This window comes from Buteo buteo, chromosome 7 (genome assembly GCF_964188355.1).
Source record: "Buteo buteo chromosome 7, bButBut1.hap1.1, whole genome shotgun sequence".
NCBI lineage: Eukaryota > Metazoa > Chordata > Aves > Accipitriformes > Accipitridae > Buteo > Buteo buteo.
In genome coordinates this window covers 1814431-2054549 of record NC_134177.1, presented here as the reverse complement: position 1 = coordinate 2054549, position 240119 = coordinate 1814431, and the positions used below count along the sequence as shown (strand labels likewise).

The 240119-nt window shown below is 44.9% G+C and overlaps 7 protein-coding genes across 27 annotated transcripts in view; 4 read left to right on the top strand and 3 right to left on the bottom strand.

Moving 5' to 3' along the window:
* Positions 1-667: 667 nt before the first annotated feature.
* On the bottom strand, positions 668-42842 carry TIPARP (TCDD inducible poly(ADP-ribose) polymerase). 15 transcript variants are annotated; one of them, XM_075031260.1, is made up of 12 exons: positions 42734-42842; positions 41760-41905; positions 39690-39768; positions 39137-39274; positions 36035-36148; positions 33934-34049; positions 32343-32422; positions 22347-23350; positions 8307-8475; positions 6617-6798; positions 2453-2728; positions 668-1406 (listed from the first exon to the last, which is right to left on the bottom strand). In XM_075031260.1, the coding sequence occupies exons 8-12, from the start codon at positions 23285-23287 to the stop codon at positions 959-961; spliced, it is 2016 nt and encodes a 671-aa protein (XP_074887361.1). In that variant the 5' UTR covers positions 23288-23350; positions 32343-32422; positions 33934-34049; positions 36035-36148; positions 39137-39274; positions 39690-39768; positions 41760-41905; positions 42734-42842; the 3' UTR covers positions 668-958. The 15 variants fall into 15 exon arrangements, with proteins under 15 accessions (XP_074887361.1, XP_074887363.1, XP_074887365.1 ...); XM_075031262.1 differs by having other exon boundaries at positions 36059-36148; XM_075031264.1 differs by having other exon boundaries at positions 36059-36144.
* Positions 42843-42853: 11 nt separating this feature from the next.
* On the top strand, positions 42854-46738 carry SSR3 (signal sequence receptor subunit 3). Its single transcript, XM_075031268.1, has 5 exons — positions 42854-43068; positions 43725-43851; positions 44295-44393; positions 45356-45487; positions 46189-46738. The coding sequence occupies exons 1-5, from the start codon at positions 42930-42932 to the stop codon at positions 46253-46255; spliced, it is 564 nt and encodes a 187-aa protein (XP_074887369.1). The 5' UTR covers positions 42854-42929; the 3' UTR covers positions 46256-46738.
* Positions 46739-49506: 2768 nt separating this feature from the next.
* On the bottom strand, positions 49507-120425 carry KCNAB1 (potassium voltage-gated channel subfamily A regulatory beta subunit 1). 2 transcript variants are annotated; one of them, XM_075031249.1, is made up of 14 exons: positions 120154-120425; positions 75660-75703; positions 69431-69468; positions 67916-67995; positions 67019-67063; positions 65726-65770; positions 65048-65091; positions 61335-61421; positions 56349-56434; positions 55081-55201; positions 54304-54398; positions 52664-52784; positions 51428-51516; positions 49507-50803 (listed from the first exon to the last, which is right to left on the bottom strand). In XM_075031249.1, exons 1-14 carry the CDS (start codon positions 120423-120425, stop codon positions 50714-50716), a joined length of 1257 nt encoding a protein of 418 aa, XP_074887350.1. In that variant the 3' UTR covers positions 49507-50713. The 2 variants fall into 2 exon arrangements, with proteins under 2 accessions (XP_074887350.1, XP_074887351.1); XM_075031250.1 differs by lacking the exon at positions 120154-120425 and adding an exon at positions 116791-117067.
* Positions 120426-131997: 11572 nt separating this feature from the next.
* GMPS (guanine monophosphate synthase) lies at positions 131998-164547 on the bottom strand. 4 transcript variants are annotated; one of them, XM_075031242.1, is made up of 16 exons: positions 164306-164547; positions 157120-157301; positions 153406-153520; positions 151751-151848; positions 150617-150720; positions 148724-148917; positions 148252-148417; positions 146518-146669; positions 145700-145873; positions 144049-144154; positions 142885-143000; positions 141756-141881; positions 140504-140619; positions 138670-138800; positions 136908-137080; positions 131998-135330 (listed from the first exon to the last, which is right to left on the bottom strand). In XM_075031242.1, exons 1-16 carry the CDS (start codon positions 164321-164323, stop codon positions 135229-135231), a joined length of 2073 nt encoding a protein of 690 aa, XP_074887343.1. In that variant the 5' UTR covers positions 164324-164547; the 3' UTR covers positions 131998-135228. The 4 variants fall into 4 exon arrangements, 3 of the variants coding, with proteins under 3 accessions (XP_074887343.1, XP_074887344.1, XP_074887342.1); XM_075031243.1 differs by having other exon boundaries at positions 164321-164347; XM_075031241.1 differs by lacking the exon at positions 164306-164547 and adding an exon at positions 163267-163470.
* A 98-nt stretch (positions 164548-164645) lies between these two features.
* Positions 164646-176008, top strand: SLC33A1 (solute carrier family 33 member 1). Of its 2 annotated transcripts, XM_075031244.1 has the most exons (6): positions 164646-165559; positions 169683-169873; positions 170528-170712; positions 171690-171807; positions 172675-172890; positions 174568-176008. In XM_075031244.1, exons 1-6 carry the CDS (start codon positions 164806-164808, stop codon positions 174733-174735), a joined length of 1632 nt encoding a protein of 543 aa, XP_074887345.1. In that variant the 5' UTR covers positions 164646-164805; the 3' UTR covers positions 174736-176008. The 2 variants fall into 2 exon arrangements, with proteins under 2 accessions (XP_074887345.1, XP_074887346.1); XM_075031245.1 differs by lacking the exons at positions 169683-169873; positions 171690-171807.
* A 3018-nt stretch (positions 176009-179026) lies between these two features.
* C7H3orf33 (chromosome 7 C3orf33 homolog) lies at positions 179027-183884 on the top strand. 2 transcript variants are annotated; one of them, XM_075031248.1, is made up of 6 exons: positions 179036-179276; positions 179368-179427; positions 181106-181259; positions 181591-181686; positions 182034-182194; positions 182686-183884. In XM_075031248.1, the coding sequence occupies exons 1-6, from the start codon at positions 179196-179198 to the stop codon at positions 182956-182958; spliced, it is 825 nt and encodes a 274-aa protein (XP_074887349.1). In that variant the 5' UTR covers positions 179036-179195; the 3' UTR covers positions 182959-183884. The 2 variants fall into 2 exon arrangements, with proteins under 2 accessions (XP_074887348.1, XP_074887349.1); XM_075031247.1 differs by lacking the exon at positions 181591-181686 and having other exon boundaries at positions 179027-179276.
* Positions 183885-187444: 3560 nt separating this feature from the next.
* The window catches only part of PLCH1 (phospholipase C eta 1), an 83641-nt gene continuing 30966 nt past the window's right edge, over positions 187445-240119 (top strand). Inside the window, exons 1-7 of the mRNA XM_075033177.1 lie at positions 187445-187507; positions 201912-202029; positions 225419-225565; positions 226628-226871; positions 229224-229353; positions 232158-232328; positions 239211-239304. Of these exons, the coding sequence (XP_074889278.1) occupies positions 201951-202029; positions 225419-225565; positions 226628-226871; positions 229224-229353; positions 232158-232328; positions 239211-239304 (865 nt within the window). The 5' untranslated portion in view covers positions 187445-187507; positions 201912-201950. The remainder of the gene's footprint in view (positions 187508-201911; positions 202030-225418; positions 225566-226627; positions 226872-229223; positions 229354-232157; positions 232329-239210; positions 239305-240119) is intronic.

Below are 240119 nucleotides of genomic sequence, written 5' to 3'. Positions count from 1 at the left end.
TCACGCTAGCCAGCCTGTTCCAGCCTTTGTAAGGTAGCAGCGACCTGAGCGTGCCTGTGACAAGCTCCTGATGACTTTGGTGGAAGGAGCCCAGGTGACAGTCAGTGGGCAAGCTGGCTCCCGGCTTGGCCCGGTGGCCGGTGAGCGTGTGGCACGGGCTCCGCCGCAACACGGTGCTTCGGGGATGACTTGGAGAAAACGGACTGCGCCAAGAACACTAATTATGCCAAGGTCCGGAGTGGAGGCAACCATTATTTACCTAACTTCCCACCGCAGCGGCAAAAAGTGATAAACTGGATGTCCCATCGGCTGCCGGGAAGCCATCCGGCTTTAAACCCTCATGGACTGCGTGCTATACTAACCTCTTCCTAATTTTACTTAGGGCTGATTTTAGAAAATGATGTATTTATTTGTGGTGTCCTGTTTAATAATCCAAAGTATGAGCAGGATGTTAGTTTTGTAACCTCTCCCAATCTTTCGGAAATACAGTAATAAAAAAATAGTGGTTGGGAGAATCTCTTATTTAATATACTTGGGATGAAAATTATCTGGTTCTGATTATCTAGCAATGGCCATCAATAAGACTTTGAGATCAGGGCCTAAGCGATTTTCTAGCAGCTCTAACATGCGCAGAACGCAAATGAAATTATAGACACACACACGCACACATTTTTAAACATGAATATTTACTAACATAAATAAACAGTGTTTTATAACAAAAGGCACAGATTTGCAACTATAAACAATGAAAAAATATTTACAGTTTGCACATACATAATCAAACAGCAAGTGCACAATTGGTCATTTCAGATCTTCTTTTCTATATTTTGAGATTTAGTTCCTTTCAAGCAAGTAATTTAATCAGTTCTGCAACGTCCAAATTTTTTTTTCCACAAAAACTGCTACCGATGCCAGATAAGAAAGTTTATTAAAATGAGTAATTTAGCAGCACAAGTTTTCAAATGGAGACAGTGTTGCTAACTTCTTCGTATTGGATAATAAAATAAGGGTAGCTCTGATCGTCATTAAAAATGACAAAAATCTGAGGCTCAAAGTAATTGTCCACACAGGAATCATAGAGGTCGCTGGTAATGCTGCCGGGGTTCACCGGCGGAGGTCTCCTCATGGTGTGGTTACCCACCGTGTACCTTCCTGTCAGTACTTTCGCCAGGAACATGTAATGAACTCCTTTGGGTGACCTTTTGGAAAAATTATGGGAATAGCTTGCCTTTCTGGCAAAGTAACTGCCCTGTCCAAACATGGTGGCATGCTTCCCGCAGACGCGCGGGTCGAAGTTGTGCTTGCAGATTCCATCCACCACATCCTGGGAGGTGCCGTGGAACAAATGCCTTTCGTTCATTATCCTGTCGAGCCCAGACATTTTTTTTGACATATATTCCTTTTTCCTGGAAAAGAAAACGGAAAGTGAAGATGAGTATTCATTGCAGACCTGCAAGGGAAAAGCAGTTTTCACTGCCGCTCTTAAAGTATCAGTATTATTGTCTAGAATAGTAGAGCTGTAAGAGAATATACGAAAACATTTCTATACAGATAGCAAAGCAGGTCCTCCACTTTCAAATAAAGCTTTCGTGTGAAATAAGTATTTTTGGAAGGTCCCGAGCCAATACTGCTGAAGGCAGAGCTCTTTCACTCGCACAGCGGCAAAGGCAAAGCAGCTTGAGAAGTGCCTGCTTATCTTTGCCTGTATTCCACCTTGGATGCGGAAGGAAATCTTCCTCAGAGTGAAAACAAGGGCTGTGCGGAAATTAAATCCCACTAGAGCTTCGGAAGAGGCCACAGAGAGGAACTACTGAGAGGCAGGGTGGGTGAAGATGCTCTAGACCAGCATGAATACTGTAAGAATGTCAGTCTGCTCATGCAGCCCATCCCTCGACTCCTCCTGAGATTCTGCCCTTCTTAAGAAAGGAGAGAGAATCCATAAATCTAATTTCCTATCAGTTACGAAGTGGTCAATGGATGGTAACTTTCAGACACAGCACCCTTGGTTTGCACGGGACTGACTGACACAGGGTTTTGTCTTTGCGAGACCACTGTAAGACCCTGGCTCGCATGTTCTGGGGAACCAGGGCACTAATGGCTGTCTTCAACAGAGAGATTATTTGATGAAAACAATGCCTCCTCATTCAGCTTGAAAGTGAACGGAAAGGTTTTTCAACTAGATATCTTAGATTTATTTTGAAGTTTCTGTGAAGATTATTCTACAGAAGTTATCAGTAGATAGTGTATTAAACCTCTTACACAGGAAATTTCAGGGTAAGATATTTTTCAGTACTCTTCTGATAAAGTAGTTTAACTGAAAATGCTCCTTTTCTTCAGAAAACCTGGAGTTCATGTATTCTACTTGATGATCAATGTCCATTTTGCAGCCCAAATCACATATTTTAAGGTATTTTTCCACAACTGTAAAAGAATGGTATTTGCATTCTCTTACCTTTTATATTTCTCCCAAAGAAACTGATTCTGCACTCTCAGAATTTTCAAAATTTTGTATTTGGTCTCTGGCACAGTCTTGTGAAACAGGTTATAAATGGTTCTATAGCTTTTATCTTCCTTCAGAACAGGCACTTGGATGAAGTCCTGAGATGGATCCATACTAATCCAGGTTTCAGGATAGAAGTTTGGAGAGGTAACAGCAGTCGGAGATAAGACATGTGAGGAAGCTGGTTCAGCTGACGGAGAGGGCACTGGAGAGTTGCCACCTAAGGTCCTAGTTAGGGAAGGAGAAAAAGATTGTGCTTAAACAGTCACAAATCACATTTATTTCACCACCAACGTATCTCAAGCAGTTGCTGCTCTTCAGTTCTGTAACAATTTACATCTCTCTAATGCTTGTTTAAAACAAACATGCCAGCTATTTCTGCTATTTTAATAACACCTCCATCCACACAAACTAACAACAAAATCTTGACTTTCAGGGATGCTGTTCCATGGAGAGAAAAACACCAGCAGGCAGTAAGATTAAAAGCCTACTATCGTCATTATTCACATTCTGGGGTGGGGTTATAAACTACAGACAGGCGGAACGCTACCAAATACAATTATTTTGTATGCTAGCTATAAAGCATTAGTGATTTTAACATAGCAAGTAGGACATAAGGAATAAGAAAAGATTAATAATGTGGCAACATTCGACCTAATTTCCTTAAAATACAATACAAGGGGTAGATACATACACTGTCTTGTACAGCATGAATAATGAATAACCCCAACTAATAACATTTTATAGGCAAAACTTGCTGATATTTCACTGCATTATGCAGAAGAGGAGACGCTGTGTTTTCAGTACTACCCAGTACCGTGCCGAGGAAGGCTCTCTCATTTTCCTTTGCATGGGCCAGATGTAGATTTGCATTTGCAGTTGCTTCTTTTCATGCACCAGACCAGCCCCTCCTCTGGGGAACGCTGCCAGGTAAAGGGTCGGGAAGGGGAGCAGGAGGGGAGCTGCTGCCTGTAACGGCCGTGGCAGGGAAACAGCACGGATGCAAGAAAAAGAACAGACACCAGTAAAATCCAGTTAAGGACATCAGCTGTGGTGTGGCCAGACTTCGTTCTTAATAAATACCTGCACCTCTGCGGAATTTTTCACACTCTTGAAGCTGCTAAATTTAGATAAAGAGCGTGGCATTTGTGGCTTATGTTCCCCTGATTATAATCTGAACAAGCAAGCCTTACTCAGCTGAATAATCCTCACCCGTTGGAGTTCTCCCACTTACGTCAATGAAAACACTCTGCACACATAAAGCTTGCAGGTTCAGGGTCTGGTTTTCACTTGAAGCACACAGCTCTTCAGCTCCTGCAAGCTGGTGAGGTTCCCTTTCAGTTGCAAGAATAGATAGGACTATCTCAAAATTTCATCAGATGAGTATTTTACCAAAGTATTTTTACAGGAAAAGCTGCTCTTGACTCCAGGACCAACCAGCAATGAATGCAAATAGGTAAGGTCCACTCAGAAGTAGGCAGCTTTTTTTAGGGAAGACTACGAAGTCCCAGGTACTCGCTGTCTGGCTGGAGGTGACCCAAGGGGAATCTTGTCTCTAAACTGCACAGACGACCTTAAATTAAACTTCATTAAATTAAATTTTAATGAACATTGAAGTTCATGTAATTTCTCAGGTCCCTTGTGCTCTGATAACATATCACTGCCAATGTGTAAGGAGAAAACCTGTTCTGACTAGGAGGAAATGGGGAAAGGGAATCCTTTGTGTATTCACCTTGGGCAAGCTGAGGTTTGACAACATCCAAGGTCAAATCCTGCCTCCCCGCCTATACGCAATGGGATTTCGCACACAGGAGCAGCAGACAAACTCTATTCCCTACACCATCTTTGTAAAAAGAAAGTTTACTGGCAAGTAAACAAACTCTCAAAGCTTTGCTAAAGGCAAAGCCATTTTCTCCAGAGTGACTCTCCAGGAATCAATCCGCTTTTGTTCAGGCACGATGCTGCCTGAAAAGCTGTGAAACTGTGACTTCTGCACCCAGCCAGTCTGTTCCCAAAGTACACAATCACAGAGCAACTGCTGATTCTCCCTGCTCGTTAGCCTGCTTGTTTCTGCAGAGCCAACATAATTACCTAGATAAATAAGAACTCTACTGCTATTCACATCTTACCTACAGAAACATCAGTTAAGGTTGGCTTTCAGAATATTTAATGCTGGCGATATATGAGCCTGTGTGTGATTTTTTTGTGTGACCCAGAAATAATTTCACATGATTTTCTGATTGCAGGTTGAGCTTTTCAGGTCTAGGAAAAAAGTTAGGGGGAAAATAGTCTATTTTTAAAATGATACATTTGATCTGGATCAGAGAGACAGTCAACTGTAACTGCACTCACACTTTTTAGAGCAGACATGCTCTTTAAAAAAGCGTTCATGTGGTTTTCACCTGCTGTTCAAAGCTAAAAAGAGACCTCACTTCATTTGCATGGATTTGACTCAACTCAAAATTCTTCTCACTGCTTATTAATAGTTCAACAGAAACCCAGAAGATGAATTTTTCTAAGAATGACTGTTAAAACAGCAGTCTGCAATATTACATTGTGTATTTAATTTTTTTTTTCCCCTCCTAAAGTCAATGGGTAAAAAACATTACTGTAGAACCTCATTCACTCACACTTGGACTGGAAGACCAGGCACAGATTAACAATAAGTTATGGATTAATGAATAAGACATCAAACACAATAAAAATACTGCAATCCTTTGGTGTACTTTGTTCATTTTTTCTGACTAGTGTAAATTATTTGTAAGCATTTATTATACAAGGGAAGCCATTAAAAAGTCAGCATTTGTCAACCACCATCACCCACTTCCCACTGTTTCTATTCAAGAATTCTTTCCCACTTTTATAACACATTTAAGCAGGTGGGAGGGGAGGGAAATGAAAAATCTCAGGTAGCATGGTGTGACAAGTGGAGGCAAATACTGACTTCTTAAGGATAGCTCCCATAAATATTTAAAATACTCTTTTGTTCCTTGCTAAGAATTGGTAGGTTTTTAAGTGAGCATCACAAGGTCTTTAGATAAAGAAAACAAGAATGAGGTTTACTGCAGAACAACTGAAATTTCAGAGCCGCATGAGTGTAGAACCCTCAAGGGTCCACTAAAATTAGTGGGAATTGCATAATTTTAGCCTATCTCAAAATTATAGACTTACACTGTAGTAAAAAGCAGTCGCTTTGGCAGCAAAACATCAGCAAAATCGTTATTGTTCGTTAAGATGATAATCAGAATTGCTATAACCACAAAGTCCACAGTTGGTCTTTTTACCTGCATCCTCCCAGTACTTCTTCAATAATTTTGGGTTTCCTTCCTGTAAAACCGTACCTAAAAATGTTTCCAACAACCATGTGTTTGGAAGCTCTGACCAAATTCACGTTCACCTCGCAATCAGATGCGGTAACGACTCTGCAGGCTAATGAGCATTCTAGCCCTACTGCAGCAGTTAAAGCTCCTTTGATTGGCCCACATGCCAAGCTGCCAGTCAGACTAATGACTTCCACCCCTTTGCTAACAGGACAATATGTTCCTAACTACTGAACTCTGACAATAATGTTTCCAGCTGTGCTGATGAGATCACAAAAATGGTATTTTTATGAGTTGTAATCAAAAATGACTACAGCACAACACTTTCCTCACTATGACTTTGATGGGTGAGCATGTTCACCCCCAGTTGAGATGACAATAAAAACAAGGCATTCTTTAATTGTGCTTGAAAATTACAAAATGTTTGTGAACGCTCGTTTTTATAGGACCTAGAACTGATAGCCTGGCAGTCACTATAGCTGGTGAGATGCTGAAAGCTGGACAATACTTTGGCAAACTTGAAGTACGTCTGAGCTTCTGATGTTCCGAGATCCACAAGGTACATTATAACCTTTAAATAATAAACAGAGCCTTGCAGTAAGGAGTTCCTCAGGTAATATTTATCTTGAAAAGTGGCAAGCGAGAGCTGCCAGTATGACAGAGATTTTTTATTATTGCTTCTGATTTTTCTACCCAGTGATGCCTATTTCTTTGTCACATCTTAAGGAATACAATTCTCACAGGCAGACCAACATGGAGAACAAATGCAAAGTTTCCATTTTGCTGGGATACGTACTGTAAAAACGGCATCAGCACAATGCATGAGCGAAGAAGGGGTCTCCTCTTGATTTCTCTTCTGAAACACGCATTTTGCTGGAATCCATCCTTGATGTTTAGGATATACTGATTATGCCAGGTAACAAACCGAACCTCTTTCAGACCCCGGCAGCTGGCTTCTTCTATCAATCTTACAACAGGCTGTTTCAAGAAAATTAAGAAAACAAAAAACATATACATGATAAATTACATGTTCAAAAATTAATATATTTGCCAGACACCTCAAAGAATCCCTTCTCTCTACTCCTTTCCCATCTCCTCTCTTTCCTCTGCTCTAGGGCACAAGAACATTTAGACTGCTGAAAAATGTTCCGTTACCTGTTTGTAAGATCTGCCAACAAGGCAGGTTTCACAATTTTCCTACGTAATTGGTGCTGGTGCTATCATATTTTTACATGTCAAATGTTATTACCAGTATCTAACCCAAAACTCCCTTGCCACAAATTACTTACTTTTTGTCTTTGCCCCCTGAATGTGAAAAGCAGAAGTCTGCTGTAGAACAATCTTTTATATATTAATATATTCTCTCTCCTTTTTTTTTTTTTCCCCTACACTAGGGAAACCCAGTTCTTTTAACCTCTCCTCACAGGTCAAACATCCTAAATTTCTTGTTATTTGTGGTGCTTTCTTCCAGACTCTCTCCAGTTCTTGCATTTTTTTTTTCATTTGCAAAGCCCCAAACTGTATACAGTGCTCTGCCTTAACCTTCCTACTATGCTTACAAAGTCAGTGTGGCCTGTGAAAAAGAGGAACGTGATCACTGGTGGAGATATTTTTGGTACTGCCAACATTGTAAGACACTGATGAGGTTTTATTCAAAATATTAGGTACTGCTCTGGCCAGCCAAAGATGAGCTCTTAACTACCACAGGTATTTAAAAGGCTTACTGGAGAGCTTACTCGAATGAAGTGAATAGAAGTATTCTGGTTTTGTTTGGTTTTGTCTAGCACAATACTGTTAGACAGTGTACGTGACTTCTGTGTCCATAATTGGGGTTAAAGAGTTGAAAGACAGAAGGTCTATTTAAAACCTGATATGGAAAACCGTGGCTGTTGCAGACCAAAGGGCAATGGTGACGCTGGATTGAGTGTGCATAAACCGTCGGTGAATAGATTTCAACTAGATATTTAGGAAAAGGTCCCTAAGGAGCCGGGGCTGGCAGCTGTGGGACCATCCAGCTGCAGCAGCGAGACAGCAAAGGGCTGGATCCAGCGACTCTGGAGGCTCATGTCCTGCACTGCGATGTCTTTGGGGACAGGTAAATAAATTAAAAACTGCAAAGCTTAGTGGTAGTGGTGTTAAAAAGGCTGCAGAAAGCTGTCCACCCCACCCCCTGTCTCTAAAACCAGATTTCTAGGGATTAGAAGGGACTTTCTTGGTACCGATGTGGGCCAGTTTGCTCTCAAATTTGACAATTCGGTCAGTCTCCGTGTCTCTGATTTCAGGGATAATTCAAGGTGCAGTCCAGCAGAGCACAGTTCTCCTTTTATTGCTTTTTCAGTTCAACACTGACCTTCTTGATTATCTTCCTCAATAATAACTCTAAGTAACTTTCCTGAATGTTCAAAGAAACAGACTAAAAATGTATATATAGTTTATAGTATATACTGTTACAACCCAAAAGCAGGATTCTGGAACATGTTAAGTACCTCAGAGTACTCTCTCCAGCCAAAGTGGTCCCTGCAGAAGTATTTCCAGACCGTGTAGTAGTTGGAGCTGGAGCTGGGGCAGGAAGGTGTGGACAGCCGCCGCATTTGGTCAAACTCAACAGTTTCATATAATTTCATAACATTCAAATCCACCCAAAACTCATGTCCCCTGGAAAGAACAAGAAAAACAAAGAACTCTCACCTTTTGTAATCCATTAAAAAGATCACTCCGAGATAACAAAACAGTCAGAACTACATGTCACACAACCCCCATTGACCATGAAGATGTCCCATGAGTTTGAATTGGGCACAACACGGGGACAAGCATGTAGAGTAGGACCCTGAAGAGCTGTGAGGGCAAAGCAACTCTTCAAAAGTCTCCGGGGACAATGGTGGAAAACCCATGGTCTTCAGCACAGAAAAACAAAAACCCAAACCCAGCAGCCTTCCTCATCCAGTGGTATATATTCAGTATGCATGAATGGTACAAAAATCAATATACATACCCTTGACATTTTGAGCATACTAAGTAAATACAACACACAACCATATTTGATGAAGCAGCCACACACTATTCAAAAGGTTACTCTTGTGAAAGTTAGTGTTTCAGGGAAGAAAAGAAAATGTAAATGGCTCCAGATGAGGAGCATCTGCTGCCAATCCACCAGAGAGTTCGAGTATCTTTCATCACGTGCAGCAGAAGAGAACTAGCATAATATGAAAAGGAAACGTGATTTCACAATTTTGGAGCCTGCACTGAGGAATACTGGCCTTTTTTTTTTTTTTTTGAGTAGCTATATTGCTGCTACAAAAATCAACGCCAGTATACAACTTCACGTAAAGCAAATGGCACTTTCAAAAGGACCCAACAACAGGGTGCTACAAATTAAGAACCAGAGTATACCCTTTATCTAAAGGAGAAAATAAAAGTGCATTTCCTCTACACTTTACAAAGTTGTGTTTAACAGTGACTGTGGAACGCCTCAGCAAATAGTTTCGAATGCTGTTTCATTAGAGTGAAGGGAGAGACATCAAATTAAAGAACATTCTCAAGTAAAGCATAGAGTTCTAAAGCTCTGCTGCTCATTAGACAATCACTGGTTTATTAGCAATCAAGAACTTAAGAAATTCATAGAAATTGGAAGAAATGACAGTAATATTCATTCCCTACAAAAGTCATTTTTTAGAACCGGGATTAACATATTTTCAAAATAATGCTGTTTACATAATTAGTTTTCTACTTTTATAATCTCTTTACAAGTTGTCAGCTTACTGGCATTCATTAACAGTTACTAATCTTTGGCAAGTGGAAATGCAGCTTTTGAGACTATATAAAATATTTTCTTTGAATTCTTAACAGTAAACATAAATCAAGCTGATACTTGAAATCTACAGTTTATTTTTAAATGAAATTTGCCACATCAAGTGACAGCTACTCTAAACATCGATATGATTTTATGCATACAGATTTGCTTGAGCATGGCTGCAATTTTGCTAACTATTTCACACTCTTACCAGTACAGTTCCTGAAGAGTTTTATTATACTACTTTCACAGAAAACTACTGAAGAGTTCCCACTTTAAAAAATGATGATCAGCTGGAATGGTCCTTCGTTTCTCAACAGGAGGTACAGGTGTGTAGCTGTTCTTAGTGTTTATCATCATCAATTAACTGCATTTGGGTCTGTGAAGTGCTAAGCGCAGTTTGAAGTATTAAGGCTTTCCTGAGACAGACAAAGACACAATGTGTCTGTTCCCATGGGCTCCCCATCAGGGGATCTGATCCACTGCTGTTTGGGTAAATTTAGTTTGCTCTCTTTGTTTTCAATAAACTTTCATATAGACTTACAGAAGAGTCCCAAAAGTCAAATCAAATGCCTGAAAAATGCAACTCCATGAGCTACGTCGAAAATTCTTTGGACACAAAACCCATTCTTTTTGCAACTCGGCCCCAGCCGGCACGAGCTCCGTCCGAGCCCTTGGAGGGACAAGTCGTCCCCCCTGGGGACGACTGTCCCTGCCACAGCATCAGCAACGGCTCCAGCCACCTTTCTTCCCCTTCACGCTGAGAACTTGCTACCGAAAAGGAACATCTTGCCCGTTGCCTGAACATGGCTCTCTAAAAACTGTCATAGAACCACGCTAATTAAGATGAAAATTTTGTCGGGATGACACTATCACGCCAAATCCATAGGTTTAACAGTCTGTTCCCTACTTGCAGCAACGGCACACAGAATCATTATGGTTAGAATATGAGTATGGGAGGACACCGGCTATTCTGTGTAGGAGGTGTATTCTAATAACCCGTGTCTTCCCCTCCAAGCTGCATCCCACCGCGAGAAGTTTGATACACTAATTAAAGCTGACATCCCACAGCCCACTGCATCAGTGGATGGTGCACGGGCACCCACGCAGCTCAAGAAAACGCGTACGACAATAGCACGACAAGACAAAACTCGGATACGAGATCTAGTCAGAAGGAAAACTAGCACTAACCAAAATAAATGACCAGTATGAAGGGACTGGAATTAAATGCAGGGCTTAAAAAAACCACACACCCTTTCTGGAGTGAAAAGACTAATAACAGATCACCCCATCTTCCTGGTGTGTAGTCATTTTGTTCCATGACAACAAGCTACAATCTAGTTTATTTGAAAACAATGTGTGAAATCATGAGGAAATCATCTCTCTGGAATACCAAGTTCTGTTATTATTTATAGTATTTGCAGGCAGCACTGTAAGTGTGATTTCACTGTAAGCTTTCTTCAGTCAATTTCTTCATTAATATATTTTTAATGCTACTTTCTCTTATCAAAACGTAGTCTTACAATTCTGAATTTCAGTGCCTAGCAAAGCTGTCATTTTTGAGCCAGGCGCATTTAGCGATTGATATTGTTTATATTATGATTTTGGAGTGAGGAGTTGGACTCACTGTTTTGGGGTCATGTTGCAGCTACAAATCCAAGCCCTGAATTGAGACCCCCAGATACTGTGCTGCGTATTGTATGAAACAAATACCCCAAAAGATATTTCTCAATACAAAACCTCAAAATTCAACCATTCATTCTCACGTCAATCTCTTTTCAAGTCAAATACTGTAACACGGTTCTCCCTACTCCAAAGATCTGTGACCTCCAAGAAAGTACAAAGAAATGGAAAACCTCTTTGAGTTAATTGTTTTCTTTTAAAGGTGGTAAAACCCAGAGGATTATTTCATTTTATTGTAACTTTTAATGTTGCATCCATTATAGTGAAAACTGATAATGAAAAAATGTTTGCAGTAGTTCTATGCCAACGCAGTGCAAAGCAAAGAGAATCTGAAAATCAACATACACTCTAAACATGATCAAGATTATTCACTAGCATGCTGAACTCTTTTCAAAGTAATCACATACTGGTTAATATCCTAAAAAGTTAAAGGTCTGTAAACTTTTGAAGACTGGAAAACAAATTCCACAGGCACTCAAAACATGGCTGGCTTCCAGTACGTGACTTGGGTATTTCTAATATGGGCTTAACTGAGTTAAAATACAGTCTCCAACAGACACACATAGCTCTGTAGCAAAGCGAGGAGAATCAAAGTAACGCAATGGGAGGGATCCTGTAGAAGGAAAACCACTTTCTGACACGAACACAGTACGAGACTGCTTTTTCTCCTGCTTTTAATGCAGAGCAAGCAGATCTTCAGGATGAACTCCTGAAACTCTGGGTTGACAGTGCATATGCAAAAAAGGGTATTTGTGTGCAGACAGGTTCCAGCTGCAAAACATGTGGGGAACTGTAGGGTTTCTACATGCCATTCTTCTAGTAGTGCTGTAACAAGACAAAAACTTCACATACGATTCCAGTAAAAGAAACTGTGATAAGTTTTTTTCCTACAACAAACAAAATCTGTGCACAGCTAAGTGTGCATCTACATATCTCTCTGTTTAAGATTCATAAGGCTGGCAGCTAACAACAGCTTACAGTGGAAATAGCTGCTCTGAAAGCTCAACATTTTTGTGCAAAACCTGCATAGAACGTGCCAAATTATTTCTCAGTACCGAGAAATGTAATGATTGTCTGCTGTTTGGAATTTTTTACATTTTTGGAGCTCACCATTTCTGCCTCTTCTTTACCAGATTCCCCTCCCTTATAAGCAAACTGAAAAGGGCAGGATGGTCATCACTCATTGACTTGTGCTGACGATTCGCTGTAACGAGAGCCCAGCCATCAAGCACCGAAACAGCCGATTACCACCCCTTCAAACATTCTTCTTGAAAGCCGACCTATGATGCAACACATTTAAGTGTTCTTGTTCTCCCATTCCTAAAGAGAACTGCTCTGACGGCAAAGGTCACACCATCTCTCAGCGACCCACCTTTCGGTTCGTGCCTTGCTCCCGCGCACCTCGCACTGCTTTTCGGCTTCATCCATCCAAACCTATCCCTCTTCAATTAAAGATGGGGACACCGGCACTGGGCAGTTGCCACCTGGGCTTCCTTAAAGTTTCTCTCAGAGTAAGAGCTGCCAGCTCAGAAGCCAAAAAAAGCTCTAATTATTTCTTGAAGAAAAAAATGCAGTCGAGATATTTCTTGGTATGGTATCCTCTATCCATTTCCCTTAGCTGTGAATAGGGAAAAGTTCAGCAGTTTCAGGATGTAACATAGCAGAATCTTCCTGAAACTCCAACTTCTGTTAAACTAGGGATGCTTTAAAAATGGTATTTTTATTTTTCAAGTTGGTAAAGTGTTTAGAATGCTACTTCCTATTAATTTTAACAGAAAATTAAGTGACCAAAATATCTAAACACCCCGAAATCTACACAGCAGTGTTTTATTTTTTCCCTGAATACTTTAACTAAAAACTTTTCAACTCTACACACATTTTCTACCTAACAATTAATTATTCAGCCTAACACTGCATTATTTTATACAGCTGAAAATTTTAGACAAATGCATTTATTTAAGTGACTGCACCTGAAAAACACACGATGTGCCCAAAAGCCTACCTGGTTTGTTTTTTTTCCCTAATTTTAATACTGGGAATAAGGAAAGATACTCTTTCACAAAAAACCCTGATGCACATAAAAGATATATTACTCCAATGCTCATTTACATTCTTTAACTGTGTTTCTCTGTTCGGAAGTATTAACTTTTTTAAATTATAACATTTACTGGCTTTTAAGCTCTGAAATCCTAAAATATATTCAGCAAAGTTGTTTAATAATAGCTCTTCAGTTAAAGCACTTCCTCTGTATATTAAAAAGCCTATTACCAGCTTACATAATGCAAAGCCATGAAAAAAAATGAATTGTGATTACAGCAAGTGATTGCGTGATTACATTCCTGGCTTCAGCTTTAAGACGCCAGTGATGAAAGCAAATGTGACAACTGCACCTCTGAACTGCCCAAGGCCTAAATATAGGCAAAAGACCCCAAATTTAGGGTTCAAGAACAGTAAAAATGTGAGATGCTCAAGGTTACATCTGATATGTTCTTTAGCATAACATAACTTTATCGTCAGCACTGTATAATGATTTACTACTTCTTAAGAACAGCATACACTATCTATAGTAAAGGGTATCCTACATAATGTATAGATTGTGGATAAGATATAGATTGGGGGAGGGAAGAACCAACAATAAACCAGCAAGGCACACATCACCTTGTTTTGTGCCCTGAAGGGAGCACGAGAAAACACGTAGCGCATCACGGGCACGTCATTGCACAACTAACGGCACCTCCAGGAGATGCTCGCATGCGATGGCAATGAAACACACGGGTACTACGATGGTGACAGCAGCAGAACAAACACACGCACAAACCCAGCAATTAAAATCCTTTCTGGTGCGCAGGCGCATCCCAACACCTCCTCTGCACCGCCTCCAAAAGACGAGCTCCACGAATGGGGTCTGTCACTCTTTATACTTTTCCTGGGCAGTTTGCGTTAAGGAAGAAGGAGAGTTTTGTAGCTAACGCGACAAAAAAAAAAAAAAAAAAAAAATTTAAAAAACCCTAGTGTTGTTACTCATGGACTTTGAAGTCTCTATCTGGAAATACCAGCCTGGAGAAAAGCAGGAAGGCAACGATGAAGGCTACAATTTGTCAGACGTTCAGGAAAGCAGGAGATGTATTCCAGTACCTCGGTGGGGCAATGTGTTAACTCCCAGTACCCCTCTGCATCATGCAGCAGGAACAGCCTTCAGTACAGCTAGAAACCAGTAATAAGAACAATGCTGTCTTTTTCTACAGAAAAATGTACTAAACCTCTCTGCAAACACCACAAAACTTTGCATCACCTTGCTTCTGAGGTAGAAAATTACTATCCTGGTTTTTCCCTGGGAAAGACAGATACACAGAGAGATAAACTAGCTCCTCCAAAGTCCCACAGAGGATCTGCGACAGAGGTGGGAACAGAGTTTTCTTAAGAACTTCTCTTCCCTGACTAAGCAAATAAAGGTCTCTATTTATAAAATAAAGCACTTCAATAGAATTATTTGCACTGAAAGAATAAACAGATTGAACTCTCAAGAACACAGCACACAAACCCAAATTTGGTGTTGTACAGCAGCGCAGTTCAAACTAAAATTCCACAAGCGCTCTCAATAGCAGAGCCTGGTTCCTTGAGGAAGTTACATTTTCTCTGTACCCTAACTATAAGAAATAACACAAAGACATAATCTCTTCAGGACACTGAACGGAGTAGGTACCTCGACCAGCAAGTTACAACACTGAAGTCCTTTTTCAGACAAGTGTAGCCTGCTAAAATAAGGATATGTCAGCTCAGTCTTCCTTGCATCCTTCTGAAGAACTTCAGCCTAACATGTGAATCATCTGTGCCCTTTCCGTTCAATAAGACAAATGTTCGCTAGATGTTATGTACAAATAGATGACAGGGAGAAATTTTTTTATAAGTGCTACGAAAATGCATGTGGTTTCCAACTCTTCTCCTAAGTTCAGTTATATGTCATGAGTCTTACCGCAAACAGGGTTCAGAAAAAAAAGAAACCTAGCAATCAACAAAGGTCTGTACAGGAAATGAAACTCGGTTCCCATCAGAACAGCTGTGATACGAAACAAGACTGAGAGTTAAACAGCACTTAGATGATGAAACTGTTGATTTTCTCTCTATGACTAAACCAGTTCCTCTCTGCAATAGCAACAACCTGAAAGCCACTCAGGGGAACAAATGAACTTAAAAGAGCCAAACAGGTACGCAACGCTTTTGTACTTAAGTCTGAAAGATTAGTCACCTTGAGCTGGGTTACTGTAGGAGATGCAAGTCAGGCATTTACATTCGCTGGTGACCCAAACTCGGCAGTATTTCACCTTACTTGTAACAAACAGCTGTTTGAAGCTGCAGGCTGTAGTCCAGCTTTGGGTGAAGGACCAAGTGTTTAAACTCCACTGTATGAAACCAAACTTCACTTGGAGTATATTGTCTTAATAAGACCTTTCTTTTTAAGCAAAGGTACTGAAACAGGATCATCAGATCTTAGACAACAGCATCCAAAATTTGCTCCCATCAAAACCAACACTGATTCCATAGGAAGCAACAGTAAGCAAGGGCCCAGGTAACACTCACAAAGGGACATGCATCAAACAGCCCTTCGCAACATAGCCATAAAAATGCAGCCAAAGCCTAGTTATTGCTACAAGGAGTGTGAAAAGAAAACAGGAACCTTCCCTCACAGAAGCAATGCTTTGCATCAGGGCAAGAACAAAAACAAGCTGGTAAACATGATCCCGCGGTCCTGACCGTGTCAGGTTCTCATCATTCTTAAACTGAAGAGAGGGGCAGCAGGTAACAGGGCAGGAAATTAGTTTCATGTTTTATTTAATTGGTTCCCTCATCATGTCACACTGCTTCTCTCTGCTGTGACTGTAAGCCATGCAGGAGGTCTACAGTGAGACTCAGAAAAGGGAAAGGTGCTACAGAAAGATTTACCTCTACACTTAAAAGACTCCATCATCATCAGAAAAAAAAAAAAGAAAATCTATCAGTATAGTAGTAGCTTTGCTGCTTTTCCTATATTTATTTTTTTTTAAAGTTGGAAAGGCAGGTTTTCCTGCCTTTACAGTTGGTGACTGGGGGTGCTTGAAAAAGCAAGCTTCTGTAATTTTCACAGTAAGAGGGTCTAGCCTGACTTGCATGCTTGTAAGTCTGAAACAAGTACTGGGATACTGGTCCAGATATATACACAGCTTAGATGAAAGCCTGGCCCCAGATCTTTTCTGGCAGGGAGAGGGGAAAAAAAAAACCAACAACAACAAAAAAATTCAATCTATCAAGCTCTCTCACACACAAAGATACCATCTCTGGATCAGGAAGTCATTGAGGCATGACTGCTGGTAGATAAGAGACTGTACTGAGAAGTATGTTTGTTCTGTTCTACTCTTCCCAAGAAACCCACTATTGGCCACTTTTGAATATGAGGTACTGGGTTAAAGTGGTTCTTTGGTGTGAAGTACTGTTAAGTTCTAAAAGTCTGTAGCAATGAGGATGTCAAACACATGCAAATCTTCCAAGGATTACTGCAGGTACCATATTTCATAATTCAAATCCAAGTTACATCTTCTGTTTGCAGTAGAGGATAAACATGGATGTCCTTGTCTGAGGTAGATTGCTAGTTTCAAAGGTCTCCTACCCACACCGGATCAGGATATGTTTTGCAGGGAGTTTTGTTTGTTAGCTGTAATTTTTATATCAGTGGATATTTCAGAGGTGGCATAAGCACAGCTCTGAGTGGCAGCAGAGCTGGTCTAGGACAGCGTTTTCACATCATGAGAGAGGCATTCCCTTTCACAAAGCTGCAATATGAACACTTCTAAAATGCCTAGCTGGAGCCCCACTTTCAAAGCCCCATTTTTCAAAAACATTCTGCACAGACAGGCCTGGGTTTTTTTAGAATTCTGTCCACTCTCAGGACTTAAAATACCTCTGAGATTTATGATATATAATGAAACTGCATCAATTTCATCAATGCTTTACATAAGATGATCATGTAGAAGTCGGACATTGACCAGTGACCGCCAACTCTGGATGTCTGAGTTTCTGAATGTTCCATCCAATGTTTCACATCACCCCCTCCGCATCCAGCTTCCCAAAGAAGGACTCCTTTATACACTGGACTACAAGTACCAAATTTTGCAATTATTACTCAGCTCAAATCCCTACCGATTTCAACAAACACGTGTACCAATTAGGAGGGAACTTCATGACCACGGCTCTTGCTAAGCAAATAATTGTAACAGACTCTTTCTGTTCCTCCTCCTCACCGAAACGGGCAGGCAGACAATGCTACGACCCTGTGCCTGCTGCGTTACCTGTAAGCAACTCTTCTGAGCAATCTGTTTCTCCCATTATAAATCTTTGTTTCAGAAAGGACTGTTTTATTACCATAAGTACACAGGGAACAGACTGACCTCAACCTGAAGCCAGGTGACAGCTGTTTCCAAAACTGTAATCTGTTTATCGACATGAAACAAGAAAAGGGATATACGAGTGATTGCTGATTCCTATGGCAGCTCGGCATAACACTTGTAACTTCCCTAGATTTGTATAGCTAGAAGCCAATTAGTTTTATTTCATATGTAAATGATACTATAAAGTGGAGCAAACAGGAATTCATTGGAGCATACTATTATAAAGCACAAGGCAAACACTTCTAAAATCACTTCACATGCTTTTTATTTAGAGTCTCTGTCTTGCATTCCTTCTAGCAAGGAATTAAAAGAAGTTCAAAACCATTCAGCTGTGTATATTCAAGAAACACCACACACAAAATCGCCAGGCACAATGAATTTCAGCTGTTTTCTCATCTCCGGTGTTATCAATAACACATGAGTTATCTCATACACTGTGGCAGCTGTGCAGACCAGAAAGATAACTTCCTAAATTTAACTATTCAATTGGGCAGATGACCTCCAGAAGTCCCTGAATGACTGAAATGCTTCCACTGTGCTCTATATGATTTTAAAATCATGTAAGCATATTCTAACAGCATCAGAGAAACAAGTTATCCCATGAACACAAGACAAAGGAAACCTAGTTTCCTGTACATTTATTTTTGTCCTTACCCTTCCTTCCCAGCTCCCTCCATATCCCCATTGATAATCCCATTGGGGAACACACAGTATTTACTCTGACTTCATCCAAGAACCATGCATGTATACTGAGTAATTAGTCAGCTGCTCTCAGGCAGAACACGTACCATTGGAGGTCCACCTGCTTTTCCCTGACTGGAGCCATTTCATTTGGCCTTTCTCTTCTAGCTCGAAGCAGCCATTTCATAAAACTTACAGAAATTACGGGGGGCAGGGGGTGGGGTGGGTGTAGAAATCAAAGCAAATACAAGAAGATGTTGTTTCATGTGAGTTGGGATATGCCGGGGTACACGTAGTTGAACTGCAGTTCCCATGGCACACAGGGATGTCTCTCTGCCAAGAGAAAGGGTGGAATTTTCAGGCAAGGAGACGGAACTGATGGGTCAGGAACTGCAGAGTTGTTTCAAACAAATCCTCGTGTAATCAGTAATGATGTTGCTTATTTTGAAAAGCAACATATGCATGATAGGACAGGTGTGTGGGGGGGAAACCTGCTCAGTTCTGCAGCCAAGTATTTCCCCTTACTAAAGAGCATCTTAAAATATCCCAGCTTGGGTACTCTCACACTGGAAAGCAGCACTTGGCATTGTTCTAATACTTCGCTGCAAGCTGGAACTTCTCCAGGGCCTCTCCTCAAATGTATGAAGGGAACCAAGTGCTTCTAAGTATTTTAACCTGCTTAAGTTCATATTCCCTCATTTGTTTAGACTGCTTGGTATTTGGCTTTAAGTACTTGATAGACCTAAGAAAGCAAAAATATAAACAATTTATGATAAAGTTTTATAATCAGTTTGAGGCCAAACTGCAGTAAGTATGAGGCAGTCATATTACAAAGAAGTAACTAAACAAGGTCTACCACTTGTCCTACTTTCAGATCGTGTTCCCTTAGGTGAGAGGCAACAACTTAATGTATATTTTACACTACTCATCTCAATGACATTAAGATAAAGAAAGATTTATATAAATAGCTACTTGAAGAGCATTGTATTTGAATTTAGAGCTTATTCTCTAATTGAGCCAACAGTCCAACACTTCCGTGAGTGGCCCCGCTTTCTTGGAGCGGCACACAATGGCAATATTATGCATGCAGACTGTAATCACTACCTACTATGCCATATAAAGTGTGTTTAAAACAAAGGAGAATAAACAACTACCACCCACGGGTTGTCAGGCTGGCTTCTGCACGGCCCTCCTTGGACACGCAAACTGCTGAACAGACATTTCCTCGTTGTACGCAATCTGTAGAGATAAGCCTGTAAAGCTAGTCTGACCACAAGAGATTAATAGCTTTAGCCAAATAATGCGGTAACCATGTGAACGATGAGCTGTTCTAGCACGTTTGCGAGCCTCTCGGCGAGGTTCAACGCGCTGCTATCTGCATCTTGTTGCCAGGAGACACAACATCACCCAGGACGGGAGGGGAGCCAGCCGCCGGCGAACTCCGGGAAGAGTCACTCCGACTCCAAGCAGTCCATGTTGAAAGGTTCAGCAGGTTCTTCCCGTGCGTAAGAAGAAACTGGCGACGGTACACAGTCAAACATTTACCCCCTCCGCTTCAAAATCTGGCTTAAAACCACGCTAAGTCTAAGTCTTCAGTTGTATCAGATTCAATGATTGACATCAGAAGCTCTAGTCTTAAAAAAAGTTTTACTCCTAGGTTCTCACTGATACTGATCCACAAACATGAAGCTCTTCCAAGGGATCAAATACATACAAGAGTTACAGAAACTGCTAATACGTCATTCCATGGTAAGCAGATACCATGAATTTACAAGGGTTATCCAACCTTGTGTTGGGGCATGATTTCGTAGCACTGGCTGAAGCAAAGATCTTCACAACGTCTTTTAAGAGAAAGAAGAAGAGTACAGGCCATAGAATTAGCAGCTCGAAACATAATTTAGTTAGAAAACACCGCTGTTTAAACTCATTTTAGTCTCAGCAGTCTACTGGTCCCTATAGAAAAGTCAGGCAGACACTCACTGGGCGGCCAGCTCAACTCAACAAGACAAAGTCTACTTTGAACTCAAAGAATCTGCCTTCACTCCAACAGCAGAGTTTCGCACCCACTACAGAGGCAGCAGCGGAGCTCCGACCCAGCACACCTGGCTTTTCTGAGATCATGCTGCTTCTCTGACTTCATTCCCCGTAACAGGATGTCATGTGTCTGGCAACACACCCAGTAAGTTTCTTCCCAACTGGTTCAGACAGACAGAAACTCTGTGTACCAAGAGACCAAAATACCCACCAGACTGGAAACCTGCAAAGTAAGTGTAAAGGCGGACAACGCTATTCAGCCAATTTTACAGGCTGGAGATGAATAAGCAATTACGAAGCATTGTTTCTTTTAAAATTAATCATTCTTAACTCCATCGTTTAGAACATGCAGATCATGTGTGTAGTGATGGATTCTGTGATACAGGCTTCATAACGAAAACTTTTTGCTTGTTTGCACAGAGCTCGCATTTAAATTACTTGCATGGGCTTGTCTTATGTCTACATTTGCTGGTTTGTTTTCAGAAATCATTTAAAATATTTGGAAAAATGGAAGTTTCTCTGTTGTAAAATACTGCAAATTTTATCTGCTATGCAGTCACAAGATTGTTTAAAAAAAAAAAAAAGACTGGCATATTTTTTCAAGACTATTATATAAAATACGATTATTCCCTATCACATATGATTCTTATTTCCTACTTCACTTTCATTTGCACTGTGGGGTATCTATAGTCTGGTATTGTCTTCAGTAAAAAGGATGAATCCATAGGCTGATGGAGCCTGAGTTTTAGTGCCTAATCCAACGTCCAGTTAGGTGAAAGTAAAGACTCACATTGACTTTAAGCATTAGATTAGGTCTCTGGTGCCTAATGACAAATCTCAGCACAGTAAATGAAAATCAAAACATTAAGGAAGAAGGGATATACTTCCTCCAGGAAGTGGAAGGAAGAAGAGGTAGGGAGAACAAATCCACAGGGAATCAGATGGCAAAGGCATTTTGAAGTTTTCACTACAGAACTACAAAGCGTCACTTTGAACTGACAATGACTAGAATGACTTGCACCGGGCTCACAGATTATAGCAGGGTAGAGAAGATATGAGAAGTTTGCATTGTATGCTTCCTCCAAGAAAAAAAAAAAAAGCGGTCTACGCCCTGCACTCACAAGAACACGGACCATATAGATCTGATGAACTTGTAAACATCAGCCCTCCCCCCTACAATTTGAAACTGAACCTGCATTATAAAAGTTGAAGAAGCTTTGGTTTAGATCTCAGGGTGCAGGATCAAGCCTAAATTGATACCATAACCAGGGAAATTTAAAAGCTATTTTCTAATTTCAGAAAATGAGTAGATAAATGCTACTATGTATAGAGGAAACAATAACTTCTAATAAATGGTTTAACATTTTTAGATGACAACTTAAACAGATGATCAGCATTTCTGAAGGTACTACTCTGGTTGTTCATAGCGAATTAGCTGCAACATCACCACGTATTATCAACTACATGAAATTTCCAGTTAAAGGACTTAAGAGAGCAGCTATCTGATCTTAGTTGCCTAGAATGTAATGACGAAAACTGTGGCTGGAGTGCATCCAGTCAATCTGTATTCACAGTGACAGAAAGCAACTGCTGTATCATTCCAGTTTCAATCACTGCAAAGGCTCATTCGTGCTGCCGCTTTTTCTAATTAGGAATGTCGAGAACAAGTACAATATCACATAACAGTACTTCAGCTTCAAAGAACACTTTCCAGATCCTAAATAGGAGTTGTAATTATGTGTGCAAGAATCTTCCGTTGTGGCAAACTTGTTAGATATTATTCAGGTAACATCATCACAGGGTTTATAAAACACTTGTATACAAAACACCAGGAAAAAAGAACACACATTCTGTTACATTTCTGCACCACTGCTCAGTTAAGCACCCTTGCTAGTAAGGGAGTAAATTCAGTTACCTACCGATACTTCACTTTGATCCTATCATTGTCAGGGTTGCAGTAGAGTCTTTCCAGATGCTCCTGGGAATCATTGGTCACACTTTGCCAACTCTGGGTTGCTGTCCTTCTCACTTGCCAATGGTAAGGCAAGACTGTGTGATGTTTGGGACAATCACTGCCATAAACACAAGTGCCCTGGAGAAAATCCACACAGATTTCTACTCCATCTTCCTGATGGGTGTGATACTGCAGCTGGTTCAAGAGCTCAAACACCAGATCAAGAGAAGCTTCTTCACTTTTATCCTGGAATATCCCAGCACTGAATTTATTGCTTGGGTTCAAATTGTATTGCATCGGACAGCTATTCTCTTGGAATAAGCCAGATGTGTAGCTTTCCAGAATCTTGTCTGGGAACAAAGGACAAGCTGCACCATCACTAGCAGTTGGGTGCAAAGGATGATGATCCTGGAATGATTCATTATTGTCATCAGCAGCAGTTCCAGGAGTAGTTTCTGGTGAGAAGCCCTGCTCTCCTGACTGGACATCCTGCTCAGGATGCCCAGAAGAAGCACGAGCTACTGGCAATTGACTCTGCGCATCTGGAGCTGTTGGCACCAGCACAGTCACATTATTTTCTGGTTGGGGGCAAGAAGTACCAAGGTCCAGAGGCTTTTTCACAGCAGGTTCACATAAATCACTATGACCGCCACTTTGGCCTCGGGGCACAAAGACCCTGTCCAAGCTCCCAGCTCCCAGCAAACTGGTGAAGATTGGCCGCAAAGCCCGGAGAGTTTCTGTGTCCAGTCTCTTCTGCACTTGCTGCTTCTTCTTGAAGCAAGGCTTCACTGGTGGTATCTTTTCAGACAGTCTTATCTGAGGAGGAAAGTCCTCTGAAGGAGGGCACTTCATTCCTGGGCAGTGAGCCTGCTGCACAACACACGCTGGCTTTGGTTTGGTGTCCATCAGACACAGATTTTGCTCTCTCCAAATCACTTTCAAATGTCCCAGAGCCTCACAAGAATCAATCTAGGGCAGAAAGGAAAACAAGACAGTTAATCTCTCTAATTGCTCATGGTTGACACGAACAAGATCACCCCTGGAGAGGATTTTGAGCCAGCAACAGCAAACTCCTCCCTTCTCTGTGACTGTGGGTAGCCCCTAGGCACGTAAAGCATGAAACCAGCTAAACTCAGGCTAATTAATCCCAAACACACACTCATCGTCTTCTCACACATGAAATCTCAGAGACACTCAGGCACGCACACACGGTCCCCAGAGGGGGGTCAGGAAAGGGGGATGGTCGGATGCCCTCCTCCTTGTGATGATGTTTAATAATAAACAGCGCTTGAGTTCATTATATTCCACAAAAGTGAACATTGCATTGCTCATTTTTTATGCCTCCCTCCTCACACACAGACCCGAGAACAGAAGCATTCGCGCACACACACAGCCCTGAATGTTCCCACCGCACTTTAAACATTCACGCACCATTTCTTCTCCCACCAGATAAACGGGCAGAGGTACACATTCCCACTCCATTCACATAGACCTTCCCTCGCACAATCTCACCCGGCAGCATCGTCAGAGAACCACCGGCTTCACTTAAACGAAGGGCAAACTTCGTACGGACTTCAGCAGGGGTCAGGATTTAATTCTTGGCTTTTTAGACACAGGAATTCGAGCGCTTACACCCTGTTCCTCCCGCGACGCATCTGACACTGACAGTCTCGTACATGTCCAGACACTCCCACCTCACACGCAGCCCTTCTCGCATGCCCACACACTCTGACTCAGATGCACAGCCTGCACTCCGTCACCCTGCGGGGACACAGCAAGCTCATTTGCCTCTTGCTAGGCTAGTCAACAAGAATTAAAACCAGGCAGGGAAGAAAACAAAAGGGTGCTAGTTACTCAGGAGCGCAGGACAGAAATGATTTGTGAGACAAAAAAAATTTTTTTTTCCCCTAAAGTACAAATAAATAGTATGTCTCATACGTCAGCAGAAAGCAAGCTCTATAGCTTTTAATCAGGAATCTTGTAATATTTGATTATGTTTAATTAAACCCTCTTCAGTCTCCTCGCACGTAGCCTCAAAGCTTAGAGTGGAGCACCTTAAGGATTGCTTCCTGGGTAAGTGCACTCCGAGCAAAGTAACTTCTCATTTCAAAACAAAATCCCAGAAAACAGATAAAATTTGGCAATAATTTCTTCCTACTGACGATTTGCTCTGGAAAATTTCTCACCAAGCCCTCCTTATTTTGGAATGTTCATTTATAAGGCTTTTGCATTACCCTGGGAAACAGCACATCAGGATTGCCAGGAAAAAGAAAAAAAAGCCGTGCCTCTCCAGTTTCCCATTTTTAGACTAAATTTAAAGCAACTGGTATATTTGTTTGCCAGTTAAAACAAACTCCAAAATTATTGGTATCTCTGTTACTCTTCCACAGACATCCGAGGCAATTCTCTTTCTAAAGCACCAAGGGTACCTTAAACCTTCAAGTAACTCCAAAGGTTTAAAAATCCTTAACTCCGAAAGGAACCAGATGCTTCACTTCACCGTGCCCAGGTTTAACAGCCCCTGCAATACGCAGGAGGATCTCCCGGGCTTCAAGGAGTCCTGCTGTGCCGAGGAGCTAAATAAGTGACTTCTGGCCATTTTCAGCCACATCTTTAATGCTATTTCAATACTGTTATTGCTCACTTGATTGTCATTTAAGTTTTGCTGCTATTTTTAAAGACCTGCCTTACTGTCTAGAGTCGAATCGCCCACCAACTCTAAAAATAGAAAGCAGGGGGAATGAAGAGTATCAGAATTTGTCGGCGTTTCCATTTCAGGATTTTAACATCCCGAATCAGTCGCTATTATTTAGAAACAACAGAGCACGGCTGGATTTGCACAATATATTTCAGCAGAGGCAAATCTCTCGGGGGGAGATTTCGGTCCCCAAGTACTCCCCACCCCACACCAACCGCACCTCCTCGTCCTTTGCTGAAGAAAGGAAGTCTAGCGCTCCGAAAACAAATTAAAAATAAAAGCAACAGCCCCAGCACAAGACCTGACGACCACCAAAGCAAGCGCGCCCGGACGGACAGACCGCCCCGCAACTTTCTGCGGGGCTGGAGGCTCTGCCAGCCGAAACCTACCGGCTCTTTGCTCCCCTCGAAGCGAGATTCCGCCGTTTTAACCCAATTTGAGGATACCTTCGAAACAAGATTAGTCTTCGGGAGGGGTGGGGGGAGAAATAAATTAACTGACAGCTGCAGCCGGGCGCTCGCAGGCCAGGATTTCCACCTTAAAACTGCAGAAACGCCTGCGTCTCGGGTGGCAGGTCCCGGGCTGTTTCTCGAGTTGCCTTCGGGGTTACCAAGAGACGGAGGACGGACGGACGGACAGACGGACGGACGGGCGGGCGGGCAGGGCGCAGCCGGAGCCGAGCCCCGGCGCTGCGGGGAGCGTCAGCCCGGCCTCACCGCCGCCCTGCCCGCCCCGCGGTAGGTGACACGCCGCCCATCCCGCCCCGCGGCTCCTTCTGCTCCTCACATGGTTCTTCCTCGCTGTTTTAAATATCGTTTCCTCACAGCGCTCGGCTGCGCGGCCCGGGGAGGAGCTCTGGAGGAGGAGGAGGAGGAGGAGCTGCTCCCGCCGGGGCCGGGAAGCCGTCCCGCCTCCTCCGCTCTCCTCACACACACGCAGCCCCTTCCCGCCTTCCACACATCCCCCCCCCCCCCCCCTTCCCCTTCCCGCCCTCCCCTCCGGCCCGGCCGCAGCACCGGGGGGGGGGACACGACTCCGGAACGAAGCGACAAAGCCTCCAGAGGACCGCCCTGTCCCTCGGTCCGTCCGGGGTTCCCCGAAACGAACCCGCACCTCAGCGGGGACCCCGGGGAGAAGCAAAAAGCGCGGTGACCGGGTGCCAAGAAACGCTTCGGCCTTCGGTTTATACCGGGCGCGAAGCGTTGCGTTTCGCTTCTTGGCGAGCCCCAGCCTCTCACCGAGGAGGATTTCCTCGGGCTAAAAAATAACCAGGAACAGGCCACCGGCAGCGCCCAGGCCTGCGTGCGAGGAGGCAGCCGCTTCCGAGAAAACGCAACTCGAACGCCGCGTCAGCCCTCGCCGCGGGTCAGGAGTCACGCAGCGCGTCGGAATAAGCCGAGGCCGAAGACGCGGCGCTCTCGGCTTCCAGACGTTACTGCGTTTCACAGCGCAAGTTATTCGAAGAATGCTAATTAATGACTTCGGCAGCAAACCAGGAGCCCGTCCTGGAACGAAGTCGGCATGACTCATTTTCCGTACCTGCGCGGCGTGAGCACGGTCGCCTTCTCGCGCGGGGCTGCCAGGATGCGGGCGTGCTAGTTACTGCCCGCGCCAAACGCTAAAAAAGAAAGCACGAAGTACAGCAAATACAATGAATTACAGTAAGTTACCACCTACTTACGTGGCACATTTTATAGGTGCAACTCGTTAAGAGCATAGTTAACTTTCTTTTGACAGAAAGCCATTAGCGTGCTGTCATCTTCTGGCTGCAAGCGGTGCGTGTGAGAGAGCACGGTGGGTTAGTTCGGCCGCTGGTGCGAGGGCCTGGGACGCTTCCCTGGTGAATCACACGCTTGTTTTGCTGTAGTGAATTTCAGCAGGACATGCCCATCAGCTCGCACGGACGTGACACCGCCAGAACTAAGTGCATCTGCATCACTAACATGGCCAGATAAAATAACTTACAAAGAGGTACATAACTTCAGAAGGCGAAATCTATGTTGATGGAACACCTATTATTTGTGTTATTTTCTTTTCAAATAAAGCCAGCCTTTCATTCCTTGTGCTCAGTGATTTGATGAAATTACCTATACAGAAAATACAGGCATCTGGAAAGAAACTGTCATTCTAAGATGGCACAAGCCTTACAGTGCGTTTTGAAAATGCTGCACAGCTGTGTTTATAATGCAGGGAGAATATGGCATTTCTACAAACAAATTACAAAAATTGCGCTTCATGCAGTTGGAGCTGACTTCTTATAGAACAACACAATAGAGGCTGAGTAAAGAAGGCATCCGTATCTACAGGAGCTGAAAACAAATTATCATTTGTAAATTAATTGAACTCTTGGAGTGTCTGAAACATCAGACAGGCACAGCCTTATACTCCATCTGGACTCGGCACAAGAGCTGTACCAAGCACGGTGACTAGCAATGTGTCATATCCTCATTTAGTGAGAAAGAACTGTATAGACACTTGCATTCATCTTCTATTACCAGAACAGAAATTATCTGTTTGGAATAGCTTATGTCATGCATGAGATATAAATAAGTAGCACATATGGCTGAACTATACACCAAGGTACACACAACTCCCACTGCAGTGGGCTTGTAAGGATGTAACTGAGGAAAGACGGAGGCCTGGAATAACCATCTTTCTCAAAACAAATGTATAATTAAAGGAAATACATCACAGCACACCAGCAGATCATACACCCATTTCTGAGGCTATCCCACACAAATACATAAAGAAACTGTGACCACCATGAAAGTATGATCTCATTTTTAAATACATGTTTAAATCTTAAGCAAGAGAAAGCAAGCTTTAATTATTTCTTTCAGATGGTAAACTGCATCAGAGTGAATGCAGCAATTTACAATTCTGACTTGCAAATAATGGAATAATCAGTATGCACACTTCACTTCTTTGCTGATGAAAGAAGGGAAATGTCTTTGACTTAAATGTTCACGCTAAAAAAAAAAGTTCTCAGGCTGCAACATGTTTTTTTCTAGTCACAGAAACAAGACCTCCTTTTCTACCTCAGTACTTGCACAATGAACATTCTTAACTTCTTAAAACACAGCCCATTACAGGAAGGTTAACTGTCCTTTGCTGATGTTTTATATGAAGTGAAGTCAACAAATGTTGGTGGGAACTGGAAGGATGGTGGGGAACAAGGCAGCACACAGAAAGTGTGCTGCATCTTCTCAGTTCCTCTGAAGCCATTACTTCCCAAGTCTATCTTGCACAGACTCTTGCTCTCTGCATTTTCAGCAAGAAGGAAAACGGAGAGGAGCAGTTGCTGCCACAAGCTCTTATTTTAGCTCAATGTATTTCTGCCAGCAGAAAAGCAAGCTGTTAGACTCCACATTCTCTGTCCTCTACAACTTCTCCCCTCCCAACAAGTTTAAGAGTGGTATATACCATCATTCTAAAATCAGGCAACGGTAAGAAGGTTCCAATATAACCCAATTAACAGAGAGACCCAGAAATTGAAGTCTAACCTTTTCCACAGCTGTATTTCACATGTTCTTTGGATGCCTTTACCTTGCAAACTGCTTCTTCATGACCTTTGTTAGGCTGCTGTAATGGAGCGCTCCCTTTAAGGTACAAGAAACAATGGAAACTACTACAATGGAAGAAACAATGAGAAACTACCGTCAACTTACCTGTCAAGGGAAAGTAAAGGTTCCTGAAGGAAAGCTAAAAAAGAGGGCCATGGTAATGCTAGATGTGCCCACTTGCAGTAACGCATGGGGAAAAAGCTATGGTTTTCGTCACGTAAAGGTAAAACTGAGCTATGTTAAAAGATCTTCTGCCATCGAATCAGAGGGAAAAACCGTTGGCGGTGGGTGGCTAGCAAGGGATGTGGGGAAGCCCTCTCACTAAAGATTAAGAATCTCTGCAGATGCAGTTTTGGGGATGTTGTGGGTTGACATTTTGGGGAGCAAAACCAATGCAGTACATAGACAAACAGGTTTTAAAACCTTTTCCTCCTGATTCTTTGTAACCAGGAAAAGAAGTTAATGAAGCTAAAAATACTTCCCTGCCTTCAGGATATCTTTCTGAACTGCACAATCTAGTTTAGCCAACTGTCCAAAACATTTAACATGTTTACATTTTCCTCTTCTCAATTATGGAGCAGGTGAACATTAAAACTACTGAAAAGAAAAGGCAGGATGTTATGTGGTGTTATGTGGCACACCCCTTTCTATAGTATCTAAGGCGGCCTTTCCAGAAAATACAGCAGCTTTTCCAGAAAAAGTGCTTCAAGGTCATCATGCAAAGCCATCAGTACTGCAAGACTACTTTTCATTGATAGTACGATTATTCATTTAATTGATAATACGATAATCACAAAACCACTGCTATCAACCCAAGATCTTGCTACTCAACACAGAAGCTGCGTGACTGAAACTCATGCTTACAGGAAGTTATATGGGTTGGAAGGTAACTTGTTTTAAGACTACATGTAACACTGTTCTTAGATGGTCTTCAATGATTTCAAGGCATCAAAAAAATTCCTCTTGTGAGGAATCTCAGTGCTACTGTTCCCAATGGGCTTATAATCTTTATGTCTAAAATAACCTACCTCACTTTACACAGCAAATCGAGAAGAGAATGAAGTTGACTTCAGTAGTATGAGAGTTTCCTCCAAGAAGTTCTTTATAATTTCTCTCATTTAATCAGTTACTACATAACATTTTACTTTTTTTTTTAAATTGCTTTTTAGCACTGGATTTTCCACTACATACAAGTAAAACAATCAGTACATATTATTACTACATAAAATACTGAAATCTACAGTTCCAGGCTTTTTTTTCTTAACACTATCATTATTATGTAATGTAATTATATTGATATTTTCTTAATCTTAATTGTCTGCTATAACAGTTAAGCAAAAATACAGGATGAGACATATCCAAGGTTAAGCAACAATTCGGTAGCAACTGGAAGAGGACACAGGTCCCTTGACTCACACAACAGCACTTGACACATTGGATCAAACATTTAGCACTTCAAAATCAAAAAGACCACATACAAATGTATATGCCTCTTTCTTTACTGTGTAGCAGCAGATATGAGTGCTGAAAATAAGAAAAAGGAATGAAAGTTGTTCTTAAGCTACTGAATCATTATCATTATTTGCAGTAGGAAACAGACTACAAATTCATACCACCTTTATTTTAGTAAAAATACTAAACTTCTGACTTTAATTTAGCAGTGGAAAAACAATCAATCTATTAACGTTTTACAGTACTGAATAAAAGATGTACATTTATCACAGAAATCAATATGAAACTCAGGAATTCATCTGTGTAGCTAATTTTTACTGTAATGCTTTAAAATTAACCAAGTAGATGGTTCTTTTCCATACCAATGCTTGATGAAAAGTGCTAATCACCTTCAAATAACATTTCAAGCCCTACCCTTGTTCTGACATGGACATGTGCCAGCAAGTCAGGTTAGGTAAGCACCAAGGGAAAGGAAATGTCAATGATGCAGACATTTTTTAAAAGTTAACAGATGGGAAAAGACAATCTCTGATCAGTTCACCCTGTTATCAAGATGTGCTAACACTTCCATACCTATTAGACTTTTGCAATAGTCCCTTTTTCATCATATGTCAACAGACTTAACCTATAGGTTTTGGTTTTTCTCCCTTACAATAAATAAAATATTGCATAAATACAATATTTATAATTTTTATTTTCTGTGCATATTTTTATCCTTCCTCTTAATACTAAGACTCATCATTTCAATCAGGTTTTTTTAGAAGTTAAAAAAGTGCTTGCTGTGTTTATTTGAAGGTGAAATAATGCGAGCCGGTTTTCACTAAGGGAGAGAGGAGGGCCGCAAAGGTTTGACACCTGTATTGGGATAGCCTTTGCTGGAGTGACACCTAGTGGGTTACATCTCACTTTGGTCTATCCTGAAGATTAGGAGGGCAGAAATGTCAAGGTCCAAACATGCCGAGATGAAATTTTCTATTAATTAAAGTCTCCCTCCACTGGAAACACTCAACATTGACCAAACTTTGGCCAGGCTGGTACATGTAACTTCAGGTCAGAAGGAGGACCTCTGGGGAGTGGTAAATGCTTCAGGCCACAGCCTTTTAGAAAAGAACCTGGGACCCTTCTTCGCTGGGGGGCATCTGTGTTGTGTATCTATGTTTTTAAAAATGGCTGACTTCCACACACTGTCAGAATGAAGAATTGCTTCTGAAAATGCCACTATATGCAGAGCAAGTTGATCAGTAAGTAAATAACTACAGTAATTACTATTCCTCCTTGTGCCCTATTGCTATCAGATATAGCCAGGAATCTTAGATAACTAAGCAGTATCGCATATCTGACTGGTAGATGTATTTGGCTCTCTGGAGGACAGCAATGACCTAAAACCACAGTGTTTTTAAGAAAAATATAAACACAGATTATTTGTCTGGACTATCCACAAGCAAGTAAAAAACCAAACCCTCATCTGCTTACACATGATAATCTAGAACTGGTGTAAATGGAAAAAGGTGGCTAGTTCATAGTCTTTAAAATAAAAATCTTCTTGCTAGTTAAATGACATATTCACTGTGTGGTGGTGATCTTTTAGTAGAACCTCATATTCTTTTCTTTTACACTGCTCAAAAGAAAAGTATCAAAACTAGAGTAGTTCCAATTCATCAATGTTAGTAAATGAAACCTTTTGAATCCAGACCCAACTTCTACATTTGCAGCTAGCAGTAACAAAAAATAGTAATTTCCTTGGTCTCAAATTCACCTTCTTTTAATATCTTGTACTAGTAATTAAAAGTTTTAAAAGCATACCATTCCATTTCTCTTATTTAATACAAGCCAAAAGTTTACTGAAAAGAGCATTTCACAGGTAAAAAAAAATCGTGTATTACAGATATGAATATCACCACACTTCTAGTTATTTTGCTGAGTGTCAGATACTTTTATCTCTGTAAGTGATTTATGATTCATGTATTTGGTCAGGGAATGCATGATTCAAAAGTGAGGCCCTTTTTCTGGAAAATTTGTTAAACATTTCTGCAGAGATATCTTACTATCCTAGGACTGCAGTCTTAGAGGAATGGACCTAGAACTTTGGCCTACACATGCAGCACAACACTTTAATGCTTTTAGCGTATCAGTACAGTAACATCATACAACTTAAGGTGAAGCGTTACTAAGAGTTCCCATCTATCTTATGAAACATGAAATAATTTTATCACAAACCAGAAACAGAAAAAAATTGTATCAGTCATACTCAAGTCAGCAGTCTCTCAGGAAGTCATCTTTCTAGGTGGAGTTCTCTTCTGCAGCTGTACTGTCCAGTGTTGTACCAGTCTGAGGGGAAAATTAATGATGCTTCAAAACTAAATACAAAAATAAAAAAAAAAATCCCCAAACTTTATTCTTAAAATGCAAGTAGTGAGCATTTGCAGGGCATCAGGCATAAATTAGGAACAGGTAACATTTCAGTACACTAAAAAACCCCAAACATCTAAATATCATTTTGTGACTGGAGTCTGAAAACAGCCTTTCATCAGCGTGAACGGGACTTCTAGAAATAGTGCCTTTTGTTCAAAATTAAACTTCCTGACTTGCTTACCAGCAAAACATCATGTATCCATTCATGTATCTGTTACAGACTGGAGAGACGTGCTGAGACATTAAACTGATTAAAGCATCCATCCAGTTTTAGAAGTTGATTTAGATACGTGAGTTAATACATAAAATGATAGAAAATATGCCCACAATGGGGACATGCTCATTTGGTTTATAGGGGATTTTGTTGAACTGGTGCACCCTCTTGTGGAAGTCTCTTAAATCAGTGTAAGCCATGTAGGTTTAAGGTCAAGGCAACACTTACCATGCATCCTTAACTAATATGAGCAATACAAACTGATTCATATGATACCATGTAACTTTTGAGATTTTTTTGAAGGTTAGTTCTAAAACGCTGATGATCCTGGAACACATGGATCCTGCCACAAACTAAGTAGTAATGTGTGGATGACAGTGCTTTGTTCCTTCTCCTTTAGGCTGACTCCTATTTAAACTAAACAGAATGGGAATGCTCCTTTATAACACAGTGTTGGCCAACTAAAATTTAAACAGTTCTAAAATTAACAGCTAGTTCTATCTAACAGACAGGTAGTTTGCTATCTACATGCAAATAACATCCATTCTTCAACCAAAAATTCCAACAAATTATAAAGGGATACCTGGAAGGTAACAGCACCCTAGTATTTTACATCTGAAAAAACAGCTAAGAGCTGCTCACTATAGCGAAACTTCATTAGAGCTTTAGTTACCAAGTAAAACACTGATTCGACAAAGACCTGCAACACCCTTGAAAAGTCGAAGGTGTGAATGAAGATGTCTGTAGACGTCCCTTGAAAAAGTCAATCCTTACAATATAAAAGTGAGAGTATTACAAATTTGACTGCCCTTTCTCCCAAGCTCTGCATGATTCAAATAGCAAGGAGGAAAATATCAGCATTCACATCTTAGATTAAAAACAAAATAAATGAATGGAAGAAATTAACACTAAATTCAACAAAACATTTTTCTTCTGAGATGGAGGAGATGAACAAAAATCTGAAGCTCAGGAAATATTGTTAACGTTCAAATCCTCAAACTTAATTGTGCCTACTGAAAACAGCAATAATAATAGAAATTATTCACAAACATATCATGCGCATTCAATGGGCTAGGCATAGTTCCAGATCAGCTGTAGCAACACAGTAAAGTTCTAACCCTGCATAATGATACAAAACCATCTGGAAGAAAATGGGACAAGTCCTTCATTTTGCCTGATACATATGGTAAGCAAACAACTAGGAGATACACACACTGCTTAGAAATCCTGCATGTCTTCCTTCAGTACTGCATGGCATACAGTTTGTCTCAGTGGCGACTCCCAAAGCCTCCCTGCTGTGGATACTGTGAGCAGCTGGATGGATACAGTCTGCAGAACACATAAATAAAACCACAGCATTAGATAGCATCATGCAGAAAACAGCAAAATGATTGCTATATTCAGCAGCTGTTCTTTGTCTGAAATAGCCTTAAGTGACTGTGAGTAGGAGAGATGCTCTGCTCTACATTTTAGAATGAGAATATGCATTTGACAGATTATTTCTGTATGGAAGAATTATTGTGTGGGAGTACACTATAAATGCTTTATTTCTAGAATTCAGCAATCTGTGTGTTGCTGAATCCAGCATTCCAGAAGGGTATAGGATAGTGCCCTGCTATATTAATTCTGTTCATGAAGAGTTTTTTCTCTTACATTTCCTAAGGTTTTTTAAATTAGGACAAAAACATAACTTGGAAGAATTTCCTCTAACATATAGGTCCAGGTTGAGTCTAGCCATGATTGGCTAGCTAGAAAACACAAAGGTAAATCCGTTTTCTGTGGATGGATTAATCTCCAGTCTATACCAACATGGCATGAAATAAATGAACCTGAATCAATTCTGTCCAGAGCTAGCTCAAATCTGCACCATGCTCAAGATCACCACAGGCATGTAGCTATACTGCTGCTAAGAGCAGTTCTGTACAGCTGTGCCACAAAAGCTTTAAACTGCTTTCCTGTAACATGGGTTTTACATTAAGCTCAGCAGATCCAACCTAGAGAACTAGACCACTGCAGACACCCGAGAGGCTGTCTGTGGTTGGCCTGGCTCCTGTCTTACTCATTAGGTCTAGCTCCACTCCAGACTCCCTGGATCCAACACCACTGCTGCAGAGCACACCTGCACATACCTGGACCTTGCTTCCTTGCAACGGATACCCTGTGAGAGCTTTCTGTGCAGCTAGGAAGCGATGCCCTTCTCAGTGCTAGCACAGCTACACCCAGCCTGACTCTTACAGAATCCTCAGCATTCATGTTAATCAGATTTATTCTTATCTCCAGACTTTTTATTAACTATGTCTGAGCTCAACCATTACCTAAAGTTCTAAAAGCTGGCTGGATATCATTCCTACGTACTTCATTCTGTACTGATTGTTATAGGGAAATGGGTATTACCATGATGAGTTCAAATGTTTGCGATGTGCAGGGCTAGTCTGTGTTACATATGATTACAAATAACCATTCAGAAGATGAGGTAGTCAGAAATACCCCCTTTTATTCACTCATCCAAACATTCTTCACATGATACTTCAGTTTCTAGTTCATCCTTCTTACTTTAGATATTAGCATTTTAGGAGCCATCAGCACATGGATGGCCAACTCTTCTGACTACAAATTATAGGCTAAAATTTTCCTACAGCTAAGATCCAGAAGGCTTTTGCCAAACTCAAGGCTGCAGGAATGGGAAACCCCAGGGATAACTCGCAGGTGGAAAGTGACACCAACTACCATGAGACCCTCCTACACTGCTAAAGGATGGAGCAGTAGTGGGTGGGTGGGTGGCAGGATGACACATTTCAGACTCAGAAATCCCATCTGGCTGACTTCCTCCCACTAACAGGGATTCAGACCGCTGAACTGGACCACTGAACATCACCTGATGTATCCCTAGTGTGGAGACGTACAAGTGAACTGCTTATAATCAGTTAAAGCCACCAAGCCGTCTATCCCACATTTAAATGACTGTTTCTGATTGCCTGGCATACTTTGTGCCTAAATATATAATCACAGGCAGCAACCAAATGGATAGACCCGAAAGGCAGCAAGAGACCTGGCCCCTACACCAGTGCTTCACTGCCCCAGTCACAGCCTTGGCTCATTTTGCCATCCTACTGCCTACCAATCGTCTTCAACACACAAAACACAATTTGGTAGGTCTGCTTACATTAAAGGCTCATTCATCCAACTTCCTCAGCATCCCTTAGTGCAGCCCTTGTGCTGAAGCATTCATGACACAGCCTCCAGGCTTACTTTCACCCTGTATTTCTCCACCACACCATAAATGCCAGTGTGACCTGTAAGAAAGCTTACAATACCTCCATGATAGGTGGCACACCCACCAAGAGTCCTCCTAAGCAGGTGAAAGTTATAGTTCCTCAGTGGCCTCCATAGAACAAATGACTTGACTGCCATCCTCGGATCACATCTGGCTGGAAAGCATACATGCACAGTGTCAGTCTGCATAAACCTCCACAGGACCCAAACCAGGTGATTTTGTGCTTGAACAGAATAAAAAAAGATATGCAAAAGGATGAAATAAAACACCATAATTTTGTATTTCCTGCTTTCAGAAGCTTTTATTTGGATTATCTGCAGGATACACTTGCAGATCTCAAAGCAACATGGGAACCAGACCTTGATGCTTAAGAAATAGATACCCCAAATCTTGAATATTAGGTTCACTCTTACCTGTATAGTTTAGTTATTTTCCAAATATTGCATTTGATATTGCTTTTCAAAAGTGTGCTCAGTTCCATGCTCTACCTGGGATAAATGCTGAGCAAGCCAGCCCCCCTGAGAATCTATTAATAGACATTATTTCATTCATTTGGTCTACACACAGAAGAACCTATCAACCAAAACTTGAAAAATGCTAAAGGAGGAAACTGGAGCAGATGAGAGCATTTCAAGAGACCAAAAATGGGTCACATATGCTACACTGAGCTCCTTTCAGATAGAGCAAGTGTCACAGAAATCCAGCAATTTCCAGCTTTTAGAAGTTAAAGGTCAGCATAGCAATCCATTATTTCAGTGCAGTGTTCTCAGAAGGTAAAAGAGAACATTTGTTCACCTCAATGATGACTGCAACTATCTTCCCTTTTCCTAACACAGAGAAGGAAAACTCGGACATTCTCCTCCCCTTACAGAGTCACAGATTCTTCCCAAATTACCACCCAGATAAGAAATCTATCCTCTCAAAACTGTGTCTGGTAACACCACTGGTTCAAGACAGTGCCATTCCTTACCAGCCCCCAGACTGCCCCTCCAGCTGTGACAGCTGTGCTCTTTTTGGGGCTACATTCTAAACCACATCGAGGAACGGATTTGGCTGAAAAATAATACATCGAGATTACGCCTCCAATTTTAAACCTCAGACTCCACAGAATGCTTCAAAAAAAGCACAGCACACAGAAGAATTGGAAAGCTTCTCATTCACCTAGTTCATACAAAGATAGCAGAAGCTGCTCAGTTTATGAGCGTCATGCATGTTTATTCAAAGGTTTTTTCTTTTGTATTTCAACAATCCCCAATCAGCTGATCCAAAACTCAGAACACTAATCCCTTACTGCATGATAAATTTCAGTACATCCAAGTAAACAGAGGGATTTCAGAATAGTAGAAGAGTTCAATTTTGAACAAAGAGGGGTTTTTCAATCTTAACTATAGTGAAGCTTTTGCTCTGCTCCAATTTAATTCTTGGACATAGTTTAGTCCACTGACTCTGGAATGAATGCCAATGAGAAAGTTTGTTTTAATTTAGATTTAGATGTGAATGTAAAAACCTACCAGTCTTCAAAACTATAGAATTTATTTCCCAACTAACAAGCGTTGGGGAAGAGGGGATGATGTAAGAGAAAACATGGGAAGAAATTTGTCCAGATTTCTTCTAGCCAGAATGAGGAAAATACACAATTTCCCCCGAGAACTGCAACAGACAGCTGCAAGACTGTCTCAGTCACGAACTTTTGGGGCTGTATCTACACTGCTAGGAAATGTTCTCAATTTCAGTGAGTTACTTAAGTTAAAACAACTGACTAGACAGAGGTCTTCCAGATACATTAAGTGAAATGGTCCAGCTAGAAGAATTAAACAAGTGCCAAAGGAAGCGATCACCCCCGGAGGACTTGGTAGTGAAATGGTTACTGAAAGCAAAGAATAGATTCTGTTTCTGTGCTTAACAAAACCCCTTTTAGAGAAGCAAACAAAAACTGAACAGCTGGTAAGTAGACAGCAAAATTAACAGCTGCAAGGTCAGCCAAGTTTATGCTTTAGCTTTGGACGTAGGTTCACAATGTAGTTGCACATGGAAAATAAAAAGGTATTTTCATATGAGTGAGATCATTCCTCTGGCTGTGGTATGATTTAAACTGAAATCCATATAGTACTAGCATATAGATAATGAACTGAAAAGGATGCAAGAGACTGCACAGATGCTTCAACTCCATGGTAAAACATCAAATCCAGAGTAAACACTGACACAAGACAGAAGGCATAATATCCTTCTTAGACTAACTTAAAAAGAGGAAAACATGCACACCCCCAAGTGTAACAGAATATAAGCCACTGGTACTACTCAAAAAAACAAGTGCAAGCATCTGGAGACAACATCAAAGAAATGAGACTCGCCTCTTCTGAAAGACAGCTGGACTCATTGCTGTGTTACATTCTATAACCGGCTGAAATAAACAATTTTAAAATATCAGGTATCTCTTAAATGTTTCTCTGAAGATTTACCCTGACAAACTAATGTTATAAAAGCAAAGAACAGAGAGGGTGTATCAAAGTCCATGTTGAGAACATTTGTTTTGTTATAGAGATATTAAGGGTGTGCACTGTAATTCTACACAGCACACAATGTTCTATGTTACTTTTACGAACATGAATTGTACAACAACAACAGAGATCAGCTATAACCACCACTGGGGTGACATGTATTTTAATCACAAATATTATTTTCTGTGGGACTCAAGAGAGGCTTCTTGCCAATCAGTATTTCTTTTTGATACAACTGTTACTGTTGGAATGTGATAGTGATCACTATCCTGAAGACAACACATTCCTGTCTGAAGGTTTTTAAGAATTCTGTTAAACAAGACGCCAGCTACCACAGTAACTAACAACAGAGAAATTCACTTAACCATAAGAAACACTGGGATGTCCTAATATTAACACTAGATGACAGCAAAAATGGTCCTATTTGGTCTGCTCATACACAATGTATTAATCTCAGTGGAGTTTTTTTCCACAGGTTTTGCAAGCTAAAAAACAGTTATCAAGAGCCTTTGAATTAGATTAGAAGGACTGTATAAACCATCAAGCTTTAAGAGCTTGTAATCTTTTCAGCAGAGCTATGCCAAGAAAGCACCATAGCTCAAAGCAATACGGAATTTTCAATACAGTTGAGAAGTCTTACTCACAAAAACAATCTCTGCGTGCTCCCAACAGTTTAGGCAGGCATAGCTGGGCAAGCGTAATCAGGGTCTGACAGAAAGGTCACTTCACACAACATGAAGAAACACAGCAAATGTAGTTTGAAAGAACTGCTACGCTAGATTCTGTAATATATAATTTGACAGAATGCATAAATAAAAAAAGGGAGAGAGAGAAATAAACAGAGGTTCAGAAAGTTGCTAATTAATGACCAATAACAATCGAGATGTTCAAGACTGTTGGCTATGTAAGCACAGCTACATAACCTCTGGCACCCACCTCAAGAAGGCCCAACTCCTCCCACCCCGCACGCAGTCCAGACGTCAGTATATCCTAGGTATTCCTGCACTTACCTGTCAGACACACGCAGGAGAAAAGGAACCATTACCTGGTCAGAACAACTCCATATCACAGCATTGCTGTTTGCTACTGGAGCTACAAAGACTCATAGCTCTTTAGTCCTACGGCACCTATTCCTGGCACTGTTACGGTGTCGGAAATAGTCACCACAACAGCTTTCTGGCTCTATTCTTGACCCACCTGAGGTTGCTCCCTGCCTCTGCTGTCTTACAGGAATTTCCCTTTCTGCACATTGGGGATTCTTTTAGGATTTCGACACCTAAAGGAAGAGATGGCACAAATTAACCGACTGGAAAAAAACTAGTAATAAGTTATGGACTCATTAGGGTTTGTTTTGGTTTGTTTTTTTTGTAAGATAGTCATATTAATGAAAACCATCCTTAGACCTTGGGACATTAAGATTCATATTAGCATAGAAGATGACAAATAAAACTTTGCTAAAGAGCAGACTTACCTGCCTTCAAAACTGAAACAAATGTGTTTTGGAGTCTATACTTCACACAGATTAAGTGGCAACAATAAAATAGACAAAACAAGTCCTGCTGGGAAATGTCACTGCCCTCATTTAAAATTTTCAGCTTGGTCCAGCTGCGAGATTTAGAGAAAAAGCGAGAGCAGTAAAGATAATCCATGTATTTCCAGAATATTTATCACTGCTTTCACGTTTTAGAAAGAAATTTGGTAAGAAACATACTTCATAAGTTACAAAGATAACAGCACTAATATTTCTATTATCAGGAGAACTTTTGCTTTTGAGGCATGGAGCCATTGTTCCTCTGATTTTGATGCCTTATGCTCCCAACGGCTTCTGAATGAGGATTCAGACAAGATGCAGTCAGCACAATGCAGATTTAGGCACTTAAAACATAAACTTGAATTGTTTTGACAGAAATCGGTGGCCCAATTTACTTTTGGGGAAGCAACTATGACATACTTAAAGTGAGTATGAAGCTTCAGTGACAGTTTGTTGTATGCAGTGTTCTGCTTAAAGCTACAGTTTGCCAGTGCCAGGATTTTTAAAAAAGCAAATTGCTCATTTGTTTTTTCAAAAAAATTCTTTCATCATTTCACTGCCTAAAACAATGTCATACTTCATCTTAATGGAGAGACAGATGGTCACCAGGCAGATTTTGTTCCAGAACGACAGCATCCTTCCCAAGTAAACCCAAACCAAGAACAAAAAGTTAGACTTAATTACATTCCACCACAACACAAAACAAATTTACCCAGATGAGTGGAAGGAAGAAATTTGTGCAAGAACAGAGTCAATGACTACATCTGAATCTTAAAACAATCTTAATCTTTCCCATGATTTCCAGCTACTTTATACAACTTAACAATGTTCTTTAGTAAGGCAATTCTTACGATTGGTAACATTGATCAAATAGTGATGTTAGCTACTACGCGTTTAGTTTTAGCGTGTTATACAAAGCAACCAAGACTGATCTCCGATCTTGTTGGAGTACCATCCTCAGTACAGATTTCAGAATGCCATCTAATGGGCAAACAGCATTTCCCACCAGTGGGAGCCAGAAACGGCTGAAGCCATTGCACAACAGGTTAATATAACCCAGAGAAGCAGGGCACGAGTGTTTCATGCAACACATACTCATCAAAAATAAATAAATTGGTGAAAGTCAGGCACATCTGCAAGTCCAGGGAAATACACGCACGCACCTTCAGGTGCTTAAACGTCTCGAAATAACAATCCACTAAACATCTCTGATGGTCTCAATAATTTCCATGGAGAAAATCATTCACTAAAAAAAAAATCAAGTTCCTTATTATTTCTAAATGAATTTTGATTTGGTTTTTGGTGTTTTGGGTTGTTTTTTTTTCCATTTTAAGACAGCCACAGAAGTATTTAGAAATGGAGAATACACAGCTCAATAACCCAATTAGGTGCAGAACTCATCACCAACCACTCAACAGCAGTAAAAGCATCTATGAAGAACAACACCCAAGTTAATATCTAGGCAGAGGAAAGCCACAGATGCTGGTTAACTGCAGCTACAGGGAGACACCTACCAGCTGCTGTTGATGAATCCCATAGGCCCCACTTCCCAGCAACAAAATACCCATCAGTGGTACGTGACCCGTGGCATTACTCCTGACCACGGGCAGCTACCACTGCCCGTGTGACAAGGAGCAGGGGGTGGGTGAGGGGGGAAGGCTGGGTCCCCGGCCATGGCAGGTGGGGAGCCGCAGGCCCACCTTCTGCGCACAGGCACGGCTGTGATCGGTACTCACAGGTGTTTCTGCAGGTACTCAGAGCTCCTGCACTTCATCCGATGGGCTGATGCATCGGCTAACCCAGCGTGGGAACCCCTGCTGTAGAGGGATTTCCAAGCCAAGAAGGAAGGTCTCGCTAGCAGAAGCGTAACTCCCATAGTTGCCTGTAGATAATATGACATTAGTGGTATCATTCTGCTAGCACGCTATATTAAATACACTTTGAATCACGAAAATCCACTCTCAGTTTGGTCTTGGAAATTTATTACAAGGGCAAGCAGCAGAGTCCTGCTGCACTTAAATGTTTTATAGATCTATATCATAATGAATTATGATTTCTGATCATATAAATTTGATTTTATCTCCAGCTAGCATTTCCTCATTGCGTGCACCTCCTAACTTTTCTTGCAAAGGGTAACTGGGGGGAAATAAGTGGGAAGAACGACTTTAATTGAATTTTAGAAAGACACACACTTTGTCAAATAAAGTTTCCTCAAAAAAACGTTAGAAATATCAAGGAAAAAGCACTGCCCCAGGAGAGGAGGAGTGCTACAGTCACCCCAGGCTGCCAGGGCAACAACCCTAATGCTGAATCACACCGGCAAAGCCCTCCGCACTTTCGAGCAACACACCGCTGTCAGACCCCAAACCTCCTGTGGGCTCCCACGGGCCACGATCACAAACTGCAGGCGGACCGTTAAAAAAAAAAAAATTGTGGGGCTAAGAGGGTAGGGAACACTTCTGAAACAACAAAGAAATGCTTTTTAGAAACATTAACTAGACCTGAACGCGTTTAAAAAAAAAAAACAAACCAAGAAGACAAGGAACTGCACCCCTGCTACTAGAGCTGGAGGTTGGGGGTTTTGCCGGGTGACAAAAACCCGCGGGGGAACGGGCCGGTTCCCCGCCGTGCTTCGCTCCTTCCCCAAGCCAAACCCTCACGGCTGCCGCCACTGGCGGCCCGTCCTCCGGCGTTCCCCACCAGTACTCACTTGCCTCAGCCACCGGCACCCGCGGGACCGGTCGGTAACGGTCAGTAACGGTCGGTAACGGTCGTCCCTCAGACGGCCGGCGCCTTCCCGCCGCCACCCGGAAGTACTGTGGGAAGAGCCCGCCCCCCCGCCCCGCTGGCGGCGTGACCCGGAAGCAGTCGGTGGAGCTGAGGGTGGCAGGGCCCGCGTCCCCGCCATGGCTCCCAAGGGCGGCCCCGGCGGGCGGCAGCAGTCGGAGGAGGATCTGCTCCTGCAGGACTTCAGCCGCAACCTCTCCGCCAAGTCCTCCGCGCTCTTCTTCGGCAACGCCTTCATCGTCTCCGCTATCCCCATTTGTGAGCGGGGGGGGCCCTGACAAGAGGGGGGGGCCCTGACAAGGCGGGAGGGGGGATGGCAGGCCCTGTGAAGGGAGGGCGGCAGGCCCTGAGGGGGAGCAGGGGCTCCCAGCAGCCCGCTTCGGGCTCCTGGCCCGCTGCCGGGTGCGGGTGGGGGGTCCCCGGGCTGCTGGGGTTCCCCCTGCCCCGGGCCGGGCCGGCCTTGAGCCGACCCCCCGGCGGGATTATTTCGGATGTCTCCGTGCTGCGTTAGATCCAGCTTCGAAGCCGGTCCGGCTCGGAAGAGCGGGCAGGGGAGGTTGTTCTGTGGTTTGCAAAGATGGACGAGCCGCTGATGGAACACTGACGTGTCAGTCTCAGCGCTGCCTACAGCTGGCGGGCTGGCTGCTGCTGAGCCGGGTTTGACGTGGTCTCATAAGGCCCCTTTCAGCCACAAGCAAAGCAGATTTCTCTGTTGGGAAGTGTTTTTTAATGCAGTTCGAGGATCAGCCCCCCCGCCCCCCCCCCCCCCCAGCAAAGTGATTTTTCAGGAACTGGCTTTGGTCTGGCAGAGCCAGTGCTGAATTGCAGAGCTGGTAAGCTGCATAGGACTCCTGTGGGGGCATTCTTCTTGGAGAGAGAAACCACTCAAAATGTCTTTTTTTCTGTCTTTTAAGGGCTTTATTGGAGGATATGGCATATGGATCTTGTTCAGTCTGCAGTCCTGTATAGCGTAATGACCCTCATCAGTACCTATCTAGTAGCTTTTGCATATAAGAACGTCAAGTTTGTTCTCAAACACAAGTAAGTTTGGTGGCTGTTTGAAGTAGAATTTATTATTAAACTATTTAACAAAACCAGCATTTAAAACTTTTTTTTTTTATATGAATAAGAATGTCTGAAAAGTTACTCCAAAAACTATTTTACACAGAAGTATCTTCTAACTGGTTTCTGTCATCTCTCTTGTAATTGGGGAATAGACTAGCCTTGTCAGTTAAGTGTACAATGAAATGGCAAAACTACCTTCGTTCTCTCTCTGGGTATTGCCACAAACTACATTTCACTAATACTTCTAGTAATTTGTTTATTACTTGTTTTCCCTTCAACTTGGGCAAATGGTTTAGTGTCTTCGCAAAGTTTTATACTTCACTGTCAATACAACTTCCTATAATCCCAAGGCTGTTTTTTGTTGGTTTTTTTGTTTTTTTTTCATTTTTCAACTTTATCATAAATGGTGTTTCCTACAGAGTAGCACAGAAAAGAGAGGACGCTGTTTCCAAAGAAGTTACTCGCAAGCTGTCTGAGGCAGACAATAGGAAGATGTCTCGTAAGGAGAAGGATGAAAGGTAATCCTCTTTGTTCTTTTCGTTCTCTCCCTTGTTGTAACACTGCCTGGTATCTTTAAGGCTGTAAGTAGGATATTAGCGACTGTTCCTCAGCCTTTGCTTTTTTCCGTGGTCGGGTAAGTAGAAGCTATCCTGTCAGCTCTTTGTTCACCTGTAAAGCCTTTTTGAGGCAAGTTATCAATGAAGGGTCTCAAACATTGACACCTTTATGAATAAGGTCCCACAAGGCAACCTCTCAGTCCTTGAGTTGCAAAGCAAAGCAACTTATTGTACAGGCCTTGTAATAACTCTCTGGAAAGCAAGCATCACAGCTGTCTTCGGAAATAAGATGAGCTCCTTTTCTTAAAGACGGGCTAGTCTGATATATTTTGTTTAGTGGCATGCAAGTTCCTTCAGAATAGCATTTCCATATACTGCTGGACTGCACTGCTAATCGCTGGTTGTACTTGTTACCCCTCGTGATTGTAACTAGCATGTCTTGGTACACAGATTTCCAATTGAATAGCTCATACTAATGCACAGGCTATGCCTGGGGAGTGTATCGGGAAGCACTTAGTATTAGAGTAGATGCCCATTAGGACTGTACAAGATGTGAGGTAATGAACTATCAGGTCTTTGGAGCAAAAAGCCTTATCTTCCCTTCTAATTGCCAGGCACGCTGGTAGCATCTAACAGATACAGGCTCACAAGAAGTGTTATTTATGAAGGGCTCGATTTAACGTGCCTGGTAGGAAAACAAGTGTCAGTCATTTAAGTGTACAAGTGCACAGTATGTGCAGGGTTTTGTCTTTAATGACTTGACTGGTAGTTCTTGCTGCACTCTGTCTTCTAGAAGCTGGCTATGATGAGTAGCAGTATGTGGTTTAAGACACCTCTGGATGTCAATCGCTTCATAATGGTGGGTGTGCCAGGATAGGCATTGATTTAAATGTGCCTGAAATAATGTCTCTACTTGTTTCTAGAATTCTGTGGAAGAAAAATGAAGTTGCAGATTATGAAGCAACAACTTTTTCCATCTTCTACAACAATACTCTCTTTCTGGTCTTGGTCATCATTGCTTCATTTTTTGTGCTGAAGAACTTCAACCCCACTGTGTATCCTTTATTACCACGTGTGAAACAACCAGGGTCCTACTCCTATTTGTTCTTGTTAGTAGCTATATTTGTCATGTGGGTTGTGAGATTACTCTGTTGATATGTGCAGTTCATTGTAGTACCTCAGCTTAGCAATACTGTAACATAAAAATAGATATTACCAAAAAAAAAGTCTCCCAAGCACGTAAAAGTTTAATGTCTGACATGAGATGTTTTAATGATATCCCTTGGACAATATACAGAAATTCTTAAGGCTTTGCCATTTCAATTGTAGTTGTGGAACAAGGAGGCAGCTCGTGTTCTTACAGAAACACTGCATCAGTGTTAGTTGCCAGGTGCTCTTACCTTACAGGATTGTTTAGTTTCAGTAACTTCACAAGTAAAGTTTTTTGTTACTTAAGTAAATAAGTGCTGCCAATCAGGGCCACATATGTTAGTTAGTTACAGAGCTTCTGTATTTATAAACTTTTAAGAGAACAGGCTAAACTTTATGGGTGTCTTAATTTTGCAGTTAAGTACATTTCACTGTCCTGCTAACAGCCTTGTCAGCTGTGTTTCAGGTTACAGTGTTGCAGTTTTAAAACTCCTACAGAGAAAGACTGTCTCAATTCCTCCTCCTTTTTCATAAAACTTCTACTAAATGTTCTGTACAAAAGAAGTGGTATCTTTACAAGTATATGTCCTTAACCTTTTGCTTACAGAAACTATATTCTTTCTATAAGTGCTTCATCTGGACTGATTGCTCTGCTATCTACAGGATCCAAGTAGACAACCCCCCCCCCCCAGCAATTCATTTCTGTGAGGGGGTTCAACTGCCATACAAAAGTTTAAGGGTGGAATAGGAATACATTTTTTTTATTGTGTGACTTCTTGAGGGTATGGGGGGGAGGGTTTGAATCCAAAATGATTGAATTATATTTACTTTACATGGTATTATTCAATAACTGAAATAATCAATTTTTTTACTTAGCAATGAAAGGAAATGGCTTGTGAGCAGTTATGAAACGTAACCTTTCTGAAGCACTGCATGGGTGTGATGGTACTACAGACTGACTATTAGACAGGTACACTGTAAGGGACTGCTACACAGCGGTACAAACGGTTGTACTTAAAACCTGTAACAGAATTCCCCTGTAAGTTTGGTGACTGGTATAACGGCCAAACTCACTGATCATAAAAAGTGACAATCCACCATTTATCATTGTAACTTGAAAAGTTTTAATAAAAAGAAGGCTTTTTTTTGTCGTTTAATTCCTTGAATTTCTATTCTTAATTTAAAAAAAAACCAAAAAAACGGGTATTTATTTTCATGGGCAAGCAGTTTGTGTAGGTTTGTCAACTCTTTCTGCTTCCAGAAGAGAGGAGTCTTCTAGAAGCTCGCATATGTACTGTATTCATTGGAAATACTCATTTTTAAGTAACTTGGAGTCAGGAGAAAACCTAAACAGTGTCTCCTAGAAAAATACTTTTAAGTGGTTTGAATGTACTTTTTTTTCATTCATCTCCAAAGTCATAAATACAAAGAAAAAAAAAAACAAACCCTGCCAGTTTTCCTGGCACAGCTTAACAAAAATGCTTTAGCTGGCTTTTTATAATGGGTTTATCAGACAATCCTTTTGCTTTTTTCATGCTATCAGTGAAGCAGCTGTTACGTTAAATGCTAAACTCTACTACTATTAATGGAATCGTACTGTAGAAGTTACGGATTTTGCCATTATAGACTAGTGGAATCCTAAGCAGGGAAGAAAGAGAAGACTTATAATCAGATTTAATGTAACAATTACTTTGCTAATCTTTACTTCAATAAGATTCATATTTATGTAAAATACAGCAAAATGAAGATTCTGAAGTGCAGGAGACAGTGTATCTGTGTTGCCTTAGAGTATGCTGAGATTGTAATAAATATCTCTATTTCTGACAAATGCAACCAGGAAAGTCTCACAAAACTATTCCCTAATTACCCAGTGCCTGCTGATTGTTGCAATACTTCTCTGTTCAGCATCCTTTGGGACTGGGCTTGGATGAGGGTCTTCAATCTCAACTTTCCACTGCATAATTTTTTACTTTTACTTTCCTTCCCAGTAAAGGTAATACTATTCATGTACTTACATCATGAAAATTCCAGTTGGTTTGGTGCACTTTAGAGCCACCATTGAAATTACTTTTCTGGTCAGTCATTTAAGACTCTTCAAATTAACTTGATTGTTTTCCTTCAAAATATGTGGATTTTTCTTTATCACTTCTGCCTGCTTATTTGCTACTGAAGGGAGCCTTTTCATATTGCTTGCATAATTTTACTTTCCTTGGCCTATCGCATTCATAAAGGATATCATCTGTATGTATCTTAGTCTAAGTGTTTAGCACATGTAAAACAAATTTCTAACAAACTTCTGTAAATGGTCAGAATCAAACATGAGGCCAAGCTGACCGCTCTGTAAGCAACAGGACTTGAACATCCCTGTTTTGCTGGTCACTGGTGATTTGCTCAGCTCCTGCCAAAAGTACACAGTACTTAAATTCAGACATGTGAACAGGCAATGCTAATATATTCATTTTACTTGTCAGCATTGGTAGGGATAAGACTGCCCCATCAGGCATTTTAGAAGGTGGCAGATGTATTTTGCAGGAAATCTGCCATCTAGAGAAAAGTGATTTGAAGCAGCGCTTTCTTCTGCTATTACTGTCAGTTCGCTGAGTCTTTTATTAACGGCTTTTCATCTTACCTTAGTTTTTTGATATTGACGGTTGCAGAGGCCTGGAGCGTAGTGTGTGTCAGAATTTTTCTGGAGGGAGAACTTTGCAGCACTGAAGCCTGAAACAAAAGTGGGTGGGTGGGTGGGTGGGCTGGGTTGTTTTCTACAGAAAGCCTAGTCTTTTCTGTGGACGTCTTCACAGAAAAGCGCTGGGGGGTTTTTTGTTGTTGTTATTTTGGGGTTTTGTTTGCTTTTGAGGTTGGTTGGTTGTTTTTTCCCCTTGCAATCCCCACTACAAGCCACACCCAGTTTCTTCAGTATAATGCTGAAGTTTAGCCTAAAGCTAGGCTACTGCTTGGCACCCCATTGCCCCCAGAGCACTAGGCAAGCTGACTTCTAAGCTTTTGCTCTAAGTAAGGGACAATACCATCTCCTTTTCAATTAAAAAAAGAAAAAAAAAAGTTGGGAATTAATATATTTTTAATATGTTGTTGGATTCCCATCTGTCTGAGAAGGGGAAGAAAAAACATTACGTTGTACCTCCAGAGGTAAGAAAAGGAACTAGTCTGCTACTGGGAAAATAATTCTACTATTAAAATAATGAAGCTGCTAACTGTACAATGGTCAAAGCCTTTGTGCTGCCCGTGAAGCAGATTTTAAAATACTGAAATAGTTAATTTTCACAGCTAATACTGCAACATTAAGGGATGTGGCCCAGGGCAGTGAAAGTAAGTAATAGCAGGGAGGCGAGCAGTGCCTTCGGGTGACTGACCAGCCCAGCGTCATTTTGGACAAGCTGGTGGCGGAACGGCAGTGGGATTTCAGTGAACTGTCAGGAGGACGTTCACATGGTGTTTATTTCAGGACAAAATGTTGTATACGGCTGATATCAGTCTGCCTTAGGAGACTAACTTCTAGAAGTACCTTCTCCAAGACGCACAGTCAGACCAGCACAGCCCATCACTCCCCCACGCGAGGTCATTGTCCCTTGCCCACCGTGGGTACAGCTGAAGATTAGTGTTTCCCTGTGGAACGATACATATCCAGTTTCAACGTAAACCATTGCTGTTTCAGAATGAGTCTCACTATTAGTAACAGGCCTCCAAGTATAAAATTAGATGCACAAAATGCTTTTATTGTGTCCAAGCAGAAGTCAAAGTCAGACTGCATTTCTGGATATACAGCAGCTAAGTTCATTTACACATACCATAGCTCATTGGATTAAATACAGGAGAAGACAACTCAAGTATTAATATCTGTTCACGTGGCCCCCCATGAACGCTGCACGCTCTCTGCAGGTATCCCGGCGTTAAGGGGACTAGGATACAAGGGTCCTACAAATACTGTACATAGCTGTACCCCCTAGGAAGTATGTGCTCAAAGTACGCGAGTCAATACGAGTGAGGAACATTTACCGAAATCATAGGCGCGTTTTACAAAGCAAACTCATGGTAAAATATGACGTGGTTCTTGACATGGGCAAATTAATATATAAATGCTTACTATCAACTCCTGTAGAGGGATGAAGTGCTCACAAAAAACCCTACCTGTTTAAACTGTGTCTTAAAAATACTATGCATTTACTTATGCCCGATTCCAGAACAAGTTAAAGCAAACGTGACCTTCCACCAAAGTACGTACCTGACTTTTTTCTGGTATTTTTCAGCAGCTATATATTATATATATTATAAGTATCTACATCCTTAAAAGCTCATGAATATTGAAATTTGCAATAGCTACATCTACAAGCAGGCAGAAGTAGAGGCAGGTTTCTGTAGATGCAAAACCCAATATTTTATCATGGCTTTCTTGGTTTAAGGTTTATGTGGAATTAGAATTTTGCAAACAGCCATTGTTTTTATTAACCTGGCATGCGTGTTTGGGTTTTCTAACTGTGCTCTTCTGGCTTGTACTCAGAAATACTTCCCAGGAGCACTCCACAGCTGAAATAATTGTATAGTTAGGAGTTGAGCTATCTAATTTCTAAGTAATTCTCTATCTTACATCCCTTATTCAACTACAAATGAAATCTAAAGCATATATTCAGCATAAAAAAGAAAATGGAAAATTTGAGCTTGCCCCTTCTATCTGTTAACCTGAAGAAACTTTATAGTTGAGATTTCCCAAATGTGGTTTTATTAAAACCTTAAGTTGTATCTGGCTTTTCTTCATTGAAAAAATAGATCTGTACATCCTTCTTTAATTACCAAGTACCTGAAGGTTATAAATTATTTTTTGCTTTACAAGTGTTTTTCACAGCACAAGCATGAGGTGCTAAGAGTAAAGTAAAAATTAATGAATTCAGTCGAAGGTAAGAAAATACAAGGTTATTCTTGGTTAGAAGAGAGATCAACTGTGCTTTTAAATTTCATTGCAGATTAGTAGCAACAGCACACATCTCGAAGGATCCAGTGACAGTAGACACCGAGCAGCAAGCTGCTGAATGATTCTCATGACCGGATATTAATTCGGGGCTGTACTTCTGTACAGAGCACTTTTAAAACCATGCAGTCCAGGGAATTCATGCATTGCATTATGATCTGTAGTCCTTCTTGCTGTAGGGCTTATTTCCCAGAATATTATCTATTTCGTTTACAATATGGGATGTCATCTTTGGAAGGACCTAGGGGTAGAAGAAAACAGATGTTTAATCAAGCTTCCGTTAAAGGTTTTTCCAAATTTAAATCCAGATTTTATCAAATAACGTTTCCTCTGGGTTTTTGAGCAGCAGATATTGAAACATTCATCTAATACCTTTCTCCCTTAAAGGAAAAACTGCTGTCGTATCTTTACCCAGTGAGAGAATCACAGAAGCGCTCCTAAACTTTATGTGCACGGTATTGCTCAGCTGCAGCAGAAAGCGAGCTGGTGGCAAGAACATCAGAGGAGGCTCTTGTGAAAAGCAACAGAGAATAATTAAGGTGGGTGCAAGTAACACGTGCCCTGTGGGAGACTTAGCACAGAATATATCACAACATGTCCTGGAATCAGGGCGCTTGCTTTTTCAGATACGTTAAACCTGCTGATGCCACCCTCCTGTGGCTGGATACGGCGATGACTACCACAAATGGTGGTAACTCACAGTGACGCACCGTAGGTTTGCCTAATTAACGTGCGTAACTAGAACTGGAAGATGCCTGGAACAAAATACAAAGTATTAAAACTACATTAAAAGAGAAAGAGGGTGCTACTCTCAAGGTGTGCTGCTAAGCACCTCTGTTTAGGTGCCACCACCACCTGCACTTGCCTGTATGGCTCCCAGGTTCTCTATCAGCTGCTCTGGGTTGGAAGATCCTAGAAGAACGGAGCTCACCCCCTCGTTTCTCAGGCACCATGCTGGGAATAAAGTCACAAGATGGTCAGGAACATAGGTGTCACGACATAGCGTTACTCCAGATCCTAATGTTTGTCAGAGCTTCTATCTCTATTTGAAAAAATAATGACAGCATTAGTTGTCTCAACCTTCACTTTACTCCTCCGGCACTACCAGGGAGAAGATGCGTGGGTCAGATAACAAACCACATTGCAGATCTTCCAGCATCCCATCTGACCCTGGTCCCTGGCCCAGCAGTTGTCTTAATAGCGGGGTTTGGGTTTTTCCCTATGACAAATCACAAGGATTCACCTCTTTGCTATTTGAACCAGGGTTCGTTTTTCTAACACACAGACATGTGTGGTATTTTTCAGCCTTGGCTCTCAGCACAAATTATTAAAAAAAAACCGAAACAAGAAAAAACAACTCTCTTTTCAAAAAGTAGCATTCTCTTGTGTCCATCAGCCCAGTGCGCTGAACAACTGAGGTCTTCCACCCAGGGAGGGACTGTTTGGAGAAACAGGCAGAACAGGGTTGGGCCCCTGAGGATGGCCCAAGATACACTAGCCCTCTTGTCAATCAAAGCCTGATGATGATGCTGGAAACAATCTTATTTTAACTAATTTTTAACTTTACTGCTCAAAAAAAAAAAAGTTATTTTGTGTGAGGCTAATGGTTACCTCAAAAGCAATACATGGCATATTTAATTAACGCCTACAGCGTGTTTTGTTTGTTTTGTTTTGTTCTTTTACTGTGTTCCTTGAGAGGCATTAGCCTTCTAATGAGGTGTTGCATCACCCATCTTCAGTCTTTCTATCTTTCTAGCATTTCATTCCATAATCCCTGATAGCAAATAATCATTTAAGTGTTTAAAATAGATACAGGCAAAGACAAAGCTATCCTCTGTCCTATTCGAAAGATGACCCGTCTTTTTCTGTGCTACCATTTGCCTGACCATCACTGACACTGAACCAGAAGACAGGAGCACTAACAGAGCTCCCGTAGCTTTAGGGCTTTGTACAAGGTTTCCCCTGCGCTCGTCTCTCACCGACCCATACGGCACAGACTCTCTCTCTGCGTTTCCCTTCGCACCACAAGGATGCGAGCTGGGTGACGCGCTGGTGACAACGGCGAAGGCGCGGTGACGTTCGTCCCCGTCCCGTCACCTACCGACGGCCAGCTGAGGCAGCGTGCACCCGAGGCGCTCGGCGATGGGCGACAGGTCCTTCAGCTTCACCTGCTGCTTTCTGCCCTCCTCGCTTATGATTTTCTCTTTCAGCCACTGGTAGCACTGGAGGTGAATTACATTGCAATCGACTGTTAGCTTTAATCTTCCGCAACGGAAAGTTGAAGGCAATTATAAACAGCTCTTAAAAAGCCATATCCAACCCAGGAGGTAATGGAGGCTGAATAACACAATGCTTTGCTACCCAAAGCAATTACGACAGGACATCTCCTGTGAGACGCTATATCTATTTCTTTCTGGCTTTATGCAACTAATGGACTCGGTCTGGAATCTGGAACCTCTGCAATTTTATTTTTGGACCGCTGGATCCCATCGCAGAGAGGAAAGAAGTGAAATATTAGTCAACTTGAGAAGATCTTGACACAGACCCCCCACAGCAATTGTGAGAGAACATCTGATCTTGTTCAAGATTGACTATTACCATTCAAGATTAGAAAATTAATTAAATGAAGCTGAGATTGCAGTTCTCCCAGCTCCAGATTCGAAACTTGATCCTGCTTCACTCTCATCAATTTAATTTGGATGCCTCTCTGCAATGCTACCTGCTTAGCCAGCTTTTAACAAATATTGATAATGTATTTTATTTTGGAAAAAAACCCCTCAAATGCAATGAAATACCACATTTGAAAATGTTGCCCTTTGTAAGCGACTCAGTGCAGACTGCATCTTTCCTTTAAAAAGCACCAAGCTGAGCAAAAAGCAGCACAGGGATGTACGTCAACCTGCTGGCACTTGTCAGGCAGTGTTGGCTTTTGCCCATCAGCTGTTACAGAGGCTCAAATACCATTTGGGTTGGGTTTTTTTCCCAAATCCATGACATTTCAGCGCTCTGCCGTTTTTCAAGCTGTTAAATAACATGCCTGCCACAGGCGTGATATGGGAGGAGACCCCACAACACCCAATAAGAATAAAATCCGGACGATTGTGGGAGAAACCAAGCGCTGCGGTGACACCGCAACGCTAAAACCTGTCAGAGAGGGCTGCTGCCCTGCCCGGCAAAGGGCAGGAGCGCCGGGGACCCACAGGTTTCCCGGGGTGCCGGGGGTCTGCCCTGCCGGCGGGGGGGATGCTGCGGGGCTGAGCTCCACCACCGCTCCCCCCATGCGCTCGCTGCCTCGTAGGCTGGTGCGCAGGGAAGGGTGGGCAGGAAAAATAATGTCCAAGTCTGTTCTACCCGCGCCGTGTGGTTAAGGGGGTTTGAAGTCACAGCAGCTGTATCGATTAACGTCAGCTGGGAGCATCAAACACGACCGAAACCCTGGGCTTGTGCCTTCTCGTTGACTGTGTCTGGTCCGTGTAAGGGTGGTGACGCATCCTTCTGCGGACCCCCCCGGAGCCTGGCTCCAGTGGCGTGCTGCCCCACAACCGGCGCGAACCCCAGCGTCTTTATAACCCGGATTCTCCCGCACTTCCAAGTGCGGTTGCCAGAGAAACCGAGCTGATCCATCAATACAGCAGCACACAGGCCAGCCTTCTCACGGGGGATCCGTTTTCCCTTTGTTATTTGCTTGCCCTCGCAAAAGCAGCACATCTACTTTTCTCAAACATGCAACAAAAAAAGTACCTTTAGTGCAGCCCTTGAGCTTTCAGGGACCCCGTTGCCGTATTTCCCTGAGATGATCCCACAGGCTAGCGGAGACCACGTCATTGCTCCGACCCCTGCAGAGAAAACAGAGGAGGAGATTTTTAGGGACTGGGGGAAATCAGAGTTGTATCAAAAATAGGACTTTTAGTTAAAAAAATAAAAGCAAAATAATTGCTGCTTGTTTCTATTGCCGCTGGCAGTGACATTCAGTTGGCGTCTTCCAGGAAGATGCTGCTGATGCTCTTAAGGGGCACTGACTAGCTTATTCACCCAAAACCTTATTGTGACACCCTCCAGCCCCATCCTGGCTCCTGCTGCAGCAAAGCACCTGAACTCCTGACCAGGTATCTCCTACACCCGTCCTGCCTTACACCATCACGTCCTTCCTGCGTTGGCCCCGCTTGGCAGGGGCACCAGCTCCCCCCGTCCCCGCTCAGCCTGGTCCTCAGCCCCGCTACTGGGGACACCCTGGCAGGAGATGCACAAGGAGGCATCCGTGTCTTCTGATGCCAGGCAGAGGTGGCACCCGCACGGTCCATGCGAGTCAAAGAGTAAGAAGCAGCCGTGGCAATTAACACCTATTTCTGTCAGAGGCACAATAAGCCAGTTTTTCTTTCGCGTCATTAGATAGATACTTGTCTGTCCCCTTCAGATCCAGGGAAGGCGAGTGTTGTTCCCATGTAGAGCCCCAGGTCAGCCTGCTCTGTATTTCTTTCTGCAAATGAAATAGCTGAAAGGCACGGCAGTCGGTCTCACCGATTTTGTGATATAATTCCGGCAGCTGAACCTCCACTTTCTCTCTTTGGAAGAGATGGTATTCAGCTTGCTCACACACGGGCGGTATCATGTTAAACTGCCTGGCTACGGAGTAGGCTTCCTGGAGAAAAGAAATCAGTAGATAAAATACTTCATTAAGCAAAAGCATCTTGCAGGACACAACCTACCAGCCAACCCTCCTTGAGCGTGCAGGTGCCAACGAACTCATTTCGCTACCCCTTAGCAAGGCCACGCACATCCCTCCGAAAGCTGCCGTGCCGAGGCAGAAACGCAGCCGCATCCCTGGCTGCCCTGCTTCCCCACTGCCCCTGTGCCCACCGCAGCAGGGTACGTGCCCACCTCCCACCTCCTCCAGCCCAAAGGTGCTTCAGCGCCAGCGCAGCGACAAGCCAAAGAACTTCCCAGCTGAGTTGGCTGGTGCTGAGCTTGTTTATTGTGTTCTGACCCCGCCACGAGAAGCAGGGACCAGCAAGACGCTCTTGGCATCTCTTAGAATGACAGAATGGTTTTGGGTTGGAAGGGATCCTTCAAGGTCATCTAGTCCGACCCCGCTGCCGTGAGCAGGGACATCTTCCACCGGCTCAGGTTGCTCAGAGCCCCGTCCAACCTGACCTGGAATGTTTCCAGGGATGGGGCATCGACCACCAATCTGGGCAACAGCAAATGCTTCTGACAAAGCATTAAGGATGAGCTGTCGGGACGCTGGTTCCCCCAGTCTAGGGTTTTTCAGGTAAAGCCAACGAGGAGGTCCCTACTGCCGAGCAGGGATATTTCCCGTCTGCACCTCTGGACGTGACATGTTCAGAGCGGTGCCACCCACGGGGAATTCTCCCCTGCACGGGGACCGTTCCCACCGCAGCAGTAGCTCCGCCGGTCCCGCCGGTCATGGACCTGCTGCCGAGAGCCACGTCTGAAACGGGGCATCAACGGGGCACGGCCATCAAACAGGCACTTTACCAAAATTCTTGAAGTCAGCCGAATAAAACCAAAATGAAACAAACCCCAATTAAGTGAGCCAAGACACACAAATCCCCAGATCAGCCCATCTTCTCCTGATTAACACTAGACTCATTCTGGAACAGGTTTTAAAATTATTTTAGGTGAAGAGATGCTGGATGGAGTAGAAGGCAAACATCCCCAGCCCAGACACCTGCTTGTGATTCAGGTCCCAGCATGGCTTTCAGCAGACTCTGCAGCCTGGATGGAGAATTACCAAGTGTCAACACTTTCCTAAAAATCAACTTTACCATGATCTCCATAGCGCTCCAGCGTGATGTTCCCCAGTACATCGCCATGCCTTGATTTATTACATGTGTCATCGCTCGGACAATTTCTAAAGGAGGGGAAAAAAGAAGTATGAGAACTGCACAGAGACCAATTTTTCAGCACCAAATCCTCCCAAAGCCACTTATAAATGCCAAGTCCGCTGACAAGCCTGAGCAGCTTTGCATTAAACAGTACTTCTGCTGTGTTCTCTTGCTCGAGCATGGATGAAAAAGCATTGACAGTGTGAATGTAAAGACATTTATCCTGCAGTTGTTTAAAAACTGCTTTTACCAACTGGCCATTGCCTACCACCGTCTTATGGTAATATCTCTTTTAAAATTTAACACAAGAGGGCAGCACAGTCGAAAAATAAAATGAAAGATAAATTAAATTTATTTTAAAATTTGTTTACTAAAAACGTATATCTGTCCTGCTTCTTTTTACTAGGAATATTAGGATGCTGGGGATAAAGTTGCAAAACTGGATGATGGAACCCCGCGCCGCCGAGGGCCCCGCCAGCCGTGGGAGGAGCAGGCGGCACCTCTGCAAAACCCAGCACAGCTCCTTAGCGCAGCAGTCCCACAGTCCTCGTTTTTCTTTGGGGAAGATGGAAGCCTACAAGGCTATAAGCACCAGGGCAGGATCTTTAATTTCCATCCATCAGACCCCTGCTGAGCATCCCTGTCTCCTTCGGGGGGGAAAAAAAGCCATCATAAACTTTAGTTTGCAAGAAAAGGAGAAAAAATTGTCTATCCCTCATGGTTGCCCAGGAGGTTACAGAGCCTGGTAGGATGCCTCGCTAGTGCTATAAAGAAAATAGCCACTGCTTACTGTTTGCAACTCATTTTTAAGGCTGATTTCTCCCTGGGAGCAGCCTGCTGGGTACGCAGCATCCCGGGGAGCCCAGGCAGCGCCGCTGCAGAGGAGCGGGGTCCCTGGGACCGAGCGGGGTCCCCAGGGCACAGCCACCGTGACAGTATAAATAACTGCCCCGGCTGCAGTAATAAATTCATATTTCTTACTCCTTGCCCTTTGGAGCCGAGCAGCGGCTGCCAGGGCACTGGCACTACACTGGCCGCTAACAGCACATCATTTGAACGGACAAAAATGGGCTAAACGCGCTCGGAGAGGCAAAAGAAACTAGTACTTAGTCACTACTCCCAGTGCCGCACAAGGCACCTCGCCATCAGCGGGAGGTCAGTGCGCTTTTCCCTCGGGAAAGCGGCAAGGAGCCAATACTCTACCCCTACACCATGAATTTCTGACCCATGGAACTACAGTGAGACGACTCTGCTCGGCCGCGGGGCTGCACGGAGAAGCCCTGTGTGCTTGCGACATCCCTGCCGTTACTTGGACGACGACTCTGGGCATCGCTGTCTCAAGATCGAGATGAGCTGCCTTTTATATCATGAGGATTCTCATCCTATTTATGGGAAAAAAAAAAAAAAAAAAGAGCTTGGCAGAGGGGTGATTACACTGCCAATCTTGACGTTATTGTGAGATTTCTTCTGCAGGAGGCGACAAGCAGCTAAAGATGATGAAGTCTCCATTTATAACCTCGGAGGGTTGTACAGGAGACACTGTGCCTCTTGCGCTGGGCTTCTGCCTTCCCACTGAAAAGGGACATTTCCTCTCGAGGGAAGCGTTGGCTTGAGAAGTTTTTTTCCCTGATGAAGAGCAGGATTCAAATGCCAGATATTATTTTCTTTTTTTTTTTTTTCTTCTTCATTTTGGCCAAAACCACACTTTTCTCTATTTCCAAGCATTTTATTCTTGGGCATGTATTAGTCCAACAAAATGCCCCATTATCAAGCAGCTACCTTGCTACCCGCAGGCATGCTGTGTGCGATGGGCAGGGGTATGGCAATCCCTCCCTCCTCAGCAGCACCGGCTTCTCACTGGGTTTAGTTTTCTATTTTTGCCGCACTACCATTTAGGAATTTTGATAAGCATTTCATCATATGCCTCTTACACATTTCAGTCCATGGTTGTTTTCATTTCTCCCACCTCTACTCCTTTCAAGAAAAACTGAAGTCAACTCAGAAAAAAAAAAAATATATATATATATAGATCTCTCTTCTTGTTTACCAGAGACTGCTCCCAGGGTATGGCGATGGGATGCTTTGTGAAGAGCACATGCCTGGACCGCTCGGTCTGCCAGCTGGATGGCACAAATGGCATCACTTAAGACGGGGAGATTTTTTCTTAAATATAAATGGGTGTTTCAAAACCCGGAAAACAGCCTCCAGCAGCATAATAATAATTGTGAAGTAACTTAAAGTTCCCTGATAGGAACCGTGTCACCTTCCCTCCCTGCTTGCCAGGGCTGGGGGCTGGCTGTGCAGCGGGCGCCCAGTCCCCCAGCGCCGTGACGATGTGGGGGGTCTCACCAGGGGACCCCGGGGTCCCTCCTTCCCTGCAGCCGGAGTTGCCCTCCTCGTCTGCTGGAAAAGCTGCCTGGGACAAAAAAAAAAAAAAAAAAAAAAGCACCTGCTAGTGCAGCTGGGGGATCAGCTCTCCAGCCTGACTAACGAGGCATGAGACTCGCAGAAATTCAGGGGAGAAGCACAGACCCTTCCCATCGCCCATCTCCCGAGGTCCCTGTTCGGGGGGACCACGCGATGGCAGAGCCCCCCGGGTGCCGGGAGCAGGATTTTCCCCCCGGATGGCCGATCCCAGCAAGGGCAGCCCCTCGTCCTGGCTGCCCCCGGGCCAGGAGGGACACGGCTGTCCTGGCCAGGGACCTGCCCGGCCCCAACTGCAGGGGTGTGCAAAGAGCTTTGCGCGGGGTACTCACCTCCAGATGTCCCCTGAAGCTAGTATTGCATTGCTTTTACAACGAAAAGCTTTTTTAGTTTGTTCTGAGACTTTTAAGAAAGGTAAATACATTTCTGATTTTTAGATTCAGCAAGCTTTGCCTGACGCTTCGGGGACCAGAGTCACCTACAATAAAGAAATCTGTACGAAATGCTCATTTTCTCTTATTAGCTCTCCGTTACCCACGCCTCCTAAGGCAGCCTGAGCCGGTCCGTGACCAGCCTGGGGGAGCGGGAACCGATTCTGCCCCGGCTGGGCTGGACCAGGTGAGTAGTTCTAAACGGCTGATCCATCGCCTGCTGATGCCCACAGACACACACATCACAGCAGATGGAGGACCCCGAGCAACAGCAGAGAAACCTCACCTGCCTGCGTGCGGCAAGCGAAGAAAACAAAATGAACATTCAAAGTTTATCCTTCGATTTATTTGGCTGTACCTTACCGCGTACAGCCACACTGATTGCTCGAGCAGGACCCTCACGCATTAGGGTGAGCAGAATGAGCAGGGAACGTTTTTAAGGTCCTGGGTTTTAAGGTTAAGGCTTCTGCTCCATCAGAAGCAGCTATTTGCTTGTGGGAAAAGCATAGGCACGTAAGGAGATGGAGCGGGAATTGCATGTCTTGTGAAGGTAGCTCAGCACTTACTGTGCGTGCCAGATAGTGCAGAACCGACAGATGGTTCAACAGATGCTCTGGGATAGAAGTGGCTTAGTAGGTGAACCATAAAAAAAAAGCATGAAGTACCTAGGAAGAATCAACACCACACCATTCATAATAAAAACGCCCCTTTTTTCACCCTGCTCAAAATCTCACCAAGCACCACAGTTTATACCTTATTGCCAAGCTCCAGCGCTGCTAGCAGTATCTGTAGCATCTTAAAAGCTGCAAACGCCTGAGATCAGCTGTCTGCGCGGGCACGGGAAATATACTCAGCACTGCCTCATTAGACGACAACTGACTGAGCAGAGAGGTCATTTCTCCCTCCGGGATACAACATGTCATCTTCCTTGACCTCGTCAGCTACTGCAAAAGCTGCGCTGCTCCTAAAATCCCAGGCCAGTTCCCTGAACCCATAGCTGCCGGCACCGGTCGGCCGGGGCAGCAGTAGTGCCACCCGTCCAAGGTTCGTGGCTGGTCGCACAGCCCCGCGTTCGTTAAGAAAATAGGTGTCACGGCCACCAAAACTCACGCCAGGAGGTTCGAAGGGGCCTGTCAAGCTCCAGGTCTGTTTGACTTACATGTACTCGTCTATGACAGCTTCTGCAGCCTGCGAGTCTTTCTTCTTGCTATTTTTTATTTAGCTGTGAAGCTAATCTTCTGCCACAGTGTGAATGGTTGTGTTAACTCCAGTGGGAAAAGAGAAGGAATGGGAACTGGTGCCCATTAAATAGGGCACTAACCCCAAAACATGTTGATGAAGGTTCCTGGAGAACTGGGCTATACCACCACGTACCGAACACGCATATATGCTTATCAGCAATCGTGAAACATGATTAAAGCGCGCAGTCACAGATCTACCCAGTTCCTAAATCCGTTCCCTGAATTTCCACCAGGACCGAGGGGCGGGCGGCTGCGGTGCCGAGGCTGCGCCCGACCCCGAGACTGGGCTGGAGCTGCTCAGGCGCTCGCGGCAGGGAACCCTAAAGCTTCCCGGTTGTTTCTTGTTTCTGACCACTCTTTGGATCGCACCCCTGGATTTAGTGCCGGGAGAAGTATGTGCTATGTGGGCAGCCCAGGGGACAGGGACGAGGATGGGGACGGCAGCACCGGCACGCTCCCCTCTCCAGAGCTGACCGCACCGGGGGCAGGGGTATACCGGTTTCATTTGACACAGAGAAGACCTGCCTTAAATGCAAACACAAATTCCCTTCCTATGAAGGAATCAGGAAAAGGAAATAAAAAACCAAACAATGTTAAAGCCACCGCTGGGACATAAAGGAAACCTCAATTTCCTTCCAAGAGATACAAATCCATTTCATTTAAGTGTAAATATATGGGGCTCCAGGATATTACGAATGAGGTATTTCATATTTAAGCTGCCACACCTGAATATTTAATAAAAAATTGTTTTTCATTTCCTACCATCATCGGTCTAAGCCTGTAAGCCAGGATCAGTCACATTAAAACCTTTAATTCAAGCTTCCACTAACCTTCCATGGGCGTATTATTGTCTGGCCGGTTGGCGAAGACGACGTCCACGTACTCCAGCTGCAGCCTCTGGAGAGAAGCCTTTAGCCCTGGAAACAGCAAAGCAGAGACAAGAACCTGCACGGTCAGAGTGAGGCAGGAGTGCGGCGGCACAGAGCTGACAGGTACAAAACAGTGCCGCATTAGGACTAAAATAGAGCTCGGTGTATCTATGTACATATGTATAATATATATATATACACACACACACAACCACATAGCATATGAGAAGGATGCTGCGTAATGTTGTCCCATATCTATGCGGCCATGTTAAGAAGAAAACACTGGTTTGGCCGCATGCAGAGTCCCCCTCTTCCGTGAGAATTTGCTTTTATTTTTTAACTACGCTGAGATTTGGATTGGAACGGACACCGGTTACCAAGCGTGTCCGTGGCCAGCCTGTCAGGAGGCAGCTACCAGGGACTGACTTCAGCGCTCCACTTCTGTTCAGAGTTTATTTAATCTAAATTATATCACATAGCCTTTCTGTGCAAGCCCAGGGGCACGTCGCCTGGGTGCTGTCCCACCTAAGGAAGCCCTGCCCCAGGGAACCCTTCCAGAAATGCAAGCCCAGGTGGGAGGATGGTGGCACTTGGTTAGATATGTTATCATGAGCAGATAAAGCACCACGAAGGGCTTTACCCTCTCTGCAGGGTAAGCAAGCTGTGCCCACCAACGCATTGCATAGGGCAGAGAGAGTTTTGCAGAGCAAGACTGGGCACAGTTCAGCAGCGACAGTCCAGGACTGCCCAGGCTTCAACGGCTTCTCTAAGAGGATCTGATGCGAGATGGCATCAAAAGCCTACATATATATAATATGTGTGTGTGTGTGAGAGAGAGAGAAGAGGATTTCTAACACTTATTTTCTATGAATCTTCCCAGGAACAAAATGTTTTTATGAATGTTCACGAAGAATGAGCCAAAATAGAGCAGTCTGAATATGTTCGCTGAATTTTGGGATGAAAAAAATGGCCATTTTTGCCAAATGTATTTATAGAAAATAGCTAACGTTGACCTTAACATTAGTTGCTATGTGTTCTGTGAAGTTATTTCAACCGCTGCCAGTATTTTTCTATCGTTTCATGAAGTAGCTCCACAAGAAATGGAAAATGGATGGGTTTGGACTGCCTGTGACATGGCTGCAACTTCCCCCAGCGCCTCTGGGTCTAGTGCCACCAGCGGCCAGGACACCTCCTCGTGGGGGGTATTCAAATGAAAGTTCAATAACATGTTGCTAAAAAAACTTTCTGCAGCATTACCTTAATATGAAAGTCATATCCTAATGTAGCTGAATTCTGTAAACACTAAATAATGAAAACTTCCCAGGACGATCCCAGATGTACAAGCTGGTTACTATGGGGCAAAACCAACCGTGCTCCAGTGACGCTCCTTGTCACCAAGAAACAACTCCTTTGCGATGGAGGATGACCGAATCTGCATCCCAGGGAGGAGACTGCCCTGCTCACCCAGTTTGCTGATGCCACGTTCATCCCACCTCACCCTCTCAGGACAACATTAGCCGGGGTGTGATGTGGGTGGCAGCGACATCCCAGGCAAGGGGTGGATAATACAAATACAGTATTAATATTTTCCATATAATTTATGTCCTAATGCATACGGAACAAATCCCGGTTGTTGAAAGCTGTGACAAATGGGCCATTGCAGATTCAGGTGACAAAACATGCAAATGGCCAAATGCAAGTTAAAGCTGCCATTTCTGGCAGGCAAACCTGATTTTCTGCAGATGGATGCTACCTTCTGATAAGCAAAGGCCAAAGCATACCTCCCGCCTATTCTGCAGCGTGTATCGTGAACGGGCTGGTCCCCCCCGCGCCATCAAACCACCGACACCGCGGCACATGTGTAATGTAGATGAGCCTGAATTTTTCTTTTCTAATTTATCTTGACAGCAAACATTAGCTTAACCAAACACCACTGTAAACAATTAGGACTTATCTCATAAATCAAAGAGGAGGCTAATTACCCCAGCATACCCGGCGCAATAAAGAAAATCACTTTTCATTGCTGCAGCCGTTGCGGCGTGTTGGTTGACGGAGGGTGCTGCTCCCCTGGGGTTTCAGCCCTGCATTACCCAGGCTGGCATCGCTCAGTGCTGGCCCGGGGCTCCCCCGAGGACCTCGGCGTAGAGCATATCATTTCCTACTAACCCAAAGAACGCGTTTTGCACATCCCTCCGTGGCAGCAGGCAGAAGCGGGTCAAACAGCAGCAAGAGGCGGGCGGTGCGACTCCCTCTGCAGGGAGGTGAAGCACAGGTACCAAGCCTGATGCTGCCCTTCTGTCCCGAAGGATCCCTGGCCCCCGAGGAGCCGGACACCCCCAGGAACTCCCTTCCGCGGCTTTACACAGCTTTTCTCCAAACCCTTGCTATTTTTACTCTGTATTTATGCAGAAGACAGATCCAGGCCCCCATGCTGCTGGCTGCTTGTCTGGGATCTGCTTGCAATCTGCACGGAGGGGGGGTTGTCAGACCCCATGAGGGTCCTCCTGGGGGGTTTTGGGCGTCTGCTCCAGCCCCCGTCAGGAGCCAGCCCAGGCTGGCACCTCTCACTGGGACAAGGTTGTAGCTGACACTGCTGATCCTTAATATGACAGAAACATGTCTTTTTATGGGCCCTGCTCTGTGTCCTGCATGTAAAATCCTGTTTTAAGTTATCGTTAAGTGGACAAGTTATAATTATGCCCGTGGCCACTGCGCCTGGGTGCCTGACCCAGCACCCAACAGCCCTCCGGAAAGAGCCAGATCGGGTGAAACATGCTTATCCATATAGAAAAATGTATGTGCTCTCACTCCCTCTCCAACAATAATGCATCCGAGAGGACAAAAAAAGCCATCGGAATGAAGATGAGGAGCATGCGTTAGACCCAGCAGAGACTTGGGTGAATAAATCCCGCTGGATGAGTAAGGTAGCGCACAGCATCGCTCAGTGGGATGCGGGACCGGGTGCAAGGAGCTGGGCGAGGGAACGTACAACCAAATCGAGAAGAAACACCTGAGAAGAAACAGCACCGAGAGCAACCCACAGCCCTCCCCAGCCGGCTGCTCGGCGGATGGGACCTGGCACCTCTCCAGAGGCTATTTCTGCAGGCTGACATCGTGCCCCGCGTCCTCATCCCTCCCTGCTCCACCAAGGGAGCCCACGCAGCCACGGCCACGTCTGCCGACCGCCCTGGTCCCTCCGGGAAAGAGCTGGGGGGGTCAGCAGAGCAGCTCCGGACCCACCGAGCCTTCCTGCCTCCCGTCGTCTCACGGCAAGCGATGAAACCCCGGCACGGCAAACCCTGCTCGCTGCAGGTAAGTGATAAATCTGCAAGCGACGCAGCCAGCCAAGGACAACGCGCTTGCTTATTACAGCAAAAACCCAAAAGGTTATTGCTGCATGGAGGTGTGGTAGAGAAGGCTTTTTGCGTGCAAAACGGGTTCGCTCGCACTTTTTGAGAGAAGCCAGAATAATCTTGCGGTGCGTTTTGGGCACTTCACAGCCAGGCTTGGGAGCTGCCCTGCGCTGGGCTGGCACGGAGGAGCAGTGAGCGCCGGAGTCAAGGAGACCTGGCTCGTGGGAGAGCGATCGCCCCGGGGTCCCGCTGGTTGCATCCCACCGTGCCCGTGCTGGGGCACTCGGGCACGGCCAGACCCCTGCCCCATGCAACACATACCTTCAATAATGTGTTTTCTCGAAAGCCCTCTTTCTGTTTCAGCTCTGCAAAGGAAAAACGGGTACGCGGCTGTTAGAGACCTGAGGTGCTGACAACCGGGTAGCGTTAATTTTGTATTCTGGTTTAAGCATCCCAAAAATGAAGTTACAACTCATACAACAGAGACCCTGAACTTCATTTGGGTTCCCGGTCTCAATGACAACAGCACCTGGGATGAGTAATGCCACTTAATTTAACATGGCAACAACCATGGATATTGCCTGACTGCAGAGCTACCGTCTGGCATTTCTAAGAGAAGGGGTGAGGATGCTGGCAGGGCAGCAGGGGCCAGGCAGCGCCGGGACGGAGCTGTACCCCGGCCGACCACCCGGTACTGAGGCTTCATTGACATTGTCGGTGATTTCGGAGCAAGGCAGCCTTCACCCTGCTAGTTCCAGCTCCTGGAGCCGCAGGGATGCTCCGGGCGGGAGCGTACCCAGCGCGGCATCCCGGCCTCTGCTGGGGGCTGCCGCCTCTGCCGAGCTCCGACTCCTTAAAAGACTCCGCAAAATGAGGAGAATGAAAATAAGAGCAACAAACCACCCCTCCAAGTTGCTATTAATCTCCACCGGGTTGTACAGCTGTGAAAGGGAAAAGCACGCAGCAGCAAATGCCAGTATGAGCAACTGTGAGACTTACTTTCCACCCCAGTACAGTTTTGTTGTTATGACCAGACTGGACCTCCTGCAAACAGAACAGAAAAATTATTATTGTTAAAAAACCCTATACGTAACCAAGCAGGATGGTGCTTATCGACACGCGGCAGTACTCTGGCTTCCCGCGGCGGCGGCTGTGCCCGGTTTCGCAGCCCTGGGCTCAGAGCGGGCGTTCACACATCACTATAATCCTTTTTACAACAGGCCACTTCTCCTCCCACACTCAGGTCTGCGGCAGGCAGGGAGTGACCAGAGGCTGGTGTCTGGAAACTGAAGCTAATTCAAGTGAATTGACCAAAAAGAAGATACATTTTTAATTACGGAGTAAGCAATCTCCAGAGTCCTTAACCAAGAGCTACAGCGCTATTCTCCCCTGGTATCCAAATCCAGTGCTTCTTGTTATCATGCAGCATTCCCAGAGCTACTAAAACTCCAAGAGTGGTACATTCACTGAATTAATCTATAAATTCCCACGTGATAGTAAATCAAAGATTTATCATTCGCAAACTACTCTGCTGCATAACTGTACATGCACAACACAAAATTTCTCCAGCTTTTGCTAGGCTTAACTTTTTTTCTTCCCCAGTATCCAGGATATTTCTTACTGAATAATCATTCCCCTAACACAGGGGATACTGATTTTGGAGTGAGCACCGCCAGAACCCATTCTTCAGTTGAAGGCTGAATATGACACACAGGGGAGGTCTTTAAAGATTATGTAAATGCTCTTAAAACTACACAACATATGCTAATGTGCATCATTTAAATTAGGTATCATCTCCTACCAGGCTACCCAAGATGAAGGCCCATCACAGCTTTGCATTCTTAATACACAGCCTCACGTACACAGATAAGGATGCCGATGCACAAACCGTCTGTCTCGACACACCGTGCACGGCAATGACGATGGACACGCTCACAAGCTGCGTTAACTCTGCCCGGCACGGAGACGATGGTCTCGTGCAACGGTCGAGGCAGCACCGCAGGCTGACGACCGCAGCCTCGTGAAGCCGGTGTGCGCTCCCCAAAAAAAACCCAGGAGAGCGTTTTTATTTGGCACTCGAGAGGTCTGGCTGCGGCAGGAGCCCTGGCTGCCTGCTCTGCGTACGACCATCACACGCGTGAGCCCCCGGCACCGCCTGGAAACAGCAGCACTGGCTCCCGGGCCAGCATCACCTAACACGCATCATTTTTTTAAAAACCAGAAGGATTCTCCTATTCCCAGGGGCCCTGCTCGTTTGCGGGTGGCGGGGAGCACCGTCCGGCGGTCCAGTACCTCCAGCCCTTCTTCTTCAGGATGTTGCCCAGGATGACTTCAGCCCTGCGCAAAAGAGAGACCCCCACGTGAGGGGATGCAGGAGGATGCTCGACGCCAGGTACCCGGTCGCAGCTGCCGTCCATCCCAATTCCCCCGGACAGGGACACCCAGACGCCAGCCTGCAGCAGCCCTCTCGGCTGGGCAGCTCTCCCCTCCACGGGTGACGGTGACCCAGCACCGGCTGCGATGGGGTGGGCAGAGATCCCCGTCACGGGGGACGGTTCCCCCCAAAGCATCTTGTCCACCCGCTCCCACCGGGACAGCCCTCCACCCCCGTGCCCTACGTCTGCTTGAACTTGCTCTGGGAAGGCAGAGCCGCCTGGTCCCCCCGCACCAGGGAAGTGATGTCCCCGTCCGCCTTTTAGACTAAATACAAAGCTGTATAAATCAGCCCGAGTCAAATATATTATGGATGGATATTTTTTTTTCCCCCCAATTCCGCAGTGACACAAAGAGCATTAGCTCTGCTGCAGCCAGAGCGGTTCCCGGTGCCGGGATCTGCGCCTGGGAGCTGTCACTGGCACAGGCCATTCATCACCATTATGATGACTTTTCATTTATTCAGGAATGACTTTTCATTTATTCAGGACATTTCTCTCCCTGTGCCAACAGCAAGCAGCACGAGTGATACATTTCAGTCTTCAGCTGGTTACAAGAGTTTTTGGTTTAATTTTTTTTTTTTTTTTTTTTTTAAAGAGTGCTCCAAATATAAAGCTTTTTCTGTACCCCGTCAGGGGGCAGGGGGCTTCCCAAGCACCACCAGAGCCCTATCCATCACAAGTGGCTGTGACACAGGGAGGAGCGGAGCCAGGCAGAGGGACCCCCGGGAAGCGGAGCGGGATGCTGGGCACTCACTTGCCGGCCGCGTACACCTCGGCCGTGTCGAACAGGTTGACGCCGCTCTCGTAGGCGATGGTCATCAGCTGCTCAGCCACCTCGGGGAAGCAGAGATGGAGAGGTGAGGGGCGGCAGATCGCATCCCGAGCGGCTGGTGGCTCGTCCCACACGGGGAAAAACCCTTGAAGGCTCAGCAAAGGGGCTTCGGCAGGGCCGGGAGGGGTGTTAGCATCCCCTGCCCGGGGGGTGAGACCCTTTGGCAGGGCACTCAGGGGTTCGTGTGCTGGCCCAAGAAGCACCAAAACACGGATTTTCATCAACTTCCCTTTGACTCATCCTGGGAGGAATTAATCTCTTCTCATAGGAACTTTCTAATAGGAAAGCGGCCAAGAATTTAATAGGGTTATAGAAGATAGTCTGCAAATCTGTGGGGTTTAATACAGAAAGGGTATTTCCACGGCAAGAGTTTAATTTTTTTTTTTTTTGGCTACCCAACAGGCCATCCTGCAGTTCTCCAGATGACTTCAGGAGGTATTTAAACAGCTGAAGGTAATTTCATGTGATCCCCATCAGAGTCCTGCTGCTCCCTAGGGGGATTCTGCACCCCGAGGGGGCTGGCAGCTACCCACGCATGGCCAACGTCCTTAGGGTGGGCATCCCTCAAGGACGGGGCTGCATTTCAGTCCTCTTTTTCCATGCGTGAACACTTTTGCATCGACTTATTCTAAGCAAGGAGGGCCAGAGAGCCAGGGAGTAAATTTATAATCGAACCAAGTCATCTCGCTTCAGCCTGCAACGCCAAGGAACAGGAAGGAACTCAGCGATCCATCGTCAGCAGAAGAAATACCACCAAAGATCAAGTGACTTAAAAAGCAAAAAACCTTTGAGTTCAGACTCCTGAGCTGTTTTCCTTCTGCCAAAGTTATTTTGGGCTTTGTCTCATGTACTAGAGGGAAGGCAGCCGGGAGGTTGCATCTCCTTTTGATGGATCTGCAGCGTACCTGAGACGGAGGGAAACCCACGTGCTACCCAGCACTCGGGAGGATTATTAACTGAGATTAAAAGCCATCTGGTACAGGCAAGAGTGCGTAGGAAAAACCCAAGTTCATTTTCATTTGTTTCATCTTATTATGTAAAAAATAAATCATCAGGCAGCTCCTTGTAAGCCGAGCCCCTGCCTGTATTTATGACTGTTGCTGGTTACATACATGATGCAAAAATAGTTTCCAATTTCTGCTCCAGGAACAGTGCCGCTACCAATGGTAAGGAGGAAATATCGCTCCAAACAGCATGGAAAAGAAGATCGATTTAAGGGATAGGTGGGGTTTTTATTAAAGTTGATATCTGGAAATGTTAGATTCATTAAGGGTTTTTTGTAGAAGCAGCGCAAGCTTTGTATTGCTTTGCATAGTAACTCTCTGCCATTGCCTCGAACAGACACGGGCTCTGATTTCGGTAGCCATGGTTTCATTTAAAAATATCTCATATTGGTTTTTACTTCATTGCATTACACTTACACCAAGCATTACTTACCTCATCTGAGATTTGACCTCCAAAAGTGACCCATGTCCCTAGAAAGAACAAAATAAGCTGTTACTACGAGAGCTTTTTGCCAACAAAAATTTCGCGCTACCAAAATTCAGGCTCCTTGGGATTAAACAGGTTTAAAATGGGGTTAACTGGCTCAGAGGCTGCTGTGTCCTCGAGCGAGAGCTCCTGCAGCTGGGCAGGCACCGGAGACCCCTCTCCCGGGGGGGGACGACAGCGGGGACGGGAGTGCGGACCCAGGGCTGGCCCATGAACCTGCTCAGGGAAGCGCCGGTAGGATGCTGTGCTGCCAAAATACACAGTTTTATCGAAATGTGAAGCTCTTTGCAAAACTGATTTCATTTTCCAAAGCTTCAATTTGACAAATTGGAAAAAATTTACGATGCTGCTGAAACATGTCATTTGGGGAATGAAACTCTTCCTAAATTTGTGCTTCAGCATTTAGCACCATACAAGTCAAAATTAGAAAAAAAGAAAAGAAAAAAAAAAGTATTTCTATTGACATGAAGTATTTAAAACCCAAAGTGACTTTTCTCCAGGACCTTTTCCGTAAAGCCAAGCTCTGACACCAGCGCAGCCGATGAGCAGCGCTTTCGCTAGCTGGCTCAAAAAGTAGCTGCAGTTTAGACTCGGTTGCAGACCCTGGTCTACTGTTAGGAAAAACTTAGGGCATTAGTTCTTTATGACCACTGCTTCGGGGAAAAAAAAAAAAAAAAAAAAAAAGAACATCCTGTGGTGGAAACAGCGTGTGGATTTAATATTCCTTAAGCTATAGGAATATAAATTCCTATGTATATTTTATATGTGTGTGTGTATATATATTAGGAATACATATTTCCTAAGCCCCTGGAGGCAAGAGAGGGCCGTGAGCCTGGGAAGCGCCAGGCCCCATATGGGACACTGCTCAGACGGCACGTACTCACCCTGGCAGACGTCGCTCCTGCCCTACTTCTCTGACCTTACAAACCCCCCATGGAAAGCGATGCTGAGACACCAGAGAGGCAGCTGTGACGTTACCTGTGCCTTCTGCCAGCTTGTCACGACGTCACTTTGATCTACGGCACAACTTTTCCCCGCGCTTTTCAAGACCTGCGCGCCAGCTACGTATAAAACTACGCGTTACTCATTGAATGGGTGGATCGAAGCTCACGTGGCTCACGCAAAAACTCTCCGGAATTTAAAATCCTGCCCTATATTGTCCCTCCATAAGGAGGGCAGAGGGTTTCAGGCCCCAAGCTGGAAAATTCAGTGCAATTTGGGCAAGACGGAGGAGAGACCGCACTGCCGGGGAGGGAGGGGTCGAGCTGCGATGCTGCTAAGGGCGAAAAAATTAAATGCTCCCTGCCTGCTGGCACTTGCAAAGGGCCTGGTGCAATAGATACGTAAGCGCTCCCACACCTTCATTAAAAATGTATTGGTTAGCTCATTGCTCACAGCGAGCGTGGAAGATGAACCTTGAGCAGGAGTCAGAAAGCAAGGAGCGTGCCTGCTGCGAACGCTCGAGCTGCTTTGATCAGTCCCTGGTTAGAAACAAAACAAGGAGAGTCGGCTCCGTTAGGAGGATCTTGCTCTCTTTCTCTCAGAAAAGGTCAATCTGAATTTATTTTATACATAGGTTTCTCTGAGCACAAAAAAAGTTATTTTTAAAGACGCGTATTTATGGTGTATTTAAACTGAAACTCTTGATCTCCCGCAGAACCAAGTTTTCACAGATCAGAAAGGCGTAACACAGCTAAGGCTACCAAAATAAAAAGAATGATCAAAGACCGCATGTATTTCTAACTAATTTTGCATTTACTTCCGCTCTCTCTGAGGGCAATAATCGGGCGAGCGACAGCAGCACCCACCGAGCCCAGAGCTGCCCCTGTTACGCCTGACTGGTGATAGACCTCAGGAAAGGTATTTGCTCTTATTGTTGGAGTAAAACGCTCAGGTCCTGCACAATTAAGATAAAAAGAGAAAATACGTTTCAGTTTATCATTAAGCTTCTTTATGCAGATGAAAAAAAAATCCAAATGAAGCCTGATTTCCATGTTAAAGCTTCAGAAGTGTTATTTTTATAGGAATACATTAAAATGCATTCCTACTGAAAAATGGGTTGAGACTGTTTATCCCAAAGTGATTTTTTTTTTTCCTTAAGTATGCATACAGGTCCCCAGCACAGGTGAGAAGAAAAGGAATTACTTATACACCCTGTGGATCGCCCATCCTCTCTCAAATTTACATGACTACGACCTGACGACACAAACCGTGCCGTAACGGAGGGGCAAAATGCTCCAGGGTTTGGGTACATGAAGAGCAGCCTGAGAGCTGGCAATGGCTCACGTAAGAATAACGAGCACTTTATCTCTTTAAATGTCAGTAGTAAATATATGCAATAGTGGGTACACCTGCCCTGGGTCACCCCGCCGTGCTCCCAGACCCCAGCGGGGGGGATGAGGGGCCTGGGACCCTGAAGAGCATCACCAGGACCACATGGGTGGGGAATCCTTGGGGGTTTTGGGTTTGTTTTTTTTTTCCTTGATAATTGCAAAAAGCAAGCAGGGAGGTGAGTTTTTGCTCGGCAAGGTGACCTCTAAAGCATCAGAGGTGCTCGGGAAAGCGAGATGCTCTGGTACGGTCCCAGCCAGATCCGGGAGCAGGGAAGGCAGCACAGGAATCCCCCCTCCATGACCCCCCCGGGCAGTCGGTGTGTGTGTGGGGGGGTGGCACCTGCACCCAAAGCAGCCGGGGCAGCTGCGGGGGCTGTGGCACAGCACAGCGCCCACTGCTCAACTCCAATAAAAATAAAAATTAAAAAAAAAAAAACAAACACTCCAGAAAGCACAAGGTGCACTTGGCATTTCAAACAACGACTGAGGATGATTCACAACCTCAGCCAACGAAAGTATTTTGGAAGAAAAATATACTAGAGAAAGTGATATTTTTTTAAATCATTACTTTTTCCCTTTACCAAGTCACTCTCTTTCTCTTGCCTATCCCAATTCACTGCTCAGAAACGCACCCCCCCCACGACTCAGCGTGGCAGTGGCAGGTAGACCTCCCTCTCCTGCCCCTTGCCCATCACATCGTTCCCTTGCATCGGAAAGCAATTTCCCAGCTGGATATCCTCACCTTCAACAGAGGAATTTCTGTACTAAAACTGGATTTGGCTCCATTTCCATCGCACACCAGAGCCTAGCAAGGTGTGATTATTAGTGGGTTATTCGCTGATGCAAAATTCACCACTTGATAATGTCATTGCCAGCAGATGTGTCACCTTTGCAGAGGGGAAAAAAAAAAAAAAAAAAAAAAAAGGCATTCCTGGCTGGAAGCCAAAGCTTCGCCTCCTGCCAGTACAATTTTATCCCTGGCTTGCTGCTGGCGAGCACGACGCCACATGGAGATCTGGCACGTGGGTCTGGTCTGGCACTCGAGCAACCAGCAAATGCTCAGCCCTGCACGCCGCGAGCGCAAACTGGGGCCCTTTGCTGCCGTCCCGGGCCAGCTGACATTTGGGGCCGGGTTTGCAAAAGCTTCGCCCCAGAGCGAAGCACCAAGGGGCGATGGCAGCAGCCGACCCCCTTCTGCTCACAAAACGGCTGGGTTTGTACCCGCTCGCGAGCGCAGGGTATCCCGCCGGTGGCTGCGGGAGCCGCTCGTTTGGGAAGGTTTCTTCTGCGCTTTTGTACATTGAATTGGATTTGGGGGTTTGGGATGGCTGGTTTCGTCCTGCCGCTCGTTTCCTTGGAGTCAGGGCTAATCACCTTGTTGGAGGCTGTCTCAACATTTTCGAAAAATCAACAGGCTGCCTCCACAGGCAGAGTTCGCTCTGAATTAACTACAAGAGAAACGTGACCTTATTTTTTTCCCCCTGCATCACAACCGCGTTTCCGAGCCAGCATCACAGAAAGGACCTCATGCCAGCCCGTGAGCCTGCCCAGGGTTAGACTATTAAGATTCCTCAACTAAAGCCTCGCCTGGCTTTAATTTGCTCAAAGGAGGAGGTGAAATCCCAGCCTGGCTGGGAGCCACCGGGATGCTGCGGGATCTGAGTCCCGCGGGAGCTCAGGGTGGCGGAGCGGTCCCAGCCCGCCGGGAGCGATGCTCAGCCACCATCGCACCAACCCTTCCCGAAGGTTTTTCCCTGTGAAACATGCCGCTAACACGCCTGACCTCGTATCCTCACTCAACACTTCTCGCACTGCAGGCAGCACCCAGCAAATGAATTAATTAGAGAGCGTGAGCTGGGAGAAGCGGGACGTAATTAAAGGGTGCGCGTTGCCTCAGCGCTGCCTGCCTTTGATTTCTGTCCCGCTTCACATTTTTCTCGACTTACTTTTTCATGCTACAGGATGAAGCACACTCCCACCTTGCTGAGATTTTGGAAGGCTTTTAAGGAAGATTGCTGAGCCTTCAAAAACTTTAGTAAACCTTAGATTAGATTTTCATGCTGCAGAGTTTAAGGAAACACATTTATCTCTTTGGGAACTGCGAAAGAGAAGCTATTTAAAAAAGTGATGTAAGCCAAAGCAGACACCTGACGGACCTGCGCTGGGAGGGGAGGACGAGCTGTGCTGCAGGAGAAATACCTGTATGTTCAAGAGAAGGTGGCAACTGAATTTCGGGCTTTCCAGTTCTCCTCTCCCCTGTGCCTCCAGACACGGCAAGGGTTGTAGGGCTCGCTGCTGCTGGAACAGGCTGGTGTCTGGCTCTAAACCGATGCCCGGCAGCTCTCCCCCAGCCCTGCCCTCGCCCCCTCCTCAGTCCCCACTTATCCCGTGCAGCTGCACTCACAAAGGCTCAATATATTTAGATGTTGCTGCAGCTCCACATGCCTGAAAGGAAAGAAAAGCTCTGCAAGACGTTTCTTCCTGCTGCTACTTCCTTCCCATCGCTTTTCTCCACCACAACATTAGCTCTTGGTGAAACTGTAAGGATGATAAATAAAACCTCTGCACGGATAAGACGACAACTCCTTTCAAAGCCTGGATCTATTTTAACCAGAAGAGCTCTTCTTGGCAGAATAGGCCTTATTTGTGTGACTTGTGATAGAGGGTGACTTTCACATTTCACTCTATTTTAAAATCAAATCTCAAAGCGTGCTGGAAAAAATGAGCTAACCCCTCGGGCACCTGCCCCGTGAACACAACCGGCACCAGCTGAGACGGAACGGGGAGCTGGAAGGGGATGCCCGTAGCCACGGCGGGCACCGAATGCAGGCAGAGCCCAGGTCCTCGCCCGCTCCTGCCTTCACCCGCTCGCCCCTGAGGCAGCGGCACGGGAGCCCAGCACACCCAAACGCTTTCCTAAAAACGTGCCAGCACCTCTGACCCCCGGGGCAAAAAGAAACCCCCTTTAATACAGGGCTGGAGGGGCCCCAGCAGAGCTGAACACCCATCCCTGGGGGGGCTCTGCGCATCCCCGGAGCCTTCACGCTCCTGATGCCCCAGCCTTGCCCCACGGGACGGTGCTCGCAGCGAGAAAAACAGCCTCCTCCTTTCTACAGCATTTGGGTGGGTTGGTTTTTTTTATATATATATATACACGTATACATGTACTTTTAAGCATTCTTCACATGAGTGGTTCAACGGCCATCAAAGGAATTACTCGCATGAGTAGAGCCATCAGGAGATGTCCAGTCCATCGCACACGCTCTTACCCGGCAGCTGAAGGCACCGCGCTACAGCCTGCAGGGCCGGCACCTATGTGCCGCAGTGCTTATAGAGGCTCTTTTTGATAAAATATTGATAAGGTAAAATATTGATAAACTATTCTTTAGTTTTCAAGTCAGTATGGAGCAGAAATAAGGTACACACACTGGATAAAATAAAAATCTGCCCACAGCCCAGGCAGATTGCCATCCCCCAAGTCAGGAGCTCCGACACTTAACGCTCTTGGGGGCACTCTCAGACATCCCAGATGTGGTCTCTGCGGGCTGTCCCTCCCGGGGACCGGGTCGTATTAGAAGGATTTTATGCCGTAAACCCTCGTACGGTTCTGCTCGAGCGCTAAGGGTGGAAAAGCATCTCCTCACGCCGTGGGCAAGCGCCTCGGCTGATGCACACAGCAGTTATTAACACACGTAAGGGCTTCTGCCACGAGCCATCTGCAAGACTGAGCGCGGGCTGGGGCTCTGAGAACACACTTTTTTAACCAAAATACCGGAGCAGCTACCGCTACCCCAGAGCTACGGGCAGCTGCAGGAACTGCAGCGGCCGCAGCATTTACTCACCCAGCCCGAGGCACGAGACTCTCAGTCCGGATTTTCCAAGGTTCCTAGAAGGAAAAGAAAATAATTAGAAAAATATCTTTAAGCCCTCAAGGGACACACAACTTAAGCCCATGGAAAACCAGCGGCTGGAGAAGACAAGTCCCTGCTTTTGTCCAAATCACCTGTTTTCCTCCAAAAAAGGGCAGACTCTCCCTCTGCTGGGATACCGGCTGCCCGGTTTGGAGAAGGGTGCATGTCCTGCCATCATCCTTTGCCTCACCAGGCTGTAGGAGAAGCTCTGAGCGCTTATGGGGCTGGGATAACGCCAGCTGCTTTTCAACATCAGCAAGATAAAGCTATTACCCTTCTCCCCACCTCCCAGAGCCAGGCTGGAGACAAGATAATTAGCCCTGAGGCCAGGAAACGTGCCATACATTAAACCCCTACCCTAACTTAAACCTATCGCTGCAGTACAAAATATCCTTTTAATTATACCCTCCTGCTTTAACCTTTACATTACAGCTGGATCTGTGCAATTTTTTTGCCAGGTTAAGGTATAATTTGGGGACCATCTATCTACCTTCCACTGCAGAGTGCCGCAAACAATCACTGCACTTTTTGCTGCTCCTGATGAATTATTTAAAGAAAAAAAAAAAAAAAAGCCCTGCTCACTCATGGTGAAAGGGGTTGAACAAAACACCTGACACTAGCGCAGGTCGTGCCCTGCTCTTTCAGATCTTTCAGCTCTTTCTCTTTTTACACGCTTGATTTTGTGGCCATTTCAGGTAATCACTCACATGGCATGATTTCCCATGTGGGAGAGCAGGAGGTCAGGAGAGCCAGCCCGACTCCAGTAGGCAGCCCTCCCATCCCTCCCCAGGGCCCCCTTACACCACTGCTGTACCCAAAATTTAGCGCTGCCGAAAGGAAATTAAAATTTTGGGAGAGACAGGAATTTGTCCTCAAGTAGCTATTTGAAAAGCTGGAACTGCATTTCCAGGACCACAGGCCCCCCGGGCTCACAGCACGGTCAGGGCAGGCACTGACCTGATTTTTTTTTTTTTTCCCTTTTCTATTTTTTTTTTTCTTTTTTATTATTTTTTTTGAGTGAAAGCACAGCTGGACCCCTGCATAACGAAACCCATCAATGCACAGAATAGCGCAAACGATGCCAGTCCTCCCCTGCTCACCAGCACAAAGCATAACCCTTAAAAAGTTCAAAGGCAAATCTCCAGCAGCTGCCTGAGTGCTCCAGAGCTAGCTGCAACACTTCTGGCACGAAAGAGGAGCGCAGGCTGATGGGATTGGGATTTCCATGTTACTTCTGGAGACAGCCCACCCGCTGCATACTGCTCTTTGGAGAAGTCAAGTGCTACCCTGCATTTCCAAACAGTTTACGCTTATTTTGTAGAAGAGCTTTTTTAAGTCCTATTTCTCACCGAGCTGTTCTTTGCCTTTCAAATCACGGCTCTGTCTTTGCACAGGCACATGGCTGCGAGGGCACAGCTTGGCCACGGAGCTGTACCCCTCTCTCTACATAGATATAAATATATATACACGCATATACCCTTTATATATATATATGCATATACATACCCTTTATATATATGCATATACAAACGCATACGTATATACACATCAACACAGAGCGTGAGTGAAACCCTGTGGTGTTTGCATGCATTTACAGGGTACACTGCTCCCCCAGCAGCGGGGTCTGCCGCAGGGGCTCAGCCCAGGTACGCCTGGCTGTCCTGTTCTCCTTCCCCGCGGGTCCCCTGTCCCCCCCGTGCCACAAAACCACATCAGGTCTCGTCCCTCTGCACACCGAGGACCTGGGGAGTAAAGTGCACACACACGGGAACCAGGCTTTGCTCTGGGAAGTGATAACCAGCTCTTTGCAGAGTCTGGTCCGCTAATGAATCCGGACAGAAATATTGTGTTTGAATTTCCAAAGCTGCCTTTGCCATTTACTTAGCTTACATGTGACCTAGGCACTTGGAAAATTTTATGTCTACAGTCAAGAGCCGACGGTAAAAAGAACAAGCCTTTGCAGCGCAAGATCCCTCTTGCAAAACGAGCCCAGAAGCTGCTCGGGAGGAGGTCACCTGGACCCGCGGTCCAGCCTGGAGAGCATCGCCAGGTCACAGCGCCCAGCTACTCCCGTGGCTCCCAGCCCTCCGTTTGCCTGCGAGCACTTCACTCAACTGCATGCTCTAATTAACGGGCGGGCAGCCTGAAAGCATAGCGGCCACACCGACGCACCGAGTCACAAAACCAGCTAAAAAACCTGGCCGGCTCAGGATGGCTCACCTCCCAGTGCGGACCTCGTGCTGCTTAAAAGCACACAGCCACTGGTTTGATTACTGGTCCTACAGCAGAGCAGTAATTTGTCTGAAAGAGCAACAGTTCTTGAGACCTAGTTCTCTTCTACCCCCCTAAAAAACAAAACTACAACAAAAAAACCACCAAAACCACCAAGCAAAAATATATATGTGTATACATTCACATCTGTTTTGCAGCTTCTAGGTGTATGTGTAGATATATTACACACACACATATATATGGACACACATGCCCAGAAGCTGCAAAATTGCCAAGTAAAATCAATGGCCGGTTTCTAAGTAACCAGACAGTAAAAGCCCTTTGTGCTTCCCTTGCTCCGATTCCCAAATCTGAGACGATTAACCAGCTCAGCCCCCAGAGCTGAACCGGCAGCATCCCATGCAAACCGCCGAGGACGGCTGCTGGGATGGCGATTGGGATGGCAAGGTGAGTAAATCCCAAATGCGATGAAGCCCAGAGACGCGCAGTCGGCATCAGCTGCTCTGGCCGTGCACAGGCTGAGCATCCTTCCCCGGGAAAACCTGCGGGAGCATCCGTGCCCACGGGTACCGGGGCAGAGCACTGCTGGACGGCTGCCGTTCACTTCCAGAGGGAAGCTTCCCACTTGCAGGGCTCCGGAGGGACGGCACGGGATGGGGGAGATCAGCTGGGAAAGCGGGGGGAGTTTCTGCCGTTGCCCTCCTGAGCAGCGATGGACAGCTTGGGGTTTTCTGGGCTGGTAGTGGAAGCTCTCAGCAATGTTTTCAAGGCCAGAAACGGTCTTTTTGTACAAAATAATTGCATGAATTGGCACTCGGCTACTGCCGACTCTCGCATGCTTTCCCTGGGGGATGCTGAAGCACCCGGCCAGTGCTGTAGGGAGGCCGTTGCCCCCACAACCCAAGGCCATCCCACCCGCCGCCCCGCTCAGGCTGGATCCAGCGAGGGTCTCTGCACGCACCCAGGGGTTCGCCGCACGGGACACGGTGGCTGGGAAAAACCCACGTCCCACCAGCAGCTCTTGGCTCCAGGAGGAAAGGGGAAGACGGTGCCTTCACGCGTGGTTTTGTTAGAATCGTCGGTCAGCGCATCGGCGTTACGGTCCCAGTTGTCTGTCTGTATTCGGCACTTGCTACTGCCAGGCGGGGAGGAGATGGGGGTCCCCCCCGGACAGCCACCGGCATCCGCAGCGGTGGTACCCGACATCCCACTCGCGTGGCAGCCAGCGCCAGCGGTGCTGTTCGCTGCCACTAAACGAAGTCCTGAGCGTGCCGTTCCATCTCCGAGCCCTGACCTTGCCTGCCCAGAGCAGGCAGCCCAGTCTGCCTCCCAGATACCTGGCACCACCACTGCTCCTGGGGGTTTATGCAGATGCTGTTTAATCACTCTTTCAGGAGGGGAAAGGAAAAAAAAAAAGCTCTTTTCAAATTGGAAGGCAGCGCTACTGAGCGATGAAGTAGCCATTTAAAAGGATGTTGCAGGAGCCTCAGGTCTCTCAGGATTGCTTTGCCTAACCTAGAAGCAGCTGATTAAAAATGAGCTCTTTTACACATACTTTTTTTTTTTTTTTTCATTAGCACAGCTATCTCGATTCTCCTCTCACTGACATTCAGCTTCCCTTGCACTTTGCAGAACCGGAGCAATTGCGCCGTTCCCCACAAATCACTGCCCAACCCCACCGCGCGCAGAGAAGCACCAAGAGTTTTACCCAAAAGCAGCTTTGTTTTCTTTATCCCAAACTTGCACCACGACCAAGACCTGAAGCTATTCAACACCTCACCTTGAATTCTTTTCAAATCAAAGCCTGAAGCCGAACACCCCTGTGCCGAAGCGCTGCCCAAGCCCTGGCTATGGCAGAGCAGAGCCAAAGGCAGGCGAGCCCGGGCGCTGGAGAAGGCTCCCAAGGGGATGGGATGGGGAAAGGTGCACGGGAGCGGGGACAGCCTCCACTGCACAAAGGATGCGGTTTTGTGGTGGGGACATCGGGCAGGAGCCACACAAACCTCACTGAAAGCACTCGGGTCACCGAATCCTTTAATAAAGGACATTTATAGCCACACTCAACACATCAAAAACCATAGGGTGCTAACTGACTTTGCGAAGGGACACACCACACTGTTTCTGCTGTTTGTAAGTCTAAGATGTATTTTAAGTTTAACTTTAAATCTTCCCCGTTTCCTTCTCCGGGGAGCAGGCGAGCATACCGTGGCATCATTGCCCCGTCCCGGTGACAGGGACCAAACAGGGGATGGCAAAAGACATGGGGATGCAAAGCCCCCGAGAGCCCATCTTGCACACTGGTTTAACATAGCAATTCTTTCCTAACGTAAACCAAAGGTGACATTTTCCCTGCGCAGCCGGGAGTTGGAGCCAACGCAACCATCCCCGCAGCACCGGCGGCTTCGCCAGATTGCGCTGGGTTAACGAGCGCAGGAGATGAACGCCTGATTCATTGAAAACACAGCTTGCGACTCAGGGATGTTGTTAAAAATACACCGAGGTACCAAAACAGCGCGCGGGGAGGGACGACATTTCCCTTGACTAGGCTTTTTCCAAGCAGAGGGCACATCCGTCTCCCAAGGATGCGCCGGTTCTTGGTGGCGTTCGGCCGCTCCGAGACGCCGGCATCCGCGGCGGCATCCGCGGCAGCATCCGCGTAGACCATCGGCTGCTGCTAAACGCCAGCCAACGCAACACAAACAACGGGACGGCATGTGCTAACGGTCCCGGCAGGAAAAAGGCTGGGAAGGAGGCGTTCGGCCAGCACCCGCCGGGCCGGGAGCCCGCAGCCGGCAGGGAATGGCACCTTCCCGCTGGAAAGGAGCGGCTCAAGCAGCGAGACCCAAACAGGCAGCAGAGCCACGGGGCCTGTTACCAATCCTTCTGCCATTTAGCAGGTCTTCACCAAGAAAATCAAGTTCTCGTTTTCTTTTGCTAGTGGAGAGAGCTGCGCATACGCCATACCTGTGCCTGCTCCTTCCTCATCCGCCTTCATCATCCTCCGGCTCAGAGCCACAGTCCCCAGGGTTGCAGGGATTTTGCCAGGGAAGAGCTTGGGTTTTTTGCCTGGTGGTGTGGCAGGCAGCACCGCAGCTGAGCGGGCATCAGGTCCCCAGGCGAAGGGTTATTTCAGCCACACGGAGACCTAGAAAAATCTTTGCTCAACTGCTTGTGCCTCTTCCCAGCCCACAGCAAAGAGCAGAGCCTCTGCCTGGGCAGTAGTTATGGGTCCCCACAACCAAAACCCCACCACAAAGCTTAGTTTTTAAACATGGAAGAAATTCTACTCAGAAAAGATACTTTGGTTCTGGACCTGCTGTGATGCTGAATAAGCCCAAGTTAATTACAAGCAGCTAAATGAGACGGGTGGTCACAGGCTGAGACCAGTCCATGCAGGGATGCGGAGACCAGCCACCGTGAGCACAGGCTGGATCCAGCCCTGCGTACATGCTCAGGGCTGAAAAAGCCTTCAGTTCCCCAAAGCCGGGGGGAAAAAAAAGCATTTTGCTTGTTACCCACTTTGCTGTGAGCAAAGTTACAGGCAAAACCAAGGAAAACGTTAGAGAGAGAGATGCATCAGATTTGAAAGACGGGTAAGAAGAGCTTGTTATGTGTCTGAGGAACCAGGACTTGACATGCACGAGAAAGGCCAAGGTGGCAACTTTTAACTTCAAGAGCTCTTCGGTTCAGCATCAGGAAGTCAAAAAGCGACACAAAGGGAAAAGAGGGGACTTGCGTGTTCTGCAGAAATACAGAGGGGTGATGAGAGCAGTGAGAGGCATCTGGGATAAAGCCTGACAGTAAAAAGGCAGGGGAAAAAATTTACAGTTTTTCAAGAGTCTCAGGAGCGGAGGAGGGTGAAATCCATTCCCAGAGGATTTTTCCTTGTAATGTGGCCATGTAGGAAGATTAGATTGTGTCTGAAACACTAATTTTGGTTAAAAAGACAAGAGCCAAAGGTTTAAAATCGAGATGAATATTTGGCAACGAAAAGTGAGAATAATTTGACTGTGCAGCATTTCTAAACTCATTTAACCCCTTCTCAGGAAGGATATTTGATGGAAATAACATCCTAGAGCATTGCTGGCTACCTGCAAGTCTGAAATAATTTCTGTAATGACAAAGAAAGAAGACTTACAAGTCAGCTGAAAAATTTTCCTCTACTTGCCAGTTTTGCTTTTAAGAGCCTTATTCAAGCTACCCTGCAATCTTCCTAACCACCCCATACAGCAGCAGTGCTCCAAGGCATGCATGGCTATCACTAGAAATTACTTTAAAATTCATTTTTCATCAAGGTAAATCTGCATATAGGGAGTTTCTGCAGTATTTAACCAAAGGTTTTTATTCCCTCAGTTCCACTCCATTGTGCCATCAGGAAAGTCTTTTCACTGGAAGAGCTATTTGCAAGCCTCTTCCAGACCTCCTCTGCTTAAGCCAGCTTTTCAAGTAATACTAAGCCATTTCTTGCTGAAAAAAACCGCGTCTTTCCCTATGACGCTGCTGTCCCAATTAACTCACAGGGTATGTGGGGGGTGGCCAATTATAATCCCATGGTCATTAAGGGCTCACCTCACCACGCTGAGGAAAACCTTTTCAAGTAAAATTGCATGTAGATGAGAAGCACACAGTCCTTGCCTTAAACCAGCGGAGCCCAGCCTAGCCCCCGCCTAAACCTCATTTAACATGGCACAGCAGCGAGGATTGCAAAAGACCTGGAAAACTCCTCGGTCCTCCATTTGCCTCTTGCGCTCACTCATCTCTAATGGCTTTTATGGTAACTTTTAGTTGAATTATTGCCTCGGAAGGGTAAGTGCTGACAGTGCAATCTGAGCTGAACAAGACCAAAAGGAATATATCGTTTATGTATATATATTTCGCAGGCAGCGAGACCCGTGCAGCCCTGCGCCGTGCCCTCCTGCCTGCTTTTCTGAGCCGGGTTACGGGCAGCGTCGCAAAGCTGAGCCGGCTGTCCTTGCAGCAAAGTCTCGCTGTCAGGCCCAGGGAAGAGGCGAGTTTTAGGAGGGACGTGGACAAGGAGAGAGTGGGATGAGTCTGGAGCAGAGAGAGAGCTCCCAGGAGGAGCAGGCACGGGCATTCTGGGGAGCCATGAGAAACGAGAGGGAAGCCGGAGAGTGGTGGGGCTGACGAGGTTTGGTTCTGGCAGAAGGTATCCAGAGAGAGGATCTGGTAAAAAAAAAAAACCAAACCCACCACAGTGACGTTTTTATGACTAGGCACTGCTAAGACAACGCATACCGGCACAGCCATGCACCCCTTGCGACACCCCCAGACCTCGCACCCTTCCAGCAAGGTGCCTGGGTGTCGGCAGAGGGGATGGTCCCCATTCCCCACGCACCTCGGTCTCCCCCAAACCGGGCTCCATGCACCCAGCCGGCTGCAGGAGGGGGCTTTAATTAAGTGCCTGACTCATCTCCTGCGTTTGAAGCCCCATATTTGCATGGGTGCCAGGTAGTTCCCCCAGGCATTGGGGTAGAAGGGGCACCCCAAACCCACGCACGGACACCCACATCCTCCCACACCGCCGGCAGGGCTCCTGTCCCCAGCAGCGAAGCATCTCCGAGAGCCGTGGCCGGGTCTGCCGGCACCCGGTTGGGTCTGGGGAATTTTCAGAGCTGACAGTCTCTATAATTAAAAGAAAAGGGGGAGAAGACAGGGGAGAAAACGTGTCTACAAAGCAGCCCGTGCCATATGGCAGGAGTGGTATTTGTCTCCTGTGGCACAGGGCAGAAAGTGATTGTAATTATTCACTTTTAATTAATTCTAGTGTAGGGGAGTCAGCAAGAGAACCCATCAAAGGCGGCAAATGCTGCAGCACCGAAGGCAGCACTGAGCACCCCATCACCCCTGGCAGTGATCCCTCTGAAGCCACATCCACCAAAGGCGGACCAAATCCACAGAGACCCAGCTCCCCAGGTACCCCGACAGGAGAGAACACCTACCCCAGCACCCGGCCCTGGTTTGCACGGAGCAAACCCATTTCCCCTTGCACTTCACCGAGCAGCAGGGAAGAGTAATTCCCTTTAAAACAACCTTCACCATTAATCTTCCAGCACGCACAGCATCACCCGGGGACCAGATGCTTCCCATCGCGCACACAGCTGGAAAAGGAGGAGCAGCAGCTTGAGCCCCACCACGAGCCCCCTGCATGGGGACACAGCCAGCTGAGCCAGCACCCACCAGCAGGGATTTATGGTCTGAGCCACCTGTGCTGCTTAATCAGCTCATTAACCTACAAGTGGTTCCTCCTATTCTTAAGGGACAAAGCAATCATAAGAAAATACATCCTGGTTGTCCAGGTGGGAGATTTGTTTTGCTGCTGCCCTTCGTTGCTTGGAGGGGGGAGAGTTTGGGTTTGGTCACTTCCATTAACACACACCCAAATCAGCCCAAATCTTCCCTTCCCTGTGCCGGACAGGGATGCTGTGCCACCAGGTATCTGAACCTGTATTGGCCTCTATAACCCCACCAGGTCCCCATCGGTTTGCAGAAGGGGATGTGCCTCCTGTTCAATCCAAATCCATCTGCCTCCACGTACGGGGTAAACTTCACCCGGTGTCCGACACCAGGCTGAGCTTACCAGCTGCATCGTGCTTTAGCGAAGCTAAATCTGATCCCAGCCAGAATTCCAGCCTGGACCAGCTCTGGGTCCCCCCAACCCTGTGTCCGGCCAGCCTGGAAATATCTCCAAAACAGTCTGGTGTTTGGTGAAGGCTAAAACCAAAGAGTTTAAGATTTTAAAGCAGTAAGTGATGGTCGGGCTGCTTGGAAGCCGAAGCTGGTGAGCAGCTTTGCTTCAGTCTGAGGTGTGCTGAGCAAAACCCGCTTTCTACTTATCTACTTCCAATAGTCTCATCTGTACAATGGGATCAGGCTAACCGTCCTATCTGCCTGTCTATCCGTCTGTCTATATATCCATCTATCTGTCTGTCTATCCATCCTTTACCTATCTATCAGAAATGAGAGAGTGAGAGGTTTTTCTAAGGAAAAACATAAGTTTGAAATAAAATCTCTGCAATAACACATACAATGACTAAAACATTTTCGACTCCACACCCACAGAAGAATCATCAGGCTTAGAAGAGCTCTACAAAAACCAGCTAATGCTGCTTTTCGCTTGTTCCAACCCCAGTTTAATTGCCCTGTGTTGGTGGTTTTGCCCACAGAAGCCAACCTCTGCGAAAAATGCAAAACCGAGGGGACGGATCCTGCGCAGGTCTATCCTCCCAAAGCTGCCCCGGTGGCCAGTGCCCCCCCAGGACCCCGTTTCACAAGCCCCTGGCGGTTGCCAGGGAGAGCGGGTTGGGGTCCCGCGTTGGCAGCGGGGGCATCGCTCGCCCCCCGGTGCGGGGCACCTCCGGCTCCCGGTGCCCACGCCGCGGTGCCCACGGCCACGCCGACAGCCTCGGCGCGAGGGAGGCGTGCGGGGGAGGCAAAATCCAGCGCTCCCCAGGCATTTCGAAGTATTCCGGTATGCAAAATAAAACCATGCAGAGAGCAATAGATGGGGTAGGGCGAAGGAGGAGGCGGGAGGGGAGAGAGGGGCTTTGAATGGAGCAGAGGGAATTGGGAAAGGCATCGGCATCTTCAGGTGCAGAGACCTGCGCACAGGTGTGTTGATGGATGTCCTCCACCTCCACTACAGAAAGGAGGGGTCGGGGTACCCCGAGCACGGCGCAGCCCCCTCGCACGACTGCACGCACCCTCGTGGGTGTGGGGAGAGCCCCAAGGCGGTGGTACAGCCCCCCACCCATCCGATTAAGCAAAACTGGGGAAACCGTGACACGGTTTTCCTGCATATAAACTGCAGATAGTTTGGCTTATTGCTACAAAAATGTAAAAAAAAAAAAAAAAAAGTCACTGCTCCTGAAGCTGGCGGTGGGAAAACAACGTTGCTTAGAAACATCCCCATTAGTGCTCCAGACCCGTTCTGTTCTGCACAGAAAATGAACAAAATATGTAATTTGTTCCCTGAAAAAAAAGAGGCTGTTTCAAGTAATAACAAAAACCTGATGAAAGTAGAGACCCTTTCCAATTGCCCTCTCCCGCTGCAGCGCATCCAACGTCCTTCGCCCGTGACCTGCAGAGCGGGGAATGACAAAGTGTAATCCCAGGCTTCGGAGCCGTGCTTGTCCTTAATGCTTCTGCTTGCTTCGTATTGTACAAAACCCTCCCCGGTTCGGCTGCTTCCCACGTTAACGAACCCTCCTTATTACACCCCGCTTCTCTCCCCCCTCAAATGCCAGAGAGAGCCGCCTTGCACCCCCTGAGCCGAGGGAGCTGGTGGCGATCGCAGACCCAGACCCCATCCCCTGCGTTAAAATGGGCAGCAAGGGGCGGTTGCGGCTCCCCGAATTTCCCCGCTTGTACCCAGTGAGGTGGGGTGGGACAACGGCTGTGGGGTCCCCAGGACACGGGGAGCCCTCTGCAAACCGACGGGACAGGGCAGGAGAGGAGTCACCCCCCTCCTGCCCGGTCGAGTTCTTCTCTCCACCACCACCGACCCTTTCCCGAGCCTTCCTGGTGCAAAACCGCCCAAGTTTGGGGTGGCATTTCTCCCGGGGCCGTGACGTTGGTAAGACCTACGCCTCCAGCACCGACCACACCTTCAGGGCTTTTGCTCCTCTGAGCTTCTCCCGAGACACGCGCGGGGACATCTCCTTAGCCTGGCGATGCCAAACCGGAGAGCAGCGTGGATACGTCGCAGCTCGGGCTGAGCAAAGACGCTCCGTATATTCTGCTCTGGGAAAAGACGCCGACGCCGCATCTCCTCACAAGTTTCCAGAGTGACCTGTCAGCATCTGCTCAGGCTCCCCAGCTCCCTGCCTCCCCAGGGGAAGATGCTCAGCTCTTCCTAACGTCTCAGAGCCATGTAAATGTTATTTGTCATGATTCACTGGGCTGCTACAGCCCCCAGTGCGGCTTAGTCTTGATGTGAACTGAGGGTGAGGCAATATGGAGGTGTTAATTCTCCTCTTTAATTAACTTGGGTCGTTTCCTGCTTTTAAAGTTGGATTTCCTTTCACTTCATCAGCTCAAAAAGACCTGCAGATTTTAGACAATCAGGAGCTGCCCCTCTAGCAAGCTCCGATGGCAGGAGGTTGTCTCTAAGTGATGTGGGTGGGAAGAGAGAAAAATAATGGTTTCTGTCTCCCATTTTGAGAACAAAACACTTCACAACACGCACAGCAGTTTCCACTAAATTACCGCCCGTATTAGCAGTAATTGCAGTGATGCAGAATCGCAGCTTTCCGCTGTTTTATGTATTTTAAACCCGTTTACGTGTGCAGAGATAACGAAGTGAGGGAGGTCTGTGTGCCACTGGAACACCTGCACGTCCTGGGCAAGCTTTGGTTACGGGCAGATACAAATCACTGCACCCTGCTTCATTTTGGATAATGCTACAAAAATCTGCACAATGCCTCACCAGCCACTTTTGCTGCTTTCTGTTGATGTTTTCAACCACCTGTCAGGTCAACATCACATGTCACCTAGAAAATGGTTTATTACAGGATGGCTTTAAAACCTTAGTCCTTGGAAAGCAAGAATGGTGATTTTTAACCAAAGTCCTTCCGAGTATCTTTCCTTATTCTAATATAAACTACCTTCCTGCATGTCCCTCGGAAGTATTCCCGATTTCTAAAGGGAACCTTTTTCACCTTAATACAAGTGGAAAGACCACCCTGCCCTGTGGTTCCCCCCGCAGTAAAACAGGTTTTGGGGCAGCTGGTGACTGTCCCCACCGCTGCAGCACTGATGTTAAGTATTAGGTTAATGATGCAAAATAGGAAAAAAAATGGCTATGAGTGGAATAGCTGTAGAGGCAAAACAGGACAGTATCGATCGGCTGAAAAACGACAGCAGCGAAGCCAGGAGGAGGGTCCTGGGCGATGGGAAGCCCGGCTCGGCGGCAGGAGGGGCAGCCAGCCCAGGCACGGACGGCGCGAGGGGACAAGCGGGTGCCTAAATGGCATCTGGCCCCCGTTTCTTGGCTGCCTTCACGCTTTCCAACTCATCTCCCGTACTCGTAGGGCCACCGGGTGCGTAGGTGGTCGCTTCAGCTGAAATTCCCCAGAATTTTTTTTTTTTTTTTGGCTGCATCCTCAGAAAAGTTGCAGATGACGCATTAAAATGTAGATAAGGCAAAATAGATGGGCCGCAGCCAAGCGCAGGGGCTGCCACGCGTGGCTCTGGCAGACGTGCCGGCGTGCTCAGCCTCCCCGCGTGGGATCCGTGCCATGAATGAGGCTCCCGCATGCGATGCTCTTGCCCACTCCCTCGCTCCCGGCGAGCCCGGCCAAAAGCCGGTCTGTCGGGCGGCTGGGTGCCGGCACCGGAGCGGATCCACCGGACACGAGCTGCCCGGGTGGTCTCTAGCCCGCAGCCGGGACAGAAACGGTTGGGGAGAGTTTGCTGCGATGGCATCTTTATTCCCAGCTCTGCCCCAGCGGGGAGCGCTGGGTGGGGATGCCGGAGCTGGGGCAGCGCTGGTACTGGTGTTCCCAGGGGAATAAATCCGCCGGGGGGGCCCTGATTCCAGCAACCGCATCCTGCCCCCACCGTGTTTCGGCAGCTGTTGGACTCAAGGTTGAAAGAGAGGGAAGGAAAAAGTATTTGTCATTCTGCGGGGATGCTTTTAAAGTGCATCCTTGTAAAAAAAAAAATTAAAAAACCTTGCAGTTCCTAAAGGATCTGAAGGAATCAAGTTATTTCCAGAAATAAGAGAGGACCGGGGAGCTCTCCATCCCACCTGTGCACGGGCTAATCCACAGCTTCCCCATCACCCTTCAGCGGTACCCAGCCCCGGGGGGCTACAGATCTCAGAGGGTTGGACAAAGACCCGGCAAACCTGGAACACGTGCCTAACCCCGTTACACTGACCACATCGATTCCACTTGATACGTGTAGGAAATTAGTAAGCAAACCATTCGCGGGTGTAGGGTGCTGACCCCACTGTCGCTAGTCAACACGTCCCATAGGGTTGTAAATAATAGATGCCATTTTCTCTCATTTCAATACTACTTCAGACTGAAAGAGGCAAAATAAGAAATTTAAAAGCCTGTCACTGGTTTTTCCTTCCCCATCCCTTGACCCACCTTGGAAAGTATTAGTCATTAAGCTGAAGTGATTGAATAACCTGAAACTGAAAAATACATGTTTTCTCCACAGGCAGGAGAGGCCAATTCTGACAAAATCACAAGACTAATGAAGGGGAAGGAAGGAATCTGAGCAGTCCTGGACAAACGCTGGGTGCTCAGCACAGCCGTAAGCAGGTCTGCCCCATCTGCAGCCGGGAGCATCTGCAGCGGGGTCGGCCTGGGAAGGGGAGCCTTTCATTTTGGAGGGGCAATTTATTCTTGCATAAATATTTAGGTAAAAGCTATTTGCATGAACTATTCTAAAAATAAGCAGGCTGAGGCAGGGAGACCACTGTGAAAAACAAGTGGATTTTTTGTTTTAATTACTGTGCAGGACTTTTACCCTTTCAGAGAGAAAGGACATTTTTGACAGATTTTAAGTACTTTGAAATCGCTTGCAGCCCAGTTTTGCAGCCAGTGCACCTGAAGCTGTGACCAGCCAGTTTTTCTGGCAAATGTAATGCCAACAGGAAAATACAGGTATGCCATAAAAGTTTTATAACTTCATACCCAAAATATTTCTCTAGGAGCTTGCTTACATACAGGGCACATCTTTTACGATGACTTACGCGCCCCCTTCCCGAGCAGCGTGCCGGCTGGCTGTGCGCGCAGGCAATCCTGACAGCCTCAGCCCAGCTCTCGTCTCTCCCGCGCCCTTTCTGTGCGAGGAGGCCGTCTCATTTATTGAATCTGAGGTTCTCCAGATGCGTTGCATCCAGCTGAACCGAAGCCGCTGGCAGGCCCTGCAACAGACTCTCACACCGCTCTTGCACGCTATAAGCAAAAAACCAGGCATCGAACACGCACCACCTTTCCTTTTTGGGGGCTGCTAGCGGCAAGGCGCCAGGACCTCGCTGGGCTGCCACGTACAAAGGGCCTCCAGGAGCTCCGGCACCTTATTTTTCAATAAGCTTACTGCTTCTCCTGCTCCTCAAGCCCTGTGTCCCATTGATTATTTCTGTTTGTTCTCCGAGCAGAGCTTTGACGGAAAACAGCTCCCAAACCCCTTCAGCGCGGTGCCTGCAGAGCCCTGACCGAGCACCCGGCCACGCCACCTCGGACACCAGGCGCTGCTCCCCACTCCCACCCACCTGCCAGGAGGTTTTATAGTGCTACAAAAATAGTTTGAGAAACATTTCTAATACCTTCGGATACCACGAGGAGCGAGCCTCCGTTTGCCAAAGGGATGATGCTGCGTCTCCCGCAGGGGATGCTGCTGTGGCAGCGACTGGCTGGGGGCAGTGGGAGGGCATCGCTGCGGGACAGGGGTGCTGGGCGCCCCACCAGCCACCTGGAGAGACCCCGGCACACGGCAGACAGGGCACAGCCTGCCCCAAAAAGCTGCGATCCCTCCCACACGCCCAGGGCTGCCACGCTCTCACGGGGACCGCCGTATTCCTTCATCCTCTCCGCCGCCTCCGGGGGGTGTCCAGCGAGCACAACAGCGGAGGACACGGGTGGAGAGCAGCTTCGGGTCGACTTCTAAAATGGGTTTATTCAGGAGCAAACACCTTCAAGCCCCTCCAGAGAGTCCCGCCAAACACTGCTCTCACTCTGCAGAGTGATGGGAAGCATCGCCTAGACCACCCCGAAAAACGGGGCTGGGATAAGGGGCACGGTAGCCAAATCCCTCCTTGCATTAGGAAGATCCATCCACCGACTTTACATCGGGTATCTACCCCCCACCACGTGCCACCAGACCTTGGTTTGCTGGCTGGTTTCCAGCCACTGAGGTGCACGGAGGTTTTGCTGGAGCAGGAGCTGTGGAAACAGCTCCGCGGAGCCGTCCCTCTCCTGTCACAGCGCTCAGCACACGCTCAACCCCAGGCGAAGGGGAGACGTCTGCTGACTTGTAGCAGGGAAATCGTCACCCCAGCTTTAACCTCTGGGCTCACGCCGTGTCTCACGCAGAGCATTTTCTTTTCCTTACTGAGAATTAATTTCTTAACAAACGCATTCTACAGATGGCAGTTTATAATGTTAGTCTAAAATAAAAATAAGCGTGCTCAAAATTCAAATTGGATTTTGCCAAAGCAGCCATGCTAAAATAATACATTTTAAATATCTTAAACTGTGCACTTCACAAGTAATTAAATTAGCAGTGTTTCTGCATTACATCCTTTCTTCCATCCATTTAAGCATTAGATTAACGTTGTCATGCAGATTTTAAATGGAAGATATCACGCTGCGGGGAATGGATGGGGACGAGCAGAGCAGAGCAGGGTGTTTTAGCAGCTGGTCGGTCGGTCCACCGCCGCGAGCCGGGGAGATGCCCCACGCTGCCTCGTGCCAGGGGGGTTGGCACAACAGCCACCAGCCACCACCGTCCCGGCAGAGTGGACCCCCGGCGCGGGTGGCACGGGGAGCAGCAGTGCCGTGACAGCCACCCACCGGTGACGGGGACAGGCTGCCCCCCTGCCCTGCACGGCTCGGCCGCGGCGAGGTCCGAGAGGCTGTGCAGCTCATCACCGGGATACGGTTGCATTATTTAAAAGCTTCCTTAAAATACCATCATTTTGCTTCTGCTTAACCAACCCGACATGAAAAGCGTGCTCTTTAAAACACCGTTTGTCCTTGAATTCAATCTTGTTCCCCTTAGCTCATCGCTTTCTCTTGGGATTAAAATGGGGGGTGGGAATTGACGGCAGACCAAGCCCTGGCTTGTTGCTGTGCCCCCCCAGTACCTCCCAGTGCCACCAGCACCAAAGGACAGTGGTCCTGTCCCCAGTGGGACACAGACAGGCGATCCAGCATCCCCAGACCTCGCTCCCGCGCTGGGGGATGAGGAACAGTTTGCATGCCAGGCTCGCTGGGGAAGTGGGAACTATCACGACATAGCTGGGCAGAGATGATGTCAAATGCTGACACCCGTCCTCCGCGTAACAGTCGCCCCTCTGCGCTAACGCACGAGCCAGCACCGCTCCAGCCGGTTGCGTGTTTCTCCCTGAGCTAGACCTCACTGGAGGATATATAATTCAGCTGATGAACAGATGTTTCCAAAGTCCCTGATAAACGAGGAACATTTTTACAAAGAATATTAGAACCCTTGGAAAAATCCATTTTTCGCTTAACTAAAGTTGATATAGGAGGTTCTTGGCCTGGTTGGGTCTCTGGGGGAAAGAGGGGAGAGAAGCAGAAACCCCGAGCAGAAGAAATCCCTTCGCTGCAGCAGGGGCAGCGGGGCAGAGCCTGCGGCCACCGCAGCGCTGGGCATCGCTCCTCCGGCCGCAAAGCCACGTGTGGAGAGACGGGCAGCAGCCATGCTGGCCTCTGCTCAGCCGGGCTGGCACCACCCTTGTAGTCTACTTCCAAAAAAAAAAATTAAAAAAAATTACTTTATCTGCAACCTGGAAGAGGAGATACATTTTCAGTGCTTACACTCAGCCCAGCCATCTGCAAAGTCTTCATTTACTGAAGACAGGAAAGCCGGGGAGTGAGCATACCTTTGACAAACTCTGTGCACTCCCATATTTTTAGAGTTTGCACAGCAAACTGTTGGGTTTAACATTGCAATGTTAAACACGGCTTTTGCATCAATGTAATGAGACGAGAAAAATCCAGACCTCGCTGAACCCACAGCCTTACTTAGCAGCTACAAACTGCTGGAGAGCCAGTAGGAATCTGAAAGCAGCACAAATCAGCACAGTTTTTGTTTACTCAACTGGTTCCTTTTTCTCCTTCCTTGACTTATTCCTGCCTTCTTTGTAGCCATTACAAGCTTCCGTCCTGGGGGAAAAAACATTGTGAATTCAGTGTAAATCCATTCTGTTCACTGGATTAGTCTTAATTTACACAACAAAATGAAGATCAGATGATGAGTCATAAAAATCAACCTGACGTGGAGAGCTACTGAAATAATATGTAATTTTATATCAAAATAATTGTGCCATTTGCACATGAGTGCTTAAAACTGCTCGTAATTGCAGCACGACTTAAATAAACCCTGGATTCCTAAACATATGACGTAGTTATTATGGTTAATGCTTGTAGTATGATGCACGGAAAAAGAAGACACAAGTCCTGAAATACTGCAAAGAAATACCTGCTTTCACTTACACATCTTAAAAAGCACAAGAGCTTTATCTTCTGTTTCCAAACCAATTTTGCAGCCCAAACTGACCCGTGTGCTTTTCCAAACCTGCCAGGTTGGAAGTTTGCTTTTGACTCCTGTAAGCCCACACTTACACCGCCTGTACAGCCAGGGACGGTGCACGGGATCTGCATACAAAACGTGCTTTACAATGCAATTCTAGCGTTACTAATACCACGCTTCTATGTAAGAAATTTGCACTTAAATTAAAGCACTGCAATTTTTGCTTCTAGCCCACGGGTCACCCGGGGTATATTCAAAGGAGTGGAAGAAACCGCCGGCGATCACGGAGGCAAAAGTCATTTTCCTGATGGTATTCACATGTCTCAGACACGGCTCTGGGGCTTTGCAGGGCTCCGTGCCCCCCAGGCAGCGGTTCCTCCTCCTCTGCAAGTGCTCAGCAGCTGCGCTGGGAACTTCTCCAGGGAGGAGGAACGGCTGCGGGACATTTTCCAGGAGCAGGTTTGCTCTTCTCCCCCGCCAGATGATCCAGGGAGGGAAGGAGCTCCAGAGCATCGCTCCACTCCGGGCTGGGACCTGCCAGCCCACAACACTGGAAAGGTTTGAGTTAACCATAGGATTGGGAGTTTTATACTTGTTATATACCTTAATTATGTTTGCCAGCGGATATTTATTTAGGCAGAAAAGTGGGATGAGGAATGTTTTGTGCCATAGCATATTTATTGTGCTTTTCCATGTCTGTAATTGGTGTGCAGAGCCAACGGAGCGCTGCTCTGACCCTGGCTAAGTCAAGCCCATGGCCGCCTTTCCCAGAGGGGGAAGAGAGACATCCCACCGGAGCCACTGGAGAAACACACCCACCGCTGCGATGCCACGCATTAGCAGCTCTTTATTAATGCACTTCGACAAAAAGCCACTATTTCAGGCACACAGTGAAGAAAAATGCCTTCAAACTGCTGATGAATTTTTAGCCGGCAGGATGTGATGACCTCCGCTGGAATGTGGCCAGGGCACAGTCTCGGTGTCACTGGGGACACTGGAAGGTCCCACAGCCTGCAGCCTGGCAAGCAGCAGCACCCAGGCAGTGAGCCAGAAAAAAAATTCCCAGTAAGAAAAGGATTGACGAGGCCACCCTGCACCGGGCTTGCTGTAAGCGCGGGCACCCATGATTTCGAGACGTACCCATTGCTGCGGGAGAAGGGAGCGGACAGGCAGCAGCACCACGTCTCCGGCCAGCTTGGTCTCCTCCAGACCCTTCGTCTTCATTCGGGTTCGTGCCAGTGCTTTGCCCTCCGGAGCAGCGGCCGGGTGCTGAGCGGGTAGCTGAGTACCGCGGCACCGGCATCGGCGAGAGCTCGGCAACTCCCGGGTGGCCGGGGAAGGTCTTTGTTTGCTAAAGCTGCTCTAGACCTTGCAAAATGCAACAGTGCAGTGGCATGGGCATGGTGGCCACGGGTGGCTCGTGAGATGGAGCTGGGCATCCCACATCGGGTTTCCCCTCCGGGGGACGATGCCCGGCCTCTCCATACTTTGCCCCAGGCTCTGCAGTGGCCGCAGGGTGAGCACAGACTATTCACTCCACCAGCTTGCCTTTGCAGTTAAATTTTTTTTTGTTTAGGCTCGCACCGGAGTTAATGGTCAAAGCTGCCGCCATCAATTATTTATGAACACAAATAGATAGATGAGCTTCGTAAATTGGGTCCCTCGTGCCCATGCGCGGGCAGAGCTCTCATAAAGAGCTATTTTTGAACTGCTGACGGCCCCGAATCGGCAGCACAGCGGCTGGAGCGGGAGCTGAGCCCCGAGCCCCACGCTGCCCAGCTCCCTGCCACGTCCTGGGCACGGACCAGGCTGGCGGGGAGCGGGGATGCTCTGGGGAGAGGCTTTGCCCTGCTGCGTACGTGGCGGTAGGGCTGCCAAGGGAAGGCTGGTACAAGTCTCAGTTTGAGAAGTTGTTCTCTGCGGTAGCTGTGGCACATCCCAACTAGCCCTGCGCACCAGGATCAGGGCTGGACCCACTTTATCGACAGCTTGAATTGGGCTGACGATGAATTTGAAAAATGTGCGGCAATTTAGGAGGGAGAAGAACCCAGGCTGTGACCTTCTGATGGTCCAAGGCAGGTGAAGACCCAGCCTGGCAGCCCTCCTCCCATGCTGCGCATCGGAGGGATGCGAAAATACCTCCTTTGTTTTCAGCAGCGGTGCGGCAGATTGCAATTTCCCGAGCCGAGCGCTGCAACTACATCATTTTCAAGGAGAGACTTGAAGTGATCCCAAATATTCTCCCCGAGCCTCTGGGCAGGCTCACCAGTGGGACTGAACTGGAGCATTAAAAAGGATAAAAGGGAACGGCCCCTCTCCCCGTTCGCCTTCTGCAGGCAGGAGGCAGCTGAGGCTGTCCCCGGCGGTGACAGCAGAGGTGATGTCTGGGGAGGTCCCGTCCGGCTGATGCCACAATCTGACAGGGAGGATGCAAAACAAGATTTAGGAAATGCAAAGCAGAGCTTTGCTCACGCGAACGCCGCGGGGACGCACCTGAGTCCTAATATTTGCAGATGTTCCCCCATGAACGTATTTATTCCCGTAAACTTTGCCTTTCATATTCCAGCACGGTCTCCCAGCTGGAACGGGTCCAGAAACCTGTCATTTGATGAAAAGCCCCCGAGCTGGCTCTTCTCCCGCCCCCACCCCTGTCACAGGCGTAGTCGCCGTCTCTCCCTTTTACATAATCCCACTGGCATCAGGAGTGCCTGGCAGCCGGGGGAGGCAGCGCCGGGGTCGGGAAGCATCTCGGGAGCGATGCGGAGCCGCGGGGCAGCCCTGCCAGCGGGGCGGCAGCATCCCTTGGGGTCTAAGGGGGGAGCGGGTATCGGTATTTTTAGCGTAAAACGAGGGGCAGCTTAGCTAGCACATAGTTTTAAGCGGCGCACGCTGTATAGCTTAGCATCAGGGACACAATTCAAGCAGAAAATGAATTGGGAAGGAGACTTCAGCTTCAAGTGTAGGGGAGCTGAGGGCTTTACAGGATTATTTTTGAGCCGTTGGGAAAAGCCTTTGGCTTCTCCGGGTGCCGGATTTCCCTCGGACTGAGGAACCAACCCCAGAGATGAACATGAAATATCAGCCCCATCGCTGTTGGTAGGCGTCTTCCTTAACTAAAGGTTATCTCAATTCAGCAGCATCACAGCTGAGCCTGGAGGTTTAGTCAGCTCTTCCTCCAAATTCCCCTTTGCTTCTCCTCTTGGGGAAGAAATCAGCTCTAGATACGGAGAGATTTGGGAGCAGAAACAGGGATTAGTCATAAAGATAAGACATCAGCCTTGTCACCAACGAGATGCTATTCTTGATGCAATTCCCCAGGTCTCGGGCAGCCAAAGCCGGGGGAGCCATCAGGGCTGTGCGGAACACCAGCGGGAGAATTCAGCCCTCGGTATTGAAACCTTATCTAGAAATGAGCCAGAGAGGATTTAAAGGCCCAACTTTGGAGGCTGCAGGAGCGTTGGTGTCATGTGGGCAGCAAAGAATTGCAATTATCCAGCGTGTCGGTACACTGATAGCGCCGGGAGCCCGCGGGAAATCAGCAGAGATAACTGCTGACAATTAGTACACGGTGTCCATAAACCTAATGAGCAGAAGCCATGACTTGGTAACAGATCATGTCTCGGAACGACATGATCAAAGCCACATCTCCCACAGATGTGCTTATGGGGGAAACCGAGGCAGGGAGGTGCAACGGCTGGGACAGGGCTGCAGGAGGGGAGAGGGCTCACAGCGGGGCACCGCTCCGCCAGCCCCTGTCTGTGGGCATCTGCCGAAAGGACGAGTTATACTGATTTTGAGAGCTGCCTCTCTTGGGGCAGGACCCGCTGCCATCCCCCAAATACCGCCCTGCCCGCAGGACCCGGGAGTCAGGACTGCCGCCCTCCCAAAACACCCCCCGGAGCACTGACCCTGCCCTGCCAGCCCCCAGCACCCTGTCCGGCTGGGACCTGCCTCCGAGAGATATTAATCGGCATTTCTCCCCTCGCGGCGGGAGCATCGGCCGGAGCTCTTCTGCTGCCGACACCGTGCCGGAGTGCGCAACGCTCCTGATAAAAGTTGGTCGCAGCTGAGCGGCAGAAGGAAGCAGCCAGCAAGGCCGGGCTTCCACTTGGGCAAAGCCTCCGTGTGATTTATCAACCGTTGGAGCAACTCACAGCAAATTACATCTGAGCATCCCGTTCACTCTGCTCCCATACGTCCCATCTATGCGGTTCCTGGAGAGTTAATATCGAAATTTTCAGAACTACAGGATCGCCTAAACCAAGCCCTGCGCTGAGCTGCACGCACGCTTGAATTTTGGGTAACGGTGCTAAAGCCAGCCTGGCTTTGCACCAGTCCCGAGGACCGTAAAACCACGCAAAACTGCATCCTCGCCCCACGCTGCTGAAAGGGACATCCTGAACAGGCAAAAGCTGACCACCAAAGTCATAGAAATCCTTCTCGTTTGGCATGACAGAGAGGCTTATCGGCTGCCCACACCAAGCACTTCAGGCTGAAGTCACAGCCGTTCATTATTTTTCCTGCCTGGGTTAGGAGGAATAAAAATCTGTCAGATGCATGAAGCAGTTTGTAAGCATGCCCATGATTTTTTTTTCTGCATTTCACCTGGAATTGGCCTTGATCTCATCTTCACTAAGTGCACCAGCTGAAAAGTCAGTTAGCGAATACCATGATGAAATGGTACCCAAGGCAGACGCTTCTTTTCGCTCCATACGACACACCGCAAATGAACTTTCCCTGTCCAGCCTCAAGCATGCTTTGCTAATTGATTTTTCTGCTCATTAGTACCAATATAAGTTATACTGAGCACTTAATAGAAACCATCTTAACACCACTGTCGTAAATTCACAACGTTGCATATAATCTACCCAGGCAAGTGGTTTTAGTATAAAATCACAAACACATATTCCTGCATGAACATTAACACCCAAATGCTATTCAGTTATGCACAAGTTTAAAAATCTATTAATAACCTTAGTCGAGAGCTCCTCTGCAAAATCAGATGCATCCAGGCAGGCAATTCTTTAGAGGCAAAGTAAAGAGCTATTACACTGCAACGGAACAAAGAACGATACCGTGACCATACCTATATTTCATGCCCGTTTGCTTTGCGGTGGATTCTTTTAACGAAATGTGGTGCTGAGGGGTAAATGTCCCCAGACTGCGAGCAATAATAGCCACTGTCCGAAATTTCGCCCGGGCTGCATTCACTACGTTGGGGGTAGTGGTGTTCTGCTTGCTGATGAGCCTGTCTTCACCATTTCGACTCTTCAAGTTGTGCTCCGTGCAGGCGATGGACACTTGCATCGCGCCCTCGGTACACCTCTAGTCGCCCTCCGGGTCGCGGCCAGAGCCCCCCGGCCGCCCCGACGCGGGCTGCGGGCTGCCCAGCGGCGCGGGGCTGGGTCCCAAAAGCCGACGAGGAAACCCGCCGACCTCGAACCCACGGGAGCAGCCGAGGCGGCGGGGGTCTCCGGGAGAGCCGGGCTGCGTCCCTGCGATGCCGGGAGGAGAGCAGCCCCGAACTCGACGAAGCAAATCGCAAGAGCAGGTTTCGGCCGGCTCTCAGCTCTCCCCTTGCGATATTTGCCGCTGCTTAGACAAAAGCATCCATCCAGTCAGGTGCTTTCAGAGGCATCGAGCCGTTCCTTCATGATGAACCGCCAGCAGCAGCCGCCGCTCTGTCTTGATGCAGGCTTGCTCCCGGTCGCCGGTTTTAAATCAATGCAGGCATGCTGCAAGCGCTGGCTCCGGCGCCCGCTGGACCACGAACTGCTGAACAGGCAGCCTCGCCGGCTGAAGAACCATCCGCTCGCCAGCCGGTCCCTAAGGACCACCGAGATCCATCGGTTCGCCTTTGCCCAGATGCAGCAGCCCGCTACATCCCACCCATCGCAGCCCACCCGAGGGCAGCGGGAGGAGGGGGGGAGGCGGCGCGGCCACGGCTCCGCAGCGGTTCCCGGGATCGGGATCGGGATCGCCCCGTCAGGAGCCTGCGGGAAGCAGGGGAACGGGCCTCCTTTGTGCTCAGAGGGAAGGCAGGCGCTTCAGGCGGATGCCTCCCATAAAAATAGCTGCCGGCATCGCCGAGCAAGGAGAGGATCTCTTATAGCGGGGAACAATTTGATGCTAAAATGGGCTAATTATGACCAAAAAAAAGGGGGGGGGGAGGGGGAGAAAAAATCGCTCTGCTACAATATGCCAGTGAGTTAACACGTTAATCCCATGTTTCTGGCACCCGGAGCCGCTGCCCGCAGACCCACGCTCGCAGCAGTGCCAGGGTTAATCCCTTCTCCCCCCCCCCAGCATCACCAGCCGAGTAAGCCGCAGCGTAAAGACTTTGAAGCAAACCATCCCCGTCCCTTGCTGCAGCCGGGGCTGCAGTTGAAGCAGGGAGCCCGGCTCCGAGCTGGCGGCTCGCCGGTGCCCACCGCCGTGTGCCCCCTCTCCCCGGGTGCTGGATTTGGGAGTCGAGGGCAGGGGCAGCCCGGGGACCCCATGGCTGGCGAGGTGGTTGCCGGAGCGGTGGGAGGGTGAAGCGGGGATGGGGGTGGTTTGGAGTCACCCCCAGGACCCCAGCCCGTCACTGCCACCCAGCTGGGGGAGGACGGGCGCAGACCCACGAGAGAGGGTGCCCACGGGGCACGCATGGGTGGCAGCGCAGAGCGGGTGGGTGGGCGAGGGCTGGGGCTGCGGTCACCCGCTGTCCTTTCCCCAGCCCTGCGCAAACTGGTGGGAAATGGTCCACAGGGGTTCCCCGCACCCCACTCCGAAATCTGCCCTCAGACTCCCAGGAGGGCTGGGGTGAAGGTGGGGGGCAACTCTGGAGGTCCTCTCGCCCACCTCCTGCTCATTGCCCAGGCTGCCCAGGACACCCAGGACCCTGTCCCATTGCCCAGGCTGCCCAGGACCGTGTCCCGTTGGGGTGTGAGCAGCCCCGAGGCTGGAGACCCCCCCCAGGCTCTCCATGGACCTGCCAGGCTCCCTCCTGCTCAAGGGACGCAAAGGTGGAGCAGGAGCGGTGGCAAGAAGAAAGAAGCTGGAGGTGCTGGTGTGGCGATGAGGACCCGTTTCAAACTCAGGATGACAAACCTTCGATTTCCTCCCCTGCAGCGGCGGCACGCCACCGTTTTCTCCCTGCCCCCATGCTGCTGGGGGGGGAATGCGAGAGCGGCTGGGTGGGCAGCTGGCAGCCAGCCAAGGCCACCCACCAGCCCAGGTGACACGGTGAACAGCTCCTGATGATGTCTTTGCAGTTCGTTTATCTAATGGCTCGTTAACGCTTACACGGCACGTTTCTTCAAGGATGGAAAGCAATATATCAAAGAAAGTTACTTTATGATATTCTCCAAAAGATGATTAACAGTTAATCCTACAGCAGACCCGCAAACTCCCAGCCCTGAGCACCCCCCTTGGACTCGCCCTCAGCAGGGGTTTGGGGCAGGCAGACCCCTTGGCGTGGGTTTGGAGGGAGGGAGGGCAAGGCTGGTCTCCGGGGTGGAAGTCAGAAAGCGAAGTAGCAACTAGCTGAAGTAACCACCGCTCAGACACAAGATTTAGCTTTGAGAGTTTCCAGGCATCTAATCAGTGAGTTAGCATTGCAGATCACAAATAAAGGCTGTTAAATACCCAGAAAAGAGTGTGTCACCTCAGGGCACAAGCCATGGGGTCGCTGACACCAAGGTGCCCCACGGTGCACCTCGTCCAGGACATCCTCCGTGTCTCCGTGGGTCCGGAGCGTTGGTGGTGGTACCCACAGGGTACCCCAGCCCAACGCAGACGAAGCACCCACTCGGCTTTTGGAGCCCAGCTTTGCATTTCAGAGCCCAAAGCCAGACTGACATACAGCATCCTCTTGCTGGGCACAGCTATTTCAAGAAGATGTATTTTTACGTCTTGTTCTAGACGCATCTGGAGGGTTCCCATTGCAGCCAGCAGCTGGCTCTGCTGGCGCTGCCGAATGGTGACACTTGGTCCTGGGGACGTGCCCAGGTCACTGCCACCCAGGTCCTGGTCACTGTCCCTGCTGCCACGGCTGCCCATGCCCTCGGGTGCCAGGGGAGGGCCAGGGAGAGGACAGAAAGGGACAGTCACGTTCTGCGCTGGCACATCCCGCAGAGCATATTAACTCAAGCTGCTTAGCTTCGGAGGTTACAGTCTCTGCCAAAGAAATATGTATTTAAATATGGGATTTATTTCATTTGCTGAACAAGATAATCACTTCTAGACTAAAACGTTAGAATAACGTAATTTTGTATCACGAAAATCCTGAGCTTATAAAACAAGAGGTATGTGACAGCCTCAGCGGAGGACGGTGCTGGGGTTCGGTGGCAGCTCAGGCTCAGCCACGAGCCTCTGGCCAGCTCTCCGTGTCGCTTCAGTGCCACCAAACTGCTACAGAGGCAGCTATTTGCCAAGACGTACGTATGCATTTCCCCCCTGAGGAAGATGACAATCGCTCATTAAACAACTTGCTCAAAATGCTCCATCAAGCAAATCTGTTTTAACACAGATGCTCGCGACCACGCCGGCTTTGCCTTGCCTGTGATCCCTGTTAGCCCGCGCCCCAGGAGCTGCTGCATCCATCCCGGGGTCAAACTAAAGACAAGAGCCAAACACAGACGAGCAGGATGCTCTAGGCAAGCGTAGAAGCCAGGAGATATTTTGCTCCTACACAAATACACATTTCAATGCCCTGGACAGTCTGTGCCTTTGCCCAGAACCTTCCCAGGGTGGGATGACGAGCATCGCTGCGGCGAGCAGAATGGAAACCTCCAAAAAGGAAAAAATATTACTATATTCGGAGCAGGTCTGGTCCCTGCAGAGGCACCGAGGGGAGCCAGGGCCATGCAGCAGAACGGGTGATGGCCAAGCCCTGCCGCTGGGAGAGGGGAACAGGGGCTCTCTGCCCCCCGGGGCCGGGCAGCAGCACGGCTCTTGCTGGAACGAGCAGGAAAAAGATGCTTCTGCGGCCCAAAATATAAAAATAAAAATGAGGTCCTTCCATCTGGGTTGGGCGAAACATTTCAAGCTGATGCAGACCTGGCCCCCTCGAGCTGAACATACCACTTGCTTCTTTCTTTTTTTTTTTTTTTTTTTTAAGTTTCACCTTTTAGTGAAGCAACGTTGAAATGTTATGCCAAGTCTGGCTTGAGACTTTACTTCTTGGTGGCTGCAGTCATAGGCTATTTACACTAATTACTCTGCTGTGCCGTTCTACCAAAGCAGAGCATTCCACTGGCCAAATATCAATTAGCATCTTACTCATTTCATTAAATTTAAGCTGATTGCCAGCTAAACCTGTATTTTCGGTAATACCAATATGCTGCATATAAATTCTGGCAGGCCCTGTCAATCTTTTAAGATGGCAGGTCTTAATTTCATGCCTTTCTTGTGCTCAGACCTCAGCAGCAGTCTGTATTGCAATAGCCACGTATGTTAATTAAACAATACGCACCGCACGGGCAATGAGGATACATCGGCTGGTGAGCATGGGGTAAAAGGTAGAGCAGATCGCCTCTGCCTCCATCCCTGTGCTGTTCGTGCTTTACCAAGTAAAACCTTTCAGTGTTTTTTAGAAAAGAAAATGCACAGGGATTGGCACATCTGCAGGGACGTGTGGGGGCCGCGAGCGGAGCAGCGACCCTGGGATATTCTCAATGAATCGCAACATAATTAGGGTACGTTTTCACCTTATTTCAGTCGGAGGTTTACGTACCGTGGAAGACACACCGTGGTGTTTGTCTGCAGGTTGCGGTACAGAGGAGAGCTGGACACCAACCCCATGCAGCCAGTTACATAAACCCACATCCCTGCATGCTAACCAGCAATCCAGGTCACCAATAACGATGCCACCTCAGCCGGTTTAAGCTCTTTAACCAAAATTCTTGAACAGCAAGAGAAGCCAGCACCTTAATACAGCAGCGAACGTCACACCCGTCAGCACCAATGTCACACGAGCCCCTCTGCAAAGTTTCTTTGCTAGAAGCCTTCCTTTTTAGCAATGCATAAAATTATTTTCAGTTTAGCTATTTTTTGTTTGAGTTGTGCCTGCATATATATCGTATAGTGGAGGGGGGAATGGCTAACGATACTTCCCAGCGCACTTGAGAGCACCGGCCGCTCGCACCAGGTTACACTTGTGCAGCCGCAAGCCTCTCGCAGGGCTGGTGGGGGGACCTTGCCAAGTCCCTGCCGGGCGTTGGGGACCTCCTGTGAGCTGGGGACAGCGGGTACTGCTGACCGAGGCGCCTGGGATGGGAATCTGGAGGAGCCCTGGGGTCCCGAGCAGCCCCACGCCTGCCTGCCGGGGGCTGCGTGCCCCTACCCCTCGGCTGAGGCTTGTGCTGACCCCAGGGCAGAGTTACAGACGGCAGCTCCTGGCAGGTAAAGGGCATTTAGCCCACAGCACAATAAAAGCCGTGTGCTCTTCCCACTGGGGTTTTCTTGTTCTCTGAGCCCCGTCTCTTCCAGGGCACCCTTCAGGCCAGTGCATTTCAATGTCCCCACCAGCCCTGCAGATGCTCCCCGAGGTGCTGCGGGACAATAAACCAGATTTTGTTCCTGATACTGCCACAACGCTATGCACAAATAGAAGTTTACAGCTATCATTGCTTGCTATGGCAGCGCAAATAGCGTTGCATCACCACTGCATAGTTACATGCACTATTAAATGCAAAGTCTGAACCCTTTTCCCTGGTGCCGCAGACACAACCTCTCCCCACCAGCAGCCATCTGGGCCAGGCTGACAGCAGCTCCCTGGGCTGCCTTACGGGACCTCAGCCGGGCATCTGCAGAGGAGACCCCACCAGTACTCTGCACACCAGCAAAACCAGCACCCAGCCTGGCTCTTGGGTGTAAAACGCAGCGCAGCCCCAAGTACCAGCCGCTGCATCGCCCTGCAGCTTTCCCTCTGCTCCCTACGGGGGGGGACCTGTCCTCCGCATCCACGGCCGGAGCAGCACTGGGGACCCGTGAGATGCAGCAGGGCAGAAAACGTCACTGCTTCCAGGCTAGAGGCACATTAAAAATGTGATTTCAGCGTTCATGATAGGGTTTTCACCACGTGGGACATTTTGACAGGTGCTCGGCGGGACTTTGCATGCAATGTAGCTGGATCAGCCAAACTTCAGAAAGCTGCGTGGAAGCACTAAAAATGCAGCCGGCAGCGCTGTGATGGCAGGATCCCACTCCCAAAGCAGGGCCTGGGGAATGCAGAATTCTGCCCTTGGAGTTTTCCACCTAAAAACCGCCCTTCTTTATTTTGTCGAACAGACCAGACCTCGCTACTGCAACCAGAGTCTGTCCACAGCTGCCTTTCCAAAATCCCATGCAGATGTTTGAGGCGGTACTCTCCAAGACTGGCCTTCATGAGAACTATCATAATACGCTGTCGCAAATCCTTGATTTTCAGACTTCCACACGACGATTCCTCTGCAGCACAGCAGGACGCGCTCAGGGAAATTCTGTGTTATGTCCCAATAAAAGTTTCACTGGGCCATAAAAGCTCTGTTTATAAATACAGCCCATGCGCATCGCTCAGCCATTTCACTCCATCTCAATAGCTGTTTGAAAACAGGTTTCCTGCTGGGCTAATTACTTATGATTGCCGCAGTTCCGTTACATCTCCGTAAATTGGGCTGATATGGACACTGGCGAGATAACGAGCGCTGCCACCCAGGAGAGCAGGGAGAAGAGCCTAGGAGCGAGCTGGCGTTAGGATGCATCTCCCAAAAGGGCTCCCGTGGTATTAATTTCAATTAACAGCCGAGGCCCTGCCGCAACGGGATGCTCACAAGCTCAGCTGAGGAGTGGTCCTGTCTGAAGCAGCAGCAACGAACCCCGCAGCTATTTGTAGCTCTTTTGGGTGTATCTAAACCCACGAGGAATGTTTCTTTTTGATAAAAACGCTGGAAGCTTGGCAAGGAAATGAGCTGCAGAACAAAAGCACCGCGCTTATCTAGCAAACAGTCATCCTATTTTCACTGGTTTCACATGAAAACCTTAATTTGCATTGGTAATTGCACTTGAGGAAGACTGATCAAAATTCCCATTAAATGTTTTTAGTTAAAACACATCTTTTTGGCAGGTTTTCAGCCAGGCTGGCTGCAGCACCCAGCCCAGTCTGCCTCTGATAGCACACGAGATCTGTTATCGGCTCCGGTCCCACAACCTCTGGCCAGGCTCCGAGGGCTCCGACCTCCCAAAGGGACCAAAACCAGGAGCGTAACAGCGTGGGCAAACGGAGCCAAGGCTGCTGGCTCTGCTAACACGTGCAATGTGTTAATGCCGGGGTATAAATAAGGCAGCATCGCCCCAGCCCCGGGGAGGCACACTGTACCAAACTGTAAACGCTGCCCTGTTCTTCTGCAGGGATAGTCCTCACGTTTGTGTTACAGGTCCTTCAGGATGTGATGAAACGATAAACGAATCAAAACTGGCATGAAAAATACACTAGCTTCGCTTAATTCTAATGAGAACTGAGCCAGATGCGAGCAGGGTAACAAACGTGTGGGATGGCTTCCCCGCGGGCAGCGCTGCCGAGGGTTTCGGCTCTGCCCCAGCAGGAGCTGAACCCCCAGAGCAGAAACCCTTGGCTACGGCCTCGCCACGGCTGCACCAGGTCACCCTGCAGAAAAGGAGGTTTGAAAATAAGCAGCACCAAAGGAGAAAATTCCCCTGTTCCAACTTCCTAAACCGACCCCGTTTCAGAGCCCTCCTTTTCTTTTTTTCTCTCCTTTGCATGCATTTCTACATGATGCATGCAATCTGTACATCATATAGAGATCCACCCACAAGGAACTCATGAACAAAGTCCCATCTAATTTTCGATCTCCCCGGGTGTCCCCATGGATGCTCATCGGCTGGACCAGGTGCCGGGACCCCCACCGAGAGCCGACAGCCCCCCCTGTACAGCCCCCGGGCACCGAGGGAGCCGCCCGCTACCAAAGAGCTTTGCAATAGTTAGCCAGCTCTATGTAATATTAAATAAATTGTTGCTTAATATAATGTGAAAGAATCAATACTGAAACTGAGACCCAGAGCTTTCCGTGTCTTACAAAGAGGATGTAACTCACTGGGCGCCCAATTCAATTAATCACTCACTTATCCTTGTGCATAGAAAACATCCACCAGCATATTGCCTATCACCCTATTAGCTGCTCTACCCCTGCTCCAAACCAGGTAATTTAATTTTTCCATGTCATCTATTTCATTTCTCAGCTGACTGAAAGCCAGTGGCTTGCAAGACAGGCTCCAGAAATGACCATTATTTTAACATATTGCAATACAATTGAACAGGACTGAACATGATTAAAACACTTAGAGGTGCATGAAGCTCTGTTGCACAGTACAAGAGGTTTTCTTGAGGTTTTTTCCCCCACCAGGCAAGGCTGGAGCCCCTGACATGGGTATCCCAGTTACAGAGCAATCCATCCCAGGCCCAGAGGAGAGGAGCATCCCTGGCAGCAGCAGGATCCTGGGGAACCCCACGATATCCCCGGTTATTCGGGGTTGCCATGCCAGGCTCAAGGACACCAGACAGCACACAGCCGCAGGTTGCTGAACGCTTTTCTCACTTCTGTTGTACTTTGGGGGTTTTTGAGGGAAGCGGTACCCAGCCCCGCACACCCGGGGCAGAGCCTGGTCCACGGGCACCGAGGGAAGCGATGTCAGCCCCAACGCCTGCCCCGAGCACCGGCCGCACATCAGCCTCCCTGCAGAAGGGGTTAAATAACAACTAAACATTTCCAACTACAACCGGTTTTTCCACCATAAAAATATAAAATAGTTAAAGGAAGGTGAAGAGTCAGAGACACGCACTGAGGTTGGCAGCTCGTGGCAAACAAGTGGGTGTCTGGTTTGCCATACTCATATTCTAGACTGTGCATCAGAAAATGCAGATTTTTGCCAGGTGTTTTGCATAACCTGATTGATAACTGTATTCCAAATAAAGCTCGGCCCAAGCGATGTTCTTCCAACTTGGCGGTGCTTGTTGAATAGTAGATTTTAGGCAATTATGTATATTACTCTGTTATCCATACACGTCAAATATCACCCAAGCATTACTTTTAACAGCTTAAAACTCTAAATTAACTTATGTGAAGAAATATGTTGCTAAGGTCTCGGTCTTGAGTGCTGAATAATACACAACTTCATTCTGCCCTTTTCCAGGACCTGCTATAGCAGATGGATGGCTAATTATCGTGCAATAACTTCTGATTCTTTGAGATGAGCTGGCAGAGGGTCAGAATAAAGTTGAGCTACAGCAGACTGCATTGTTTGCAAAACTTTCTTCCAATGGATACGCCTTCGGCAAACGTCCCACTCACCCAGGAACCCTCAGCTTTCACTTGAGCTGCATCTTTCTCCAGCCAGCAAGGGGACCGGCACTCTTTTGTGAGCAAACGAAATGAAAGCCAAGTATCTCCATCAGCAATTACCTTATTGTTCAGCACTGGTTTATGTAAGTACTATTAAAATATCACCTTCCCAAACAGTACTTTTTAAAAAAGATTTTTAAGTCTTCTCCTGAGATTCTCTCTTTCAACTGCAACAACATTTCTCATTATTAAAGTGCGTGGCACAGGGTGAGAATCCCATCAGCTACATCCAGCGAAACTGGCACAAGACCTCGCTCCCTGCATTGGAGAGAAAACTGTTCACGTTGACCAGCGCTCCCAAAATAATGAGAGGCATCTGCTGGAATTCGTCACCGAGGAGAATTATCACATCACCTAGAACAATACCATTTGCTGAAATGCAGCAGATTACTAAGAAACAATCTTCAGTCCAATTAATTTTATCATTGCCTTTTCACACTGCCAGGCTCCTCTTCAGGGAAAGTGATACAGCAAAAACCATCACATCAGCACTTCCTCCGCGACTTAGTTAGTAGCCTACACTGCTAGTTAAAAAAATCATCATTTCAGGACTTCTGGAATCTGCTTTTTATCTGAACAAGGTGACTTTTCCCACCAGGAGGTCTTGCCGGAGCAGGCTTTGGGACTGTTTTGTGTTCGCCCTGGGGTGCAGGTAGAGCACGCTGCTGCCAGGCAAAAGCCAGGGACTGCAGGAACTCTTTAGCGCCCTAATTTTCCCCCCACACTCTTTGGATTAAGGGGAAAAATATTGCTCTTTTCACTTCCAGAGCGCTCTGCAAAGATCTTTTAACTTTTTTAATTATTTTTTTTTGCACACAAGGCAGGAGCATGATGTACCTCAGAACGGCATAATGTCATTTTAGTAAATTAAATGCAAGGCACCATCAAGTCTTCAGGTGATCTCCAAGCACTGCCAAGAACTTCCAAGCCAAGGATCCACTGTACTGCCCAGGGCCAGTGCTGGCCAGGCAAGTAGTCCCTGGTCTCAGAGCACATCCCAAATGGTATTGAACAAGCACTTTCATACTGGAATGGTGCCCATTTAATTAACAAAAGGATTTGCAAGAGGATCGTTACTTATAGCCAAATGCATAACCACTCATTAGGTCCTCAGGGGAAAAGAATAATTACCCTTTCAATCTACGGGGTGTCTTTTTCTGCAGTGAAAAATGTGCATTTCCCCTACCCCAGCTGGGATGGGCAGCCGAGGGCTGGCAGGGGGATCTGCTTGCCTGGCCTGTGGCTGGACAGCGGGGGTAGGCAGCTCCCCCCGCCAGCCTCACTGTGCCTGTTTGGACACACTAAGGACCCCCGTGTACTTCACAGACATTCCAGGAAAAAATAGCAACCGTGCTACTGGAATTACGGAAACGCTGGGCTGTCTTCTAGTCTTTCTGGCACAGGGATGAAGCCAAGCAACTATGAGAATAAACACTGAAAACAAGGAAAAAAAAAGCTTATCAGGCAGTAGCAGGTCTGCGGCAGGCAGTTTAGCCGTGGAAAAAGCTGCCTTTCAAGCCAGCCTCCCCGGGGAAGTGGCACAGAGCAGAGCTGGAGGGAGCCCGGCATCCACGGGGGCCTCTGCTTGATGGCAAGACGCAGAAATAGAAGGGTGGTCACCTCAGCACAGGGGAAAACACAGAACAATAAGAAAAATACAGTTCGGTTGATCATTTTGGCTTGCTTAAACTGTAAATAAAGCAACTTCTGATTCAAAGACCTGTGCAAAGACTCGCCCTGCTGAGCTCCATCGCTCGCTGAGCGTGCGGAGCGTGCCTAACCCATTCGTACTTGCACCAGCGTGACAGACTGCCCTGAGGAGGGGACACGCGTTGATTGAAGCAGCATCCTCAAATACAGAGTATGTCACAGCAGACAGCACTAGAAAGTATATCTAGACGTACCGAGAGCAGAATCCCCAGGAGATCCCCCGTCCCACGCTCCAGCTCTGCCCCGTGTTAGATTTGTTACTCCCGCGTTATTTATTGTCATCGGTCCTGGGAAGCGGCCGCAGGCTGGGGCCGTGCCGTGGGGCAGCCCCGCAGCGGTGCTCCCTCCTCCAGGGCTGGCATCCATCGTAACCGAAATCTCCATCCGCTTCCCTGATCTGGCAACTGTTGCCTGACGTTGGAGTAATTCTGAGGAAGAGGAGGAAACCGCAATCCGATGATGAGGGGTCCCCTGCGCCCGACAGCTCTGTTAAAATCAAGCTTGATTGGAATCACGTTGCAGCTTCGCCTCCTCTCAGACACTTACTCTTTGATTCTGCCAAGTTCTTCCTGATATCCCCAGGTCTCAGAAGGGCACTTTTTATCCTAAATGTTTTGCCTTTGGAATCTGCTAGACTGGACAAAGTACCCCATTTCCAGGAAAGTTTCTTCTTTACATTACCCCAAGCTTGCAAGCCCTGCAAACTCTAAATGCAATGAAAACTCACTATTAATAATCAGTAGCGTACAAACTAGGATTAATAACCAAGAGAGAAAACCAAGAGAATTCTCTAAGCACAGATTGGGCCCTAGACCTGTGCTGCTGGGGCTGAAAAGGGGCATTTTCTGCTCATACTGGGAGACGCGCAGTGGGAGAGATGGCGTAGGGGCAGGAGGAGTAACTGCAGGGAGGGAGAAAGATGTTGGAAGAGCAGCTGCCATCACGTTTGGTTATTTATTCCAATTAAGCAAAGAAAAGAGTTGCTACTGCATCAATATTGGACTTGTATTGAAGATCAAAATCCATTTTTATTCCACCTGAACTGTGGCCATCTGCGATGCCAAGCGCCGAGTCAGCATTGCTGGAGCACACCCACAGTCGGTGATACCGAGACCCGCTCTCAGCCTGGCATTGAAGCCAACCCCTTCAAAGCCTTGCCAGAGCCTGGTTTTACGATCATTTCCTCAAGGATGGAGCTTTGAAACAAACCGGCAACCTGACAACTGCTAGAGGAGGTTTAGCTGGGATTTTCCTAAACTTAACCCCCCCCAAATCCACCGTTCAGCAGTTTGTGTCAGTGCGACGTATGGCGAGGTCCCAATCTCAGCAGATGCCAAAGTCAGCCCAAAGAGCCTCAGCTAAAATCTGTTTTAACCAAGACCACACAGACCGAGTTTCATCCCAGGGCAGGCACACAGAGTGCAGACTTCAAACCTGTATATAAATATACCCATAAATATCCCAAACTTTCCAGTCAGCTCCCTGGAGAGATGCTGGATACACTCTGCACCGCCGATACCGCGGCAGGGAGCGGAGAACAGGCACAGCAGGCAGCACCCTGCCCGCGGAGCTGGTGATTTATTCAGCATCTGGCAGGGCAGGCTTTCAAGCTGGAGTTTGACAGGAGCAGAAGGTGCGTGAAAAGCAGTAGCCAGCGTGCAAATTCCTGCTGGGCACCGGCGGGAGCTGCTGCTCTGCACGTGGCCAAGGGTTAGCTGGGATTTATTGCTGGGGGGGTGAACTGGGAGGACAAAATTTGCTTTGTCTTCCACCTACAGCATGGGGAGCTTCCTACCCAAAGGTGTGAGTAACCCTGGAAATACCGGCGGGGTGGATCTGAGCTTTTACACGGCTTTGTCCCTGTCGTTGAGGACCTTATGCTGCAAAAGGAGCGTGCGTGCACATGCGTGTGCGTACACGTGTGTGCAGGCACGCACACATATGTGTTTATCGCTGGCGATGACAGCAACCAGAAAGCAGCAGGATCGGGGAGCCAGCATCGTAGGAGCAGCTAAAGAGCTCCTCCTGCTGAAATCCAGCCGGGGAGATGGGGCTCACACTGCACGTACCGTTCTTCCGAAGGAGTAACATGGGATTTCTTACTTCAGGGAGGAAATATCACGCTACAAACACCGTACACACATGCAGGTGCCCTGTCCACATCCTCACCCGCACACGTCCCGTTTCCATCCTGTCCTCCCCCGTTCGTGTATGGTATGGGCAAGAACCCTACGAAAATAACACAAAAAACAAGGAGCAAGTGGAAACTAAAATCATTTGGGAAAAGGATAGACATGGGAGTATCTTCCATCATCCTTGCACTAGATAGCAGGCCATATAGTTTGAACAGACTAAAAAAGAAAAAACAACCTTACAAAAAATTACACTGGCTATTAAAAAACAGGCACAGCTGGATGCAGCTCTATAGATCAATCTGCACAGGAAATAGGGAAGACATTAAGGCTGTAAGCTATATCCCAATAAATATAATGCAACTGTGCTCTGAATTGAGCAGATTAGGACAGGATTACAGTGCAGGATTATAGGACCACATCAAGTGCTCTCATATATTTTGCCATCTAAAGCTTAGATATTTTAAAGCTTTGATGCATGAAATGAACCTGAACAAGGGAGCCTGGAAAAGTAGCTATGGCAAAGTGATCATTCCCAAATTCCCGTCTTCTGTGGTAGGTCTGTAGGGGTATAAAGATGACCCCAGAAGAAGGGATAAGGGCTGAGGACTGCGATCCGTCTGCTCACCCCCTGCACGTTGACCCGTCTCCTATCGCACGGTGTAGGCACAGCTGTACCTGCACAAGAGCAAAGCATCCCTGCGGACCAGCCACACAGCCCAGACCATGCCCAGGAGCAGGTCCTGAGAAGAGATTATAAAGGAACGGAACAAAAATGCAGTAATGCCTTTCCCGGTATATCATCTCGGCTTTCTGCCATTTAAAAATTTGCTGTGCTAGAGATTAACTCCACCCCTTGGTATTCAATAGCCTTTGATAGCCTTGCCTGATACCTAGTAACATTTTGACCATGCTCATACTTTCAGCATCCAAAACATCCCATGACAGTGAGTTCCCCAACTCCACTACAAGATGCAGGGAAAACGTTTCCTCTCTTTTAAACCTGTTGTCCAGAAATTCCATTTGCATTCCCCCCAGTTCCTGCGTTATGGGAGACAGTGAGTTACTTGCTACAGGCTGTTCCTGATTTTAAACACATCTGCTGTAATCCTTGTCAATCATCTTTTTCCTAAGCTAAAAGCCTGTTTAATCACCGGGTGCAGGGACAATCCCATCACTCAGAGCCCTCTACCTTCTATAGCCCAGCTTACTGTATCCGTTTGAAATGGGATGGCCAGCACTGACTGCAGGATTTGAAATGTCAGCTCCTAGAAATGTATTAAAAACCCAGTATTTTACTGTTAGGCATGTTACATTTTCTAAAATGATGTTTGCCTTTTTGTCTACATAACTCAGGGATGGGGAGGCGGACTTTTCAGCAATAGTTCTTCCGCAGGAGTATTTTATCTTTTTGCCCATGCTGGTCAGTGCCTTCAGTGGTCACCACAAAATCTTGGTACTCACCAAAAGCTTTTTGCTATTTCAGGATTTGATCCTGTTACCCAAGTGCCATAATTGTCCTGGCGAGGTTACCAAACTGGAAAGCCTTTCTAGTAAATTTAGCGTGTTTGATCTCTAGTAATACTTAGAAAGTAAGTAATGATGCAGTTGAAGAACGACATCCGTTCTGGCGCTGCAGACTGCATATTTCACTCCCTTATTGCTTTTCCTGACACTGACTTGTACCAACGCAAGACACATACCAAATTAGCCATACAAATCACAGCCCTTTTGCCATCAGTTTGTCCCTAGAGCTCTCTGGTATTTCCTCTCGCAGTATTTAGCCACAGTAAGTACTTTCATTTTTCACAATTAAGAGATACCGGCTACCTGGTCGCAGCACTATTTTTACCACCAGCACCTCTGCCTGCCATGCACCAGCACGAGCCACCTCCTCCTCCTCACGCACCAAACGAGACCACAAGTGATTCAGGGTAAAACAAAAAAAGAGTGAGAGCAAGTTTCACCATCAGTTTGTCCCTGACGATGTGCAGGTCCCCTCTCCTCCCCGCGGTCACCCTGCCCAGCTCCTTGCTGCACCGGCTGAGTGCTCACTCTGCGATAGTGACATTTCCCATTGCAATCAGAAAAGAAAAGAAAAAGCAGCCCATCCTGCAGAGGTCTACCTGCTGGCCAGTCTTTGTACCAGAGCTTCAGCATGACAGTCCTAAATTTCATGTTTTTAATTAGTTTAACCAACGAAAGCAACATAAACTGGGCAGAGCATCCCAGCGCTTTCTTGGGACGCGGGAACTCCTGAAGGTTTCCTGCAGGACAGCCTGGGGGGGCTCGCTCCAAACGAAGCGAGTTTGCCAGGGGCTTGTGTGCTGCGGGAAGAATTCACCCTCCCCGAACGACACCTCAACTAAATATAAAATAGATAAAATACGAATAGAAAACTGTAGCCCCAGCTCCAAAGGCTGCTGCATGGGTTAATCCAGCAGTGCCTCGGAAGACCACGACCTCCATAAATACTTTCCACATATAACGTTTGCCAACAGCATGTTTTGCAAAAGTTGCCTGGGTGCTTTTGCAGACATATACATATAACATTTCACCTCCAGGCTCTCAAAATGCAGCTGCCGGAGCACAGAGACGCTATTTTAACCATGCACGAGCAGAACATTGAGAAGTTTTATTGTCACAGCTTCCCAGCCGTGAGGACAGACCCAGCCCGCGTAGTTTGGTCTTTAAGAGCTCCAACCCCAGCCAAGTGTGTATGGTAGGAAGCCGTGCAATGGCTGTTGGATGCAAGGAATCTGTTGGATAATAAGACACCGAATTGGCTTTGCAAATGGTGTTTCATCTGAGAGAAATACTATTGTCATCAGAAACAAAGCTCATGCACTGCTGCACTTTCAGTTATTCAGTAATAGGCTGAACTAAGCTGTATTTGCTAAAGCAATGAAAGGAGAAAGAACTAATCATCCTATAAATAAACCAGCTTATGAGTATTTAGTAAGTGTTTCTTGTTAACAATTCATTACTTTCCACATGTAATTAAATAGCTCTTAATAAAAAAGGCTTCTTTATTGTGCTGTCTTTAGACTGGACCTATGGACATCTGTAGAAATGTCTGGAAGGCAAAACAAGCCATTCTGGAAAAGAAAACGTTCAAGCTCAGTAAGACTAGAAGAGTCTTCTGTCTTCTAGCTACTTCTAAAGCTAGAAGAGCAAAAAACCTATAGAAAGCAGCAAGTGATGACTGCTGGAAAATGCCTCCTGCCCCGCACAGAGCCCTCTGCACAGCCCCCTCTCCTGCAGAACTCTGCTTTCTCCTGGATACATGCAAAACGCAAGATGTTATAGCTGTTTCTGTCAACTATGAAAAATGTACGTACTTAAAATTAAGCATATGCTTGAATCCATCAGCTTCAATAGAAATTAAGCATACGCTTTATTTTACCGTGACTAAAGGCTCTAATGAATGAAGACCACTCCATTTTATAAGCCGAGAAACAGAGAGGTGTACGAAGCTATTTGCATGGAGTCTGCGCTAAAGCTGAGTGACAACCCCAGCCCTTGGCACTGGGTAAAGCCTCAGAGCCAACACCAGCTACCCCTGGCGCACAAGACAGTCCCAGACTATCTCATTAATTACATTTTTCTGTGGCTTAAAAAGTCACTCTCCAGCAGGTTTGGGGATTGCGTATCCATCCCCACAGAAGTTTTCTCCCCAGCCTCTTTGCAGGTTTTCTCCTCCAGGCTGGGCACATTTTCTGTGCAGCAGCATGTAGAGATGAACGTTGCTGTTGAGATTTGACCAACGCATTTTTGACTCGGCAGCATCCAGGTTCAGTGCCCTGCAGGTGTCTGTACATCAGGGTGGTTTGCAGGATAATCTCCTGTGGAGGGAACTTAAGACACCAGATCATAACCGTTTTATGGGAACACTGTGTGACTACAACATTACTTGTGCTTCTCAGCAAGGGCACAGTAAGTGTTAAACTATTTCTGGAGTGGGCCAACAACACAGAAAGCGCAGAATCAGCAGACAAATAAGATAAATTAGTATTTTCATGTGTGTACTAACACCGATCGTTTCTAACACAACTGCCACATGGGATTAGGATCATCAGAAGGGGAGCAAAAGAATTTCTCATTAGAAAGGAGGCAAGCTTCCAGATCCGAAAAAACCAGTTAATCAAAGTATCTCGCTTGGGGACAGCATCGCTCCTGCTAACCCAGAGTGACACCAGGGATTACTTCTATCATAACTCCGCTCGAAGCATGGCATCCCTGGGATGCCGTTCCATTGCCTTTGGACGTTTTCCCTTGTCATCACTCAAACACTGTGGGCTTGGTTCTCTACTTATTTACATCAGCTCCCCATTGATAACCCCAACTTGCTCCAAGGATTCCCAGCTGGCGCCGGCAGAGCAGAGGTAAAAAGCCCTTTGGCCTTTCTTCTGGTGCTGGCTCCAAAGCATTTCTTTCACACACTCGGTCCTCGCTGGACAGTGTCTCCAAACAACGACAAATTTCCCCAGCCAGCAGCTAAAGCCGTGACACAACTGTTCTGTTTCCATAAAAATAGTAAGTGTGATGTCTTATTTCAATTTTAAGCTCAGACAGGCCATGGGCAAAAGTCAGTCTCTTGGGAAAGCAAACATTTTGAAGAAATTTTTTTTTTCTAGTAGAATCACAGAGAATATATCTACTTTCCATACAGGATGTCAGCCTGTTAAAATGAACCTCTTTTGAAACCAAACAAAATGACAACCGATAGACTAAGTACAGTGATGTCTTTTTCACCTGCATCCCTCAGGCTACACCCTCTTTCCCCGGGCTGTCCCAGCTCCCAGGGTGGATGAGGTCCTCTCCCTTGGATGCTCTTTCTAACAGACAAGACATGTATTTTGCAGCCTGAACCTAGCCAGACTCTGGTTCTCAGGCTTTCAGTCCATTTGCTCCAGTTTTATAGCAGAGCGGGGACAGACATCGCATTACACCTCTATTCTCCATGTCTTCTCTTTCGCTGTTCAGCCGTTATCCTTTTAATGCACATCAATAAATGAGTTTTCATTAAAACATCGGAAAGAGTAAACACTTCTACCCAAATTTGAAAGAGGCAGCTCGGTAGATGGACACAGCCAACTAGTGTTAGAAGAGAAAAATCAAATTCAGAGTTTTCAGAGACTCGGCCACATGCATTTACCACTGCTCAAAGTCATGCTAATTCTTACAGTGCTCAGAACACTCAGAGAAGAAAAGCTACGAAACCAGACAATGTCTTCAGATTTTGTAAGCCTGCCTGAGGGTGCACACAGGTCGCTCAGTCAGGTTTCCTGTCATTTTAGCTGTTTGCCTCCGAATGGACAGCCACCAAGTACCCCAGCACGGGACATGCAGAAGTACCTGTACTTCATTCCCGTCTTGGCTTGGACGGTCTCTTGCAGCGACAGCCCGTGCAGGTGCAGGAATTTCTCCAGCTGCTTCAGCTCGGCGGCTCGGCTCAGCTTTCCCGGCCAGCCCGCGGCGGGAGGGCAGGCTCTGGGAACCGCGCTTTGCTTTTTACCTTTCAGGAGGGCTTTGCTCGGCTTCTGCAAGCTCGGCTTGTGGGGGGGGATATCCGCGCAGGAGGGCTTGTACAAATGCATGGTCCGCAGGCGGAGCTGCGAAGAGAGACCCTCAGTGCCCAGCCGCTGCCCGAGCGCGGGGTCCCCGGGAGCTCCCACCCCAGTCCGCCGAGAGGAGAGCCCAGTGCCACCACGCTCCCACCAGTACAAGACGGTGTGAGCTGGGTTGTGTTGCCCAGGAGGACCACAGGACTATGGAGCAGTATTTTTCTCCCAGCCATTCTTTATATTATTGCAATTGGCTCATTTTAATAGATGCCCAGGATGGATTCTGGCCAAGATCAGCAATCTTGTTCATCTGCTGAAACCTATAATGGTCAAGTACTGCAAGGGATAAGGACTGCCAGTGGGAATAGAGCACTGACCCTGTTTCCCAGGTCTTATATTTAGATAATGAGAAATATTTGTTTGGGATTCAGTCCAAGGCCAATAAACGTAAAACAAATATTCTCACAGGGTTTATTTCAGGCCTTGGGCTGGAGAGATGAATACTGCAAGCATCTCTTATGCAAGTGATTAAAATATTTTCTTTTCTCGTAGTCCGTTGTGAACTCTCACAGCTCGGGTTACCTGGTCTGTAAATTTCCCCGGTATCTGCAGCCTCCTGGGACTTTGACAATTAATGAGAAAACAAAGGCTACGGAGCAGTCAAACACCGAGAAGAAAAAAATAACCTAAAACCAAACAGAAAAGCGAAATGCTTGAGAAAGGAATGGGCTACAGGCATCAGAACCAGGGCAGGGAACAAGCACCAGCTTTCAGGAAGCTGCGTGCTCCCACAGGAGCCCGTGCACAGATGGAGAGGGACTGCAGGTGGGGAGCTGGCAAAGCCCCTGAGATGCCACCCGCCGCTACAAAACCTTCAGCTCCACAGAACCGGCTGCCTCTCGGCACAGGGCAGCAGGCGAGGACACAGGTACACGTCTGAACACTATGCCTAGAAATAAACGTACCAAGCCAACAACCAGTTATTTCACCACTACTAAATAGCAAACAAAAAGCTTCTGGTTCTCAGGGTCTTCATCCCTGAGGGGTGATGGGAGAAACAGCACAGGTTTTGCTGCATTACCAAAGCCAGTGACAAGGGCATCCAGTGCCCTCCGGTCAAGAGAACATCCAGGAGGACCACAGTAACCTTTTCTAGCCAACACCAGCCCACAGCAAACAAATCATGACAATGTATGATACACAGCATGGAGGCAGATTTCTGAGGCTCTTCTGTTGTAAAAACTCAGCCCATTTTCTGACTGTCATTTCAATCCCAAATACATCGGAAAAATAAGTTAAATAATCAAGTGATGGATGTATCATGAACTCAACTAATCCTTAAATCTTTCAAAACAGATAAACAAAGACTGATCCCAAACCCAGAACATATTTTAAAAGATTATAATTCAATGTCACAGGGGGGAGTTTGGCACGGACATTTGGATTACTCAGTTATTCTTTTTCTGTAGCTCTTGTATGGGGGCCCTGAAGGCACTAATGGACCTCAGCATCCCTGATCTCCCAGGCTGGGGCGGTGGGAGGGATCCTGCCCTGTCGCCCCAGGGCCCCCCCAGCCCCGTGGTACCCTGACACACGGCTGCCCGAAGACGGGGGATCCTGTTCTCGCGGTGCTGACGGAGCCCAACCACCAACGGTGGGGTCCAGGCGGTGCTTTCGGGCTCTACTCTTTGCAACGCGAGCACACTCAATGGAGGGACGCGTGCCCTGTGACTGCAGCCATACCGCCCTCGTAGGAACCGCATTTTTTCCTCCCAGGGGTGTAACACCGAAGGCTGTAGCTGTGATCTCTGGTGCAGCTGCCTTTTGTTTTACCTCCCATCAGATCCAGCTCTTTCCCCATCTATAAAGCAAGGTGAACCAATGGCAAAGAAGTATTTCCGCAAGCTCTCCTGAAGTTTTTAGACACAAGAGTTTCATGGGTTTGGAGCTTTAGGGGCTTGTATGGATCAGCATCGTTAGAAACGTGGTTCTCCCAAAAGTTATTCCCCAGTGCTTCGTTTTTATAGCACCGTTTAAGACCACAGGTACGTGACCGCGGGCTGGCGTGGCCGATGAGCACTGTGCCCGAGAAATTGCTCAGTCTTAGTCTGCAGCCCCACTCATTTCTGCACTTAATCCCTACTTGCTCCATCTCCCATAGTTTTATCTTGTTTTCCTTTCAGTTATCCTGTTTCTGATTTTTATTCTAATGACACATTTATTAATTTCTAATCTCAGCATGTCTGCGAGATCTTGGTTTGTGCCTGGCACTTCAGGCATCCCCCTCTGTCTGGGATTAGGGAAGATTTCACCCGACTTCTGGGCTGAAACCCCACCATTACTGATGCTTTTGTGTATTGCTGGGCAAAACGCTGAAAACCCCTGTGGCAGCAGCCCTGTCCCTCGAGGTGAATGAAACCCGCATCGTTCCTCTGCCAGTCCCCGAAACCACCGTGAGCGAGCACGGCCGCCCTGTCCCCGCGATGCTGCTGTTTGGGGACAGCGGGACTGCGACGGTAACACCAGGCAATTCATCTTCGGGTTCCTATTTCATTAAGGGTCTTACTCAGTGCAGGAGATTAGGGTGTCGCACATCTAATTTCCACTAATACCAAGATCCCCTTGTATTCTCTTTAAAGGAGTAAGATCAGATTCTGGAGGCTGCGACATTTAAGATCGATGGAATTAGAAGTTCAGCAGCTGCTGGTTTCCCCTCCCGAGTGGCTTGTTCGCTGCTGCCGCTGCCCCAGTCCAGAGAGAGAAGGGGGAGACAGGGACCTGGGCCAGCATCACCCAGCAAAGGCTGTCCTGCCATTCTCTCCTGTCACCCACGCAATCCCTGCTCAACAGCAGCAACTTTTCAACTAAATTACAGCCACTTGGACAAAACAGCTCATGAGAAATAAGGCTGAATAACCACAGAGCAGTTTGTGCCGAAGAAGTTAAGGAAACTAAGAAACAAGTCTGCAGAATTTCCAGCTCTGTCACACACATCCCTCATGGTGGAGGGAAAAAAAAAACCCTAAATAATGAGAAAAGTCAGACTCGTAAAGCCCCAAAGCTTTCTATTATTATTATTCCCATCATCATCACCACCACCATCGTTTCCTAGGCTGCAAACTGCTGCTGCCTGCCCAGCCAGCGGGGTACGTACCTGTGGGGCATCCCGGTGGTGTAGGCGATGGTGTACTCGTGGGAGAGCTCGCAGACCCGCAGGTACCAGTTCATCTCCAGCTCCCGCAGCAGAGCCAGCCGCCGGGCACGCTGCTGCGGCTGGCTGGCCCGGGCTCGGCTCTCCTTCCCGCTTTCCGAGGAGCTCTTCAGGGCTCTCTCCCTGCTCCCCAGGGAAAGCACCGACTGCTTCCTCAGCTTCAGGGTTTCCTCGGCATTCTTATTCCCCACGGTCCCTGTGCGTGCCGCCAGCATTTTGCGTCCTGTCTCGGTGCGAGAGCAGCACACCCGGGCACTAAGTCACTGCCCTCAAATCATTTAAACTGATTTTCAGCACACGCTTTCCTCCCTCTATAACCTCATGCCGGCCACAAAGCTGTAATTAGATACGTGTTTGCGGAGCTTAACCAGAAAGAAGAGCTGCAACCTTCTCATGGAAACATCTGTAGCAGCTTCCCGCTTGCCAGCGGGCTTCGTTTTGCAACGAATAAGGAGAACTTCTTAAAAAAAACCGTATAAACACATTCAAAGCAGCGCACCTCAACTGGACTTGTACAAAACAAAGTATTTAGATGGAGAGCAGCGGGGAAAAAAAGGTCCGGCTCACTAAAGCTGTAAGCGTTGGAGGGCTCCAGCCGGCGTAGGTGAAGTCACGCGTGTGCTCCCCTCGACGGCAAACCCACAGCCACGTGGGCTCGCACGAGCAAATTGCAGCACGGCTCCTGCTGGATGCGGCCTCGGAGCATCAGTGTCTTCACCAACACGGCCGAGTTAGAGCTGAGCCGGCTGGTCCATGCCTCCTCCTCCTCCTCCTCCTCCCAAATGCAGTGCTCCAGCTCCTCGGGTCGCCCCCTCTGGCAGGAGCTTCCATTCTCCATGGGATTTGTAGAAATTCAGGGATTTGATCACCCTTAAGATGAGAGCAAAGTTATGACTTTTCCCGATTCATTTGCTTGCTGAGCAAATGGTGTTTGGAGAAAATGTATGAAAGGAGCGGATAGTAGAATTGAATTAATTTCCCTCTCTGGTTTGAAATGTTAAAGCTGATACGGAGATTACAGCACTAATCACAGCAGCCACTTTAGGAGCACAAACATATCCTTGTTTGGAGAGAGAGGCAGGCAAAGAGGAAAAAAACCTCTAAAGACAAGCAGGATTTTAAAGCCATTGCATTGAAAACATTGAAAAGAAGAGTAATCGCCCACCCGTGCCCTGCGCAGAAGGACGTGTGTCTCTCACGGGGAAAGGCAACCTGCGAGCAGCTGCAGAGGGATCAGGGGCTGGATGAAGAGCTTCAGGGAATCAGGGAAAAGTTGCTCGGGGGGGTCTCTGGCTCAACCTCCCACTTGCAGCAGGTCTGGCACCAGCCCTACGTGAGTTTTCCCACCTGAGCCTTGCCGACCCCCAAGGCTGGAGTCTCCCCCAGCCCTTCAGGCAGCCTCTTCCCACGCTGCACCACCCTCTGCCGAAAAAACTTTTCCCAAGGTCCATCCTGAAGCTCCCAAGCTGTGGCCAGTGCCCCCCCGCCACTTCCCAGGCCAGTTTGGATGTCCCACCTTCCCACCTCCCCTCCAGGCATTTTCCAGGCTGCTGCTGGGTCCCCTCTGGGCCAGCCGGGACCAGCCCGGCTCTCGCCACCCCTCCTGGACCCAGGTCCCTCCAGCCTCCGGACACCCGGGTCCCCCCCCAGCTTTCGGGGGCTTCCCGAGCTGGACATGGTCCCAGGTAAGGTCCACTGGCCATGCTGGCCCCGGGGAGCCCGGCGTGGGATCGTCCTGCTCACAGCGACAGCGCTCTGAAGTCCTATAAAATTTACCTTCCACAGAAACTAGTGTTATCCAAGCTATTTAGCGGAGATGGCGCTAAAAGGTTCTCTGGAAATCTAGAAAAATGACTCAAAATTTGAGCTATTAACAAATCTTCATTCTGTGCCTGTTCTAAAATGTTACCTCATTTGTCATTAAGCTTTCTAGCACTTCCCAAAAAGGAAAAGCTTTCCAGCAACTCCAGAAGCCTTTAAATCAACTCTGAGCAGCTGAAGTAATACATACTTATTTCACAGATAGGTAGTCTCAAGCCTTATACAATTCTTCAAGTTCTTTCACTTGGAAGTTGGCTAACAAAAGCAAAATAAAGTTCTTAAACAGTTTGAATAAGCACAATATGCCTTTTATACATCTTCCATGTTTATAATTTCCTTAACCACAGAAACACCCTTCCCAAAGACCTTAAAAGGTATCAGTCACCTTAAAAGTAAACTAAATTAAAAGCAGATGCTGACAATTTGTTCCTCTCTAAATGGAGCATTGTTGGTCATACAGCAGGCTATTGTGAGGGGATATGTTCCCGTAATGTCCCATTTAGGCAGGTAACACTATCGGATATTGTCTCTTGGATGATTATATATTCTGGCAGGTAAGGAGACCCCAGCTCACCTTATAAAAAATGCAGAAAGATTGCTTTCCTGCAAGCAAAGCCAGCCAGCTGGCTTTAAATATTGATACTGCATTTCTGTGGCTGTTACTGAAATACTCGGCTTCCTCACCGGCTCGCCGAGGGAGGGTGACCACGCCGTGCCGCAGCAGCGCGGACGTCCAGCCTGGCTCTCCAGGCCGGGGGGCTGCGGGCAGCCCCCGCAGCCCTGGGGCATCTCCCAGAAGGGATGAGCCCTCTGCCCCACGAGCATCTCACCCAGCGCCAGAAATCCTCTCCCGTTGGGGTACTACCGGACCAACATCCCACTCCTGAGCACCGTCAGACCAAGACCAGTCTTATTCCCCAGATAAGGGCTGGTGATTAATCACTAACCAGTTTTCCACGAGCTGCCCTCCCTCCCGAGCAGGGAAAGAGGGGAGAAGGCAGCGCCCGGGGACCCCCACAGTGGGGCACGGGACCGGGATGTAGTGCCCCGGCGAGCGAAGCTTCAAAGTGGTCCTGGCTTAGGGCTATGGGCACTGCCTGCCTTTTACATTGCTTTTTCTAGGCACTCATTGGTTAAATAAGCTGCTCCGACTATAATTATGTATTTCTAACTCATTTATACAGTGTATAAAAAACACGTTTACGAGCTCTGTACTTGCAACTGACTGTAAGTTCCAGCTTATTATTAATACCCTTATTCCAGGCTTTGCAAATTTCTGTGTCTCTTCTTAGATCGCTTCATAAAATTCGATTTTTATTCCAGCTGCTGTCCCTAGAGTTGGACACACGATATGGAAGCCATCTCCGCGCCTCTCTCCGCACAAGGACCCCCACTTGCCGGTCGGGTTCCCCCCGTGCCCCCCCCCAGGCACGGCAGGTCACGGCGCAGCCCCCACCGAGTCCCTCCTTGCCCCAGCAGCCGCCCAGCTTAATCTCCCCGCTGCCGAGCGTAATGCCCTGCACTTATCTGTATTAAATGCACAATCCCGAGCTGTCTGGAACAAAGGGAGGTTACAGCAATAACAAGAGGTGCGGAGGTACAGGACAGCCGTTACAAGAACCGAACAATATCGTTCGTGTCGCCAGCTTTGAAGCAGAACGTTCCCCGTAATACCCAGCCTCGCCACCCCAGCATCAGAACACGGGTTTAATACATTTTCCACTGGCTCAGACACCAATTTAGCCAAACCTCCTATTTTTCAGATGTAAATAAGAGAACCGTTTCTAAAAAAGCTCCAGTAGATGTTTTCTGCTCGTTCGGTTCCCATGATGAATTAGTACACTTAACACAGTTTGCATTTTTAAAGTTTTTTTTTAAAAATCTTGTAAGCAGGTTTTTTTTTTAGGATGTGCATTTCAGTTAAATCTGCGTGCTGGTCAAGAAGTGCCTCATGACATGATGCAAGGAAACTCTGTCCTTATTTTCTTGACAATAAGTTTCTTTTGCCTCATTCCAAACTGAAGGAACACAGGATGCAAACTCTGATCCAGCAATTCTCCAGCAATTCCACTAAAACTCATTTAAAATTCATCTTCTTTTAAAATGATCTTAAAATCCACCTTAGCTTTTCAGATTCCACTCTAGCCTCTTAATAAGTGTTGCCCAAATTTTTCTCAGCTATGTATACACACATCTAAACTCAATTTGCATACACAGATATAGCTCATCTCAAGCAGGATAATTTAGCAGCAGTTAATAACCCAGAAGGTCCTATTTAGAGGCTTTTAAGCAGAAAAATGCAAGCCTTCTGCAGGTACAGATTGAGTTGGAAAATATCTGTAACTGATACCTAAGTAAACATATAGATTTCATCCCATAGGAGCACAGTAATTTTCAAATGCATGATCCAATTAGCAAGAGTCTAAACGATAGCCTTTAGGCTAACTGCACTCCTGCTCCGTACTGTCTTCTACTCAAGATAATTGAAACCCCATCAGGGAAAGATTCATTAAGGTACTTAATTGGTTTTAAGTGGTTCACCCTGCTCTGACAGTATTTCAATGTAGTGACTTATGGACAGCACGACCAGGCAGAGCCTCGACTCCCTCCCGCGCTGCCCGGCCAGCAGCTACCGGCTTTGTGCCCAGGACCATCAATTTCTGCCCCATTCCAGGCGCAGAAGCCTGCGGGCAGCACCCGCTGCCTGCTCCGGGCAGGAGACAGGGCAGCGTGGGCAGAACCGGGCAGGAGATGCACAGGCATCCTCAGCAAACGTACTTCCCCATGGCACCTGCGAAGAAAGCCCAAAGGATGCCTCCGAGCTCCGCTCCTGATCCACCTTCACGTTCCTTAACTTCGGGAAGCGTGCTGGAGCGACTGACCCCTGTGCCGCGGTCAATACTCGCATCTCTGAACGCTCAAGAAGGATCCCAAAATCAGCCACTTCAGTGTCCTTCCAAATATAGGCAAGTTCTCTGAAAAATTCAGTGTGGCATGTCGGTCATTCCCTGCTGTTTTCATTTTCTTGGAATAAGCTGGAAAGGGATCCGGCATCCCACCAGTCCTCACGGGATGGAAGAGCAGCCCTCCCTCCATTCATTCCTCTATTCACGGCAAGCAGGCATGACCTGGAAAACAAAGAACAGGTTCAAAATGATGTTTAAAAAAATGCTATCTATCTGCATCAGGTTTCATTCAGTTTTTAAAACTATTCCTTGGCTCCCCCTTCAGTGCTCTGCTTCCCCAGCCGTGCCAGCTCTGCACGTTATCCTCCTCTGCAGGTCAAGCCCCCCAAAAAACCCTAAATAAGCAGCACAGGGGGGTCAAGACCCTCCTGGCTGCCGGGGAGCAGAGCCCAGCAGTAATGTGACATACATTTATAAGCCAGCAGCGCTGCTTCCCCCGCAGCACACACTCCCCCTCCAGCCCTTCGCCCACGAGGAGCATTGGACGGGCACCGAGCTGCCCCAACACGGCCCCCGCAGGGTGAGGAGCCCCGGTGTGGTGATAGGAACAGCGTTTGGGGCAGAAATGGGTGAAAATACCTGCATCTCAGGCCTTGCTGGATAACCAAGAGTTAGATATATCTATATACTTTAGGTTTTAAAGAGAAATCTCAATATCCGATACACCAGAAATTGGTGTTAACGTATTTCCACGTATCCAGCCTTCTCCTGGCAGGGAGCACAAAAGCATTTCACCTGCTGGCCCGTGGGAAAGCCCTGAGTTTTGATACCCTGCTCCCATCCCAGGAGCAGGGAGCGGACCATCACAGATGCTTCTCCTGGCGAAGGAGCGTCTGGTTTCTCCGTGCTTCTCAGTCCTGCTGGCAAATCTTCTCTGGCACGCGGGGGAACCGGAGGTGAACTGCCTCCCCTTGGGTTTATCACGCTGGATAGAGACCCGGTGTCATTAGCAGAACAGGGGACGGGCACTCTCCCACGCGGTCTGAGCAAGCCCAGCTCGTGCAGTGCACTACGGGACTGTCGGGCACCGGCTGCCCACGGATTCCCTATGGATGTGCTGGGAGAACAACTCCAGCCCCTGCAGACAAGCAGATCTCAGATCAGCCATCATACCCAAAACCGGGTGTGTCACCTACTTTTGATCCATTTGCTGACCAGGACAGTAGGGAGAGCAGGACTGCCCGCTCCGGCTATCGCCGTGCCCACTCTCACCCGGGGAGGGTGTCTCAGCCAGCCCGCAGGCAATTACAGCCACTTGTAATTTGCTGCTGTATTGCTACATTGCTGTTCCATCCAGATTTATTACATCTGACTGAAAGAGCCCTTGCAATTAAAAGTGACAGAGGGTAAAAAGCACTGTATTTCTTCATGAAATGGAGGTGGAGCAGTTGCGTGCTGCTGCATACTCCATAAATCCCAAAGGCAGCCCCTTGGAAAGCTCCCAGCTGCCTCCTTGAAGGGTATAAGGGAGCTGGGCAGCTCGGAGAGCACAGGATCACGTTCAGCTTGGAGTGAGTCAATCTGCTGAAATTAAAACACTGAAGTGGCAGTAGGCTCTCTTCAGCCTTTTAACTTCTCAAATAATTTTTAGCTACAATCTTGGAGCCAAACACCAGTCATATCACACTCAAGCAAAAAGAAAAAATCCTGGGTATGTTAATTAACATATTTTTTTCTCCTTGCCGAGTCTTCAGTGAGATCACTGACGAGCGGCTTTTCTGGGTTTGCTCTGGATTGCACCAAGAGCACCTACTGATCAAACAATCCATGATTAGAAAGGGGAAGGTTTTCCAAGGTCAAGGGGAATTCAGATGTTCCGACCTTTCTGGGGGTGAGCGGCTGCCCAGGGCAGGCAGGTGATGGCGGTCACGCCTGGCGCTGCTCTTGGGCATGTGCACCAGCCTTTGAAGCCTGACGATCCCCCGACCGTTCAGCATCTGCTTTCAAACAGTACAAAAAGGTGCGGAACCACCCACGTTGTTCTTTTCCGCATAAATTTCAGACAAAAAGGCTGATCTGCTTTAGTCGACAGGATTTCGAGTGGTTAATTCCCTGCTGAGCAGCTTTAACGCTCCAAGGATGCATTTAAAATTCTTCCTGGACAGGTTTGTGTGCTTAGAGGATTGCGTTTGGTTTCCAGAGGTGGAGAGCCCCGGTCGGGGGTGGCAGCGAGCCCCAGCTCGGACTCTAAGCCGAATCCATGGGATGGACCAGACGTGGGACATTGAGCTGCCACCTGCACCCCCAAAATCATGTCCAGGAGCCGTGTCCCCACGCCTGCTCCTGCTCCGGTGCCGCCGGAGCAGCGCAACCAGCACACCCATCGGAGAACCCGCACGATGCCGTTGCGTTACCATGGCAATCGGCACTACAGAAGTGACTAAAAATAAATGCCGGCTCTGCAAAGCGCAAAAGACGGTCCTGAATCCAAACCCTGACTCAGCCACCTTCAAACCCAGGGGTTCGTGGTGCCGGGTCCCCGTTCAGCAGCCACCCCTCTTTGCGCAGCGGGGACGTTCCCCCCGGTCCCCTGCAAAACTCAGCGCGGGGCAGCAACCTCCCTATTGCACAATTTCAGCATTTGCTTCAGTGCCGGTCTGCCACGGAGCTCTACCACCAAGACACTCTGGAGCTCCATGGGAGCAGGTGGACATCTCTCCAGAGCCCTCAGAGGGCTGCAGTCATCAAGGAAACCTCTTTTTTTTTTTTTTTTTCCTCTAAAACCCCTAAAAACCTGCTGATTCCTGCTGCGTTCCCAATATCCTGAGCAGCATCCCACCTCCACGCCAAGAAACCTGGACATCTAGGCGAGCCCCAGGCAGATCAGACATGAAAAGATAAGCTGGACACTTCTAAGTGACTTGTTGCATGTCACCTTGCCCAAACAATAACAAAATTAACCCAAGGAGCAAACTGCAATAACAGCACCGAATCACCAGGGTACACCTTAAAGCAGACCCAAAGGATAAAAACTGCACAAGAACTTAATCCCGGGTATAAAACCCGACGTGTGAGCGCTGCATGAACAAGAGCCAAGCATCGCCTCAGGCAGAGCTGGAGGACCAGGAGGCCACGATGGAGAAAGGCGCTGAGCTTCCCTTTCCCCTGTGGCATCGCAGGTTTCCACTGGGGAAATAACAGCACAGGGACTCCGGTGTCCGTGGCCAGGTCACGGTCCCCACAAGCCCACGGTCAGATGGCAGCCCACGTCAAAGCGTGCTAAATTATGCATGGCAGCTTTGAATTATTTCTTCTTCATTAAGGAAAGTGTGCACACAAATACGTCAGCAAACACCCTTTTCTGCAGAAAGCGTGAATCTGGCCACCGTCCCCAGGAGCTCGGCCCGGGGCAGCCAGTGGGACACACACACACGAGGGACCGTCCCCAAGCCCACCCCAGGCACAGCCCCTCAGCTTTGTCCCTGTAAGGAGTAGAAAGTATTTCTCTTTAATTAACATTTCTCTTAATTAACACACAATTCAAACTCAGGCTGTCCATGAAGCTTACATTTACCCCAGAATATTTTTCCATGTTTTTTTCACCCTAAAAAAAACATTAAAAAAGGAAGAAATCCTGCAAGCAGCTTTATAATGGCCTTTGTATCCCAAACCGCTCTGGGGAATGATCGACAAGAAAAATATCCCAGCTCTAAGGGGGCTCTTGAACACACGCTTAAATCAATTACATCCATAAAAAAGGAACCTGTGGGAGTAACAGGGCACAACGTGCAGCTAACAAGCCCGAAGCGAGGGCTCTGGCAGAGCCCCACGTAGTCGCAGCTTGTGACGGTGATGGAGAAGCACTTAAAGCGTGCCCTGCCTCCCCACAGCTAAACCAACCGCTGGAAACGGAATTCTCTGTATCGTTCCCACTCCCTGGTGCTGAAAACCCACAACCCTTCCTCTGAAGGCACCAGCGGCGAGGCTGAAGACGTGGGAAGCGCAGCCCGGGGAAGGACCTCCCGTTCCAGCCCCCTGTCACCCCCACCACCGGGATTTGCTTCTCTAGAGACGGGCAGTGACAGGATTAGGGCGAGAGAAATATCCCACCCAGCTGCTTCGTGTCTGGGCTCCCCCACGTAGCCACGACGGCTCTGCCGGCACCGCAGCTCCCCAAAGGACAGGGCAGCGTGCCCCCGCGTTGGCAGCCCACTCCCCACACGCCCCAGAGTGGGGGGGACAGTCCCTGGGAGTATTTCCTAGCAAAATGCCCACTGGACTCCTTGTTCCTCTGTGACGCTTACGGAAACAAAATCGACATTTCTGCGTGCGGTTACGCACCCTGCTTTGGGGTGGGTTTGTCTGGGTTTTTTCATCTGCCTGACCTTTATGAGTTTAGGATGTCATCTCTAAGGGCTGCCTTTGCAAGCAAAACCATAAAGGAATCAACAGCCGACTCATTCAAACGTTAAAACTATACCATTTTAAAACGAAGTAATTAAGTGGCACCGTTTCAGTTTTCTGCAGTTCACGCTCAGGCAATTAAAGGAACAGAAATAATCTGCTCCCCTTGATGAGACGCAATTCACCTCCCGGCACTGCACTTCCACAGAAACGGTTATCCTTGGGACAGCAAGAGCACTTTGTCTCAAGTTCTTGTCTGTGAAGAAACACAAAAAATTCAACGGGAAATTAAATTTCAGAAGGAAGAGTCGCAAGGGACTCTTGATCTGATCTTTAGGTAGAGACATGGAAATGCTCTAGCTGTGACACGGTGCTTCACAATCCCACTTCACTCCTTTACATACGGCTCTCTTCACATTTACATGTTAGCCAAGTAGGTTGACGGCCTGAATCTCATTAAAGTCAGTTGCAAGCAGCTATTACATCATTGCACAACAGCCTCTTTGCAATCTGTTTCTAATTCAGCAAGCAAATAAGGCAGAAACGAGAGCGGCCCCGCAACAGGCGCTGGGGAACCGCAGCAGCACATCCGAGCAGCGGGAACCCCGACCCGGCGATGCCCGAGGGCCGAGCTGCAGACCGAGCCAACCTCAAATTCAGCATTATAAACCACGCTTTGGAGCTGCGTTCACTGTAAAATGCAGTAGAAACTTTTTCAGATTGAAGCTTTTTGTTCTATTAGAAAGATCATTACTGAACTAATAAGGTGAAGCAAAAGAGAGAGAATAAGGATTCTTTTAAATAAAGCCAGCACAGGGCAAGAACAGCAGCCTGTTAGAGGTGCCCTGCTATTTAACTAATACAACATCACTAGAAAACTAATTTAAGTATTTTTAATTGGGAAAGTGAAACCACGGGAAACTCCAACATGACAAAGAGGGTACCGTGCTGCAGCGTGCAGGAGCAGCCTGTGCTGAAAAGGTAAACAAACCTCTTCCAAACCTACGACAAGAAAAAAACAGTAATCCACATTATTTTTAATTTTGTGAAGTTTCTGAAAAAGCTTTTGTAGAAAATTACAATTTTGTGAAAAACCTTGTGGCTTCATTTCTGCAACCGTTCTTTCCCTGGCTGCTTTCATGCTGCGAGGGGCTGCTCCCACTAACTTGTTTGTTCCTGTAACACGGACCCCGAGCACCTCCACGCTCCCTGGGCTGCACCCAGAGCCGGTGGGACATGCTGGTGGCTCCGCTGGTTCTGCTGCTGGGAACTGGGAGGAGAGACCCAAGGAGCATCCCTGCTCCCTGCCACCCACAGCCCCGGGCTCCCCAATGAGCCCGATGGCACAGCCGTCGCCTTGCTCAAAACCACCCCTGCGGCACCCCCAGCTCCCAAAGCGCTTTGGGGTGATGCTCAGTCAAGACTTGCGTGCCCTCCGTACCTTGGATCCCGCTGCTCCGTGAAATCCCTTAACGCTCTCCTGAAAGGCTGGAAACGGCAACAGAGAGTTTTGCCCCGGAGTCTCCCGTCGCTACCGAGCTACAGAAGAAAAACACACAAAATGAGATACTTGTTCCGAAGAACTCCCTGCAGGAAGACAATCCCCCCCAAAAGCAAAGCCCTGCAGTCTCTGCGAGGCACCTGGGTCCCAAGCACAGGCGAGTGCTGCAGCTCCAGCTGCTGAGGCACAACAGGAGATGGAGCAGAGAGCTGCCAGCAGCGCGGCAGCCGCTCAGAAATACTGCCCAGAGAGCTGGACGAGAACAACTTGCTATCGCACTCTTTGGGGGATAAAGGGTGTATTTAGATCACAGATCAGGGAGCAGATCGTAAGCAGGGGCTCAACCAAACCCCACTCCCACAGCGCCCTCGAGCCCCTGGCACAGGCGCTGCCCACAGAACCAGAACCACCGCAGCACTCGAGGCCAAGTCATTTATACCAAAATCACGGCTGTCAGGTTTACTTGGATTACAGAGTGTAGCTTGTGCACTGCAAGAAAGGATCTTTAAGCAAGATAAATGACCGGTGCCCACACACGCTCTCTGCTGCAGATGACAGCAACTCCTGACTGCACATGAAGGTTTATTCTTAACTATAATCTCAGCTGCCTTTTTCTTTTTAGAGGGGAAATTTGCAGGTGGTCTTGAAACTGTGACCTACTGCTAAAAACAACTAAACACCAGCAGCAGAGGTCTGCCGCAAAACCAACTACAACCCCAATGCAACGAGGTGGTGGAGGTGCATCCCACTGGGACGCTGCAGACCCACCACCGCCACCCCGAGGGACAGAGCAGCCTGTCCCAGTCTGCGTGAGCATCACCAGGGTGTTCGGTTAATTAACAGGGCTGCTAGAACAGAGCCCTAGAAAAGGCTCTATACACGTTTGTCAGAAGAAGTTACATTTGCCATAGCGTATCACAGTACGAAAGCATGCACGGGGCAAGTACCACGAGTACCCCGTTATTCTGCAGCGGGGTGTCCTGTGCTGTGACACTGCAAGGGACAGCCGTGTCCCCACAGGCCATCTCCTCACCCCAGGACGGTCTGCAGCCAGAAAGCACAACTGCCACAGAACAGCTTTTTCAACCCAGAATGGACAGTCCATTTATAAGATAGTTTCTACACGTAAGCCCTAAAAAATAAGTCACACCAATCTTCAAACATAATATTTTTATTTGTGGATAAAAATTAAGGCTCACAGTACTTTATCATTTCACAAGCAGAAAAATGTTAAAAATTGAGAATGATGGGGAATGCCCCCCAATACAAATTCCTCTAACTGCTGACATGTTTTACTGAAGACCCGAGGTGAACAATTGTACAGGGCAGCTACAGTTATTAGTTTGTAAACTAGGTGCTAAATATATTTTTTTAAGAAATGTGAACAGAGCATTATGTTTCTCTCCACTTCTGGCTGTCCGATACACATGGATTCCATAAAAACACTCAAGAACTGCTGGGATGATAACACCAACCTTCCTAAGAACAACCCACCACATCTACAATGCATGGCACAGGTGTCAAACAGGGGGAAGAGCACTAAAGGTCACAAATTCAATTTCAATAAGACATTTTGATTATAGTGCAATAGTTTATGCCTAAAATTTTCAATATTCAACTTTCTGGCTTAAAAAAAAAACAACAAAAAAACCAAAGTATGTGCCTAAAGAGCACAGGAATTGCTGTCAAGCTCCATTTCATTACAGACATGAAAGCAACCCAGGTGATTAAAAGATGGTAAAAGTGTATGTCAAACTTCAGTATACACATAGTATACAGGTACACATCATGCCTATAGCTAAGACGCAACTCCAAGAAGGACTTCCAAGTGTGCAGCATGCAGTGAATAAAAGATTTTTGTCCAGGTATGCTGCAAGTTTGTGGTCCAGAAGTACAACAGTTACTGTAACCCCCAACCCAAGGTGCACCATCATTGCCACACAAGTTTCCTTGTGAGTTACATCATAACTATGGGACTATACACTGCAGATTTATTTACACGGAAACCATCTAAGTGTCTCGGTCAAAACTGAGAAAGGTTTGGGTTTAAGAGGTGCTCTATAATCTTTGCATTACTTTTTAGTAATTCCTCCTCTTTTGCCTATTTGCTGTCAAGGCAACACAAACCGGTGGCAGCAGCAGCAAGAGCAAGCCTACTTACAATAAGCAACAGCTGCTATAGCATGACAAGGCTGAAGGATTCTGCATCACACCAAAAAGGTTCATTTCTTGTCATTGCACCCTTTACATCTGAGACACCAACACAGTAACGAAAACAACTATCCTCAACTTTTTCTGACAAAAAGTTAAAATGTACTCTATGGCCAAAATTTCATTAGGGAGGTTTCTTTTGAGATAAGCTACAAAGAACATTTGTTGTCAGCAGAACCCATGCTGTAACAGATTCTGCCACAGCAAACACCAATTTACAGTATTTTTGACCAATAGCTCTTACAGATCGCAATCCAGTAATAAAAGAACATTTGTATTGGTAATACTTTACTTACATCACAAAAAGCTCATCCAAAGGGCTCAAAGAGGTTATGACAGATGTGGGTGAGAATTACTACCCCCATTTTATAAAGGAAGCAACTGAGATAGATTAAGATGAATTTGCCCAAGCTACAAAAGCCTGCCATGAGCAGGGCTGCGAGGGGGAGGCAGTGTTCCTCACTCCAAATTATACCGGTCACTGCTCTGCTGCTCTCCTGCATGCCCATGTCCCCCAAGGGTTTCAAAGAGCAGAGGGCTGTAACACACCATCTCCTTCCCCAAATGAAAACCCACCACTCGATGACAGAGGCAAAAGAATAAATTTACACAAGTTAGCCATTTCCTGTAAGCAGAAATTAAACTAAATTTCCATAATGGGTAGGCAGTAAGTGTAAGAACAACAGGGAAAAGTGTGCAATCAAAAGAATATAGAACAAACACTTTCAACCATGATTCCAGTTCACAAATCTATGTAAGTGGAAATATAAGTAGCTACAGCCATGAAATACTCCATGTTACTGAACAGTTTAAAACAAGTATTTTACTCCATAATACTACGGTAATCTTGCAGCTGAATGAAATGCAGCTGCTTAAATTAAAACAAAGGGATAAGAGGGATGAGCCTGGATACACGGTTAAGGTTCCGCCGATGGAGATACCCAGCAGGCACCCAGCAAGCTGGTCAGGTCAGAATTCAACTGTTATTTTCACAGACAACAATCGCAGGACATGCTCAAAATTCTCAGGTGGATGGAAATAGCTTTGCCTCAATACATCAGAAAAGCACAGGTGTCCAAAGTAACCATCTCTCAAATTATTGCTTACTTAACTACATGAACAGCAGAATATGAATGACGGAAGGGATCTATACAGATGGGGTAAGTCACCTCTGATACCATGACTCCACACTAACCACTATAATGATCTTAAAGATCAAGCTAAATACAATACATACAAAAAAAAAATTCCCGTAAAAGCAAATGCGTAGAAAGTAAACTGTCATCAAGTATAAGGAAAGCACATCGGCAGCAGGCTGCGAAGAGACTGTTGCACAAGCGTCGGAGGACAGAAACAGGATTCGCAGATCCAGTAGCTCTGGTGCAACAGCTTTCCAAACTGCACTCCCATTTTTACGCTTCTATCAGAGTCCTCAGAAGCACACAAAGATACTTCACCGTCTGGAATTTGACATATGCATACATGCAGTAAGTGTATACTAAAGATTAGCCGGTGTATACACATCTGTTACCAACACGCACACCTACCGAGCAATGCAAGAGGGAGCGAGTACAGAAAGACAGACAGAGGTAATTTCATATTTTAGCATTGCTCTTTTGGAGCTCAATGTTATTGCCATGGGCTAATATGTCAAACAATATAGAACAGGCTAAACAGTATACAACAGATACACAGTAATTCCACAACTCAACAGTACCCACTACTCCATTTGGCAAAATATTTATTTATAATAAATCCGTTCAAAAGCAGTTGGTCACAAAGAATTCATTTTACATTTTTAGGCTGTAACAATGCTTTTGGTAGAAGTAAATAAACTGTCTCTTTTTACACAGTGTACAAAAACAAAGAGACATTGAAATGACAGTTAACAGTAAAACACATGAAAACGGGAAGAATTGATAAGACAAAGGCAAAAGCAATAGGAATCTGTCTGCGCACCGGCAATGCTGCCATGATTATTTACCCGTACAAATCCTCAGCCCCACTTAGTTATTATCCCCAGCACAGCTCTTAACTGCAGGTCTATGCTCCAGGAGAGGAATCTGATGCGATGTAGCAGCTCCAGTCACTCTTTCACAGTACTGCATGTCAACACTGGGAATGGTTTCTGATATGATTTAGACTGCACACAGTACTTTAATAGAAAAAAGTTAATTACTCCCACTCCGTAGTTCCTGGTGGCTTTGATGTCAAGTCATACATCACCCGAGAAATGCCAGGAATCTTCTTAATCTCTGCCACCATTTTTAACACAACCTATTGTGGAGGAGGAAAAAAAAAAAAAAATCAGAAGAAAGCACGTAAAACAGATCTGATGAAAACTATCGGAGAAAAGCTTAGAAAAGGAAAACTTTGTTCACACTAATTCTGTTATACGAGAGAAAGAGCCTATAGCTATTAGCACATTACAACCAGTTAAGAAATAAATCAACTTAAATACAACCTCTAGCTTCATGGTATCTGCAGTTACATTTGGAACTTGCTGATTTTTTGGCACTGATAATAAACCAGGGTGTTAATCACAATACACTTCCCTCAAGGCAGCAGCTCTTCAAGCTTCAAAACTATTTCTTGAAAGTTCAGCACGAACATATGCTGTTACGTGTTACTATCAATCATTTTCAGACTTTTCTTAGACCATCTCCAGCTGAACCACCACCAAACACAAAGCAACAGCCTGAGTGAAACTCCTTTCAAAATAAAAAGGGAGGTCTAAAGGTAAAAAAAAAAAAAAAAACAACAAAAAAACCCCAAACAGAAAGAGGCATCCAAAGGAAAGAGCTTCCATTTAGAGTTATTCTCCAGAGTTCGCAATCAATTCATGTTAGCAAAAGTATTCTAGATAAGAATTTGCTGATCCTTAGAAGTGCAGCTTCCTTAAAAATCCCACAGTTCACAACAATGCCACTTATATGACATGCTGTTTTATAGCGCAAGCATAAATTAAACAATCCATTGCTTCCCATGGAAAAACACAGAAAATTTTTAATCAAATATGTTCCCCATAAATACAGGTATTTTCCACAACCTCTACTATTTTGTTACCCCATTATTACCCAGTCTTAAAGTGACCATTTTACATTTTGAAGAAGGGGGAGTGAGGGTGGTTTTTCTGGTTGTTTTATTTGTTTTTAAACACAAACTTCAAGGTCAAATGAATCCTAATTTTATATAATGGAATAGTTTACATGGTAACTTAAGCTTGAATTGTTTCTTTTTAAATGGATAAAAGGCTGCCTTAAAGTAGACAACTTCAGTTACATACAATTACTAAACAATGCCTATATGCTTTTAAAGTAAGTAGAACAAAAAAAGTCAATCCTGTTCTTCATCTACACTGCATTCCCAGAGACAAAGTACTTGAAACTGGACATGGATAGTTTCCCAGAAAAATATGCCTGAACTTGACTCCTAAATCCTTCTCATGACCTAAATAAAAAACAGCACACTTTGAGATGTTAAACAACAGGTTCCAGCAAAATCAGAAGTGGCAATCAAGGGCAATTCTGTTAAGTCAGGACATTTCTAATTCCTAATGCAAAAAATTAACTTCAAAATCCCAGGAATGGTTGGGGTATTCTTTCTTTTTTAAATTGATGGTATTTTGGCTCAACTCTGCTCAGAAGCCCTTGTCATATCCATCTGCCAGCTTCTCATTTTGTTAGTTTTCTCCCCAAACACCACCATATTCTTCCTAATGAATACTACGAAAGAGACAAAAAATTGCAACAAAAATCAAAGTCAAGGCAAGCAATCGAGAGAGGGAAGAAAGTCAAAATGAGTCATCTACAATACTAGCTCATGTTGAAAAGAAACTCAAAAACCCGTATTACCTCTTCTGGAACCTCATTACCAGGAGTCGCTGCAATACCAGTCATAAAATCACTTGTAATAAAAGTTCGAATAACCACAGATCTTTGACAGGAAGGTTGTTTCTGTAGGGGGTCCCGATCAAAATGCAATGGTGTCAGTATTATTGGCATCTGGCTAATTTTTCCAGCATAACCTTCAGAAAATAGTAGTATAAAGTGCATTAATTTGGTTTAAAGACACAAACAGGATAGAAGTTTCACAGAATTTCCCACATGTACTTCAAACTATATACTAGGAGCTACATTTACATCTTCTGGGATCTTTTCGCTACTGCTATCACACCCCAGAAGATCACACACAGTGGTGCATACACTAAAACCACTCAAATTGCCACTTGAAATGATCTTCAGTGTTTGCAGGCATGCAGAACAAAATCAGGTAGTCTCCGTTATCCCTGTAATTTGCTATGAATGCAATTTAAGATCTACCTTCCTTCTCACATAATATAACCATGGGGTTTTATCTATCCCTGAATCAAGCCCAATAAAGAGTCATTTACAAGTATCTCTGCATCTTTGACATATTTAAGAGAAAGCTCCTAAGTATCCCTGTTGCTGGTGGTTGATAGGTAACTCCAGACAATCATCTCTCACTTTTTTTTTTAAAAATACCTCCTTCTGAAAGCCAATACACAGACCCCCTAATTTCACTGTTTAAATGATCTAGAATTTTGAGATTCAGGTGTGTGGCAGCCTGCAGAGCCAGTCTAACACAGATGCAGGCTCTCACCCTCTGCTAGCACCAGCCTGAGCTGTTGGTACAAAGAGAGTTATCATTTAGTGAAAAAGACAAGTCTTATTTTTGGGAGCAATTCATTCACACAAAGGAAGTGTCACCAAAAGTTAACAAGACACATCTACAGTTTTACAAACACAATTGATAGTGTTATCCTCAGCCTTTTGAGGCTATTTTTGTACAAATTATGCGAAGACAGCTTTGCAAAAAGACTATGTATTTTCAAAAAGAGATATCCCTTGTAACTTGATTTATACAAAATATAGGCAAGTTTGATGAACTGCTTCTCACACACACTGCATCTTCAAACGTAATTAAGTAAAAAAACAAAACATTGAAATTCAGAACTACTAAACTACTATATTCCCAGACTCTGCTTGTGTACCATATCACAGGGTATTAAATGCTCCCTGCATGTTAAGGGTTTGAAGTATTACCAGCTGCTAGCCTGAAATGCAGCTTTTACTTCAAGAAATATGAAACCACCACAGGTAGGGAGCATCATCACCATTAGAAACTTAGTATTTAGACTCCCTTCTTTCCACAAAAAAGCCATTATTTAAAAACTACGTCATATTTCTTTACACAGTTTATTTACTTCAGGTAACTACTGATGACTGAGATCATCAAAGAGAAGTAATTTGGCCAACCTTCAGCTGGGCTAACAAGTACTTTTTGCAGAAGTTTGCACTGCAGTGAAGCACCACACCTCTGAGCTTCGAGACATGTCAGAGGCAAGGCTCAATCCCCCCAAATCCCTTAGAATTAATTCTGCTAGCAGAAAGGCTAGCAATACCAGTCCTTTAGCTATCAGCTTCTACAGCTTTCAGAAAAGGCTCTTGCCTGTCATCCCATTAATTTATCACTGTTTTGGAGATAATTCAAGAAGCTTGTAGATTTTGACAGTACCGCTATAACTATACCCAGTTAGGTTTGAAGGGATCTTGAAACAAGACCTTAATCCATGGGATAAGGCGAAGTACCTACCAGACTCCCTGAGAATATTGTGAGCCTCAAAATCAGCTTGACGTAAAGTGCTGAGGACTCCTGTTGTCAGGAAAGTGGGGGTGACATCTGTAGGAGGTTCTTTGACCGGTGGACCGAACACATACACAACTCTGGAAAACAAACAGGATGGTAGAAAAAACACATTTTGCATACATAGAATAAAACAAGATTGCCTAAAGACTGCATCTTCAGTATTGCAGTGACAAAATAAAACTAGGAAAAAAGCGTAATATTTCATTTTGCTCCTTAGCTACTAACCGGAGCTTAATATAACTTCATGCATATATATTCTATAAATGTGACATGCACACTACGTTTGGAAGTCAGATGTATTAATTTATTTTGGTTTGCTAGAGACTAGCAACAGCCCCAATATTACTTATTCAAGAGAATAACCCTTTGAAAAAAACAGAAATACTAACTCAGCGGTATCACAAAGGGTGTTTTTTCAATTTTACTTTGATGTTAGTAAAAGTTAAAATTATTCTAAGAAAGCTACTTAATAAGTGCTTACAATTTCTGTCTTCTCTCCTAATAGGAAACCACCAAAAAATACCATTAAAGAGCAAACCTTATTGTTAATGAATAGCTGTGTTTTCAGCACAGACAACTAACACTGCAATTTATAAATCTACAGAACTGCATCGGTAATAAAATATCTTCTGAACTCAAACCAGTCACATCAGCTTTATCTTTCTAATCCCATTCATTGTGTTTTATAGGTTGCAGAACAAAAAGCAAAGTATAATATTGTCTGACTGGCCTCATACAAGGATTTACTACGACGTATTCACACAAGTTATTTGAGTTTGTAGATACAAACCAAGAATACTTGTCTAAAATCCAAAGCAGAAAAATATGCAAGCTTTACATTCTGTATTTTTGTTTGTAGCATAAAGTCTGCAAGCATAGCTGGGCAGAAGACCAACTATTTCAGCGCACTCCTCAAACTGCCAGCTTCAGCGTCCCTATAAACAGCAATGAAAGATTCTGAAAACATACCCTGGTACAGCAGAATTCCCTGAGATGTGGTATATTCAGGAGGGTAGTATTAAATCCAAAAGAGCTTAAAGAAGACAGCAATGCTGTAAATCCAGCACATACTTTGAAATTGCACACACAATCCTGATTCTATGCCTTCTTTTGTTCCCTCTGCATTTAGTTTAAAGCAGTATCTTGCAATGCAAGATCTTGGCTTTAAAAATAATACCTCTTTCAGTAGGGGTCACTTATATGACAAAATTAAGTTTTGCTATAAGCAATAATAAGCAGTTTTGTCAGAAAGTCTACAGCCAGGCAAAGAGGATATGCATTCTCCAGAACTGACTTGGTATCTAAGCAACTTCATCTGCTAAAAAATTATGGAATCAAGTAGCTAGAAAGTGCGTATTTACAAGAGAGCTCAATTAAGATGAAACTGCCCAGCTTTGGAGCTCTCCTATGTGCCATTAGAACTGACAATCCCATGTAAATTCCCTTTTTGACACAAAGCAAAAAAAGTACTGCATAACAGCACAACTTATCAGCAGGTTCAGAATCTTTCAAAAAAGTTTTTGCATAAGTTACACTGGATGTTGTCTAAAATCAATTGCTTAAAAAAAATGAGGAGATAGACTATCAATTTCTTTTTCAAATTAGTAAATCCAAAAATAAACCTATGTTTTGATTTACTGTGTATTTCTAACCTCTGTATGTATACCTGTCCAACATATAAGAAAATTCTACCATAGCTTAAACAGGAGAATGCTTGTGCATGCTAAACTTCCACATATTAAGTAGATTATTAGAAATAAAGATAATTCAAAATACATACCTGTTTATGTTGTGGCACATGCGTGGTATGAGCCTGGCAAGAAACATAAGAGACTCCCAGTGCGGAGCATCTTTACTAGAGATGCCGCAAACATAGCTATATGAACGACAGTCACCCTACAAATTAAAAAAAAAAAAAAAAAAAAAAAAGAAAAATTGAACATGAACTTTGCAGCCAAAATAGTTTACAATACTTTCCCGTTCATCCTCTAGATTATTTTGTGCCAACATTTAGCAGACATTAAGCTTGTCAAATCAGTATGCCGAGAGATACCAAGTGAATGAAAAAACTAGAGTAAGATGACAGACTTCTCATGAGCTAACAAGAGAGTATAAAAGAAAAGATTCAGAACGGAAAGATTCTTATAAGGTGACCAGAACATAGGGATTGACTGTATTGGTATTTTTCATGACACCATCTGAGGAAGGCCTGTGACAAAGTATAGGAATCTGCTGATGACACTGCTGTTTAAAACAGTAACAAAAGCTGACTGCAGAGTTCCATAAGTGACACACAAGATTAAGTGGCTGATAATAAGAGATGTAATTCAATACTGATAGTGCAAAGAAAGGTACTTTAGAGCTATGACTACTCAGTAAAGAAATCTTCCAAGTTATTGCACACAATTCCATGAGAATGTCAGCTCAGCATTTGTATTTGGTTTGTATTTCTGTCACTAAAGGACAGCCCACAAAAATGCACATAGCATTAGCAAAGGAGTGAAAGGAAAGAAAACACTATGCCACGGCACAGATTCAAGTGTGTCCATATCCTGAACAGCCTGCACTGCTCTGGTTCCTTTCCTCTCAAGGATAAGGATATAGTACAATACGAAAAAGTACAAGAAAGGACAACAAGCATGTTCAAATGTAGGAAGCAGGGTTTTTTTGACCAACTTAGTGTAGGACTCCTGAGCCTTAAAGAGGCAACAGGATCACAGCAGAGGTCTACAAGATTATGAATGTTTCATGAAGAAACTGTCTGTAAGTGACCAGCATTATTCAACCTTAATGATATCCTCAAATACAATACCTGGCATTTACTCAAGTGTCTATTCAGCTATCTTGACACTTTTGCACTACACCAGTACTGACAAGTGACAATAACATAGGTATCGCTGTCACTTGAAGTTTATGTTCTTGAGTCAAGCCCTTTATTTTCAATCTTAAAGCAGCAATTATTATGCTTCACTGCAGCCTGCCACACTGCTAGGAAGCAGCTTTCACAACATCCCTGGAATTAATCCACTTACCTGCACTCCCACAGTTTTGATTGGTAACAAGAAGGCATTCAGTGAATGTAGGCTTGTAATCTGCATCAGCTTCTCCTGGTCTTCTTCAGTTGTACACGCTTTGACCCTTTGCAGCAAAGTATGTGGCTATGCAATGATGCAGAAAAATAAATGTTAATTAAATAAAGCCCCCAAGCGCTCAAACAGAACTTACACAGTGCAAATAAAATTATTATTTAAGTAGCTGTTTGCTTAAATTTAGTCTACATTTACCCCTTGGAACTATTTAAAAAATACCTTTCATTTAACAACTAAATTTTAGCAAAAGCAATTTTATTTGATTAGACTGTATGTATTTTAAGCTGAAGCTCTCCAAGGCCATAGGTGAAGCTCTTTTCCTATGCTCATTCTCTCTTTCACAAAGCTATACTTTTAATTTTTGTTGTTTATTTCAGATACAGAACAAAGCAATAGCCTGTTATGCTACACTACAATTCAATATGTTTTAAAGGAAAAACATATGTAAATACTCGCGCCCTTCAGTATTACCAAAAAAGTTTTGGAAGTTGTTTTGAACTTACACCTTAGAGCAGGCCTCTGCTAATGACTTTTCACCCCCCTGCAGTTTAGTTCAAGTGAGCTTACAATAATCACAAAAGCCATAACAGTTAAGAGATTGAGAACATAAACATCACTGATCAAAAATTTCAAGTTTTTGTTCATGACATCTGGCAAGCACTAGTTCCTCACTCCTGCTCTTTCATTAGACATTCAGTGATTGTTAAGGTATGCAAATCTAGAAAGTTACAATTATTTCAGGGAGGGAAAATCTCTTCCTGGTACTATGCGATCTGAAGTACCTCCAAAAGTCTCATCTGCACAAAGTTTAACTGAAACAGAATTTATTTACTTTTTGAAAGGTATATAAACTTCCATTTTCCAGAAATTGTTCAACGCTTGCACCAGTCATGGTGCTAAAAACTCTACTGTACTATACTGAACGGCTTCAATTGAGTTGTACTGGAATGCATTATTCCTTAAAGAGCACAAACAAGTAGTTTTAAACTTTTAGCAGCCTTAAGCCCATTGCAGGCCACTACAGAACAATCATACTACTTTTATGCATATCAGAATTTAGCAGTTTTCTTACCTTCTTAACACTTGCAGAAAAATCTGCAACTATTTTCAAAATGTTGTTTGTTTCAGGAAAGTCTTTGCACACATAAGGTTCTTCAGCACATATCACTCTGATTGCTAGACCAGGACCTGCAACGCAAAGTTGAAAAAATATTATACTAAATAACAGGAAAGCTGACATTCATCTAAGAGTGTGACAGCATCTGGAACAGCAGGTCAGTCATCGAGTACAGTATGCTTTGCCATTGTACCTATTCTTCAATTGTCTTAACATCCTACAAGACAAAAAAATACACAAGCAGTTTATTCCGGAACAATATTTCTGTTTGGTACATTTAAGCATTATTTACCTACACCTTAAATTGGCTGGTTGTGTACAGCAGCGGTTAGTGGTGATGAAGTGTGGCGGATGGCAAGCCAAAGTGAACAGGAACCTCCTCCTTCCCTTTGCTAGGCAACTGGGATGAAAGAGTTGGTTATAACATACAGTTGAGTCTCCATTGTTTTTAAAAGACCCTTGACAGCTATTTGACCTTTCAGCTACTTAATACAAAAGCACATGTAATTTGCTGGAAATGTCTGAAGACAGCTTCTTGCGTTTCATGTGATGCTGATGCATTAGCACGACAGCCTACGTGCTCTGCCAGCAACTACTACACACCCTGCAGGACAATTTTAAAACACCCGGACAGAAAAACATAACCCCCTTAAAAGGACGTGGGCTTTGCTATATTATATATCTTGACATTTTCTGGTGGAGAACTGTTGTTATTCTCAATACAATCATTTTCAAAACAGCAAATGCCCCTTGGAAAGGCAGACAGATATAGGCCATTATTTCAAGTAAGATACATTTGACAGCCCAGGCAGCATTCAGCTGCACTTCACTGATAATTCTTGCTTTGGCTTATACAACTAAAAAGAAACAAATACAGCTAAAAGCAACTCAATTATAAACTTTTCCTTTAATCACTATACATAATAAAGCTGCTCTCAAATGCTCCCTTCCTGAAAAAAGATCCTGCTTAAGTAAAAACTAATAAATCCATCAATATTTTCCTGTTTAGATGCAAGTTTTAGGCTACAACATTGATTTATTCTACAGGTTAAGTATATTCTAAACAATACTAATGTGATTCATAGCCCTTCACTAAGTAGCACAGACCAACTCTCATACCTGGGAAGGGATGCCTCGAAACCAGCTCTTCAGGAAGACCAAGTTCTCTCCCTAGCACTCTTACTTCATCTTTGTGAAAGTCTTTCAGTGGTTCTATTACTTTACCCTTAAAAAAAGAAAAAGCAATTTACACTCCAGCTTACATACTCAAACAAGAAGGCTCAAATGTTTAGGTTACGGCAGCCACACTGGCCTGCTGTTCACAGCATCAGCTGCCAACACTTGCGTAAACAGTGGAAGAGAAGTACATGTGAATGCAGGCTTTAGAAAAACAGTTGCCGGACAGAGGCTAAGACAAGGAAGTTCAAGTTCATGCCAGAAGCATCAATGGCCCAACCAGTGTAGATACAGCCATAGGTCAAGCCTGCTCTGATTGCCTTCAGAAATTCACACTGTTTTTCCCTTCCCTAGATGTTCAAACCAATCTAAAAGCCTTGAAAATACATTGTACAGTATTAGAAGCATGAGTCAGTAATGGTTACTTTCTCTCCTATGGCTGGGCACTTAACTAACAACTGAGCAGCTTCCAACAGCGTTATTAGGTGATGTCTTGTGTTGATTCTTTCTTATTTTACAACACAGTTAGAGAACTTAGCTCTGCACGAGAAAGGCATTCAGAAAGCTTTTCTGGACTTTGGACTAAACAGACTGATTGGGAGTGCAATCAAAGGGACAGGACTTGGGCTGCTTATCTTCAGAGAGTTCAGCCTCCTGTGTTCGTATCATCTTCAAGCTCCTGGTCATCAACCATAGATGTCCACGTTTGGCCATTTCAGAAAGATTTGTGAGTTCTTGAATTGACAACTGGCAAACAGATTGTGTGCCACCAGCACACTGCTGGCAGACAGCCCACCAGGTTACTAGTAACGTGATGGAGAAGCTATATAAGAACAGAAAGAACTCATCCCTGTAGGTACCTGAAGGAACTATCCCTAGATTTCAACCCATTTAAATGTATTATTCTCATGCTTTCTCTCGAGAGGAGAGTATCATGCTTGCAATGCTGAATGTTACTCAAGGGTCAAGAGAAGGAGAACTTTGGCCCTCTCTCTCAATTGCAGCTGATTATCTTTTCACTATAGTAATGTCAACGCTCTTGCCTGAATCAATAATGTGCCAGATCTGGACTACCACTACCTAAAGGTTACCCATTGACTAGTGTTCAGAACAAGCTACAACAGAAGGAGTAAGTGACCCATTACATCATGAATTCCAGCTGAACCATAATAAAGTTATCTGAGAAGTTTTAAACTACTCTCCTGCTAAAGGCATTTGGTATTGCCCTGCTTCTTTACTAGGATGTAGGTTTGAGGATTAAAAAGTGAAAGGGTGAGGAAACAGCTTTCAGCTTGTGGTTGAGAACACCATTGAGAACACACTGAATGAATCCACGTTCAATCTGCTGACATCTTCCTCAGTATCCAGTGCTGGACAATACTCAAGCAGTTTTGACTACTTCAAGAATGTAGCAACTAGAAAGAAGTGTAATAAATTGCAACACATTACAATAGAATCTAAAGGACCTCATCAGAATAGGGTCCCATCAACATGGGACAGCTATACCAGCAAAACATAGAAGTTGTTCATTTTTAATATTCAGCTTCACATCTGTGAGAACCAGAAGGATACAACTGTATCCTTTTTCACTTACCTCTTCTCTTAACTTTCGAATCAGCTCTGTGTCATTATGATGAGTTTTGATGACTTCAGCTTTACCACTTGCAACAAGGGAAGCGCTTTCAATGAGATCAGGTCTGAGGGTACCCTGAGCAAGAAAAACCTCTTCAGGTTTCAGATTCATTTCTCCGATAACTTCATTAGCAATCTGTAAGGTCGAGAGAAAAAAGAAAAGTGTTCCGACCTACTTTTTGGTTGTCAAAGGTCTAAAGGAAGGTAAAGGATTGCCCAACAAATGCTACTGAACTGCAAAAGCACAAACAAACAGGAAGACTAATTATGACACTAGCCCACTGATGAAATAGTCCTATAACCCTGTATTTTGTTGAACAGGAAACAGGAAGAATATCTTCATACTACAGGAATATCACCATTAAATGTTATACTCTCCCTGCATCACCAACACTGGTAGCTGACAGATGGAAAACAGATTATCTTCAGCAAAGTAACAGAACCATGCCCAAATTCACATTACCCATCAATTCGGTGAAAAAACATTACACAAAGTTTATACAACAGCAGTGAATGGCCAACCAATATAGTGTATCTAAATATGATGGTGGGTCTAGTACAATGCTTGTGAACCACGTTGTGACCATCGATTGACTGCCAAAAATGTTAGGCTTAGGGTAACATACCAATGGCTTCCTTAGGTCATCCACAACTTATAAGACCACTGATGCCACTGAGTGCACAGTGCTTTAGAATGAAACAGTCTGACATAGAAGATGTACCTAGAAATCATTTCATTTAAAAAAACCCAACCAACCAACAAATAATTATAAACATTACCTTAACAAAGGTGTCACCAATAATTTTTCTTTTTTCTTCAGGACTTGTAGTCATATTTAAGGTCTTGCTAATTCTTTTACGTGGAGTTCTGTCCTCATCCGAGATGGGCAGAGTTGTTGTACCATTATAGAATGAATGAGCTGCATTCACCACTGCATGAAATTACAGGAATTTTTTGGCAAAGCCAGTAAAGATTTTTATGCAAGGTTGCAAAAAAAAAAAGTTTCAGTCTATTGCTTTAAAAAAAGAAAATAAAAATCATTCCAGGCCTTTGACTATTAACTGCATTAAATAGGGCTGTTCAATACCTCAAGAATTAATTGTAACAAAAGCATTTTATTTCTCTTATTAACTTACGCTAGAGGGCAATTTTTTTCATATTATGAGACTAGGCAACCATGTGAAAGTTCAGTTCTTGCTCCTCCTCTTAGATTATAATTTACTTGCTTTATTTAAAAAGTTTACAGGATGGTATTCCCCCCAAGGCCTTTCTGCAACCAAAATTAAATGATGCACTATTTACTCATGGTACATTATGCCTCTTAATTTAGAGAGGCTCTCCATGCAGAGATCAGCTAGGAGGCTCTTTGGCATCTTTTACCAGCACTGAACTCCATGACCTACTGATGGAGCATTTGCAGCAAGGGATTCCCTCAATTTGTTACTCTGGCACCCTGCCAGAGCCCAGGTTTATTGGTCTACAGAGTGCAAGAATAAGACATAGATTTTCCACTAAAAAAAGAAAACAAACAAAAGAAAAAGAAAAAGCGTGTGGAACAAAGGGAACAAAGCTTCAAAGCTTAGACTTTGCTGCATCAGGATACTGCAGCCCAATCTGCAAGACACTAACATGCAGGCTCCCTGCACTGTTTCACACTGTCAGGCTAGTGGAAAGCATTGCTCACCTAGTGCCACGCTTCCTGACCAAAACACAAGAGAATCATTTGACAACAGTACTTACGCACAGCCCCAGGAATAGGCAGCTATTACTCATGAAATAAATCAGCCGGGCAGTATAAAGGAGGTCTCATTGTTTGCTCAACTCAGACATACATAATTTGTCGTCTTTGACCTCCTCGTACTTCAGGTACCAAAAAACTCTCTATCTTCTCATCAGCTATGACAAGGCACCTTCCACTCTCTTGTACTGTATTGCTTCTCAATAAGCTACTCCAAAAACAACTAAAATGCACCTCTTTAGAAGCCAGGAGAACAGAAAAAAAAAAAGAAAAGCCTTGAAAAAGTGATTTTGGCTATAATAGCATTCAATCGCTCAAATGAGCTCATAGTTTAAAAAGAAAGAGATCCAGGACAAGAAATAAAGCCCCAGTGGAGGACTGCTAACCAAGCCACTGAAGAAAACTGCAATCAAATGTGTTTTGCAGCAGTGGAAAAGGATTACTCGACCATCGGCAAAAAAGTGACTGAGCACCAGTGACCGAGGCACACATCCACCACTTTGCTGTGCCCCAACAGCAGATATTGCATCTCAACAACTGAAGAGATAGGTCAGTTCATTGTATGCTCCAATCAAGTAGGTACGGCTTAGTATTTTAGGTTTGAAATTTTGTGAATAGGCCTAGGTGGTTCCAAATTAACAACCATGTTTTGATACGTAAAGTCTAAGAACTGCGAAGATCAATTAGAATCAATGAAACAAAACACTAAATGTACATTTTAGGAGACTGGCCACATCATTAGTAGTATCAGGCATATTTAACAAAATTATAGTACCTTTAACTTGAATCCCAAGCTTTTTGAGTGCCTCCTCCACAGACTGACTCTCTCTTTTGCGCATAAATCCATTATCTATGTGTACAGCTATGACCTGATCTCGGTTTAAAGCTCGGTTCAGGAGAGCAGTACACACTGTTGAGTCCACACCACCACTGAGTAAAACCTAAGGATGAGATAAAAAGGAAAACCAACAAAATTTGGTGAGCTCTCTATGGGGGAAGTGTTAACAAATAATTCAGATACAACTATGAGGATCAGAACACTATCGACTTACAGTCAATGACTTGGAAGAAAACAAGTAGTCAAACAGTATATCGACCCAATTGTGCAAACTTTCTAAAACCTGTTTAATGTATTACCCATCTCATGACAATTCTGCATTTTTCAAAATAACCCACGTAACTGTAAGTGTTAGCGTTTCTGTCAGGCTTTTGCAAATAATCTTTCGGCTTCAATTCAATCTACTTACCAAGACTTTTGATGAGCCCACTTTCTCTTTGATATTTTGAATGCACTGAAGTTCTCTGTTTTCCACTGTAAAGGTACCACTGCATCCCGCAATATCATAAAGAAAATTTTTCAGGATCATTTTTCCATTCACTGTGAGGCTAACTTCAGGGTGGAACTGTGCTCCATACAGTTTTTTAGATTCATTTGCTATGCCTTCATTGGTGTGAAGAAATGAGCATGACAAAAAAAAAAAATTGGAAGTGAAGTGCATACCCAAGAAAGTCAAGCATACACTTTGAGTGATTCATTCTGCCACGTTTTGGCACAAATCACCAATCAAAACTAAAGATTCTGGTTAAGATTAGGAACAAGGGTACTGTTACATATCTAGAACACACAATCCCTCAGAAACCAAGGAAAACACTCAGACATCCTAGGAAAACCATTGTGAAAATAGGAAATAAATTACATTAATTTTTTCCTCACCACATGATACCTCATGCAATCCTGCAACCAAGCCACGTTGACACAGCTGCATCCACGTTAAAAGGGTTGTGCTGGTGAAGTTGTGCAAGTGTCCCTACAGGGGTACGTTTGTGAGCACCACCGCTCTCCTTCTTAACAGTCTCTGGAGGGTTATTTTGAGTAGATCACAATACTGCACCTTGCACCAAGTAAGTGTTGGTCAGACTGGGATTAAAAAACAACAGTAAGGAAACTGCCTAATTCCACTGGCCTGCGTTAGACTCCCAGGTGCGCTGTATCACTGTATTTTCTTTCGCTGCTGGAAGCCTGGCTACCACTTTACCAGCATTTCTTTGCTTGCTTAGGCACAAGGAGCCACAGGCTTTTGTAAGAGCCCATGGGAAATGGCACAGCAAAGTGTTGCAGATAGGAACAGTACAACTCTGTTTCTAATGCCTCCATGAAGGAGTGTTAAAGATATCAGAGCTCTGGTGGAGCCTGCACAGTGGATGCAGCAAACTTTACATAACAGAACAATTTATAGGGCGATCTGAGTAGGCATGAGTTCTAGACCACTTTGAAGGCAAGCCAGAAGAAAAAAAATGCTCCACCTAATCTTAACAGTAGTTTGGAAAGAAACTTTCCATAACAAGACATCTTTAAATCTTTTAAAAGGTCAGTTTTTCTCAAATTAGTTACCTATCTCAAGCTTTTTTTTTTTTTTTTTTTTTTTAAATGAAAGATTTAAAATAAAGCAGGTGAATACTTTGAGATCTTACTAAGGGGCTCAGCAAACTTAAGACCTCTCCAGGTCTTCCATCTCCTAGGGAAGAGACTCAAAGAGGCTGTTTGGCATTCAATAATTTGAGTGGCTTTCAAAACCCAAATTCTAAGGTCCTATATTTTTCTGTGACAATCTGTGTATAACGTTTGAAACACCGCTTTCAGTACCAACATTATTTTTGCTCAACTGAATATTCATGCAGTACTATTAAATACAATAACAAGTTAATCAAGCCTTATTAATTAAGCAATGTTTGACTTGTACTATTACACTGCAAAAACCGAAAACGGCTTACACTGCATGCTACAGTATATATCTTCTTCTCCCCTGCCTTAAGGGCACACAATACTTTATTTCAAAGAGAAACAACACATGCATACTTTGAAATAACATAAGTGTAAAAATAAAGTTAAATTTTCCTTAAACCATGGATTTAAAACCAAGACCATTCACTTTGAAGTCTGTTTCTTTGTTTACTATCAAGACAGCACAAGATGCAAGCAAACACATACCAGAAATGGTTAAAAACACTCCACTTATTTGGCAATTAAATAACAGAGATAGTCTGTTACCATTTGGTCTAACTACTGTCTGCCATATTCCTTCCTTTAATGAGTACTATCAAAAGACAATTTCAATTTTGTCAAAAGACCAAATAAATACCTGCTATAATGTTCCCAGACTGTGCAACCACTTTGAATCCATCAGCTACTTTATCCACACTATCTCCATGAGTGAGGAGCACAAGCTCTTCCTTCTGAAGGCCCCTAGACAAAGATTAAAAACTAGGATCAATTAAAAAAATAACAGAGACCGAATCAATTAAAAAAAGAACAGAGACCTAACTACCTGCATTTCCAATAGAAGCCCTTAGGGATCCCAGTAAAAGCAGATCTCATTTGACCAGGCACATTTGAAATATATGCAGGATTTCCTTCCCAGAAACAGTCATCTCCAACTCTGAGATGCCTCTGTTGGAAGCTACATAAGTTCTTGTACAATACAACCTTCATGCAAGAGGTGATTTATCTTAATTCAGAAGGGTGGGGTTTTTTATAAACATGCCAATGTTGAAGTATCCCCTCTTTGACATGTAGAGCCATCTAGTGTCAATCAGGACACTTGGAGTCCTTTTTATTTCAACGAAGTGAAGTTTTCTTGCTCAAAACTACGTGTTTTGAGGACAATTTTGGCACCTCAGACTTAGGCAGGGTATAAAGTTCTGCAGTAGCCCTACAGCAGAATGTTAATAAAATTGGAATGCCGGGTATGAGTAAACTGTTAGAATTATTACAAGGAACTTGAGAGGCATTGACAAACTACCAAGAAATCTAATTCTAGTTTTATAAAACATCACAAAGCAATTTTAAAGGAAGGAAGAAAATGAATGGTTTCAGATTTTCTATTGCCTTTCAAAAATTGGATGGTGCCAACCAACACAAGAGTAATGCACGGCACAGCAGAAGACAAGAGCTTAACACAAAGATTCTCATGCTGTGGTACACTTTATGGTGTCTCAATGAAGATGTACTACTTTGAAATAAGGGGTTTACAGACTATTCCAAGCAAATATATTTGCATTTCTAGAGTCAATTGAGAAAATATGCCCAAATATTTGTTTAAGCGAGTAACTCGCTTACTCATGAACACAGCTATAAAAGTTTTATGAGAAATTATCAGACAAGCATGGGTGCAATGTCACTATTTTATTTAAAATAAGCTTCCTCTCACATCCAGACATCAATTTCCAGACTGGTATTTCCAATATTGTTTTGATAACTTAAAATGTCTACATACCTGAACAGTGAACATGTATTATCCAGAGTAATGCTGAACACTCCATCTTCTCTAACACTCTTCTTGTGCACCGTACCTCCAAATACCTTATTCATCATCTGTCAAAACAAAAATACTACATGAGAAAGTACCACTTTATACCTCAGTATACCTATGACTGACAACAGCTCTAGCTCTCCAATACATACCGACCTAGTTTTTCATTATTATACTCATTTAATATATTGTTTTGCAAATTATAAGAATTCTCTTCAAAATTAACCATAGTCCTGTATTAGGCTCATTCCCTTCTGCTGACCTTCTGTCAGCATAGCTGGGGACCACTGCCACACATGAGCAGCAGAAATCCACAACAGCAGACAATAGGTGGAGATTTGCAAAATTATGCTTATTCAATAGTGCACATCTACTTGCACTACTGCTCTGCAAATCAGCTCAGTATCTGAGGCCAGTTATCACAAAAACAGTTAAGCTGCTGAACAAAAATCTGATTTATCTATTCTTAAGTTAAGGACCCTCTGACAGGCTTAAACTTCTCAAAATCTGGCTCCTCAGCTCCGGAGAACCAGTCGAAAACTTGAGTCTATTCCCTCAGTGTTATTTTTGTGATTCTTAATAATCCTTGCTATATCAGAGTAGTAAAATTCTCAGCCAGGTTTTTTCTTTCTAAAACCTCACCTTGTTGTTTGGAGTTGGATATCTGCATTTTAGATTTCAGAAGTCTTAAAGATTTTTTTCCTTGCAAATATAACTGGCAACTTAAAGAATATTTTTAGAGTTTCACCTTCCAACTACTTTAATCTTCAGAGATTTACGGCTTCGTTTTAGACCTAGTTTGATATTATCCTTACTGTGCTTAACTGATTTCAATCTTTTCTAATGAAGTAGTAGTGCATTAATACACAGACTTGATTCATTTCCGTAAAGTCAGCTTTAAGGAACTCCCCTGCTTGAGGCTAGCTAACGTGGTTTTCAATTTGCTTGGCATTTTAAGGCACATTTTAATATAACACACGTTTCCTTTTAGAACAGGGAGTGCCAACATTGTTTCCGTAATTACCCGCCTTTCTAAAGGAGTTTTTCCAGCCATTATTCAGCACCTCTGAAGGCCTAGTAAATCACTAACCCTGGAAAAAAAACAAGATGCACAAGCAAAAGTCGCACACCTAATCCATCCTTTGTCTCCTTGGAAGTTTGTTTCTTCACTCAGCTCGGATCTACTAGATCACTGCAAGATCACTACTAAGTCCTAAGGTATGTAAGTGTTGGGGGCGGGTTGGGGGGGGTTGTTAAGCACTCTTAAGAACTAAGCTAGAAACATTCCATGCTTGAAAACAAAAGGGAAAAACTATTTCACTTGTTTACATGAGGGGCACATGTTCCAATACCAACTAGACAGAATTAGTCAATGACTGCCAGGTTACATTTACTGTGACAAAAAAAAGCAAAGAGAAACCATTTCTGATACTGATATGGCAGAGCCAAGAGAAGAATACACAGTATGCTCAGTTTACCAATTAGCACTTTAAAAATATCTTTTGCAAACATGGCATACTGCTTATATTTGAAAGGCAGGTCCTTTATCAGTTGATCTTCAGTTAGTATCAGAAATGAGGCCTAAAAGACAGCTGTAGACAAACATCTCTCAACAGCACCTGCATGCCATAGCAGATTCCAAGAACTGGTTTTCCTATTGTAAAAATTGCTGGGTCGAACCATGGTGCATCTTCTGCATACACAGAGTTTGGTCCTCCAGATATAATGATAGCTCTGCAGACAAAAGATAAAGAAAACGTTAACTCAAATATATTGTTTACTTTAAAATCTATTTACTTTAAATATTGACATTGTCTCGTAATGCTCTTAGAACTCTATATATTCTAACATAAATTTTAACACACATACCCTAACATATAGCTTAACTTTGCTATGCTACAGCTGTCAAACCCAGCAGCTTACCAGAACAGTATTTCATCAGTTTAAACAAAGTCAAATATAAACCATCTTAAAAAGTGACTGTTTTTTTAAATTCCTCATAGCCAAGTGTCAACTATGAGAGAAGCACGATGGCTAGGATCAAATGCAGAGTATTAGCGTTAAGATATATATACTTCATGACGTCTGTGCCATATGGAGGGGAGTTGCATTCAAAAAACAGACTCCAAAATTTCTAGAGCTGCTGAGAAAATGTCCCTTAATCCACCCTGATTACGAAATGAAATGGCATTAGCAACAGGTTGTGAATCAGAAGTCCAATACATGCAAGCATGTATGGTTTGAAGTTAACATTTCACACTATAACACAAAATTAAATCTTTTCAAAGGGGAAGACAGAACTTTTGCAAACCATGATGATTTGCAAGATTGTGAACTGCAGAAGCACCGGCCAGTTGGACAATGGTTTTTGGCCTCGGCCCAGGATTGAACACGGGTGTACCAGACCTTGGACTCATGTACTGTTTATTTCACAGAGAACATCAAATTCGTTACACAGAGCAAGAAATGCAAAATGGGATGAGAGAGAAGGTGCATACACGGAAATAAATGCATCTACTAAAGCTTTCTTCTAGCATTATTTAGAGTGTTCATCATGCAAGTACTGACACAATAGGATTTTTCTATTTTTAAGCAGCAGAAACGGGCAGTGTGCTTACAACATCTGTACCACCGGCAGAAATAATCATGTAATAACAAGCCCATGCACCGAACACCACCTCTCAACTGCAGTCATGCAGAGTACCTGCTCCCACCAGCGCACAGCTACATCTCCCCTGCAGCCCACCTCCACCTCCCCAGCCCGGGCTCCCCATTTCAACACAAAGGACGAGGTGGAGGGCAGGATGGGTGCACCCCTCAGAGCCAAAGCACAGCAGCTTGCGAGTTGGAAGAGGCAGCGTTTATTTCTTTGTATGTTGTTATCTACAAGTGAGCTTTGAATAAGCATACAACTGACACAGGTGTAGTTTTACACTGAACAATCCTGACAACTAGTACCTGCTGTACATGTACAGGCACTTCTGTTCCAGTCGGAGACATGATGAATTTTCTAAACCCAGATGCTGCTAGAAAGAGCCTGAAAATTCTTAATGCCTGGTGGTATTACAGCTTATAATAATTCCACATACAAAAGCATTTGCTTAAGTGCCGTATGTATAGAACACTATTTAATATTAGAGGAAATACCACCACACCCACAAATCAAACATTCTTATGCGAAGTCAAAATAGTTATACACTGTCCTATTCAAGAAGCAGAGTCTTAAAAATCTGCTTTTTTCCATACCAATTAAAATCCCATGGAATACAGAAAGGTTATCCAATGTGCCCAAGTATTAAAGAAAAAAATTATGAGCTCAGGGTGAGAGAGGAATCTGCATCTTCTCAGCTGTCCAGGAGAAATTAAAACTAGCATGTGATGTAGATTTTGAGAGTTTTACTGCAACACCATGTAATTTCTTACATACCTTCTTGCATCGGTATGAATATACCTTTCTCTGCTTTACCTTAAACCACTTCCAAAACAACCTGACCTAGCTTTGGAAAGCCTATCTGCAATGGATTAAAGGCACATCAGGAACCACGTCAAAATACCAAGAGTAAAATGCATGCATTGATACCCCAACCTCAGGACTCACGCCAGAGCTCAGACAGTGCCAGAATTCAGCCTAACACCAGCGGAGCCCCTGGCTGTGGCACCTCCTCGGACCAGGATCTTGTGGAAACTGCTAATGCTTATGTCACATTTAGATGAAACTTCTCACTAAAGATTGCTCTGAAACTATGAAAACTGAGGAGCTGGCTTTTTAAACGCAACATGTAAATACAATTTAGAAAAATGTTCAGTCTTGCTGCCCGTCTCAAACCTTAGCACAGACCAAAGTGCAACTCCTCGGCCCATCCAATGCACGAGCTGCAACAAGGAAACCTGACTATTCCCGTGGCACGTGGAATATATATCAAAATCTTGCTGTAAAACCACAAACTCATTTTTACAGTGGTCACTAAATAAAGGCACCCAAAGGCTGGTGTCAGTATTTGTTGAGCTTTCCTGGATGCAAATGATTGACTGAGACTGTGGACACAAAGCTTATTGACCAATGTGGGTAACCAATAACCTGAAATCACTATCATAACCTTGAGAAGTGACCTTTTGAATGAAGAGGTTTTGCCACATTTTAGAGACCAATTATTTGGAATGAAAGTCTAACAGGTCTAATCATGAGACTTTGAAGAACCTTCAACTGAGGAAAACAAAAGGGGGAAAAGGTCTTCCCACTGCTGCAAACCTGCATCAATATCGCACAGGCCTGAGACAAAAATCATCAAGATCACTAGTACTGTGACCTACACCTCAAATCCAACACACAGGAGATACAGGAATTCTTTTTAAACCAGTAATTAGGTATGTCCATCTTTTAAAGACCTGCTTGCTGGAGAATTATAAACAAGATCTGACAAGAGAAGGTATTTTTCAGAACATTTCTGAAAGAGAAATTCTTCACACAACAGCTACCTGATAGATCCAGCAGCTCCTGGGTTTTCCGTTCTCTGTGTTTTCAGAAGGGACCAATAAGTTCCTATTTGACTTACCAAAATACACTGTTTACTGGTTCACTAATTACCATTGATTAGAAAAATGCAATTCTGCAGCAAAGCACTGTCTTATCTGTTGTCGGGCACAACCGAGAAGCACACATGCACCATATTTCTGGATTTATACCAAACTGACAAGAGAGGTCTTTGATGATTTGTAGACTTCAGGGTGTTTATTTTCCCCCCACACAAGAGAAGCATACCCTGGTAAGCCTAATAAAACAAGAAAAAGAAACGTACAAAGTACTAAATTGTGAAACCTTTTCTTGCTGCAAACGAGTGGTAGTTTCAGTTAGTATTTTTAGTTGCTTCCCAGAAACAGCTTGGCATGATTTACCACAATATCTTCAGTATCCAAGTTACTTAAATTATTTTTTTCAAATTCAACTAAGTAGATCATTTTTAGAAACTCAGAAAACTTATTTTCTTGATTAATAGCTACCCTAGTTTAACAGGTAGAACAGCAAGATCATCTAAATTTTTGCAGATACATATTTAAAATGCAATCTCTTAAATTATACTTACAAATGGAAATGATTAAAATGACATTAAGAAGCAAATATACAAAATTTCTATTACTGCACAAGTTTCCCCAGCAACACTCAGGTGTTTCTGTGGATAAGCTAAAGATGCAATCATTAAGATCATTACAATGAAAGCTATTGCACATAAAAACCCAGGCAATTACCAGCTCTGCCAACATCCACAGATACCGTTAGACTGAAAGGAGAGAACAAGCAGAACATCCAGGCAGAGGCATCACAGGAAAGGACCTACCGAAACCCTTGTTCTCTGATTGCAAAGGCTGGTGTTTCCAACGGGAAGATCTCGGACTGGACGAACAGCTCGCGCACCCGACGATCTATGACTTTCCCGTACTGCGCTCCGGCATCCAGTATGACGACGGCTCCCTCGTAGTGGCGCTGCCCATCCTTGAGCTCTCCTCCGGCATTCTCCGGCTGCGAACATCACTCACGTCAGTGCTTTATGGTGACACATCACAGACTGCAGACTTTAAGCCACATCTCTTAAACAACTAACTCCTGCAAAGCTTGCTAAGGTTGCCTATGTGTTAATTTACAGTTAAAATGATAAAGACTAGCAGAGAAACTTCTAAATGAAAAAATCCTCACGTTTATAAGGACCAGTAGATGCACTGGCAATATAAAGGGGCTATGCATTAATACACAGAACATCCCTCCCAAGCAGCCACACAAATGTGACATCCCCATCTCCCAAAACAAACAAGGTACAAATGAGGGAAGAAAAATGCTAATAAGCTAACGAAGGCAGAGCTTTCCATAAATAAGAAGTCATATGCCCTGTTCGCTGCTATGGCCACTCCGGCTTTTTCCATTTTACAGTTCCTTATAAAACCCAGCACACCCTATGATAATTAAGAGCATGTGCCTTTTTCTCAAGCAAAACAGGACAGTGCAAAGTCAGAAGAAAAATGTTTTTCCCCCATCACACTGCCTCATATGCGGAACTTTCACTTAACATTACCTCCTGGCGAGAATAAAAAGGAAAAATTGAGAACAAATGTCTCTGCTAAATGGTTTTACAAAAAACCCTAACTTTTGAATGCAGCATTCAAGCAGATTGCACATCAGAACAAAGCAACGGTTCTCTTTGACCCCGTCACATTTGAATTGATTGGCCAACTTCAGCTAAATCTGAAAGAGGGCTAGAAAACACAAGGACAAGTTTCTTCCTCTTTTTTTTAATTTTTTTTTTTTTTTTTAAAGAAACTGTGAAAAGAGGCAGCTATTCCATGGAAGTGTCCTTGTCGGAGGATCTTCAAGGAAGAACGTGAACACAACCGCACTGTAAGACACCAAGAAATTCATGCAGAAAAAACCCTGCTGCTTAAAGAAACTGCTTACTTTGGGAGTGTTTTTCCTCTTAACTTACAGCTTACACTGTTTCCTTGCCAATGTAGTTTGATGAAGGAAAAACTGGGAAGGGTTTTACTTCAGCAAACACTGCCTCAAAATACACCTTGAAGCTTATGACCATTTCAAGTTTTAATTACGGCACGTTGGAGTTGTTCTGCATGTCTGTACCAGGCAACACATCCTTCGATCCGGGGCTCGCAGGAGGTTCCCACCGCTGCTGCTCAGACTCCAAAGGAAGCTGGGGCAGCCTGCAGTATGCCCCAGTATTTCCAGGTGGGTCAGATAATCATGCCCACATCAACCACAGGTCATTCTGGAGGAGAGCATCATCCTGCTGGGACACATTCTCCCCCAAAAATACACAGCAAAGGCTGTCTTTGAGCTTTCTCAGCTACTGAGAGACACCTCAGACAAACATCTTCAAATTAGTCAAGGAAGGCAAGCATGCTGGAAACTTCCAAAGTTCACACTAGCTGGAAAAGGTTTTATCTAAATTAAAGGACATACGCAGAAAAAACAGTACTAAATCCCTCAAAAGCCTAAATCCAGGTTCAAGTCAGTTACTTAATTTCTTTCCTTCAGCTGGTAGTTGAGTGTGCCTGATGGGGAGCTCTTAATGACTTTTTAGTCCTGGGTTACACAACAAAAAGGGCACATGTTGGAGGAGAGCAGACTTCAGCAGCAAACACCCCTTCAAATCCCCTGGTCAGATGGAGAGAGGTCAATAGAACTGTCTTCCCTTCCAGTGGAAGGGAGGGAATCACTTTTAGAGTAATTCTGGGTATTTTCACCCAGCAATTTCTAAATTAGCAGTTCTTGCAAGAAAGACCAACATCCTTATTCTTTCCTGATCCCATCTTGTGGCAAACACTATTCCTTGCAGTGATATTTCTTATTAAAAGTCTTCAATTATTTCAGAGCATGTGCTATAGCTTGTACCATGAAGGGAGAGAGCTCTGCAGCCCTCTCGGCTTAGTGTCTGAGATTGTCCACTTCCACCTGCAAGAGACCAGGGTGGGACGTAAGCAGTCCCCTCCAGACCCCCGGGCACACCACGGGTGCATAGCCAGCCCTTGCACAGATGTGTCCCACCTGCCAGCAGCGCTACAACACATTGTACCCCAGCATTTCCCAACCTGCAGACCACCCCTAAGAACCTGCAGAAGGAGTAAGAAAGCAGTACAACTCTGTGAAGGCAGCTTTTACACTTTACAATAAAAAAAGACTAAACCCAAGTTATTGTTGGCATCAGCTCAGCTGGACCGATGGCTGAGCATTTACATCTGTAGCTAGTAAATAAATCTCATTTTCAGCACCCTACCCTGAAGGCACCGAGCTGCTTTGAGAAGTAAGGTGTAGTCAGCTGGGCCCAAGCAACAGCTCTGGGTGGAAGACGTGCACGTGAAACAAAAAGAGCTCAAAGTTACATTGGCAGTAGTTTGAGAAACGTTGCGTAAGGTGGCATAAGTAGGTCTGTATCCCAAATAAACCTGCACCTTCCTTACTTCTCCTCAGCAAAAGCAGGACAGTGATAGATACCCTTTTGTCACAAGAACGAACCGGACAAGCCTCTGTGCTGCAGTTACCCAGATGCAAGCACTGGGCTCTCAAGCTGGCAAACCCCTTCACGGAGCTGCCCCTGCTTCTTCACTCTTGCCATGTATAGCATCATTTTGCACAATGATCAGAGGAACACTTTCAACAGATAACTGCATCAACATTAGAATTACTTCTCAGCTGTTTACATGGCCCTGAAAGATGACTCTTTGTGGCTTCAAGTAATAGCTCATTGCCCAAGTTTCACTGGGAGTCCTTTAATACCCTCCCAAAAATCTCCAAACCCAGCCTAGAAGGTTTTTCCTCAAATGATGCTAAGGGCATTTGGGCTAAAATCCAGTAAAAGCACTGCATCCATCAAGCAACACAGATCTCCTTACGGGGAACATGTTAGGATGAGCAAGGCAACATGCACCTCACCAGAAAAATAAATAAAAAAATCATTCAGTTGGTGGCCTAATAACTCACTGCTCCCTTAGATGTGGGCTTAAACTACAGGCTAAAATAATTTTCTCCTAGTACTACACAGAGCATTGCCCACTGTCCTTTTCTCCTGTAGGCAACCTTGCAGCACCTCCCCAGTGTACATCCATGCAAACCCCATCTGGGAGTTAATGCAGGCAACCATTACCACACGGACTGCATCAGAGGAGTTTTTGTACTTTACTTTTGAGCTTAAGTAAAACTGTAAGGACGTTCAGGTCTGAAGAGAGCCCAATGGAAATGCTACCGTAAATCACATGGAAAAAGAGGAAGGAGAAAGGCGGTAAGTCAGTACAGGATCTGGCTTTATTTATTTAAAGGCACAGTTCCAAGGCTAGAGATTTTGAACCCAAATTTAACAAGGGAAACTTCATTTAATAAAATCAAAAAAGGAACAGATGCTGTCAATGTGCAGCCAACAAATCAGTTTAGCTTGTGCGTTTGTATACCATACGCATGCCAGGAGAAAGATGAAGAGGATACCAGACAGCCCAGCTCCTGCAGGGACAGGGTTTATGGAGCCAGCACCTCTTCCTAGTGGGGATTCTCCAGTTTCTAATAAGAGCTCTTTTTCCCCTCAGTAGGGGTATAACTAGAGTTCCTTGTCTTCTCCTGGTCTATTTTCACAAAAATCTGGAGAACTTGCTATTTTTGAGAACTTCTGTCGAAGCTGGTTTGACAGCTGTCCAAGGCGGTTTAGGCGTTGGGGCAGAGCAGACAGAGGCACCGTTCTGATGTCCTGAAAGCGGGACTAAAAACAGAACGGAACTTGTGCACGCAGAGAGAAAAATGGGGGGGGGGGGGGAGGGGAGAAGTCTATATTCAGCTAATTTAAATCACAAGTCACCCCAAAACCCACGTCATATGTTTAGAATTCCTACTGTTCTGTACGACTGACAAAACAAAGTGATTACACTATCAAAACGCTGTATCTCCAGACTGCCGTTTGCCCGCTGTTTCACAGACCCAAGACCTGGAACCCAGGTCCCGAGTGCCACCTGAACCATATCGCCACCTCTGACTGCACTGCCATGGCAAGGGTCAGCCTCGAGCCATCATTTCAGCTCTACCACTTGGTAACACTGGAAGAAAAAAAGCTTCCATCGCTGCTGGGGTTTTTTTTGGGGGGGTGGGGGTGTCAAAAAAAAAAAAAAAAAGAGTTCTATAACGAGCTGTGGTAGGAGACCTGCCATCAGGCTTGCATTACTAGCTAAGGACACCGCATATCTTATTCCTCTGTGTACCTACCTAGTGCTTTAAACTAAGTTTGCAGGTTCCCAACAGCCCAATTCTGCAGAATCAGGGAGTTTCTCAGCATTTCACACACCCACACACTCACAGAATTTTCATTAATGCAATTTATAAAACTGTTATAAAAACACATTAACATACAGCACAGTCATATTCTGGAGTACCAAGAAACACCTGGCAGAGCCCGGTCTGCAGCAGCAATCCCCTCTGTCCGAGCCCTCAGCCCTGAGCTTTCACCCACACTCATAACTTAGGACAAGCCTAAACCAGGAGCCTTGATCTGACACTTTCAAGCCAGCACAGGTTTTACAAGAGTTTAATTGTTTCCCTGTGGTATTAAAATTAAGCAGGTATAAGAACACTTACTCATGTTTTTTCAAAGTGTAACAGGAACGTAACTCCTTCAAACTCAGGCAATCCCCGAGACTGATACAAGAGCCCCCAACCCGTTATCTCAAAAGGGCTTTAATTTACATAAGTTGCATGCAGATTTCCCATGGCTGCTGGGACCTGGCCCCCTGCGGAAACCGCTCTCCTTAGCTCTCGTTACCCGCTTCCTGCGAGAGCGGGGTTCGTGGAAGACGAGCTTCGCGTCCTCGCACAGCTAGCTCTGGATGTGACCGCCCCGGAGAAGAGGAGCCCTCAGGAGCAGCCCTGTCCAGGAGAGGGGATTGTGTCGATGGTCAGGGAAAAGCATGTCAGAAAACTTAAGTAGGGACCAACCATGCACTTAAAGAAACCCCTCAGGGTCACGTTTTCTTGCAAACTAGATAAAAAGTCTAGAAGGCGGCTTTTATCTTACTACAGGAGCAGCTCGAGCCCACTTGCAGGGTTTTGGTTCAGAAGTTGCATTGTCAAGAAAAAACTTCAACTTCACGATGGCACATGAGTCATTCTATCACGCCGGCACGCAACAGCTACGCCAACACACGTCTCTTTGGCCACCGTCGCTGCAAACCGGACACGGGGCGATGCTGCGGGAGCGGCACGATCCCGGGGAGCGGGGTTCACCGGGACAGGGCCAGCGGGCCTTGCACGAGGGCTGGCGCGGGCAAGCCTGCCCGCTTCTGCGGCAATTAAGCGAAGCGACTTTTCTCCCAAGCTGGCTGAAGGAGCGACCCTTCTCCCCGGGATGTGACGCCCCGAACGGTGTGGCTAGCTGCCGGGGAAGGTGGTGGCCGTCCCCCCGGGGAGCCCCGTTTCGGTTTTACCTCAGAGGTAGCACAGGCCGTGCGAGGCACCGAGCAGACCCGGCCCAGGCGGGTTCGGCCACACCAGGAGCCAATATTTTAAAAAAAAACAAAAAACCAAACCCTATCAAAATCCAGATGGCGAAATTAATTCATTTCCTCAGAGCAACCGCTGTTGTGACCGAACGAGCGGAGAGCAGCGCGGCGGGAGAGAAGCGAGGGGGGGGGCAGAGGGCAGGGGACGCGGGCAGCTGCCCACCCCGCCGGTCCCCACACCCACAGCCGCCCGACCCCGCTCCCCGGCCCGCCGCCGGCCCTTGCTCGGCGCCTCAGGGCCGCCCGCAGCCCCGGGGGAAGGCCAGGCCCCGCCGCGCCATGTGCCCGTCGGCCGAGGCGGCAGCTCACCCAACCCAACCCAGGCCGGGCCGGGCCGGGCCAGGCCCGGCAGCACAAAGCGGGGCCTGACGGCGGACAACGTCCCGGAGCGGGCCGCCGCGGCGGTAGAGACGGGGGGGGGGGGGGGTGAAGAAGCGGCGGACACTGACCTTGGCGTCTCCGTTGCAGAGGGCCATGGGGGCTGCCGGGGCGCGGCGCCGCCTCCGGCCGGCGGGAAGCGGCGGGCGGGCGGCCCCGAGGTGGGGAGAAGGGAACGGGGGAAGGGGAGGGGGGGAAAGAAAGGGTCGTGAGGAACCGCCGCCGCGATGAGCTAATGCCGCCCGGCTGCGCCTCCGCCGCGGGGAGGAGGAGCCGGCCCGGCCCGGCCCCGCTCCGGCGGAAGGGGAGGAGCGCGGTGGCCGGGCGGGTTTTGGGGTCAGAAACCGGGATTGAGGGGTTTTGTGGGTGCGCAGCGGGTCACGGCGATCGGCGCTGGGTGGGTTTAATGCCCGCCGCGCTCCCCCCCCCTCCACCACCACCTCAACCGAGCCCGGCTTACGGGAGGTCCCGGGGCTCGCTTCAGTCCGTCTTAAGGCTAAAAACGCAGGTCGGGACCGAGGCTTCGCGACAAGCGTTTTTATCTGTGTGTCAGTATTGCCTGGGATAAAGCGCACCTTCTGCTTCTGCTCGGGTGGAATTTCTTTAAAAAAGACACCGAGGGAGGTCACGGCACCGACGGCAGTCTGCCGGTAACGCTCCCGACACGTTTTGGGAAACCCTGCTCGGAGCTTTTAAAATTATTAGTCTTCGCACTTCAAAGAGGAAAGGTGCGAGTACGAGAAGTCAGGTGGCTCCTGGAGTTGGTGTCGCCATCGGATGCCGAGCAGTTCCGTCCCAGGGATAACACCAGCGTGCAGGTTTTGTTCTAAAGGTTTTAATTGCGTTATGGCTGCGACGGGTCTTTCGAGAATAATAATAATATTAAAATGGAAGAATACTTCAAGAGTTAAAACGGGAAGAAAAGCGAGACACACAAAATGCGTTTCTGATGGTCTCGTCACGTAACTGTATAAATAACGGGTAAAAGAACGGCGGGAAAAAAAAGTAACACTCGCTTACCTCGGTTCTTACTGATTATTATTTCTGTTAGTACGGGAGAGACAAAGAGAAAAAAATAAATAAAAAAAAAACTTAATTTTTATTATTCACCTGCTGTTTACCGACCATCTAACAAGGCGTTTTACCGGCCGGTGGCGGGTGCCCGCTCCCTGCGGAAGGTCTGAAAGCGCCTGAGGGGCCCCGAACACCACCGAACACCGGCACGGCCGGGCTCCCCTCTGCACCCCAAGAGGCAGCCGCACACCGCGGCCGGGCCAGGCCTCACTCGCCGCTGGACCCCGACCGACCGACCGCGGCCGGGACGGACCCGGAGCGGGATCCGGTCAGTCAGGATTGAGCAGCAGCGGGACGCAGCGGCGGCCTGACGTAATTCTACCGCGGACCAATGAGGCGCAGCCACGCCTGCCGCGGACGCCCCGCCTGCCCGGAAGGGGCGGGGCGGTGGCGGTTGGCGGTCGCCGGGGCCGGCGGCGCGGCGTCTCCTCAGCGGCGGCGACCGCTCACCGCCTCGGCCCGCGGGGGACCCGGCACGGCCCCCGGGCCGCCGCCGCCGCTGCCGCCGCCGCTGCCGCCGCTGCCGGGCGGAGAACATGTCGCCCGCCATCGCGGCTAAGGAGGGCGGCCGGCAGCGCCGGGCCGGGAGCCACCACCACTGCCTGGACGTGAGGAGCGAGGCGCCGCCCGCCCTGGCGCTGTGTGGGGACGGGCTGCCGGGCGGCGAGGCCGAGGCGCTGCTGCCGGCGGAGGCGGGTTCGCGGGGTTCGCGGGGGTGCCGGGCGGAGCTGGGCAGCATCCTGCTGCTGCTGGTGCTGTACGTGCTGCAGGGCATCCCGCTGGGGCTGGCGGGCAGCGTCCCCCTCATCCTGCAGAGCAAGAGTGCCAGCTACACCGACCAGGCCTTCTTCAGCTTCGTCTTCTGGCCCTTCAGCCTCAAGCTCCTCTGGGCCCCCTTGGTGGACGCCGTCTACCTGCGGGGCTTTGGCCGCCGCAAGTCGTGGCTGGTGCCCACGCAGTACATCCTGGGGCTCTTCATGATCTACATGTCCACCCAGGTGGACATGCTGCTGGGCGACGGGAAGGGCCGGGGCCCCGACGTGGTGGCCCTCACCGTGACTTTCTTCCTCTTCGAGTTCCTGGCGGCGACGCAGGACATCGCGGTGGACGGCTGGGCCCTGACCATGTTGTCCAGGGAGAACGTGGGCTATGCCTCCACCTGCAACTCCGTGGGCCAGACGGCCGGCTACTTCTTGGGCAACGTCCTCTTCCTGGCCCTCGAGTCGGCCTCCTTCTGCAACAAGTACCTGCGGTTCCAGCCCCAGCCCCAAGGGATTGTTACCCTCTCAGGTACTGCCTGGGTACCGCCGGCCTTCGCGTGCTGATGCTGGGACAGGGATGCTTCTTCCCTGAGCCCGGACCAAAGCTCCATTCAGAGCTAGCGGTGGTTTGGCGCTGTGAACCGAGCCGGTTTGGTTTGTCCCCCGCCCGTGAGGATGCACAGCCTGCTGGGAGGCTGGCGGAGTCCACTGCCACATGCACTGAACTTCCAGGCTTCTCTGAGCTTAAGAGTGTGGGGAAACCTGCCTTGTCATTATCTTGGCTCACCTAAGCACTTTGGAGAGAATTTCCCCCTCCCTCCCCTAGTTTAATGGCCGTGGAATAGACATTATTGTTTAAAAAAAAACAAACAGAAGAAAAGCCTTGCCTCTTTTTAAGGAGGCCTTTTAAGATCATCTCCTTCTGGGAGGAAGGAAAGGGGAAATTAAAAAAGAAAAGGCTCTCCCAAGATGGTATTGTTCACAGAAATAGAAATGACAGGTGTTCAGGGTTGACCATGTAACCGTTTCTGGAGGAAGGCATTATTTTAGTAAATTAAGGGGGATTTTGTTTTCTCTTTAATGAATTAAATGGGAGTCTGGTAATCCAACCATAACTATCTGTTAGTGTAGGGATGTCTTCTGTTTGGTGGTTTGTGGGTTAGTTGGTTTTTGTTTGGTTTTTTTTTCCAGAAAGGTTATGCGTGGTGCTTGATGTTAGGCGTATGATCTAGAAGATGCTTAAAATGCATGTGTTTTGGTTGCAAGGGTGAGTTTAGTCAGCTCAGCTTATGGGAGGACTGGAAAAACTGGCACCACTTCTGGTTGCAGTCTCAGAGTGACCATGGCTGGCAATGAAGAGTAAATTCTCATGGCTTTAGTTTCTCCTTCCCTCTCTTACGTTGATTGGTCTGCCTGTATCATGTAAGAGAAAGGGTGTGCCAAAACTGAGTTGAATTGTTGTTTAAAGGCTAGTTTTTGCTTTCTATCCTGTACCTATCTTATTGATAAATCTGGATATCAGTTTTCCAAGACTGCTCTACTTATTTTGTCTATGCAGCTGTCCCAATTGCTAACTAGTAGTCTTTCTCTTTCCTTTCCACTGATAACCCTGCACCTGGTCTACAGGTCAACAAGCATATAGAGTAGTCCTCAAAGTAACCCTGCTGGTTTATTGCTTCCCTTTGTTTTCCCTTACCGTGTAGTTCATCAGTGCTGGCGTGTCTCTTCCCTCTGGCTGCAGCAGCAGACTGACGTCTTTTACTGCTGATGCAACTTGCAAATCACTAGTGTAGTTAAGAGAGGTTGGTTTGTCTATACTTACCTCCATGGTCCAGGTTTTTCATTGTCTTGGTTTTTTTTCTCAGTTCTGTTTGTATAAATGGATTTGTTGCTATTACAAGAGTGCTGTCTTTGAAAAAAAAAAAAATTATCCCGAAACTAAAACACACCAATGCAACCTATTTAACTTGTCCTGAAGTACTAACCTGGGTGGAGTAAGAAAGGCAAATAACTCGGACACTATAGTTGCAGGATATGGTTTTTTTTGGTGGTAAAACTGGCTGCAAGAAATTTCTGTTCCCTTGATCATGTGAGTGTATGCCACAATTTCCTGTGTCGGCGTTTCTCCTGAAGCAGCTATAGAGCAGGAGTACTGTAAACCAGCTCACTGAAAAGAGGAGAGTGGATTTCTGGTCCTAGCACTCATCTTTGTAACGGGGCTCATGATGAGCCGGTTTGGGCAGTTAAAGGAGCAGAAAACTTTACAGTTTAAAAAGGTGAATAGTTTTCTGACAGTTCAGATCTCTGAACACTTTTGTCATAGGCTGAGTGCCAATGTTAGGGAAAGAACAAGTCAACACTTCGTGACCCCGAGTCAGCTTAAAGTTGTTGAGAAGCAACAGCATTAGTAGATCTCATTTGGGAAATAATATGAACAAATGTAAAACCATTCATCAAGGCAAATGCTGTGTTATGTTGTTTTAGGCTAAAGTTCTAGAGAAGAAGGTGAGAAATACGTTTCATTGGGCTTATTGTTTGTGCTAGCACATATAGGAGTTTAGCACTTTGCTGTTCAAATGACTTCTTTTTGTTTTGTTTTTTTTTTTAAAGGAGGGAGGGGGGAAGCTTACTGGTTGGGTTTTTTGATTCCTGTCCAGTTTGCCATGCAGTCACATGAATGCCTGTTCCAGCATGAAGGAAGAGAGGTAAGTATGAGTTCAGGAAGAAGGTGTCCCTTCAAGGCAGCCCAGACTTACCTGGGCCAGTGACTGTGGAGCACCCTTTTTCTTGGGAGGAGATGTGCAGCTGTAGAATTACTTAAAGCTGTTGTGATGAAACACCGGTACCCGCTGGCACACCTTTTTGATGGTTGTTTTCCAGCCTGGTCCATGCCTGATCTAGTTCAAAAGTTTGTTTTGCCTGAACACAATGGTTTATTTTGTTAGTAACAGTGTAGAAGCAGAGACAAGATAGGGATGGGGGTGAGGCAGCAGTGGTAGCACCAGAAACTTTGTGCTAGAAATTCTTTGTGTAAACTATAATTTTAAAGTTCTTTTGCTTGTAGCCTGTTAGTGGACTTTACTGTATTTGAAAGAAAGTGTACCTTATTTTGTGTGAACTGCCTACAACCACAAAAACATTTTTTTAATCTGGACTATTATATATGGCTTTTTTTCTTTTTGCTTTGTTTTTTTTTTGTTTTGTTTTGCTTTGCTGCTAATCCAGCCATTGCATTGCTGTACTGCAGCTGACAGGGCTGACCTGATCAAGAGTATTCATGCGATGATGCTCAGAGCTATTTCTGTTCCCATCCTCGCACTGTAGGTCTCTCACTGCGGTGATAATGCTTAGTGCTATTATTAGAGTACCACTCCTGCAAGGCTTTTGTAGACAGTAGCTGTGATTAGCGTGACTCTGAAAATTCATCTTTTACTTAAAAATATGTGTTCCGGGTACCTTTGTTTAACAGAGGAGAGAGTAATCTTACAGCATTGGTTATGAGATCTTTATTTTAGAAAAGGGAAAAGTAGCTGGTGTGGAAGCAGCAGAAAATGGTTTGAAATACCTTTTTTTCTTTTACACTGAGAATGGTAGGGTATACCTAGAGTAGTCTTCCTGTGTTTTCTTCCGTGCTTGTTGTGCTTGTTCTCTTCCTGTGCGTAAGAAGCAGCTAATAATTGACTAAACCTTTGCACTGTCTTTGCCCTTTCACCAGCCCTTGCTGCTTACTTTCAAGTCACCGTGAGGCTTCTGGAGTTGCTCCTGACCAGGAAGATAAAAGGCTACTTCTGTCTTACCCTCTGCATGTTACTGAGTTCTTTCTTGCCTCTTTCATAAAGGTAGAGGATAGGATTATCTTAGATTAATCCATTCACTAACTCAAAAAGTACTTGCCATAAAGTATCGGTGCGTTTTTACTATTGCTGACTTCAAATCCACAATTTAGCAAATATTTTATCTGCTTAAAATAGAGCACTTAAAAGTTAGCAAGTATAATATCCACTTGAAACAGACACATTTGAGTGACCCTTTACAACTGTGTAAGGACTTTCATCAGGCCATCTTTACACTCATAAGTATAAATCTTTGTTTGCTTCAGATGGTAGATAGATATTATAGAGTGAGTATAGAACTGCAGCACAGAATAGTTACATGACTACACAGTAAATCAACTGGAGAGTTGTGAATGACTTCTTCCTCTGAAGTTCTTTCCCCATCTTGTAACTATCAAATGTGGTTTTTCCCCCTTTATCAGCTTTTAGTCATTGTATGTGTAATCCTCCAAAATTTTCATTTTTATTTGTTTCTCCTCCAACATGCTCATTGTGGTAATAATGCACAGAACACCAGGGAAGTGACCCGGTTTGCTGCTGCTCATCTGTCTGGGATCTCAAGCAAACATGTGGTTATAGAGTGAGGGGCATTGAAGAGCTATGTCAGTTACTGTATGTAGCTATGGGTTTGTGGTTCGCTTTTGTTGCTTCTTTTTAGGAGGGTCAATGAGTAATGTTCTTATTCAATTTTTTATTATTAGGTTTATATTTTTGCAAAATAAATGCATTTTAGATACTCAGTGAATTGTTAATGAAGTGTTGATGATGGCTGCTAGAAAGATTTTTTTTATTATTATTTTATTTCTTTCTGCCCTCCAGATTTCCTGTTTTTCTGGGGAGCTGTCTTTTTAATTACCACTACACTGGTTGCCCTTTTGAAAAAGGAAAACAAGGAACTAACACCAACAAAAGAAGAAACAAAAGGCATCACTGATACATACAGGCTGCTATTCTCAATAATCAAGATGCCAGCAGTTCTTACTTTCTGTCTCTTGATTCTCACAGCAAAAGTAAGTAAATACACATATGAATTGTTAGGTGCTGGTGATATCAGAGTCTGAAAGGTTGCTGAGTCCCTCTGATGTAACTTATTTCTTAGTTTTGCTAGTGGCTGTCATCAGAATTCTGAATTTTCACATGAAATTTGAAACAGAATTGCTTATATCATCGTGCTAAGCAGGGTTGTACAGTGGAAAACATTTGTCTGCACTTTTGTAAGTGTTCACACAAGCATTAAAGAGAAGTTTGCAGTCTAATATTAAAGAAATTTGGTTTTAAAACACTTTTAAACAGTTAGGCTGTTTGTGTAGTCTGCAGTTAAAAGGCCAGAAAATGTTTCTTTTAACATAAATACTATTCCCAGAATCTGCAACTCTGTACACACTAGGTTTCCATGGCTTCTTGTTGGCCATCATGGACACCAACAGCAGTTAAGGCATGGGCATCAATGTCATTGCTATGTTTAATGTTCATGGTATAGTTTTGGTGCTGATGACAATAAGAGTCTGCAAGCGTAGAACATGTCTCAGAACTTATTTGGAAAACAAATCAGAGATAGAAGTGACTTGAACACATTTCTCAATTTACTTAATACTGAGTAAACTGAATTTGTAGCGAAACTATCACTGCTTTCCTCAGTTTATTTTGTCTAACTTACATTGCAGGTTGGATTTTCAGCAGCAGATGCTGTAACAGGACTCAAATTGGTGGAAGAGGGAGTCCCGAAAGAGCACTTAGCTCTGCTGGCAGTTCCAATGGTTCCTTTACAGATAATATTGCCTCTGATTATCAGCAAATACACAGCAGGCCCCCAGCCACTGAACACATTTTACAAAGCTATGCCTTTCAGGTAAAACCAAACAAATCTCATTTTATAGAAACGTAGTATTTTGAGTCTTCAGATCAAGTGTAGGATTTCTTGTGTCACTCTCTAACTTCCAGATACGAGAACGTAAGACAGAATTCTCACAGTAAGTTGAACTCTGTGTCTTGTGCCTCGAAGATGGTTCATATAGTATCACATGTAAGAAAGCAAGTAGAACATGAGGTGTTTTTAAGAGGCATCTACAACAGCATTAGAGCAGTACCCTTCTGCTCTTACTCAGTGTCGATAGCTCCTTATTCATGAATCCCTCTGACTAGATCTGAGACTGTATCTGTAAAACTATGTGTGCTTCCCAATGTAAGAGTGGCAGAACGCATTGACAAGTCATTTGGTGCATCTGCTGGATGTATGATTTACTGAGGTAACTGAGAGGAAAAGGAGCTGAGTTAGTCTGATACAGACAAGGAAACAGTTCATTTCTGTGTTAAGTGTTTTATATAGGAGTTTCCTTATGGAATTCTACAGGCAATGAATCCAGCAAATTACCTAATGCCATTACTCAGTAAATCATGTAATGTGTCTGTAGTGGGTAGCCATTAACTTTAACATGTTCTTGCACAACTATGTATGTTTTTACCAAAAAAAAAAAGAAAAAAAAAAGGGAGGTGGGTAGATCTTGCTCCAGCTGAATTTGGTTGGGTATCATCTATGTTGCTTTCTACAAAAATAAATTTCTGTGTGAAATGACAGAGAAAGCTAGTATAGGACATCTGGCAGTGAATTATGTTTATATGGAAGACAGAATTGTTTAGGTATAAAATGTTTACAATTTCAGTGCTTGTCAAATATTTAATATCTAATTCTATCTTAGCGTCATAACTATTTAGATATAAAATATTTTAATGTATTCTGTATGTATAAATATTCAATAGTTGCTTTGTATCAAGGAAACACACCGGGAGAATTATTTGAATTACGAATTATCTTTCTTATTCCTCCAGATTACTGCTCGGTCTGGAATTTGCTTTTTTGGTATGGTGGACTCCTAAAGTAAAACATGAAGGAGGATTTCCTGTCTACTACTATGTTGTAGTATTGTTGAGTTACGCTTTACATCAGGTAACATACACTGTATGTGGGAAGGGGAGGGGGACAGGAGGGCATTTCGTATCAGTCAACTAGAGGATTATAATTGATTGCCGTTATCTGCTTTTGTCCTTAGTTACACTAGAATTCCTGTAAGTCTGACCTGTGTGCTCTATGGCTATATTTCCTTTTGATACTCTTGCCACAATTATTTCTCCCTCTTTCGTGTGCTACATTGGACATCTTCTGTGGAGTTACTTTTAGTTGAGCAGATCTGCTTTTGTTTGCCAGATTTTACCCCCCCCCCTCCCCAAACCCAGAAGCTCAAAAGCATGGTGGAGTTGGAGAAATCCCAGCATTCTGACTGAGTTTCACAGGCATGATGATGATCGTGCTTATTGTGCAGATCCATAAAGTTATGTGATCCTGGTCCTAGAAAAAATGCTTTATTGATTTTGGAGGAACGTCATAATGGATCTGATCCGAAGGCCTGGAAAACAAACACCTGATACACACTGGGCTTTGGATCAGAACTAAAACATATGCAATGCATTTAAAAATCAACTCTCAAGGCAAAAGTGTTATTTTTATATGCTATTTTAGCTGGCCTTATTATACTGCGGTTTGAAAACCTGAGTCATTCCAGTACATGTGAGGCTGGCTCCATTTCAGCGTGACTTCAGACAAGTGGCAAGGCTACTTCTTGCTGTTAGTAGAGAGCCAGACTGCAGAAGTAATTTCCCTCTTGTGCAATTTTTAAGCTGTTGGGATTATTTTTCAGTCAATGTTGCTAACTTAAAGTAATCTCTTAGAACAGTTTTTATGTTAGGGTTTTTAGTTGTCATTGTCTGTAACTGGGGAGACCTTATTGTCCTGTGTGTTTTCTTACCTCTTCTGTAGATCTCGCTGTATAGCATGTATGTTGCAATAATGGCTTTCAATGCCAAAGTCAGCGATCCACTGATTGGAGGAACCTACATGACACTTCTAAATACTGTGTCAAACCTGGGGGGGAACTGGCCTTCCACCGTTGCACTCTGGCTTGTGGATCCACTCACGGTGAAAGAGTGTGCAGGGGCCCGGGAACAGACCTGTGGAACTACAGTTGCTGCAGAAGTAAGTTTTGGAGGCTGTGAAAGTCCCTGTTCAATAATTTCTCAATGAAATTGCTTCTCTTAGTATATTTTTGCCTTTGAAAACCTTCATAGTGCATAGCTTTTGCTTAGAAATTCCCACTGATCGAGCTAATTTTCCTGTCTGATAAAATTAAGTCTGTTTTTATCTGTACACTTTTAATAGCTAACATCTTATCAAAGATATGCAGTTGCAGAGTAGTTGTCTGTTTCTTCCTGGGCTGGGATGAAAAGGTGGTGGTAGAAGCACTAGATTGGTGCCACGTTCTCTGGGGTGTAAGGAGGCTGTAGTTACATTTTTGAGAGGATACCTTGCTAAGTTCAGAGTTGTGTAATGAGGCGCTCTGTTCTTGACAGGCTGGCTGTCCCCCAGGCCCCTTAAGTTTTGTGGTAGGTTTTTGTTCCTTCTGTCTTTCTGGAGGCTTCCTATCTGGATACCTTGCTGCCTTCTCCTGTGATGTTACTTTGCTCTCTGTCTTTGATCTTCACTTTCCATGTGAAACTGAGTGGTGTGACTGGCTCCCTTTGCAGTTCTGGGGAGCCCTGTGGAAGAGAACAAAGAACATGCTGTGCTACTGTACACAGATCAAACAACAGGACGCAAAACTGCCTGGAAAGCAAGGTTTCAAATTCACCTCCTCATAAGAAAATGAGAAATTTTAGCGTGACTCTTTGGAAGGGTGGAAATGTTTTGGCAGTTTTTGTTGGGGCTTTTTTCCATACTCATGACTGAGATTTATTTCACTCTTGAACTCGAGGACTCTTTGGGATGTGGAGGTTCTCTACATAAACAAAGTGTTCTAGGAGTCAAACATGACTTGTTTGGACTGGAGTTGCAGTTTTTACTAGTTGCAGAGGTGAAATTGCTTCCACATGGGTGCTTTTTCAGCTTGTGTCTCATTAGCTTGCCACCACTTGGGTTCCCTGTGGCTGGGCCTCTACTGAACTTAAGTCCTTCCTCCTTCACCTCACTCCTCTGATCTTTTTTCACATCCTCCCTGTTGGTGGTGTTCCACCACCACTCCCTTCTTATTTCTAATCCAATCTTGACATGTCTCAGAATAACAAAAATGCTGGCAGAACCTCAACTCAGAGGTTTGATTTATCTTGGGATTATTGCAGTATTGAAAGATTAACAATAGCAGATCATGTGCTTTAAATGCTGGAGTTTTTGTCTTCCAGTTCTGCAATTAAAAAACATCCTGGGCTTATTTTTCCCAGAAATGCGCAGCATTTTGTGTTGTCTATTTGCAGATCCAGTGTGGTGAGATGCAAGGGTATAATTTCTAAAGAAGCAGTTTGGATGGCTAGGAAAAAAAAATTTTTTTTTTTTTTCTTCATGGAATTCAGAACAGTGATTGCACCTCCAGGCCAGCATGAGACAGCTGGGCCCTTTCTATTTTCTAGAGTTAGCCCCTTGGGCCAAGATGCTCCATTTCCCAAATGTTTTATAACAGTTTTATTACTTTTCATACTGATGGTAAGCTCAAAAGCCTCTCTTACTAACTCCATAAGAAACAAGGAAAAGTAAACAAATACATTTTGTCATAACCAAGAGCAAGTAAAAAACAGTGGATATCTAATGCCTACTTTCTAAAAGGCTGTGTTTCTGTATCTCCAGAGAATACTTAATGCATCAACTTCTGCTTCTCTGTTTCAGCTCTGCACAAAAGCTGGTGGTTCCTGTGTTACTACCTTGGACGGTTACTATGTGGAATCTGTCATTTGTGTCATTCTGGGATTTGGCTGGTGGTTCCTACTTGGGCCAAAATTTAAAAAGCTTCAGGACGAAGGACAGACTTCGTGGAAGTGCAAGAGGACCAATTGATGCAGTTTAAATATTGAATGGACTGGCAAGGTCATTTTAGTTTTATTACAAAAACATATCCCATAACAAATAAACAGGAATATAGGTACTTTTAAATGCCACATCACTGGAAAAATGGGTGGCAGAGGCAGTGGTATGTTTGTATGTGATACCACTTGCCCTCCCAATATGAAAATGTAAGTTCAGAAAGTAATTGTTAAAAAATGGCACCTATGTGCTACATACATATCCCAGAGCTCTAGCTTCAGTCATGGCTGCTGGTATAACCAATGTCTGAATTTCTATACAGTAACTATGGAAAAGCTAATTGTGCCATGTCTGTCTAAACAGCAGCATTGTCAGCTAAGGTCCAGCTCTTTATTTTCAAACAGAAGTGATCTGACACAGGGAATTGACCCAGGGAAGGATGTCAAAGGCATTGTGACTTGTAGGTTAAGAGTGTTGTCCTATGGAATTCCTTGTGGGAATATAAACATAAAATGTCTGTCGGCTTTGTTTCTTCTCACTTTCTGAACTGTAATCACACCTCAAAGGATGAAATGTTTCAGAGATTCTTTTAAATGTATTTTCTGGCTTTTATAAGCTTTAAAGATTTATAAGAAAATATTTTTATAAACAAATTACACTTGTTTAATTTATTTCCGCTGTTTCAAAGGATTTTGATTTACATTCAAGATACTTTCTTGATGAAAAATTGCTGTAAGGTAGGACTTAAGAGTAACGCACAATATTCTAAGCCTTGAGTCCTGAAGATGTAAACTGGATAGTGTAGCAGCTAGCACACAAAGACAGGCTTCAAAAGGAGAGGGCCTGCAGACCTTTGGAAAGCAGTTGTTATTGAGGGAATGAATTGATATTGTTGGTTCCTCTATGTCACTAAAATTCAAGCATTCGGTTTGAAAATCAGTTTTAAAAATGTGACTATTGCCAGCTAGGGGTAAGAAAAGATGATCAGTGCCTTTGAAAGTGATTTGGTGATGACAAACTTGCCAAATTCCCAGCGAGTTGATGTACGACTTGCTATCACATAAATCAAACAAGTTAAAACCCTGTGGTAGAGCTGCTACAGAAATTTGTTACTGATGCTGTGTAGTGGAAACATTCCAGTTGCATTTATCAAAAATGACTTCCCTCCTGAGTGCCTTAGTGACGTACAGCAAGTGTACTGTATGCCTAGAGAGAGGGCACTTGGACATTGTTGGATGTATATGGTACATCATTATTAAAAAAAAACTATTAAAAATACCTTTGAAAGGTACATGATTTTCTTTTCCATTCTGTGTTTCTTGCCTTGTCAATATTTTTTGAAGTATTGCAATCCTGAGCTTGGTGTTCCAAACTCCGGAGGGGGTTGTGGATCTTTTGTTACTGTGTTTTAGGAAAAAAGTAAGTTTTGGCTGACGGGAGGGGATGTAGGGGTGTGTACAAAGTGTCTACGTGACATAAGGAGTAAGAAGGTGTCCAGAAGAGGACAGTGTGACCAAGTGCTTCCTTGGGCACTGAAGCCTGTTCCTCTGTCTCTTCCCCTCTCCCTTCTCAGTGACACCCTTGATGGTCGGTGGAAAGCCAAACCCCGAGCTGTTGACCTCCCCTGGCTGTGATCTGTGGTCCAGCCACAGCACATTCTCACAATTTGTTTCAAATACCTCAAAACCAGTCAAGCTAAATAAAAGCATGTTGTTTTTACTCCCCAAACTAAGTGTCTTCCAATTTCACCTCTGCATAAGCATAAAAAGAATATATTGGAGATGTGTAGTCAAGGGTGGATGCATCTTTCAGCCCTAGCCGGATCATCTCTACTGGATTAACTATGTATGAGGTACTTCAGTTCTGTGTCTTTAAGCGGCCCGTTGTTCTAGTACTTTAATCGCATCTTGTCCATAGCTGGGGATTTTTTTTTTTTTAACTTTTCTGACACTGAGGAAAAACTTCTCAAGTGCAGAATATGGGAAATTAAATCTGTAGGTGTTTTAGAGTTGGCTTTTACTTTGCGATTTTGTTTCACTATTTCTTAAGGTGCCAGTGAAACTTGTTATTAATAAAGATGGGTTGAAGATTGCTTATCAGTATGTTAGATGATCTTGACAACATCAGAATTAAACATAAGCTCCAAATCGGTAGTAATATATATGAAATGTGACTAAATTAAATAACTGTCTCCTCTTTCAAACTAGAGAAACAACTGATGTATTAGGTTTTTTAATCTGTGTTGCTATGTTGTAACGCAAGTCAGAAATGTTACGGCTATACCAGCTGATTAGCAGGTTGCTGAAGAGAACCAGTAAACTTTTGGTCTTGCTATATTTTTTCTCCCAACCCTGTTTTAAAGTGAAATAATTTATTTTTTTGAAATAATAGAATTATTGTAGACTTATATATCTTTAACATTAAAGAAAAAAAACTTTTTAAAAAGACAAGAAGAAAGAAGCGACCCAGCCTCTTCCTTGAGAGTCCGTTACTAAAACGGGAGCTGGAGAAGGTGAATGGTACCAGGTCCTGCTATAGATCCCTTAGTTACTGCAGGGGCTTTCTGCTCCCACCTGGCATGAGCGGGCCAGGGGGCAGGGGGGCAGTCAGATGTGTGTTATCTCTAGCAGAAGAGAAATAGCAGAAACCGTATTTTTGTAGGTAAAGGGTTTGTCCTGGTTTAAATTCCGGAGCAGGATCATTGTGAAGCGAGATGGGTGCTTGGGGAGAGGGTAGAGTGAAGGGTGGGTGCAGGAGGACACAGGGAGGGGAGGTGGAGAGCAAGAGCTCTCCCCTTTGGTGCCCATTAGACACATCTGTCGGTACAGGGACATACTGTGCAGGAAAGTCATCATCACCTGCACTCGCAGGTGTAGTTTGTTGTCATTTCCCAAGACTTCCTTAAGAGGCAAATACTGGTGCTCTAAAATTCTATTCTGCAATTCCAGTGCCCAGAAAAAGGGTGTGTAAGGCAAAGTTTAAGATCTGACAAGCTGTATAAAATGGGATTGCGCACCCGCTGCTGCTGCACCCGGCCTCCTGCGGCCCCGCAAGGAAATGGCTGAGGATTGAACGTGCTGGTCCTGCGTCCTGTGAATTTTGGTGCTGTCAGTGCACTATCCATCACAACCACCCACGGTTCTTATTTTAAAATACCAACTCTACATTTTGCCTTTGTTACGGACACCGAAGAATCTGCCAGTGCCAATTGTCAACAGTTCTTCGTTTTCTGTAAAGCTGTTTTGTTTCATTGTCTTCTGGGTGTTCTTAGTGTAGTTTAGCATGATGATAAATGCTGTTCTAAACTGGCTGATGAGAGAGGGCGTTCAGATGATTTTTGATCTGATAAAATAGGGAAGAGAGGAGAGTTCTGCCACTGACTCAATGCTGTAGAGCCCACTGTGGGAAAGCAGAGCATCTCCCCACAGCGGGGAATGGAGCAACTGAGTTTTTGCAGGCAGCGATATTGTCCGACTCTGTTGAACCCCCCTGCCATGAGACAATGCTATTACTTATTTAGCATTTTACCCAACGTGCGCATTATAGTGAAGTCAGCAGTATGCTTCCAAATTGTTGTTTGGCTACAAGTTATGGTTTTGCTGAAAACAAGAGTTTGCACTATTTCTGTATTTATTATTTAATCCTAAAATGTTCACACTTAGTAAATAAAGTAAAACTAACAACTACACCGCTTTCTTTGAAAAACATTACAGGGGTAATATTTACTTGTCCAGCTTGCCTCATAGCCAGTAATTTAAGAATTGTTTTAGTTTGAACCTTAGATAAAAAGTTTTGATTCAAGTATGGGTTTTGACCCCTTGGATTATAAATTCCCAACTAAATCTGGGCTTTTCCTGAAATCCTGACTTGTGACTGCCATCGGTATTGTCTCGTGTACGGCCTGTTTGTGTAGAAACCTACAACCGGGTTGAAATGGAAGACTCGGGTAAACATAAATCCTGTTTTATATCGTTGTCTGATTATGTTCTTACAAGGTGTGTATTTCTTTAAAGACCGTATAGGTGCATTGCACAGACGGGCATTTGGTTCAGCTGAGGGAAACGGTTGGCTTGAGCCCTTTGGTAACGAATTACGACTATTTGTCAGTTTTGAACTAAGGTAGGGAAAAGAATAAACAACAGTGATGAATACGGGAGTGTTCCAAAGTTGTTTTTTCTCTTAATCTAGCGGCCCGAGGTGCGACCGGGGACCTGCACGGCAGCTCGTTTCAGGCTCAGCTTTGAGGAGTTAAGCTCGTCGCCGGTTCGGTTTAAACGCCAACCCGAGGGCGCTGGGCGCTAGGAACGGCGGCCAGCGCTCACCAGAGCCTGCCTTTAAAGCTGCCCGAGCGGAGGAGCGTGACCGCGCCTGGGCCTGAAGGTTCACGCCGGCTGGCTGCGGGCCCCGAGTCCCCAAATGCCGGCGCTCCGGCCGGGCTCCGGGCCGGCGGGCGGCGCTGCGCTGCGCTGCCGGCGGGGAAGCGGCGGGCGGCCATGGCGGAGCGGCGGAGCGGGGCGGCCGAGGGCCTGGCCCGGCTTTCCGAGTGGGCCGACGGGCACCTCGGCCTCCTGCGGGTAACGGGGGCCGGCGGGGCGGCGGGGGAGCGGGTTGAGGGGACGGGGGTGACGACGGCGACGGCTGAAGCGCGTTCTCCTCCGCCCGCAGAACCTGAGCGCCGGGATGGCGGTGGCCGGGCTGCTGGTGCTGGCCCGCAGCGTCCGCATGGTGAGTGCGGCGGGGCCGGGGGTCCCTCCCGGGCCGGCGGCGGGGAGCCCGGGTTGACGGCTGTGCCCTCCCGAGCGGCATCTCCGCGGCCGGAACGGAGGGCAGCTTCCTCGGGCCTTCTTGTTTTCCAACGCAGAAGCGCGTTCTGCATCTCCCCGGTTCCCGCGGTCGCTCGTGGCGTACGGCCCGAACTGCCTCGTACCGCTTAGTCTAAAGGGAAGGCGAAGTAGAGGTGTTTTTCTCGCCTCTTTTCTCCGTACTTCCACGAACAGAACTGCTTTTTGAATATTTTTAAACCTGGCCCTAGCACTTCCTTCTCTTCCTAAAATGAGCGGTTCACGGCAGGCGCTAACGCCTCACCGCTAGCTCCAGGCAAAGAGCGACCCGTTCTCCCGTGGTCTTCCAGCTGTGTGAAAAATAATAGTTACCCCAGTCTTCCTTCTGCACAATTTCAAATGCAGTTTGCCCTGAGAGAGCATTTGCATAAAGTTTTCACTTTAAAATCTTACCAGAAAGCCAGAACTACAAAGGTTGCCAGAATTCTTTTTTCTCCTTTTTTTTTTTCTGTTTTGTTTGGGTCTTGGTTTGATGGTTTGGGGTTGTTTTTTTTTAAACCGAGGGTTTGGGAATGTGTTAATCAAGCTGTTGGAGCTTCCAGCACAAGTGAGATCAGACTCGAACAACTTCTGTTTGTAAAAACCTTCAGGCTTTCTGCCTGCAAGGTCCTGAATCTCTGTATTCCTGGTGGGAGACCTCACGGACCACAAAAGGGAAGGTTTACTGAATAAATAACATACAGTAGAAAGCTCTTTGAGTTTAGTCGCGGTATTTTGTTTTTTTATTTCCCCCAATGGCTGGCGTGTCACAGCAGTTGTAGATAAGCAGGTCGGCACTTTTCATAGTGGTGTGTGTAGAAGTAGGTCAGTGTTCTACAAAAGGCTTCTTCCAGTGAGACCTCTAGACGTTAGTGTCTTAAATTGTGGGTGTCAGGCGACCCCGGTGCCTGTCCTTCTCTCTCCACCCCCTAAACCGGTGGCCACTTGGTCCCTGCCCTGCTGCAGGCCAAGTCTTTGCTGCTGCTAAGCTTAGTTTTCCTGTGTGATCATGTAACTGTCCCTTTGAATCCTCCCGTTAATCAGTGGCTATGGTATCAAATTTTATCTTCTTGTGATCTTTTCAAAGGTGTACACCTGCTTTTGTCCCTCTCCTCTTTTATTCCTTTATCACAGGCTGTGTTGTTTCTGTCCTCCCCGCTCCACCTTTGTTTTCAGTGTGTCTGCTCTCTGCTAGCATCTCTAAATACGCCTTGGCTTCCTTTCAGCCTTGTTCTAGCAGGGTTCAGGCCACTTCTAAAACACTCTTTTCGTGGTGAATCAAGTGAACTTCAATATGCAGTGCTCAAAAAATGTGTTTCTGTTCTTTCTCTAAACCTTGCTTTCATGCCCACCCCTAATATTGCAAGCCCTGTAAAACAGGGAACATCCCTAAGTGTCCAGAAAGGCCAACATGTAATGGCTCCTGCAGCTGATTACCACTAAAAATATATACATATACTTGCCCATGCTGTCTAATAATAGATCTGTAATTAGCCAAACTATTTTAAGAAGTTGTTGGATTTAATGTGATTGTAACTGCCTTTTTTAAAAAAAATTTGTCTTGCTCTTCTTTCCGTCAATAGACAGCAAAGTTTACAAGTGCTTTGGATATACCTGTGGAGTTTGTAGAAAAGAATGTGAAGTTGCGGGGAAAATTACATCGTGTAACTGAGAAAGGCCTGGAAGTTGAACACATTCCCATTAGCATTCCTTTCATTACATCGATTCAGAGAAAATGTAAGTAAAAGTTCGTGAAGAACAAGGGTAGGAATGAACCATTGTTCTTCATGCGGCTACACGGAGAACAGGTAGGGGCAAGCTTGAGAGGAAGGGTTAAGGTACAGTTCTGGTTCTGCCTTTTGGTCTTTCCCTACTTTACAGGTGGGAAACTGGGGAATCCAAGGCTGCGAGGAGACATGTAAAAACAGCTTGCCAGTATGATATTTGTATTAATTGGCATCATTATCGTGATATTTTTCTGGCAGCAAAAGCAGGCAGTTCATTTGCTTGCATAGCTCATTTCCTTCCTGGCAAAAAGACTCTATTGGGATTACGGTTTTTTTTACGGATGAAGATCTGGCAGCTACTTATACAAGCCACATTCTTAGGGACAGTTTTCCTGTGACTTTGCAGAAGCCGTCCATCAAGTCCGTGAGTCACACGGGTACTTCGCGAACACCTGCAGGCGCTAATGCTTCTTGCCTATTGTTTCTGCCCCTTCAGATAAAATGATAGTGACTGATAATGGAAGCAGTTCTTTCTATTTGTATGCAAAATAAACCAGGTTAAACCACTTATGCAATCTTGAATTAATTTTTTTTACTGAAGGAGAGATGAGACCAAATTCTTATTTGCAAATAAGTAGTGGTTTGGGGAACTAAAATGTATTTTGGGTTTTTTTTTTTTTTAAGTCCATGGGAATAAATTCATTACCAACAGCTGAGGGTCTGTGCGAAGCATGAAATTTCCTTTGCTGCATTCAGTAACAAAGTTCTCTCTTTCTATAATCAGGGCAATCAAAAGGTCTTCTGCTGGTAAGGCTTGCTGGAGTGGAGTTGGCTCCGAGCGGCATGGCCTGGTTACAGCGAGAGTTGAAACCCGAACAAATGATATGGTTCCAACTTCTTGGAAGGGAGGACTTGGCACTCGACTGCCTTGTTTTAGTAAATAAGGTAAATGCAGTGGCAAAAATTGACTTTTATCTGCAGTTTTGAGTTTGACTGTGGTTATGCAATTCAGTTATCTCAGTACATTTAAGGAATGTTATTATTTAATTTATTTATATATATAAAATATATATATATGTTTATAATTATCTATCTTGATATGAATTTTAAATGTTGTATTTGTAAATCTGATTTCAAGACCAGTATTTTTGCCGACTGGTTCATGACATGAGTGTTACTTGTCTCTCAGATAGTGCTAGGCTATACTGTGTAGTTCTGATTAGCCTAATGTTTAGTCTATCAAATGTTCTCTCACAAATGTCTTGCATTACTATTAGGTTTTAACAGTCTGCTGGGTTCCTCTTAACTTTTAACTCTTTCTGCCAGAGCGTAGATTTAGCCACAAGTAAAGCTTGTATCTCGGAGGGACTTCACACAAAAAAATAAAAGTGTTTTAAAAGTGAAGTGAATATCTTATTTAATGTGCCTTTTTATAGGGTCGATTTCTCAGCGTGTGCTTAAATGAAGAGCTCTTGAGACAAGGGCTTGGCAGAACAGCACGTATTGAAGGACTACATCATGATTCCCGCCTGTACTGGAAACTTCACAAAAGACTGCTTCGAGCAGAGTTAAAGGCCTTGAAGAAAAATAAAGGAATATGGAAAGAAGAAAGCTACTCTGAAAGAATCAGAGATTGTATAAGCAACAATAAATTTGTACAGACATTGAAACAATTTGCAAGCTGGTTAAGAAGCTCTATTCAAAGGTAAAAAGGGAGACTTGCTTGGAGGAATGCCAGTTACCTATGTTATGTGCTTTATGTAAAGTGTAAGTTTATGATAAAAAACAGTGCCATGATTTCAAGGGTCCCTGTCTTGAACAGAAAACCCATAGTTACTTCATGCCGTATTTTAACCCCTATGGGATTGAAATTTAGTAGTAGCATGCAGGCCACAAATTAAAATGTTCTGAAGCCGAACTTTTCCACAATAATGTCCTAAGTTAGTTGTCCAGTTTTCCACCTGCTAAACACCTACACAGGTCTGTTAACTGCCTAGTGAAAGCAGTCGACAGTCCAGTTTTTAAGAGGAGCAGAGTGTTAGTTCAGCATGTTGGGCCTTAAATGCTTCTCTGTTACATGTCATTACTACGTAGCTCACATTGGTTAGAAAACTCCATTTCAGACCTTTACAAAGCTTGTGGTATGTGTTTACACACGAGCATTTTGTTTGAATTCTGTTCTAACACTGCTTTTGTGTATAATTTGTGTTTCAGAAATCTTTCATCTTGAATAATGGGTTGCATTGTTACCAATATGAAAGGTAATTTGTTACAGCTGATCTTAAAAAGCTGATAAGGTCATAACAAATAAAGGTTCTTGGGGGAAAAAAAACCCAACAGTTGGTATATCAAGAATACAAATTAATATGTCAGTAATGCAAATTTTTAGAAGACAACATTCAACTGCAGAGAAAAAACTGATGCTGTTTTTTCTGATGGTTCTATAAATACCTAAAATTAAGATGAAAATAAAACTTTAACATGAAATTTGAAAAGGTGGACCATACCATGCTAAGAACTTAAATTCTTGGTTTTGTTTTATTTTTGAAACGCGTGCTAAGTATATGAGAGTGTATTGTTCTCTATTTTGTAAATATTCTCAGAATAAAGATTGGATTTCTTACGTTCATTGTTACATGTTACCAAGCACTTGACCTTTGTTTAACCTCCCACAGTCCTAATATTTATTTAAAGTGAAGTGTTTTACAGATTTTCTTTCTTTCTGTGCGATTCCTTGCCCACCAAATACTAGAGAGAAGAGCGTGGTACAAAATAATCTTAATAGCTGAACATTGCTTGTCTGACAATTAGTTGCTATGTCATTTTCTCTGCTGACTTCAGGGCAAAATTGTGAATCCTGACACTCTTAAAAAAAAAAAAAAAAAAAAAAAAGAGGCAGCTTCTCCTGGGGTAAGAATAGATGTCAGTGCTTCTTTACTATTTTTGTTCCTGGGTCCTCTCAGGGATAAGGCTGGTTTTTGCAAAGTACAGTGAGCAGGTAGCCATGAAGTACCTGCAGCGCAGACCTCAGTGTTGGAAACCAATGTGGGGGATGGGAAGCGGCTCTGTGGGCAGAGGCAGACCTTGACAGGAGCTGGAAACCATGAATCTGTGCCTGTTTAAAAAAAAAAAAAAGGGGAAAAAAAGTGAGGCATCTGGTTTTATGCATTATACGGTGAAGGGCTAGGCCAACCACTGCTGTGGTACTTGGACATACAAGTCACAGTCAGGGATTTGGGATTGTCCAGGGCATTCTCTGAAGCAAAATTCAAAGTTTATTTTGAACTACAAATTCAGCCTCGGCAATAATCCACTTCTCCTGGGGCATTATAGGTGTTCCCGTTCCTACACTTTGTAAGTATAAAGAGCTTTTCCAAACTGGGCATAATTGTACAGGTAGGATTTTTTTTCTGTAATAATTAAAAATAATTCTGCCTGGACTTTGCACTTCTATTTTGTAAATGAGTCATAGGAGAATTTCTCACAAAAAATCCCCTGTAAAGCTGAGAGAAAAATCTCAGGAAACAGCATGCTACATTTCCAGCAACCAGAGGTGAGATGTGGGTGAGTGTGAACCAAGCTTGTTCCCTCGCAGTCTTGCCTCTTAGCCCTTTTTAGCCTTGGTGAAGTTCAGAAAAGCCCTAGAGATTTTTCTGAATTACAGCAAATTGCTGTATCCTTTGTGTTAGGCTGTGGTTTATGAGGGATTTTTAAAGGGTGGCAGTACAGCTGCTGTATCACTTCTGTCGAGGAAGCCTCCCCTTGGTCTGAACTAAATTCAGTTCCCTTCCCTGTATTGGTGGCTGTGAGGTAGTCTTACAGAAATAATTTTGGAAGGAATCGTGGAGATGGATATCCAAATCTTTGAATTCAGGCCTCCGATCTCCTTTTGTGTTTGTTGCACAAGACAAAAATTTTTGGTGATGTGCTCTTACTGCAGATCTCAGTCAGAATATAAACCCAGGGAAGCAGCTTTGCAGAAGGGATCAGTGCTGTAATGGACGACACTAGTCTCACAGAGAGTAACCCAGTGGTGTGGGATTTGGGATTGCAGTGACAACTGATTTCATGAAAGTCGACTCCTGTAATTGTTTGTTAATGCTGTTTTCCTTATCATCCAGGCTTATCTGTTTTAAAAAAAAACCACCACCACACCCTCCCCCCTCAAAAAAGCACAACTCAGTTCAAAGCTGTGCTTTCCATCTGTGCAAGGCTTGAGAGGTTGCAGATCCTGTCTCTGTGGGAGGCCTGTCTATTGAAAAAGCGGTAACAGGAGTAGAAACAAATAGCTCTGCAGAACAGAGTTGAGGAATGGGCTGGGAGGTCAGGGGAGAAAAAGCACTTTATTATCTAAAAACACCCTGCGCTGCCTCTGAGGAGCACTATCCTGTTCCTTTAGCCCCAGCTGCAATACAGGCAAGAGTATTTCCAAGCAGAGGGAGCAGTTCGTGTGTGACTGGGAATGAGCATAAGGACAAGAATGAAGCGGTTTATCTCTCTTGCCTTGGCCCTGCAACTCTGAATGCACGGCGAGCAATAAAACATCTTAAAAAGATCATAGGGGGTGAGAGGTGAGGCCTCCAAATGGCCCACTAAGAAAAATATCTTCAGCTTTGCACAGGCCTTTTGCTGCCGGTGCAGCATGTAAGGCAAATGGTTGTCATAAACATTACCAGCCTTTTTCGGAGCCCACCCAAAAGCGGTGGGCACGGTGCCGTTCGTTAGCGTCCTTTCCTGACAGGCTAACAAAGCAGCTTGGCCCCGTGCGTGGAGCGAGGCCTCGCTGCCGCACGGCGATGGGTGCCTGGGATGGCTTCCCCCCGCCAAGGGACAGGAGAGACAGCGCAGTCACCTTCCCCAGGCTACACCTCCTCTTCGTTGCAGTATTCCCGCTCCTCTCCCGGTCCGTCAGAGCTCACACCTGCTGGTTCCCTCCAAAACGCTCCTCAGTCACCCACGGGACTATCAGATATCTGAAGTTAGAACTCCGAAAGCAGAGTTTTAGACTTGACCTCCTCCACCAGCGGCGCATTCCCTCACGCCAGGAGGAAGCCCAGAGGTTTCAGTGGCCGTTGGTACACCGTACGCCAGGGAAATCAAGGCTGTGTAAGTACCAGTAATCGCTTCTCTGCCGTTAGGTTCCATTAACCAAGGCAGGTGAACAGCCCTCGAAGTTCACCGTAGATATTTAAAGAAAAAAAAAAAAAAGTCAGTCAAACCCGACGATTTCCCTCCCTTCCCCGGGGGATCCCGCCCGTGCTGCGGGGAAGGTCCCTGAACGCTCTCTCCGGCTCCCGGGGGCGGTGGGTGCCTCCCCGGGGCTGCTCCGTCGTCCCGCCGGCGGAGGCGATGAAGAGAGACTGTGAGGAAAGGCGGTGCGGAGAGCCTGTGAGGAGAGGCGGTGCGGAGAGGCTGTGAGGAAAGGCGCTGCGGAGAGGCTGTGAGGACAGGCTGTGAGGAAAGGCGGTGCGGAGAGGCTGTGAGGAAAGGCGCTGCGGAGAGACCGTGAGGAAAGGCGCTGCGGAGAGACCGTGAGGAAAGGCGCTGCGGAGAGACCGTGAGGAAAGGCGCTGCGGAGAGACTGTGAGGAAAGGCTGTGAGGAGAGGCTGTGAGGAAAGGCGGTGCCGCCCCGCCCCGCCCCGCGGCAGGTGCGGCGGTTGCCGCCGTCCCGGGGCGCCCTGAGGCGGCGGGACCGTCCCGCCTCGCTCGTCTCCATGGCACCCGCCGCCGGCGGGGCGAAGGTGAGCCTGAGGGGCCGCTCTGAGAGGCCGCCTACGCTCCCTCAGTTCCCGCCGGACGGCGGCTCCGCCTCAGCCCGGACCGCTTGCCCCGGTTCGGTTCGAGTCGAGGAACTCTGTGAGTCCCGCCGTGGGAAGGCGCTCCGGGACGGTTAGGGAAAGGGCCCCGCGGCTAGCCGTGAGGCGGGGTAGCGCTGAGGGGCGGGCGCGGCGCCCCGCCGACTCGCAGCGGACACACAATGGAGCAGGTTGAATAGGAGCGGGCGCGGGGCCGCAGCAACACCGGGGCTGGATCGCCGACCTCGGCCGCCGCCGGCGCTCCGCTGGCGGGCGGGAGAGCGCTCCGCTCCGGCTACGGTGCCGCTCCGGGTTTCTCCTACGCTCCTCGCCGGAGGGGCGGGCCGGGCCGGGGCGGGGCGGGCGGCAGCGCCGTGCGTTTGAACGGGAGAGCAGGTTGAGGCGGCGGCGGTGCGGGACGGGACCGGAGCCGAAGCCGAAGCCGAACTCGGCGCCTCCGCGGTGAGTGGGGACGGGATGGGCCCCGGGCGGGACGCTGCCCTGCCGGGACGCCCCGGCCCCTGAGGTGCGGGCGGGCGGGCGGGCGGGCGGGCTGGGCGGCGGTTGTGGTGCGGCCCCCGCGGGGGCTCCCTGCGGCGGGACGGAGCTGTCCCCAGGCGGGCGCGGACTTCCCGCCCCTCTGGGAACCTCCGCTGGGCTTTCGTTTGGGGAGTTAACGCTGGCTTTTCCCGGCGTTTGGAGCCGAAAGTTAAGATGAGGGTTTACAAGGTGCAACTTTTTGGTTTTGTTTGTTTTTCACCTCACGGATAAAACGTTGTTGTGGTCGGTGGGACGCTGTGTATCTCACGGGACGCTGGTTGTACTCGCTTTCTAAAGAAACCGCCACCTTTCCGTCCCCTGGAGCTGTGGAGGCGCAGCCGCCCCCGGGGCATCCTCGGGAGCACCGTGGGGTCCCCGAGGGAAAAGCCTGCGCCCGCAGTGCTGCTGGTACCAAGGGCTCTTCCCTGGGGCCCCGAGGTGTAGCGGGTGTCGGCCGGAGTCACAAGGAGCCGCTCCAGCCGTTGCGTCGGCCGTGTTTGTTCTGTTGGTTAAATAATGAATCATGCCGGATAAACTTCCAGTCATCTTTTGGGCTCTTTGCCCCCTCTCTTGGGGGTAAAACCTACTTTTGCCACGTGGCGTGGGAGGTTCTGCTGCAAGGCTGTGTCAGAACAGTTGCAGCACCAGGTTCGGTGATGAGTTAAACACAGAGAAAACTGCGGCTGTTTGGTATGCCTTAGACTTAGGCCAGACCGTGTTAAATGAGGCTTAACATAAAATCTTGACCCCACTGAGAGGAGTGGAGGACGTCACCCGGAGAGCGTTGCAGGGTGCAACGCTTACGGAGCACACTTGGTCCTGACCCTGTAAGGTGCTGGAATAGGTGGGAGCTGAGAAGAGTCAAGCCTCTTGCTGGATTGAGTCTGTCCTAAAAATACCTCATTTGAGGGCTGATAGTGTACTCGATAAACCATTTTTCAAGCAAAAAGAAAGTACAATGAGCTGGGAATTATCTGCCATACACGTTTTGTTGTAATTAAGCAACTGTATAATTCTGGGAACTTCAGCTCTAGCTGACCAATAACTGTTTTTAGAAGAAGTGCTATTAAATTCCAGGGAGAAAGATACAAGCCTTATCTGATGAACTAGTCATAGGCTCTTTGTTTAGAGTGTGCTTTAACTCCTAAGTTATAAAGCACAATGTTTGCCTGTTTTTAGTGGACTCTCCTGATTTACTTGTCCTTGGGGCTTCTGGCCTGTATGTTACAAAACTTAGAGGAAGAGAAAGAAAACTTAAGGTGTTTGTTGTTCTGAAATGTGAAACAATACCTGCATGTAACATTACTGAAAAGACAGACAGAATTCAACCCTGCAATGAGACACCTAAGTTAAAGATAAGATGGTATATGGAAAGAAAATGCAGACTTTTGGGGAGGTGAGAGACAGCAGAGTGCATGCATGCTGTTAAAAATCTTCCTGTTTCTTTAAACGTTAGCTCCCTGGAATAAGTTTGAGAACACTACTTTTTTAAAAAAAAAAACAACAACTTTGAAGGATGCTTTTTCTAGGTTTAAAAATGCCAGTAGGCTGTTACAGAAAAAATGTTATGTTTTATCAGTTGAAGATGCATGATTTGTGAAAAATGATCTGACTGGTTGCAGACGCTTTGTGGTTTTGTGCTACCTATTGTCTATAAAAATGGGGATCAGCTGGTGGTTTTGGATCAAGTGGTGCACAACTCATTATTTTAACAATACTGGCTCAGCTTGGGAGGTTGCCTAGGGAATTGATTTAATGCTTCTGTCCTTTCACCCTTTGAGGCGGGTGTCCCATGATGACTTTGATCAAAATCGCCGGTATTTATAAAGGAGAATAAAATTTTCACTCTGTAAAAGCAAAGGAGAGGCCACCCGCTATTAACAGATCCCAGTTTTGCATGAGTTGACCTGTAATTTAAAACACTGTCAAGAAATACCCGTGGCAGTAAAACAGTTTTCTGATAAGCATCAACACACAGAATGAAAATTACTCCTCTATTCAGTATTTAGCTTCCCCTTATTGCTGGGAAAGGTTTTAATTCTGAAGCTGTGTATTTCTGTTGGCTCTACAAAGTAATCTTTCTATAAATAGAATGGTTTTCCTTTAATGAAATCTGAATAAGGATTTTCTTTTTTTAAGGTGTCACCCAAGATCCAATTCAATTTCAGTTGATAACCTAGATGGCAAAGCCAGGGCCACAGCTACACAGGGTAGTGTGGTGGATTTTTTTTTGTTTGTTTTTTCCTATGTTTGCTTTGGTTTTTCTTAATAAGTTTAAAGAAGTCTGAATGTTAAAAAAAATATCACAAACACTCCAAATTACAACATCAGAGGTCTGTTTCCAGGTCTGTTAGAGACATCCTGTATTGTCTCCAATAGGACAGTTTTTCCTGTCTGTGTCTCCAGAGGACCTAAGACTGCTGTGCATAATTGTCTTGTAGGGTCTTACAGAAACTTCTTTTGTTAGTGCGTCTAATTTACTTGAATGTGTTGAAGTGAAGGTGCTTTAGAAACACAGTTATTACGGTGTTTTCCTCTTGGCGTAGTAAGACGCAGAGCATGTTCTGAGCAATCACCATGGCTGTTGTACTGGAAGGGTGTTAAAGCCACTAATCAGCAAAGTGCGGCTCCTCCGGGTGGTGGAGCAGGGCTGAGCAATGCTCCAGAGATTAATTGGTTTGAACCACTGGGTCTGGACTACGCTAGGGATAAATTTGTCTTTGCTTCCAAGTCCGTAAGCAGAAGGTGCTTCCACTGGAGTACTGCTGAGGTTGGCCAATGTTAGTGCAGACTGATCTAATGGCCAGGAGGCAGGTGTGCGTACTCTTTTTTTTTTTTCTTTCTTTTTTTTTCCTCCCCCTTTCTTGTTTATTTTAGGAAACTGGAATTGTTTTCTGTAACAGAGGTGGCTTTCTTGTTTCAGTCTCCATGGACACTGAGGGCATTATCATTACTCCAGAGATCTGAGCTTGCCATCTGCTTTCCTGACTCACGGAGCCTTTTGCTGGTCATCTGGCATTGCAGAAGGACTATCTAGTTGTACCTGGGTAGCTGAGAGTGATGTGGACCATGCATTTGAGAGATGGAAAGGCAGGTTGGGAGATCCAGAAGGTGAGGAAATATCTGCTACTGTGGATAGGCACTTACTAAGGTTCTTACAAGGGCAGTGTGAGTGAAAAGGAGTGGAAGGGAGAGGCGGGCAGAGCTGCTGGCAGCGGTTTGGAGCAGACATCTGCTGCAGTGCTAGAAAAAGCCAGGGACATGATGCTGGGGATGCAGTGTACCCCTGCGGAGGCTCAGGTCCACTGGTGAACAATGCAAAACTGCTTCAAGGGCATTTGGCCATGTGCATTAAAGCAGCATATCATTCTCGGCAAGAGATGTCCATGTGAGTCTCTTCAACTTGAAATAACTCAAGGTTGCTTGCAAGAAATTTCAAGTAGAGACAAGCTGGTGTATAAAGCAGTTCTTGCTCCATTACAGACTTGATTTATTGGAACTGATGCAAAGTTCACATACCCATGCACACAGAGCATGACCAAGTGTGTCACTGAGATGGAGTACGGGATGATGTGTCAACTGTAACTGCATGGGCCAAAAATGGGCATTGCTGAGCCTCATATCAATGTGTTTCCCATATTCTTTGCTTGGTCTTAGGTCCAGCCGTGGGCGATTGACACATTGGTTGGCAGTGAACTTGGTAGCATCCCTACAAGAAAAAATGGAAGAATATTGGCAATTACCAACTGTGTCAACTGATGACGTACACAAAGGGTCTTGTTGTATGAAATGTCTGCTCTTTGGAGGACTGCATATCAATCAACGAGTAGCCAAATATCATACAAGATGCAGATCATCCATGCGCGTGGCTGGCTGTGTTGGCACAAGCCCTTTCCAGGCATCTTATTTTTATCTTCATGTTTTATCATGTTGTTTGAATTGTTCTATGTTACAGCAGAGCAACATCCAGGGTTTCATAGTTAGAGCAATAGCTGTAAGTTCAGCAATAGGTGCTTCAGCTAGTGCAATAGCAGTGTTGCCTATTTCAAAGAACAGGGTCTCATGTATTACAGTGTGTCTGAAAATGACTTGTCCAAGTTATTAAATATTTATGCCTATTGAGAGATGGATACTTTCAGGTGGGATGTAGTATGCTCCATACCACCTGCTTTTTACAAGGTATGTTTCTGCTAACGTGTTGAGGAAGAAAAGGTCCTTCTTAAAGCTGTGAAATGACCTATGGGAGAGAAATAATTTCTAAGAGATTTGTTATTTTCTAAAATTATGATAGGTAAGAACACAGTAAGCTCACACTTCATGTTCATTATCATGTCTTCCTGTCTTTAAAGCATCATTTTGCTGTTGGGAAAAGGTCTTAAAGTCTGTGCTGGGTATTTTCAGAAGGTCTTAAAGGTGTTTTATTAGCAGCTGTTCAGTGAATTTCTCTCTCTCTGTTGAATCTCTCAGAGAACTTATACTCCCTTCACTTGCCTTTTACGTTTCACACCCCAGGCAGAGATGCATGTGGCGAAGCAGTGCTAACCAGAGCTTCAGCTAAAAGCAGTACTCAATATGTTCTTGGGAGACCAGTGGTCAATAGTTCACCTGGTCAGCATCAGCACCACTGGACTGAGTAGTCTGAATGGGAGTTTATTTTCTTGGCCACATGCAGTAGTGTAATTCATTGGAGTCTGTGGAAATTTATTATTTCCAGCATGGGAGGTAAAGTTGGATTTATTCCCCCCCCCCCCCCCCCCTTGCAGTTTTTACCTGAAGAATTGAGACATGAGCTAGGAATCTCTGGGAGTTCACAAACTGCCTCTGAGATTGATCAGTTCCCCTGAGTTTGGGACCATTCATACTGGGGTGGATGGCTCTTGGACCTGACAGTTCTGGGCTTGCTATGTGTTCCTCTGCCTACTTTGAAGTGAGTGGTGGTGTTTATAGAAGAAATTGGAGAAAATGTAAAAGAATCTCAAAGCGTATAATAGAATCTGAAGATGTGTTGTTGATGATGCATGAAAAGATAGCATTGTCAATGTGGTGAAGTGAGTTGTCTCTCTGTAGATTAAAGTTTCCAGTGTAGAAAGACTCTTGTGTTCAACATCTAGAGTTCGAAAATCTTTGTGCAGCAAAACCAAAAAATGATTTGGATTAATGACTTGGTGTACAGGGAGCTGGCAAAAGCAGCAGAAAGGTGTGCAGAGTACTGGAAAGCTGTGTAAGGAAAACATTCATGCACACTTACTCATCTTCATTAGTTCCATGTCTGGTGGGATGACTGTTACACTGAACACAGGGTGTGCAAGGTAGGTGTCTTCTGAAGCTGTGCCCACTGAGCGATAGAGGCAGCAGCATGCTGCCTTCTGGAAATAATTCCTTAAATAGGAGAAAAACAAATTCCATTTAGGCTTCTTGAGGAATGGGGAGCAAATGCTAATTCCCTTTCAGGGTCTGTTGCCATGGGGAGTCAGTTCAAATCCTTTCTAATGCCTTCCTCAGCAGCAAGTTGTGCTGACACATGCTTTTCATGACTTCCCAGAAAGAACAGAGAAACGACTTGAAACAAAAGCACTGTCAGAATTAACAGCTACAGGAAGATTAAGGTTTGCTGTTTGTTAGCTGTGGGTAGGACAGATAAGAAAGTTGTCCATTATAGAGGCTAACACAGCTTGACTGGCCTCCTGCCTGCACTGGGTGGGCTCCATGGGCAAGGAATGGGTGCTGGGCAACTTGTTGGTCAGACACCACATATGGTGCTGTGCAGTGAAGCCTATCATTTCCTCTCCTGGAAAGGGAAAGGGTAGTTTATGGAGCAAATTGTGGGCACTAGTCCTCTAGCATGATCCAGGTTAGATGCAGTTAGGGTTAGGCTGAACCTCACATACCACTAGTGCCATCAGGAGGGAGATGTGCAGTCACCGCTGTCTGCTTTTTACGCCATGGCACTGGCCAAGTAAAGCTGGGTAGTTTCCTGGGTGTCCCCAGCAGACCATTGGTACTGGGATGAGAGACCGAACTGCTGTAGGAGACAATGGAGAAAGCTGTGCTCTGATGTGGCCGTAGCAATGTCAGTGATGATACTGCTATTTCTGGCTTGCTGATGTAGATCATTAGTTGCTGTATAATGAAAAAAATTTAGAAGCACCTTTTTCAAACACTTAAACAAGTGAACTGATATCAGAGTCTGTCTTTATCTGGTGAACAATGTGTGATTAAGATTAGTGTTTAATGCTGTAATGGGGGAGTAGCCAAAATACCAGGTTAAAAAAAAAAATCTGGATTTTTAGGAAACCTCATCTGTCTAAAGAATATGCAAGTGTTAACATCTGTATCCCAAATCCAAACTCTCTTGTGACCTTCCCCCTTTGAATAGACAACTCTGACTTCTAAGAGTTTCTTAGAAATCCAGCAAAATCCACAGGAAATTTTTCTTTGCTACTGTGCTGGCTTGCACACTCTGACACCTTTACTGCCAGCGTTGTGCCAGCACAGCTGTTCTTGTGGCCTCATGGCATGTTAGATTAGGGAACTGATCTGGCAGAAAAATAAACCAAAGAAAGATCTCTGATTTTATTCTTCCAGACCAGTTCCTAGAGAAATAAGAAAAGGATCAGATACTGGATGTTTTTCCTTTCTATTACCAAGTATTATTAATAATATTTTTTCATGCTAGTGATATTTATGGATAAATACTTGCTGTTGAAAAGGGAGTGTAACTTTGGGGGTATTTTTTAAGTTTTTTTTTTTAATACGAGATACTTTAACTTCTGGAAAGTATCTGTACATTTATGAATAGTTTACACCATAGGTAGGTGAAACTTTGTTTTTTAAGTTATGAGAGTGACATCAATTTCTGGGCAAAAATGTCTTTTTGTATCAGCAGTATGGATCTTTCACCTGATGCAGCTGAGGTGCCTTGCCTATTCTGCATGGCTCCTATACATGTAACTTTAGCATCATTTATGCAAGTTATTTTGAGTGAATGTTGATATTTGATGCTGATTAAAGTGGAGATTTGCACAGATGATGTGTGGAACCCTTAGAGCCTGGGTTTATGTGACAGTTAAATCTAAATCTGCATGAATTCAGACCAGCTTAAATGCTTAGCAATATTTGGGTGACTGTTAGTGGCTTAGTGAAGTAAGAAGCCCAAGACTGCAGATGGGTGTTTGCCCCGTGAAATATTGTCATATTAGGATTCTATAATCTCTTCAGATTTGGATTTCAGGTCTAACTATGGCTAAGCTTTTCATCCAGTGGCTACTTTGTTTTGTGGATACTGTTTTAAAAAAATACAGTCCATGTTGTGCAGCAGCTGGTCTCTGAAAGCTTGAAGGTTGTTCCACCAGAAGGTTTGTTGATACTTTCTTTAGAAAGTAAGAACATGGACTGGAAACAGCAGCTCTTTTTCTAATGTATAAAGCCTGGAAAGAAGTTCCTGTTGGTGACTACTGATAAAGTGACCTAGGAGAAATCCTGCAGCATATTTTAACATGCTCCAGGGAAAGAAAGTTGGTGAGAGCATAAATTTTCCTGGTTGCATGTTGTGGTGTAAACAGAATTGCAAATGACTTCACTGTCTCTCTTCAATATCTGTTATTCTGTAATATTAGCATAACTGAGGGCTGAGCCCTTGGTCTATTGAGAAGACATGCTAGGGTAAGTGTCTCCTCTTCTCTGATTTTCACTGCAATGTGTTTGCCAAGCTGCTGAGTGCTGATGGCACCTCTAGGAATGATGTAGAGGTTGACCTGGAACATTTCTTTGTCAAAGAGGTTGTACAGAAAGACCAACGATACCGTCTGGGCAGTCCTTATTCTGTTCCTGAGGTGTGTAAGTGAACCTTTTGCTTAGTCTCAAACTTAAGGTAAATCGGTTAACCTACCTCTGGTCTAATAAGACATGTAGATCTGTTGTGAAGCTAAATTGCTTAGCTTTTGAATACTACCTCAGTATTCTCCAAGAAAAGTTCAAAGTAGTATTTGTACTGTGATTTGGTATTTATTTTTTGTGTTTGCAATAACTGGAAGCTAACTGGATGCACATGATGGCGGTCAGCAGAGATTCTGAGTGCCCTCACCACAATCACAGCTGCCAGATTAAAGACCAGTGTTTCTCTGGACAGTGTATTCCTGCTACTTAGTGCCAGCCAGATGGTCTTTCTGCCCTCCCATACAGATGTCTCTAATGCTTATAAGAGTGCTCTCTGGCCATATCTGGAGCTAATACAGTATTATTTCCAGTCACACACTTAGTGTGTCCTTTGCTTGACTCTGTGTTGCTTGTCTCATTTCCAACCTATTTTTTTTTCTTTATTTTACTTTTCCTTTATGTCAGTTGTAGTGTCCAGTATCTCTGAACTGTTTTTTGCTGTAAAATTGATCATTAACCGGTATCTGAAACAGGTGCAAGCTTCCAAAATCTGGAGCCTTCTGAATATTCAGTGTTTTCTGGACTTTCTTTTCTTTTGAAAACAGAATTGCCAGGCACATGTGCTTCTTTAAAAAAAAAAAAAAACAAAAACACAACACCCACCCCACCCCCCCACCCCCCCCCCAAAAAAAAACCCCGAAACAAAAAAACCAAAAAACTTTGGTAGAACTTTTTACAAAATATTTGGTTTTACCATACACCATTTTGTGCTAAGGAGAGGAATACACTTTTTATAAATCATACTTTCAAAATGTGTTCACTGGGTAGATACTGGAACAGGGAGCTCTGAAACTGGAGCGGTGGTTTTGTCTGAGGGAAGAGCTGGTGAACTGCAGTATCTGTCCTGTTACTAGGATCGATTCATAGTATCTGATTGACCTAATACTGTTATCTGTTGAAGTGCTTCAGAAACAAGGAGGGGAGCAGGCAGCTGAGAAAAAGTGAGATTAGCAATCTCTCCACCCTGTATACTGCACACTTAACTACCAATTAGTCTGAGCATTCTCAAGAGAGCTGTGCACTGGACTCAAACAAGTTCCTGTCTGGTGCTAAATGGATATGTGCTTAATACCCTCTTCACATTTGGGACCTGCACAGTGTCCAGGTTAAATGTTAAATAGTGCAGATAAATATTTAGATTATGCTGCTACTTTCTAAAATAGTTCAGTGCTAACCATAACAGTCAGCCTGAGCTGAGAACATGTTTTGTTCAAGTGCTGCTCACCCTCCAGCTGCTGGTATAATGCATTATGATTCCCTGGAATGGGCATCCCATTTCTCTGCACGACTGGGTAAAGCGTGGGTTTTTTCTTTGCAACAGGGGAAAAGTGAGACCGGGGGTGTCAGGTGTTATGTTCTTGGTGTTAAGCCTCTTGTAATAACAAGCATCTATCACAACCTAGGCAGAGCATAGGTATCCTCTGCTAAATTCAGAAATATCTTATACGTTCCTCTCTACAACTTTTATAATAAAATAATTTCCTAAAGAATGCATATAACAAAACTTTCCTTGTGAGTTTACCCACTATCTTGATAACAAAAAAAATCGTATTTGTTCATCTCATCCATCTATATCTACACAGATAGATGTATATATATGCATGCATACACACATGAATACATAAGTTTTACTTAGTTTTTTGTATCAAACTTCTTTAAGCAAAATCGGTTTACTTCCATTAATAACTCTTTTGTAAAGTACAGTTCAGTAGAACTAATCATAGCTCTCCTCTTTGGAAGTCTCTTACGGAACACAGTACTCAAAGTACTAAAATAACAGAGCTGACACATGTTTAATGGAAATTAATCAGCTAAAATAGAAGATACAGTTCCTTCAAGTTCCTGTGTTTCTGCAGACCCATGTAATGGACTCCTTTGCTCAACTTACATGTTAATACAATTTATCCAGATATAAAGTAGAAGGGTTCTTGACACTCTGGAGTAACATCTCTTTGCTTAGGTAGTGAAGCACTAATTGCTTTACCTCTTGGAATGAATGTGCTGGACTCAGGGCTGAACCTGCAGGAATTTTGCCTGTTGTGAAAGAGTGATACCCCTAAGCTGAGAAACCTGCAGAGCGGAAAAGTTAGGAGTGTTTTCAACTCTCTTTCTGAATTGGTTGCGTTATCAAGTAACTACACAAACTAATTTTGAACTCAGATTTGTATCTGTTCACGATTTAGGTAACTTTTTGCAAAATAGTTTTGGTGGTACAGTCCTTTCCTATTTAAAGGTAATTATATGCTTATTGGCACTTTTTACTTGTATAGCTTATTCTACAAGTATAAAATAAGTTGTACAGGTATAGCCTGTATAACATTCTGGTCTATGATGTAAACAGGATGTTCTTTTTTCTACTATGTTATTGTTGTTGAAATGGTGCAAATTTGTGCACAGCTAAGTTCCTAAATGCATGTTCATTTGAAATGATGGTATTTGTTCCAAAGTGTGTGGTTGGTTGGTTTTTTGTTTGGTTTTTTTTGTTGGTTTTTTTTTGTTTTGTTTTGTTTTTTGTACAATACAGTAAGGCATGATCTTGGCTGGGCTTTCCCAGAGCTCTGTAACAGAGAAAGCAAATAACTTTGAGGGCCATCCAAATAACTGCTGGTATGTCTTAGGAAGGTTTTCTTACAGGATATTTGTATCAGCTCATGCAGCCACTTTGGGATTCTGCCTTCATCCCTGACGTGCCAGGGAGAACCTTTGTTCTAAGGGGCCACCATGGTGTGGGAGAACCCTTTGTGCAAGAACAAAGGAGTATTGTATTGGCATGAACCATGGAAGGGAGGGGAGTGGGCTGAAGGCTTTCTTTCAGAGGCACTGCATATATATATTGATAGCAACATTTCCCCTATAAATCTCCCCTATGATATGAGTTCTATGTGGGAGCTGAGCAGGAGATAAGATCTCTTTTTACTTTGTGTAAATTCTTAGTGATGAATATTTGATATGATTTTCTTAATTAAAACATGGTGCCACTTGTATTTTTATAGCTTAAAGCAAAAAGCCTGGCAGTAGGCTGGACCATGATGGTAGAATTGTTCCTACACTTTAAAAGTAACTAACAGCTTGTGCCTTACTAATTAACGCTAGAAGAGTGGCCCTAGTTATGGCAAGCTATAATGAAAGCTCATGGCTGGCAAGGGCAAAAGTCCAAGAAATGTAGAAGACGAAGTCTGGCAGAGGTAGTGGGTATTACCGCTTGGTGTTCCAAATATTAGTAAAATATGCCTTTAGTGTAAACAATACATGGGCCATACCCAAAACACATACTGTAATGGAGACTGTGATAGTTTTAAGATAGAGCAAAACAGAAACAGGCATTTTTGGCTCACACCTGCAGTGGATCATTCAGACCATCTCTTCTCCTCACACAGACAACAGTGGAGAGACAAATCTGACATCTGCAGCAACAGCCTCCTCACAAACCTGCAACAGAACCATTGTAGATATCAGATTTTTAGTATTTGCCTATCAGTCTCTGATCAACAGTACAAGTAAACATAAACATCACTTGACACTTTTTCACCAAGTTTTTGGCTTCAGCCCCAATGCTAGCTGCTTCTCCTGCAGAAGAAAACCTTGCCACCTTGCAGAGTGGAGCACCCCTGGCCATGAGTGCCCATCTGATCCAACAGCTCACTGGCAGGAGAGGGGGAAGCTGGGTCTCCTCTGCCTTGCCTCCAGGTTGCGGGATACTGCTGGACCTTCACAGTACCAATGCTGTTGAACCTCCTCTGAGCTCATTCAGCCCTCCAGAAACAGCCTGCCTTTTTTCCTGGATTTGTGAGGTGAATCAGTTGAGGGGTGACTGACAGAAGTGGTGGGGGAGAGGAGGTCTGCTCAGCTGTTGCAGGGGACTGCAATAGAGGTGGGACTGGGGTTGTTTCCGCGTGGACCAGAAATAGCAGATATTTCTGGGCTCTTCACGATCAGCTGCTTCACCTTCACTGCTGCAGGAGACAGCATTCATTGCACCGATGCAAGGGGAAGGGGAAAAGTTCTCCAGGTTCTTCTGTTCCCTTATAGCTGAGTACAGCGTTTAGGTCCCAGGAAATAATTGTAGCTGAATTGGTCATTAAGGGTAATACGAGTCCGGTTGGCTATGATTTAAGATTACTTGTGTTCCTTTTTGTTTTGAAATCAGTTGAGCAAAATGGATCTGTGTTCCTCAGCAGAGCTGCAGTCCAGGCATTTACAGCGTGCTGGTATTTCACTTGAGGGGGAATTTGTTACTAAGCCCCCCTGGCAGTTTTATGAGGAGGCTTGAACAGCAGTGTCCTTACATCCTGCTAGTGGTTTGCTTGGATAAAGACAGTTGGAGTTGTTTGTGCCAAGTGTGGGCGAGAAACCAGCTGGGTTGACCAGAGTGAAGGTGGGAGGGTGGTAAAATGGGAGACCAAAGTGGGCTTGTAACAGGAAGGGGTATCTGGATTGCTGAAATGAGAGTCTTGAACTTGATAAAATAGCAAAGGGAGAAGGAGGATCCGGTGAAAGGATTTGGTGTCAGAACAGGAGATCAAGGAGTCTGTTGTTTTTTTGGTTTTTGTTTGGGTTTTTTTCCAGCAACGAATATCAAAGAAATATGAAATGCTCGTTTGTTTGGCTGTAACCATAACTGCATAGTAAGTCCTGCTGGGTGGGATGGATTTTTGCAAGGTCCAACTTGCAAAACAAAAGGCTGAAATTCTTTGAATGAAAGTTCAGTGAAATGACTCAAACAAATACAGCCTTGTCTTGAGTTATAACCACCAGCTTATTAATGAGTTAACTTCTACTGTTTAGGTCTCTGAAAATAATTGTTCCGATTGTTCCCATTGTCCCGGATTGCAGCAGTGGAACAGCCAGTGGCTGTGATGGAAACACTCCCGGGGCTGAAGGGGGGTTGTTTCTCACCTCATTGTCAGCGATTGGCTTCAGCCACTCGCGTTCCCCTCACTTGGCTGGTCTTTGTTTTGCACTGACTTGCTGTGCATTTCCATTTTAACTGGTTTATAAATATTATTGGCTGGATCCAAGAAAAATTGGCGGTCAGGGGCTTGGCCTAGCAGAGCTCTGGGGCCTGTTTCCAAAAAGACTGCTCTCCGCTCCCAGCACTTATTGGTGACAGCATCTGTGGCAAATTACCCGTGAATACGTTGATGGGCTTGTCTCTGGTGCTGCTAGCATTAAAGGCAGAACTTACCCTGTGACAGTGCTGGGAGCCTCAGCTCTGGCAGGCGAGCGAGCAGGGAAGGCAGGGGCCAGCATGGACCTGTGCAAGGAAGGGTTGCTGCCTGGCTGCTGTTGTCTCAGGGGAAGTTCTCTGCAGTCTGCCCCTGAAAAGAGTGCAGTGGTTCAGAGGTGAATCCCAATTTTCCTCCTGTGCAGCAGTGTGGGCTTCTGCCTGCTGATGAGGATGCTTGTTTCAGGCAGCCATCGAGGGGGAGTGTTCAGGCTCCCAGGTGTTCTGGTTGTGCTCTGGGGTATCCTCGGCTGGTGGCATTTGCCGGGAAGGGTGTTGCTCCCACTCGTTCTGTTTGGTCCCGTTGGTGGTTAGCTGTGTAATTGGGGGTGTAACGGAGGTAGGCGAAGCAGAAAAGATGGTAAAGCAGACTGACAATTCATCCTGCGCTTCAGCACTGGGTAGCATTGGTGCTCTGAGTTGAGATCATCTCTTCCCTGTGCGAAGCTGGGATCCCTTAGGGCTGGAGGACACGCATTTTGCGTAGCTGACCTAAGTGCTCCTCCTCAAAGGTGCTGCTCAAACTGCCTGTCCTCGGGAGAGTTTGTCTTGAGCTCCCACAGGTGAATGCCTGCCGAGAGCAGGGTGTGCTGGTGCAGGGGGAGTGCTCAGGGGGCTCTGCATCCACATAACGCTGCTCTGTGGTCTCAAGATCAGGAGGAAATTACCTTTGATTCACTTTTTTTTTTTTTAAATAACCTTCCCTTGGGGACGATTTATAGTTTTGTGGTGTTGTCTGATGTGTCCGTAGCTTGTTAAATATGGGACAGCATCGTTAAATAGATTAAATTGATCATCTCTCCATGGCCCCCGCAATAGCCTGCAGGGGCTGTGGGGGTTGCCTGTAACAACAGGCACCCGTCGTGGGTGCAGTGACTGCCGGGTAGGGTGGGCTCGCTTCAGCAGCCTTCAGCTCGGTAGTTGTAAGCCTCGGTGACAGTCCGTCTCTAGCTCCGTCCAAGCAATCCACCTGCACCCTTTGCCTGTACATCCTTGGAGATGGGCATGTCTGGAGAGTGAAGGACTACTCTTGTTTTAATGCTTTGTAGAAAGCCAATGAACTATTTTGCATAAAGGGCACAAATAAATACTCTTGTAGTGCTTACAGTAGTTACGCATTTCTTGTAAATTAACTCATAATTATCCATATTCTGTTTCACTTTGTAGGGTCGCTGCCTTTGATGGTGAGCAGAAGGTCATCTTACAATGAGTTACTGGAGTCTGGATAAGAAAAGCTGTCTGCAGTACTGCAGGCACTTCTTAGTGGACAACGGTGTATTTCATGGTAAGTTACAAGTTATCTTATATTTTTGGCTTCTGGCATTTCCTACTGCCAGATGCCAGTTAAATTTCCGAGCGGCGTATGTGTCTCTTGTTGGTAACGCTCCCCTCGGGGTCAATTAGCAATGGGTGCTGCACCAGCCTCGCTTCCGCCGTCCCTTTACCGTGCTGCGCCCCAAACTGGGTGCAAAGGGGGGTCCCCGGGACTGCCGCACCCCCCCACCGCCGCCTTAGTGCGGGGCGGGGGGGGCACGGACGCGGGCTGGCCGCCGCCGCGCGGGCGCGCCAGGGGGCGCTCCGGGACCGCCGCCCCCCCGCCTCGCTGCCGGGGCTGGGCGCCGGGCTCCCCCCCCCCCCCCTTCCTGCTCCTCCCCACCGTTTGGTTTAGGGCTGCGCTTCCTCCCTTCCCCTCTGGGTGAGGCCACCGACAGGCAGGTCCTCCGGGCTGGGAAATTTAGCTCCAGCTCTAACTAAAGCGTTAAAGCCTGGAGAAGAGCGGCAGTTGGAGCATGGGCAGTGGGTAGAGTTGCCTTGGGTGTAGACGGCGATTGTGTTCTGGAGCGAAATGGATTAATTGTGTTCACGTGGTCTGGCGCTGCCTTACACTTAAACGTTTCCTCCTGAGGCATTTCTAGAAGTGCTTCGGTGAAATCTGTGGGTATGCATCCTTTGTGCTCCTAGTAAGAAGGAATTGAATGTGTCAGGAAGGGCTTGGCTTCCAAGTATTGATCAGACGTTTGCGCAAAATAGTTGCCTAATAGTCATCTCTAGTTCCCTATCAACCCCTCGCATCCTAGTCTCTTGCCATTACAGATTACATGCTGTGATCATTCAGTTGTTGAAGTATCCTTCCAATAGCAAAGTTGGGAAATACTCTGAAGACATTTTGATATAAAAGACTTCCTTTTCAGGACCTCTTTTTGTATGCTTTAAAACTTGATATATCAACCTAACTAGAGAGCACATGCATTCCCCATGCAGGTTTCTTTCCCTTTGCTGGGTAGCTTTACCCTTGGGCACATGCTAAGGAACAGTGCTGAGCCCAGCCCGTGCTCCTGCAGTGGGTAAGGGACCACCAGGACTCACAAGCCCTCCCTGCCTGGAACAGACTTCTGCAGGTCTAGTCTAATAAGACAGCTGGACCCCTACCTGTCCTACTGGGGGAGTGACTTGCTAATGCTGTTTCCGAGAAGCGCAAATTTTGTATTTCTTATTCCCTTTGAGGTCGGTGATTAAAAACTGTCACTTTAGGGCAGATTTATGGCACTATTAATAACAGTAGTGTGGAATACCTATAAATTAAAGATAGAAATACTCATTTTTTTGAAAAGCAAAGGTAAACTTTTTTCCCTAGGAACCTGCATCTCCATTTTCACTGTGTGTTTGTCAGGAAGCTCAGGAAGTTTGCAGCGCATAGAATTATGATGCAACCCACTGTAAACCAAACTGTATCTGCATTTTTGTCACTGTGGTTATGTCGCCGTTGATGAAGCTAATGATTTAGTAGGAGAATTAAGCATGTGCCAATTTGTACATTGTCTTAACAAATGCCTATTCAGAGATAACACCATTTTCCTCTGTAGTGCTTTTTTTCTTGCCCATAGGCACTGCTAGTTCTATTTGGGACACCAGAAGAATGTTAGTAACTTTTCTGTAAGTCAGTCTGACAGCACCATTGTCGTATTAATTCATCTGTGTGCTACATTTGGGGCATGCGTTACAGGGAAGATGGTTCACAAATCCGTCATTGGTGAACCTGTCATCTCCAGGCACAACTGTTCTGCTTCTCAAATGAAACTGAGATTCGTTCCTGGGATTTATCAGGCCACTCCTGTGGTCTCACTGATTTTAGTGGGATCATGTTCCTTCTGAGTTCTCTCTGACATTGTGAAAGGAGAGAGTTGTCTCCCAGGTCCCACTTTTTCGAGTCTGAGCACTATTGCAGTGTTTTGGTAAATGCCCATTAATCACACTTCTCTCCAGGCAACAGTCTGCACTCTATCATGAGTGTGTAACTGGAACAGCTACAGTTTTGGATGTGTATTTGCAGTTTTGCTATTCCAGACAAAGTGAAAGAAAAGTCTGGTCCATACTGTGTGACTTGAGGTGGTATTTTATTGTAGAGCAGGACAATGTCTTTATTCTGCTAATGGCATGAAGGCTGGATAATGATCCATTAGCACAAAGTCCAGTAATCCATGAACAGCTATTGAGTGATGGGTCTGCAAAGTGATAATTGTCTAAAGTAGAAGACGTAATTAGCAGGAATTCTAGACCAGAAAGATTCTATGGCTTAATTTATTTGTCTTTCATTCATGACCAGACAGGATTAATTATTTTTCCTAACAGAATCCTTCAGGGCTTCCCATTTGTCTCTTCAACCTAGGCAAGACACTGCAGTGACAGTTACTTTCACTCTGAGTATATGGAGGGAGCTGAAGTCCCCGCTGGACAGTGACAGAGGTGGCAGTTCCCAACAGCATGATGTAAGGAGACGTGTGCATGTCCTCAGGAATTAGCATGTTGCTCCTGATGCTTGAGAGAAGTTGGTTTCCTATGGGATTGTGCTGATAAAAGGCTCACTGATAGATAAAAGGGTTGATGAAGCTTTTTAGAGATTTGCTTTTTGCCAGTGAGCCTTCTGATCCTGTAGGTCCTGACAAAGGCCAGTGGGATGGGTGGGCGTGAGTGGGCTGGCTGCTTGCCCCCGTTCCTGATGGCAGCCTTGCAGTTAAGATTGACCCATCCTCCTTAGCAACTTGGACTGAGCAGTGAACTTTGGGCTTTGCGTGACTAAGCGAATGCCAAGCAGCTAAATTGGAACTTACCTGTGTTTGAGACCATATTTTCTCCAGTAGACATAAGGAAATTGTAATTGTTTAAAACTTTTTTACACCGTTGGGAAATTAGGAAAGAAAATCTAATATGAACTCTATGTGGGAAGGGTACTGTCTGTTAGCAGGGAAGGTACTGCGATCCAACCCCTTGTGATTTGCTGACATTTCAGTGTTTTTGTTGTATGTGTCCAGGTCTAGTGTCTATTCAATCTAATTTACACAGTGTTTTCATGATTTTTTTGTAGTTATTACTATTATAGTTTCATATTCTGATATTGAAAGCATGGCTCATCAGGGAGAAAGCACACAGAGCCATTGATTAGCTTATATTTCTGCATTTATGAATGCTAATATTCTGTAATCATTAAACAGAAAGAAGCTGTGACATGTTTAGCAAATGGCTGATTTTGTCCCAGCAGTTCTGAAAGTAGCTGTTCGTACTTACTAGACTCAGTTACTTAACGCCAATTATCTTTTCTTCTTAAGTTCTCTCAGAAATACAAACCTTTTGTTTACATTGTGTTTCCATAATTGTAATTAATTGTCTCTCTTAGTTTCTAATTTTATCTTCTGGCCTCTCCACCTCTTTCCAGATCTGCGTTAATAGGGACTTGGCCACTATTGGTAGGATGTCACGTTAATTCAGTCTTGTTTATATTATCTAAACTGCACTCTTTCGTTCAGAGCAATGGACTAATTCAGTTGTATCAGGCTTGTCTGGAAGGTTATGTTACAGCGGCACGGTTATTTTCTGTAATTGAACCTGTAATCTGGAAGAACTGTTACACCTCAGGTGCAAGCCAGCCAGATAAAAATATCCCATTGCATCAGTTGGGGTTCTTAAAAAGCATGGGAACATCTTTCTCCATAGAGACTTCAGGACTGGAATTGTCTACAGAGGCACACAGTATGAACTTTGCTGCTCAACTGTGTTCATCTCTAGTGTTTCTTTTGTACTCTTCTGGGACCTGTGTTGCTTTAAGAACCTAAATAGATGGTATTCCATTTGTTTACCTCCAGCTGAGGTGTTTAAATGCAAGAAACTCTTGTGGACAGCGTAAATAAGAATGCTGAAGCTCTGTGTTTATTTGGAGTAGTTTAAACATCTTGTTTTGTGGTAAAACAAACAAACAACAGACCCCCCCCAACAAACAGAAAAAAAACCTCCCCAAAAACCCAACACCCAGCCCAAAACCCCAAACCAACCAACAACAAAAAAACCCTCCAAACCGCCAAAACAACCCCCCAAAAAACCAACCAAAGGAAAAAAAAAACAAAACCCCAACTTAGAGCAGAAACACCCAAATGAGACTGCAGCCCTGCAGGTATAACCTGTTGGAGTGTGTGGTGCTTCTGTGTGAATGTCAAAACCTCACTTGGAAGACAAGCAGCGAATGCTTCTGCTCCAATGTGGGAGACCATCAGCTGCAAGCGAGGAGGTGATGTAGGACAAAGCATATAAGACAGGGCAACAGGAGGACAGTCCCTTGCTTGTGTGATGCATTTGTTGAAGGCAGATGCAATTTTGAGTGTCGTGTATTAAGATGAAGGTGTTAGTGCTGTGAGGCCCAGCCTAATGCAGTTCTGGTCGGCAGTACTTGAGCAAGGGGAGCTTGGGAACAGGCAGAGAAAAGGACTACAGAAGTGGAGATGAGATGAGTCTGGTTTGTTAGCTTGGAAAATCAAAGATTGAGAGGGGATGTGACTGCTGATTATGAATGCATTGCGAAGGGAGAGCTCAGGGAAGAAAAGGCTTATTTGAACTGATGGGGAAAGTTGGCACAAGAGCAAATTGAAAATTGTCCATGAGTATATAAATAGACACAGGAGAAACTAATGTACTTTGAGGTGGAGATTGGTAAGTTTTGGAAAAATTGTTGAAGCATCCTATCTATACTCTTGCTCTGAAGTTGTAAATGTAATTAGTAGCAAGTAATATATTGACTAATGTGAATATAAGGCTGGAGAACTATTTAAGTGGTCCCAATTCAATTCTTGTGTCCAGTGAAGAGCAAATAAGAACAGTAGTGTTTCCATTCCATTCTGGAAAATGTTACTGTACACAGATCAGGCTGCTCTCTACCACACTATAATGATGGTTTGAGACACTTGCGTGTTGTTAGGCAAGAAAAAGTATTGATACATAACTGTGTGCCTTTCCACAGGGCTTTAATGGGTTGTCTTTGAGTAATGACTGAACATTCATACGTGTAATGCTGAAGTACTCTATGCATCAAAATTGCCTAAGGATTTCTCATAATTTTATTGGGAAAAGCTGCTAATAGTTGCATTTGCAGGATATTAAAATTCTTATTTGTTTATGTCTGAAATTCTTGGTTACAGAAGTGTGGAGGTTGCTGCTGTGCCTTGTACTCTAGGGAGTCTTATCTGCCTAGAAGCAAAAATGTCAGTTTTCTTCAGTAACAGTGAGATACAGCACTGTATGTGCACACAGAGAATAACAAACTGAAGACAGATCTGGGTTTAAGCTATTTTAGTAGTTTCTGTAGAATAGAGCAGATAGGCAATTATAATGTTCGGAATAGCCTTGAGGACTTGATGAACCCACTTTCTTTGCCTTCCTGTTGCAAACAGTGCCAAAATACAAAGTACATCATGCCTCTAGGCTTGGAAAAAGATTTTTTTTTTTTTTTTTTTTTTATTTTCTCAGGGTTTTCAAGCTGTAAATGTGGATCATATTTTGTTTGTTTGCTGGCAATAACAATGTTGGAGTGGCTGTGTTGTCAGACCAAACATCCATCTACTTTGCTAGCAGATGTTTGGGGCTAAAAGTATAAAGGGTATAAAAAACTCCAGTGTGTACGTAATAACCCTTCTTGTGGCACATGCTCCCAGTGCCTGCCGGTCAGCAACGTAAGTACTTCCTTAGCTAGAAGCTGCATCTAGATAATTGCATTTATTTACTTTACATCTGATAAGGTTTTTTTTCTAAAGTTTTTTGGCATTCACTCAGGCTTGTGACCTTCTGTGGGAATTAACTCCAAAATTTATGTTGGCTGGTGTAAACCTTCTGCTTGAAGGGAGACAGTAATTCCATGCAACCTTGCTACATTCAGACTGTAATGGATGGTGCAGGTTTGGTTGCTCAATTACTCCACCTTTGAAAGACCATTGACTGGATGTACTGAACTGAGGGCCAAGCCCGTAAGGTAGATAGGTATTTAAGTCATGTTAGGAGTTTTGGTAGCTTTGAATGTCTGCCTCCTAACGTCTTGCTGAGGAAAGGGATTGAGAACATTGTGGTGATAACATTTTTTTCTGCCCCTGGGAAAGGCAAAGTGGCAAGAATGGGAACTTCATTCTAGACTTCAATATTGAGGTGCTGAGCCACTGCAGTGCAGCTTTGGTACAGTGCTGCCCTGGATATCGGTACTTCCACTACTTCAAATGGCACTTTGAGGTAGACCACTCAAACATTTGTCTCGTGCTGGCACTAAGCAAACAATATTTTTCCGTGACTATTTTGCCATCTGACAGTGTGCAGTGAGCTGGCTGTCCCAGCCACCAGCGAACACGCAGGGGAAATTGCTGACGCTGAACTGGATTCCTGCGTCTGCTCGTAGTCTCTTGTTTCAGGAATATCCAGCTCATCCTTCAAAAGGTTCTTCCAAATCACCTACTTCTATACATCCCAAGTTGAGGGGGGGAGAGAGACTTAGTCCGAGGCAATTGCTTATTTTGAGAGATCATCTCAAAGATTTCCCAAATGTAAGGGCTGCAATTGTGCACTGCCTTTATTAGATGAACGCCTACTGCTGTTACACAACCAGTTTTGGACAGCTTCACAAGTGATTGCTTACGGCAGGTGTTATTGCAGTGTTTTTCCATTCATTTCAGTCTGACAAGCTGAGCTTTTGTGCAAGTTCTTGTAGGATTTTTTTTGCTTCACTGATCTTGAACTTTTGTGCCCAATGAATGGGAACATAAAATGCATTATGTTTTACTTTTTATACAGTAAAATGGTCTATTTTGGTTATTAGAGCACAAGAGTTTTGGGAGAACAATATTAAATCTTTGCCGAATTGCACGTGTACGTTAGGCTTGATGTTTGCTGGTGGGCAATGCTTTATAATTAGCTCTGCTGCAGCCTCATGCAAGCCCTGCGCTTGAGGCTACAGTGCTAAAGATGCCAGATGTAGACTGCAGAATTCAAGCTTATATCTTAATAGTCAGCTTCCATTTAAGTTTTATAATGATGCTTGGGAAAGCAGGACAAGTTAGTAGTGCAGTAATTTATATTTTGGTTTATATTCTGATTTATGTAGCAAAATATCTATAATTCATTCCTTGAGACAACCAGATGTAACTGAAAATGTACGTGCAAGAAGGGCATTAAAGAATTTATTAAAGTTCACGTAGATTGAAGAGGTGCCTAAAAATGCCTGAAGAAACTGTGTCTTGGTGCTTTGTTGAATGTGTAACTACCTTTAAGAACACTGTGTCTATCACTAGATGCATCCTTTGGGGAAAGGAGGAGTTTCATGTGTGGGATTGGTCTTGAGCGGGTGTATCAGGCAGTTGAGTTCTAATGCAAAGTGTTCTTCCCCTTCCATCTTTGTATATTTGTCAGCTTTTCGAAGAAATGTGTCTTCATTAATGACAAATGAGTAGAGTTGATAAAAGCTTTAATCTGATAAAAATGACAAGTTTTTCATGCAGCTAATACAGTTTTATTCATTGCTAGCTGACTTTTCACTAGGAGGTTGTGTTACAGTTTAGGTCTAAGATTAAATTTGGGTGATGAATATGAAGATGTTATCTTCTTATTTCATGATCTATTTACTGTAAGAGGTAGAAGTCTCTAATCAGCTTTTCTTGCTATTTAGCAGAATTAGTCTTTGTACCAGTTTCCAGCTATTTTGACAGTGAAAAAGGAAAAACCGATGAGCCAGAAAATTAATATTCTTCTGATGCTGTAATTTCAAAACTATTCGTTAAATCATATTCTCACTTATTGGAAAATGACTATTTTGCAGTAGAACTTGCACTGTTGTGCCTCTGTCCGGTAATCTAAGCCTTGTGAGGTATGGGTTTTAGTGTTCAAAAATTGGGCTTCCATTTTTGGCAATTCAGCAAAGGCTGGTGCTTTTGGTAATAAATTTTCTTTAATTATGAATGGGGATGTGGCTGCTGCCCGGTGCCATGGGCAGGTTCAGGTGCTGCCAGGCTGTGGGGAGGGAAGGCCATCCCCTGTATCTCGGGCAGGGCTGCATGGCAGCCGATTCTCCGGCAGGTACGTTGGACCACAGCCGCTCAGCCCTGCCAAGGGGGCCTCTGCCTGAGCTCGCGTGGCCTCTCCGCATCCTGGCCAACCTATAGCAACAAGCATGAGGCAGGATTTTTGCCCAGGAATTACTGGTTCAGGTTTACGTGGCGTACGGGTATTTTCTGTGCTTTTCAAGGGACTTTTTAGCTGGTTTTGTAGCCCAACAGACGTGAGCTGCCTAGGGAGGAGAGGCCTGAGCAGCGATTCCCGCAGCTGTCTGTCCTGTTGGTCATCTGTTTTGCTGTGGGAGTATCTGCTGGTTGTCCTGTGGGCTATTCCCTTGCACAGATGAGCTGGGAGTGCCTGGGTGGCAGGTTTAATGTATCTTTTCTTCCAGGGAGCTAAAAATATTGGCGTTGGTTTGGCAATTATACCCTGAGACAAGCCAGCACTGTTTTGTCCCTCTGGCATTGCTTTTGGTACAAAACAGGCCACATTTTCCCCCATCTCAGCCAGAAGCTGTGAGCTGAACTACGGTGTATTTTAAATGAAAACATATCTGTAACTATGTGCATAGAAGAGAAGAATTACAGTTTGCAGATATTACAAGAAATCTTTAAATCCCCTTTTTAATGAAATGACCAGGATAGTTCTTTGACACTGTCTGCTTTGTACCTGGAGGTACTTGCTGTCTTATCTCAAAATAATTCCAGTGGTTTAATGACAGAACTTTTTTTGAACCACAAATTAAGACGACTGGAAAATAATATTAGCCTGGGGGAGATGGATTTTGAGTGAATGAACATCTTTTAAATGAATTTTAGTGCTTTTATAGCTGAGATTGTCAAAAGCTATTGGTGTGATGAGGCTTGGAGGATGGTTCACGTGTTTCTTGAAACCAGCTTAAAAAGTTGAAAAAACCAGACTTTTAAGCATGCAAATTATTGGAAAGTGTCTTCCAAGGAAGGGCTTATCGGGCAGAAAATGTGGGCAGGAAAACCAGACATACAAGTGAGTCTGTTATGTTTCCTGCCAAAGCTTGTGATTGTGCGATACCTATGAAACGGTGGTGGCTGTTGAAAATATGTACTGCTGTCTTATGGTGATCATTCATGTTAGTCGAATACAGGTAACAGAATAACAATTTCATATTCGGAAAGCTTGCTTGTCACCATCAACTCTGAGACTTTGATAGAACTTTGCATGTTGTGGCTCTGCAGAGCACTCCCAGCAGAAGCGTTGTGATCGCCCTGAGAACAGGGTATGTATGAGAAAGCAAAGCAAACTGGAAAGATGTGAGGGTTACTTGGCCATTGCTTAAATAAGATGTAGGTGCAGTGTTAGATACTATAAAGTGAACTAGTTGCCTTTTGACTTTTCCCTTTGCAGACAGTCAAACTCTAATGTAGTGTGTCTCCAAGGACACACCAGTTTCAGATTTGACTCTGACTGACAGGCTAGGGATTGGATGCAAAACCTGGCTTGTCAGTGAAGAGTTGTCATGGTGATTTTTTTTTTTTTTTTACTTTTTTGGAAGTTGAATAAACCTACAAGTATTTTCATACCATGTGGCATGCGTCTCCTGAATAACATCAAAGTCTTGATTTGTTTGCTGTAATGTTCTTGCTAACCTATACAGCTTGCCCTGATTTCTAAAGCCATATAGCATTTAAACACTTCTGATTTTCAAATGAACTTTATTTTGAAGACAAAATAATGAGTGTATTAATGATTGGGCAAGGTTTCTTACAGAGCAGCTTAGGTGTTAAAGATGCTTGTGTATAGCTCCTCTCATAATATAGAATGATAGGAGTGTGAAGTAATTTGCACTTAACACGTTATCAAGTGCAATCTGATATATCAATAATAAACTATAGGGGGTGACAGTTTATTTTTTGTTGTTGAATTGCAACTATAACATATCAATTTGTTTGAATGTAAATGATTAATAACTATCTAGAGGCTTCAGAGTGATGACTTCATCCTTTAATCTTGTGAACTGAGGTGTGAACCAGTGGTGGGGTAATGATGTAGCTGTTCCATTTCCCTTGTTATAACTGAGAATGAGTGACACTTCTCTCTGCAGAGCATGACTTCTGCCATGTCCTGCCATCCTCAGCTGAAAGTGTGATTAGAAGCACAAACTTTGAGTACAGCCAAGAACGATCCTACAGCAGGCTTGGGGGGTTGTTTCATTTTATAGGTTGCTAGATACAGTCAACATATATCTTGCAGTGTACTGCGATCTATCGTGACATGCAGTGACTGTGCAAAGTCTTACTTTTTGTGTTAGCAACAGCTAAGAAATAATGATTTCTCAGTAAGTAAAAAGTGTCAACTCCAATTTATCTTGTCTCCCATCTCACTCAAGTTCTACAGGGCTTTTTTTTTTTGTGGATTGGTTTGGTTTTTTTTTCTTCTCAGTCACACTGTCTATCATGTAACTTCTTCCTAGCATGGGCTAGACAAATTCTGTCCTCTTTTATTGCTGTCACAATCTTTGAGAATATAACTAGAGATTCCTTTGGTATGCTGATGTAAATGTCACTGTAAAGGCCAGCTGAATAGTGAAACAATTAGAAAATGCAATAAATCAAACATGTGAAGCATTATATACGGAGCCTACTTTATTCTTGCCATGCTTTCCAACGCTGTGCCCCTTGGGCTCCATCATAAGTAAGTGCAATTTATGCAAGTCTGAATGTTTCTGCCCATTGTTCCACGCTGACTATAAACCCACTGATTTCAGTAGCAGTGAGTTGGCTTAAACAAGCACAGTATTTAGCCAGTAGCATGGTAATTTTTATAGCTACTGGGAGAGTTAGTGCTCAGCATCTCGCAAGAGACTACTTGTACTTACGAAATCAAATGCTCAGTGATGCACAGACTAACCCATTTGCATGCTTTGTGCTCTAACTGGCCTGATTCTGCAGAATGGCTGTTCCCCTTCAAGTTACTGACAGAGACAGGAGGAGGGGGCACAAAACCTGGGGAAAAGGAGTGCAGTCTACAGAGGTTCTCTCCTTCTGCCTTGCAGAATCCCATGGCTGCAGATGCTGGTAGTTACTTTGGAGTGAGGGTGGCTTTTCTCTTCTGCATTCAGCCTGCGTCACTCTCCCATTCTTTAACTGGAGTATGATAATCTGTTCCTGACTGGCCTCCCTAGGTGCCAGCAGGATTTCCTTGTGCTTGCCTATAGAGCAATTCTTCCCAGGCGTTATGCACACTTAATGCCTGGAGCATCTTAATCGCACTGCTATGCATGCATGTCTCATACCAAAAGTAGTCGCTGCTCCTGCATTCCCACAGCAGCAGCAGCAGCACAGAGCAGATGCTTCCAGCTTCCCTCTCAAGCTGTGCTTTTTGGTTTTGAAGAAAGTTGCCTAGTATTGTTTCCGGATTTGTGCTTTCCTGTCTTTGTGTTATGGATTGTGAAGATTTCGTCGTCCTCGTAAAGAGTAGTGCTGGCAATGTTCTGTACTTCTAAGGATTGCTTTCCAAATGTTTTAGCTCTGGAGAAATGCAGATTAAATTGAGGCTTTCCTGCAGTGAGAATTTCCATTCTACTTGCCAATAATGCATGAGTTACAAATTTAATGGCAGACCTTGAAGTATATAAAAATTTAAGTCCAGAAAAAGGTAAGGATGTTTGAGTTTGGAATTACTGTAGGAAGAGCTCATAACATTTCTGGAAGTGATTATAGAAAAATCAGGTAACTTTATCCTTATGATTGGTAAGTTACATACAATATTTATATGGACATTATTAATATGAAGAATGTATATATTCCTGTATATTGTAGAGGAAAACTTGATGTTTTTGTATTGACTTGAAAGTACATTTCTCTATGAAAACATGTGGATTGTATGTGAGATACTGCTCCTATGATATGGGCGAACTGCACTTGTGTGTTATCTTAAATTATTACCAATGTATTTGCCTTTAAAAATATTCTTGACCTTTTCATCTGTTGGTCATTTTGCTGTGGCATGGCTTTCTATGGAAAAGAGTTTCTAGGTTTTTTTTCTAGTAGCACTTATAAATAGTATAACACATATGCAAATGATGTGTAGAATTCTGATCAAACAGCATTGGATGAGAAAGATATGTCTTTCAAGAATTGCAGGACAATACAAAAAAAGGAAGACATCTTGAATAACTTTCTTCAGTAACTTGTAGTTTATAATGTCTGATTGTGTTCAATTTAGGTCAGTGCTGGATGGAAAGAGGTAATTATTTTAAGCCTCTAAGTGGATATAGAGTAAATGCTGTAGAGAGAAGGAGAAATCATGGTAGATAAAGTTTATTTTTGTATTTTGCTCATCCTTAATGATGTTGGGTTGTGTGCTTTTAAAGAAAAAACTTAGAAAATACATTTAGCAAAGAGCTGGCTTGTTAAAATTGGGTAGTTCAGAAGACATTTTCTAGCAAGATCATCTAATTTTAAAACAAACAAACAAAGCTAAAATAAAACCACCAAAAATCATGGATCATACTTTGAGATATCATTTTGCCCACTATGAAGCATGTTAAAAAAATTTAAGGGCAGTGTTGGGGGCTGATATATACTGGGATTTTTTTCCTTTGTGTTTAGCACGGATGATTTTATTTGATAAGTATTTTTTAACTAGGGAAAGTTACTGGAAATAGACACACCTATTGTATAAGGAATTGAGACTATTTTAAGAAAAAGTCAGTTATTTGTATATCCTCTCAGGGAAGGGCCTCCTATGTTGGAGTTGGTATGCTACAGTTCCAAACACTGTATTTTTATTTTGGAGGTTTTTGTTACACAAAACTCTACATTAAGCTTTGATGCATATGGTTAGGTAAAGGAGACCAGGTGTTACTCCATCTGCTTTCTGAGACACAGAAGGTAATGGATATGTCCCCATTTAATAATTTACAAGAGCTAGCTTATTTGAACGGGGTTTTTCGAACAGTCCTAGAAGAAAAGCATCAGTTTAATTTTTGAAGCTTGTGGAAATGTGTGTGTGTGTGTGTGTAGATAAGCCCATCTCTTACTGAAGTACTCAGTTGACAGTGAGATTCTGTTTGAGGTCATTTTGCAGTCCCTTTTCTTTAGCCAGGTATAAGAGCAACCGCCAAATTTCTTTAATCTTTTCCAGTTAGTAGCACTACCATTTCTCTGTCTGGTGGAGGCAGTTAAAGGATGCGGAAGCAACGAGTACAACTCTGTGTCCCTTGCGTTCAGGTTTGGCTGCTTTGGTGTCATTGCAGCAGTGCGTGTGGGGTCACAGCTGGGCTCCCGGGGTGTCCCCCCACACACAGGAGGGCTGACGCGGCACTGCGCAAGCGCGGACTTTGGATGTTGTGTTTTGTAGGCATGAATATATTCACATGCTTGGATATGGTGGAAGAAGGCAGAGTGCCTGATCTCCCCCTTACTCAGTCTGCTGATTACTTTAGCCTGCCAGCACCGATACTGATAACAGCAGGATCACACCCCTCGCACAATTTATGTGCATAAGAGTGCTCGTATGATAGCGCCTGGATAAAAGGATAACTGAACAAGCAGGTGTTGTGTGTGCAGTCGTTGGCCGACTGTCTGACTTGGCTCCGCAATGAGCGCTTGCAGGAAGCAGCAGCTCCGCGTCTGCCAGCGGTTTGGCTGTAAGTTTGTATGCGACTGCTAACCACTGTGAATGGGAAACGCACTCGTGCTCAAAGAGGAGTTGGCAGTGGGACACTAATGGGCATGGTGTGGGAGGAGTGGTACAGACTTCCTTGGGTATGGGTTTGGGTCTTTGGCTGACAGGTTGTGGTACTTTGTAGTTATCTTGTTACTGCTTTAGCAGAACACTAGGGTTGCAGTCCCTACAGCTAAGCAGAGAAATAGCAGTGAACTACATTGAGTTTCATTCACAGGGACTATCGCAGCAGCCTTTTTTGAGGTCATTATTAGTGCTTCTTTGGGACTGTTGTATCTTTACATCTATCCAAGCACCTGTAAGACAGGTATTAAGTATAGACTCTAGAATAGTAAGTGATATGTAAAGGAATTGGCTTAGAACAGCATACTGTTCTGAGTGCATATTGAAGGCATCAACCTCCTGCTGTGAAGAACTTGGTCTTCCATGGGTTTAATTCCAATAATAGCTTAAATCTATCCCAGCGTTATATGCACTCGCAATAAGTTAGCATATGCACATGGCAGCTTTGAAAGGTCTAAAGCCTCTGTGTTGTTTGGTATGTTCTGAGGATGTTACCCTGTGTGAAGTGAAACACCTCACCTGCCAGCTTGAAAGGAGTATTCTGTGGTGTGGAGTGCCAGGTCTCTTCCCTGGCACTAGTGAGGTTTCAGAGGATGCTGGAGCTGGATGCTGATGGCTCCATGAGGGGTATCTGCTCTGCTTCTGCAGAGCCAAGGGTGTGGTAAACCAACTAGTAACTAGGTGATATGCTTATTAACTACTTTGGTTTTGGTTTTTCTTTTTTGTGCTTAAGAATTAAATACACTCTTGTTTCAATAAATCTACAGAACATTATCATTATGTGCAACTGAAAAGGTTCTTAGAGTTTGTTGAAGAACTGTGCCTTTCTGAAACTATGTGGCATAAACTTAAAACCATTAAAGTAATTCTTACTGCTTTGATGAAATGGCCAAATGCTGTATTGGATCAACATAAACGGTGCATGCAGTAGCTTGGTGAAACCAGGGGTTGGTGAGTGGAACTTGATGAAAGAAAAGTTCACAGCTTTTTCCGGCATGGAGCTTACCTGCAAGAGGAAATGTGAGTGCTTGTGTTTCCTCTTTACCATGTATTTTGAAGTAGTCCCTTAAGAAGCTCATGTCATAGAGGACAACCTGTTAGTATGCAGGCAGCATTTTGTGCTGGTGTGTGTGCTTCCTGGGTGACTGAAATTAAAGTTATGGGAAACCATAAGCTGGCTTTTTTAATAAAAGTGACAGGAAACCCAGCTGTAGGTAAGGAAGTTTGTGCCTGTTCTATGTCAGGTTATTGGTATCCTCAGCAGTATAACATATAACTGGTTTGGAGGCATTTTCATGTTACCAATAGAAACATTGATCAGCATGAAACTCAGATGCACAAAACATCATTATTTTTGGAAATAAAATTACTTTGGTGTTTGTCAATCCATTGCTTGTCCATAGATGACTCCCTGTTGGTGACTTGCATCAAGGTAACTTGAGAATAGAATGGATAAACATGTTTCTTTGGCAAAATGACTGTTTCTCATGAGTGTGAATAAATTAGCTCCTATCATCAGTTGCATTCTAGTCTTCATTCATTACTTTTAAAGGTTAATTAACTCCACCTTCAGTTCTACTCTGCTTATTCCCCTCCTACTCTTTAATCAAGCCCCAGATATGGATTTATTTGGCAGCCTGAAGGGGAAGCAATGCTTCCTCCAGCCTAGCTGCTGTCACAGCCCAGTGTGATGAGCGTGCTCCAGGTCCTGGGGTCTGGATTCCTCTTCCACCCACTTCATCCTGCAGCCACAGCTGCTTTTGTGCCCTGTGACTTATTCCCCTCATCAGGCTGTGATGCTGTACAGGTGCCAAGATTGCTGTGACATATTACTATTTGTTGATAAATTTGCAAGCATCAGAATTCACTGTTTGTGTTGAAGGTGGGACAGTTTATCCTCTGCGTGTCTACTGTGTGGGGACAGGAGCAAGCTTTATGAAAGGATATTCTGGTGGGGTTTTTCTATTTTTGTTTTGTTGGAGAAGTTAAGGGGGGGGTAAGATATAAAGGAATCTACTTGAAGTGTAGATCTCAAAAAGGGAATCATAGGCCCTGTAAATAAGGCACTTTCCTAGCAAGTCATTTTCTGTATTGCACAGTACTCTGTAAAAGATAGTCTCACTGTAGGAACAAAACTTATAAATAAGGATCATAAAAACTCTTGGGGGATTGTATTGTATTGCCAGGTCTTTGTTTTGATGCTTCTGATTCCTTTCTGATCTCTTGGTGCAAAAGAGGAGGGGGCCTCAGTCTGGGAAAGGACTCTGGGTGCTCCTATGGCAAGAATAACTAATTATTGTCAAGGATTAGCTGTGGAGAAGGCATACAGCAAAAACCTTTTACTTGTAATATGAAAATAAGATGAGTTAAATTGATCATTCTAGAAGCATTAAGCCAGCAATCTCAATATGGTAGGCTGAAACAGCAGTTACTATGAAAAATGTTATTACTCAAGCATAACTTCTGGGAGCTACTACTCCCAAGCTTTTGGTTTTGTTTTGGGTTTTTTTGTCTTTTTTTCTTTAAAAAAAACCCAACACCAGACAGTTCCAGACCTACAAAGAGTCAAAACACTGCTGATAGATTTTGTTTGTTTGTTTTCCTTCTGGGTAATATATGTTTTTGTTCTTAAGTTTCACTGGTTTTGTGTGTTTTCATATTACTTAGTGAATTTACAAGCATGAGTTGTTTTTCAGATTTTATGATTTTCATTGATTGTAAGCCATTCACAATTGTTTTGAGTAGTCATAGCTTGTGTTCGGCTGGTTACTCTACTTGTTTTGATTCTCTACCTTCTTGAGGGCTGAAATGAAATACCTGCATGCTTTTCAGCTGGGACTTGTAAGGCCTAGCACCAGCCTTTGGTGTCTCTGTTGGTGTGTGTGACTTCCTTGAGGATTTCTTGGTATTTGCAGAAGTGTGAGAGATTGTCCATCTCATGTCCATGCAATTCACAAAGATTATGATTAAATCCACTGTAAGAAGCTTAATGTAAAATTCCGTGAGTTTGGAAGAGTTGCTGCAAGACAAATTAAAATCTGGCATTAAATGTGATATGTGGCTATTAAAAATGGTCCTGACTGGGGCCATGGATTCCCCCAGACCTGCATCTGTGGTCTCTGCTCTCCTGGGCTTTTTGGCTGTTATGTAACAGAACAGCAATCAACAGTTTGATGACGCTAGTGGTAAGCTGCGTGGTGTGCGGGATATTAGTGCTGTTCTATGGGATTTAGATAAAACGCACTCTCTGGGGGATGGAGGTGGGGAGTAAATGGCTTTTAATGGTATTAGCGTAAAGACAAACTTACAGTATACTCATGGTGAATAGATGATGAGAAATAGGGTGATGAGTAGTTCAGACAACTGAGAATGTTGGGTTTTTTTGGTGTGGGTTTTTTTTTTGTGATTGCATCTGGAATATCTTCACTACTTGGATCATGATAGTCTAATTGCATACTGTTCTCTAGTTAAGGGGGGTGTGTGCTTTTTTCTTTGCACATTCCTTCAATGCCTGCTTCTGAGAATGTGCATCTACATCTGTGAAAAATGGACTCCCAGGTACATGATTCCAGTGATGGGAGCATGCTGTGACTCCTTTGTCAACCACCAACTATCTATCTACTTTTTATATAATAGCCTCACTTAGAATTCAGTTTCTGGAGTTTGGGGAGTTTTAAATCTGAAAACTTGAGATAATTACTATGGTGGCATTTGGGGGTTTATAAGGTAAGATGAACCATGCTTTCCATAGCGTAAGAGCAGTTACCCTAAGGTGAAGCATAGGATCCTGTTCTGGTTCTTGGGATACAGCAGTACAGTGAATCACAGGAGATGTCTACAGAAGCCCTGGGAATCATGTGGGTGGGAACAGCACGTGGCGGTGATGGTAATGGGGGGGGTCTTTGGTTCTTCCCTCTCTGATGAGAGAACAAACGATATACCTGTAAAGTATATAGTAAAACCAAAAATACTGAATGTAGGGGAGAAGAGCTGATGTTGCACTTAAAAAAGGTAGATTGTCCGTTTTATGGGTTTCTTTTATCTCCTCAGGCTTAATGCTGATTTAGTGCAGCTTGCTGCATATAATGTAGAAACACAGTTTATATCCTCTTTCATAATTATACTTCTCATTGTTTGGTAATGCTCTTTATGCCTTATTTAATCTTTTTGTTTTGTCAGATGGCTATAACATTAAGTCCATAAAAGCAAGACATGCGAGACCAAACATTTTTTCTTTTGGTTGCACTTTGAATTATTAATTTCTTAACATATAGTAGTATAACGGGGAAAAATAAGAAAGAACTGTTTTTGTGGACAGCAGTAAAAAATTTGTTTTGATCTTTAATTAAAAAAAATAAAATCTGTGTCACAACTTCAGCGGTGTAATCTTAATACTTAATCGTAGGACTCTGTTCCTAAAGCTATTAAGTATATTCACATTCTACTGTATTTGTTTTGTTAAGGACTGACTGTATAAATTTACTAAGGTTTGCTGTGGACACTTAAGCTGTTGGCACGTGGCGGTTGCACACACTGCCCCTTGCAAAAATAGGTTTTACTGGCTGTCCTGAAATTGAATTAATAACTCATTGTTTAAAGACCTATGGCTTTCTTGTGCTATCTCACAGAAGCTGATGGAAATGCAGGTGAGATTATGCTCAGGGTGAGCTGAGTGCCACTATGGCAATAGGCTGCTGTGAGTAAAATTAGGACAAGCATGGAAGTTTAGTTGAAACTTTGCATGTGCATTTGATTTACTGCACAGGACCCACAGAGTAAAATGAGTGGGGCCTTGGGCTTTTTTTTGTTGTTGTTCAAATAGTTAACATCATCTCTTTGCAAGTAATGGTTCTTTGAATGCAATGTTGGAAAAAAGAATGTTTTAAAAGTGAAATACCACTGAAACTGGCTAAAAAAAGTGAAATAAACCCCTGTTCACCCAAAACCTGTATTCTATGAAGATTTTGCTGTAGACTCTTGGCATAGAGAGTTTGCTACTAATGGTTAGGTAATAGTATTTTTTGAGTAATGAAAACCCAAAATATAGCAGCAAAAAATCTCAAACCTGTTCCTGCTGCTGCTTACTTTGAGTGTTACATGACTGAAATGAAGGATTGGGGAAGCTAATCGGGGCTGAGGGCACAGCAAGACAAAGCGTTTAGGAGTTGGGGTAACCCAGAAAACCTTGGTGCAGTGCTGGCTGTCATGTGCGGGCAATGGGGCAGCTGGTGTGCACTGAGCATCCCAGCTGGTGTCTTTGGGTGCTGGTGCTGCTCCTGCACAGTTCCTGCCTGTTGGTTCCAATTGTGAAGTGACCAGCATATTTATTTAATCTTGGATGAACATGTTTTATGGGGAGTGTATGTGCGTTTCACTGCTGTGATGTGCCCTGTATATCAAAGTGCATTTCTATTTTACTGAAAGTGCTGCCAGGTATAATGTTTTAATTCCCTAAATATTTTCTTTCTGTTGTCAACTAAAGGGTCCCACATGCCTTAAGTGCTTTGTGGTAAAGCACAACAGCATGCAAATGTGCATGTCATAACAATGACTGTTGAGAATTAAACCAAATTAATTGCAAACTGTTGAAAAACAGGGCTTGTACAGGGAAATGGCTGTTAAACCTGTGAACAGAGCTGTAACTTTTTGCGAGAGATTCTCACAGGGTGCGGTGCTAAGCTATTCCCTGGTTATTAAAGACCTGATTGAACATGGGGATAGATTAGAGCAGAGCTGGACGGAAGGTACTGTTGACTGATTTGGGGCGGATTAGAGTGCTTTTTGAACGTAAGGCTGCGTATGGTTAGTGGTCAGAGTTCCAGCTTAGTGTTCCCAGGCAGCAGCTTGATTTATTCAGCAGCGAGGAGCAGTGTTGTCAGGTAGAATAAATAGCATCTGCTTGCAAGAATTCAAGTCACATCTGGATTTACTGGGGGCTTGGATGGCTTTCCTCCTGGCTTCAGAGGTCTACCATGTGCTGGGGAGTGTGGCTACTTCAGAAAAAGTCCAGCTGGCACAGATGGGTTTGTATCTGGTTTACCATTCAATAGAGAAGCAGCTCCTTCTGAAAAGGAGATGTTTGTACTACTGAGAATGATTATCATCGCTTGAACTAAAAATTAAAAAATGTTCTTTGAATTGAGGTCTGTTGTGCTTTAAATGGTTATTTTGGGAGGAAAAAATAGACTGGTATTTCAATATTATTAAAACCCATTAAACTACAGGATGTCTGTTAGGATGATTTTGGACTGTCAAGAATAAGTTTGCATAACTCTGGGAACAGAATTGACTATAGTTCTCAAAATTTTTTTCATTTGAAAGAAAAGCTTTAAATATACAATGCATAAGCATAATATTTTATTTGAATTTCCAGATTAATTAACTTTGTTCTTGTAGCACATAAACTACATTGTATTCTAGTTCTACCTCATTCATTTTCAGACTTTGAGCAAAAAATGCACAGCTAGTCCTTGTGTTAGAAAAATACCATATAATGGAAACCATGTCTTGTTTTCTCAAATTTTAATATATGTCTGCATCGAGGAGCTGCTTCATTTACTCAGTATTCATGGTTTATCTAGAGGATTAAATGTTTTTCTGGAACTGGTTTTCCTATTCCTTAGTGAAAGCGTTCTTGAATTGCTCTTCTGGAGCTTTATTCTGAACTGCCTCTGTTCAATAACTTCACCTTATTCAGATGCTAATGTGTGGTGTCTGTCTCTTGTGAATGTCTGGCTAGAGACTGAAATTAGCATATTAGGAATAGATTTTAAAAAGACTTTTTTTCTTTGTGTGCTTATATTTTATAAATATCTTAAAGGGGAGGATGGTGTATTTTGTAAATGGTTTGCAGAGTTGAAATTCAATGGGCCTATGAATGGTGTGGCATTTCTATTACCGTAGTCCATCCTTTAAAGTGGATTCTTTCTGTTATTAAAACCTACACAGTAGGGATGATGCAATTAACTCTCTTGCACGTTGACAATTCTTTTCTAAATGTTTACATCCTGATGGTATTTTCTTGGAACTGGAAAAGTGCAAGCAGAAAAGATGGTGCTTACTTGGGCACTAGACTTATTGCAGATGGCATTTGAGGAATGGAGAATGTTGAGATATTTAGCAGGAACTGGATTTCTTCTACTCTATTGGTGAAAAAAGTTTTTTAAAATCTATGCCTTATAACTTTGATTCTGAAGTCTGTCTGAAAAACGTGTATGTGAAAGGCATGTGTAACAATTACAAATGTGATGTAGAAATGTTTAGGTGATTGAAATGACGAAGAAGAAACTGGGTTGCCTTTTATGACTCTTCCTCCCCCCACCCCCCCCAACATGGTTTTGTTGGCTGTAATTATCTGAGTGTGGCCCATTTTCTGCTTTTCTTAAAGAAATGTAGTCCTCTTTCTTCTGCCTTTTGCTAGCTGCCCTCAACAACATCTTAGTGGAACCAGGTCTTTTTCTGTGACAACTGAGCTGATGGTAATAGAAAGACTTATGTGAGAATTAGTTATTTTTTGTAAGAATTTTATTAATAACTGATAGCCTTTGGTGCAAAGAAGCAGATTTCCTGTGCAGAGTAGCTTGTTGCTAACCTCTTCCTGAGCTAAAACCCTGTTGCAATCAATCAGTCTAGTAGTGAAATTAAAACATGCATGCAGTTTGTATGCCAGGCTAATGTAGCAGTTCAAACTTGCATATCCATACACACTGGTACAATCTTTTCTTATGGAGACCCTTATTTCTGTGCTGGAGGACAATTCTTGTTTGTTTGCTAGGTATGAATCCAAGGCAAACTTGATCTAAACTCAGTTCCAAAGTGAAAGGCTCAGTCTGCCAACAGAAGGGGGGTGTGTGTGTGTATGTATGTAGTAAGTTTGAGAGATTTATTTTTGCTTCAGTTAATCTTTCTTCTTTAAGGTTCTGAGTTTTCCATCCCTTGTGGTGTAAAGGCTCGTCTTCCTCGTACTTTGTGCATCTTCAGATAGATAGAAGTTAAAACTGCCACAGTCGACCTGTGGATACTGTGTAACATCTATTTCTGGCTTGATTTATGTCACTTTTCTGGCTCATTTTAAAGGCCTTTCAAACCCACCTATTTATTTGGTATGTGTGATGATTTGGGGAAGGCCATATATTTATGGACATAATAAACAAAAAATTTATTGCACTCATGCACATCTGTGATGCTTTCAGAAGAGTTTGGTTCTGTTCAGCTCAACCTGAGTCCTCTCATTCCTCCGAAAAAGACAACTCCTCAGCAAAACCATCACTTCTGATGCAGTTATTTGATGTGGAGTTTGGCTTGCCAACAAAAAGGCCTTTGTGCAAGGGAGCCAGGGAAGTTGGTCCAGGGACAATGGCTGTTCGTCCTGTGTTTGTCGAATATTTAGGATGCTGCTCTGACTGCATCTGACCTAGAGGTGCTTTGGAAGGAGCAGCAGGCTTGTTCTCCTTCATTGATGGCCTTGGGGTAGTGTAATGCTCTGATGGAAGATGTTCTGGCCACGTTTCTGCCAAGGAGACAAACTGAGCAGGGTCACCACAACGTGCTTTGGTGTATGGGAGCACTGTGGGGTTTCAGCTGGCGCTGAGTCCGCTGCTGCTTGTGCCACTTGCTGTGGGAGCTAAGGAGGTGTCAGGAGCTGAGAAAATAAATCCTAGCTCTGCCAGAGAGGAGTGGGAGGGTGTATTGGTCTTTGTTGTGATACCAAGAAGAGTAGTAAACAGAGAAGTGGTGAAGAGAAAGGTGATAAGAAGAAATAAAGACAGACCCAGATAGTATTTGGGAGCCAGCCAGAGTGTAAACAAATCACCTGGGAGGTGAATTTGGAATGATATCAAGTGTGCAGAGGCTGTGAATGGATAAAAACAGGAGAAGGTAATTTAAGAGCATGGACATACACTGAGATCAAGAAGAAATGTTATCTTGATCCTAGTGTTTGGAAAACTGTAGGAGGAAAGATGTGAGATGAAATGGAAGAGATGGGTATATTTTAGTAAAAACATAGAGAAACAAAGCCTTATCGTCCTGGATCAGATGGGTGGATAAAAGGAAGTCATCACAGTATGTACTTGAAATTTGGTAGCAGGATGGAGAGGGTGTAAATGTGTGTGGTAGGGAGGAGGGATTGTGTATTTATAATTACGTTAGCAGTTCTAACAGTGTCAAAAGCACAAGATATAAGCTAAAGGATTACCGAGCCCAAAGGAATACAGAGTTTGAATGATAATCTCACCATTCAAAATTTGTGGAGTGCTGGGGTTTAAAATTACAGTACTGTGTATAATAATATAAAAATATTTAAATGAGATAAGCATGGAACAACTATAATATATTTTCCTTCAATTTATGGTAAAGTTTTCTTTGCCTAATTTGTGAAGGTTTTTTGACAGATGATTTTTTTTTTCCTATGTGGGGAAGCTAGTAGTGAAGAAGAAGAAATAGTATGTCTCACACAGCAATGACTAGTTTCCATCATTAAAGGTGCAAGTCAAAAATTTTATATGCTTGGCAGATGTTGGAAAGTGAGTAAGTAATTTTATTAGTGGAATTAGATGGCCATTTAGTTGAATTTATTCTGTTCTGCTTCACAGTTGAAAGATGCATGAGTGTTATGCAGTCTGGGACTCAGATGGTTAAGCTGAAGAGTGGAACCAAAGGGCTAGTTCGTCTCTTCTACCTGGATGAGCACAGGACCTGCATCCGATGGAGACCGTCCAGAAAAAGTGAAAAAGCAAAAAGTAAATTTCTAATATTTCTTTCAATTTCTGGGGCAGTTCAGTATTAGAACATGCATTACAGAGGGATCAATTAAATGCTTTCTGATGCTTGTGTAAAATGTGATGTGATACTTACATGAAGGTTTTCAAGAGTGTGAGTAGAGTTTAACCACCTACTAAAAGTTCAGGATTATGAAAGGAAGAGGAGTGTAGTTCAGTTTGATGTCAACATTTTCCATAGATATAGATGAATTATGAGCAAACTGAAGATGGACTTGAAAACAGACTATGCTGAACTCTTTTCAATGTATATATCAAAAATCTAAATACAGAACCTAGAAGAGTTTAGATTGAGGTTTCTTAATCTTAACTGTGATAATTTTCTTTAGGCATTATTATATCTTGAAGTTATTATGTAGCATTATTTCTCATTGAAACTGTTCCTGCTGCACTGTTTGAAATTGGAAATTCAAATTAGTGGTTTATTGAATAAAATACAGACTAGAAAATCACAGAGCTGTCACGGAGGCTTGAGGTTAAAAACAAGCAGTTGGGAAAGCTGTAGACAGTGACAGTTGATGTTTTTGGGCCAGTGTGTGGTGGCTAAGAGCTGCTGTGTTGAACAGCATAGCTGTTAGGTGCCATGGCATTGGGAGCCGTGTTACCCTAGCACAGCAATGGGTTTCCCTGTCTTCCTAGTGTAGAAGGCACATCTGTGGTGGGAGCAGTCCCTTTGGAGCTATACAGTGTTTCACTGATTGATAGAAGACACTCGGTATCTGTCTCCTCGTGCTCCTCTTTGAGCAGCCAACAGTCCTCTGATGTAGCAGGGAGCACTCAAAGAGCTTTGCTGTAACCAGCCTGTACCTGCACTGGCCTGCCTTCAAGGCAGCTGTACTGTGCACGTGGCACAGCCAAAGCAAGGATAAACCTAGAAAACAAAAAGTGCTTTTGGATGTGAAGATGTAATATTAAAAAAAAGTTTAATGACTCTTAGCCTGAATAATTCAGAATTGCTAAAAACAGAAAGAGGTTGGGTGGATGTCCAAGCATGTCATCTTTTGTTCTCCCTTTTCCCCATAGTTGTCATCGATTCCATTTACAAAGTCACTGAAGGCCGGCAGTCTGAAATCTTCCACCGCCATGCAGAGGGGAACTTTGACCCAAGCTGTTGCTTTACCATTTACCACGGCAACCACATGGAGTCACTGGATCTGATTACATCTAACCCAGAGGAAGCTCGCACCTGGATCACAGGACTGAAATATTTGATGGCTGGAATAAGTGATGAGGACTCACTCGCTAAGCGACAGAGAACACATGATCAGTATCCTTTTATGAGCCTGAGCTCCAGCTTCTGATTCAGTATTTCTGGCTTGGTTTTTAGTGACTTCAGCATAGGCTGTCCTTTTACCTCCTGTTAAGTGACCAAAAACCTTGCCATTGATTGCAATGGAAACTTGAGTAATGGGTCTGACATGGACGCTTATCTGTGCAATAAAACATCAGCTGTGCCTTAGGGACTGGATTAAACTGCACTGAAGTCAGGGGATAGTCTTGCATTTTGTTAGTGAAATTCTTATTGAAGGGTCAAAACAGTCATTTCTAGTTATCTCAATAAATACTAACCCCAGCGTGATTTCAGGACTTCTGTTGTCTTCTGTTTGCCCAACTGTGCTTTTATTCTTCCGCTGCAAATTGCGAGGTCTGTTAGACATTGTTTTCCAGATACTACTAATTGAAAGCTTGAATTTTTTAGCCTCTGGACAGGTGAAACCCTAACGTTTTTGGGAGTCTTTCAGTAAACTGACTAGTAACTCTTGGCCATCTCTGTTTCTCTTGGTCTGTCTGTGTCAGATAGCCGTGTGTATTTCTCAGTCTCCATTGATTGTCAGGAGCATAAATCTTTAAAGCTCCTTAAATGTTTCTTGTAGCGTAGTAACCAAAATGAACTTCTTGTAAAGATCATGCCCGTTGAATGTTTTCTTGATGTGCTTTCTTTCACAAGAGTGCTGACTGGTATGTTAAATACAAACAATGCTCTTCCCCCTAAACCAAACAAACCAAACCCATCTTGATTAAAATTGTAACCTCCCTCTTCTGCCACATGGAAATCTACAGTGGTCACTTGTAAATACTCCTCCTGGAGAATACACATACTTCAGGTATTTTTAGTTTATATTTTCAGTGTTTAATTCTGAGACAAGGTAGGCACAGATCCATTTGGGGGATAAATTGCATGCTCTGTTGCACACGTAGTTGCTATATTTATCCATGAGCTTTCTGAGGTGCACATATCTGCTGTATGTTCTCTACTGGTGAAACATCACTTCAAGTCTTGTGTTATCAAATATGGCAGCTGGGAGACTGCAGATGAAATGACCCTGTACCAGTTCCAGCTAGTGTAAGAACTTAGCAAAAGCTGCAGAGGGATATATGTGCAAAGAGGGGGTAAAAGGTACCGGTTAGAAAGTGGAGAAATTCAAGAAGAATGAAGGGAGAAGTAGAAGATATCAGAGCAAGCCTGTCAATATTTGAAAACTTGGAGTATGTTCTCAGAGGAGAAGCTAGTAGCAGAAAGGAGAGTGCAAAGGGGCTGGTATTGTGAACCTAGCTGTAAATAATTGTTATAAACCAGTACTGGTTTTAAGCATTTGAATGAATGCAAGGACAGGAGGGGAAAAATTGGTTCAATGTCACCTCAAAACCATGTAAACCTGCAGAACAGCCCCCAAAAGGTTATGTTAGAGATGAGCCATATCCTGTGTGAAGAATCACCTCTTGTTTTCTGAATCTCACAGCTGCTAGCTTTATTTGATGCCATTTTGCCCTTGTGAGGGGAGAAACAGCAAATGTATGAGCGCTATCCATTTTCTCTGTGCAACTTAGAATTTTATGGAGTTGTTGCTGCCCTGTGGAAGATGTGGCACCAAATGAGGGCAGAGATATCAGAGAGAAAGTGGTGGACACAGAAGTTGTCCAGAGATGGAAGAGTTCAAAATATACAGATGAAAGAACTGTTTGACAGTCTTGGAGGAGAGAGCATGGAAAAACAAGAGTGGTTAATTTTTAATGAGGTTCTTATGGAAACCTCAGGCCGATAATGATGTACTTGGACTGATTTCACAGAGTCTTCCTTATTCTATCCTCTTGCACTAGATTAACATCATCCCCAACACAGATGGTTATTGAGCTTGATTCCTTTGAGTTCAGTCATGAAACCAGTAGCCCTCAGATACAACAGTCTTAATTGCACCAGGTAGGAGGTACAATAGCAAATCGTACCAGACGGTATACAGTAGTAAAAATGCTTGGTTTGGCATCAGCATGGGGAAGAACCAGGTAGGTAGCACCAGATCTTTGCCAGAAGTGACTTTATTTCACAGCGTACCCCAGTAACTCTAATGCAGGCTGTGGGAAGTCTTAATTCGAATGTTTTGCCCAGAGGCGCTGACTTGAAAAAGACATGTTTGTGAATGCTGGATTGAATAATGCTCATTTTTTCTCCCTGGAACATGTTAAGGTCCTCTGCTAAGGAGGGTTGTCCCTCTGCCCAGAAGAGTTGGGGCAAGGTCTTGTTCTCCTGAGTTCCAGTCTTGTCCCTTACCTGCCCAACTGCTCTGCCTCCCTTCTCTGTGAGGAAATCACCCTCTTGAACCTTTCCTTGACACATCTGTAGCTGGGTCAAACAGACCTTTGAGGAGGCTGACAAGAATGGAGATGGCCTGCTGAATATTGAAGAGATCCACCAGCTGATGCATAAACTAAATGTTAACCTGCCCCGCAGGAAGGTCCGGCAGATGTTTCAGGTTGGTGGCTTCTAACACACAGCATTGTTGTGGTAAGATAGGGCCAGTTATGATCTATTTCTGGACAGATCCAGAATAGAATCTGCAAGTTGGGATTTAAAACACTGTCCTTTCCAGCACCTCAGAGACTTTTTCCAAGTCTTAACTTTTTGTAGACAAAGATGCATCAGGACATTGTTTTAATGACATGAACCACATAGAAGACAATTTATTAATATTATATTTTCAGATGCCTTATTGCGCTCATCTCTGTGAACTGAATTGTTGTATGCTGGCATTGATGGACAATGAAGTTATTCTGTTTGTATTGAAATCTTTTTCATTTCCTTTATGGAAAATTATTTAATAGAAACTAGCTTTATGAAAGTAATTAGTGGTGGTTTTTTTTTTAACGACTTCCTCTTAGCCAGAATCAATTTTTTACTTCTGTTGCCTGAAAACAGTTACTGTTTTCCACCAGCACTAGTGTTTACTGTAGGAAAGGAAAGGTAAGCCAAGGACATAATGGAGAGCAAAATAAAATTTTCTTAACTCTTCAAAATCAGTACCAGCCAAAAGCTGGTTTGCTATAAAACATGGGAAAGTTTGAAGAATCTTCTATGGTCAAAAGTGCTTTGTTTGTTTGACATAAAATCCGCATTAGAGATACATCTATGGAGTATCAAGTTACTCCCCAAAGACTTGAGAAGTGTGGAAACTGGTGGGGTTGTGTTGCAGAGATGAGTTCAGGTTGTACTTGTTCCCACAAATTATAAATGTCACTTAAGATATATAGTAGATATAAAATGATTTATAATCCTGTTTGACACCAGATAGCTGGGAATTATTTTCTTCTCGGCTTACTTTCTGTGATCTGACTTTGTAGCTCAGATAACAGTAGCACTAAGAAGGTGTAATGAAATGCAGCTCCCTGAGGTCTTTGGGTTTCACTGATAGTTGACTGCTGCAGGAGAGGCAGAGAGTTGTGAAGCCATGTACCAAGAAGAAAAAAAAAATGTGGTTCTGCCTGCACTTTTAAACTGTCTAGGAATGAAGTAGGCCACTCTAGCAACCATCAGCCTTTGTATAATCAGAGGCAACTTTTGGTTAAAAATAAGCTGCTTAATTTATTTTGCTGCAGTTGCTGCCAGCCTATACCTGAGTTAATATCCTAGACCTCACAGGCATGGTTAAAGTTAAGGTTGAATATAGAAGCAGTGTTGAAGGTTTGTTTACTGTTAGTATTTTGGGGCTCAATCCTAAAGGCCTTACCCCATGAGCAGTGCTTTGGGCATTGCTTAATGCAGGATAAATGGAGTGGCAAAGTAACTCTGGGACAAATCCTTGTTGCTATATCTAGCTACTTGGCACTGTTCTTGGACTTGATCTGCTCAGGTGGTACTGTTGGTGTGACTTGGCATTACAGCTGTGGACAAGGCATGAGCAGCCCCCAGCCTGGAGGAGCACCTGGGGCTCCATGGGGGTGGCCAGGCTTATGAAGCAGTCCTGGTCCTGCATCTGGGAATGGAGTATGGGGCTGCTACTTTAGTTGTGTGTATGTACTAGGAGTCACTGGTGTAAAGATGGGTTCCTGTTCTAAGACACGCTTTGAAGTGGAGTGGTTTGTGTGAAGAGAAAGTAAAACTGGATCCTTGGAAAGTAAAGCAGGTCAGACGTGTTCATTGCATCTGCTATTAGACTAGCTCTCCTTCTATAGAAGAAGTGAGGTTGGGCACCAACTGGAAGAGCTTTCTTGAGAAGGAAGTAGTGATAGCAGGATGAAGATGCCCTCCACCTGGAGAAGAACTTGTATTTGGTGTACCACTGTAGAGACAAGCTAACAGGTTCAAAGCCAAGTCAGTGTTAAAAGGACTCTGCGCAGAAAGTGTTCTGACTTGGGCAGAAGGAAGCACCATTTTTAACAGAATGTGACTTGGGAATGCCAAGGGGGTTTATAACTACAGAGAAAAAACATTATATACAGCTATGAACGAAGGACATTATTCATGGGAACAATAGCACATTTCTAAACATTTATTTCATTTTGTCTCTATTATCTGCTTACAGCCTCAAACTTAAAGAGTTATATCTTCCCTGAAGTTTGTTTTTTTGTGGAGACCTACATAATATTTGACAGCAGTTCTCCAGAATACATTCTTTGTTTTGAAAATCCAAAGCAATCCTCTTAGGCAGATGTTCACAGTAAAAAGCTTGTATTAACATGCGTTAAGTACTGTTTTCTTTTCTTCCTACCTCTGAGGATAAACAAAAACTGCCATTAAGACTGGGGCTATTGGGCATATATTTTGGTGTGGAGTCTTAATGCTGCTGCAGACTTGTCCCCTCTACAGAGGGCTGACAGGGGGGCTGAGAGTTTGAATTAATGTACATTTAAGACTGTGATATTGTTCTGAGTGGTTTAAAATGTCAGACCCTGTTGTTAGGGGATACCAAGGGGTGACATTATTATGTTCCTTGCTATGTTTTAATCCAGGATAACTGCAGGGCATACAGGAGAGTAACAGGGATCAGAATAAACCCCAGGGTGAGCCTTCTTACAGGGGAAACAAATTCAAAGCTGAAGATGGAATTGACTTTCATAGGGAACCTGTGGCTTTAGTGTAGTAATTGTTTTCACAAAAAAATCCAATAGACGGTCTTATAATTTTGCAGTTATTTTAGCTTACTATGATTTGAGTCTGAACAGAGTCTTGCAGACTAGAATTTATTAAATTTCTGTTCATACATGAAATAAATCCTGTTCTACTTTGTTTCCTGAATTCACCTGTGTTTAGCATGCTTACCTGAGTGTCTTTACCTCTTAGGAAGCAGACACAGATGAGAACCAAGGAACTCTAAATTTTGAAGAATTTTCAGTGTTTTACAAGATGATGTCTTTACGTCGAGATCTCTACTTACTGCTTTTAAGCTACAGTGACAAAAAGGATCACCTCACTGTTGAAGAACTTGCTCAGTTTCTAAAGGTGGAACAAAAGGTATGGGAATATTATGCATCCATATATATGTACATGTAAATACATTCAAGTATAGGGAAAGAATTTTATGGAAAAGTTTAGCTTGGGGCAAGGGGTAAAGCACAGATGTTGTAACAAAAAAGAAATCTAAAGCCGTTACTGGTTTTTTAATACTTCTAAAAAGAGTTTGAAGTTTTTTTGTACTCTGTGGTAGAGGAAAGGCAAGTGTTAATGTTTGTTTATAATGGCATTCAGGTAACATTCATGGTTCTTAGTTACAGCTGATTATCCTGTGTCTTAGCATGGTTGCTTTCTTTCACATAGCTTGTCTGGATTGTATATTGGTGTTGTGAGGGGACATTTATATTTCCAGGAGATGCCTTTCATGCCTAAAGGTCTTGGCAGATATACTCTAAATTAGGATGATATGTGATATGTTTTAAAGCTAGAAACACATGACAAGAGCAGCAAACTATTTCTGATTATCTACAAATGGTTTGCCTGCACATGACTTAATGCGGTACCATGTTAAGATGAATCTCTGTGTTCACATATCCTTTCCTGTAAGTAAAGTTGAATCCTACAATACTCTCATATATCCCAGGAGTTCCCAAGTATCAATAGTAGTAGTAATTATAAAGACTGCTGCTTTTATTATTAAGGCAGGAGTTTCAATATTAACAAAGAACAACCTCTTCAATGCGGCCTAAATCTGTATTAAATTTTAAGGGAAGATTACACTTTTGTGATATAATACAAAGGTGGATATTGTACGAACCTGGCCGAGTGTGAGATGTCCAGGATTCTATCCTTTTTCCCTTCTGCCTTCTTTCCCCGATTTTTCTTCAGAAAGTCTGTTTTCCAGGCATTTCTCTCAGATGTGTGGGACTTGTGCAAAGAAAATTTCACATCTGGAGGTTCCACTTCTATCTGAAGCTCCTCAGAGGGAAGCAATTGACAGAAGTGAGGTTCAGGGAACCACAGGAACAGACACTGATAGGGAATTTTAAAAAAAAAAAAAAAAAAAAAAAGCATAAGTAACTTAAGAGGCAAAGCTGGGTCAAGATCAGAGATTTTCCCCCAACATGCTTATGAATAAACTTGCTGAATAAAAAAATCTCTAGCTGTTCCTATATATGTTGCTCCAGTGGAGATTCTCATGCCCATCTTGAAAGAGACTGGATTACTATAAAAATCGTCTGTGGAACCCCGGGAGAGAACTTGTACTCTGGACAGTGAGGAGCACAGAAGGAACCTTGTGATCTCCAGGACTTTTGTTTGCTTCTGGCAATTGGTCCTGTATTGTTTGGTCACCCTGTGTGTCCTTGCAGAGTGTTGTTACAAAACAACCGCATGAAAATAAATGCTAACATCCCAACCTACTTCAGCTTCCCGGGTATAGATGCTGTGTTTTGCTTGCAATCATCGAATAATCTCCTCTGCCATTCTGGGATCCTGCCTGCGATGACTGCTTTTTCTGAGTTATTCTTAGCATAAAATATCAACTGTCTGTGCTGTTTTGTTGCTGATTTTCCCCCTGTTGGCCACTGTGGCAATTCCCTGGCACGTATGACTGGTTCTTCCTTCCTCCCCCTTGAAACATGGAGCACTATCACGTCACTGATCTCGCTGTGATAGCCTCAACACACAGTTTCCTGCAAGCAATCTGGTCCTGGCAATTCTGCTAATTACAACTTTAAAGCAGAAAATGTTTTTATTTTTTTCCTTTTATGCTATTGCCCTAAGTTTTTTGAGCTCACTGCTTTTTCCCTTGTTTCCTTTTTAATCACTGCCTTCTACTTGGGTGCCCTTCAGTGGAGCACCCTTGACAGCAGCAACAGCAAGGTTGACACTGATGAGAAAGCAAAGAAATGCTCCGGGGAGGACATGTTCATGGAGATGCTGAAGTGCCCAGAAACAGCTGAAGAGCAGTGGTATGAAAAGGGCACTCAGGGACCTGGAGCAGGAAGAAAAACATGTGAAAGAGGCAGAAGAGCTGTCTTTGTGGGTGCACAAAGACATTATGAAACTACTGATGCAGCAGAAAAAACAAGTTGACTGTCAAGTCTGGCATACTGCATTCTTTTCTCTGTCTACACACTACTCAACATGCTGAATGCGGACAGGGCTATCTGCTATAAATGGTCCGCTCAACATTATTCCAAAAACAAACACTAAAAAGAGTAAAAGCGTGATGTCCTGTAGATTAACCTCTCAGCAGTGTAGTTTAGAAGCATCTTGCACTTTCTTTGCCTCTTCCCTCTGGTCTTCCCACTTCCCAGTATTAACAGTGTTGGAGTGGATTTACCCTTCAATGTTTTTAGAACACAAACATGGTAACAATGTACTCGGGTAAGGCAAGATTGCCTTCAAAAGCTGATAATGGTTCAAATCATAACGCAGCTCTCAAATGCCTTCAACCAAACAGCATTTTGGTTTTGCTCTTGTCTGGCTGCTTGGAAAGCTGTGGAGAGTCTGTCCAACTCCATCTGCTAGTCTTTTGGCAAGACTTTTAAATATTCTGCAGCCTGAGGATAGAACAAAAGGGGTTTGGGTTTTTTGTTAACTTGCTAAGCTGGCTTGTTTTCTTAGGAGAGCTCCCTGTTGTGTTCATCACAGAACATGTGAAACAGATTATTTCCATTTAGGTGCAGTTAAACTCAGCTCATTGCTATTGAACTTGCAGTTATATGGCTTCAAATGTCAGAAGAGCAGAAAGTAGGCTGGTTTCCTGAAATGACTTCTGGTCCTGCAGTCCTCTTGGCACAAGTGGCTGTGAGGGAGGAACGTCCCTGGATGTCCAATCATGTCTGCACGCCTCAGTGTTGTCCCTTTGAGAGTGTCCTTTCTTAATAAACTCATATCATTGTCTGAGTTGGTCCTCTCCAGAGGAGGATTTCACACTATATGACAGATTGCTTCCACAGCAGGATCTCCATGCTCTTTTGACTGACAGAGCTTGTCTGATACTTGCCATTGAGTAGTGGGCCTTAGGTGAAATAGGCTTTACAAACATCATCTTCCCTGTTAAAGAGCAGCTTTGCAGTTGCTAGCTGTTCTGGACCTGCATTGTAGAATGAATGGCCTCATTCTGGCCCAGTGTTGGGATCCCCATCGCGATGCTGGTCTGTGTCTGGGGGGGGTCAGCTGACCTGTGGCTGTTATCTGATTGCTGTCAGTCCTTCCCTCCTCCTTTCTGCTGTATCCATATCACACCAAGTGTTTTTATTTTAGTCATAGCAGAGACCTTTTTGACTCTTGTGCTGGTGGCTTCATGTAGTTACAAGGCTGCTTTGGTGTTACAAACCTGAAATGTTTAGTTTTGGTTTTCTGAGGGTGAGGTTTCCCATGTGCCTGCTTGCCACTGCTGCCCTACTATGGATCAGTTACTTTGCAATACAGTTTTCATCTGTCCTGAGAAGGACAGCCCGCTGAGATCTTGCCTACAGCAGTGTTCTCTGCATGCATGTTGTATGATATGCCTTGTCATACTCCCGAGTGACAGGAACCAGATGGAAATGTTAATACCACACCATTGTATTGGTATCAAACTAGTACCTTATGTGGATAAAAGAGCTGCTGCTGTATGCAGCCTAAATGAAACTGGTGGCAAAAATTAATGTCCCTGCTCATTGTAATTGAACTGAAAAGGAAGTAATTTTATGACAATTACACCCTTGGAACATGCATATATAATTATGTAAAGCTTTTCCTTAATTATTCAATACGGCCTAGTGCATTTTGAGTTAAGCCTGATTGAGAGAGTAAGTTTACTCTTACTAATTGTCTACACTAATTATACTGTATCACGGGAATAACTAGGGATGTGGTGAGAAGTGGGGACTAAGTACACTTAGAAAATGAGTGTCTTGAAACAGCTATACCTACTCTCTTGGAAGAAGTTTTAAAGGGATATGAGACAGTATATGCAAGGGCATATGTTAGACTATGATCTGAAACTGTGGGTACTGAAGGATATCAGAAACCAGTATCCCAAAAGGAATGGGAAATTGTAAGAATATCAGTGTTGGTACATGGACTTTGAAAAGAGGAGAGACTGTGGAGTTTGTTAATATCAGACAAGGAAGACAATACCAGATCATAATGCCTGATCAACCCTTGCTGCTTTCCACAAAAAATCCTTACTGCAGCAACACAAACTCACAATTGGAAAGCAAGCTGATGCCTTCCTCCCTCTTTCACGCTTACACAAAAGGGTAATCAGCAGTATAACTGATTTATGTGGTGACTCGGTATGTCATGATATCTTACATTGACATCTTGTACTGAAATTGGAAGAATGTCTTTGCTTTGATTATTTATATTTTGTTTTTTCTTATAGAATGATTAACTGTGAACAATTAAAGCCTAAACTGTTAGAGCACCGTTGACATGCTGGTGGCTTGGTGTCCTGTCTAGGAAAACCTATTATTAGCATTGTACTTCTTTTCTAACTTCTTTTCCTTTTTTTTCTAAATTCTCTTCTAGTTTACATTCTTTTCTCTTATTTCCTTTCCCATGAGAATGGGAAATGAGAACGGGAAATGAGAACGATTCCCATTCTTAGCTTGTGGGCCTTTGACAGAAGAGGGCTCTCCCATTACCTAGCATTGCAGTGCTCTGCAGCTTCAGGTGGCATTAGATTTTTGGCAATAGGTACATCTGACCTGCTTCCAATGAGACTGGTAAAATCAAAAGTGATTTCCCTCTTCTTTCTCATACTTCTACATAGAAGATTAGGTACGATGTTGCTTTTTTTGTAGTTTTGTAGGATCTTATTTTAAGAAAATTGATTGGTAGTTCATTTACTGAAAAACCAAGGTCTTGCTGGTTATTGAAAGGCTGATGCTCTGTTAAAGAACATATCTGCATAAAAATTAAAGCTTTTAACCAGGAATAGAAAAAGTAGCCATGTATCCAAGGGATTTTGGAAACTCCACTATTGACCATCTTCAATAATCCATGTATCTAAATATTCAGTCATCAATAATGATCACTACTATTTGATATAATTTTTAGTGGAATACTTTAAAACTTAATGAAAACAAATTTAAATGAGTATCCTAAGTCACCATCTCTCAAGCTGCAGTTAAAAAGCACAAATCAGTGGACTTTTCCCTCACAGATGCAGCTTTGGACTAGATTAGACATTTTTGTTCCTAGAGCACACAAGTACCCTGCCACTCAGACATCAAGGAGCCATGTGGGGTGATGAAAAAGTTAATTCTAGCCAGCTTGTGCTGAAGAAGGGTCTGCTATGAATAGTGTTTGCAATCAAACAGCAACATCTACTTGAGCTACGATAACCAGTTATCTTTTCTACTGAATTGTTCTCTTTCCTATTATCCTGTGTAATTCCTGCAGGTGTCTCATGATTGTTGGCTTAGCTAGGAGATGTAAATAAAATGTTTGGAGAAGGAAGTGGGCTGAGCCATGCTTTCCCTGTGCAAGATTAAAAACAGGGGGAAGGGTGAAGGGGAGAAAGACTGGAAAATATCTCCAAGGTTTTCAGCCTGAGTCACCATATGAGTTGAACTGCTTGCTTGCTTTCTGTTACTTTATTTCTAATGTTGACACATCTAGTTTTTTCCCCTCCTCTGGTAATTTTTCATAATTGGGCTGTAGCCTTTTAGGTGTTAGGAGATATGGTCAGTCAAGGCACCCACATTTCTTAGGAGGAACTCAGCACTTAGCAGGATCAGGCCTTTAGGGAAGACCAGATCAAGAGAGTCAGCCTACTTCTAGATTTCCATATAGCTAAATGCTGATGCTGGGAATAGTGAGCTACAGGAAATAACGGAAAGCGCAAATTCATCAAAGGCTACAGATGGAGCAGAGTAAATGGAATTGGTTTTGCCATCTGAAAGAGAAGTCCCTCAGTAAGAGAAAAGTTCAGAGGGACCATTTTTGGATTTAAACAGTAAATATCGTGTAATCTGCATGATGACTAACTTCACTCCTGCCTTTGACTGAAGCAGTCATGTTAACAGAGATGATGTGCTGTCTAAGAGAGGGGACTGCATGTTCCTTTGCTTCCAGACGGCTCCACATGCCAGGGCATTTGAGCTGACTTTGGCAAAGGATGCAGAGTACAAACAGTAAACAGAATAATGGTACAAATAAGCTGCCAAAGGTTTTACTGTCATCATTGTCATCCTACAATATTATTAGTGGAGGAAATTAAATACACCCAATTGTAGGTCTTACTGTGGCTCTCTACAACTTCAGGAGGGTGGGAGTGAGAAAGGATGAGATAAGCGATGGAAGCTACTTCTTTCCTTTAGTTTTAATGGAAATATAAGTGTATGGTGATACTGTGGCCCCACTAGTCAGTTAGGACTTCGATTGTGGGCTAGTTGAAGCTGATGACAAAACTCTTACTTGTTTCAGAAGAACTGCTGTTTTTCATTTTAGAATCTAATTATTTATCTCATAGCCAGCATATTATAGTGAACTCTCTTGGAAGTAATGAAATCACAGAAGTGGAAAATGCATGAAAATGAAATCAAACCCTGCCAAATCTTTTTGCATGTTTAAGTAGATCATATTAAAGAATATAACTTCATAGTTCCCATTTCAGCAGTATTGCCCAGTACAACTATTATTAGAGTGTGCTTAACAGCTAACTTTCATCTTTAAACTAAAATGACACAGCTCTAGTCATTGCTGCCTCTTACTTCTATTTTTCTCCACAAAGATAAGAGCTATGAGGTTTGTGCAGCACTAACAAAAATCAAATCAAAATCTTAAAGTTCTTTTACAGTGATGTTGCTGACTGTCCTATTCATATTTGACTGAACTCAGTGTTTGATCATAAGGTTTTTTCAACTGGACCCAAAAGCCTGCAGTAGATTTCGGCATGCTGGTGACATGGTATTAAAAATAAGTGTTGTTCTTCTGCAGATGAATAATGTGACACCAGAGTATTGTCTTGACATCATACAGAAGTTTGAAGTATCAGAAGAAAACAAGAAGCAAAATGTTCTTGGGATTGAAGGTAAAGTTTTTGGTTTCTAAATTAGTCTTGTCTTGATATGCTGTAGTGGAATAGAAAAGCTTTAACAGTGTTTTGGTGTAGCTTATAATATTTGACTGCAATAGAAAGTTACCAGCCAATAGAAGATCAGCAGTCAGTAGCGTAGGTGCATTTTTGTGGGACGTGGGAGAGACAAGAGTAGGTAGGGTGAATTAGCAGCTAATGTTATACAGTGATACATCATAGCCATTATACAGTAATGTGAATGCCTTACACTTGCATGAATTTATTGCTAACTGTGTCTTTGTAAAACACTAATGTAAAACATTTTATCCCATGTGTTTTATACTATAACCTGTTCTAGCTGAAGTAATAAAAGCAAAGTTTTATTTTTGCTCTGTCTCTGTAGATGTGGAATCGATCCTGTACAATCCATCGATTTATGCTTAGGTGAAATAAAATATGGATAGTTGCATTTTCTTTGGGTTTTAATTCCTTATTCACCTTGTTTGCTAAAGCAATTGTAAATGGTATATTTATTCAGAATCCAACTTAGTATCAAATCAAAATCTGAATTGGAACGAAATAGATTAAATGCCATGGTGTGTTAATTTGCCTGGAAGATAGCTTTCATGAAGCAGCATAATTTACATGGTGATTTGGAGGGGGAGAAATCTTCCTCCACATGGTAATTAAATCCTGGATATGGCCTCCCAGTTCTTAAACAAGCTTCCATTGTGACCCAGGGCACTGGACTTAAACTGAAAGCAAATGAACAAGTTATGACACTTAAAAAAAATATTTCTGAAAGCATTTCTGTTCCTCTTAACCTTACC

Bases quoted from the DNA above. Each gene is read 5' to 3' on its own strand.
- TIPARP (XM_075031251.1), bottom strand. From the start codon at position 23,287: ATGGACACCAAACCAAAGCCAGCGTGTGTTGTGCAGCAGGCTCACTGC. The intron at 6,799-8,306 runs GTACTTAACATG...TTCTTGAAACAG, and splicing joins GCTGGAGAGAGTACTCTGAG to CCTGTTGTAAGATTGATAGA. The intron at 1,407-2,452 runs GTAAGAGAATGC...TTTCTTTTCCAG, and splicing joins CTTTGGGAGAAATATAAAAG to GAAAAAGGAATATATGTCAA.
- SSR3 (XM_075031268.1), top strand. From the start codon at position 42,930: ATGGCTCCCAAGGGCGGCCCCGGCGGGCGGCAGCAGTCGGAGGAGGAT. The intron at 43,069-43,724 runs GTGAGCGGGGGG...CTGTCTTTTAAG, and splicing joins CGTCTCCGCTATCCCCATTT to GGCTTTATTGGAGGATATGG. The intron at 43,852-44,294 runs GTAAGTTTGGTG...TGTTTCCTACAG, and splicing joins AAGTTTGTTCTCAAACACAA to AGTAGCACAGAAAAGAGAGG.
- GMPS (XM_075031241.1), bottom strand. From the start codon at position 163,293: ATGGCCCTCTGCAACGGAGACGCCAAG. The intron at 144,155-145,699 runs GTAAGTGAAAAA...TCTTTTTTTAAG, and splicing joins TTCGAAAGTTAAGAGAAGAG to GGTAAAGTAATAGAACCACT. The intron at 137,081-138,669 runs GTAGGTACTTCG...TATTTTCTGAAG, and splicing joins CAATATTCTCAGGGAGTCTG to GTTATGCTGGAAAAATTAGC.
- SLC33A1 (XM_075031244.1), top strand. From the start codon at position 164,806: ATGTCGCCCGCCATCGCGGCTAAGGAGGGCGGCCGGCAGCGCCGGGCC. The intron at 169,874-170,527 runs GTAAGTAAATAC...CTTACATTGCAG, and splicing joins TCTTGATTCTCACAGCAAAA to GTTGGATTTTCAGCAGCAGA. The intron at 171,808-172,674 runs GTAACATACACT...CCTCTTCTGTAG, and splicing joins TGAGTTACGCTTTACATCAG to ATCTCGCTGTATAGCATGTA.
- KCNAB1 (XM_075031249.1), bottom strand. From the start codon at position 120,425: ATGCTGGCGGCACGCACAGGGACCGTGGGGAATAAGAATGCCGAGGAA. The intron at 52,785-54,303 runs GTACTTTTTTTG...ATTCACCTCCAG, and splicing joins GCTCAAGGGCTGCACTAAAG to TGCTACCAGTGGCTGAAAGA. The intron at 50,804-51,427 runs GCAAGTGCAGGT...TTCTACCCCTAG, and splicing joins AGAACCTGGGAGCCATACAG to GTCCTTCCAAAGATGACATC.
- C7H3orf33 (XM_075031248.1), top strand. From the start codon at position 179,196: ATGGCGGAGCGGCGGAGCGGGGCGGCCGAGGGCCTGGCCCGGCTTTCC. The intron at 179,277-179,367 runs GTAACGGGGGCC...CTCCGCCCGCAG, and splicing joins GGCACCTCGGCCTCCTGCGG to AACCTGAGCGCCGGGATGGC. The intron at 181,687-182,033 runs GTACTTCGCGAA...TTCTATAATCAG, and splicing joins CAAGTCCGTGAGTCACACGG to GGCAATCAAAAGGTCTTCTG.